This window comes from Gordionus sp. m RMFG-2023, chromosome 1 (assembly GCF_954871325.1).
Source record: "Gordionus sp. m RMFG-2023 chromosome 1, tfGorSpeb1-WG-v2, whole genome shotgun sequence".
NCBI classification, from domain to species: domain Eukaryota; kingdom Metazoa; phylum Nematomorpha; class Gordioida; order Chordodea; family Parachordodidae; genus Gordionus; species Gordionus sp. m RMFG-2023.
The window spans coordinates 60,555,778-60,799,570 of record NC_088775.1 but is presented as its reverse complement, the minus strand read 5'-3'; the positions used below and the strand labels follow the sequence as shown (position 1 = coordinate 60,799,570).

Genomic DNA, 243,793 nt, shown 5'->3' with positions numbered 1-243,793 from the left:
CAGTTAGATTATTTATATTTTAGCTACGGTTGATTTGATAAACAACATTTTTGGGTTAAGAAACTGAAATGCCAACAAGGTTATATAAAATATAATATCCACTTCATATTTATAATGAAATAAAAAATAGCTTATCCACTTCATATTTATAATGAAATAAAAAATAGCTTATCTCCCAGTTACACTATCTTAAAAAAAAGAAGCTTAGCAACGTGCGACGCCAGAGGGCCCAAACTTTCAGAAACAAGAGTCTCAAGTCATGGATATGGGCCACATAATAATTTGTTTTTTGCGGAGGGCATAAAGATTTTTGTGTTATGCTTGTGCCTCTACAAAGATATTTTCTTTAAAGGGAACTTAAGGACATATATGTTTTGATCATTTTTAATTACCCATAAGAGTTTAGTTTTTAGACCGAGCTAAATATTTAAAATAAGGAGTAGGTAAATTTAGAAGTTTCAGGATAAGTAATTTTAGTTTTAGAAATGTAAAGGTATGAAAAGTGTGATTTTCTGCAGTTTTATTAATATTGTATTGAATTATTTCTTTTCTTCCTTTTAAAATTATTTTTTTTTACAATCAATTTATTACCAAATTATAAAATATAATTGACTCGTATATCATCCCCATAAATAATATTTTTTTGAGCACGAAAAATAATTATATTAAATTATGCGCGTTTTAGTTTTTTTTTGTATGGTAAAAAAAAAATAAGAAAAGAGAAGAAACACAAATTTTATGATGTGTAAAAAAAATATTTTTTAAATATAATAAAAAAATATAAAATATATTATTTTTCACAATTTTTTAATATTTTTTTTTATTTAAAAAAAAAATTGAGTGACAAATTCAAAAACAATAAATTAATTTAAAAAAAAGAAACATTATCTACGGGTTTATCTCTGGTAGATAATCATAATTCCTGCTAAAATAAGTTCTACAATGATTTTTTGGAGGCATTTCCTTCGGATTCATTCCCAAACCATAAATTGAAGAAACTCAAATCTATTATGAAGCATAGGTTCTACAAATTCTTTATACGTTACATCATATTTTGTAATACTTTTCTCAGGACGGAATGCAACTGTTGGATGTAAGAAATTACATTTCATTTTTTTCTACTATGTAGTTATTTTATAATAAATGATTTCAAAAGGGATACAAAAGCTTATACTTTAAATTTAATTTAGCATTCCTAAATAGTTTATAGATATATATAAATAAAACGCAGAGGCCTGCATAAGTCAAAATTTTAGGCCCTGTCCTTGGATTTAATTTTTATAATCAATTTTAACTCTAACCCCGGCGCCAGTTTTTATTTTTAAATCCTCATGAATTTAAAAATTTAAATTCTTTCATGACCCGAAAGGGATTTTTAATAATTTTGACTTTGGAAAATTGAAAATGTGAACAGCAAATGAATGTTAAGTTAAGTTCTCTATAAAATATTCCAATATATAATAATTTTAAATAATTCGACTATGCCCAATTTTTGTAAAAAGAATATTTTTAGACCCGAGGGTTGTAACTTATTTTTAAGCCATGGGGTATAATTATTTTTCTGGCATCCCCTTCCTTTAGAGCCTGGCATAATTCCCTATCAAATGAATATTATAAAAAAACATTATTCTTCTAATTTTTAAAAATCTTTAGCAAATCCTTATTTGAATCAAAATTCTAACATATGTCGTTAAGCTGTGAAAAACATCATTAGACCTTTATATGCTAAAATCTTTTATAAAATATATTTAAGCGTACTCGCTCACAACGTTTGAGCACTCTTTTGTCTTCTTGGCGGTCTCTTGAAAGCTGTATGTAAATAATCACTATAAACTCCAAAATTTAAATAATGTTTAAAACTTAAACAGTGTAAAAACATTATACATTTTTTATTGTCGCCTTACAAAAAAAGTAACTCGTTGCGGGACTTTTTATTTAATAGATCAATATAATAAATATAAGATAATATAAATTCATTTACTTATTGATTCATCGTTAATTTAATAATCTTGATTCTGGATGAAAAAATGGGGTAGTTCAAAGATAGTTGGATTGTTTTACTTCGTTTGATATTAATTAAATAATTTAATTAATAAAATGTTCATTACTAAAAAAAATTCTTAAAAAAAATTGCTTCTTAAAAAATAGTGCGCTCGTTGCTTTTTAAAAAGCAATGGATGTATTCCTTCTCTTTAAAAATTAACACCATTTACTACTGACGTGACTTTCATCGAAGCTACATTGCAGAACTGATTTTAATTAAATCAAATTCAATTTTAACGATACCAGCCGATACCTAAAATAATATTTAAACCTCATAAATTGGGTGAAAAAATTGGCCTAAATTAAGCCTTGAAATGAGATGAAAAAAAAAGATCTACAAATTTTTAAACATATATGAAAGAATAAATCTCTTGGAATTAACTTTATTGAACAGCGAAACCAGTATTAACTACTAATATTTACCGAATTTGAACCTTAAAAAATTTGACACCCGAACCTGAACACCTCTTTAAATACCTACGAACAGATTTAAACATTTTGATATTTTAACTCTTTTAAAAATGATATATAATCAGTTTTTACAATTGATGAGTATCAGTAATTATTTTTCGATATTTTTCTATCGCTATTTTACGATCCGTATGGAAGTTTTCTTACCTTAAAATATTTATTATATTATTTGACAGAGGTGAATCTTGAAAATATTTTAATTTATACGGCTTAATATAATTTTTTTAGAGAATAGTGACAAAGTTTTAAAAATGTCCTTTTATTAACATAATTTGAATACGCTGTTTTTAAAAGTTCAAACTCAACCTATATTATTTTTTATGAACCGAACTTGAGTGAACAGTTATTTTTATCTGAAGCTAAACCTGAATCGAACCGATATTGTGTACGGTTTGGATCCCTAATATTTAGACATACAATAAAATAAATGACGACCACAAGTTTCATTAAAATGAAAGGAATTTTTATGGCAAATTAATAATCAAAATATATTTTTATGGAAATGAAGCCTGGGATTTTTTAAAACAAATTTATGCCTTCTTTGGATTCAATTTCATAAATAAAAAAAAATTTGACGGGTATATAAGCTTGAAGTGGTATTGGCACATCTATGATTTATTATTTTATCTCATTTTTTATTAGAATTGATGTTTTGATATTTTTATAAATCTATAAGATCAATGTAACCAGAGATTTAATTTGAAAAATTGAGCATTTAAAATTTAATGCTATGTGCATTATGTTTTTGAGTTTCCTTTCTTAAAGACTTTTATGCTTATATTTTTTATTATTGTTAATGTGATGCTTCAGATTTTAGTGTCTGTATTTAGAGCTTAAAGAATTTCGATATCAGTTAATTTAATTTACTAACTATTCCTATAAAAATAAATACCTTTAATCCTCGGTTATTTTTTTGAAGAGTAGAGAGATTAGGATATATTATGATACACATTCATTGATATTTTTATCTAGCTGCGGGAAATTCTACTCCAGGGGAGGGCACAGGCGCGTAACCAATGGGGGGAAAGGGGGAAATCCCCCCCCATCGCAAATTTGACTATTTTCATAAATATCATTTTAAGCTAATAAAAATTTTACCCCCACCCCCCAGATTCCCCCCCCCCACCAATCAAAATTTTACAAATATTTGAATATCAATTTTCCAACATATTATTCAAAAATATTAATAAAATGGAAAAATATTTAGTCAAAGAGATTGAAATCAAACGATAATTTATAAATAAGGCTGAGCATGAAAAAAAGTAATGTGTCGTTAGCAGCGATATCATTATTGAATTCAATTGATCAATCAGAGTTTATCATTGCTGCTAGTTGCAACAATAAATTATTTTTAGCTCACTACTTTGTAGAAATTTACAAAAACCAAATTTAGATTTGGTTCAAGTTATTGATTTGGCGGAACATTGGAAAATATACATGAACAGGTAGATACAATAAGAATGAATGTAGATAAATATTTTCATAATATTTATCTAGACGTTGAATCGAAGGCTAAATTTTATGATATAATACTAATTAAACCTCGTCTAGCACCTAGGCCATTATTGAGATGAAAATAAATATTGGCTCAACTGAAGAATATTATAAAATATCCATTTTCATCCCATCCTTAGATACTTTTTTATAGCAAATAAAAGTACGGGTTTTAGATAAAAAACAAGTCTTTAGCAATCTTCAAGTTTTATTACCCAAAGATCCTTCTTCATTTTCTAATGCCACTATTGGTAAAATTAAATATTTAGAAAAATTTTATTCCTATGAGATTGATAATAAAATAAATTTAATCAGTGAATTCGAATTGTGGTATAAATATTTATACGTTTAGCTATTTTACCTGAGCATGCTATTGATGCGCCCAATCGGTGTAAAGAAACCTTGGCTCAATTTCCCAATATTTCGAAGTTGTTTTATATTCTTGCATGTTTGCCTATTACAACATGTACGAATGAAAGGACTTTTTCCAACTTGAGAAGGTTGAAAACATATTTACGAAGTACTGAATCTCGGCTAAATGGAACGAAATAATTAAAAATCTTGTATTTGATAAGAAGTTAAAAAAAACTTGTTAATTTAATTATTTTCTAGTCAATATTTTTAACTACTATTAGTATTTTCAATAAAAAAAATTATATTCTACTTATATTGTATGAGAATTTAAGCTGAGGCTAGTTTTTAAAGCAAATTTAAAAAAAAATGACATTACACTTTATTTCAACTTTACACATAAATAAACCTTTACATTTAAAAAAACTTTATTAAATATAATATACCTAACTTTAAATAATAAAAAAGAGGCTTGTAATATCCTATCCATAAGCACGAATTAATAAATAATAGTTAATAATTATTATTAAATTATTCATAATTTAATAGAATAGCTAAATAAGACCCGGCCGAAGGCCGGGGAAAAGCTGGCCGAAGGCCAGGTTAAAGGGGTTTGGGGGCGAAGCCCCCAAAAATTTTTCCCCCCCTATAAGAAAATCCTGGACCACTGGGAGGGCAGTATGACAATGGGAGGAAAGTTAGATAGGTATGAAGATGCTATCGCCATTTGAGAAATTAGAGGGGTAGGGGAGATTTTGGCTTCCTATTTTGCTAATTTCGATTTGAATATTTATTTGCTAATTTTGATATGGTAAGGGGGGGGGGGGTGGTGGTAAAATTTTTGAGTGGGTTAGGGGTTCAAGCTGAATAATATTGTCACTGACGTATAGGGGTGTAGAAATCCCTGCTAACTAGCAAAGCTTTTCAAATAAATAGCCCATGGAAAAATTTAAAAATAATATTTGTTATATTAAATTTATAAATTCGAGTTGATTAATTCAATTTTCTAAAAAAAATAAGTAATTTATACCGAAAAATTATCTTAGTCGCTAGCCCATATCAATGTAAGTTAAATTAATGAATAGAATTGCCTGCCTCATTTAGAGACATAATTACTTTATAAAGTTACGGAATCTTTAATAAAATTCTACAAGTATGAAGTAAAAATTTTAAAAAATTATGATTGAATTTCCTTTACTAATACATTTTTTGGTCATATTTAGATATATAACATTTAGTATTTAATATTTGGGCTAAATTTAAACTGCTTTTATCATGAAAATAAACAGTTATATGTATTCTCAAGAATAAATTTGATAATTAATAGGTAATAAGTGTGGTTTTTTTTGCTTCACTTATTTAAATACAAAAGGGATCACTTCATATTATACCCACAAAAATTCTTAACAGGCCTGATCAGACAATTTTACCTTAAAAATTCAGTACACATAAAACCCAATCTGATTTTCGAAATATTTTAATAGACTAGCTCAGGCATATAAAAGTTAAAATTTTGATTAATACCATATAAAAATAAATTACAAATGCTTATTTCAATGTATTTTAAGAGATGTCTAACTAAAATACGAAATCTATAAATAATATAGTAAATTAACAAAAAGTTATTTATCATATGATCCAAATACATTACATTTATAAAACGGTTGTTTAGAAATAGATAGCCCATAGAGGAGTGATATAATGATTTTAGAATATTAAAAATGTGATGACTGGAAAATTCATCCAAAAAAAATTTTATTGACAGGAGACAGGACTGACTTTGTATAAAATTTTAACGGGCCCAAATTAAAAAAACCGGGGGAACCAGCGGCTTCACGAGAGGGGCACAAAGGCAGGCCTAGAATATTACATATTTCAATACAAAAGAAGTACGTGGAATTAATAATTTTAAGAAAATACTTTCAGACGTACTTAAGAGCTAACGAAGCCATCGAATAACACTATTATAATATTATATACTTCTAATTTGATCTATAATTACCATTATTAGACTAATAAAAAATATAGATCAACATCATCAATAGATTTAATATATTTAAATTTATTTAAATTAAAAATTTTTTGTTTGAAAAAAATCAAAATAAATATATTTGCAATATGATCTTTCCTAAACAAAACGAAAAGGAATCAAAATAAAAATTTGATTTAATTGGGACATTATTGAAAGGAAAAAAAGCAAACTAAAATGATTTGGATAAATTAAAAAATCGTTAAAAAGTTTATAGTATATTAATTAATTAATAGAAAAATATACCTTTTTTTAATTTCAAATTTTTATGTTTATTTATTTAAATAGGTATATAGTAATTATTTGTTTATCATTCAAATTACACGAATGTTATGTCTGTTTTTAATGTAATCTTTATTGTGTGTACTTGTAGGTTAAGGAACACCTAACTAAATAAATGTGAAAAGAGAGATAATTAAATTTATACATCTCATTATATAATAATATTAAATATAGCCTATTTTTTATTTTTCAGAACGTAAGTATAGGCAAAAATAATATAAAGAAAATTTTAAAGAAAGAAAAAGAGAGTTAAGATAAGAATTAAATAAATTAATGAGTTTTATTGAGAATTTTCTAGCTGGGGGGGGGGGGGTCCAAATAAAAATATGATTTCCAAATAAAGGTAACTAGTTCATCGTTCGGTCACCAAAGGAAGAAGCATGCTTATTACCCTTAAATTAAAATTGATCGCCGTAAAATATTTCTTGCTTAAGCTAAATTGACTTTTTAAGCGCGCATAACCAGTTTGTTATACTATATATTTTTTTTACCATTAATGTTAAAATTTCGGAAACATTTTAATAGGTTATTGTTAGTTACTACCAAAGGCAGTGTTGAATCATCGGTATTTTATTTATTTTTTGTTTGAACCGGCACTCATATGGTTATATTATATATTTAAAAAATCGTCCTTTTCGGAAAGCTTGTGGCCTAATCTTTAAGTGCGTGGATCATTAATCTGATAGTTATGGACTCTAATCCAGCAACTACTATGTATTTTTTCTGAAGCCAACAAGGTGGTTCCATGCTACGGGGGATGATATATAGAATAGGAGGCGGTTAGTGATTCCATTTCTTTATATAAAATAGCTATATGTTTAGGCTAAAGGTGTACACGTTAAACGTGTTTTGTTTTGATAATATTTTCATAAAATTTTAAACACGTCAATTTCTGTGGCCTAGATGGTGAGCGAGTTGATCTTCCGATAGATCTTTGTTCGAATCCAACAAGGACCATGTATTTTTCTGAAGCCAAATTGGTGACTTGGGGGGGGGGGGGCAGGGTGATATATAGTAGATCGGACTCAACGTGATTCTGTTATTGTATATTAAAAAATAAGTGAGTCATTATATTTTGATAAAATTTGGTCGTTGTTTAGCAAATTTGATAAGATATGGTCGTTGTTTAGCATTATTTTATCACTATAAATAAAAAAAAATTAAATTTTTTTTTGACAAATTGTCCTTTTTATAAAAAAAAAATAATATAATATTTTTTTAAATTAAAATTTTTTTTTATCTTTATAAAGGAGAGTAAATTATATTTGAACGAAGCTTAAAGGATAGAAAAATCTAGTAGAGTATCCTTCTTTTTTTTTAACACATAAAGTAAGTAGTAATGAATAAATTTTGTTTAATTTTTATTATTTTCCGAAAAAAAAAAGAATTATGTAAAAACAATTATAATTTAATGAACTCAAAATATAAAAAAAACAAGCTTTTTTATGATGTTTTTCTGATGCAAATTTATATACATGAAAGAGATATGGATGGATGGCACTTTTCAACCAGATTCATGTTATCTTTTAAAATATTTAAAATGCATATTAATTATAGAAGTCTTCTTTGATCAAATAAAATGATTTTTGTTTAAATTTTTCAAGATATTTATTATAAATGTTTTGTTATTTTTTTGCCGAAATGTGAAGTTATAAATATGTATAAGATATTGGATGAAATATGGATGTAAGAATTGGAAATGATAAGATAAGAACCAGAGCTGTAACCAGGAATTTTAAATTGAATGAAAAGGTGGCAAAAGGATTGGCAATTTTTTCTAAAAAAATGATTGAAAACACATAATGCAGAAAAAAAATTGTTCTCAAAAATATAGGTAATGATATTAATAGAGCTAGGAAAAGTAATGCTTATTTCAATTGAGTCAAAAAAAATCCATAAAAATGGGAGTTTCTTAAATGTTTCCAATTTAATCATGTTTTTTAGGAATATCTAAAAAAATATTCTTAATTCATTATTATTATTTTTAAAAAAGTCAATTAAAATGCCAGTCAAGTATTGGTATTACCTTCCATAGCATCTTCAATATTATTTTAGATAATATATAAGATAAACATTCTCAGTTATTCGCGTTTGAATTTTTTTATTTGGCATGTTTAGAATTGCACGAAACTACAAAAAAAATGAAGATATTTTAATCTGGCATGCTTGGGATTGTATGAAACTTCAAAAAAACGAAAATATTGTATGTCCCTATTGTATTGCTTTTGCTGTATCATGCTCCAAGGATTTGGAGTTTTTTTTATTTTGATATAACATACGGGAAAACCTCTCAATTTCAACCAAACGTCCAAACCTAACCCAAAGGAATCTTATAAATATTCCTCTAGTATGGTTAACCTAATTATATAAAAAAAAACAAAATACTACAAATTATTGATTAATAAATTAAATAAAATCCACTATTAATTTAACCGGTTTATTAATATTTATAGTTTCCAGGTTAGCTTCTTTGTGATATTACTATAGTAATTCGATTTTGGTTACACATAGGGAAATTATAACGATTCATCCTGGTTATCTAGTTGGGTTTTAAATCTGGCATGATAACATTATATATAATATCATTTATGAAACATATTACCTATCCAAATTTATATCCTATTATAATATAAAACCTTTTTCTTGTAATCTTTTTTTAATGACTTCTCATTATTATTATAAATTATAAGTATAAAATATTATTACTCCTTAATATGCGATTATTAAGCAATGCAGATGGGAATACACTACATTTTAATTTTTATGTTTCTGTCGCCTATAATTAACATGTGTAGTAGAACTTTCAAGAGAAAGAGTTAAGGCTCTAGCGATTTTGTATAATTTGAAACGGCAGATGAATGGTCTTTAAACAAAATTTGGAGAGGTAGATAGATCATTTTAGAGAGGCTGCAGCTGATTTTTATTTGAAAAAGGAACCTTAAATCTAATATATATAATCTCCATAATCAAAACATGATCGTTTTCGTATCCTCCTAATGTATTTAAAATTTAAGGAGACTATATAGTGTAATGTTATATTTTTGCTCTACAAACCTCCCGTTTCAAAGTCGTATGTTTTAAGCATGCACCAACTTGAATATAATTAAGTTTAAAATATTAATTTTATATATATTAATTAATAGTTACCAAACCAGCTGACGGGGTTGAAGGGTAATTATTTAGTTTGTGTGTATGGTACTAAATATATTTTATTAATAAATTTTATATAAATATTAAAATTTAGGAGAAAAAGAGGTAAAATTGTTACACTATATACCGTGAGTATGTGTTAGAAATATCAAAATTTAAATTTGTGATGGAAATCATATTGGATAAAATTTAAAATAGAGATGCTTTAAGATTTTTAAATTTTAAATATGGGTTATACATTGGCCTGAAAATTTTTTTTTGCAGACATGCCTGATCAAAAAACCAAGTCCCATGCAACTTTCATAAAATGCCATTTATTTTTATTGTAATTTAATAAAAATGTCTTAAATTTAATTATATATATAAAATAAAATTTAGATTTGTGATAGAAATCATATTGTGTAAAATATAAAATAGAAATGCTTGAAAATTTTTTAATTTTAAATATGGGCTAGACATTGGCCTGAAAATTTTTTTTTGCAGAAATAGCCAGGCCTGATTAAAAAACCAAACCCATGCAACTTTCATATTCTGATTTTATTTTTAAATGAATTATGACTTTTATATATTTTATTTCAGTTCTCAACTAACAAAATTATTATGGTCTTTGGCGGGCTTGAGAAAATTTTCCCAACAATATGGTTTTCAGATATTTACCTATCTACAGGCTTGGGAAAAAATTACAAAATTATTATGGGTTGGCCAGGTTTGAGAAAAAAATTTTCAGGCCCATAAATAACCCATATTTAAAATTCAAAAATCTTAAAGCATCATTATTTTAAATTTTACCCAATATGATTTCTATCAAAATTTAAATTTAATTCTAAATATAAAATTAAATTTAAGATATTGTTATTAAATTACAATAGAAATAAATGGAATATAAAATTAAATTTAAGACATTGTTATTAAATTACAATAGAAATAAATGGCAAAATTTTATGAAAGTTGCATGGGACTTGGTTTTTTGATCAGGCTTGGCTATGTCTGCAAAAAAAAATTTCAGGCCAATGTCTACCCCATATTTAAAATTAAAAAATTTCCAAGCATTATTTTAAATTTTATTCAATATAATTTCTATCATAAATTTAAATTTTATTCTAAATTTAAAATTTAATTTAAGACATTGTTATTAAATTACAATAGAAATAAATGGCTAAATTTTGGGAAAGTTGCATGGGACGTGGTTTTTTGATCAGGCCTAGCTGTGTCTGCAAAACAAAATTTTGAAGCCAATGTCTAGCCCATATTTAAAATTCAAAAATTTTGAAGAATCTCTATTTTTAATTTTACCCCAAATTTAAATTTTGGTATTTCTAATACCCTTAATGCTCACTACATTGCAACAATTTTACCTCTTTTTCTCCTAAATTTTAATATAAAGCATATTTAGTACCATATACACAAACTAACTAATTACCCCTCAACCCCGTCATTCTTGACGGGTTATTATAGTATTATTATAATTATATAAACATAAAATATCCTTAAAAGTATTCAATTAAATTTTATTAAACAAACCAATTTACGATTATTTTATCTGTAGTTTATCAAATACATTATCCATTCGAATTTAGTACAATTATTCGATTCACACGAACACAGGGTGGGTGAATATGAATAGTATAATTATTCGATTTGTATGAATACGATGCAATTATTTGATTCATATTATACGATACTAGTTCAATTATTTAATATCAAATTATTTAATATCGATTTAGAAAGTGTAATTTTCGGGTTAAAACCCCGCTTATTGTAGACCTCTAGTGAAAGCAAAAAATGAAAATTTAATTTTGAAAGACCTTTCGCGCCTAATAAACATTTTTTTTCTCTAGTTATAACATTATTTGTTTTGTGCATTATGTTGAATGATAAAGATAAGAAAAAATTTTATTAATTAAAATACTTTAAATTTAAAAAATTTAACTAGGTTTACAAAAAATATTTTAAATTTATTGAAACCTCCATAATGACCCTTCTTAGTGGAGATCATTTTTTTATTTTGACTCCTCAATACTCGGTTTCTCGCTAACAGAATCCATGTACTATATATTAGATTTACCATCTATTTTTTTTCAGTGTTTATACTACAAAAAGCAACAGTGCACCTTATAGAGGTTTAACTTTTAAATGTTTGATTAGTTGTATTTAAATAAAATAATACTAATAAAATAAGTAATAATATTAAATACGATTATACATAAAAAAATGCAGGTTTAATGATCATTAATTTTAATTCAACATTTTCACATTCAATTTATAAATCAACTTGAAACTTAAATGAAAAAGGTTATTTATTATCTATCAGTGCAAAATATTAAAAAAAAAACATATTTCAATAAGTAATGGATCATAAAATAAATATCAGGACAACTTGTATATATTTTCCGGACTGGGGCTGGCAATTTTTAAAATTTTAAACAATGCAAATTTATGATTTTTTCCTTATGAAATTACAAGCTGGGCTAAAAAAAATAAATGTCTGGGCCGTGCTAATTTCTATTTTGCATAGTTAGGTATTATAATTATTTAATATATATTATGAATAAATTTGTAGCTAGTTTGTTCTAAAGGTTGAAAAGAAAAAAAAACCCAGTAAGAATAAGGGTATAGGAATGTAATGATCATTAAATGAAAATGATAATAAATGGTAAATTATTGAAAATCTATTTTAAAAATTGAATATTTGGAAATGTATGGATTTAACTATATATGTTAGATGAAAAATATTAAGAAAGAAATTACACAGGTAGATTAAATAAATTAGGTTAAATGAATATCTTACCTTATGGTTAAATTAAATTTTAAAGTGGGTATTTTTTTTTGGATTTTTTCCCCTTCATATTTTATTTTCATAATATATCAATGATCACTTCGCTAGCAACAGGTTTAAAATAACATGAAAAGAAATGAGGGAAAAAATGTTTTTGTTCGTGGTTTATTCTTTAAAAAAAAAGAGGAATCTAGGAGAGGATGATAGGTTAGACAAATTTGTAGAAGATTATCTATATTATATAATACAAATAAGTTGCCCTAAATATTTGAAAAATGACATTTTTATGAAAAGGAAGAAGTATAAATTTGCATATATTTATTTTAAAATTTGGGAAATTCTGGCCTGGTCTGCAAAAATATTTTGCACAAGTTGCCCCGTTCAATCCGAATTTAGTTGGTCCGGCCCTACAGACCTTTATCAAGTTTAATTTTCCTCTCCTCATTTAACCGAGGTGAATACGAAAAGAAAGAAGAATAAAGGAGGAATAAATAATATTATTTATCTAAGTTTCCTTCTTGCAATTAAAATTAATAATTGATTATCTAATCCGATTGAATGAATTCTAAAACGTTAACCCTCATATTTTAAATATTGAATTGTTAAAAGAAACTAGTTCTACTATTCGATTTCTTCTTTTGAAATTGAGATTTCTTCTTTTGAAATTGAAATATATGAATTGAACTAGTTTCGCTAAAGAAATATTTTTCTTAAATATATCTCTTTTTTAAAAAATAAATAGATTATAATGTATAAATAGGAGATAGTTTCTATTTGCCAAATCTTAAGGCTTACATAATTTTTTCAGTAAAATATTTTTTCTTCGATCCACGGAGTTTGAAACCAACTTCTTGAGCGAGGTTAGGGTTAAAAGGGGGTAGAGATATGTTAGGGTTAATTGGAACTATTGTCTCAATAGCTGCCTTACCAGCAAAATTTACTTATAAAAATGACCAGCTATCATTGACCCTTTTTCTTGTTAATTTTTATGGAACCTCTGAATTTTATTTTATTATTATTTCACCTTTTATATGTATATTTTAAAGATTTCGTTTAGCCTATTTTTGTCCATTGTCTTTTTGACAAGGGATATTTTTGTGCAGGGTCTTCATGTCCTACTACGGCAACCTTATTATGCAAGGATAAGCCTTTTTTGTTTATTACCTTGGATGAAGATGATTGAATAAAAAAAAATTAGTAGACTGGAGAGAGGTATAAAATAATTAATACAAAAATATTCAAAAAATTCGTCTAACGATGCGAATAAATTTATATGGGGATCGGTTTATCTTCATATATGTTTTATTTTATAGGTATTATGTTTTGTTTGTTTAGAGACGAGGGGGACCAAATGTAAAATGGAATAATAATTTTACAATGACATTTATTATAAAAAGGTACATAATTATATTCATCATTATAAGAAGAAAACGGAATAAATGTATAATTTTTATATTAACCATTATTAAAATTAAAATATAATTTTCTTCTTTAATCATTTTCATGTATTCATTGCTAAAAACATTATGTTTTATGTTAATGTATCTTTAGATTCATTCCACATCATATTTTGAAACAATGAAATTGGTATAATTTTATTTTCATTTGAAATTTATAAAATTATTAATAATTCACCAGGGTAGAAAAAAATATATATAATACATTATCCATATTGTAGTTATATTGCTGTAAAAATTCACCTTCCCTATTCGCTTTAACGCATTTGTTTACAATACGATTTATTTGTAGAATCATGTTCTCGAGATCTCAATAACCTTTAAGAAACATTTTATTAAATTCTATTTTATATATACTGAGATTGACATTTCCTAAAATTAGGACGGATATTTTTTAAAAATTTATTAGCTCATTTTTTGCTTAATTATCTTTTGAATTAATAATTTTGTTATAATTTTTTATTATTATTTATCTTCTGAATATTTATAATGAACCAGGCTAATAGATTTTAAAAAATTTGAGCCCGGCTCAAACCTAAAGATCTTCAAGGGCCGGTCGGGATATCAACAATTAAAAAAATTGAGCTGGGGTAGGGTATATAAAAAAATTTTAAAATAAAATGTTATTTTCACCTCTTAAATCAAAATAAAACGATAATTAATAGAATTCCTCTGTAATTAAAACAAGTGATTAGTAATTTACCTTTATTCAAATGCATTTTAATTTGTGAATTAAAAATTTCGGTCTGTGCAGGCTCGGGCCTACGAAGAAAAAATCTGGACCAAATATAAATTCCGGACACGAGCCAAAATTTCTTTTCTATATTATCTCCATTGATTATTTTATTTGGTCGACATTTCTAAATTTATATTGTAATCAAATAGAGGTGTTATGCTATTGTCAACCTAAAATATAAGAAGATAATTAAATTTAAATAATTTATACGAATTTCACATCAGAATAATATCATTATTAAAAACATGTTTAATTAACACAAACAAACAAAAAAGATATTTAGGTATGTCAGCATCATCATACAAAAATTTTATGCCGTTTTATGACAAAGGAAGATCTCAATCTTACGTAGAAAATTCCGTGAATTTCAAACTTCAGCAAGATTTAAACGATAAAAATAAAAGATATGGTAGAGACGATAATGAAGATCGAAAATCGGAAGATGGTAAGTATAATCCACATAAATTCGTTAATTACGACCCTCCATCTAAATCCCATAAAATATCTTTGCCTATAAAATTAAAGCGAGGTAGAAAGCCTTACCAATTCCCACAACTAATAAATTCTCATCCTAAAAAACATCCAGACACCTATCATAAAATTGAGGAACGCACTAACAAGCCCATGACTTATAAAAAATTGAAAGTTATTAGTAACAAGGATAAAGCCGATGAGAGTTATACCGGTAACACAAATAAAATAGTTGAACCCTCGCAAGACGAAATAGCTTGCAGACAAACTTTCCGAAATCAATTAGTGAACAGTCAAATTGAGGTTTGCAAAAACCATCCTGAAAGCTTAACATGCGTCACTCAAGGAGCGCGGATGGCCTTGACAGAATGTCAGCAACAATTTAGAAATGAAAGATGGAATTGCAGCACCGCCGCTATAGAAAAGAGGATCGAGAGTGATTTAGAGGAAAAGGATGAAAATTATTTTGATAAAATCTATCAAGCACCAGTATTGGAAGGACGCAGAAATGTACCTAGCAAAGGAGTCAAAAAAAGGATCAGAAGAGTCGGTTTAAGGCATCCTCATTTTTACCTTCAATCAGAACAGAATGCCGTATTTAATGATAACTATCAGAATATTAATTTCCCATTATATGATAACGAGGCCAATATAAAAATTATCAACATTCTCAGTAAAACGTTGGAAAAGGGTTAATTTTTTGAAATTTATATCCAAATTAGGCTATCCTAATAAGTTTTTATACTTTTTGAAATAATAGGCAAAAAAATCTTAAAATTTGTAAAATGAAAATAAGTATATACTGATATTATCTAACTAATCATTATAAGGAAACTTTGCCAATAAGTCATTTATGAGTGGTGGGTGGGGGGGGGGGGGGTAACCTTCGCTAGTATAAAGATAAAAAATAAGAAAAAAAATACTCATTTTAAATATAATAACCATTAAAAATTATCCATTTCTAAATAAGAAAACACTCTAAAAAATATATAATTTGATGTTTTTTAGGAACAAAAGAATCTGCGTTCATTTATGCAGCAGCTTCCGCAGCCGTTGTGCACGCGGTAACTCAATCCTGCTCCTCCGGTAATTTAACGGATTGTACATGTAAAACCCTCTCTAAAAACGAAGAAAATACCTTTGACTTAAGAGGTCTCATATATTTATTTTGCATGTAGTTTAAATTCACATTTGAGTTTTTTAAGAAACCTTATGCGTTACCTTAATAAAATTAAATAATTTTAAAAAAACTTTCAACAACCTAAAAAAACGCGTTTCTTAATATATATCGGAGAACTAAACAGGCCGGCTCGAGGTATTCGGGCCTCAAAATTGTATGATTTAAAATTCGGATTGGGCAAGAAAACACAAACCCGGGCATGGTTGAAAATTAGACTTCTACAAAACTCTGGAGTATATTAGAAATAGGAAAATTTTAGGATATGGAGGAATCTTTAAAATTGGATTATTTATAGCACGCGTTATTTTTATTTTTAAAGACCTCATTTATTCGGAATGGCATTCCGCCATATTTGCCATGAAATTTTGAATTAATTTTTATTATGGAAAAATAGATTTGAATTAAAATTGGTTGAAAATCTTAGGGCTTGTCTAAGGAAAGTAAGATACATACTCACATACTGGAATACAATTCCGGAAGAATCAAGTCTATGAAAATGAAATATATGCGCTAATCCATACCCTAGGAGTGATACCGGATCACGCTGAATTCCTCCAGATCCTAGGACATATATAGGGTTGAAATGTATTTTTTAGATTGTTAAGATTGAAAATAATATCTTGAATTCTACAATGTTTGTTCTTTAGGTAGTTTAATTTTTATTCTAAAGTATAATAATATTTAATAATTTTCTTGAATTCAAAAATTTACATGTTCCAGGTTTATTAATTTAAATTTTTGCCCATCCCCATTATGGAATTACTTAATATTGTCATAATGGTAAGCGTCCCGATGGCATGATATCTTGGCTCGGCGGAAAAAGACCTGTCTGGGGAGTGTCATATGTTGCCCATTTCCCGCCAATAGAAACTCTGACCTCTCGGAACTTCAAGAAATTAAAGAATGCAATAAATATATGTCTATCTTGAAATCTTTTATTTTTATCTCTCTAATCTTTAGTGTTTTGGAAACTCCAGTTCCTAATCCCTTAAATTATTTTTAATCAATTGGGTAGGAAAATTTCAATAAGGACGGGGGTTAAAAACGAGTTACTTACCCTCAAACAAAAAACTCAAATTGTAATCCTAAAAGGGAATTACAAGTGTTTCTTTGAAACATTCCCTTATCCCTCTTAGTTCCTTTAACTACATGGCAATATTCCCCCCCCCCTCAATATTATGAAAATAATTAAGTAATAGAAATGTTATATCCTTAGAAATTAAACTAAATAGTAGTAATAAATATCAATTATTAAAATGGTGTATATAAAGATGATGATGAGCTCATGGGAAAATCTGAATGGAAATGGGGCGGGTGTAGTGATAACATTGACTACGGAATACAATTCTCGAAAGAATTTGTAGACGCTCCAGATCGGGATCAATTAAAAATGCTTTTAAAATATTTTGGCCCTTCGGTGATTGACTCCGATAAAAGCAAAGCCATTAAATTTCAAAGCTTTAAAAATTTGTCACAATCGATATTAATAAGCAATTCAAATGATTATAAAGTTTTTCGCATTTCCATCAATGAATCGACCCCAATTTTTACATTTCCATACAAAAGACCGAACAAGCTTATCGTAAGACATATGGTTAATCTGCATAATAATCAAATGGGGAGAAAAGTAAATGAAATTGCGGAGAGGAAAAAGAATCCATTTAAATTGAATATATGTTTATTTTTTTAAAAAAAAGGTTATAAAAGATATGATACGAAAACAATGCAGATGTCATGGAGTATCCGGTTCTTGCGAACTAAAGACTTGCTGGCTCAATATGTCACCATTTTCTATTATCGGAGCCCATATTAAGAATAAGTACAGAGAGTCAGTCAGAGTTGCCCCTAAATTAATGATCACTAATCGCATATCCCGATCCTTAAATTATTTGTTACCAATGAATAATGAAGAAAATGTTATTATACCCAACGAAATTGATATTGACTCAAATATTCTATCACTGCGCAGAAAACCTAAAAGCGAATGTGAGCTACCTATCAAAGAAAACGAATTGGTTCATTTGGACAAATCTCCAAACTATTGTGATCCGGACCCTCATTCAGGCATTTTTGGCACGAGAGGAAGAGAATGTAATTTAACCTCTACCGGAACTGACAATTGTGATAATATATGTTGCGGTAGAGGCCACTTAGAAGAAAGCATTATTAAATCGGAACGTTGTCATTGTAAATTCGTATGGTGCTGTTACGTAAAATGTCAAACGTGCACATCCATAGAAACTAGATACATTTGTAAATAACATTGTTACAATAATAAAAAATAATTAACCAACCTTGATTATATGTAGCTGTAAAAAAAATGAACTGATTTTACAACTTGGGTTTCCTCATGTTCCTTATTTATATTATAATGTAATAATGCAATAGTATGTTGTAAATTTGTATAATTTATTGCTAAAGAAATCTGAAAAGAGAGTATTCTTCAAGATATCAAGATATGATTAAAGTATAGTGGGGAAAAATAATTATATACCAGCGCCACTCCCCCTACAAAAGATAAATTGGGTTTGATTTAGAAAAAAAAAATTAACCGAGTATTGCATAAGTGTTGTCTAACTAATAACATACTGCAAAATTTATAAATTTATCATTAATATATTTTAAGCCATCTTTCCGTTAAAAAATTACTAATATTTTTAATGTTAAAAAAATTAATATTGTTTTTAGTACTTTAAAAATTTACTATTATTTTTCTTACGTTAAAAAAAAATATACATGAGGGAATCATTTAATATTGCTTAATATTTAAAATAAATAAAAGGAAAAAATCAGGTAAGGTAAGATTATGGTGTGTGAGCCATAATTACCATTGGTTATTTTTTATTATATTTACTTGTCATAGGATTGGTTAATTTTATTTATTATTTTTTTTAAGTTGAATGATATTTTTATTATTAAAAAACATGGTTGTTAATTTTTACACATATTATTTTTTAAATATTTTTTTTGTTGAATGATATTTTTATTATCGAAAATTATTGGTTGTTAATTTATACACATATTTTTTAATCTAATGTTATAAATAGCCATTTTTTGTAAAAAATTTAAATAAAGGGCGTGGCAATCGAGTAAAAAATCTTTAAGGATTATAAAGACTTGCAGATTTATAATACCAATATTGTTGTAGATACCAGAATATGAGTTCTTTAACTATTTTCAGATTTGTTACCAATATTGTTATAGAATAATTTAGAAATTTACACTTAGATACCTTTTCCAATTGTTTTTCTGATAGATTGCATATTTTTATGAAATATAATTTAAAGATTATTTTCCTCAATGGTCACTTATATCATTTCTTATAAGCTTTTTTTCCAATATTTAGCATAGGCCTGCAGTCCATATTATAATATCTTTAAATATATCAGGCCGGATTGAGAAATTTTTTTTTTAAATACCCGGGCCGGTCTAAAATATTTTTTTAAATAATTTTAAAACAGAATTTTTACACCGCTATTATTGGCTATAAAATTTAAAAATAAATGTAAAATATTTTTAACTCGGATCGGGCTGAATACTTTTTTTTAAAAAAAAATACGGGCCATGCAAATGGTACCTATGCAAGGGTTGGGCAAATTTTCAGAAAATTGTATCGGATACAGATACTTTATAAGATTTTGTATTTAAGATACCAGATACTAGATACTTTGAAAAAATTTCAATAAGATACAAGATACATGTAACTTTTTTTTAAAAAAAGTATCTAAAATACAAGATACTTTTTTTAAAAAACTTTAAATAGTCAAAATCAAAATGTATAAAGCTTTATTTTCTTATCTATAATATAAATTTATAAAAAATTTGAAAATAAATTGTAGAAAATAACAAATTTATTATATAAGATAATGCGATATTTATTTTAATAATTATATAATTAGTATATTAATATATCAGCTCAGCATTGTTTTTTAATATTATTAATTTTTGAAATAATTTATCGTTCAATGTTTGACGATTTGGTTTGTTAACCATATTAGCAAAGCTAAATAATCGTTCAACGGGGGCAGAGGAGGGTAATAGTGTGTTATATTTAATAAATATTTATTTTAATTAATTTTATAAAGAAAATTATATTTTAAGCATATATGTAAAAATTATAAAAAATACATATGAAAGGTGGATTAAATATTGCTAAGTACTATCTATCATTTAAAAATGGTGCCCCAAAAATTTGGATTATATTTTGGCCTAGTATTCAAATTAACAACCTCTTTTTTATCAATATTAGTTTTCTTATTCTTTTCATAGATTTTTTAATATCATTTTAATTTCATTATCAATCAATAATATAAAAATTTATTTAAAAATACTTCTAAATTTAGCAACAGATATATATGGAATATGAAATGATAATGAATATGATTATAAATGTGATTTATTATATAATTATATATTATACTTTTAGATGCTTGACAAAATTTGATGACGAGTCCGCAGAACCACTTATAAATTTGTGGCATTCTTTAGATTCTGTAGTAATTTTATTATGATCATGTTGAAGTACTTGAAAAAATTTCCCATTTAAAATACTTAATTTAAATTTATAGTTATATTTTTTGGTTGGAGAATCATCTTAAGACGAAGATAAACATGATATTCTATTTTCTTTAATAGACGGATATAAAACGATTCAAATAAAATATGGTAGTTCTAATTGTTAGCAAATTGCTATATGACGACCAACGTCGTATAACATACATTACCAATATCTAACTTCTGATTAAATTTTTCATTTATATTTTAAAACAATATCATTTTAAATTTTAATACTATTTAAATTAACAAATATAAATTTTTTTAAAGTATCTGTATCTTTTTAAATACAAAGTTGGTTAAGATACAAATACTTTTAAATAATATGTATCTTAGATACTGGATATAAGATACTTTCCAAAATTTAATAAGAGATACAAATATCCGCGATACTGCCCAACCCTGTATGCAAGTCTGAAAAATATATTCTAAAATATTTTTAAAGATATTCATTCGATTATTTTTTCTCGCCTCTTAAAATAAATATATGTTGCTATCTAATCTTCTATAAACTGAGACCTTCCAGATTTAACATATTTTGTTTAGAGGTCGTTCGCGCCAAAGACGCTCTATGGACTGGATATTTATGCTTCTATTAATCGGTTCCACAAAATTTTGACTGATTAATCTAAAAAATAATATAAATTTATATTATATTTAATATTTAACTTTATAATGGATATATCCATTATTTACTAATTTGGTATACCAAAACTTTATAATGGATATATCCATTATTTTCTAATTTGGTATACCCAGCCCATCTATCTGTTGTTATGGTGGTTCTTATAAAATAAACAAAATTTTAAACGAATTAAATATATCTAGTAAAAGATTCCTTCTCATAACATCCAAAAGGATACTCTGATTTCTATAGGAGATCTCTTCTAAGGAAATAGCTTTTGTTTCTCTACAAATACCCCCTACTACGCAGCTCTTTTGCGCCACTAATATTCTTCCTCTATTATATTTACATCTACAAATATTTGTTTCATCGATTTCAAAAATCCGGCTTACCGATAAGCTAATGATCACGGATTTATGTAGTTGCAAACTTATCTTAAAAATTTAAAATATTTAAGGAAAATTATGATAAAAATGTTATCATCATTTAACTAGAAATTTCAGTTATCTTGAAATTTTTAATAAACAAAAAGATAAGGTTGAAAATTTTTGGAATTTCTAAATTTGAATTAAATAGTATCCTTCCAGATAGATGTTCTTTTATAACATTGTCGGTTCGTACTGGTTTAGATACTAAAAAATATTATTTTTAGATAAATATTTTAAGCATTTATTCTCACTGTTAATAAGATTATTAAAATTTAAAAAATTTATAATGAAAAATAGATTAAAATTTAGAAAATGAAAAAATAAAATAAGTATATACCAGTGTTGTTAAAATAACGCGCTTATTTTTTCAGTTTTCATAGTGGTAGCTTAAGCTCTCTACTTAGAAAAAAATAGCAATACCGGCAGCTTGCTACTAATTTAAGCGAAGTCTATTTTCAATTTTAAAAGTAACGGCGTTACCTAATTCGAAGAAAAGGAATGCCATTCGTTACCTTCTTCTAGAGGTAACGGTGACGCGTTTCTTTTTTTTGAGTACGTTGCTCGTTACTTTAAATTTTTTCTTAAAAATATGGAAAAAACGTGTTTAAAAATAATTTAAGCCGAGTTTTTAAGTCAGATCAATCACCAAATTTCTTCTTTTATTTTAAATTTTCGTTGTTAAATTTTCAGCCAAGATTGTTAATCTAATTAATATTGTATCAATCTCTAATATTATCATTTATTTTATAAAGAATATTATATCAATTTTACATATTTATTCAGATGAAGATGATTTAAACTACTCTGACCATAAGATGAAACAGTTTTTACACCAATAAAAAAAATTAAGGATACAAAGTCTACACTTTATAAAATTGTGTTACAACTCAAATATTTCCTCAATTCTGGAATAAATATAGGCAGTATCGAAACTGTGAAACCATTTTTAAGGAAAAAATGGGAAGTTATCTGATTAAACCGGATGGGATATAAATCCGTGAAATTAATACTCTTGTTAAGAAAAATAACCAATTTGACGAATCTTGTAATAAATCCAAATTGCTGATATTTTTAGATAATTATATTACATTATATTTGCATTATATTATGATGATTATTAATGATTACACAATAAATATTACTTTAATGGCGACGAAGAGGAAAAACCAACTACTGTAATTGGGAAAAGTCATGAATCAAACATTTTAATTAATATGAGTGGTGAAATGTATATTTTAAGTGAAGCGAATATGATGATCAAGTAAAAACAATTCTGAATCAATTAATATAACTCAAGTAAAATTTGATAATTTTGATAAACAAAACAATGTTTAAGACTATATTGAATATAGAGATGATGTGTTAGAGATGAGAGGGATATTATTAAATAAAGAAACCTAAAAAAAAATATTATTTACATTCATTGGGATTATTAATTTGGCAGAGATGAGGTTATTTCCAAGAATCTTAAAGGAACTTAATCATGATGAAATAGTTGAAATTGGCAAGGCAGTGTTTAAACCCACTTCAACTTTGTTTAGTTCTAGGATTATGTTTGTTCAAATAGAAAGAGGGGAAAGCGAAGCAGTTGTAGAGTTTGCAGGTGGGCTTAAAAGATTAGCACAAGAGTGTAAGTTCGAATCTGACCTTGATGGGAGATTGAGGGATCAGATGGTGGTTGGAATTAAAATGGGCTGCATTGGAGAAAGATATTCGCGCCAGATTTCCAGATGAAATTAATGACCTGGGATAAAGGGTGAGCTTAACAAGTTTTAAATATGGTTTTGGCAATGGAAAGAGCTCAGAATGAAGTTACAAATATGATGGTAAAAAAGGGCTAAGAAGCAATTTGAGAATAAACAAGGAAATCCTTTTAATCAAAAGTACCCACATGATATTAAAGAAAAAGGAAATTTTAATTATTACAATAATAATATTAATAACAATTTTAAGTACAGAGATAATAGAATTGAAAAACATTGATATGGCTAAGAACAGTGACTGTTCACGATGTGGAAGTACTCACCTCATTCCAATTTTTTGCATCAAGGGTAAAATGTTAGAATTGCCAAAAGGTAGTGCACTTTGTAAAATACTGTAAGAAACATAAACTGCATGTTTTAAATAAAAATGATAATTAATCATCTGATTCAATTAACAAAATCTCCCAAATTCGTAGAAACAGTGCTAAGATATCCGTTAGGATAAACGGAGTACCAATTGAATTTGATTATGATACGAGCGCACAGATATAGGTAATTAGAAAACAATATTAGGATGATATTGACAGACCAAATTTTGGGCCAACAAAACCATAGTAAGTTTACGAAAATCAATAGCTGGAAGTCTTTGGTGGCCTGACCATAAAGCGATAGGCATAGTACTCTGAAGGTAATATATTTGAGTTTCTTTAATGAATAGATGGGTGGCATCCAATATAGCCTCTGCGAAAAAGAAGAACATATTGCAAGGGATCGTATGAAGAGTGGATCTTGTTAATACATCTTAAAAGATCAGCTATAGTTTTTGGGATGATATCTCTATGGGATATATGATCACTACCATCACCAGATAATAATACTGCTATTTCAGATGAGGTAGGATTATTGCGATAACGTATGCCAAAACTTGAAGTAGATCTTAGGTTTAAGGATATGTTAGGAAAGCCATTAGTGATCATAGAAGCTACTCTCAGAAATTGAAAAGCAAAGGAGTTATAGCTGTGAATAATTTCCTGCAATTCCATTAAAAGATGACCATCTAAAAAAGGAACCTTATTATGCCTGTTTTTATAGGGGAGGGGGGGGGGGGTCGAATTTTAAAAATAACCCAATTATTTTAGCCAAAATAATATTTAAGACTGAAGCTTTTGCTCGAAGATGGCAAAAATGTTTGGACCTATATTTTGCCAAATCTGAAGGCTTATATAATATTAATTTGTCTAAAATAATAATAGGGTCGTTTTTGTGTCTAAAATAATAATAGGGTGGTCGTTTTTGTAAATTGGCCCAAATCAGTAACTTAACCCTATAAAATTGTATGGTAACGAACAAAGGGAGAAAAGGAACAGTGAAAGATAAAAGGAAGAAAAAGGAAAGCATGAAAGAACTTATTATTATTTTTATTGAAATAAAACCTGTAGAGGAGTCAGCTATATTAATACCCTTTAGAAAGAATATCCAGTGTAGTGGATTAATATCCACTGTTTGGAAATCTAAACCCATTGTCTGGTAGAACTATCCTGTGAGATGGAGGTCTATTCTTTTAAATTATCATGATTTATTCTCTCGTGATTTATTATAAGTTGTTTTGTTTATCCCATTCAAATTAGTTTTCCTGAAATTCGCACTTTAAATTATAATAACATATTTATGAATTTTATTTTCCAAATTTTACCAACTTATTTCTAAATATATATTGTTAGTATAATTATATAGCAGACCTGTCAAAGCCAAATAATCATAAAACTTTTTTTTATGGTCTGAACCCCGGGTTTGTGCTCCGGGTTCGTGCCAGAGCAGGCCTAAGCACAAAATTGGGTCGTAAATTTTACGACCAAGCAAATTAACAACACTACACATAAGTCATTTCGAATGAATACTTAAATTCCTAAACCAAAGTGGTTAATTTTTCAAATACATCGTGGAGTAAATAATTATAGCAGGCCGATTCAAAATAAACTTTTGCCGACTCATCGAGCCGACTCATACGGCTCACAGCACCTAATTTGAAATGAGTTTTGCGACTCCAACTTGAGTTCAGAGTCTCGACTATTTAACATTAGGTATAGGTATCCATCACCGGAAAAAAGACCTTACGTAATGCAGGACTTGCTTAATATTTAAATTTTGGAATTATAATTAGCATGAATAAATTTTTTTTGAAATATAATGTGAAGAAAAAAGAGAATATTGTGATCATATTGAACATTTTGCTAATGTTTAAAAAAAAAATGAAAAGAAAATTATGGATGTGTTTGAATAATGTTGTATATAAAAAAGGAGCGATAAATGAAATAAAGAGTATGCAAATCCCAGATATGAAAGTTAGGAGTAAAAAAAAAAAAGTTAGATATTGAACATGACCTAAAGATGGATATAAATAGTTTAAAAAATATTTTTAAAAGTTTATGATAATAAAATTATTTTATTGATTTTATGTGTAAATGTGGACTTATATGTATTAGGGTATGGTTAACAATAAAGGAAAATATTAGATAATATTGGAATAGTTTATTTTGGGAATTTTGGGTATATAAATATGTAATATTATTTAGATTCAAGAAAAGGGAAGAAAGAAGTCCATCATATAATAAAAAGTCTCATGTGAATATTGGGATCAGAAATTTTATGTTTAATATCTAAAATTTAGGATTATGATTGACTGGGATAATGTTAAAAGAAAAAAATAAAGAATACATTTGGATATAATTTAAAAAATTAATTAAATATTCTGTCCAATTAACTACAATGATGCTGGATTAATTATACCGAGCCTAAGATAGAATGATCATGACAATGATTTAACGGATCAATCAAGTTATGACCCACTAACCGTTAAGATTTAATGACAATAGCCATTAGCCAAATACCGTTAAAATTAAATGATCAGTACAATATCAATCAAGCTATGACCCGAATACCGTTAAAATTAAATGATAATCAACAGCACAATGACAATTATACATGGTCAAGAAAAAATTAAGGAACTTCCTGGTACAGAAAAAAGAATTTTTTTAAAAATTTTTTTTATATATTTCTTTAGATCGTTTATACGAATTTATGTAGACATTTACTTAGATTATATATGTTAAATTCTTTACTCCAGTTTGATTTCTCAAGAAAGAGGGCGTGTTATATCTATTGATTTGTAATTGACATTTATGGACGTTTTTCAATATACTATAAGAAAAAAATGGATTTTTAATTGTCTGTTTGATTTTTTTAAAACATTTAATTATGGAAGATTCAGATGGATATCGATATGGGTATATAAATAAATAAAATTTAATAAGATCATATGAAATATTGATTTTGATACTAATCAATATTGATTCATGCATACATAAATGTAATTTCGTTTATATTGAGTATTAACAAAGATTTTATAATCTCCATACCTTTTATTTTTACAATTATAAATAATCTCATCTACTCCCTTCCCAAATATATTTAACCCTTGCCTCATTATAATGTATTATTGATTGTATTACTTTATAAGGAAACAATATTATAATAATACATCTACTCACTTCATTTAAAGCCTTCCCCATTATAATTTATTTATTGATTGTATTCCATAAGTAAACAATATTATAATAATACATTTATTCCCTTTCTCGTTATAATGTATTTATTGATTGTATTCCATTATAAGGAAACAACAATGTTATAATAATACATCCATTCCCTACCCCAATATATTAAGCGCCTTCCCCATTATGTATTTATTGATTGTATTCCATAAGGAAACAACATTATAATAACTCTTTTCCCCCCAATATAATGTATTTATTGATTGTATTCCATAAGGAAACAACATTATAATACCTCTTTTCCCTTCCCCAATATAATGTATTTATTGATTGTGTTCCATTATAAGGAAAAACAAAATTATAATAATATATCTATTCCTTTCCCCGATATATTTAGCCTCTTCCACATTATAATGTATTTATTGATTGTATTCCATTATAAGGAAACAATATCATAATAATATATTTACTCTCTTCCCCAATATATTTAGCACCTTCTGCAAATGTTATAATTTAGGGAAAAAACATTATGGCAATCATCACTTGAATTATCTATAAGATAATATATAATTCCAATGATCTCATCCCATACCTAGTATAATATAATTTATTATTATCTTATTCCATTCACACAAAATGTAAATTCTATTGGATGCCAGAGTTTTATTTTATTTTATTAACTGATACATGTTGGCAATTTTATAATTAAATTGTTTACATGAGATGCTTTATGTTATTTATATACAAGTTAATCTTACATTAATTTTCACTTTTAAATTTTTTGAAGAAATATTATTTTTAATGCAAAATTGGAATTTACTATCATAAAATAATATCAATATCCTGGTTCTACAAGCTAATCACAACCTGAGTTTCTGGTCTAATCGAACCCAAGATAATCCCTACAGGTATTATAATATTTTAGGAATTCGAAACCAATTTAAAAAATTCTTTTACCCTGCGGCATGTCTGTCGTTTAAGTATTTTATAACCCCCATATTAAATAGGCGGGCGAAAACCATCCCGTTGCAGACTTTTAGCTTCGGTTCCTATAAAATTTAATATCCTATGTCCTGGTCACCAGCTTTGAATTTTATTTATGTCCTTCACACAAAATATATTATTTAAGTCATTTGTTTAGAAATATTGACATGTTTTTATTGATGAAAATTTTATAGTAAGAAAATGTTTAAAATAATTAAACACTTTAATTTAACCTTTTCTAAATGTATTTATAATATCATGATTAATATTCTCGAGGTATTGCGTAGTAGGTACTTTTATTTTAAAGCCAGCTAACTTATACATCAAAGCTACACAATCTTTAAAAAGTTATTTTATTTTTCCTCAGATACATATTATGAGCCTTGAATTTATATTCAATAAAATATTATAATGTCCGAAAAATATAAATTGAAAAAATTGTCATATTTAAAAGATATATATCCAGTTAATAACAAGAGTATAAAATATTTTTTTGTTTGTAAATTCAATAATTTTTCTTCTTCGTTTAAAAAAAAATATTCATATTTATTATATTATTAAATATCTAGACTTTATAGTTAATAAAAAAAAATGAATTGACAATAAAACAAATTATTTAAACTAAAACCAATATTTTGCCCTTTTTGTATAAAATGAGAAGGAGCTATATATTATTATAATTTAAATTTGAAATGTAAAATAAAAACACAAAAGGGTAAATATAAATATTCCCAAATCAAAATAAATATTATACATGTATCTATCTATTATAGGATGTTATTTAAAATATTATCATTGATAATAAAAAACAAAATTATGAAAAATAACAATATTTTTATTCCTATTAATTTAATATAATTATAACAATATAAAAATCATTCTCAATTGTTTTTGAACAAAGTAAGACAAATCATTTTCCCAAAATCATGAAATTATAAGGCTTTCAATTTTCATAATATAAAAAGTGTCCATGCATCCAAGAAATTAAAATAATATCAAATATTCCCAGTTAAGAAGTTTTTATTAAATGTTTGTTATTTCACAATAATCTTTAAATATGAAAGATAAGAACACCCTATAAAATAATAATAATTAAATATATCTTATTTAAAACGGAAATAAATAAATAAAATCTATCTAACTAATATAAATGTTAAGCAAAATTCTGTGAATTTTAATGCAATCTGGGTAGTTAATCAACAATAAATAAAAAGTTGTATAAAAAAACAAATAACCCAAATATCTAATTTTATAATTGTCAGGATTTTAAATTTATGGCATAAAGAGAAAGGATATTATACTGATAAATAAATACAATTATTCAACACAATAACAAATAGAAAAAAATTTCAGCAAAAATATTGATTATTTTAAATCTAATAATACCCTATTAGATCAAACAAACCCAATGATAAAAAAAAATTGGTTAAATATTCAATACAATATGTTTGCTTAATGATATAATTTAGGCCATCACCCAACTGGTAAGCAGGATGTTCAAACACAATGTGAGCGATATTAGAAGAAAAAACGTTCCCCAATTTTGTCCTTAAAAAACAAAATTCCCTATATTAGATGATAGGAAGTGTGGGGGTGGGGTATATATTTATCATGATAAATTTCCTAATTTAGCAACCAAAAAGGTGGTTACGACAGCAGCTAAGGTGAAAATGCATATAATAATCAATGCCCATTGTTGGTCGGTTAGTTTTTTTTTGTTCTTAGAGCTTTTGTTGGATGAATCAAAGTGATTGATATAATTTTTCTTGTTACGAATAGTTTTGTCCTTCCCTATCGGGTTATTGATTACTTTAAAAGTTTGAGAGGAGTTGGTGATTGATTTTGGAGGGTTAGAGGGGTAATGCAAAACCTCATTTGTAACTTTATTATCGTCGACGATCCCTGTTTTGGTGCGAGTTAAAAAGGAAGGTAAATATACGGTTGCAGAGTGGCATTTGGTATAAATTGAAGCTATAAATTTTTTTAAAAAATTATTGTAATAGAGAAATATAATTTTTATTTGAAGATAAAAAAATATAGAATAATATTTAATTTATAAAATATTTAAATTAACACAATTTTAATAACTCACATAAGCAAGAAGACAAAACATATGCAGGATGTTTGAACAACATAGTCAGACTAGGATTTTTTATTAATAAAGGTAAATCCACTTTTAAATCATTTGGAAATGCGTTATTAACGAGAGTTGAAGATGTATTAAAACGATTCAAAGCTCCAGGAGTTATGCTGGTTTTGAAGGTGTAACTTTGGGTTAAAGGTCCTCTCATATGATGGTCAGCAATCACTTGATCATTGTAAAATAGTCGCACGGCGGCGACTTTAAATTTGTATTCCGTAGATGGAGTTAAATGTTTGAGAAAGCATTCGCTCTGATTGCCCCTGTAAACCTGTAATCAAATATTTATAAAATAACTCAATAAACGAATTAATGCTGATTTCAAATACTTTTTATAAAATAATTCAATAAACGAATTAATGCTGATTTCAAATACTTTTTATAAAAAAAATATTTCGCGTAAAATTTTTTTTTTATCAAAAATTAACTTAGTGAACATTTTTTTTTACCAATATAAAATCTGTTCCAATCGAATCTTCAATATCGGAGCTCAGATTCGTACTTCCCAAATAATCAATAATTTCTTGATCTTGTTTTATATTATTGGAGGTGCTTGGATTCAAATAAACTTCGAAAATAATGTCCCATGTAATATTGGTTTTAATAGATGGTGAATGGAAATGGTAATCAACATCAATATTGTCTCCAGAAATATCGGACTTTTTACTGTTAGATTGAAGGAATTGGGGAAAAGCGTGGAAGTGAGTAGGATAAACCCAACTTATGTAGCAAGAATCTTGTTTGCATCTTGTTACCTTGACGCCTGTAGAATAAAGATAAGATATTACAAATCATCAGTGTAAAAAGTTAATTAAAATCCTTTATAAATAGGGAACTATTTGTAGATTAAAAAAGGTTCATATGAAACTATGCTTTCGAGTTTATAAATATAACACCCACACTAGTTACATTATTATTCGGTTCGGATGTGAAAAACCAACTATCTTTTATTAACCTTAAAAAATATACTTTTAACTGTAGAGGGCGGTGCCCAGCTAGTTTTGAATGAATGATTGGAAGAAAAAGGTCCATAACCGGATTCATTGAAGGATCTAACCCTAAAATCATACACTGAATTTTCATGAAGTTTTGTAACTTTGCAAGACAAAGCATCTCCAACGTAAACGCAATTAAAACTTTAAATGATTATAATTTATATAAAAATAATAAACATTTTGCATGAAAAACGCGAGCATTTATTGATCAATTTATACTATCACATAGTTAAAAAAGGGTTTATATAAAAGAACCTAATATAAATAAGCTTGTAAGTTTTTATTTATTTATATCAATTCTTATTAATGGAGGATCCTAAAAATTAAAAATGTAATAATGATAATACTAAAAACCATTTTCTATAATCGGCCATCTCGAGTTCATAAGTCAACGTATCTGGGCATATAATAGTTTCCTTAGCTAATTCAGGGTATTCCCACCTAACCTTAACAAAGTTGTAGCCAACCAGTGAAGAGGAACAAGGTTTAATGACGGGTTGTTTGGAAGGGATATCAGGAGGAGTGGTGAAATTGATGGGGCCGCTGAAGGGGCCAGTTCCAACTGCGTTGATGGCTTGTATCCGTATTCTGTTATAAAATATGGCGAGTTTTAAGTTTTTAAATTTAAAGAGGTGGGGAAAAAAATTGATTTAAGATTATATTAGAACTTAATGGGACGCAAATAGGCCTTAATTATGTTACCTTTTAAAAGTGTTTTGTAGGATAAATACAAGATTCAAAAAATATATACCGGTAGGTCTGAATTGGTCTCAAGTCTTTCACGTTATATTGACAAGAATCAGTTTCGGTTGTAAAATATTTTGATTCCGATTTAGAGTCAACATTATTCACCTCTAACCCGTATTTGAGTACGGGACTACCTCTATCATCAGTAGGTGGCTTCCATTGCACGGATAGGGCTCGGGGTAGCTTTTGAAGGCTTATTATATTCGAAGAAGCAGGGCAAGTGGGAACGGAGGGAGGAGTCATTATGCGTAATGGGAGGGAAAAAACGCCTTGACCCAAAACGTTGGTAGCCTGTATAATATTAATGTTCCTACACTTCAAAAATAACTTATTTATTTTCAGGGTTTGTTTTGAGTGTTTAGTAGCATTGTTATTTTTAGTATTTATTCAAAAATTTTAGGCTGATTAGCCAAAGCTAAGTAACCGGCTAAACAACCGAGTTTTTATTAATAAGTTATACGAGGACTAAGTCTTATTGCTTAACGGTGTTATTTCTATGCATATTAACTTATTTTCACCTTTGGAACTAACCCATATAAATAAAATTTGTATTTATAAAATGAAAGTCAATATTTTTATTTATATATTTTGTTCATCAAATTAAATGAGTGTACTGAGAACGCTGCATTTTACTGTTCGAAACTGTTGATAAATCACCTAACTTAAGATGATAATTCCAAAACATCTTAGGCGAGGTTCAAGCCGATTTTTATGGTTAATTTCAAGGTCTAAATCTATTTTTTGGCTAAACTTCAGGATTAAATTTAGGCTAATCTAGAGATTAAATAAAAATCGACTTGCCTTAAAGATACATGAACTATAGGCTTAAAATCGTGGGGCTCAAGTTAAGAAATTGAAAAAAAAGGGATTTTATAAAATGGAATTTTTTAAATCGTAAATCAACTTGATAGGTTAAGAAATATGTATACTTTCCTAACATTAAATATTTTAAGCCGACTCCAAACACGATTCGCAAAGATGTAAATACAATTTTGTGGTTTAATTTTTATTATAATATTATTAGAAAAATCACGTATAAGCAAACTGAAAAAGGACTCAGCCAAAAATTAGGTCAATTTTTGGATTATCTACATAACGAATATTCTTAGGCAGTGTTGTGGAATATATAAGGATCATAAGGGGAGGAAAAGACGTAAAACCTCGTTAAAGAAAAAGAAATATATATAAATAAGGAATAAGTTGTAGATAAACTTGGAAATCTTCGGAATTATAGAAAAAATATAATAGGTGTGGGGTTAATAAATAAAGATAATAGTGGATTGCAGTTGCTGGTGAACTTGGAATTAAATTTACATTATAAAACAGAGGAAAAGCATTATCTCAACATTGTTTTATTTTCTTCATTTGCTCCTTTATTTTTTTCTCTGCTCCTTGATGTTTATTCTAAACCTTATAATCATAACATAAATAGGTTACCAAAAAAAACCGCCGAAATCAATCTTGAAGTTTACCCGGCACTACTCCAAAGTGATGCCATTAATTAAAATAAAACATATTAAATATCGCCAAGATGATAAGTAATAAAATTAAACTTACAGCAACTCTAAAATAGTAAACGTTACAAGGGATCAAATTTTTGCATTCGAAAATTGTGTCAGGGCCATTATATATCTGATATTATTTTTTAATATAGTATAAAACAATATAACAATTAAAATGATTAGACATTCTTTAAATGATCATTTAAAAATAATATTCAACAAATTTATTTACAAAAATTTTAATAAGGTGATCAACCAAAAGTACAGTTTCCTTGAATGCCATTAAATAGAACAATTATATTTAATTAAGATATATTTTAATAAAACTAAATGAAAATTATTTTATTTATTTAATTCACCCGAATGCTCCTCTTTCTCATCTCAAATTTATAAAATTTAATAACTTCACATAATTATTAATATATATATAAAAATAACTTTAATAAAATCTAAGTGCGATTCTTTCAACAGGCATGCTTGCGATTGAGGAAGAGTTTTCGCCATCTCTAAAACGTATTCCAAGATGTAAGTACTATTATCATTTTCGGGAGGCCTAAACGTCATAGCGGCAGAAAAAGAAGACTTGATCGTCACAGTAAGGGTAGGAGGATTGGGCGGGCCAGCGCCGGTTTTATAATTGTTCCAGTTTGACCATACACCCCACTGTCATATTTTTGGGACCAAAGGTTTAGATTTCGAGGTTAAAGTATGTGAAATTAATTTTGTCAAAAAAATGAAATAATGAACCATAATTATATTAAAAAAATGACATTGCTAGCAAATGTAAACTAACTATAAAAATTTTAAATTTTATTATCAAAAAAAATATAAAGGAAAAAAATGAGTAATAAAATCAATGAGTTTATCAACATATTTTTAAATTAGCTATCATTTCAATTAATAGATTCAGAAAAAAATTAATTTAAAATTATATCCGGATTATTATTTTATTATTAATCATTCACCCCTATAACATTGCCAGCTCTGACACGAAATCTATAATTGTTAGCGGGTAATAAATCATTAACCACACACTTCTTCAAGATACCCTTATATAAAACGTTATATGATTCGCTATTTTTATTGTCTTTGGCAGTCTCGTGACACATTTCCACCTCATATTCAGTGATTGGAGAACCACCATCGGACTCAGGATTATCTAGTAACAAAAAAATGATGGGTTTAATATATAGAAAATTTTTCATATTTAAATTTCTAGTTTATATTAACGTAACTAAAAAATATTCATACAAGCATTTGTATTCATAAAGTTACATATTAATGTAACAATAAAAAATACCATAAAAATATTGTGCAAATATTTCAAAATATATGCATAATATTTTATAACAATCTTAATACTTTAAAATTATATTATGTAATTTAATTAGCTTCCTAAAGGGTATTGTTGTGACATTTTTCTTTTAGAAAATACTATCGACTATGTTATATAAAATATGATCCTGTATCACATCGAAGACGAGATTTAAAACATAAAATACTTAATTTTTACCATAAATAATTGTTACTCCATGTCTTGTTCTTTTTCCAGCCCCTATCGATTCCAATGGTGAAAGGGTTGGAGTGCAGCAAGCCGAAGGGGCAGCAGCAGGAGTCGTAAGAATCAGATCACGAGAGAAAGAACCTTCCCCGCCCCCCAAACTTTCACATTTAACTCTAAAAATATAGGCAGTACCAGGAGACAAGCATTCTACCCCACATTCTTTATCTGGACCCGAATATATTGAGACGAAGGGATGTCCTATTATTCGTGAATATGTTTAATAGATCATAAAAAATTAACAAATTTTATTGGGGAATTATTATATTAGAAATGTATTTATTCAAAAAATGAAAAAAATTCATCAAATAATTTTTTTTTGTAATTTACCGTTAGATTTCATATCAACAGAATATAGTTGAACAACTGAACCACCATTATCTGAAGGAGATGCTGCAAAAAATTTAAATGATCAGTTCTATTAATACCTATCAAATGCCTAATTAAAAAAAATATATGCTTCTGACTAGTAATAATTAACATTTAAATACCCCAAGATAATTTTAGAGATGTAGGTGATGGTTTAATTTTTAGTGCAAGTTTTCTTGGAGGACCAGGGGGTGCTGGCAAAGTTTTGTAGGTTACTATATCGCTCCAAGGGCTATGCCCGTCATCATTGCTAACTCGCAGCTTAATTATAAATTATAATAATTTTTTTAACATCAGCAAAAATAGATCAAAAATAAATAGATATATATAGATACTTTGTTCTAAAGATATTATATAAACAATACAAACATATTATTTAAAAAATAATAACTCTAATTTGATATTAACTATACTTTCTTCTGAATTTTTTAAAATCTTCCTATCAAGCGCGTACGCAAGAATTTGCTGTGGGGTCATTCCATGTGAAATGAGCAAAAAAATCAAGATTTTCGGCCGACCCCTTTCAATTTCGATAAAAAGTTGTAGAGTGGTTATATATGTTCCCATTAGATTATAAAGAAAATTTTAGTGCATTAGCAACTATATTAGAGGAGATAATCGGGGTTAAAGGTCCAAAAAACGCCTTTTTTTGCTTTTTACTGATGTTAAATAATTAGTTTTTAATTTAAAACTAAATATGATCAAATATTGAATCTAATATCAATGGCTAAGTTAATAATTGATAATTATGGCAAAAACATCAAAATTAATTTTTTTTAAAATATGGGTCATCTTATGGTCAGTTGAAAATTTGAAATTAATATTTCGAAATGAATATGATCTCCAATTTTAAATTTTTTTAAGAAATGTTATCCTTTTACTATTTTTTTAATAATTTCTTCAACAATTAGCATGGCTGGATATTTATTTAAAAAAATATCGCTATTTTTATACTTTAAAAAAAATAGATGGCGCTATATATAATAGTTTTAATATGTTAAAATTCATTTTTTTATCGATTAAAAATATTTTAATGTATAATATATCATAAAATTCGATTATATAACTTTGTAAACCTTATTCCCCTGAGATATTCGCAGGATAAAAAATTTTAATAATTTTTTTAAAATTTCAATATAAATTAAAAATAATTATAAAATGGGACTAGCACACGAACAAAAAAGCAGGATTAAAGGATTGATGGAAAATTATTAAGGGAAAAATCGAAAATCACATTAATTACCAGGCCTACCCCCAACCCTCCACCCCCCTTCCCCAGACAAAGTCATACCCATCAAGACCAAGAATGTTATGAAATTCTCATTATCTTTATTAAAATAACCAGTGATAAAGAAAATTTCAAAGATTTTGAAAATTTTTTTAAGCAATACAAATAACAAAATTATAGTTCTGATAAAAGCCGACTCATGACTGGAATAAAAGGTTGTGTATCTGTTAAAGGCGAGAAAGACTCAGTCCAAAGACTTATATTAAATAATCTTAAAGAAATATTCAAGATGTTTAAGGAAGAATACCCAAATATATCAATTGGATTCTCTAAATTTTCCGAACTTAGACCAAAAAACTGTATATTAGTTGGAGCTAGTGGCACACACACTGTTTGTGTGCGCCATTCATCAGAATGTGAAATTAATGACAAATGTAATAGCTGAAATTACAGCAGGAGAAGATTACTGTATAAATTCTTATAACTATCTTTTGGCGCAAATTATTTGTAATCCATCTCAGCCAAAATGTTATTTAACAAATTGTGATCAATGCCCTGGTATAGAATCTCTTAAGGGCCAATTATACTAGTTGTTTCAGAGAAATCGTATAGAATATGTCACGTTTAAACAATGGATCACTGTGGATAGAGCAAATCTTGAAACTATTATAAAGTCCATTGATGATTTCATAGAATATCTATTAGAAAAAGTTCAAATTTTACTGAGTCACTCATTTATAGCTAAACACAAAGTTTATTTTTGAAGAATTCCAAAGAAAATTTAAAAGATGGGGAATTTTTAACAATTCTAGATTATTCAGAGAATTATTCCTTCAATTTACTAGATGAAGTTTAGGGATTTCATTGGAACAACGTGCAGGCCACTATACATCCATTTGTGGCATATTATAAATCTGGAGAAGAATTAAAAAATATAAATTTTGTTATTTTGTCCGAATCATTAAGCCATAATACTAGTGCAGTCCACCTTTACCAAAAAAAATTTATTAAATTCTTAACAGCCAAATTAATTCTAAACCAGAAAAAATAATATATTTTTCAGATGAAGCCGCGTCTCAATACGATAATTGCAAAAATTTTCTGAACATATGCCTTCATAAATACAATTCTAATATTCCTGCCGTATGGCATTTCTTTGCCACTGCTCACGGCAAAAATGCATGTGACGGTATCGGAGGAACTGTCAAAAGATTAGTTGCAAGAGCTAGTCTTCAAAGGCCAAATAAAAATCAAATCCTAACCCCATTAGAATTATATATTTATGCTAAAGAAAATATTAATGGAATTCAATTTGAATATGTATCCAATCAAGAATATATCGAAGAGGAATTAGCCCTTCGTAAAAGATTTGATTCCGCACTGCCCATTCATGGTACCCAAAATATTCACGGGGTTATTTCATTGATCAAAATAGACTAAAAACCAAAATATATTCTAATTCCAAAAAATATAATATAAAACAAGTTTCGTTTTTAAATGAGAAAATTATATTTTAAAATATTAATGGATATATAACATGTGTATACGAAGATAAATGGTGGTTAGGATATATAATCGATAAAAATGATACAAATGAAGAAGTAAAAATTTTACACCCTTGTGGACCTTTAGCCTCATTTAAATTTCATCTGAAAGATGATATTTTAGTGTTGCCTAAATCTCATATTCTCTCGCTGGTCAATCCTTCTACTCCCACTAGTCGAACATATATATCATCTCCTGAAGAAATCTCACAAGCTAGCCAGGCTTTGTATTCCTTTAGATTAAGTAAGATTTAATTAATGTATAAACTATCTTAATTAGGCAAAATTTGTGAAGATTTTAAAAATTTATAATCTGAATTACAAATAAATATATATAATGCACATTGTAATCGATTTAGTATGATATATATACATTAAAATATTTTTAATCAATAAAAAAAATGAATTTTAACATATTTAAACTATTATATATAGCGCCATCTATTTTTTTTAAAGTATAAAAATCGCAATATATTTTTAAATAAATATTCAGCCATGCCAATTGTTGAAGAAATTATTAAAAAAATAGTAAACGGATAATATTTCTTAAAAAAATTAAAAATCAGAGATCATATACATTTCTAAATATTAATTTCAAGTTTTCAACTGACCATAAGATGACCCATATTTTATCATAATTTTGATGTTTTCACCATAATCATCAATTATTACCTTAGCTATTGATATTAGATTCAATATTTGATCATATTTAGTTTTAAATTAAAAACTAATTATTTAACATCAGTAAAAAGCAAAAAAGGACGTTTTTTGGACCTTTAACCCCGAATATCTCCGCTAATATAGTTGCTAATGCGCTAAAATTTTGTTTATAATCTAATGGGAACATATATAACCAGCCTACGATTTTTTATCAATATCGAAAGGGGTCGGCCGAAAAGTGATTGATTTGACATGGAATGACCCTGTGGGGGACTAATATTAAACTCGTATAGCTCTGCCTTTGACTCAATAATAACACATAAAATGTGAAATTCTTCATCAACATTAGCCCTAATTTCCTTGAGATCTAATAAAATGCTCTCTGCTATTCTCATCGTCTCAATCAAGTCATTGTCATGTTTTTGAAAAGTATTACATAAAATAGTTATATAATTCAATAATTTATTAATACATTCTAATGAGAAAAAAAATTTAGTATAAGTAATAAATCCAATAATTTGCTTGCTTCTGAGGAAATATCTCTTTCAGGCCATGGTGATATTTCAGTAAGAGCATTAATAATCTGCTCTTCTAACTCCATAAAAGCTGTTACTGCATGATGGCGAAAACTCCATTTCGTTGGACAAGCTTTTTGCAATTTCTTTCTTCTTGTTGAACAAGGAGTTTCAGAAATAATTTTGTTTAAAATATTTTGTCGCTTGGGGTATTCCATTAATGCAGAATCCCCTTATGCTTTAAATTTTATAATATGAAAATTACCTTCATTATCATTATTATTGAAATTCAAACTTTCTGAATCCAAATGGCCATGTAATGCACAATATAGAATGTCCTCAATAGTTAGTTTGATCTTACATCTATTTTCTTTTGCTATTTTAATCCTATTTTTGTCAATATGTGATAAAATGGGAATATCATATCCTCATCTTGAATTAATTCTTTTGAAGAAATCATCAGTTCACAGTTTTTGTGATAAACTATTTTTTGAGGATTGTCAAAGATTTCTCTAGCATGTACTTGTTGAATGGAGTCTTAACAAGTGTTAAGCTTAACTAAATTTCTTCCATCATATCTTGGGCCAAACTGGATACATATCTTGCAATAAGCTCCAATAGAGTATGCTAGCCACAACCATCTAGTAAATAGCTGCTTTGAAATTTTAACTTTCAATCAGCACATAGTTTATGCATATTGAAAATTAAGGGGTAGAATATTCTATTATTAAATAAAATATTTATGATAGGTATCTGTAATACCTTATTAAGAAGTATATGTCTTCTTCTAGGTTAATTATAAAATGTAATAAAATTATTCGTACTTTTTTGCTTTTTTGTAAGATGACTAGGAATTTCATCATCATCAATATGTTTAAAAAAATTTATTATGTGCATAATTATTATTTGACTAGAAATGATAGATAAATATTACGCCACTAGAAACTTGAAAATAATAGATAAATATTACGCCAAGGAAAATTTGAAATCGAAATTAATTTATAAAATAACTTAGTAAATGAATGTGATAAATAACTGTAATTAAATTTAAAAAGAAAGAGATAGGAATAAATATTATACAATTTAAATTAATATACAATAATATTTTTAAAAAATATATCCGGCATCTACATTTTTTGGCTTGGGGTAGGGCGGGGATTTGTCCCCTTGATCCCACCCCCTGCTGCGTACGCGCCTGCTTCCTATAGATTTTTATTAATAGAAAATAATTAAAACATAAACTAGCAACGAAAATTCGAAAATTCTCAATAACCAAAATTTATATTTCAAATGCAAGCAAAGAAAGTGATTTATAAATACCTTAAAATTGTAGGCCGTATTGCGTTTCAATGAGAGTCCACCAGCCATTGGTGGCACGAGACATTTCATCAAATTGTCGCCATTCTCATCTTCATCTCCTTGACTGCCATCTTCCATGCGCTGGCCCTCCGAGCAGTTGCTTCTATTGTAATTAAGAACAGGCAAAAACCCGTGGCCTGAATTGGTGTCCTCCATTTGAAGCGAGACCGTTTGGTTTTGATTTTGGAGGGAAGCAGGCCAGCTCAAATTAAGAGTGGATGGAGTTGCCTTTAAGAGACGTGGAGAATCAGGCTTGAGGGGTGGGACCCCTGGAGTAAAAAATGTGGCGGGGTCTGAGACAGGAGAGGTACCATGAGCATTGGCGACGGAAATACGGAAACGGTAAGCCATGGTACCTCCAGGTTTCAACTTGCAAGCCTTAAAGTGCTTAGCGTCGCCGGTATATATAGTAGAGTAATGCTTTAATAAAAATAGATTGAAAATCATTACCTAAAAGTAGGATGAAGAATAGTTGATACTCTATAACTCTGTTCCGGTTTTCATAGTATATAAAAAGTTTCAAAAGTAGATTAATAATAATATTTATGATTTTTTTAAATTTTAATTATAAGAGCTCTGCATCACACCCATTAAAAAATTTAAAATTCAGATATTATGATTCTTTATCGTAAGGATAGGTCAACAACGTATAATATTTTATATTTATAGTATTTAATTAAAATAAATATCAGTTAAAAATTCAGCGAAATGAAATGGAATTTTTGTAAAAAATATTATAAAAATATGGAAATGCACTTATTTAAAAATATGAGATTTTAGCAATGCTGTTAACATTACTTTAAAAAGGTAGCGCGTTATAGCTACAACAGCTCTTCAAAAAAAATGTCTCTTTCTCAAAAAAATAGTGTGCTATAGTTATTACATTTTAAATGCAACGTAGCTATTTTAAAACTTATGTGTAATTTTTTCCCTTTAAAGTAAAGGCGAATAAATTGAATAATAGGGCACCAATTATATATTTTTTTTATAATCGAAGGTGAAATTTTTATATAAATTTGAAATGTAATAATAATATCGCATAATAAAATTTTTTTATAATAAAATAAAATATTAGTTTTATATATAATTTTAATTAATAACTTTTTGTATTTGTTTTTAAGATAAGATGTCACTCAAAGTTTTCATCTAGCAAAAACATCTTTGCTAGATTAATTAATTTCTCAACAGGAGAACTGGAGGAATAGGAGTATTATGTTTTATGAAGAGTGGTTTTAAAAAGGAAATCTTTAAATAATGTAAGACCCGATATGGATGATCTCTAAAATGTTATATAATCAATATTTTCATCATCCTCATCGTATATTCATAAAATAATTCAAGAACACGAGATGTTCTCATTCTGTTAGGTTTAAAAAAATTGAGTTTAAAGATATTAAAATATATATAGCTCACGAGCTTATCTACGGGTTAGTTTATGCTTAATTATTATGTTCATCTCTAACCAAGTTCAATTTTGTTTATAAAAGTGAAATACTCCTGATATAAGTCATAATCAGATTTAAATATTTCTAGAGCTTATTCAACAATATCTATCCCAAGTTTCTCTTCTTTGTTTTGTGGTTTCCTAAATAAAATATCTAAATAAAATTTTATGTTTATGATTAGAATAAGATGTCATCTTCCAAAATTTAAATAAAAAATGGATGAAGTGAAAGGATTTTAATAAATTTCATTTTTTAAAAATAAAATATTTTATTCAATACTTTCTTGGATAATATTGAAGTGAAAGGATTTTAATAAATTTCATTTTTTAAAAATAAAATATTTTATTCAATACTTTCTTGGATAATATTTTTATTCAATACTTTCTTGAATAATTTTTTTTTAATTATTCAAATTATAAATAAAATATAAAAATAGGTTATATTCAAATCAATTTAAAATATTGATTAAATTTTTTTGTAGCTAAATCAACTAGCTATAGCTACTCGAAATAAATAGCGGCGCTATTAATTAACTACTTTTGTTTTTTTTTAAAAAGTAGCCTTTTTTTATAAAATTAACGTCGTTACCGATCGGTACCTAAAAAAATATAGCGCGGATCTTTTAATACTACTTTAATAGCATATAATTTTAGGAAGACAATAAAAAAATTTTATATAAGTATGAGTTCTTCCGATTTTTAAAAAAATCTATCCTGCCCGATAAATTATTTTAATGTGTTTAAAATTCTTTTTGATCTGTCCGCCCCGAATGCGGATGTGTCGAACCTATTCGTATAAATAATTATAATGAATGTTAAAATCAGAAGAATTAAGTTAAGAGAAATTTTAATTTTTTTTCTATATAATCGATTATAATATAACTGTACTTCTTCAACATTATTTGCATTATTTATATAAGCGGAGGCGGGAATGGACGTCATTAGTAACGAATATTCAGTGATTTTAGAACCATTATCCAAGGGATTCTAAAATATTTAAATGTCAATTAATAATAAAAGATATTATTAAGTGAGAAAATCTAAAAAATTTATAATATAAAATTATCCAGATGATGAAAATGGATAGGTTTCGTAAACTTATTTAAAACTAGAATAATAATATGTAATAAACTAAAAAATTAATAGAAAAATGTTCTTACGGTCCATTTAAGTGACATGCTATTTTTAGTACGATTTAATAATATTGGAGGTTCGGGCGTATCCGGTATAGTTGATAAACTCTTAAATGAAACGGCTATAGTTTAAAATAAAATAATGATATAAAATTTGAATAAAAATGTTTTTACCATTTGATATTCTTCCTTTGACGGTGTCAATATATGCTCCAATTCTATATTTATATAAAGATATACAAGTAAATAAAAATAAATGTAATGTACGCATTTATATATGTAATTTTAATAATTCTTCGCTTTATATTTTTCTTATGTATAATAATTTAAAAATAATCTTTTAGCGATAAATAATTTAATACCATTAGTAATTCAGATTCACAGTAAACAAAAAAAACATAAAATTATATTAAGTTTAGTGTTGTTTAACTCAAGCAGACTTCAAGACAGTTTAGCCAAATTTTTAGTCAAAAAAAAGGGCTCAGCCTCGATATTCGAGCAAAAAACAGGATTGGCGAGTAATGTGAGTTAAATTAGTTAGTCAATTTCCCAACACTAATTATGACATACCTAACTGAGTTTTTTAAGGCGTAAAATAATGTTGACTGATAAATATAAAATTATAAAAGTTCATACCTAATTTCATAATCTTTATAAGGCGTCAAATTATCTAAAGAACATTCTGTAGCGCACCCACTATATAAAAAAATATCATTTATATACACGTTGGAGAATAAATTTCGTAATTATTATTTGGGATGTAAAATAAAATAGAAATCCATTAAAATAGATGATTACTTGTAAACACAAATCCCATGGCTAGATATTTGCGATATATCATTGATTAATATTTCGGCTTTTGTTTGCAGTTTCACATCTTTTTGGTCTTCGGAAGAGCATAACTTTTTATAATTAGATAAGTTCCCACTTTTTTTGTAAAGATAGACTTTATAAAATGGGTCGGAAGGAAGTCTTTCAGGTACATCTACCTTAGATTCATCGTAAGTGAGCCGAAAAGGGGTTTTGTTTAAACTAGTATATATAAATATTCATCAAGTTTAAGGCGAGTTTTAAAATTATCCCTTATTGTTTTCAATGTCTCATGTAAAATTATTTTTTTCGTTCAATTGTTAAAAAATTTAAACTAGAAGGGCAAAATGAGTAATTTAAATTAGAATATAAAGGGTTACTTCTCGTTATCGTGAATGTTTAAATTATCATCGATGTTTGATTGTTTAGGACATAACAAAGATTTCCATTTCACAATCGCGGTGTGAGCAGTGATATTATATATCTAAATAATTAAGTATTTTGAATAAATGGCATTAAAATTATGGATATACCAAAATGTCTGTGATGTTTGAAAGAATTTCGACCAAACTGGAATAATCGTCGTTGTCTAAAAAAATATTATAATATAAATAGTAAATTAGGATTATTATAATGAATTTATGAAGAAATAGTATAATTAAATTATCATTATACAATTTTTATTCTTTAAAAAAGGATTATAAATATAATATTAAAGATTATTTACATGTAAAAAAGAGCGGATTTTAGTGTCTTTTTTTAGAAATTCTGCTCATATTTAAATATCAGGTCATTTTATATCGGTAAAAATTAATAACTAACATTTGGAAAGATTAAAATAAAAACGCTATTTATAATTTCGGAAATTTGTTTTTAAAAATTTAAACAAACGAAACACTAATTAATTGTGGAGGACGATACCTATAACGTTATTGGCAGACTCTACGTCGCTGCCCAACCCATAATCTGGCGATTCGGGGATTCGGTTTCGACTAATACGTTCGTTAAGGTCTCCAGCTATATTCGTATTCCCATTGTAGGACTGCCCTTGTTCGCTATCCTTTTCCTCTTGATTCTTTTGTGGTGATTTAAAATTTTGTTCGTTGAAAGAGCTGTGACTACTCTTCTTGGATGATGAAGGTGAGGTCCGATTTGAAGAAGCCGAGGACTTAGTTCGCTTACCACGATATGAAGGCGACAGGTGTTTGTGGAAAATGGAAGGTAGATTGGGAACCGTGTGGTAACTGGTGTTGATGTTGAGGTTATTTTGAAGCAAATTCGGAAGGTATGGGCCGTAATTCAGGTTAAGGAAAGGCGGAGGAGGAAACACGGTCGAGGTGTGAAGAAAAGGAGGCATCAGGGGCAATAGACTTTGAGATGTGGGGGCCATAGGAAAGGTAAGCATGTTAGGAAGCAAAGAAGGGTTAGAGACCGAAGAAGATGAGTGAATTAAAGAGTAGTAAAAGAGCGGCGTATTAATTTCCCTAGAATTCTCCCCAACGGGTATTGTGATAAGAGGTCGAGTGTAGTTGATGTTGTTAAAAGTGGTCATCGATGTAGGGATTTGGGATTGTAGTGATTGGTACAATTGAAACGGTTGATTATGGTTTGATATAATGCCATCTAAACTGTCCATGTTTGAGATGGCAGAGTTAAGTGAAGAATTAGGTAATTCAATATTGTTCAAAATATCGTTTTGTTTAATTTCGTTGAGACTTATAGAATAATTCGATTCAGAAAGACTGGATATTGAGCTTACACTGGAAAAATCATTCGATACGTTGGGAACAGAGATATGCAAGTCAGACTTGCCCTTTTCGTAATTTATGTTAAGTGGTGTTTGAGAAATCATAGAAGTAATAGTGTATGTAACTACTGGTACAATCCTAGACCCTTGTTCCTTGTTGAGCGCTGCTTCAATTGAACTACAGGTAATATCACTCGATCGGGAAAGGGATAAATGTATGTCAGGCGATATATTAACGTTGAAAGGCGACGAATCCAACACCTTTTCAAAAGATAACAGAGATGGAGGAATGTCATTGGTATGTGCTGAGTGGAGAGCCGATAAAGAGGACATAACTTGGCAATCGTTTACGCCGTCCCCATTATTGTTGTTATTAATTGAAGGGGGGCAAACGTAATAATAATAAAGAAAAGGAGAACTACCATCTGTCCCTTCGGTTCCGCCTGCAGAGTTGATAAAAGACGGGGGAAGAGAAGGGGGTGGGAGGGATGGATGCTGTTGATTTATCACGGGTATTACGAAAGTGGCCACCTGAGATTCCAAAGCGCACGCCGGGCAAGGGGAATCGGCAGGCGATAATGATTGCTGTTGTTGGTGCAATAAGGGTGGTGGCATAGGTGGCAGCAATTGATTGTTGTTGTAATAGTAGAAATAACAAGGATTGTTATGACATAATGAAGGACCGCTCACAATAGGAGTAATGGGAAACTTTTGGCCCTCAGGCAACATCAGTGATGGAGGGGGTGGAAGGGTTAAAAGGGAATTTGGATGTAACGTCGATTGGTGGAACTTTTGAACTGTTGTCATATATTGCGCCTCGATCGGTCTAAAGTTGTTATTTATGATAGGAGTGACTGAGTTTGTTGAAAGTGTTAAGGCAAGATCTTTAGCCGAAAGTGTAAATACAAATTATAAATAAAAAATAAATGTTATAATGAAGCATTAAATATGAATAAAAATTAAAATAGATTTCTAGGGGTGTAACGATACCACTTTTTGTAGGCCGCCGATATCATATCTGATTGTATTCTGTAAACCTACTAAACGTTATAATTTTTAATTCATACATCTACTCATCAGTATCTATAATTTAACTATAACATAAGTCATATAAATATATTATATGATCCGTTATAATTTATATTCATGGATCTAAAAGTATAGATAAATTACTTATTTATATAATAATATTAATTAATTTAAATAATAAACAATAAATAAATATATTAGGAAATTTGAAATAAATTTTTTTTAAATTAAGACGCCATTTTATAGGATCAGGAAATTTTATAATATCGGCCCTTAACCGATATTTAATAGATTCGATAAAAAATATCGGTACATCCCTATAGATTTTATAAAAACCTAAATCGGGAGATGAATTATCAATGACAATATTGATAGGAGTCACTTCACCAGATGTCACGCTAATTTCGGAATGAATGTTTTTAATAGTTTCCCCCCTATCGGAGAAGTTTTGACAGACATGTAAATTTTCGTGATGTTTATTGGATTGAGTCTCTGTAACGTTGTTGCTACTAGCTGAGATAGACACTTCATTTCGTGAGATAGATTCTTCGTTGAGCGATATATCAATATTTTGATTGTTGTTAGGTAAAAATTGACTGGCTTCCTCAGGATAACAATTAAGAGACCGAATCAAAGGGCACTCGTTAATCCCGATACCATATTCTATTTTGGTGCTGTTATAATTTGCCTTGCTATTCGCGCAATGATTCAAATTAGGATGGCTATTTTCATAATCGTTTGAATGAGGGTTGCGTAAGGATCGGAGGGAGGAAGTTGATGAATCAATCGAGGTGGCAGGAGATGAAGGTTTTGAGAGCTCAAAGGTATCAATACAGGGGTTGATCAATTTGGTATGAATTTTTTTGTCGTGTTCTATAAAATTATTAAGAAAAAATTCACGGATAAAAAATAGCTCACATTCACAATTCTATTCACAATTCTGTTTTCAACCGTATACAATTTTTAACTTAATGGGGAAAATTATAAACAAAAATATTGTTATATCCAACATTTTTAAGGGGTAAACAATAAGAATTAAAATTATAATTAGTTCGATCTTAGGCCAATTCACCATATAATAGTTAATTAAATCACGATCACCATGGTCCCTACTGGAAATTAACATTCACTTACCAGGATATATTTAGATTTATAAATGATCACTTCCAAAATAAAAATGGCCACTTTATGGAATATATGTACAATAGTTTAGATTTTACAGTAATCCAGCTAAAATAATACTAGGTGGTAGGTGATTTGATCATCTTATATATTTTATTATAAAAAATTGTACATGGACAAAATAGTAATATAATGATAGAAATATTATAGTACAGAATAAAATTATAAACCTATATTAGATGTAATGGAATTATTTGTATACATTGCGTTTGGCATGACCATATACATTCTTGGGTCAGTTCCCACATTGTTCTCATTGAAAGTTGAGAAAATCGGATAAAAATGGTTAGGCTTTATTCGTAAAAGGTATTTTTTTTAGTATATTAAGTGATAGGGCATAAATCAAACAAAATTATGTAACAAGATAAACGGTGTTTTGCGGTTTTGTATCTGACTTGTTTAAAGACCGGTTTTAGTTATTTAAAATTAAATATCAAACGCTGTGATCAAAGGCGTAAATAACCTCCACACAATATGCGATTCGGGGAGGCCTAACCCAAATTTTTACAAATTCAGGGGTCTCTTAGCTCTCAAATTATGAGTAGAAGCTAGGAAGTATTTTGTTTTTTGCGGGGGTGGGGGTCACTGTGCTATAGGAGGAGGGGGGGGGGATCTTTGTGTTATTTGCGGCAATATTATTTAAACTATCAAAAATGTAGGGAAAAATAAAGTATTTGAAAAGATAAAAGTATTTCTGAATTCTGAGAACTTATTCAGTTGTCAAAAATGATAAACTTAACTCTTAAAATTCAAAGGGCATTTATAGTTCTTATTGGGTAATCATGTCAAATAAGCAAATAAATTCAATTTTGATACAATTTAGTATGAAGGTTATATGTGTTATAGTTGGAACAGAAATGAAATTCTTAGCTCATATTATATTATATAAAATAAAATAATAGGTGTCATAGTTAGTACAAAAATAAAAATTCTTGTTAGCCCTCATATTATATAAAATAAAAGGTGTCAACAGCGCAAAATCAACCATTTTTGCCTCTTCTTGATATCAAACATATATATATAGTCGTATATATTTTTAAGTATTTGCAATAGGAAAAAGCAGATAGCTAATAATTGCAAAATATTACTTAAATGGTAAATAAAAAAATTTGCAGGTCCTAGTGCTTTTAAAATTTAATTTTATACTTAATAATGAACTAAATAACTTAAATAATAAAAAAGTTAATTTATTTTCCTTCTAATAACTAATTCCTGACTTAGTTAAATATAAAAAATCTAATATTCATTTATCTTTTAATAAATAACAACTTCTTTAATACCAGAAAGAGGTAAAAATGGCAGTTTCCTGTATCTTTGAACAATATTATTTCAGGTAATCTAAAAGCTAACTAGATAAAATTTCTTTTAAATCTAACTATAAAATACATAATCTCTTCTATAAAAGCTTTTCATAATTGAAGTGGATTGAGATGTGAGCGATTACATGGCATGACTATATGTAACCAATGAAAGAAGAGAGAATAATAATTTTTTTTTCTTAATTCTGGTAAATCAAATATTACAAAATTCATTTCTTGAATTTTAATGAAAAATTATTTTAAAAAATAAATCAGGTTAGTCCATCCAAAAAATGTAATATTATGTCCGACCGAAAACCAGACGAACCCTTCCAAGTCCAAGTGTCGGGCTGAGGAGTTCCATACACCTATTCCTATAATTCTGACTTGATTTTATAGCATTAATCTATTTAATTCTGATAAAAACTTGATATTTAGACTTAACCGTTTGTCTGAAATTTATGTTATTAATAAATTAAAGTTAAGTTATATAATAATTTTAAGTGTGATATAAAAAAAGATTTCCATATACTGATTTATATTTATATTTTTACTTTAATTTAAATATTCTTAAATAAAGGTTAAAATCCAAAACAATTAAATTTAAGATTTGAAAAAAAAAAATCTAAACTATTTAAATTAAATTTATAAAGTCTCAAAGTTAAAGCAAGGAATTTTAATTACACAACTTTTATCCTTTCATAATAATTTTAATAAATAGCATAAATATATAATATTATGTGTAAATGAGCCATACCATCATCCTATTATCTATCATTATAGATGAGCCAGAATTTTGATTAAGAGCTGATGTTTTTTCATTATTGCTCAAGGCGATTGCATTCAATTCTCTCAAATTGTTGTTACTATCCCCTGCAGTAAAAAAGTTCAAAATAATATTTATTTTTTTTATGAATAAAATACTTTCGATTCCCGCCTGAAATTTAAACTACTGAGAAATAGATATTATATTTAAGTTTTTCCAACAATTTTTAAAAAAGTATGTATTTATATGTGAATATTACAATTCCTGCCTAAAGAATTTTCTTTACGAACACTGTTTATAATGATTAATCATGAAAGATTGACTATATAAGAGATCTAAATATAATGGTTAAAGATTAAAAAAATTCTATTTATATAATTTAAGAGGAACAAAAATAAATATTTTACGAAAAAACAATTAATTTTTTTGTTTTTAGATAAGTTAACAACATGTGTAATGTAAAAGCTTCATATTACATATACAATTACAATATTAAAATATTTTTAAACAAAAATTATGGAAACATATTATACTATGCGGTTGTTAACTAAACGATACTCTCTTAATTCTGCAAGTACAAAACAATATTTACGTATTACATGATCGAACTCCCGTTATTTAATAATGAGAAAATAATATGTGGATTGAATATCGATACTGATCGGTGACAATATTGGCGAATATCATATTTTCAGATCTGATATCATTTTTATAAAAAATTTTTTTACAACAAATCAAATTCAAGGGTTTTACAAAAATCTATATAAATTTAAGAAAAATATCTAATTTGGTCAGAATCTAGAGTAGATTATAAAATGTATACATCTATAAATATCTAATATTTGCTTTGATCTCGTGAAAGAGTGTTTTTCATAATAAGATATTTTATATTTGAGCATGCTTGAAGAAAGAAATCTTTGATGACCGGATGCTATTATGAACATCAATTAAATAATTTAAAAGGTATATATAATATTAAGAAGAATATTATATTTTTACCACCCGGAAAAATAGATCCCGGATCGTAGATTGGCTAGTTGATTAATTTTTTCTAAATTTTGGAATACCCTCGCCAATCATAGTTTTATCGATTTAAACGAATATGAATATTTACACTTTTTTCTATAATCCTCCTTACATAGCTTCCCCCTCCTCATTCCTGATAGGCAAATAAAATATAAGACCTGACTGTAACGGTCTCGGGCCAGCTTTAATTTAATTTCAAGCCGGGATTGAATTTCAAAGAGAAGCGAATGAAATTTAAATGATCCATTATGCAATTTTCAATTGGTTAATTAGTACAATTTAAATTTGTTTAAAAAATTTGGCTAGCTCGGTATTTAATTTTTTATGATAGGATTGTAAATTCTTTTAAATTGACCATAAATAGCTGGCTTGCCTAAGGATGCGATTCCCAAATGTTTATAAATATATTTCTATGTATGAGTCTAGCTTGAACATATGGGATTCAAATCGAAATAAATTATTTTCGAGAATTCATCAAGCTTATTAAGTAAATATAAATTAGAATTCAATAATATCTAGAATGTTGATGAAAAACCGTTCAATAACACCGAATCAACCTTGCCATTGGAGCCGTATGCCAATATATACCTTCATTTTCCCTATAGAAAGTTAATTAATATATTTTAAAAATTTAGAGGTATCCAGAGAATAAAGTGTTAATTTTATAATCATCCAAGACACTGTTCTATTGTAACAATTGAATAGGATAATTGTCATGACTTTTCCTTCCATAATCATTAAACAGGGCAAATATATATAGATTCGGAACAATTTGGGCAGACGATTTCATGTCGATGATATCTAAAGTAATAAAGGATGAACTTCCCAGGGCGGTGACTTTCCGTATATAATTGATTTATCATTTAACTCAATATATTTATTCATGCCAAAGTTAGTTACAGTCGGTTAATCTAACAGACTAATAATGTTAGGGATCTATGCTTCATAAATAGTAATGATGATATCCACAATATAGGTCGGCGTGGTCTGGCCCGGTGGCCAAAAATATTTGCGTATAGTTCGATAAATTTATGAGAAATATTTTTAAGGTTCGGGTCTGAAGTTAGAAAAAAAATCAAATGTAGAATTAGGCAAATTTATGTCTTTTTCCTTTCCAAAAAATTATTATGGGTAGTGTTGTTAAACGGCTCGTTTTGAGCTTATTTTTAAAAACGGCTAACTCAATACTTCATCCAGAAAAATATTACGCAAGCCTGAAGATTTTGCTCATAGAAGGAAAAAATGTTTATACATGTATTATCGAAATCTCTTGGGCTTAGGCAATATTTTTCTGACTAATTATGGGGCGGTCAAAACAACTTGTACAAAATTAAAAATTTTAAAAACCAGTGCGGGTTGGCACGCGCCGACCTCTAATCTACACGCATCACATTTATTAATGATGATATTTCCACTTTGATAAAATGCCAACTCAATGATAAGGATAATACCTTCATGATTTAATTTTGTTAAATAAAAAGAATGTCTATTCTTACCCTAGATTTGGGTTACATGTCAATACTGCAAAATTTTAGCGCGAAATAATATTATAGTGAATGCATTATCGCGAATGCATTATAGCGAATAATATTATAGCAAATGCATTAGCGCTATGTAATACCGCGAAAGTGTTATCGCGAATGTATTATAGCGAATACATTACAGCGAATGAATTACCGCGAAAGCATTATCGCGAATGCATCGCGTAAATATTATAGCGAATGCAATATCGCGAATACATTATTCTAAATGGATTACATCAGTTGCAATATCGGGAATAGAGTTTGATGGAAATTACAATTTTATATTTATCGGTCTTTATACAGATTTAGTTGAATCTGGAAATTAAACTAAAGTCGGGCTTGGGTCTAAAAACATTTTAAAATAGGGCTAAGGCTTTTGATTTTTTTGACTCTAAATATATAAAAAAAATTTAAAGCAATAAAACAGATTTCTTTCGGATTGGGGAAAGGAATTAAATTTTTATAATAATTGATTGTTTAAATATGCGTTTAATTTATTTAGGACAGGGCAGGCCTAAAATTTAAAATAATGGCTAGGCTAAAATAAAGATTTTGGATGGAGCTTTGACTGAAATAAATTAAATTTGTGAGGCGCTAAAAAAAATCTTATTTAAAACATTGAGTCAAACAGATAATTAGTCCTCTAAGCATATTTTGACAATAAATTTGCACAAAGTTCTCTTATTGCTTAATATTGACAAGGCTAAAGCTTATCACAAGATAAGAAACAATATTCAGCATCATAGGTAAATTGTCGAATTGAATGGTTATACATTTCAGAATTCATGTAATCTATGATGATGAAATAGCGACTATTGTGACTCAGGAATTGGAAAAAACAATAGAATAATGATTTCCTTAATTGATTTTTGTTATGTTCATGCTTCCTGCCAAGTCTTTTTTTTCTAGTTATGTGATTAAAAACAATAAAATTGTGCCATGAAAAGAAAAATTGGAATGAAGTTTAATTCCTGAATTATGTAGGAAAAATATTAGCCCAGTTCAACAAGTTTTAAAGAGACCTCAAAATACAGGTTCCATATACCAAAAAATTAAGTAATAGGCTACAACCTTTTGAATCTTACAAACTTAAAAGAAAAATTGGTAAAATATTGCCCTTAATTTAGCAAGAAATAATCAAATTGGCATTTATTGTTAGATGTTATACAAGAAAAAAAAAGGATAGTTTAATTTTATAATTTTATGGATCTCAAAGTATGCTTGTTTTGCATTTTAATTAATAATTATGAAAAAAAATTGAAAAAAAAGCGAGCGTCCGGCTATTGATCAACATAATGGGAACACGTCTAGCTCATTTTTAAATAAATAAAAATAAATGGGAGTTTTAAGTTATTTCTTGTCAAATATTAGTATTAGAGATCTGCAAAGTTAGGCCCGAAAAAATAATTGGGTTCGGGCCGAGCCTAATATTTCTAAAAAAAATTCGGGCTGGGTCGGGTCGGATCTTGGAATTTTTTTAAAATATATCTAAAAAATATTTGATTTTATTTATTGAAACTAAACGACATATAACATATGTCTTTTATTTTGAGTAATTATAAAAATTAATTTCTATATTTATATAAATTTGGGCCAGGCCGGGTCGGTAGTGTTTTTAAAAAATACTTTTGGGTTCGGGCCGGGCCGGCAAAACTTTTTTAAAAATAATTTCGGGCCGGGCTTGGAAAATTAGGCCGGATGCAGATCACTAATTAGTATTTCAAATTTTATAAATAACGACATCTAATAATTAAAAAAAAAATTGAGAATACTAAATTCCATATATTTTTTAATAAAATATGATATTTCATAAATAGCAAGAGACGTGTTTTAGAGTTATAAAAATTTAAAATCGCTACGTTAAATAAATATAGAAACCTCAATTAAGCTGGTTCTCTGGTTTTTTGAAAAAGGTCTGAACTTGATAAATGAGTTACAATATAATTAGACTCTAAATAATTTCCTTAGAGAAATAGAGATCCGGTGGAAATATATTATAGGCTAGGAACTTCCAAAAGGTGACAAATTTATGGTTTCCGATATATTTAAAAAATAAAAACATATTAATGATGAACTCCTCATTAGAAGGTAAGTGGATAAGTAGCAAAAAATTTTATTACTTCTAATAATTATATCAACCATTTGTCAAATGTAAATCACTATTGCATACGCGATAATGCATTCGCGATAATAATTTCGCGTTAATGCATTCACGCTAATACATTCACTATGATGCATTCGCGGTAATACATCACGCTATAATGCATTTGCGGTAATGCATTCGCGATACTGTTTTCGCTATGATGCATTCGCGGTAATGCATTCGCTATAATATCTTTATGCGGTAATCAACATTCCCGATAATGCATTTCACGGAAAAAGTTTGAGGTAATGATGTGATACGATATGTTAGTATTTTATAATATGTATATGAATTTTGATCATAAATGAAAAATAATAAAATGGCACATTAAGTTAACCATTTTACGCCGGGTATATTGCCTTCCTTTGGGAATGAGAGATTGATGCCACTAACAAAGAAATCAGGGCAAGCCCAAATATTTATCATGGGTGAAAAAATTTTATAATTATATTCAAAAAAAACTAGGAGGCAATTGATCACAACCCCCCCCCCCCCCTTCCCCCGTTTTCGGTAAAATACAACAACAAATCCGTTCCAATGATTCCAGAACATATAAAATATTAATTATAAAACGGGCTCGGCTTGGATTAAATAATTTCTTACTTCATAATAATTTGTTATTAATATTTTATTTAAAATCGTTAAAGTAGTTATTTTTAAGGTTTTACATCAATCACTAAGTTATTTTTCTTATATTTCCTGCAATACAAATTTAAACGCACACATTTTTAAATTTATAACTTTCCAACTTGTTATTGAAGGTGTTTTAAGGACAGACTTATTTATAAAAAAACTAAAAATCCTACACTTCTAAACCAATTTTGAATTACTATGTGACCTACCTAATGCTAGAAAGGCTTGTTCCATTAAAAGATTTTTGTCAAGATCTATTGAATTCGGATGAAAATTTTTATTTAACAATGGATAAATAGAGTGAAATGCTTTATATATTAAAGTTTCTGTAATAATTAAATTTGCAGGATAAATAATTAACACTGAATAGTTTTTTTAAGTTACCTGGCTAAAATAAAAATGCCACTTATTTATATATTTAACCTATAATCATTCACTTTACCCATTTGGAAATAAGCAAAAATATATGAATGTGAAAATCTTAGAATGGATGTATTACTTCGTTTTCCTGTATTTGTATATTAGATACCAAAATGTAATATTGTAGTTCCTATTTCCTGATTGAAGTAATGAATATTGAACTTGATAAAAGTTGTTAAGATGTTAAATTTCTTACAAAAGTATAGAAAATTATTACACTCGATTCATAAATGAAAGGAAGTATTCCTTATAATACTTTAATAACTGCATACAAAGATGTTTAATTCATGTGATCCAATAAATTTTTTAACTCCAGGGAATGAGAAGACAAGTTCTACATATAGTTTTATAATAAAAAAAATTCACTTCAAGTTTCGTAAAAGCTATATATCAATCGTGAGCGCTATTTATTTCAAATAAATGATTGCTAATAATCTAAAAAATTTCAAATAAAATTCATATATGGACAAATTTTTTAAAATATTAGATTAATATTTTATATAAAAAAAAGGTGAAATAGTAAAATATAACAAAATTCAGGATTCGATGAATAAAAAATGAATTTATATTTCTTTGAAATAAATATTTAAATATATCTTTAGGGTATGAAAAACACCTTATAAATTTTTCGAATGCATATACTATTAATATACATCAAGCAAAAATTTTAAGTAGGGAATCTGAACCTAATATTATGTAATAAATGATGACCGATAAGGGTAAAACCTTTGAACGTTTGTTGAGCACTATTCCGACAAGGAAACCATAATGACTTCGATGATATTATACATTTTAAGCTATGATCAGTAGAGTAAAATTCTCAATATGTAACAGACTGTGTACCCGGTTCAGGCCATAAAATGATTATTTTTAAAATCTTGATAGGGTTTAAAAATAAATATCATTACAAACACGGACCTGACCAAATTATTTTTCTACAAAATCCGGGCTGAGATCAATTAATCGGAAAGTAATCATTTAACATTTATATTTTCAATTTAAAACTACGCGCCTGACCATAAAATTATAAAAATCCAGATGGGACTCCAAAATTAAAAAATCGAAATATTTTTCAAAAAATTCCGGACAGGGTTTAAAAATTAAAACGGCTCTACTTAAAAATTCGACTTCTGCAAATCTATGATATAATATACAAATTAAATCGTAATCTTCTAAATAAATTATATACCTTCTAACTTACAATTTAAAGGTTGGAAGTTCAAATCCCAATCACATAATTTATTTTTCATGTCAAATATTTAATTTTTATTGAAACGAAATCACTGACTTTAAAAATAATTAAATTAACATTGATTGTGAAAGTGTAAATACATATTCGTTTACCGAAGTCAAATTTATGCTTTTATTCTTATTAATTATTTTAGGCCAAATGTATTTAGTATGCGGTATAAGGGTATTATACTCAACCCAATTAAGGGATCATAATATTAGTGTTAGACACATAGGCGCCGACTTTATAGGGTGATAGGGCTTTTGTCCCCGTTGACAAATTTCTATAAATGAATTATTATACATTCAAAAATGAAATAAAAAAAACATTAATTATTATATTATTTTTTTACGCCTCTCCTCTCTCGATGGGTCTTCATAAAAAAATAGGTGAATCATTATATACCATCTCAAATCAAAGTTATGGTGGAGCCCTAACTTAGTAGAAAGATATCTGGTTTAGTACATTAAATCATGTGGTACAAGATTCATTGAACGATTTTATAGTATTAATGAAAGATTAATTATCTTTTGTTGGAGATTCTGTTCCATCAAAATGATAGTTGTATCTTTCTTAAGGCCACTATGCCCTAAACACGGATGTATGAGAACAATATCGCTAAAATAAATAGAAAGGAATTATAAAATAATCAACAAACTTCTAGAAATATGCATTTCGTAATGAAGTTGATACATGAGCAAAATATTTATTACACCAAATAAAGTTTTTAAATAATTTTTATTTCTTAAAATGATAACAATATTTGAGAGTAGAAGTTTTAAGGGTGGGCACATTTTTGATACTTATTGCTGTGCTAGCTAAACAGCTTTTGAACTAAGGATACCCTATTTTGGCTTGTTTTAAATGTGTATAAGTTTTTTTTTAAAAATAGGCCTAATAGCCATTGAACAGTCATTTTTTTTTGAATGCGTCCTATTTGTTCACAATTTTTGTTTTGGAACTAAATAGGGTGAAAATTGAATAATAAAATAGAATATTTTTATAGAATAAAAATGTTATACAGCTTAGTTAATTGTGTTTATTTTAATGTAAAATTGTCTACAATACCACATCCTGGTATAAGTAAATTAAATCAATATCGTTTGATTAACCTATAACATATACAAATAAATTAAAACCACTATTTTTTAGCATCTATTCCATTATTATTGATGTTTGCCCTAGTAATCCGAGGTCTGGGGTTCAAATCTTGTTTGGAAAATTTATATATTTTCATTTAATTATGTTTCAATATTTTCAAAGATAGATTTTAATATCAATTAAATTAAAGTGATTATTTTTATTTATAATTTCTAAATATAATTCTAATATTTTAAGCCATTTAGGGAAATACACAATTATATCATTAACTAAGATAGATTTCTCTTTTTTTGCTCAACTTCTAATTTTACAAATTAAAAAAATTTATACTTATTTAAAAAATAATTAATTAATTGATAAAATAGGTATAAATTAAAGTAATTTATATATTACATATAGTTAAATGTTTTGCCATTATATAAAATTATATTGCAATCAATTATATATAAAAGGGTGGAATTAAGAAAATATATTCTAAAATAAATGAAATCAAATATAATATTTTGGTTTGAAATATAATTATTCATATTATTTTCATCAAATTATTCAAGCTTGTCTATATGACATGATTGAACCTTATTAAGGATATTAAATTTTAGAAAATTTATAAAATGAGCTTGCATAAGAATATTTTTATTTCTTCCTTTTTCGTAATCTATGAACTGTTATAAAAAAGATTTAATGGTTCTTTTTTGGCTAATATTTTTATTTGTCACAGTCACAGATATTGGGAAGTCTTGTATTTGACTATAAACTAATTTCTCCATGACGATTATAATGGAGAAACATTTTCTTTGTTAAAATATTATCGTATCGTTGTTAGATATAAAAGGAATAAAAAAAAAATTTTCTCAAAATGTCTCCAAAGTTTAATGGCCTCAGCACCAGTTTTCCCTTCCTCTTTTCTTTATAAAATTGAATTTTCAGATTATTCCATAGCTTTCGAGCATTTATTTCTAAATTTAAAAATAAATTGGCTATGGTTTACTATATTGATATTGTACAATCTTTGTTTAATATTTAAATGAGTGGCATAATAGCTTCCTTTTTATTGTTATAAGTTGAACCAGGACACAGCCTAAATGCTGAAATCAAAAGTTATTCTTATTACTTTTTCAAAATATTAAATATAAATTTTGATCAAAATTCCAGATGCAATATGACAAGATGATAGTTACGATAAGTTTTGGATAAAGTTAATTTAAAGGCAAAGGAATTAACTTTAGAGGAGTACATTTTAAAGTTGTAGAAAAAATATCTGTACCATCATTTCTGGTCAGTTAATGAATAATATAGACATATTTATTGTGTAGTTTTAGATCATATAATTTTAGGTATAAAAAATCTTTCAGCACACCAGTAATGAATTATTTAATTAATATGGAGCTATTTGCGATCCAAAAACTTGATGGAAATCATGTATGGAAATAATTATTGTTGTTAAAAGGGTTTTTGAAATGGCGAACTCAATATTTTATCCAGAAATATAATATTGAGAGTGTCTATTTATTGTTTAAATATGCTTTGGTTACGAGTTTGGGATCAGATCCTGAAACCTTCAAAACCAAGCCAAATTTAAGACCGGATCCCCATTTTAAAATTTTAGGAACCATCTTTTTAAAATTATCCAGAACCAGAACCATAACCCTTCGTCCAGGTTCCAAACTCTTTTCAAAAAGCATCTAGAATTTATTAAAATAGCGTGGGGATGAAAGCATATTACATAATAAAATTATGTTAGAATTAGGGCTGTGCCGATCCACATATTTTTTACCGATCCGATCCGATATTGCTTAAAAAATGATCCGATACCGATCCGATATTTATATTGATTTTTAATCACCCCCGTTTGAACCAAATGTAATTAAGAAATTATGCAAAAAATCGAATTATGAATTTAATTAAATTTTTATTTCTACAATCCATTTTATGTTGGTATGAATTATAAAATTGTAATATTTAATATATAAAATAATAATATATTAGATTTTTTTAATAAATATGAGAGCCTCCAGAAGGAATAAGCTTCTACGTACTGAAGGCAGACTCAGATGATTCCGCAGATAACACAATTTGCAAAATTATCTTTGTCTTTTGTAAAATATTTCCATAATTCAGATACCATATTTAAAAAAATTCTTTTATTTAAAGTATAAATAAAACTTTGGGTGTTCATTTCTATTTTTATAAAAAAAAACTTTTAAAATACTATAAATCTATTTTAAAAAAGAAATAAAATTTTAAAAAATTATTTAGAAAATATTATAATAATGTAAAATAAATATACATAACATAAAATAACTAAAAAAAAAGTAAAAAGATCGGATCGGGTTTTTACAGATATCGGCCTGATCCGATATTTTCGGAAAACGCTAAATATCGGTACCGATCCGATCAGATATTTAATATCGGCACAGCCCTAGTTAGAATTAAACATATAATCGGACACAGTGTGACCTGCCTGCTTATAGAATTTTAACATTTAAGGGCAATTGTTATTAAGTTTTCCATATTCACATAAACCTTAACTTTCATTCATCAATTTCCATTTAATGAAGATAAAGCTGCATGAAATTCTTACATTCTTTAAAGCACTCTTTGGGTGCTATCAAATATCGATAAAAAATAAGATTTTTAATCAAGAAGGTATGCCAATCCCAATCTGGTGTTATAGATAATGGTTCTATTGAGTAGAGATATATACGATTCTTGGAATCAGACTCAAAACGGAGCCGATAAGCGTTTTATAATTAATTCGTTAAAAATGGCAATTCTTGCCACTACAATTATTACTAGTGGCCGAGATTAAAATCGGATCGGCACCGATATTTAGCGTTTTTCAAAAATATAGGATCGGACTGATACCTGCAAAAACCGATCCGATTCAATCTTTTTACTTTCCTTTTTTTTTTATTTTATGTATATATATTTTACATTAGGCTATGTTTTAAATATCAAAAAATTGCATAGCGCAATTTGCGCGAATAAAAAAATATAAGCCATTTTTAATAGAAAATTAAAATGTTGGCCTAAATGATATTTTCGATTTTGCGCAAATTACATGATTATTAAAAATTTTAAGATTAGTAAAACTTTAATCTTTTTATCATTAAACTTTTGCAAATTGCGTGAATAAAAATGGCGAGCTAATTTCAATTAATGGAAAATATAAGAACTTTGTGGTGTAATAGTGACCTTAAATATAGAGATACAGCTGCAAGTAAAGTCAAATGGGAAGATATAAATATTATTTTATATTTTAGGTTCAGGTGCTGCTATGATGAACAGCAAGCACCTTAAATTTGTTGAAGATTTTTACTAGCTAAAAGAAAATGTGGAGGATATATGTAAGCATACCGAAGCAAGTTTCAGTTTGAATAAATCTAAGGAAGATATTAATGTACAAATATCTCTATATGTATTATAACATGAAATTAGAACTATATAGTAATTTATACATTGGCGTACGCAGCGGGGGAGGGCAGGGAGACAAATCCCCCCAAAGCCAAAAAATGTAGATGCCGGATATATTTATTATTGTTTATATTAATTTATATTTGTTAATATTTATTCCTATCTCATATATATATTTAATTACATTTATTTATCACATTTATCTACTAAGTTATTTTATCAATTAATTTCGATTTCAAGTTTTCCTTGGCGTAATTTACCTATTATTTTCAAATTTTAGTGGTGTATTATTTATCTAAATTTCTAGTCAAATAATAATTATTTCTGAAATTGTCCAACAGGGAGAAAGAAATTGCAACCTTGTCCAACGAGATAGTGTCCGCCATCAAGCAGTAACAGCTTTTATGGAGTTAGAAGAGCCGATTATTAATTCTATTACTGAAATATCACAATGACCTGAAAAAAATATTTCCTCAGAAGCAAGAAAATTATTCAATGCTTATTCCAAATTTTATTTCTCATTAGAATGTATTATTTAACAACTATTTTAAATATTACTTTTCAAAAACATGATATTGACTTGATTAAGAAGATGAGAATAGCGGAGAGCATTTTATCAGAACTCAAGGAAATTAGGGCTAAAAGTTGATGAAGAATTTCATATTTTATTGTTGAGTCAAAAGCAGAGCTATACGTGTTTAATATTTGTCTCCCTCGACTTATAGCAAGGCAAGCTCATCGTTAAAACATTAATATAGGATCAGTAGAAGAGTATATCTTAAATACAGATACATTTAAAACCCAAATAAATGAATTTTTAATTCATCATGCAGCACTTACAAATCTGCAAATATTACTTCCACAAAAGCCTTCCCAACCTTTTTCAAATGATGATGGAAAAAAAAAATATTTGTTAGATTTTTATTATGAAGATGTTTAAGTATCTTATGATGCCTTACTAGCTGAATAACTATGTTTATAAGATTAACTATGGTTGATATAGTCCCAAAATGCTATGGATGCTCTGCATTATTTCAAACACTATTTAGATTAAATTCCCAATGTATTAAAAGGGTTTATAAACTCTCCCCATTAGTAAACTAATGAGAGAACATTCTCTTTTTTAAGAAGTATAACAGAGGCCTGCAGAAGTACCATTTGCAGGGCATGGCCCGGATTTTTTTAAAGATTTTTTACGGCCTGGCCTGGGTTTTTTTAAAAAAAATTTTCAGGCCCGGCCCGGCTTTTTTTAAAATAAAATTTTCAGGCCCGGCTCGGATTTTTTTAAAATAAATTTTATTTATTTTTGATTTTTATAGCTAATAATAACGATTTCAAATATAGGCTGTTTTAAAAAATACAGCCCGGATTGGGTGTTTTTTTAAAATAATTCAGGCCCGGCTTGGGTGTTTTTTAAAAAAATTAAAATACTGTCCAGCCCGGGGGCCGGGCCTACAGGTCTCTGAAAAACATACCAAGAAGTACAACATCTGAAAGTAGATGGAAAGGTTTGGATATTTTGAATATTCATAGGCATTTGACGACAAGCAAGGATGAGATAATTGAAAAATTAGCTCAATCACAACGAAGATTGGATTTTTGTAAATATATAACAAACAAAATGCAATTATTTTTAAGAAATTTTTTGTGTAAAGGCTCAAAAAAATCAAATTTCTATTTTGGGTCATTTAAGTGATTCTTTACATATAACTTTTTTATAATTCACATAAATTTAAAATTGTGTATTAGAAATAGTTATTAGTCCTAATAAATTTATGCTTGATATTTTTAAAAAACAATATTTCTTAAAAAATTTTATTATCCCCCCCTCAGACCAAATTCCTGCGTACGCTCCTGAATCTATATTTTAGGATTATGAGCCAAACATCCAAGATATGTTAAATGTATCATCACAAGTATTATAACATTAAATTAAAACTATATAATAATCTATATCTTAGGATTTAGTGGCAAACACACAAGATATATTAAATGATATGTCAATACGAAACAAATTTTTGAATTTAAAATGAAATTTTCCCTTCATATTTATAATTTTGTATATTATTTTCATATTTATAATTTTGTATATTATCTTCATATTTATAATATATTTTAATAATAAAAATTATTATGTATGAATTTTTATAAAATGTGATTTAAGTCATTTTAGCAGTCTTCTTCCAAATACAAATCACTCACTTATACAATATAATCAAAAACACTTTTTATTGAATATTTATAAATAAATGCTATAACTTTGACAAGAGTTGTTAACGCCCCTTTTTAAAAGTAGCTAGCTCCCGCTTTTACCTTATCAAAAGGAGCTAGCTTCCGCTCCCGCTACTACATTTTTAAAAGGAGCTAGCTCCCGCTCCAAGTAATGGAGTGCCACTCCATAACCGCTCCTTTGATTTTCAATTTTTTAGAGGGTATACGAAATAAAATCTTATTTTTTTTATTAAAAAGCTTTATTTATATTAAATTATCTATCAAAATATTTATAACCTATTATTAGCTTTTAAAAGTAATAATTTTTAAATTAGAATCTATCAAACATCCACGCCTCTCCCCTAAGACCTGTTTTGCAATACTAAATAGGCACTCCACAGGAGCACTAGAGGGAAGCAGGGTATTGTATTTTATAAAGATATTTTTTAATTCAGGAAATTTATCAAAAATAGTAATTTTGGTATCATTATTTAAAAAATATTTGTCCAATATATTATCTTCCTTATAATTAATTTCATGGAATCCAAAAAAATCTTCCAAATTAATTTGTATTTAAAAGAAAGATTTTTTATTTTTAGATGCTTTTTAGATTGAAGCTGCTCACTTTTGAAAATTAAAGTTTTATTTAAACACAAAAGACATTTTGCCCGTAATTTGTTTGATCATTTGGATCAACATCTTTTAGAAGTTTAAAATATTTTTTGTATGATGGAAATAGAAATTCGATTTCTTCATCTATGATATCTAAATCCATAATATCTAAAACTATTTTTTATTATATATCTATAAAAGAAATATTAATATGACTTACAAGATTTTCCAAAATATTTTCAATCTAAAAAAGAAAACGTGATGTTTAATATTTAAAATGATTAGATGAAAAACCAATATAAAATTCGGCTAAACATTTAATAATGCATAAATTTAAATTAAATAAAATTTCATTATTAAATTTAACTAATAAATATTATTAATATTTAAAAAATAATTTAATTTACACATTAAATTTAAAGGAGCGGTGGAGCGGCGCTCCTCCACTCCAGCCCTAAAAAGAGCTAGCTCCCGCTCTCGCTCCCCAATTTTAAAAAATGTAGCGGCGCTCCTTTGACAAATTTAAACATTCATAAGAAATATAAGGTAATGGTAATTAAAAAATAAATGTATATAATTTTTGGAATAAGGGTATTCTTCATAATTAATTTGTGCACAATGTTTGCCCTCAATATCAATAATAATATTTTGTAATAAGCAGTCAGCCTTAACTATTTGTATAGTATGAGTAATATTAGTTTCTGAGGATTTATATAAGTGTTTAAATTTAGCACTCATGATTATCTTCAAATAATATAAAATATAGAATTAGTAAATCATTCACATCAAACATTTTATATATTTTAAATTGAAAATAAATGTATGATTCGGGACATGTTTCGTATCTCTCAAAACTCACGAAAGTTGTGCATTTCGCAAAACTTTTGAGTAATTTTTTTTTAAATTTAGGACAAAGCCTTAATAATATTTTCTAAATATTTTTTTTAAACAATGCAAATGCACAACACCTAGTATTTTAAAAGTTTTCTATAAAAATAGAAAGAAACACCCAAAGTTTAATTTATTTTAAATCATTTTAAATAATAACGCCAATTTTATTATTTATACTTTAAATAAAAGAATTTTTTTAAATATGGTATTTGACTGAATTATGGAAATATTTTACAAAAGACAAAGAAATTTTGCAAAATGCGTTATCTGCGGAATTCTAATTTCACGGGGATGAATAATGAAATATTCATTTAATACGACCAATATCCGTAAACTTTTTTTAATTATCGTAATAAAAAAATTAAATTAAATGCATAATTTGATTTTTTTTAATAAAATACATTTGGTTCAAAGTGGGGTTGAAAAATCAATATAAGTATCGGATCGGTTTAACCAATATCGAAAAATATAGGATCGAATCGGATAGCTGAAAAATATGTGGATCGGCACAACCCTATTATTACAGATTTTATTAGAATTTTAAAAAAAACATATTAGTGGAGACTGAGGTGAGAAGGTTTTTTTTTATAAAACGCGTTGTTGGATCTTTTAAGTAAATAGTCTTATTCAATTAGTGTCAATCACCTGTGCATAAATTCTTGAGATTTTAATAATGGGATACCTAAACCCCCCCCCCTTCACTCCAAAAATATAACTATTTATAACCAATACTTTGGTTTTATAGAAGTTAAAATTGCTATAATTTAAATTTTTTGGAAAAGAGCATGAAAAACCTATATTATTTAATTAATAGATAAATGTAACCTAGCCTGAAAACCCTATATTATTTAATTATTAGATAAATACCTAGCCAAAACCCATTATAAAGCCAGTATAGCCCCCTCCCCACAATAAATTATATATTACAAAAATTATGGATAGCATATTATAAATTCATAATATTTTAAATTTAGATTTAATTTATGTAATATGCATGAAAGTGATTAAAATTTGAAATTAAAAATAATAATTTTATAATAAAATCAAGTATTTAATTAATTCATGAAAGAATTGCCAGGTGGTATCGACATTTTTACACATTATCGAATTAATCCGTAAAAAAATCTAAAATCGTGCGCAGATACCTGTTAGCCCAGAACTCGACTCGTAAACGGGGCTTTCTAAATATAATGTAAAAATCTTATCGGACTTAAAAAATCATCCAAGACTTATTTAAAAAAATATTTTTACAAAAGGGACGGCTTATTTTTTAAGAATAAATTTAATTCATATGAATTAATCAGTTAGAAAATCAAATAATGGATCGTTTAACATAAATTTACTGCTCGTATTTTCAATTCCCTTTGAAACAATTTTCAAAATTAAGTTAAAATTATTTAATATAACGATTATTTTTTAAATCCGGGCAGCGCTTAAAATATAATCTCTGGGGTTTGAATAGTTCATCTAATTTTATCAAATATAAAGATAGCGCTCATTAAATTTAGAGGAAATAACTTATATTGCATGGACACTTCGAGATGAAAACTTTGTGATCACATCCATCGCATCTTTCTAATATGATGTATGAGGGTTTGTTTAAAGATGTTCTCAGTCAAAAGATAATTGAATACTATACAATACAAGCATATACTAAAGACATCAAAAGACTCTCATTAATACGATTTTTATAAAAATTAATTATTCATTATATTGTCAAATTAAAGGTTACTATTAAACAAAATAAATCAAATATAATAATTAATTTATTTTAATAAGAAAAATACGTACTTTGCGATGGATAGATTATGTTAATATAGCTGTTTATATTCTGATTGTTATCAGGATTAGAATAAGTTACATTTTCAGCAGATGTAAAAATGTGAGGAGTAAATGATATGGAATGGGAATTTTGAGACTTATCTATCGCAATGCCAGTAGAGTCAAAGAGAGAGCTATTATTATTAGTTAGAATTTCAATTGGATTGTGATTTAAAATATTAGGGTTGTTGTTAGCAGATAAAAAATCAATTTTTTTGGTATGATTAGATAAATGAGGATTATGGATATAAGGAAGGGGGATACAAAAATTAGGAGTATGTTTGATGCGATTTTCGGATGGTTTTATATTGTGATCATATTGTTTCAAAGAGTTAACTTGACCCAAAGCCTTATGAAAATTATTATTAATTGTGGCACCATTTAATAAAGTAGAGTTATTAGGTTGGTGGGTGGTTAACAAAGCACCGGTTTTAATACCTGGGATTAAAGCATATTGGGTAGAATAATCATCAGTAAAACTTTTCGATTGGAGCACATCACTACTATCGGATAACTTGGTCTCGCCGTTCATATGGCTGCGATGCATTTGTATACTATTATCGGATGAATTCAAATATTGAGTATCGGATCCCTTAAAATTAAGATCGCCTTCATATTTAGAGGGACCATTAAATTGAAACGATTCGACAGGGGCATTAAGTGCTCCGTTTTTTGAACTAGATTTATGGTGGTTAAAATATTTATCGGAATTCTTGTCTATTGATATTATCTTATCGACAAATTTCCCCGATTGCGCGGTCAGAAGCTTTGATTGGCAATATTTTGTCAGCGAGTATAGCTGATCATCGTCAAGGGAAGAATGTGTTTTCATGCATTTAGATTTATCGCTTTTCGGGTTTAATATTTCGTTATCTAGGGATGATCGATGGACAATGGTGCTGGTATTGTTGTTGGTAACAGTACCTAAATCCATCATACCATTGTAGCCATAAATCGAAGATGGGGCTGAAATGAGTTGTAATTCCTTCATTTATAATTTTTAGCGATATATTAATTTCACAATAGAGAATGACTAAAGATACATTGGTGTATTTGTGATTAAATTCGGAATATATTATATTAAAAAGACTCTAGTTTTCATGTTAGTAAGGGCCACACCTATTTGAAAAATTAAGATAGAATTTGATTCACATTTTTATTGATTATTATTATAAATTAGTATAAAAAATTTTTAAATCCAATCTTATGGCATTGCATTATGAGATGAATTTAATGCGTAAGAATTTAAATATACAATGTTGTAATGAAATATTTCACAAAGATAATTTTGATATAGAGAGCTTTCTTCTATTTTTAAATCCTATATGAATTAACGGTTGGTATAAAAAAGTTATAATCCCCTTATAATGTTATGTTTATTTTTAATTAATTTTTTTGTAAAATGTGGGCGGACAAATTAAATTTAAAACATTGTAAATATATAACGTAAACTTAATAAATTATCGATCGCAAAAACATATACAATATATATTTATAAAGTGACTTCAGCCTTCCTTGTAATATTTATCATTATCTCAGCTTTCTAAAGAAATGATAAAATTATAAGATGGAATCATAGTCGCGTATCTATTAATAAAACATATAATTGAATTGTTTGATAGTGCAGCATGGACCTAAGAATTATTACCTTCCTTATTTATGCGTATAAAAAAATTGATTAATTTTATAGTATAAAAGAGGGGTATTTACGCACAACATTTAGTTTTCATAAATGATGTCAAAAATGGGTTTAGTTGAATGACATTACATTTTTTTATTATAAATTAGAGATCTGCAAAGTTAGGCCCGGTCCGTACCCAGCCCAAATTTAAAATAATCGGGTTCGGGCCGGGCCTAATATTTTTTAAAAAATAATCAGGCTGGGTCGGGTCGGTTGGAAATTTTATTAAATATATCTAAATTTATCAATTTTATATATTGAATTTTTTATGTAAATTAAAAATTTTGATTTTATTGCCTAATATTTTTTAAAAAATAATCAGGCTGGGTCGGGTCGGACCTTGGAAATTTTATTAAATATATCTAAATTTATCAATTTTATATTGAATTTTTTATGTAAAATAAAAAATTTTATTGAAACTAAACGCCATATAACATATGTCTTTTATCTTGAGTAATTATAAAAATTAATTTCTATATTTAAATAAATTCGGGCCGTGCCGGTTATTTTTTTTTTAAATTTTCGGGTTCGGGCCGGGCTTGAAAAATTAGGCCCGATGCAGATCACAACTATAAATATTTAACCATATACGCTAAGACAGTGGTTAGGTCAGCCATATCGCTTTATTAATATGACACTTTAATAATGTAAATTAATCAGATAGAAATTTATAATTAACATATTTTTTTTGAAATATTAGATAAGAAAAAAGAACTAAAATAAAATAAAAAATCTTCTGATATGTTTTGTTTTCCCTTTAAAAAATCGATATTTTTTACAGATACAAACGTAAGAATAATGTATATCATTCGTCATCATTGTTATTTTGACAAATAAATCTGGCTATTTTTTTTAACTATAAATTAAAAATGATTTTTTAAAAAAAATATATTGTTGTATATTATAAATATGGGCAATGTAGCTAGATTAGAGTTATTAAAAAGCCCGATTCGAGTTGATTTTCAAAAAAGACCCGATTAAAATTTTAGCCTAAATAATATTATGCAAGGATTTGGCAAATGTCCAAAAAATCGACCCGAATCGGGCTTTATAACAACGTTAGGATAGACCTCTGCACGGCCCAAAATCCCGGCACAGCTTAAAATTAGGCAAATTACAAGAAACATTAAAAATTTTAATTATGGAATCTCAGAAGGAAGTTAAAAGGCTAAAAGCTTTCATTATATATTATAAAATTAAATGCAATTTATCATGTTTATTTGATATTTATCATTTACAATAAGAATATTTGTCAGTTATCTTAATTAGTCCACTTTTGTAAAAGTTTTGTTACTTGAAAAATAATACACCACCAGTTCTATAAAAAATTCAATTTTGAGTCGTTCTCGTAGTCGTAATGTATATATATTTTGTATTATAAACGTGAACTGAATTCAAGTCTCGTGTGAAATTGAAAACGCGACGCGATGTAATGAAATAGCTAACGATATATTATCTATAACTTTATAGAAAGATGGACCTTTAAGAAATACTTAGATCAATATTTTAGATAACTTTAAATTTGTTAATCATTTAGGTGTATATCTTTATATAGTATAGATTATTTAAATAAGATTTAAGGATTAAGGATATAAACAAAAATGATACTTTTTTAGAGTGGAATTCAAATTATATCAGGGTGAACTTTTATTTATGAAATATAGTCATTTGTTTATATTTTAGATTATAGTAAATGTTTCGCATCCAACCATTATTGAATGACACATTGGTAGTGCCACTATTATAATTAAATTTTTCAGAATCATTGTAACTTCTAAAACGTGTCATTAGCATTATGAGAGAAAATAATTTTAATAATATTGCATTATTTTGTATGTAGATTCTATATGCATAAACATCAAAGGGTAAAATCTGATATTTATATTGTAAATTTGTTATTGAAAAAATAAATAATTATTTAATATATTTCATATTATTAAATTCAAACATAAAAAACTTTATTTGAGACCTGTGCTTGTCTTTATTCTATAAAAAATATTTTGGACATTTGAACTGTTTAATATAGATCAATTTATATGTGGGAATATTTTTGGCTACACCTGTTGGAGGCAAGCTCTCTTATTTAATCTTTAATAAATTTAATGACTCATTTTTATTCAAAATATACAACTTAAAACATATTATTTGATGAGAATATAAAAATATTTAAAAAATCGATCGTATGAATATATTATTTATATTATTTTAAATATATGATAAAATACCTTTCAAATGTATTTAAATATAGATACATGATATAAACTGTATCTAGATGCAGATACACTCTTCGCCAAGACACCGTTACATTTGTCAAGGCAAACTTAAAAATTCATTTCGTTGAATAAATATATACAATTTTAAGTAAAATTCAGTAAGGTATTCATAAGGTCAAAATTTGAAATCTATTGTTAAAATTTAAATTTTCAAGTGAACCAAACATTTTTTATTTAGTAATAAAATATATAATTAAATGATTATAGAATATAGTTGTTAGCTTCTACCTAAACCTTTTTCATCAGAAAAGCCTCCTGCCACACTAAAAACTTTCCAATGGTGCACTAAAAGATAGTGATATACTTTAGAATATCATTTTTATATTAGGATAATCTTCAAAAATATAGTAAAATTCTGACAAAATTTGTATTAAGCTGTTGCTGTATGAAATCGTGTTGTATGGTTAAAATACTCATTATGTTATCTAAATTAATAGAATATGGGGAAGACTGGGGCCAAAAATATATCTATCATATATTTCCCTGTAGGATGAAGAGCCCGCTATTGTCAGATATTGAGGAAAAATAGATTATGTGCCTTTCTTAAATTATATTTTTTGTTTTGACCCCAAATAACTTATCTTTGAATTATAAAACTTATATCAATGATTCTCTAATATTATATAATATAAGCAAGTTGATACAATCTTTCTAGCTTATCTAAAAAGGTAGGAATTTTCATTCAAAGTGCAGCAATACCTCAAAATCCTACAATGGGCAAGATTGAAATTAAAAGGATTAGTTTTTAATAAGATTATGCTATGTTAAATCAATAATTTTTTTAAAACATTTTAAGGCAATATGATGGATTTATTGGTAATACAAATAAAATTATATATTATGGTACCGTCAATGTTGGTAATCTTGTAATATGTGTAATATCTTATAATTGTCTGAAATTTATTGTGTAGGTACTTTACACATGATGAATGGAACAAATTCCCAGCAAAATCAAATTTAAAAATGAGCATAATAAATAAATTACATTTAATAGCAAAATAATTTCCTAAAAGCATTTTTAAATTTGAAGATCTAGTTTTGCCGAAAATGTATTCCAGTATGTGCAAAATATTCATCCTGTAAATTTATATTGCTATTTTGTATATGTTGTGTGTTAAATACATATTTGCAAAATTTCCTCATGGCTTTGCAACAATAGCCCAGGTATAGGGAAAAATTGCAAAAAAAAATTTATGATTCACACACCGTGGGAGGTAAAAGACTATAACTGATATATTTTGTGGATTAATATTAGGGGTATCATTGGATACATTAAGGACTTCTACGAGGGGGGGGGGTGAAGGCGTTCAATTGTATGATTTACTATAATTATTTATCGCCAATGAGCAAAATACTTGCAGGAATTTCCCGACTTCCTCTAAATTGGAAAAGGACTGGGGCATTACGGGTAAAATAGCATAAAATAGCAGAATTTGACTGGAGAGAATTTGAAGTTGTTGAGACCGGATTCAGAAGAATTCAATTCTTTTTATCGATCTTTAATCTAGCATTACTAACGTAAAACTAAAAACATAAAATTTTATTTATATTGAATAACTGCAGAGACGTCACTCGCCTTTACAATCTCAGTTGGCTCAAAAAAAATTTATTTTTAAAATTATTTTCAAAATTACGTTTTTTTAAGCTAACATTATAAATATTACCTTCTTTAGGTAACATTATCCTAAATTACTTAAAATTTTGTTTCAAATTTAATTTACATGATATTAGTTTTCGTTTTATGCGAGAGGAAATTTTAAAAAAATGTTTTGCCCGCATTATTTATTTGCCATTAAAAAAAAGCTTATCACATGTTTTTCGATAAAGAATTAAGTTTTTTGATGTTTGAGCGTAAACGTTGTTAATGCTTGTATAGGGGAGGTAATACTCTTAAGCAAGAGAAACTCAATATTATTATTTATAAATTAACATTAGAAAAGGTCAAAAAATATTATATTATATTTTGATTTTAGATATAATACGAGGAAATATTGATCCAACAGCAATAGGTCACCCCCCCCTTCTCCCCCATCTTTTTTGTTAAGATGAATTAACCGAGCCCCAGCGATTTAAGGAATGATAGGTTCAGGGATTAGACCTCTTAGTAACAGATTTAAAAATTGTGTAATACAACTTAATAATAAATTGTTATAGGTGATTTATGGTTTATTGTAGAATTCGAAGAACTGTAATTAGTGAAATTAATTCACAACTGTAAAATCCGATAACTAATTATTAAGATCCAGAATTGAAGATGCCAAATTAATTTATTAAAATATATAGTTAATCAAAATTATTCTAAAATAGCTTAAATAAATAAAACGCAAAAATATAAAATCAAAATAAAAAGTAAAAATTATAAAACTTTCTCTTTTCTTTTACATATTTACACACCATCAATAATTATTTCATATAGTTGTCATTTACTTTGATTACAATTTAAACCTTTCAATTACTTTTACAATTTAAACATTTCAATTATCCTTACAAATTTTATATTCAAGTGTTTATCTTTAAAGTTATAAATAACTTTTCATTTTCAATACAAATTTGACCACTATCATTGATGAAAATTGCTTTAATACCATGATCGGCGGATGAATGTTTTGGTATGGACTCAATTACCCGTAGAACTTCAAAAATTGTGATATCAATGGTACATTGTTTGGCATAATGTGATGTTAAAAAACTAACACTATCATCATCCCTTCTAATCAAATGGGGTTTGGTATCAAAGGAGGAGAATGCGCCTAATGCAGATCCAAATTTAATTTTCCCTTAAAATTGATCTTAATAATCATTTAACTGTATTAAAAGAAATCATTTTATTCCTATATTCTGCAATAACTATCCAGATTATACCAATTTCAAGAGTCCACATATTTAAAATTATGATAAAATCATTCCTCCTTGTGAAAGTATATAATAAGGTGACCCATTAGGTCCACCATTATTTTGCCTTGGTGTTTAACATTAATAGATTCGATCCAAGTTTTAAAGTCTTAATTAAATACCTGGTATATAGATGATGGATATAGCCGATGACATTTCTTTAATAAACAGCATTCTTCTGTCATTATCACAAATCTTATGTCTACTATAGGTTTATCTCTTAACATATCAAAGTCGAAATTTTATCTCACAAATTCTATTATCCCAATCCTCCCTTGCAAATATATTTCCACCCAGGAGCTAACCCATCTTGGATCTCCAATTGGTGACGTCACTGCGATTAAGACCTTTTTAGACAAAACCTATTCCAATCTAGTAGAAATAAAACCAATTTTAAATGAATTACCGCCCATCAGCGTTCTTTCTACTTAAAAATTATTTCTGTATACCCAAGATCATATATGCTATGAGATCAACCCCAGTCTTTCAATACAAAGATCTCCTGTTCAAGCAAGAGTTGCCTAACCGCATAATGATTGAGGCTATCGTAAATATAGCATTTCCAGATTAAGGTGTTCAAGTTTAATACCTACCGGTCATGATCTTGACCTAGAAAGCGCTATTCACACTGGGGCGAGCAATTGTCAACATGGAATCAAACCCACATTCAACCATAATTTTGGATATTACCCTGTGTCTCACTCCGTTGATTATATCTTATCGAGATTTGGATATTCAAAGCAAAAATCTCGATCTTCTAATCACTAGCCATTTTTCCTCGTCTTGGTTGCGATATAGCTTCCTTACATATTTATTAATTGTTCTCTGCTATCTGATTCTAAAAGACTCATTCTTTACATTGTAGATATTCTAAAGGCCGTCTCCCACAGCATACAAACAAAAATAACTTAATCTCAAAAGCTCTTAAAAGGGCCAGTATTCCAAATACCCTAGAGCAATCATTTATGCTCAAGCAACAGAAGACCCGATCCTATCGGCAATACCTTGTTCTTATGGTATTCCAGTTATTTGGGATTACACATGCATCGATTTTTTGGCACAATCTAACAGAAATGCCTCAGTAATTAGTTCGGTAGAAATCTTAAAAATAAACGAATATTCAGTGATCGCTAAAGTAATTTCTCCCACTTGTCACAAATACCCCCGGTGTTTTTGGTGAGGAATTCCTTAATTTATTACATTATTAGAGAAAAAATTAAGCCAAATAAGTGGTTATCGTTATGAAGCCTTCTATTTCAAACAAGCCATTACGATGACTATTTGTAATTGCATTGCTATTCATGGTTCCATATAGCAATGCAAGTAAGCCGATCTCCCATTTTTTTAAAAAGTTTTATATATATGCGCTATATTTTTATAATCGTTAATTGTTTTTATATGACCTTTGTTTTAAGTTAATATGAAATTTTGGCATTTCAATATAGAAAAGAAATTCTAAGCATTATAGAAAGAGAAAATTTTTTTATTTTTCTTTTAAATTTGACATTTTTTTTTCGTGAGATTCAAAATGCTTTTTTTAAAATTTGTCAAAAAAGTAGCGTCGATTTTTAAAAAATGGCTAAATCGAGATTTTAGAAAAACATATTATCTAAGCCTAAAGATTTGGTCAAAAGATGACTATATTTTTTTGCCATTGTTTAGGTAATATTTAAATAATTAAAATCTTGATTTTAAAGTTTTTAAAAGCGGCGAAATCGAAGTTTTCGACAACATTATTTACAGGGCATCATTTGATTTAATAGCGACCTTATAGTCACATACATAAATTTTTGCAGAAAATATCATGTTTTATCATAAGAACTTTACATTAAATATAAGCAGGCTTGAGATAAATATGGGCATTTCGTTTATCACAAGCAAATTTTTCAATAATAAAATGTTACACTTACAGCAAGGAAATGACTGAAAAGGGATATTATACTTGATGAATAGTAACTCAAGACTGGGATATTCATCATTATAATAATAGTTAATGGTTATCTTTGACATTTTTCTTCAAATCGAAAACAAAGTTTTCTCTTTTTAGGATAATTTTTTTTTGTTCAAGATTGAAAATAGACCAGAGTAAAAGTAAAATATTTAATATTGACTGAAATCTGAATTATTTCTGATTCACCCATTAAAACTCTTCGCCGAAGTAAAATATTGTTAAAATTGAGGATTTACCATTAAAAAAGCTTAAACAACTTATACTTTTGATTATTATAAAAATATGAAAATGCAACTAATTACATTTATATTCAAATATCAAAAAATATAACTAGTTACAGGTCAACGCTTCAAAATGGAATCCTTCAAAAATAACAACACTAAATAAAAATGAATTTTTATATTTGCATAAATGAAATTGTAAATCAACAAACGAATGTAGATTGGTAAATAATGATAAAAAATGGCCTTGTAATAAAAAAATACAATTATTTTGAAAACTTTCATCAAACAGCCCCAAAAATTTCCTAATTATTATATGAAGTAAATTAACTTAAAGCAAATGTTTTAAAAAATTGATTCGTTCGAAAAGGAAAATATTTTAAAAAAATTGCGAGTTATCTACTTTTTGTGGTGTAATAAAATAATAACAAACGTTATATAGAACCACTCTCTAAAGTTTTACATTTTTAGGTCTCTTCAGAAAGGGTTATAAGTAAATTAGTTGTCCTGGAAGTCGGCCAAAAATCCAGGGGCTAATTTAGGCCGGAATAGGGCCTAAAAAATTTCAAAAAATCAAGCTGGGTTTAATAAAAATTCTAAATAATAAATTTCTCTTTTATTAAGATAAAACAATGATTTGAGCTTTTCTGGGATTAGGACAAAACAATTATGGATGTTTATTATATTTAACTAAAGAAACGTATTTTAATATTAAAATTTCGGAGTCATAAATACCGTTATGAAGCATATTAATAATTTGGTAAGGCTTCCGATTCATGGATATGTAACGTTATAAGGTGATAACTATATTAAATGAATACTGCGTTATAACACTTGAAATATATAATGTTTATAAATGTATAAAACATCCATAAAATCAATTTAAAAATCATTATACAATTCTTATTATAATGGCTTCGCTTCAAATATATAAGCGGCCATCATTCGAGGTATATCACAATTTTTTTATAACTTTAAAAAACATTGGTGCATCTATATCCATATATCATAAAATACCCATTATAATATGAGTACCCTAACAAAAATACTGTGATATATAAAATTAATACCATTGGTAGATAATCTTGATGATTTAAATGAAAATAAAAATAATTTTTATTTCACTTCAAAGTGGCCATATTTACAACTATAAAAAATGCCCATTATAAAATGAGTATCCTGTTAAGTTTTTATATATTATAGGGTTTCCCATTCAAAAAAGGAAAAGTTTCAATCATAAAAGGAAAAGGTCCAATAAAAAAGGAAAATTGTTATTTTTTTAAAAAAAATTTCCTGTCAATTTTTCTTAAATTTTTATTATTCCTTCTCTTCTTATTTTATTTCTAACTTTTTGCATTTCTTTTCTTTATTTTTCTTACTATCTTTTCTCAATTTATTTTTCTTCTGATAATTCTTTTGTCTTTTTAAAATAATTTATAAATTTTCCTTTATTTTTTTTCACCACTCTTGCTCCCCTTTTTTTAATAATTCTTTACTTTTTTTTCATCATACACACAATATACTTTTTATGATTTTTTCTTATATAATAATCTTTTACATATATTTCTAACCTTTTCAATCTCTTTAAGTCATTTTTAACCTTTATTTTTTTGATCTTTTCTCATTTTTTTTTCTTCTCATTTTTCATAATTCTTTTTAGGAATTATAATTAATTTTCACTAAATCTTTAGCAGACAATTTTTTTATATTATTTTTTACATATCAAATTATTTAATTACAATTGTTAAATTAAATTAATCGCTTGGTTATAATGTACCTTTTTAAAATTAAATAAGTTTGAACTGTAATACAAACGATATTGTAAATTATTAAAATATAATCATTTTTAAATTCATTTAAAATTTAAATATTTATGCATATTCAATATTTTTGAGAAAGTAAATAATTTTTTTGTGATTATTTTTAAAACTATATTATTTGATTTATGAATAATTAAACGTAAAATGAGATAAATGTTATAATCTAAAGGATTTTAGTCTTTTTTGTCATTCCTTCCATTTGTCGAGTATTTATTTAGAAATTTTTTTTGTTTTAAAAAATAAAATGAGAAGATATGGTAAAAACAAGGGGAAAAAACATTAATAGTGAAACAAAAGTTCAAATAATTGACGCGTTAAAAGAGGATAGTATCAAGAATATAGCATCATGGTTTAAAATAAGCTATAAGACAGTGACATATATTAAATACTCCCATCTCAAAAATGAAATAAAATATAGTTTGACCAAAGGAGGTTCAGGTGCACGCAAGAAATTAAATCAAGAACAGGAAGAATATATATTAAATTGTAAAAATTTGGGTTGCACTATATCCTAGATTATGTGAAATGATTAAAGAAAGATATGATGTGGAAATATCAAAAAATACGATATCAAGGTTGTTGTAGCCGTTAAAAAGAAGAAGAAATAAATTTAATATAATATACTAAATGTCAGTCATTTTCTGATATTAATAATAAATTTTTCCTAGGGAATGATGGATTGGTGTTGTGAAGCGGAGTGATTTGGGGGGGGGGGGTCATCTGATTCAATGGTTGTTGGAAAGAAAGGACAAGGATATCAAGACTGAACGAAGAAACAAAATGATTATATAATTATATTGAGATTGTTTGAGATATATTAGATGACTGTTTTGTATACATTATATAAATATATGGACTGAATCAATGGTGACCGATGACGTCAGGATCCGAAGTTCTGGTAAGTTAAACACAATGCAATTATTACTATACGATGTGTCAGAAAGAAGTGTGGGGAATATTAGATTTTAATATGGGTAGAGATTAAGGGATTTTAGCATTTGGTTTTAGATATTTGGCAAATAAGGAAGTATGTAATGAGTATTAGGACTTTAAATAAAAATAAAATTGTGAATTTATTATATATATGTCGCAATTTTTAAAGGGATAATGACTATCCGGGATCTTCACGGGATTTAAAGGGATCCCTTTAAAATTTCAATTTTTTAAAGGATAAAGAACTATACGGTATTATCACTGAGGCAGAGATTGACCTCCAGTTGAATAGATCTTTTGATTAGCTATCGAATGATACCCTATACTAGACATATCTTATATCATAAGGGCAAAAAAAACAAAATTGAAAATTAAAAACGCAACGAAACTCGTGGAAAACGCTTTTAAAATAAGATTCCTCTTTATCATGATTAAAACGTGATAATCACGTATTATCATTCCTTAATTATCAACCCTAATTTTTTAGTTATCCCTTTAAATCCCGTGAAGATCCCGGATAGTCATGATCCCTTTAAAAATTACGACATATATATAATGTATAATAATTATATATTACTTTGAAAAGGGCTTTAAGTTGATGGTTAATGATATTTGATTCATTTTGGCACATTTAAGACAATAATATTTGTATTATATGTCTGAATTTACATTTTTACATCCAATGTTTGACAATAAGTTATTGTCTTATTATTTGGTAAGCCTTAAGATTCATTAAATGGAGAATAGGTTTCCATCATCCTGAAAACACCTCACGTAATGCAGTACAAAAGATTGCTGAATATTTAAATGTTGGGGATTATAATGGGCAGGGATATATATGTAAATATAGGGTTAGAAAATTAGATTGGTGATGGTATGTGTGATTATGATATAAATTTGTGTAATTGAGGGTTTATGAAAATATATATAGAAGTGGATTTTTATAATAAAATATTTGTTATATAATTATAAATTTTGGGTTTTTAAAGGGATGGACATGTGTGGGATGGTTTATTATTAATTAATGTTACTATATTGTGAATGGAATCCAGTTTCAATTAAGGTTGATATATTATTAAGAAATTTATTAGGGGTCTGTTAATGTTGTTTATTTTGAAGTAATTAACCATTTTTATGTAATATGGTGTAATTTGAATTACGCATATGTATGATATATTTAATTATAAATGATAGACATATATAGGTAGTTGTAAAAGGAATGATATCATTGGTGAAAATATGAGGTAATGTGTCTGCAGGGTTATGTAATAACATTATGAGATACATTGAAATTAAAGCAATTGAGTTATGATAAAAGTCAGAATAATATCTATAATGTTATATGTGGATAGTTATTTTGATTTAATGTATGAATTGGATATATATAAATTTGGTATGGATTTATATGATATATAGGTATAAGTTTGATATTTTTGATATATATATAAATTTGGCATGGATTTATATGATATATTGGTAGAAATTATGATATTTAATATTTTTTTTTAAATTATGAAATCTTTATATTTAATATATATTTTTTTTTAAATTATAAAATTTTATTTGCATTTATTATACTATTTTTATGATGTGAAAGGCAAATATTTTTATGAATAAGGTCAGCCATGGGTTGATGAGTATGCCTTAAAATGGGAATATCGTTTGGTTTGAATACTTGAGAAAGTTTGTTTTTTTAAATTTTTTTTGTAGATGTATTTTGTGTATTACATTTTTTTTTATCTTAATAATAATTTTATATTTTGAATGTTATATTAAAAATTATCTACATGTATACCATATAGTCCATTATATTCTCAATTTTTGTTACTTTGCATTCTACATTTCTGTGAATCTGTGCTAATTGTGATGGCAGGGTTAGGTAGAAATGGTATATTTTTCTTAGGATACTGAGTAATTCCTAGATGCAAAATATTTTATTTTCTACTTTTATATATCTTTCCTCCTTATAAAATATTGAATTTATGTCTAGCCATATTCCTTGTAATTTTGTTTAAAATCTTTGTTCGGCAAATTTTCGCAATTATTTATAATACCTAAATATGGATTTTTCTATCTATTTTAAGAGATATTTATAAAAAATTTAGCTTTGTTTTTATTATGACAGAAGGAAGATTACATGTTGTTGAAATTACATTTCACACATAAACCATTTGTTCACATTACAGTATTATATGTAAAATCATTATTTCCTATTCCCATTAATCAGACCCCGAATAATGTATATTATAACTCATATTTTCCAAATGTATTAAAATGAATGAATAATTATGTTTTGCTTGTATATTATATTGTCAATAATTCTGTTATATAGATTATAAATATGGATACCACGATGTAGTCATTATTGTTAATATGTTTTCCAGTGATTATATATTGAAATATACCGGAGATATTATACATAAATCATCCTAAAAGGAGACGATTCGATAGATTCCCTGAACATTTTCAAGGCGTACCGAAAGTTGATACAATTCAAATGGACAATTCGATACAATGCCACCAGAAAGAGAAGGACGCTGGGTTTGTGAAGATGGGCGTGTTGTAGCCGTTAAAAAGAAAAAGAAATAAATTTAATATAATATATTAAATGTTAGTCATTTTCTGATATTAATAATTAATTTTTCCTTGGGGAGATGGATTGGTGTTGTGAAGCGGAGGGATTTGGTGGAGGGGGGTCACCTGATGCAATGGTTGTTGGGAAGAAAGGACAAGGATATCAAGACTGAACGAAGAAACAAAATGGTTATATAATTATATTGATTGTTTGAGATATATTAGATGACTGTTTTGTATACATTATATAAATATATGGACTGAATCAAAGGTTACTCTCAGGATTTAGGTATAGCTTTAAAAGAGTTTCACTACGTTCAGTTAGAGAAAATATCGAATCAAATATCGAGATTCGCAAAGAATACGCGAATTAGTTTGTGGATGTTATCTATATGAAAGAAAAATTTATATTTATATGAGAGCGGGTTTTCAATATCAATAAGGCGGTTATATGGATATTCACAAATAAATAAAAAGGCTATTAAAAATGTTCAAGAAAAAGACAATAAATTATACTATCATTGCTGCTCTCACAATTGCATATTCAGATTCTACTTGATGGTCCCTGCAATGCTATACACATTAGCAACTTTGTAAATGAAATATTAAATCATTTTAAAGAAGATAACATGATGAATATGATTTTGTGATGGATAATGTTCCATTTCATCTTAATCATACAATTAGGGAATCTATAGAACATACATTGAAATACTTACCACCTTACAGTCCTTATCGTAATCTATTGAAAATGTGTTTTTTCAATGGAAGGATTTTGTCAGAAATCAAAATCCCAGTAACGAAAAAGAATTAATTCGTTCTGAGGATAATGCAAAAAAATTATTTAGAAATATGGAGACCTATATTCTAAAATGTAGAAGAGGGGAAATTATTAATGATTAATATAAATATCGGAATTGTATTAAATAATTTGATATGTAAAAAATAAAAAAATTGTCTGCCAAAAATTTATTCCTAAAAAGAATTATCACAAGAGAAGAAAAAAATTGAGAAAAGATTGTATGTATGATGAAAAAAAAGTAAAGAATTGTTAAAAAAAAATGGAGCAAAGAGTTAAATAATGGAAAATTTATAAATTATTTTTAAAAAGACAAAAGAATTATGAAAAATGAGAAGAAAAATAAATTGAGAAAAGATAGTAAGAAAAATAAATAAAAGAAATCGCAAAAAGTTAGAAATAAATAAGAAGGAATAATAAAAATAATTAAAATTTAAGAAAAATTGACAAGAAAAAATATTTTAAAAAATAACAATTTCTCTTTTTTGAATGGAAATTTTCCTTTTTTGATTGGACCTTTTCCTTTTTGTTTGACACTTTTCCTTTTTTGATCGGACTTTTTCCTAAACCTTTGGGGCTTTTCCTTTTTTGATTGAACTTTTTCCTTTTATGATTGAAACTCTTCCTTTTTTGAATGGGAAACCCTGTAATATATTTTTTAATAATAACATTTTTTATCATTTTGCTCTTAGGGTTATTTTATATATGTCCAATTTTTTTACGTCAATTATTTTATGTGTAAATTACATTATATTTTTGTGTTCTCTTTTAGTTTATTAGTTTTGTGCATTTTTCTAAAGAATCTTTTTATATTAATTTTTTTTCGGGCCTAAGATTGTTAAACCCGGGCCAGGCCTTAATATTTTTTATAAAAATTTTTACATTATGAGTTAATGGTTATAAGATTATATTATATTATAGTTATGATTAATATAATATTGGGTGATGGTTAACACTACCTAACACCCACAGATCGATCTAATTATTAATTTCCTGCAAATTTATTCAAAGTATTAATATATTTTTTTATAATTCATATCTAAATTTTTACAACATATTTTACCAAAACAATCAAATAAAGGAATATCTTAAATAAGCCCCAATATTCAAGTATTAATATATTTTTTTATAATTCATATCTAAATTTTTACAATATATTTTACCAAAACAATCAAATAAAGGAATATCACTTCTTGAAGTTTGTAATACCTTTCAAAGCGAAAAAGGAGAAATAAAATTGATTTTACTTAATATAAAGCATTTTTTAATTGAAAAATTTGTTTTACACAAGTATCATTTTATTTATCTTTTTCTCTGTCCCAAATTCAAGCAATTACGTAAGTAGTCAGGGACAGATCGCAAGATGACGGAAAACTATATAAAAGATTATATTAAATTACAAGAGGCTCAGGAAGTAAATGAAATACCATCGACCAGTCAAATTACGACTGTTGTTAAACAAACTGAATCGTTTTATGACAAATGGGGCGATGGTAATTCTGGTAATATGTCAATACCCGATGATGAATATTATAATTACATAAATAAAAAAATAGATGAAACATTTAAGGTGGATAATTTGTTAGGTGGTGGGCGGCTCGTCAAAGCGAATTTCTAATTTTAGCAAAATTGGCAATTCCTGCTTCAAGTGCAAGCTGTGAGCGGAATTTTTCCACTACTGGGAGAATTCTTGAAGAAAGAAGAAGTAATCTTCAACCTGAAAAGGTAGATATGCTTCTCTTTCTTCATGATAATTTGTGAATTTTTAATATCTTTCTTGAGTATAGGGTTTCGTCAATCATGCTGGTTTTTTACTTAAACTGTCAAATATTTATTGCATTTATTATATTTACCTTGAGTCATGAAAGTTTTTAATCCAACATTTTTCATTATTTTTTTTTACAATATTATATAATACAATTATCTTCTTTTGTTAAAAATTTATATTATAAAATAAATTATATTAATATTGTGCAATTAGATTATATTTTCAAAATACTATTTATTATACATGCATTTTTTTAAATAGCGATTTATTTTATTTTTATTTTATAAATTAAATAGTAAATTAAATACAATATATTATATTCTCAAAATATTTTCCATTTTTATAAATTAAATATTAGTTTTATTTTTTTAAAATGCAACCCATTCTTTCCTCTCATATTTAATAACCTTATCTTTACAACATCATTATTCTCTGCAGATTATTTCTTCCTAGTTTCTGTCACATCCCCATTCTCAACACAATTATTCACAACCTTTCTTTATCCACACAATGGAACGCTGCCCCACGTGCTCCAAAAACATAAAAATCACCAAATCCGGCCTTTTCACCAAGCACAAATCCAAAGGCAGTGCTTGTCCTGAGTCTGGAAAGCGTCCTTCCCCTCCCTTCCAAAATCCCCTCTCCATTTTTTCTACTCACAGTTATACTTCCACCTCACCCAATAACGCCCACATACCAACCACATCAGACACATTCATTCCCCTCCCACCTACCACTCACGTCGACATCATTAACTTTCTAAAATCCGACAAACCTCCCATTATTTCTAGAATTCCCAAAGGCTCTAGAATACAAGTAGCCAAAGCTCTCTCTACCTGTCTTCATTCACTAATAAATAACTTTTCCTCTCTAGATCATTGGCTCAAACTTTTTTCATTTTCTTTCACGACTCTCCAACCTCCCAATCCTGAGATTCACAAATCTTTAACCCAACAAATTAAAGACGCAACCATACACCCCCTCACCCTCACATCCACTTTTTCTCCTCATAATTCTAAAAAACTTTCCAGCCTCCAATTAAAGGCTAAGATAATTTCTAACAAAATAAACAATCTAAACATCAAATCTGCTCTCCGCTTACTAGCATCTGACGACTCAATTGCAACCAGTAATGAGGAGAGCTACAACAAACTTAAACTTAAGCACCCTCCTGGAGGTGACCTCATACCTCCTCCTCCGCCCAACATATTTCCCACTAATTTCACCCCCGTCGAGGTGCGCAAAAGTATCCTATCCTTTCATCACGACTCCTCGCCCGGGTATGATGGGCTTCGCCCCATCTTCCTCCAGGACCTTACATCCCCCCTCATAGTCAGCCAGGTCCCTATTTTACAGAATCTAACAACATTCTGCAACAAAATTGCTCATGGACCTGTTCCCGAATCCATCAGGCCACTCCTGTTCGGCGCTAAATTAATCGCACTCGAAAAGCCGAACAAGGACATCCGGCCGATAGCAATCGGGACCGTATTCCGTCGCCTCGTTGCTAAACTCATAGCTTCCAAAATTAAGGACAACGCAGCCTTAATTTTAGCACCCCATCAACTCGGTATTGGCATCCAGGGAGGTTGCGAAATAGCCACACACGCTACTCGCATCCATCTCCAAACCAACCCTAGTGACGAAATCCTCGTCAAAATTGATTTTTCTAACGCCTTCAACTCCATTCGCCGTTCCCACTTTCTTCCACAAATATACCACTCATTTCCCACCTTCTCCCAATTTTTCCACTCCTGCTATTCCAAGCCATCTCATCTCCAATTCAACAACTACTTACTTTCATCATCTGAAGGGATCCAGCAAGGCGATCCTCTAGGCTCGATACTTTTCTGCATTGGAATCAACGAAATGGTCAAAAACATTTCTACCAACTGCAATCTTCCACTCCACACTTGGTACATCGACGACGGAATGTTCTGCGGCTCCCCTCACGAGGTCGCCAAGGCCCTCGCCATCATTAATACACATTCCGCCGCAATTGGACTTTCACTTAACGAACAAAAAACCGAAATATGTCCACTTCATTGTTCCATCCCATTCACCCATAACTTCCTTACAACCGAACTATCATCCCTCACTCATCTCGGCTCACCTGTCGGTGGCTTGCAATCCATTAATCACTTCTTCTCTAACGCATCATCCAGCTTACTTCACTTCAAAAACATCTCTAAATTTCTCCCCCGCCATCAAGCTTTTTTTCTCCTCAAAAACTTTTACTACATTCCCAAAATTCTTTACGCTCTTCGATCCACCTCAATCTTTAAATTTCCCGACTCACTAAAATCATTTGAAACTTCCGTCAAATCTCTTGCCGAAGAGATCCTTAATCTTCGTTTCAACCATAATTCATGGCTACAAGCATCACTTCCATGCAAGCTCGGGGGCATCGGCTTACGCTCACCTTTAACTCTTTCCATCAGTGGATTCATCGCCTCCCGCCTCTCATCTGACTCACACATTAGCCAGCTTACTCACTTTCCTGACCCATTATTAGCTGAAGCCCAGACCATTTGGGACAATTCCGTTGTCCCAAACACTCCTCGACCCTCCTCCTGTTTACAGAGAGACTGGGATACTCCACTCAACGAAGGCTCCGTCGCTTACCTAAAATCGAGCCTTCATGACGACGATCTCACAGTCTTTCACCAATTAAACCAAGGATCGGGTTACGAGTTTCTGGAAACTATACCCTCCAACAACCTCGACTTATTGCTGACCGCTGACGAGCTAAGATTTGCTATTGGATTACGGCTCAATTGCGAAATTGTTCTACCGTACCAATGCAAACATTGCGAAACCAGCGTCGATCGCAAGGGCAGACATTGCCTCCATTGCCGCTTTTGCCGAGGCCGTTTTCCACGGCACACCAATTGCAATGACATCATATTGCGCGCTCTCAAATCCGCAGGCATTCCATCAAGACTTGAACCGACCGGCATTTTTAGATCCGACGGAAAACGTCCTGATGGAATGTCCTTGATTCCTTGGTCAAGGGGACAGCTACTAGTCTGGGACTTCACCTGCATTGACCCAAATGCACCATCCAACCACAACGTCGATGCCCTCGCTCTAGCAGAAACTCGTAAAACTATCAAATATAGTTCCATAGACCCCTCTTTCTTATTCATACCTATCGCCTGCTCTACTCTTACCACCTTCGTTAGCAAAGCTCTAAGTTTTTTTAAAGAATTAGGCAAACGGATTCGGGAAAAAACCGATCAGCCTAAAGAGTCCCTTTTTTTACGACAAAGACTTGCTACAGCCATCATTCGCTCTAACTACCTAAGTTTCATCTCTTCCATTGAATAATCTCCTATGTCTATGCTCTCTCTCTCCTTTCTCTTTCCTAGTTTCCATTCTTTTATCCCTTACCCTTTCGCAAATTATATTTTTATATTTTTTTACCTTTATTAATTTTACCATATAAAAAATTTATTATTTGCTATAAACTTTTGATAATATATTATATCAGCAACTATTGAAATAAAGAGAGAATTTACCCGTCAAAAAAATATAGTATATGCTCAAAATATCCATTTTTATAAATAACAGTTTTATAATTTTTATAAATTCAATATAATATTCTCAAAATATTAGCTTTTTACATGTATTTTTTAAATAATAAGCGATAATACTCGCTGAAAAATATGGTAAAATACCTCATAGGTGAATTTTTGTATATACCAGGTCGAATATAATTTTAAAAAATTCCGGGCCGGGCCTTAAATTTTTAAATCCGGGCCGGGCCGTAAAAATTTTTTTTTAAAAATATCCGGGCCGGGCCTAAAAAATTTAAAACCGGGCCGGGCCGTGCAAATGGTACCTCTGCAGGTCTCTGATATTTATATATTATTTTATTTTAATTCATTGTTTTTATTATAAAAAACGAATTTAAAACAAAGCCATATAAAAAAACAATTAACGATTATAAAAATATAACGCATATATATAAATATTTTAAACAATTAAGAGATCTGTTTACTTGCATCGCTATATGTAACCATGAACAGTAACGTAATTATTTTAATGAATATCGTAATGGCTTGTTTGAAATAAAAGGTTTCATTACGATTGCCATTTATTTGGCTTAATTTTCTCTGATAATGTGATAAATTTAAGGAATTTCTCACAAAAAACCAAGAGTATTTAGTGAAAAGTGGGATAAAAAACGATAGTGATGTCTGAATATTTGTTTATTTTCAAGATTTATGCCGATTTTGCTAAGGCATTTCTGTTGATTGTGCAGAAAAATCGATGCATGTGTAATCCCAAGCTACTGGAACACCAAGGTATTAGGCTTATACCATCGGGTGTTCTATTGATGCTTGAGCATAAATGATTGAACTTTAATGTATTTTCGATGCTCGACCTTTAAGAGCTTTAGAGATTATATTATTTATGTTTGTATGCCGTGGGAGGCGACCTTTGGAATATCTACAATGAAGATAACTAAAAAGTTTATTTATTGTTGGACCTGTATAAAATTGTTAAGGAATCTCTTATATAAAATAATTTTTATTGTTGGTATAACTTAATTTTTGTATTAAATTAAATTAATTTCATTAAACGGATTTTTTTAAATAAAACTTGTTCTAATTCAGTTGCTATCAAAGGGACTAACCAGGACATTTGTCTTCACTTCAACTGCCCAAATTGAATAATGAGATATTTTGAATAAATACCATAAAACGTGAAAGATATAACTATATTTCAATCATAAACTATAATATAATAAAAAGGCGTTCATTTAAAAAAAAATGGAATAATAATTTTAATGGTTTAAATAAAAAATTAAACAAAAACATATATTAAGACGCTATTATTTAAAGTATTCCCATCAAAATGGGTATTTATGTCATAATCTTACACCGGGCTTAAAATTAAAATTCTAATTTGGGCCGAAATAAATGAATTTGCAGAGCTCTAAACTCAGCCTAGCCAGATTTTTTAAATAGCCCGAAATATACTTCTGAAGTTAAATGAAATAGCAATAAATATTAGTGGAAAAAATATATTTTCTGTCAATAATTTTTTAAGCCTAGCCCGATTTTTTTTATTATACTTTATTGGAATAATATGGCGAGATCTCCAAATCCTTTCTTACTAAATATGCGCCAGTTTTTAAACCACGTGGACCAACCAATTCCAAAAATTATCGAATAAAAATATATTTCTTACAAAAAGACATAAGTATACGAGAGATAATAACTAAAACATTTTTTTTCGTATAAGCTAAAAAAAATGAAGATATTAATTTAAGGCAACAAAAAAATTAGTTCCGCCTTTAAGGTATAAATATTTATTTTATTGCAAATGCAATGTAAACTTTGTGGAGAATAAATTTTGGATATTAATGCAAGATAAAAATCTTAAATCGATTCGCATATTTTAAAAATAATTAATTATATTAAATTCAATGAAACCAGTCTTGGTCAAATAAAAAATATTTTAGGAAGCCTCCATAAAGCGATGCCGCGGAATAATACCTAAAATATATAAGTATAAATATGGCTGGGTCTCTAATATAGCCGTAAAATTGAAAGAATTTCTTAATTAAAAAGACACCCGGTGAAAAAAAAATAATGGGTCTGAATTACCAAAAAATAAAAAAAAATAGTTTCCGTAATATTTAAAAAATAGAAATATGTTAATTGATGAACTCTTTATTATAATGTAGAAAAATATACAAATAGCATTGGAATTTTAATACTTTATATAAATTATATTAACCCTTTGTCAAATATAAATAAATCACTATTGCATTCACGGTATTAATTGCGCTGTAATGCATCGCCAATATTTCCGCGATAATCAGGGGTGTATTGTGGGGTATGGCTTAGTGACCCTTACAGTACACCCCTGATTACCGCCCCCACCCCAAGCCAGAAAATTTCATCTTTTTTAAAAGTGTTAAATTTGTATAATATTGTTATAAAAATTTTCAAATATCTTTTTCATATTTTTTTATAGCCACATAGAAAATAGAGAACTAAAGTTTTATTTTTAAATATACTTCATTATTTTTATACCTACTCCCCTCTCGTGTAGACGTTGTATGCAGGTAACTATTTACATATATTGCTCGATTCAAAAATCCACTCTTATTTAAAAAAATTAAAAAATATACAAAACTTATAATATTAAAAATTGACCAATTTATAATTTCTCTAAAAAACATCATGTAGTCCCGTATAATTTGATAACTTTTAAAACGAGAGTAAAATGACTTGAATAAATTTTAATCTGATATATACTCTACTTAGAAAAATATTGGCCTAACCTAGACGCGTAATTAGGTGAAACTAAATAAAAGGGATCTGCCAAAGATTTTAATAAATGAATATTATGGGCTTTTCGAGTTCGACTATATATCGATGAAGATATTCCTAGTGAAAAATTATAAAAATTCATTAGCTGTGTGGATATTTAGATGTGCATAATGGACCTTCAATATCGGAATCGATTCCAGATCCAAGTAAGAAAATATCGAAAAGGAATTATCATGGGCGGGTGAAATTTTTTAAAGAAAAATACAACCCAAAAAAGCGAAATGAAAGATTTATGGAAATTTTTTTAAATTCATATTTATATATATATTTTAATTTGTATAGATATCGGTGGTATTAAATTTGTTAAATTATTAATAAAATATATTCATATTTCGTAATAAAAAAATATATCATATTTTTGATAAATAAAAAATAGCAGCCCCCTACCCCCACCAAGTTTTTAAGCATTACACCACTGGCGACAATGTATTCGTTGTAATGGATTAGCGATATTGTTTTCGCAGGGTGGAAAAATTTCGCGGTATGATGTGATGCGATAATAAATATGTTAATGTTATTTTATAATATGCGTGAGGGTGCATGGGGAGCTTTTACCTCCGAAGCGGGGGGGGGGGGTTCAAATCGGGGCAAACGTTATCACATTTTATATAACGTGTTTGTGCCAAAAAATTTCAAATATAAATTTATCAAACTTTAATTGAATTCTAAATAAATTACAAATTTATACATATTCATTTCAATATTAGTCATATTTTTAAAATCAAAATTTAAAAAAAAATCAATTATTCGATGATCCATTTTTTATCAGTTACATTTCTTTGAAACTTAACTTCGTGGCTCCAGGCAATTCATGATTTTTCGGCCATTAATTCGGGTTCGAATAAATTGAAAGATAAGAACGATTTAATTTTTCATGATATATTCATTAAGCCACAAATGGGCTCTGTGGCTATAAAATTACAGCTTTTCCGATTCATTAATTAAATGTATCCATACATAGGAGTCAGCTGTGGCGCTATTTTATGGTATGTAGTTTGAAGTCTTTATTTATCATTATATGAATGCATATCAAAGTCATTTAATCGACGAACTAAAAATCGCGCTACAGCTGACTCCTCAGCATATAGACTTTTAAATGCATTTAATGAAGGAATCGCCAATCTAGTAGTATATATACATTTGTTTAAGGTTTGGAGAATTGAAAAATTTACCCGTTATTTTAATGAAAAAATCATTATTTCTGAAAAATAATAACGGGATATTTTTATATGCTTCGGATTTGTCTGTCAGAACGAATATTTTGCTCATCATGTCTTACATTACTGCTAATATGTGATTATAATTACTTTTTTAAAATCATTTTACCCAAATGACCACATACAGTCTTAGGCTAATTTATCTTATAATATATTTTTAAAATTGGCGGATATAATAAAATAAGTTTTTTTCAAAAGCTAGAAAATTTGCACTTTTTCGTAGGTATGCTCTTTATAAGATTTATTCATTCGCAACATACATATCTGTAATAAATTTTTTTTTTAGCTTCTTTACTTTATTCGTTAATCTGTTGATTATATTTGTAACACTCATAGTCACTGATTCAATGCACATTGTTGCTGCATTTACAGCCTTCTGGTTTTATGCACTTTTTAGCTGCAGTTATAGTCGGCTGGCAGAAATAATTCCTTAATTTATCTAGATTCAGTCTATGCGTTAAATTTTATATGAATTCTACTTAGATTAATAGAATATTTGGAATATATCTGTTCACATCAGGGTTTTTTTACTTTGAAAAATAAGAGGTAAAAAAAATATGAGAAATTTAATAACATTTTTAGCTAATATTATATAATATATTAAAATTTCCAAAAATTGGCATCTTTAACATTTTTGCGGGATTGTAAGAATTTAAACATGGACATTTAGTCTCATTTTTTCCGCGAGACAAAAATTCTTTTAGCGGGACGGCACAACTTAAAGCGGGATATATACCAGGTCTAGCTCAAGTTCGGTCGTTGGCAGCGAGGTCAAATCTCAATCTAAAACTGATTTCAAACTTGAATTTAACATTAGGTTATAGACTCATTAAATTTTTTGAAATTGATAGATAAAAATTGAATTAAGATTAAGTTAGAAAAATGATCATTTATCGATTACGGAGATGATCTTGCCTATAAGCACAAAGCACCTCACTGTATCTGTATCTTGATACATTTGTAGTAATGTATCTGTATTTATATCCATATTTTAGACGATGTAATTATATTTAGATTTATTTAAAAAATAATTTTAACAACTATGACTGTAATATTTATTAGTTTTTATAAAAGAAGTAGCCTGTTAATAATTTTTTCGATTGTTGCATTTCATGCGCTTATAAAAATATTTTTATGATTATTAAAATAGGTACATAAAGTAAAAAATTAATTTTATCAGTAATTGAAACTAAACCCGTCAAACCTATCTTTTTTGGTGAACTAGAACAGAACCTTCTTTAATTATTTATCTTAGACCCGAACTTAAAAAATATATAAACGGGTTCGGTTCGAGTTCAATAAGTTTTAAAATATTGTGTTTTTAATTTTATTAATATATTTTCAATTAATATTAATTAAAAATTAATATTTTATTTAAAACGCCTAAAGGATTTAAAATTTTTCCACATCTATCATCTTTATCTCCTTTACAATTCCAGAAAAAACTTATAATATTTCTGTAGAGCAAATTTATGCCATCACCTCTGATAATGGTAGAAATAATCTATTCAATTATTAAACCAAAGGCTCCAATTATATTTTATATATAAATATAACTATTTTGATATTCATACCAACATATATTCTGTTCAAAATAAAAAAAATTAAAATTCGTCTTAATCGTAGAAATGAAAATATTAAAATTAAATTAAATGCATAAATCAATTTTTTGCATAGGAAATATGGATTATTTATATCACATTTGGGATCGGCATACCCCTAATATCTAGAAAGCAGCACAGAGAATCTAGGGAAGAGAAAAAGGTAATGTTGGATTTGTGGTTATTTTTGAAAATAAATTTCATAAAAACATTAGGAAAACAAAGTAATTTAAAACTCTTCTTTCGAGGCCAGAGTCCGATCAGAACTAAATTTTAAAACAAGTTTACCTGGCTCTAAATTATATAATTAAAAAAAATATATAAACAATATTTTTTTTAGGAAATTGTCACAAAATTAAAGATAAAAAACCCAAATTAAATATTTATATTTACACCATCGGGACTTGCCACGATGAGGAGCGAACTTTATTTTATTTATTTGAACCTTATCATTTTAAATTTTAAAGATTGCCACGTTTAATTTATTTATTGTAGGTTTAAAATCACAAAAAGATTAAGAAAATAAACAATTGTTATAGAACAAGAAAAAATATCAAGCCCTAAAAATTTCAACTCAAAGAAAATCGAAAATGGTTAAATTTAAGCGATTCTGCCCATTACTTACTAAGCCAAACCAGAAACGTTAATTTTTTGTTACTCAAACCAGGGTTGGCATGTCGGTCAATTGACCGGAGGAGTATTTGACCGGTCAAATACTCTAAAATATTAATGGCGAATAAATATTTTGATATAATTAACTAGTATGCATTAAAAGCATGTTTATCAATCTTATTAGGTTACAATTATTTAAAAAATTATTTGTATCATGAATTGTTAAAAACAAAAGAATTTTTGCCTAATCATTGCCGTTTCTCGCCTTCTTTATTTTTTTCAATTCATTTTTCTTAAAAAAAATAAAAATACCCGATTTATTATAATCATAATATAATTTTTTCATTCTTATTTTTTAATAAATTTAAATTTTATTTAATATTTAGCCGAGTATAAATTATATTAATTCTCATTTGTTTTAATTACACTTGCTATATTTGGTTTTTAAAATTAATTTTCATTTTAATTGTTCTGGTCAGATTTACGGAATATTATTCAATTCTGGTAAAAAGTTATATATATTATATTATATTTATAATATTAAGAAATTATTGGAATAATTGGTCGATAATTATAAAATAGTTAAGATTGATTAACTTTACAATAATCAAAATCATTTTTTGTTAAATTTTAATATATTAGGGATTATGGTCAAACCAAAGCATCATGTTTGGAAACATTTTCAAGAAGTACGCGATGGTAAATCAGTTAAAGCGGTGTGCAAGTTTTGCAAGATGTCCTATATCACCCACGTTGATAGAATGGTCAAACATTTATTAAGCAGCTGTACTATGTGCCCTGTTATAATTAAGGAAAAATTTTATTCAAATTCCAAAATATCAACCTCTACAAAAAATATCACAAATGTAATTTGTAATACTTCTAAGTCTAACTCTAATGAAGAATTGGGTGAAATTAGTGAGAATGATTATCAAATGAACAATATTTTGTCTTGTGACTCAGGAGAATTTGATTCCATTATTTCTAATCAATCTACAAGCAAGACGATTAAATATAAATCTCAATCTTGTATAACCGGTTTCATAGATAGAATTAATCCCAAAGAAAAAAATGAGCTGGATCAATTGTTTGCAAAGGCTGTATATGCGAGCAATTTACCTTTCCACGTCACTGAAAATCCCTACATCCAAGAATTTTTAAAAAAAATACGTCCTATTTACACATTACCCGGGAGAAGGCAGCTGGCTGGATATCTTCTAGACAAAGCGTCAGGTGATATGGAGGTGAGAGTTGCAGATATAATAGATAAAGCTCCTTACTTATCAATTGTATCAGATGGCTGGAGCAACATTAGAAACGAGAGTATTATTAATTTATGGTGATGACGCCTGTTCCAGTGTTCTACAAATTTCTAAATACTGAGGAAAATCGCCATACGGCAGATTATATTGCCCAGGAATTTAAAAATGTAATTCATGAATTGAATCCGGTAAAAGTATATTCTTTAGTTACTGATAATGCCGCTAACATGAAAGCAGCCTGGAGAATTCTAAAATCTGAATCTATTTATAATCATATACAATGTTATGGTTGTGCAGCGCATACATTGCAGTTATTCTTTTACGATTTTGAACGATTAAACGCCTTCAGTGACCATATTTCAATAATTAAAAAAATTGTTAAATTTTTCAAGAATAAACACATACCAGCTGCAGTATTTTCCCGTAATAAGAATCTTCATGGCATACCATCTACATTAAGTACAATTAGCCAAACAAGATGGGCATCGTCAATAAAATGTATGGAGCAAATTCAAATATGCAAGAAAGCTCTAAAAGCATCAGTTGTTGAAGAAGATGTTTGTGATATTTGTCCCATAGAAATTACCAATAATATATTAAACGAAGAATTTTGGACGAAAAATTAAATTTTTTTAGCTATACTCCAACCTTTTGCTACCTCATTGTTGAAAGTGCAAGGGGATAAATGTACTTTAGCCCAAGTAAAAAACGAGATGCTTAATTTGGAAAAACACATAATACAATCATGCCATGATTCTATATTTTCTCCATCTCAAGAAAAAAAAATTAAGGTTATGTTTGAAAAGAGAAAAACTGATCTAAATACATGTGCTCACAATGCTGCTTATTTATTGGACCCCCAATATCAAGGGGAGCATCTTACTAATACTGAATTTGATGAAGCATGTAATATAATACAAGAATTGGGTATTTTACAAGGTGGTGATAATCAAAATATTTTGATATAGTAAATTTCAGAAGCAAAAGCGGTATATTTAATAGCCATAATATGTGGAAAGTTGTAACTTCCATAAGAAACAATCAAATTTCGGCCTCAAGTTGGTGGAATGCATTTTGCCCACCTTGCCCATTAAAAGAATCGCTAATATTTTACTAACATTTCCTAGTTCGACTTCTTCTTCTGAAAGAAATTGGTCGGTTTGGGGCAATATTAACACGAAAAACAGAAATAGATTAAAAACTTCTACAGCAGGAAAATTAGTAAGAGTGTATCATAATTTAAGATTGATTAAAAATATTAAAGAAAATAATGATATTGAATCGGAACAAGACTCTGCCATGGAGGGTGAAACATTGACTATAGAATGAATTAAAAAATATTATGATATTTATTATTATACATAGATTTATTATAATATTATATAAATGCAAAATAAAGTTAATATTGGTGTAAAAAACATTTATTTGAATTTGACCGTATTTGACCGGTCAAATGCACAACCCTGACTCAAACCTATCTAAAAAGTATGTGAACCGGTTTGAACCTTTTGATATTTCAACTGTTTTAAATTATTAACAATCAATTTTGATTGATCAATCAGTCACCATTTCATATATTTCTGTATTTAGTGATTTGAAGGTGGCAGCTACTGAAGTTAGAGTATACAAGTGTTTTCAATCAACTATAAAAAAAATAATTTTCCTATTGATTTAATTGGACAAAAGAGAATAGTGGAAATATTTTAATTGCATGGTGCAAATTTGTATTTGTTTTATAATTTGAAATTAAAGTAATCGTTAGTCACTTTATCTATAAGGTAAATTATAAAAAATAGATTTCTCTATATATGTTAGAGGCGATGTGTTATTTTTTCAACTTTAAATCATTTTTGAGGCGTTTTTTATAAATTTAAAAATCTGATTTTACAATAAATGTATTTCAGCATGTTTAGAATACCTATCTTATGAATTTTAGACAATTTTATTATTAAATTTTGAGTCATTATAATTTATATAAAAACTCTATGCAAAAACCAATATAATCAAAATTTCAAGGCAAAATTGTATGAAAATAATAAGGTAGGTATTCTAAACATGCTGGAATACATTTCCGGTAAGATCAGATTTTTAAATTTTAAAAGATGCGTTCAAAAAATGATTTAAAGTTAACACACATTGCCGTTAACATAATTCTAAAAAGTTTATATGAGAAAAAAATCGAACCGGTTTTTAAAGGTTCAAACTTAACTAATAATAATTATTTTACGAACCGAGCCTGAACATTAAACCGTTATTTTTATCTGAACCAAAACCTGGACCAATATTCGTTATGGTTTGGATCCCTTTATTTAAGGCTATAAGAAAATGATTTATCAATGGTTAAAAGGTTAGTTACAATATATGTTAAATTGTTTTGAGATCAAAGATAACTATGCTTATGCAAAGGTAGCCAATTAAGAGATTTTAGTGTAAAAAAATGCCTAAGGTGATCGATCTTTTGATTTATTTCGAGACTCAATTCTTGCTTTAAATCCCTAAATATAAGGGCGCTAACTTTGATTTTCCAAATATTCTTCAATTAATTTCAAAAAATTTGGTCAGAGTTCAAATTTTTTTTTTATTCTTAGGCTCGAGCCCGGCCGTAATTTTTAGTCAAAAAAATATAAACTAAAATGCATTTTTATAATGCTAAATAAAATAAAATTTAGTAATTGTTTATCCTATTATCTTTTTATTAAAAGAGAAAATCAAAACATTATTTTTTATTAAACTTTTTAGATCTTTATTTATGATTTTTAAGCCCGAGCCCGACCCAATTCATTTTTAAATATATTTGAGGCTCTAGTTTATTTTCATTTTTCAAAATTCTTAGGCCCGAAGACGGGGTCGAGCTGGCCCGGCTTGTATGGCTCGAAATTATCTATTTTGGATAGGACTCGAACCGCGACAAAATTATAAATTATTTTGTTATTATAAATTATTTTGTTTTCTTAATGTTTTTATAAATATTATATTCAATAATAACTTAAAATTGCCTATCCTTCAGCCAGAGCCAAAACTATTTTTGCAGAGGGTGGGCATTGAATGGTGGGGGGGGGGGGGTTGCTAAAAAAAGATTCAACTGATAATTGCATATTTCGATCATTTGAACTTGAATTCCATAAATAAAAGTATACAATAAATCATAGCAAATTATAAATAATGGGTAAATGACTAAATTAGGCAATAGTCCATAATTTATTTAATATAAATTATGTAATATTAAGGTTAATTTGGTAATATATAGTTTTTTTTAATATTTGGCCAAAAACACAAATGTTATTTCGTGAAGGGGAAAAAAATCTTTCCCAATAATTGCAATAATTTTCTTAATGTCACTTTTTTTTCCTTGCCTTTTCCGATTTCATTGATGTAGTAGGTATCAGTTTAAAGTACATTTATGTACATTATAAAAAAAATGATCAATTATTATTATTTTAAGGAGCGGCGCTACAGGAGTGGCGCTCCGGAGCGCCGCTACATTTTTTCTAAAAAAGCTGGAGAGCCCCGCCCCTCCTTTTTAAAAATGAGGAGCGGGAGTAGCTCCTTTTAGGGCTGGAGCGGAGGAGCGTTAAATATTAATAATATTTGTTAATTAAAATTTAATGAAAATAAAATTTTATTTTATTTAAATTTATTCATTATTAAATGTTGAGCCGAGTTTTATATTGATTTTTCATCTAATCATTTGAAACATTAAACATCAGTTTTTCCTTTTTATATTGAAAATTTTTTGAAAAATCTTGTAACTCATATTAATATTCATTTTATAGATATATAATAAAAAATAGTTTTAGATATTATGGATTTAGTAGAGATTATAGAAGAAGTAACCGATTTTCCATTTCCACCATACAAAAAATATTTCAAGCTTATAGATGATAAAGTCAACTTAAAGGCGAAATGCCTATTGTGCATTAACAACAAAATGATTTCTTTCTCTAAAATCAGCAGCTTTAATTTAAAAAAACACCTTAAGGTAAAATCAATATTTCTTTATTTTAATATAATAATTTTTTTTAAAATGGTTTTAATTATTTTTGGGCAATTCATTACATTAGTTGATTTTGGGTTGTCAGATATGATGCTTTTTTATATTTTTATATTTATTTTAATTTTCTCATTACTTGTTCAACCTCCTTTTTATACATTTTTTTTCTAAATTTAAAGTATTTTTTTAAATTGAATTGTAACATCCAAATTAAAAATATACATTTTATTATGGTAAAATTTATATTTTATTTAATTTTAATTTGATTTTTTCTTATTTTATTTTGATCAATAAACTTGGAAAATAATTATTTATTTTTATTTTATATTAATAAAATAAGTAAAACAAAATAATAAAAAAAAAATTAATATTTATACTGCTCATTAAATATTTGTCAATTTCTTATTTAAAAAATCTACCTTAATAATTTGATGTTTTAGATTATCAGTTAAAAATAAAGTTGATTTTTATAAAATAAATTTTAATTTAATTTATATTTAGAGAGTACATGATAATCAATATTCAAACATATCAATAGTTATAATAAAAAAGATATTAGCCAAAATATAAAGTCTTCCTCTTCTGAGAAAAAACAGTCAATATTAAATTTTAGTCAAAAAACATATGAACCTAAAAAAACTGAAGGAGATAATGCAATCATTGATTATGTCATTGAGACACTAGTTCCTTTATCAACTGTAGATAATCCTAGCTTTGTCAAAATGATAAAAACGTTTTACCCTTCAGCAAAGGTAATGTGCCGCCTAACACTAATAGCAAAGATAGGTTTGCGTTATGATAAAATGATGGATGATATTATAGAAATGCTTTCTGGAGTATCTTATGTGTGTACCACAGCTGATTGCTGGAGTGGATTTAGAAGGTAGTGCCTATATTTTTAAATGTGCTTGATTAATTTAACTTATAAAGGTCTTTTTTGGGTGTAACTGCTCATTGGATTGACACAAAATCATTGCAAAGAAAATCAGCAGCTTTAGCCCTAAGACGTGTTCAAGGCAAGCATACTTTTGATGTTTTGGCTAAGATGATAATTGATATACATAAAAGCTTTAAAATTCAGAATAAAGTGATAAAAACCATTACTGATAATGGTAGGAACTTTGTGAAGGTATTCAGGTAATCTTAAATATTTATTTTAAAATTATAACTTTCCTTTTATTTTTTAGAATGTTTGAAAATAAAAGTTCTGAGATTGATGATGATTTCCAATTTGTGGATATTGATGATATCCTAAATAATAGGGCAGAAGGGTCATTCCATGTCAAATGAGCAAAAAAATCAAGATTTTCGGCCGACCCCTTTCAATTTTGATAAAAAGTTGTAGACTGGTTATATATGTTTCCATTAGATTATAAACAAAATTTTAGCGCATTAGCAACTATATTAACGGAGATAATCGGAGTTAAAGGTCCAAAAAACGCCTTTTTTTCCTTTTTACTGATGTTAAATAATTAGTTTTTAATTTAAAACTAATTATGATCAAATATTGAATCTAATATCAATAGCTAAGTTAATAATTGATAATTATGGCGAAAACATCAAAAATAATTTTTTTTAAAATATGGGTCATCTTATGGTCAGTTGAAAACTTGAAATTAATATTTCAAAATGTATATGATCTCCGATTTTTAATTTTTTTAAGAAATATTATCCGTTTACTATTTTTTTAATAATTTCTTTAACAATTAGCATGGCTGGATATTTATTTAAAAAAATATTGCGATTTTTAAACTTTAAAAAAATAGATGGCGCTATATATAATAGTTTTAATATGTTAAAATTCATTTTTTTTATTGATTAAAAATATTTTAATGTAAATATATCATAAAATTCGATTATATAACTTTGTAAACCTTATTCCCCTGAGATATTCGCAGGATAAAAAATTTTAATAATTTTTTTAATATTTCATTGTAAATTAAAATAATTAAAAAATAGGACTAGCACACGAACAAAAAAGCAGGATTAAAGGGGTGCAGAAAAATTATTAAGGGAAAAATCGAAAATCGCATTAATTACCAGGCCTACCCCCAACTCCCTATCCACCCCCTCCCCAGACTAAGTCATACCCATTAAGACCAAGAATGTTATGAAATTGTCATTATCTTACATTATTAAAATAATCAGAGATAAAGAAAATTTCAAAGATTTTGAAAAATTTTTTAAGCAATAAAAATAACAAAATTATAATTCTGATGAAATAAGCCGACTCATGCCTGGAATAAAAGATTGTGTATCTGTTAAAGGCGAGAAAGAATTAGCAAAGATTTATATTAAATAATCTTAAAGAAATATTCAAGATGTTTAAGGAAGAATACCCAAGTATATCAATTGGATTCCCTAAATTTGCCGAACTTAGACCAAAAAACTGAATTTTAGTTGGATGGCACACACACTGTTTGTGTCTGCGCCATTCATCAGAATGTGAAATTAATGACAAATGTAATAGCTGAAATTACAGCAGGAGAAGATTACTGTATAAATTCTTATAACAATCTTTTGGCGCAAATTATTTATAATCCATCTCAGCCAAAATGTTATTTAACAAATTGTGATCAATGCCCTGGTATAGAATCTCTTATGGGCCAATTATACGAATTGTTTCAGAGAAATCGTATAGAATATGTCACGTTTAAACAATGGATCACGGTGGATAGAGCAAATCTTGAAACTATTATAAAATCCATTGATGGTTTCATCGAATATCTATTATAAAAAGTTCAAATTTTACTGCGTCACTCGTTTATAGCTAAACACAAAGTTTATTTTTGAAGAATTCCAAAGAAAATTTAAAAGATGAGGAATTTTTAACAATTCTAGATTATTCTGAAAATTATTCCTTCATTTTACAAGATGAAGTTCAGGGATTTCATTGGAACAATGTGCAGGCCACTAAACATCCATTTGTAGCATATTATAAATCTGGAGAAGAATTAAAAAATAGTCCGAATCATTAAGCCATAATACTAGTGCAGTCCACCTTTATCAAAAAAAATTCATTAAATTCTTAACAGCCAAATTTCATTCTAAACCATAAAAAATAATATATTTTTCGGATGAAGCCGCGTCTCAATACAAGAATCGCAAAAATTTTCTGAACATATGCTTTCATAAATACGATTTTAATATTCCTGCCGAATGGCATTTCTTTGTCACTGCTCACGGCAAAAATGCATGTGACGGTATCGGAGGAACTGTCAAAAGATTAGTTGCCAGAGCTAGTCTTCAAAGGTCAAATAAAAATCAAATCCTAACCATTAGAATTATATAATTATGCTAAAGAAAATATTAATATTCAATTTGAATATGTATCCAATCAAGAATATATCGAAGAGGAATTAGCCCTTCGTAAAAGATTTAATTCTGCACTGCCCATACATGGGACCTAAAAAATTCACGGGATTATTCCCATTGATCAAAATAAACTAAAAACCAAAATATATTCTATTCCAAAAAATATAATATAAAACAAGTTCCGTTTTTAAATGAGAAAATTATATTTTAAAATATTAATGAATATATAACATGTGTATATGATGATAAATGGTGGTTAGGATATATAATCGATAAAAGTTATACAAATGAAGAAGTAAAAATCCGATTTTTACACCCTTGTGGACCTTCAGCCTCATTTAAATTTCCTCTGAAAGATAATATTTTAGTGTTGCCTAAATCTCATATTCTCTCGCTGGTCAATCCTTCTACTCCCACCAGTCGAACATATATATTATCTCCTGAAGAATCTCACAAGCTAGCCAGGCTTTGTATTCCTTTAGATGAAGTAAGATTTAATTAATTTATAAACTCTCTTAATTAGGCAAAATTTGTGAAGATTTTAAAAATTTATGATCTGAATTACAAATAATATATATAATGCACATTGTAATCGATTTAGTATGATATATATACATTAAAATATTTTTAATCAATAAAAAAATAAATTTTAACATATTAAAACTATTATATATAGCGCCATCTATTTTTTCTAAAGTATAATAATCCCAATATTTTTTTAAATAAATACCCAGCCATACTGATTGTCGAATAAATTATTAAAAAAAAGTAAACGGATAATAATTCTTAAAAAAATTAAAAATCGGAGATCATATACATTTCGAAATATTAATTTCAAGTTTTCAACTGACCATAAGATGACCCATATTTTATCAAAAATTAATTTTGATGTTTTCGCCATAATCATCAATTATTAACTTGGCTATTGATATTAGATTCAATATTTGATCATATTTAGTTTTAAATTAAAAACTAATTATTTAACATCAGTAAAAAGCAAAAAAAGACGTTTTTTGGACCTTTAACCCCGAATATCTCCGCTAATATAGTTTCTAATGCGCTAAAATTTTGTTTATAATCTATTGGGAACATATATAACCAGCCTACGAATTTTTATCGAAATCGAAAGGGGTCGGCCGAAAAGTGATTGATTTGACATGGAATGACCCAGAAAGCTTTGATTATCTCCCTCAACATTCAAGATGTGCTTGTCACAATCTTAATTTGGTGGCAACAGTTGATGCAGAGAAAGCTTTAGGGGATAGAAGCTTTCAAATAGTATCTCAAAGTTTATTCCAAAAGTATCAATCTTTGTGGAATAAACAAAATATGTCTACAAATATGGCGGACGAAATTATCAGAAAGTTGGGTAGGTATCTAATATGCCCAAATTCCACTAGGTGGAATTCGTATTATGAGTCTATGGTTTTGCTAGATAAAATGTTAGATGAAAAACAAAAGGACCTTGATGAGTTGTGTGATAACCATGGGCTTATACGTTTTAACTCCCAAGAACTTAAATTTATTAAAGAGTATAGTCAAGTAAATATTAATATAATCGTTATCTTAGTGATATAAATAAATGAACCTATGAAAAAAGCTCTGAAAATCCTTGAAGGGGAGCTTCATATGGACATGGGTTTCCTAAGTCCTACCATTTTTAAACTCATTTCAAAATTAAATGAATTATCAGATTTAGAGTTTTGCCAACCTCTTGTAAAGTCTCTCATCAGCGGTATTAATAAAAGGTTTAAAATAAAACATAAATTATATCTATTTAAATAACCTTATTGCAGATTTCCAAATATTTATAATGATGATAATATAATTGCAGCGATTGTCCATCCTGCATTTAAATTGAATTGGGAATGGATAAAAGATCCAAAAAATATGGAACTAAAAGCCAGATTAATTAATTTTTTAAGGAAACAAATACCCGACGGAAAAATAGCTACAACTAGTTCACGGGAACCTTGTAATGATTTGGAAGATTTCTTTGGATTCCATGAAATCGATTACCATGAAATTAATATATTGGATAGATATTTTTTAAATAATGATAGCAAAATTACTATTTTGGAACAATTCCATGAATTAAAAAATATTTATATAAAATACAATACCCCGCTTCCCTCTAGTGCTCCTGTGGAGCGCCTATTTAGTATCGCAAAACAGGTCTTAGGGGAGAAGCGTGGGTGTTTGTTAGATTCTAATTTAGAAAATTTATTACTTTTAAAAGCTAATAAAAGATTATAAATTTTGATATATCATATAATATAAATAAAACGTTTTGATAAAAAAATATGATTTTGTTTCGTGTACCTTCTAAAAAAATGAAAATCAAAGGAGCGGTTATGGAACGGCACTCCATTAGTTGGAGCGGGAGCGCTCCTTTTAATATGTAGTAGCGGGAGCGGGAGTTCGCTCCTTTTGAGAAGGTAGGAGCGGGAGCGGGAGTCGCTACTTTTAAAAAGGAGCGTTAACAAGACTGTTTTTTTTATTTATGGCTTGTTCATATTTGAATATTATTTTTCTTGTTTTTTTAATCATGTGACTTGATTTCAATTTTGTTTTTTTTTTGCATTTTTCAGTATTCGCAAAATGTTCTCAGATTCTGGATCAAGACTTTAATAATTTTCAATATTTTATAGAATAAATAATTTTTATGCTGTATTATTCACAATTTGTATATATTTAATAAATATGTTATATTATAAATTATAATTATTTCATGGTGTTGGAAACAGGCAATAACTACATTATATGTATTAAATTAGACAGTTAAAATATCGCACTTTTTCAAAATTTAATAAATAAGAATTCAGATATCGGACTCGGATCAGAGGACCTTTTGAAAATAATTCTTGAATCTGTCGAGCCATTTTATTTATCTTGAATAAGGACGCCTGATGCAGGGCTCTAATGCAACCAAAGAATTTATTTATTGGGCGTTTTTTACAAATTAATTAGAATGCAAGCTAAAAAAAAATTCAATGTTTTTTTTGAGTTTTTTCACCTTTAATAATTTATTTTTACTTTTGTTATAAAATAAAACCTAAGTTAAATCGATAAAAAAAATTATTATAAATCACTAGTAAAATTTTGGTAAAATATTTAACCTGCCACTATTAGCTTGTCTCTTTTAAAAAAATAATATATTTATATAACTAAATTATTCATATTATGGGATAAGATATAACTAGATATAAAAAATCGCTCTATTTGAGATACTTTTTAAAAATGGCCAACTCGTATTATATCTAGAAAAATATTGCGCAAGCCTGACGATTTTGATCATAGATGCATATGGGTTTCGACATTTAATAGCGAAATCTTGAAGCTTAGGCAAAATTTTCTGGCTAAAATATTGAGTTAACCTTTAAAAATCAGCTCAAATGGAGCGATTTCGCATAACTAGTCACCATTACCACGGGTCATTTTTAAACTTTCCACCCTTGCCTCTAAAATGTGATGGAAAAACAGCAAGACAAAACAATCGCAATATTAAATCATATTCATTATTGTTGGATAGGTGGTATTGAATAATATTATATAATATTAGTATTCTCAATTATTTTGTTATCTTGAAATTTTTATGTAAAATTTTTTTACTACAGATGCGAACATATTACTTATATTTTATTTTAAATGTTTAAAAAAATACATTTTTCTAAATAAGGGTTACGAGGGAAACAGGTTAAATTATTAATAAATAAAAATATAGTAGTATTAAAATAAACATTTTTATTTAATAATTAATTTTTAATACATAATTTTATATTTTATAGTTTAATATCAAAAATTATGAAACGAATTTCGTATTTAATTTATAATAATATGATCAAAAATAAAAATAAATCTCATGTAAATTCGATAAAAAAAATTTTATTGTAAAAAAGATAGAAAGAAAACAACTAATATGTGTAAAATATAAAACAATAAGTATTTTTTTTTAAATTTTGGCAGGCGCACATTGGCTTATAAATTATAAGTTTCATCTTTCATGATTCTTAAAAATATAACTATCAAATTGAAAGTAACTTTTTGCTTAGTTGTGAAAAAAATGCAATTCACTTAATGACAATTGAATAAAAACCTGTATAGGGGGGGGGGGGGGTATTATATATTACATTAAGAAATACGGATTAATATTTTATGAATAAAATATCGAAAGCAGGCCTCTATTTAGGAACTATGAACTATTAATCAGGGCTCCGAAATAAGTATTCTTCTATCCTTTATAATAAAATTTCTCCCAAGCTTCCTGGGTCGGTTATCGTACAGCAATGAATATCCCTGGACAACATTTTATTTGATTGCAAAGGATTCGCATATTTAGAGAATACTGCCAAAATATATAAAATGGCAAAAATCTGGGCCGGGTAAAATAATCAAAAATGGGAAAGGTAGCTCAAAAAAATTTTTTTAATCCGGGCCAATTTTTTTTTAAAATTTAGGCCAACCTGCAAGTCTCGGGTTTTAAAAATTGATTATCATGGGACATATATTCATTTTTTAGATCTACTTAAAGCAGAAGCGGTGGCGATTTATAAAATAATTTTCAAATTAATTATTCAACTAATTATTTTAAATATTCAATCAAATTAGAAGCAACAAATATACACTCAATATTCAAAATATAATAAACTTTTTAATGGAAAAATTTATTTTAGATATGTATCATTTTCTCTGTCCTAAAACATAAGACTATTTTAAATTACAAGAGGAACAAGGAAAAGGGAATTGAATTACCATCGACGAGTCTAGTTGAAAGTACGGTGATTCAAACTCACTCTTTTTACGACAAAGAAGATAAGATGATTTGAAAAACTATTTATGGATTTCAATTCGCTGAAAAACGATCCGTAAATACCGAATTTTAATATTTTTCAAGGCCGTTGAAAAAATTTATACATCTTGGGCGAATTTTTTTTAAGAAATCTAGGCAGGGCCGAAAATTAATCCGAGCCGGGTTGGACTTGAAAATAAAAAATCCAGACAGGGGCGAAATTTTTTTTTTCAAATCTAGGCAGGGCCACGCAAATAATACCTGTGCAGGTAGCAGTTGACTGACCATAGCTAAAATTTGTGCTTTATGTATTCACAATTTGTCAATTGAGGAAGGATATAAATAAGAATTTAAAGGTCTTTGAGGATGCAAAACCTACAACCATTATTGATTGTGGTAGATACATGCTTATATTTTCATATATCAAATTCGCATAAATATTCGAGTAAAATGATTTAACTTCAATTTTATCATGAGAAATTGGAGAAAAAGTAAGAAATTTTTGCGTTGGTATTGTATGTGCTTATTGAATCTCTTCTAAAATTATTTGACCTTTTCACATTCGTTTTTCTTAGTATAGGAGAAATTTATTCCCTAGTAAAAAAATTTATACAATATATCGTAGGTATCGGTATAGAATTGGAGTGCTTCCGACATTTTCAAAATTTTTGAGTTAGAAGTGTATAATAACTTATTTATTCCCATATATAAAAATAAAAACTAGATTAAAAAAATATTAATTTTTGCCAAAGTTATAGCTCTGTCAAAATTGACGAATAAGGTTTTCCTATATTTGATTTAAAACTTTAATGTTAATTTTCTCATTTTAAACATTTGCATGTGGAGCACTCCAATTCTAGGCCGACGATATATTAATAAATTTGAAATCTTATACCTTTCATATTCCTTAGAATAGGAAAAAAACTCGTTAGAACAAGTTATTTGTTCTGAGACAGGTCTTAGTAAACTAATCTTGGCCACTAAACGTTTAACTGTTCCTTTGACACGATCACAAGCCGATTTGCCATGAGATGTGATACAGAAATGCCACACAAATTTATTCCGAAAATATCTGGTGGAAAAGATTGATTAAATTTTTGCGATTCTTTTATAGTGATGCTGCTCCTTCTGAAGAATTTTATTGGCCTTTTCTGTTAAGTAGCGGACATTTTGGAATAAATGAATAGCAATTGTATTATAAATGTAAAATTCCGAAATTATTACGTAACTTAAGTGATTTAAATAATGTTTTTATAAAAGTATGAGTGGTAACTTCTCTATTCCAGTGAAATCCTTGCACTTTATCTTGAGCCACAGACATAATTTTCAGCAAAATATGCTGAACGATATATTCTCCTACGTTTAAATTCATTTTAATAGAATTCATGCCTTAAAAAGTTTTTGAGATATAAGCAATTTCAGGAGCCAGATGTATACTAGCGAGCTAACGGCTTTCTAATTTATTTTTCCAATCTAAATAATTCCTGCAATTTTTAATCATTTTAAAAGGAGTCGGCCGAAAATAGACCCTTTTGATCAATTTGACATGAAATGGCCCCGAAATTGGAAATATTTTAATATAAAAGTGAAAATATCCTGCTATTGATAAGTTAGCAATAAAATTTTAACCATAATCAGTAGTTTCGTATAGCGCCATCTATTTTAGGCAAATAAAAATATCAATTTTTGATAAAAAATGTACATTTTGGAAGAGTCGATAGCGTAGCCAAAATTTTCACATCGTATCTACTTATAAAAAATATCTAAAAAAAGGTTTAAAAAAATCCGTAAAAACACGTTTAAAGCCCTAAACGTAAACCGGAGTTAAAGACTCAAATTGGCGCCAACTTTTATTCTTTCGATAGATTTATCAATTTGATATATTAAATTTATTTTTACTATAAATAATTTTTGAGATATCAGAAGCATTTCAAAAAATTTACATATTCGGCTATTTTTCGTTGTATGGCCTGACCGAATCCGATCAGAATGTCAAATTCATTCGAATACGACAGACAGCACCCATTTTTATATGATAAATAAAATGAAATCATTAAATTAGTAAATGTAAATAGTGACTTCAAATTTAGATAAATAAGAAAACCAATTAGTATCGAAGCGAACGGACTGACATGATACCATAAAAATAGTTTAAAAGGTAGGCGCTGCCATTATTTATCCTTTACTACACGTTGTATGTTAATATAATTATAATCCCAATTAATATATCGATTTGGATAGTCAAAAGCGCAAAAATTAATTTATAATGGTAAGTTTGTGCATTTTATACACAAAAATATAACTTTGTTATGAAATTTATTATAATTTATTCTTCTTTCTATTCCTAGTTTTACACAACTTATGTAATTTTATGGCATATTTTTATAAAAATGATAAAAAGAGTCTGCCTGCCCTGCCATATGTAAAATTTAAAAAAAAATGATGTTTTAAAATAGTTTGATTTGATATGTATGATTGAAGTTTTTAAAATATAAATTATCATATTTTCCATATAAGAAAATGATTAATTTTATATATATTTATCTTATAAGATCACATTTTAAATAAAATAATTATCATATATTATTTTGTGTAAAGGCAAACTATATGTTCAAAATATGCTTATAAAGATAAGATTCCTTTGAACGCCATTTTTCAAAAGACCGGAGACAAAATATATTTATTTACAGAAAGTCATAAAAAATTTATATCAAATTTAATTTTAAAAAAGAGAATTTATTACTACCTTTATTCATATATTTAAATTTTTATTTTTGAATATAACTAAAGTATTTTATTTTTATTTTTGAATATAACTAAAGTATTATAACGGAATTATATTAGACATCGCGCTATCCATTCATCTTTTTTGGAGTTTTTAAAATGTTTTTAAAGAATAAGATTAGCAAAATTTATGTAGCTCTCCTTCATAAAAAATTATGGACATACAAAATATATTTTACGGGCAGGGCAGTGTAAAAATAATTATGGGCCGAAAATCCCAATAAAAATTTGCCCCAGGCCAGTTTGAGCAAGGGGGAATACTGTTAAGAGGGGATTTCTGCATTAAATTTTATTTATGCCACTTTTTGTAAGTCCTTGGCTAGGTTATATTTTATTTTTGGTTTTTCAGTAATTTTTTATATAAATAGTGTTTTCTAAAAATATTGAATTATAGCCGTTATTTTAAAAAGATATTAACTTTTACTAATTTTTCTTTCAAATTCGTCTTTATAGTGATATATTATGCCACTTTTTGTAAGTCCTTGGCTAGGTTATATTTTATTTTTGGTTTTTCAGTAATTTTTTATATAAATAGTGTTTTCTAAAAATATTGAATTATAGCCGTTATTTTAAAAAGATATTAACTTTTACTAATTTTTCTTTCAAATTCGTCTTTATAGTGATATATTGTATACATTTTTTAGGGTAAGGAAGGTGAGGGATGTGTAGGAGTAAAATTCTTATTAGCTTAAAATTATATTAGAACAAATTTGCGATGGGGGGTGTTCCCCCCTTGGTAACCCCACTGGGATCGGGCTAAGTATTTTATATGGCACTTTTTTCTTTTTAATTTTATAATAAAAGCCATTATATATTTTAAAAATATAGTATTAGAGCTTTTTTCGGGCGAGTCAAATTCATGGGACATCCGTCTTAATTAAAAAAGGGACAGGACAGATGAGATGGACGTTTAATCATCATTAAATAAGAAAAGTGTGATACGATTTATTTTTATTTTCGAATAATACGAATTATTTCAAATTACATAAAAAAATTTTTAGACAAATGATAAGGCTATTATTTCTTATTCAAAATTATTATTCGTATTCGTAAAGTACGAATCGGATAATTCGATTTATGCGCAATAATATAAACCCAAAATTAAAAACAATTTAGTAAGTCTTTCCCGATTTGTCAGTGGTTTGATAATGTAGAGCATAAATAAAGTAGTCAAGAAAAAATGTAAAAATAATCTTTTTTTAAATTTTATAATTTACAGTTTAGGAATGTTAAAATCATCTTTCTTAATATATTTTTTTATTATATTTTAAACAAAAATTTGATTACACAGGTTGAATGATGATGAGATAATAATTAACGTAGAAAAAAAAATGATTTTTAAATTATTAACCTTGTAATTTTAAATCTATTTCTCGCTATTAAATATCTTCCTCGTTCACGTAATATTAATTATTTTTTTATCAAGGTAATTAAAATTGGAAAAATTGTTCAAATTTATGAAAAAAATACCTTAGAAAAATATTTAAATATCAAATAAATATGTGGGAAAAGGATATATAGGTGTTTGTTACACGATTTACGAAAAACTCGATTTATTATTAAAAAATAAATTTGGCAATCAAATTTTATAGGTTTAAATCTACAATTAATGAGATTACGACCGAGGGACATTTCATTTGACTATTATTTTTTTAAGATTTTGGTATCAGGTGTTATAATTTCCACAATGTTGGCAAAGGGAAATAAATTTCCTCCTTCCTATTTTGAATTTATTATTTTTCCCCAACTTCAATCATGATTATAATAAACTAAAACTTAAGTTAAGCACTTATACTACTGAAAAAGTCCAGAAATATAGGAAACTGCATTGGCTAATGAACCGGCATAAAAAATTGTCTTCGTTTTTTATCATGCCTGATGTGTTCTTTATAATTTTTTTATTAGAACCGGGGTGATATATTTTCTCGTCGGGTCGGATTTACTGATTTCTGAAGATTTCTTTTTTGACTTTTTAAATATGCATTCTTAATCTTATGCACTTCTCTTTACATTTTTTATATTATTATATTAGTGATAATATAGCTTTTAAATAATAAAATCATTATAAAACTTATTTACAAGGAACTATATTTCGATGTCCAACCTTTTTTAAATTCGGGTCGTATTTGGTTGAAAAAATTCGGCTGAACTAAGGCAGAATAAAAAAGGGCAGGGACAAAAACAGATACGATATAGAATTTATTGTTTTGGCTATTGATGTTCATGTATTATTATTTTTTAAATATAATATCATTTTTCACTTTTTAAAAATCAAAGATACGTTATTATCATGCATTCATACCGTCATACGTGTTTTTTTGTTCACGTTTTAGTTCAGTGATTTATAAATATCTATGTTACAATGAAAAATTGATGATAAAATTATTTTATTATTTTTAAAAAGAGTAGGAAATTTGCAATGATCGAAATGATATATTTTACATAATATTAAACAATAACAAAAAAAAGTGCAATATAATATTAATATTATAGTATAGTTTACAAAGTGAAAAATTATATAATATTGTAAAAATGATTAAATAGCCTATATTTTTCGAGATGATAGCTAGGAGTGAATAAGTGGCGTCGCGCTGGAACAAAGTCATATTCAAAGAGCCTATATAATTTTTACTTTAGCAAAACATCAAAAAATAGATTTCGCGAAGGCAACTGTTAGGTATTAAAGCCTTTTTTTTTAATAAATAATTGATTGGTCCGGTTATAAATTATTTGAAAAAATCACATCTTAAATAATAGCGTAAATTAAGGCTGCCTTGACCCCCCCCCACCCCTTTGTGAAAGATTAGGCAAAACATATCAAGGGCTTAAATATAGGTATACTATATAAAATAATCAAAAATTGCAAATAATCTACAATTAACTCATGTTTTATTGATATCATTAATTAAAACCGAAAAAAAATTTTCACGACCCGTCCCATTCCGAAAAATATAATCATAACTTTCCGAGTCGGTGGGTTGGGATAAGTTTTTCAGATCTCTAATTACAACTACCTACAAGCTCAAAAATATGTTTGCTGAACTCAAAATTATCATGAAAATAATAATAATTTACATCGTTTGAAAGAAAAATTGAATTTTAATGATATAACGTTAAGTTTAACGAATTCCTTGGATATAAATCTTATATCTAGATGAATACAATGATCATATTTTTTTCTAAAAATCCATTTTCCAGATGTATCAGACAGAAAAGAACACTTTTTAAAAAAAAAATACATTATGTTATTTTTTTTTAAATTTAATATTGTAGCAAATATATTATAATAATAGTAGTAAATTAATCATTCTAACATTAATAAAACCCTACAATATAATCTATGATATAAGAGATTCTAATTTTTTAAAATATTCAAAATGTTCAGGCATGAGAAAAACAGGAATCTGATAAAAAATGAATTAAAAACAATTATTCCCATCATTTAAATTTAAACCCATTGTATAGAAAGATCGTATACTGGAAATACATTTACCGATTTTTTGATAAATGAACTCTCTTGTTAAAAAGTAAACACGATTTCGAAAAATAGTATAACATTTACCTAAATAGAATAAATTCCTCATGTTCAATTTCCTAAATTAAGAACAATTTTAGTTATATTATTTCGAAAATAACGCCAGGCTGGAGTCTTTATAAGTCTGAATTATTATGTAAATAGTAGGGATGTAGTCTGAAGGGGGACAAAGGGACCCGCTGATTTAAAAAAATTTAATGTGCCCCCTGCCAGATTTTCAAGAAGGTAAGGAGCAGGGCATGCTCCTTCCAAAATATTTTAAAATAAATTTTATAATAGTATATTTAGCATATTTTTATCATGAATAAACATAAAATCAGGGTAGTGAACCCGGACCTGGAACCCTCGTATTTTTGCTGAACCCAAACCTGGACCCTTTTGAATATTCGACGAATTAGTTGTATTCAAATTGAATTATTCAAATATTTTAATCCAAATATTTAAATTCAAATTAATAAATGTTTTTTAATAAAATTTGTCATTTCATTTCCATTGATAACCTATCAACCTAATGGGTGATGTGATTAACAAGGTATACATAAAGTGCTTGTGTAAGGTGCTTCTTAGTTAAAACCAATATTTTCGTATGAATTTTTATTTTTAAAAAACGAATTAATAATTTAAATCGAGTATAAATAGTAGTAAGTATTGTTATACGTATGAATAGTAAATTATTGATTCATTTAAACGAATCGAATATGAATAATGTACTCTTCGATTCCTATTAGCTTTTAAATAGGCCTATGGAGTATAAGAAATAAATAAATAAAATTGTTATTTTTAGCCAATAATTCTTTCGTTCTCAAACCTTGAACTCGGACCTTTTTATTAAATTTTATTCCTAAACCCGGACGCTTTTTTATTGTTGAAGGGTTCACATCCCTGCATATATTTTTCATCGTGAAATAAACATTAAATATTATAAACAAAAAGATAGTATATGAATGTAATTGTACATTTTTAATTCAAAAACAAACCATTCACTATTTTGATTGGTTCTTAAAACGATTATCCAATAGAAATATGAATATGAATGTCATTGTATCCGTTTTAACTAGCCGTCTACTAGTTGTAACCCTGCTTTCCCACAGACTGCATATATCATGTGAATGATAAGACAGATCACATACTACAATGTTTGTGGGAATATGCCAATTCAGGTGACAAAACTGTTGAAAAAGGCCTGAAGCCATATAACTGCCTTAATCACATTGATAAACAAACCAAGATAATGTTTAATACTGCTTATAATCTTGCAAGAGAATTGCCCATTTGTAGATTTGTTTGTTAATAATTGACAGCTATCTACCAGGATAGCGATTTTATATTGTAAATTGATAATATTATCTATAATTTTTTTGGTAGATTAATCTACAACATTGTTAAATAAACCAGTCTTGGTTATTTATGTAAAATCGGTATTGGGGTCCTCTTTTGATAAACCTATTTTTGATTAAACTGGAATGAAAAGACAGAGGGGATTGTTCCTACCCTACAGGATCTTGTTAAATCCGATAAGTTTTCTTTAAAGTTTTTATAAAATAATGGATTTCTTTTGTTTGGCGCTAGTGTCATGATTGAGAATAAATCTAGTGAGCAACACGCCTTTGCGCACTATATCCAACGATCCATATCCTGACATTTTTTAAATATCATCGTTTAGAATTCGCCATGTCCAATGTAATAAAGTGTTAACAAGCGTTTATCACATTAAAGCCGTTATTGACATAATGTATATTATATAGTTTATATAGCCAGTATAATGAAACTTAATAGGCGTTGGATCAAATAGCATCTGAATTGAGAATTCAGATGTTGAAGATTGGAAGGGTACTTGTACGATGGGTGTCAGCAGTCTCCGTATTTTTAATAGTTTTAAATAATTATGGGGCACTGTATAAGCTTTTCGATAATTTAGCAAATTATAGCAAAATTTAGTGGACAATCCACTCGATTAGAAAGCATCTTATCATCTTGCCTAGATATATGATGTTCTATTTCAATTATCCAATCTAACTTAAGGCTTAAGACACAATCAGTTTACCTAAAGCTGAAAAAACAATAAAGCGAAGGGTTTCTAAAATCGCTTAAGGATAGCCTAATTGGTTCTAAATCTCTTATAATTTCTAAATGAATGTATATTAAATATTTCTAAAGGAGAAAATATGAAAATAGCTCAAGAAGCTATGAAAATGAATAAATACGGATAAATAATATTGAAGGAAAGCAGAAGGCACTATCAACGAAAATCAATCACCTTAATAGACAATATGCAAAATGAGTTAATGGATGCCAATTCCAATAAAAATACTATATTCAATTTTATTTTTATCTTTTAAACTACCTTATCTGATATGGAATATTTATAGAGATAACTGACAAGCACACTCACATTCATTGTGGGGAAGAGCCAATCAAAGAACTTTGTTTCCGACTGAAGCTTATTGTGGATTTCACAACATGACAACTATTTTAAAAAATTTGCCTCAAATTCTTGGAAAAACAATTTTGTGCCCTCCCCCCACCATTTTTTTTAAATAATAGAGTACCCCCAGCACAAATTTTAGCTCTACAGCACTGATAAATAGCGATGTACAGAACATAAAAAAAGAAATATTTACAGAGGTAAAACTTATACAATTAAATTATATTCTTTAGATTCGTACATCATGACGCATGTGGGTAAAAATTTAGATAGGTTCTTAGAATTCTGGCTGGTCAGTCAGTTCGCCGTGGCTCAAAATTCATATTCTTGATTTTTTTGCTTGATATTCACAATATAAATTTAATAAATAAAAAAAGTTTAAAAAAAATCTGGTGGGAAATATTTACTAACATTTTCATATAATCATTTGTAAATAAATAGAAAAAAAGAGATAAAAACATCGTTAAATTATCAAAGTTTTTACTGAATATTTAAAGTATGCATAACATTAAAGTATAAAATGAATACTTTGAGTTAAAGATTTGCTTATATATAATAAGCCGAAATGAAAATAATTACAACTTCCGGTTTGAAATTCGTTATATCCTTAATTTTATTTTAAAAAGCAAAATTTAATCCAAGTATATAAATATGAGCCCGATTTATCAAGTTATAATATAATAAAAAAATTAATGTGATGGTGCAAGAAAGTTATGCAGCTTTTTAACAAACAAATGCTCAATTTAACATTTTTTCTGATAAAAAGTTATAAAATTTCATCTGATTGAATCGTGAAATTGCCCGAATCATCAAAAGCCTAAATCAGTGATCGTTAGGGCGTGGTAAAAGCAATAAAATGTACACTATTGCAGGAATGATTAAATGATAAAGTCAATGCCCCAAATTAGGCAAATATTGCTGTATAGAAAAGATATTTTTTATTGCTCTAAAAGTTCTATTTTAATTAATAAAAAGATGCAGTTAAAAAAGAAATCTCTTTATTTTATACCATATAAAAAGGCAGGTAGGATATGTAAAAAGTTTAGAAAATCGATAACTGAAATAATACAAAAATTATTTGTATGGTATAATTATTATCATTTATTTCTACAAATTAAATCGATAAGTTTAAAAAGAGGCAGAAATAAAAGAATTATTTATTCGTTCTCTGCTTAGCCTATAATAAAACAGACATCTCTTATTAAAGGAAATAGCATTACGTAATATATGATATAAATAAACTTTTCAAATTTATTGTCTACGTCAATGATTAAAGAACTTTAATTTATGGGTGTTTATAGCTTAAATTAAAAACCATTTGCTAATTGCACCAGAATCAAACATGTAAATATTATATATAGTAGCATAGGTCAAATAACGGAAAAGGTAAAAAGATCGGAAAAAATTGTTCCTCTGAAAGTGTTGTAAAAAAAATTGTTTAAAAAATGAAAAATTGGGGCAGAATTTAAATCTTTGAGGTGCATTTTTTTATATTAAATTAAATACCTTTAAACTTTAGATAAATTGATGGAAGTAGAATGGATGTTCTGAGTTCCCCAAAAATATCTATAAAGAACGTAATTTATATGCTATTTTATTAATGAATATATTTTATGATTTATTAAATTATATTAAAATTATTCATTTGAACCAGTAGCGTCACTGGAGAGGGGGAAATGTGAACATGGGCTCAAGACCCCTTAAAATTTTGAAATTAAAAAGTTATTTAGAAATTGTTAGCTAAAAAATGGTCATTTTCAAATATATTAGCAAAAAAAATAAAGAATTTAATAAAAATATTTGAGCCTCAATATTATAAAGACTAGTGGGCACCACTTGATTGAATTATACAATAATCTAAAAGTATCTTTTATAAAAGTTTTAGAGGTCAGCAATGGGTGGATTTTAATGTGCTCACTTTCCCACTATCCTTATTTTTATAATTTTTCCATTTGCCCATTTATCTAATTATTTTGTTTAACATGCTCTTCCAATGTTTAAAAATTATTTTAATTGTTGGTTTGGCTCTTTATTTTATTTAAATGTATTTTTACTTAATTTGTAAATTTCTATCCATAAAAAATTTTTAAGCCAGTTATAGGAAATCTCTCATAAGCTCAAAAATTATATCACTTTATTATTGATTCAATGGTGCATATATAAATAATGTTCATTATATTATGAAAAAAAACTTTAAATAATTAATTATGATTTGATTTGCAAAAAAAAAAGGGATATTCATAATAAATTTACGATTATAAAAATGATAACTTTAGTTACAAGATAATTCCAGAAAATAATATTTTAACATAATTCAAATTATATATTTTTTAGTTAAATATAACTTGCATAGGTATATCCAGGATTTTGCTAAGGGGGAGTGGGAGAGTGGGATTTTCTGCGATAAATTTTATTGTGTGGTCTACAAGTCCACTTATAGTAGACCTTTGGTTATATTAAATTTTAATAAAAAATAATTTTAGATTTTCACTTTTTTTACAGAAATGGTTTTTCTAATAATTTATTAACTTTTACTAATTTTCCTTTCAAATTCTTTTTTATAGTGATATATTGTATAAATACTTGGAGAGGTTGAAGAGGAGGAGGAGGGGAGAGGGTGTAGGGAATTTTTTTTATTAGTTAGAAATGATATTTAATAAAACAGGTAAATTTACAACCCCCCCCCTCTTTACACACCTGATAACATGTAAGATATTTATGAATATAATATTCATTATAAATATTTTTTATCTCAATAAAATATTAGGTTCAGATGATTAAGAACTCAAATGTATAATTTTAAATTAAAAATTTTTTTATACATGTCATAAGTAAGTGGAATCAATGAAATAGCAAAGCTATGCTTAGACTACCTCATCCCATCTAGTTGGATTAAGAAATTTGAAGGCAACCTATGAGATCAGCCCATCCACAATTGTTGGGCAGTCTACAATTAATTGTGTCCACAAGAGGAAAAGCCACTTAATTAAACACCAATGGGAAATAAGAGGAAGTAAAAGGTTCATATCCAATTAAATAAGTATTAATGTGGTAGTATTTTAAGTTAAAATTCTGTATGATATGAAATGATTTATTGTATTTAATGAGTTATTTTAAAGTTTAAAAAGAATCTGTAAAAAATTTGGTAAAGACAAAATGAAATATGATAGAATAAATATGTTGTAGGATAAATTAATGAAAGTAGGTTATCATAGAAATATATTTAAGAATATATTAATAATTTAAATGCATTTGGTACATTTTATTATCTTTAAATGCATAGGTTTTTCTGCATCAAAAAAAATGTGTAAATATGAATAGTTAATAAATAAATATTGTAGATACTTCGCTTATATAATTAATAAAATAAAATATACTTGTATAAACTAAAGAAGTATGTTGTTCTAAAATAAAAGCATATGTTAATTAAAGGTGGTAGTAGAATTCGTGTTTTTGTCATAATACTCCTTTAGTAAATTATTTTACAAGACATATTTATAATATTTCTTTGAAATTATTCATTTTATAATTTTTATATAAGATCCAGAGGCGGTATGGTGAAGCTGTGGCCTCGTAGGCAAATATTATCAATCTGTCTTGTCTATATGAGGGTTTCGCCTTATACTCTTCCCCTCCACCATTTACGAGCCTTCTACATGTTTTTATTTTTATATATTTGGAGAAAACATGTCTAAAAAATAGGTTGCACACAATATTACAGTTATCACATTTTATTTATTAAAAAAACTCATATGAAAGCATATCACATTTTTTTAAAAAAAAGATTCTTGAATGATGTCACATATTTTATTTTATTGCACATATAAATATTGCTAATTACACTTAATAAAAACATGCTTATCGCAGTTGCGCATATAATAAAAATATATGTTATACACATAGAATAATATTGATTGCACATATAAAATTATTATTAATTGCACTATAAAATCTTAAACATACATTACATCATATTGCACCGAGAATAAACATTATTCTACATACAAAATCGGTCATATCCCAAATATAGTCCCAAAGATTAAATAAATATATTAACTCAATATTATATAATCTCTGTCAACAGGCATCAATATATATGCTTCCATGGCTCCCACATTTGCCCACAGCATATTTTTTATTGTTTTAAATTTACTAAATTTTCATTTAAAATTTACTAATATGTTAGAAAAAAATATGCAAATATGTACATGACATATTCCAATTTAAAAATAAATCGAAGAGCTTCTGTAACCATTATATTTACTTGCTAACTTAAAGTGTAATTCTTTGGTTAACTAGCTTTCAAAATTTATTTACATAAGAAAATAGAAGGTAAAACATTTTTTTATTCATTCGTACAAAAAATATAATAATACTGTATAATAATCTTATTTCGATCCAGGGGCGTCACTAGCCTTTACTATCTCAAGGAGTTCAACTAAAAAAATTTATGGGAGGCGAAGCCCTCCATATTTTTGCGGGCTCTCAGTCTGCTTTTGTTCGGCCTTCGGCCGGGTTTTATATAAATATATTATACTTATATAATTAAAATTTGTAAACTTTGAACATTACTTAGCAACCTACATTGACAAAAGGTCATGAAACTAATATAACGTTGTATTATCATTTTAGTCAATGTTTTATAAAATGGACTAATAATAAAAAATTTGTAATCCTTACCAAATCTATAATTCTTGAAGAAGAGAATATACGACTAGTTTAAATCGTAAAACAATATCTCTTAGATGTTATGGAAGCTAAATAAGTAGAGAAAATTATTGTGAGATAATAAATTTCTAAATGATTATCTTACATTTTTAATAATATATAAACTATTAGACAGTTGATCATTGTTGCTCCACTAAATTATGCAATCAAATGCTTTCAGCAGCACGAGTAATAATCTAAGTTACATAGACACAGATAATAGATGTTGGTTAATTTGCAGTCATGTATGACACTCACGATGTAAACTCATATCAATTTTTATTATATATTTGAAAAATTGATGAAATAAAACACTAAAAATAAAAATCTTTGGAATAAATAATTGTGCAAATATATTTAAACCATAAGTTATTTACACGGTAAGGATGCCATGTTAGAAATGAATCATATAACTTGAAAATAAGGACCAGGGTGATATAATGAAAGCAATAAAGATTTGATATATTATTGTCGCACCACCTCTTGTTGGTATATTATGTCTTAAATAATAATAGTTTGAAATAATATCAAAAATATATTAATATTAAAAATTTAACTCAGTTTTTCAAAGATAAATAGCTTTCCAGAAAACACGTAAAAAAGAGAAGAGAAGATATCTAATTTAGTACATCCATTGTGGGTTGAATAATATGATGATAAATTTTTAATAATATTTTTTTTTATTCAAAATATATTTGGCATTAAAGAATTGAATGCAAATTGTTCCTTATATATATTATCAAAAGCATTGATTAGTAAAGTATACTAAAATATTAAATTCTATAACTGTCAAAGTGGCATTTTACTTAATATTTTGTAACGAATTCTATATAATAGAGGATTATCAATTATATGTGTCTACTTACTTTTTATAAAGAAATTTCGTATACTTGTTTGGGTGTTGGAAATATTTTCAGGAAGAGGCATGGTAATCAAATTTAAAAATGAATAATATAGTTGATTAGTGATTTTGAACTCTGCTAATTACAATATTTAATTTGTTAACTTTCAATTAATAAATAATTACATTTATTTAATTAAGGTTATAAATTAATTTAAATAATAAAAATCATTAAGTTTCAACTGTTAATGCTAAATTGGTATTTAGACATTATGAGTGATTGATATTCCATTTTTAACACAGAATTTGATTTCAAGCTGACAGAGTGAAAATATAATTTATATGTATTAATCTAATCTAATAATTAAAATATAATTCATTTAATAATAATTTAGATAGACTTATTAATTTTTAAATAATAAAATCAGATCTATATAATACTTAATAGAATTATAAAAGAAATTGTTAAGTGAGCTATCAAGAAAATTTATTTCTTTAGTTCAAGGGGATATTAAGGAACCATTAAAAAAAATTGCTTCATGGGGCTATTCAAATTTTTCAGGGGGCTCGAGCCCTTGCGCGCCCCCTCCTAGTGACGCTAATGTTTCGATCTATATATATATATAAATATTAAGCTAAATAAAAATAAAATGGCATATAGATTATAATAAAATAAAAGTAAGAAAATAAGTAAAACCAAAAAAAAGTTAAATAAGATATTTTGGATCCAATCATAAGTAGCGCTTATTTCTCCTTACTTTAAAAACATTTTATTACGATATTTTTAAACAAAAATGATTTTTTCATCATAAAAACAAAGTTTATATAAAAATATATTAAATGTTAAAATGGAATGTCTCATTGTATTGGTTAACAGAAAACAAAGGAATCCAATAGAACTGCGATTGGATTACTTTATTTTTAACTCTTTTCATTGTGGGATTTAGTTAAATATCGTTTTTTGTTTTCTTAAACAATGACAGCCAGTGAAAAAGTTTCAGCACAGTAAGACCATAAGACCATGAAGTATTTTGGTAAAAACGAATATTTTGATAGATTGTTATAAACACACTATTTAAAGTTTCACATTATATTAATTTACAAGATAGAACCGATAAAAATTATTTTTTCTTTATTTCCACAGTTATAGTCTATAAATATATTTTGAAAAAATCCTATATCTCGATCCATCAGTTGAAATCAATATACACTGTAAATATCCAATAATATAAATATTTATACATTATAACACATATTTACCCATTCAGTATAGCCCTTATTTTGATTTGCAAATTCGATCCAAACAGGTGACGAAAATAATGTTTTATTTTAAAAATTATTCCTTTATTTAATATTTTAAAATGAAATCTTTGATTTTTATTAAATTAGACAATAATAATTAATAAATTAGTTCTGGTTTCTTATTATACTGCTTTTTATTTTAGATTTTACAGAACGGGGAATCATTAAAATACTTTATCGAATCTTTCTATTTTCCTTTATTCTTATTTTTAATCATGTAAATATGAGATTTTTATAATTGTTACATGTTCTATATAAAGGAACCTAAACGTTAGCTTTCTTTAAAGTGACGATGGTAACTTAGCCGTTATGTTTCATGATGGTAACCGTTGACTTTTATTAAGTAACATGCCCAATCCTAATTATGTGCATGTCATAGCATCAAATAATCTCATATCTTGGTTGGATTTATTATTATCTTGTATTATTACAACGTTTATTAGAATCCTCGCAATCAATAAATATATCATCAGTATTTTCATTTTATGACTATTAAATCTTTGTAAATAAGGAAAAATGAAGACAATTCATGTCGTAATATGTTACTAAATATATTTTCTAATTGTGAAACTTTCTTCAAGGCTTTTCAAAAATATTTTAGAAATTTATTTCATCAAAATTCTTTGGATACAAATATTACACATTCAACAGAGCTCTCTATTCACAAAAATCTTTCGCTTAACTATTTATAAATTGATCAATTGTAGGAAGGAATGCTTTAAAAATATAGAGATTAATCGGATTTTCGGGCATTCATTTTTGCATTCATTGCTATACATCCTTTTTGTTAGATTTATTCTAGTTTTAACATTTCATTTTGTAACTAGATGTTATTTGGTAGCTTTAATTCAAAAATATTTTTATTTAAATTTGCAGCTAGCTTTATTTTGAATAGAGGTGAAGTTTATAAAGATACAGAAGATTTGGCATCTTAAATTTTCCAAGCTGATAAATCTTCCCTTTTAGTTTAAAGATATAATCAGAACTGCCCCATTATTTCAAAAAAATCAAAGCAGATTTAATGTTTTAAATTTATACTGATTTTCAATCAACGATTTAGCTATAAATAAGATTGATTTTTACCTTATAGAGATCGGGAGTAGCTGCTACCGTGTACTATATGTTTGCAAATTGTTTGCTCTCCATCTTCCTTTTTTAATATTAAATTCATCATTTTTACTTAGAATCGCATTAATTACTTATTTGTCCTTGACATAAATTATTAGAGAACTTCTTCCCTTGAATGTTGATTTATCGGGAAATTTCAGCTTTTCTACGTTTGCTCTTGAAATTGGTCTTTTCTAAATAGTGTCTATGAATTTTATCATTTTTTATTTGTATCTCAAGGAAATTCTAATTATTTAGATATCATTTCCAAGATTGCTAAGGTTACATTGTTGTCTAACTCATTGTGAATTAGTTTTTACTTAAAAACTTTATTATCTCAAATATTTGTTTTATTACATGGATACAATTGCAAATCTCTCTATTCTTTTCATTCATTATTTTAAAGCTATGAATTCTATATATTAATCAATTATAAAATAATGTATAAAGATGTAAATTAATCAAAACTTGGCTTTCATTAAACGGAAACGCTTTTTATGAGAAAATGGAAAAAACCATATAATAGTATGTAAAAGATATTCCTCGTGAAATATATTTATATCATATTCTAAATGCTAAAAAAATTTAATAACTTTTAATATAAAATATACGAATATAAGAGATAAGTAGACATGTGCGCCGCCGGTCAAATTCGCCACCGCCGGTGATTTATGACAACGCCGATGCGGCTTCCAAAAAAATGTCGGCGCTCAGCACGCCGCCGCCGTTGTAAAAATTCGGCGGCGTGGCGGCCTGATACATATTTATTATTATTAAAAATAATATTTATTTTATATATTCTTTATGAATTGTAACTTGAAGAAAAATAATATTAAATATTTTTTGAATTATTAAAATGTGATTTTATTTTTTAAAATTAATAAATATTATTTTCTATAAATTTGATCGTTGGCTCACTTTGAGCCAGTCTGTGACCAACGTGCTAGATATGATAAGATTAGGATAGTAAAATAGAAAAGGTATTGATATTATTATATATTTTATTATTTTAATCTTAATTTTTATTTTTATTTTAACTGTTAAAATATTTAATTATTTAATAATATAATATTGAAATAAAACTGATCTCCCACATTTAGAATTTTTTATGGCATAATATTTTTATTATTAACTTTTTATTATGTAGAAATATGGCATTATTTCAGATACAAAAGATTTACCAGATAGAACAACACTTAGCCGGAGTGGATTTTAGATGATGTGTATTTATCAATGAAAGCATACATATGTCAACAAATTAATATAGGTCCTAAATTTTGTGCTATAACTTTTGATATGTGGACCGACACATTTCACGAAATAGATGATAATTTTAATATTGTATTTTATAACATTGGCAACACATCATGTTACTCAAAAACATACATATGAAACTATTCTTTCCGAGATAGAAAAAGTTGAAAATGGATTTGATTTAGGTCCAAGAAAATTCAAAAAGAAAAGTGTTCGTCTAGGAGAATATGACCATCATTTATGTTTGGGGCATGGATTACATAATCTAGTGAGAGTCGATGGAATAAAAAAAAGTTAATAAAATAGAAAATCTCATTAAAAAAGTGGGAGAAATTATATTAGCCTTAAGATTCAACACAACGGATTTTGATAATATAAACGATATCGAAAATAGAAAATGTTTTAAATCGATATCATTGACATCGGATGTTTTAGATTTGGATGATATTGATTTTTTTTATGAAGATCGTTTGGGGTTTGATGATGATAGTGAATATCAAAAATCATATGAGAAAAAACCTTAAAATTAAATGTGCCTATGTTGGTATAGTATTTTAATAATGCTGGAAAGTGTGAATGGCAATAACAAAAATCCTATAAATATTCTTGATGTATATTTCATATATATATTGTATGTGATGTCTATTTCATATATATATTGTATATTTTATATATATTTAAACTATTATTCTTAAATGATTGATAAATGTCAATCAGTATAAATATATATTTAGTTAGTAATAATATTGATTCTTGTTTATATTTTTATATATATAATCGACGCGGAAGGTTTTGTTAAAAACAAAGAAACGAATGTTTTGTACTAATTATTAGAATTATGACAAGATTTTATAAAATTAATGTGATATATAATTTTTGTAGAAATTATTAAATATAAAGTAAAATAAATACCAAGTATTATTAAATTGTAAAGAGAAACAATTGAGAATCAATAAATTAAGGAATATATATATAATCGGAGAGATTATATATATATATATATATTAATAAATATTAATATAGAGTCATTTTTTAGAAATATAAATAAAAAAGTTAGAATTATTTTATTGGTGCAGTGGTACCAGGATTCGTTAACTCTTATTAGGGTGATTTTGTTAAGAAAATTTCAGAAGTTATTAATCAAGAAAAAGATTTTCGAGGACCGGGTTCCTAAAAACATTAGTGGATTCCGGATATTTAAAGGTAAGAAATTTATTTTTATATTATAAATTACACAACGCAATAGTAAGATTTTTTGGATTAAAATTAGAAATATATAAGATAAAATTTTAAATTTTGGATAATTAATGAAAAAATGGCTTTTCATTTTAATGATAATTATAATAAGCATAATATTAATAAAATAATTTTAAGAGTAATTTTAATAAAATATTTAATTCGAATTTTAATAAAGTGGATATGACTAATAATGTAATTACTGCATTAATTTTTTTTGTGTTTTATGTAATCTTAATTATAATGAAACAATTAATAAGGAAAATAAAAAGAAGATCTCTTAAAAATAGAGAAATTGAAATAAAAAATACAAATACCGAAAATTTAATTCCTAAAGTTTTGGTGAAATCTCCAGATATTAATGAAGATATAAAAAATAGTTTACATTTAATTTTGTTAGAATTAAAAAATTTAAATGTTAAAAAATATGTTGAAGAAAAAAATGATAAAAATTTAGATACGGGTGACGTATTTAAATTTCTTCAAAACATTGAAATATCGGAGGATATCAATAAAAAAATAGATTAAATTGTGATTGGATTTAAAGAGAAAATTTCTGAGGTTTTAAGTAAAAAGCCAGAAGAAATTTTGAAAAATAATAAAACAGATAATACTTTGAGACAAAGTACCGAGGAATCTATAATTTTAAGTGAAATTAGAGAAATGAGAGAAAATATGAAAAATTTATCCAGAGATGTTTCCAACTTAAAAATCAAAAATAATAATGTGATTGAAAGTTGTGAATTTTGTGGAAAAAAAGGACATATAAGTAAAAATTGTTATTCAAGAGACCGAAAAACTAATGAAAATGTGACTGCAAAACCAAGTGAAAAAAATGACATAGTGTGTCATATATGTGGTTTTGTAGGACATATAAAAAGAAATTGCATGTTGAAAGAAGCCAATTTTAAAAGTGGATTTCCACAAAGAACCTCGGTAGTGTTACAACCGGTGGTTAGAAATATACAGAGTCCTATTATAAAAAATGTAGATTAAATGGAGATATCTAATACAGATTATGATAGAATGTGTTTCAAATGTGAAGAAATGGGACACATTGCTATCCATTGTATACAAAGTGTGAGTGGGTCACAGTGACTAAATGATTTGAAAGAGAATCATATAAAAATAGATAAATTAATTTTTGAAAATATTAAATTTTGTGATATATATAATTTTATTAAAAATTTTGTGGATATATATATTAAAATAGATAATCATCATGGGAATGAGGATTATACATTGAAATTTAACTCGAATAAAAAGAGTTGTAAAGTTGGGAATTTTTATTGTCATTTTGATGAAATAAAGAATTTGGGGAAATTTTAAATAAAACCATAAATGAAATTCAGAGACTTTTAAATTCTGAGAAGAATTTAGGTATGAATATCAAATATATTGACAATGAGATTAAAATAAATGTCATTCAGCCCATTAAAATGCCTAAAAATTTAATAACTGAGGGAGCAAAGGAACAGAGTTCATGTCCTCATATTAATTTAAAATTTGGTGGACAAATGGTTGAAATGTTATTTGATACCGGGGCAAGTATTTCAATAATGTCTAGTGAAAATTTTTATAAATATTGGCCGAATGGTATTGTTGAAAGACAAAATATGTGTATAAAACAATTTGATGGATCTGAAATCAAAGTTTTGGGTAGAACTCAGTGGGATGTTATTTTCCATGATATTCCTATAATTTTAGATTTATGGATAGTGAATAAAAATGTTGAAACAATTATGGGTTGGGATTGGATTACCAAATTGGGACCTCGAAATAATTATTGGGATTTATTTATCATTGATAGCGAATTGGCTAAAGAAAATGCCGAAAGAAAAATAATGGCTAATGAAGTAAGAGAAAAACTTAAAGAAAGAGAAATGAATAAATTAATGAGTGAAATGAAAGAATCTATAGTTAATAATAATATTTGTGAATATCATGCGAAACCCATGATGTATTCAAATCCATCTGAAATCAATAGTGAAATTGATAATGATAAAAAAAATTATAATGAAATTAATGAATTTAATAGAGTTAAAAATGCTATACCTATTTTAGTTGAAAAATATGGTATAATTTTTGAAGACACATTGGGATGTCTAAATGATTATCAAGTAGATTTAAAATTAAAAGAGGGATTTTCATCTATTTTCTTAGCGTGTCGTAGAGTTCCTTTTGAGTGGAAAAAGGAAATCAACGAAGAATTAGATAAATGGGTTAATGATGGTATTATTATTCCTGTGGAATATAGTGAATGGGCTACACCATTAGTACCTGTTAAAAAATCGAATGGAAAATTTAGATTATGTGCAGATTTTCGAGTAACACTTAACAAATGGGTTGTGGAAGTGAAATATCCATTACCTCGAATTGAAGAAATTTTGGCAAATTTAAAGGGAGCCAAATATTTTTCAAAAGTTGACTTTTCATCAGCATATTTACAATTGCCTTTGAAAGAAGAAATTCAAAAATTGTTGACAATAACAACGCCTAAAGGATTATTTGCATTTTGTAGATTACCTTTTGGATTAAGTGTATCTGCACCGATTTTTCAGAGAACAATGGCATCAGTTTTCCAGGGTTTGGAAGGCGTATTTTATTATATGGATGATGTGTTGATAACTGGAGTGACGCCAGAACAACATAATCAACGTCTTGAAGAGGTTTTCAAGAGAATTCAAGATAAAGGTTTAAAAGCTAGTAATGAGAAAAGTATTCTAGGTGTCACCGAAATAGTGTATTTAGGTCATCAAATTAATGGAATTGAAGTAAAGCCGCTTGATAAAAATTTAAAAAATATTTTGAACATAAATCAGCCTAGTAATAAAGCTGAAGTGCAGTCTTTTATGGGCATGATAAATTATTATCATAGATTTGTGGATAATTTTGCAAAAATTGCAACTCCACTATATGATTTATTAAAAAAAGGCGTCAATTTTGAGTGGAAAATTGAACAAAAAAACGCTTTCGAACATTTAAAGAGAAAAATTGGTGAGGAACCAATTTTAGTGTGTTTTAATAATGACTTGAAGATAATTCTTGCTGTTGATGAGCCAAATAAATGTGTCGGAGGGGCCTTATTACATGTCATTGATGGTTTAGAGAGACCAATTATTTTTTTTTCGAGAATATTTCATGAAGTTGAAACGAGGTACTCTGTTATAAAACAGGAGGCCTTAGCGATTATTTTTGGGTTGACCAAATGTCGCGAATATTTGATCGGTAAAAGATTTGTGATTTATACCGATCATAAACCATTAATTCATTTGTTTAAGAAAGATAACAAGGAATTAATGATGTCTCCAAGGTTACAACGGTGGTTGTTACTTGTGGGAAGTTTTAATGTTGAAATAAAATATAGGCGAGGAAGAGAAAATCATTTGCCTGATATATTATCAAGATTAGGAGCAGGTTGTGCTACTCCTGAAATAATTGATAATATGATTATAGATAGAGAAGATGCTTTAGTGAGAACTTTATCATATATGTTAAAAGGAGGTCCTACAACGTGGGAAGATCTCAAATCTTATACTTTAAAAGATAAAGTATTAAGACAAATAAAATTATTTTTAACGGGAAGAAAACCATGGAAAAATAATTATAAAGTTTTTCAAAGATTTGAAAAAGAATTATCTGTGGTGGATGATTGTTTAATGAGGGGAAATAGGGCAGTAATTCCTTTGAAATTACGCGCTAAAATAATTAATTTATTACATGCAGGACATCAGGGTCAAAGTAAAATGAAATCTTGGGCTCGTGAATATGTGTGGTGGCCTGGAATGGGTAATGATATAGAAAAAATTACAAAGGAATGTGTTCCATGTAATACCTGTGCCGTTATGCCCCGTAAAGAGATGGGACAAATATGGCCAAAATCAAAGAAACCATGGGATCGTCTCCACATTGATTTTTTTGAATTGGATAAAAAATCATATTTTTTAGTGGTGGATTCATATTCCAAGTGGATTGAATTTGAAGAGGTTCAAGGGTTAACAACTAAAGTTGTTATTAAATTATTACAAAAATGGGCTAAATTTGGTATTCCTAAAATAATTGTATCGGATGGAGGTCCGGCTTTTATAATTGAAAATTTTAAACAATTTTGTAATTCGATTAAAATTAACCATATTTTGACTCCACCTTATCATCCTAGCTCTAATAGCCAGGCTGAAAGAATGGTAGCCATAGTGAAAAATTGGTTAAAGAAATATAAACAAGGAAAAAATGAAGTCTGGTTGGCCCAGTTATGTTATAATAATTCAAGGAATAAAGAGGGAGTTACTCCTGTCGAATTATTTTTGGGTAGAAGAACCAGATTACCTTTAGATTTTCTTAAGTCAAAAGAGATTGACAATATATTATCTTATGGTAAAAGTAATATAAAATTCACTGTGGGTCAAATTATTTGGGGAAGACTTTTTGACCATAAAAAAAAATGGGAAAAAGGTATTGTGTTAGATAATATTGGGAATAAATTGTGTAACATAAGATTTGATAATGGTACTGTGGGAGTACGTCATAATGATTTTATTAGGGTATATAATAAAGATAAATAGTTAGTTCATAGAAACCGGAATGGTTAGTTCCTATAAAATTTTTTTTGGGACAAAACTATTTCTTGTAAGTCATAATAATTTATTAGAGTATTTAATAAAGAAGATAAATATTCAGTTCCTAAAAACCGGAATGTTAGTTCCTATAAATTTTTAGGACAAATTTATTTTTATATTTAAATAATGTTAAAGATAAATTTTTATGAAAAAATAACAATGAGAATATGCTTAATTGGGATTGGTGGATGTCTATCACATTTAATAAATATTTTTGTAATTCAATAATTTTAAGAGTAAATTTATATGAATACATAGAAATAAAAATTCTTAAGTAGGATTAGTTAATATTGGTCTCAGTTAATACAAGGCTATGACCATGTTAATAGGAGAATTTGTTTCTTTTTGTGGATGAAAAATAAAAGGCAATGTGAGCCAATTATTCCATGTAAAATTAATCATGATAATGATAAAATTATCAAAAATATACACTTGTGGAGATCATATAAAACAATTTTATACCATTTTTTTATAAAGAGGAAAAGAATAATATGTTTTATGTGTTTATAAGAAAAGTGAAATTTTATTTATTTTTAAGGGAGAAAGACACAAGTTTATATTTCATGCGCTAGACAAGTGAAGATAAAAAAAAATTTTTTTTAACCCTTCACTACAAAGGTGGGGTAAATAGGACCCCACAACTTTTATAATCTTTGTAATACAAAAGCTAGAAGATATTCCGACCTGATTTTTTCAGTAGTTTAATATTTTGTAACAAGGAATACAACTTCCAAATTTCATGATTATTGATTTGATAGTTTTTGAGATATATGCTATTTGTTGAGCTTGGGGTAAAATATACCCCACCTATGTAATGATGTAATTTTTTTTTTAAATCCAATTTTTTTTTTGTTACTAATTATATTTATGTATGTCAGGTTAATAAATATAATTGAAAAAAATATAATTATATCTATTTTTTGATTGATATATATGACTTTAAATTTGAAAATTTTATATTATTTATTTTTTCGGTGGAGTAAAAAATCATAAATTTAACATTGATTTTTAATTTGAATTATTCTAGTGACATTTTATACTTTGAAAATAGAATTATATGCTGGCAATCAGCCCTTATAAATTGAGAAATAAGCCTTTTGATGTGGTTGAAAGGTTAATTCAGCCCATTTTTAAGAGTAATAGGAATGTCACCACAGATAACTGGTTTACCAGTTATGAACTTGCTATATTTATTAAATTCCCATTCATTAACAATAGTAGGAACTTTAAGAAAAAATAAATAGCAGTTTCCAACATCATTTAATTTAAAAAAAAGATATTTGTTCAAGTTTATTTGCCTGCTAATATAATATGACATTAGTATCATATGTACCAAAAAAGTATAAGCATGATGCTTTCTACCCTTCACTATGATAACAATATTGATACATCAACTGGGGATTTGAAAAAACCAGAAATTATCACATTTTACAATCTCACCAAAGCTGGTGTTGATGTTGTGGATCAGCTATGTTCAAATTATTCAATATCCAGAATAACAAATAGATGGCCATGACAATTTTTTATAACTTGTTGAATATATCTTGCATAAATTCTTTAATAATTTATAAATCCAATAATTTAAAGGAGATTAATAGATCAAAGTTTATAAAATTATTAGCAATGGAGCTAATAACTCTATTAATGAGTAATAGATATGAAAACCCACATGTTAATAAACTACTAAGGGATAATATTGGGAACATGCTAAATATAGAGGAATTAAAACCTATTTCAACCAAACAAAAAGGAAGGTGCCCCTCTTGTCTAAGGTTAGGGACAAGAAATCCTCATTTATTTGTTCAAATTCTTCAAAATTTATATGCAAAGATCATATTTATGTAACATGTCGTGAATGTTTTATTAAAAAAAGTGCATGAACTTTAATATCAAATATTTTTTTTAATATCTGATGTTTTATTATAAAATTCATTTAATTATTACTATAAAATATTGAATTAATAAAATATATAATCAAATTTGCTTCCATTCATTTATTTTTGGTCATATCATATGATTAAGGAAAGTTCCAAAAAAAAGATTTTTTTTTGAGCAGCTTTAGTAAATATATCATAACTTTATTTATAAATAAATGTAAATCTAGAAATTTTGTATTTATTATCTCTAATATTTTTACAATAAGTATATAAAATTTTAGTTCTTAAATTTTATTATTTTCTGAGATATAGCTATTTAAAATTTGGGGTAAAATAGACCCCACCTATGTAACCGCGGGAGTTTTTTTCACCTATGTAGTGAAGGGTTAAAGAAAATAAACGAATGGTGTTTTCGAGAAAATTATTATTATTTTAATGGGAATGGTATAGGGGTAATAGTGAATCTTTTATATGTTAAAAAAAAATATTGAAAATGGATAATTAGTGATTTCTTATTTTAAATGTAAAGTGAAAAGTAACATATTTTTGTAAAAGGAAATAACATGAAAGTTGTTTTTCATAAAAATTAGTGTTAATGTAATTTGAAATGGGAAAATTATCATATATATATATAAAATAGAAATATATTATTTAATAATTATTAATTTATAAAGAGAAAATTTAACAAATTATTTTTCAAAATTAAAATTTAAAAATATGAATTATAAATTAGATTTACAAGAACACATTATGTATGTGAAAATAATAAAAAAAAATAATGGAATAAAAAAAACAAAGAGCTGAAGTATTCCATCGTTGCTTTAGATGTAAAAGCTATGGACATAAAATAAAGGAGTGCACTATTCCAACCCGTGTGCTACAAGCTCAAGATTGTGAATATCATCTTAGTGAAATGGATGAAATTCCAGGACCAAGTTATTTTTGTGGTAAAAATAATAATGTAACGTCGGGGGTTACGTACAAAGATTATCATAAAATAAATGAGATTGAATCTCGTAGTAAACAATATGGAAATAGACCGTGGCCACCGAATAATTATGATGGAATGTTTAAAAGATCAAATGGTATACAAGCTAAGACAGTGGTAGGAGTAAATTCACCTATGGAAAATAAATATAAATATTATGGAAAAATACCCAATACAAGCCAGAATTCGATCAAAGTGGGATCAACCATATCTAAAGTGATCAACCATATCTAAAGTGATCAACCAAATTGATGTGCAAAAGAGATACAATTCTATGGATACTGAGGAAGATGAAATGTTGTAGGAAGAAAAAGAGAACATATAAATGTAAAAAAATTCAATTTCACACGTTTTTTTTTATTACCCCGTCTTGGTTTTTTATAGGGCGGTCGTGATGTATATTTCATATATATATATTGTATGTGATGTCTATTTCATATATATATTGTATATTTTATATATATTTAAACTATTATTCTTAAATGATTGATAAATGTCAATCAGTATAAATATATATTTAGTTAGTAATAATATTGATTTTTGTTTATATTTTTATATATATAATCGACGCGGAAGGTTTTGTTAAAAACAAAGAAATGTTTTGTACTAATTATTAGAATTATGACAAGATTTTATAAAATTAATGTGATATATAATTTTTGTAGAAATTATTGAATATAAAGTAAAATAAATACCAAGTATTATTAAATTGTAAAGAGAAACAATTGAGAATCAATAAATTAAGGAATATATATATAATCGGAGAGATTATATATATATATATATATTAATAAATATTAATATAGAGTCATTTTTTAGAAATATAAATAAAAAGTTAGAATTATTTTAATTCTATTAAATAGAATGGAGAAACCGGATCTCAAATTATTTAACTCCGATTGAGACTTGGTGCATGAACTTTTAAATTTTCTTAGAACCTTCAAAAAATCTGTTGAATTTTTATACGTCCAAAAAGGAGTTACTATAAATATATCCTTATTATTTCGTAGTGAAATTAAATATCATTTAATTGTAAAAGAATATGATAATCCTCCCATGCATCCCTTAAACAAAATATGCTTACTAAATTTCATAGATTTCCAATAACCAATCTTCAGGTAGTATTTTAAAATACATAAATTATTTTTTTATATTATTTCTCTTTGTTTTATTTTTTTACTTAGGTGTTAGGATCACTTTTGGATCCTCATTTTCAATCTATAAACATAGTAAATGAATATTTAAAGAAAAAAAATATTACTCCGGTGCAATTTTTATGTCAACACGCTAACTCTCTATGGCCTTATACGAACGAATTAACCGAATGTGAAACGACGGAAGTTGCTTCAAAATTCGACATCTTACATTGGCTACGAAATATTCATCTATTCATGACAATAATATGAAACAACAAGACTATTTAAGTTTAGAAAAAGAGTGTTATTCATTATTTTCGCCGTATAATTTAGAAATAAAAGATTTTTTAGATATTTGGAAGATAAGAGCATTGGATCTTCCAAAACTTTCAATATTAGCCAGAAAGGTCCTGTGCGTTCCAACTACGAGCACACCCAGCGAGCGTGTATTTTCCAATAGCTGGGCTCACTCTGAATTCTAAAAGATCATTATTATGCCCTATAAATCCAATATTATATATGATAATTTTAACTTAATAAAATCATTAAATTATAGTTATAAACATAATAAAGCATAAATAATTTTATTTTATAAGTGTTTCCAATGAATTAATAATTTTAATTAAAAAAAAATTGAGTTAGAAAAATATTTGACGCCGCCGCCCCGCCGCCGATTTTTGTGGCGGCGTTTAAATCGATTTGCCGCCAGCCGATCGTTTAAAAAAAAGAAACACCGCCCCCGATAATGCTGTCGGCGCACATGTCTTGAGATAAGTCATAACTTATATGATAAAAAGATATAATTAATTTTAGATTTATTTTCTGATCGGTCTTTTTTTTTCATTTTTTACTGATCGGAAAATCGATATTTTCTAGCGGCCTCGTGGGGAAAATGCTCACTTAGTTTTATGCCCCCCCCCCTGTTAAGATCCTATTGTTTTTACTTTATTGATTATCAGCCAATGTAATATGAAATATTTATAAACCAGTAACCTTCAAAATTGTTATTACAATATAAAATATTTTGGATGCACTACGCAGTGATTTATGACATGGCAAATAGTCTGTAGAAATTTGCCTGCTTACTTAAATATGTTTTAAAGCGAATAAAAATATCTTTCCTATACTCGATCCCCCACCTACCCCCTCATACTCCAGAAAATTTATACAATATAATATGTTAATATAAAAAGTGACAAATCGCCCTTAGATGTAAGGGAAGCAATTCTTTTCTTAAAATTTTAAAATTTTCTTAAAAAATTCTTAAATAAAATGAATATAATTTTTATTTACTATGTTAAAAAAAATTAACACTAATCTGAATTATTTTAAAAAAAAATGAATATCATTTATTTATATAAGATTAAAATAATTAATATTATTTTTAACAAGGTATTGGTCCTTAAAAATTACAAATATGCTGGCCTAGCAAACACAGTTTTAATACCAATCGTTATCAACTCAACACCTTAGGCATGTACGGAAATGAGGCCCCTAATTTTATTAACTTAGGCAAAAAAGGAGACAGATTGCAGGTGACCCGAACGATACATTCTATCTTCATCCCAATTTACTAAGCATCCATTCCTCTCTAGGGTGATATGTATCTTTTTTAAAGTTATATTTATTGTTTTTAATATTAAATTTATATATATTTTTTCCCCTATATAATTTTTAATATAATCTTAGAGGGTTTCCCATTCAAAAAAGGAAAAGTCCCAATCAAAAAAGGAAAAGTTTCAGTCATAAAATGAAAAGGTCCGATCAAAAAAGGAAAAGGGTTAATCATAAAAGGAAAAGGTTCAATCAAGAAAGGATAAGGTCCAAACAAAAAAGGAAATTTGTCAATCAAAAAAGGAAAATTCCCAAAAAGAAAGGAAAAAGTCCGATCAAAAAGGAAAAGTGTCAAACAAAAAAGGAAAAGGTTCAATCAAAAAAGAAAATGTCAAACAAAAAAGGAAAAGTGTCAATCGAAAAAGGAAAATTCCCAAAAGAAAAGGATAAGTGTCAATCAAAAAAGGAAAATTCCCATTCAAAAAAGGAAAATCGTATTTTTTTTTTTTTTTAAAAAAAATTATAAATTTTTCAATTTTTCTTAAATTTTTATTTATTTTTGTCATTCCTTCTTATTTTAGCGATTTCTTTACTTTATTTGCATCTTTTCTCAATTTATTTTTCTTACTATATTTTTTCTCAATTTTTTTTTCTCCTCATTTTTAATAATTCTTTTGTATTTTTAAAAATAATTTATAAATTTCATTTTTTTAACAATTCTTTAAGTTTTTTTTTCATCATACATATGTCGTAATTTTTAAAGGGATCATAACTATCCGGGATCTTCACGGGATTTAAAGGGATCCCTTTAAAATTTTAATTTTTTAAAGGATAAAGAACTATACGGCATTATCACGTTTGAACCATGATAAAGAAGAATGTTATTTTAAAAAGCGTTTTCCGCGCGTTTCGTTTTTTAATTTTATTGTTATTCATTAATTTTCAATGTTGTTTTTTTAGCCTTATGGAATAAGATATGTCTAATATAGAGTATCAATCGATAGCTAATCAAAAGATCTATTCAACTGGATGTCAATCTCTTCCTCATAATGGGCGGGTCTAGGTCTTGGGGGGTTAGAAATATTTTTATCAACACAAAATATCGATATGGGTATCAAATAAAAGCTAGCTTTAAGGTTTGACTAAAAGTCTTCATTCTTGGTCTGGATAGGTATGACTTGGTCTGAGGGTGAGGTGGGGGGGGGGGGTGTATGGAGTAGGAGGGTGTAAAAAATAATTTTTTTTGATATTGGTGTCAAATAAAAGCTAATTAATATCGTTTGACTGAAAGTCTTCATTCTTGGTCTGGGGGGTAGGTGTGGAGGGGGGGGGGTGTAAAAAATTTTTTTTTTGATATGGGTATCAAATAAAAGCTAATTTTAATATCTTTAGATTGAAATTATTCATTTTTTGTCTTAATGGGCATGACTGTCAACATATTAACAAAATGTCTAGTTGGATAGAATTTACAGAAATAAAAGAGAATGAAGATAAAACAATTTTTAAAATCTTTTTTCGGTTCCAATCCTGAATTTGAAATATATAATTTGCAGTGTTCTATATTTAGCGCGTTATTTCATATCTATTTTTTTAGTATCGATAGCTTTAGCGTGCTTCATTTTTTTAAAAGCGGTAGCTCGTTACTAAATAAATAGCAAAAATTATTATAATAATTTTTAATTAATTCTAAAATCATAATCTTTTTATTTTATCTGTACCAAAATTATTTTTATTATCAATGTCTACTGTCGACATTTAAAAATTATATTTTTTTTGAAAAATATATTTACAATACCAAGTCATACCCATCCAGACCAAGAATGAAGACTTTCAGTCAAACCATATTAAAATTAGCTTTTATTTGATACCCATATAGATATTTTGTGTTGATAAAAATATTTCTTACCCCCCAAGACCTAGACCCGCCCTCTATGAGTGATTATTATTAATACAATAAAAAATATTTTAATTACTTTTTATTTGATACCCATATCAAAAAATTATTTTTTACACCCCCCCCCCTCATCCACCCCCTCAGACCAAGTCATACCCATCAAGACCAAGAATGAAGACTTTCAGTCAAAAGATATTTAAATTAGCTATTATTTGATACCCATATCGATATTTTATTTTGATAAAAATATTCCTGACCCGCCAGACTTAGACTCGCCCATTAAGGGGGGGATTGACCTCCTGTTGAATAGATCTTTTGATTAGCTATCGATTGATACCCTATATTAGACATATCTTATTTCATAAGGCCAAAAAAACAACATTGAAAATAAAAATAACAATTAATTTTTAAAAAAATAAAGCAAAACGCGCGGAAAACGCTTTTTAAAATAAGATTCTTCTATATCATCGTTCAAACGTGATAATTATCCTTTAAAAAATTGAAATTTTAAAGGGATCCCTTTAAATCCTGTGAAGATCCCGAATAGTTATGATCCCTTTAAAAATTACGACATATGTATGATGAAAAAAACCCTAACGAATTGTTAAAAAAATGGACCTAAATTTATAAATTATTTTTAAAAATACAAAAGAAATATCAAAAATGAGAAGAAAAAAAATTGAGAAAAAATATAGTTAGATAAATAAATTGAGAAAAGATACAAATAAAGTAAAGAAATCGCAAAAAGTTAGAAATAAAATAAAAAGGAATGATAAAAATAAATATAAATTTAAAAAAATTAAAAAAAATTATTTCCTTTTTTGAATGGGAATTTTCCATTTTCGATTGACACTTTTCCTTTCCTTTTAGGAATTTTCCTTTTTCAATTGACACTTTTCCTTTCCTTTTAGGAATTTTCCTTTTTCGATTGTCATTTTTCCTTTTTCGATTGACACTTTTCCTTTTTTGATTGAATCTTTTCCTTTTTTGTTTGACACTTTTCCTTTTTAATTGAACCTTTTTCTTTTTTGTTTGACACTTTTCCTTTTTTGATCGGATCTTTTCCTTTTATGATTGAAACTTTTCCTTTTTTAAATGAGAAACCCTGTATTTGTTTTTTTTAAGAAATTCATTTCATTATCGTTTACGTATTTTATTTTTAAATTTAATTTTTTATATTGTTGATCATTCCTATTATTCACAAAGGAAAAATATGTTTTGAATGATAAAGGATTTTCGGATATGCATCATTTTTTGAAGGCAGTTTAATGGCATGAAGAATCAACCACTCATTTGCAGTAGATGATTCTATTATAATCATTTGGCGAAAATAAAATTGAAAATATGATAGATTCGAAGATCAAAATATCAATCAAAATTTTACTCAAAATATTTTTTTGTATGGTTTGACTAATAGAAATGTTTTTCAATTGCTTCCCTAGTAATAAACTTGACGCTTTGTGCTATAAACATTAATACAGTAATAATATGATTTGTAATGTGAAAAAAGCATTTTGATATAATTTTTTTCTAAATTTAATTAATAATTAAAACTTTAATGAAGAATAACGTCAAAGTTATGAAAATTTTTCAAAATGTGAATAAGTTTGAATATAGTTTTTTAAATATGTTTTGGACACAGATTTATGTGGGAAAATGAGAATTTAAAAAAAAAATTTCTAAGATTTTTACAATAACTTTTTTTATAAAAATACATTATAAATTTTTTAAATTAAAGTATTATTCCAATATTTTACTTTTAGTTATCTAAAGAATAATTTTTAATAAACATAAATGAAGATTCGATTTTATGGTTTTAAGTTCATTCTTATTTGTTTAGATTTTTTTATGACCAATTCGAGACATGAAAATATAAAAAAAAACATTTATTGTAAATGAAGTAACGGGGCTTCAGCTACAGGTGCATTGGTCGTAGTATTATTCATGGGAACAGTAGCTGAAGGATCTTCTAACCCTTGAGATGTAAGGGTTATGATTAACTTGATATTAGTTTACTAAAAAAATAATCTAAAACTTTTATAAAACACAATTAATTACAATTACAACTATAAATATTTTAATACTCAATAATTTATTAAATCGTAAATAAAATAGACTATTATAAATGCAATTAATTAATTATAAAAATTTATAAACAAAACATAAGATAAACATAAAAATTAATCCATTTTATAGGAAAAATAAAAAGCACAATTATAAATTAAAATTGACACAAAGTAGAAAAAAGAACGTTTTTGCGAAGAGGAGTTATATTTGTTTTATCTTACATAATTGTGGATAAAACCAACCCCCCCCCCCCATTTCCCTTATATTTTTCAAAACTCTAATTATGCCTCTGGATTACGATCTCTGGGACCTACTATCTAATTTATAATTAACGAACACCTTACTACGGAAGGAATCCAAGAGTAAGAAAAATCTTTGATTAAAAGAAAACATAAAAACTAAATGTTTTATTAATGTAATTAAATCAAACAAAAGAGGGACTTAAAAAAACGAAATTTAATTTTTATAAATTTAAGGCTAAACAAAAGAGGAATAAAAAAAGAACTAGTTTAAAATAAAATAAGAGATATCATATTTGACAGTCCTCCTACCCTAAATAGACATCGGGGAGGGGTGGTCCACGCCTCGACTAAAAAAATGTTATAGAAGATTTTTTATCTTCGAGTTTCGAAACGCCCTATGCTACAAAAAAATTTTTTAAACTAAACTACCAAAATAAAATTTAAGAAACAACAGGAAGAGGTTGTATATATTGTGATCTAAAAATAAAGTATATATGTCGTCGTAATTTTTAAAGGGATCAGAACTATCCGGGATCATCACTGGTTTTAAAGGAATACCTTTAAGAATTCAATTTTTAAAAGGATAAAGAACTATACGATATTATCACGTTTGAACCATGATATAGAAGAATCTTAATTTTAAACGCGTTTTACGCGCGTTTTGCTTTATTTTTTTAAAAATTAATTGTTATTTTTATTTTCAATGTTGTTTTTTTTTGGCCTTATGAAATAAGATATGTCTAATATAGGGTATCAAGCGATAGCTAATCAAAAGATCTATTCAACTGGATGTCAATCTCTTCCTCATAATGGGCGGGTCTAGGTCTTGGGAGGTCAGAAATATTTTTATCAAAATAAAATATCGATATGGGTAACAAATAATAGCTAATTTAAATATCTTTTGACTGAAAGTCTTCATTCTTGGTCTTGATGGGTATGATTTAGTCTGAGGGGGTGGATGAAGGGGGGCGGGTGTAAAAAATAATTTTTTTGATATGGGTTTCAAATAAAAAGTAATTCAAATATTTTTTTATTGTAATAATAATAATCACTCATAGAGGGCGGGTCTAGGTCTTTGGGGGTCAGGAATAATTTTATCAACACAAAATATCGATATGGGTATCAAATAAAAGCTAGTTTAAATATTTCTTGATTGTAATAATTATACTCTAAGTAGGCGGGAGATCTTCGGTGGTCAGGAATATTTATATAAACACAAAATATTGATATAGGAATAAAATAAAAGGTATTTTAAATATCTTTTGACTGAAAGTATTCATTATCTTAAAGGGTTGGACTTGATCTGGGAATGGGGGGGGGGGAGGGTAAAAATAAAGATTTATATGGGTATCAAATAAATAGTAATTAAAAAATCTTTTGATTATATTAATTTTATCAGGCTAAGCGGGCATCTTAAGATGTAATTAATATTATTATTAACTCAAAACATAAACATGGGTATTAAATAAAAGTTAAATACAAAATATTTAGACTTCAATATTAAATATCATTATACACAGGGGTTTTAAATATAGTCATTGCTTTTTAAAAACCTATTATAGCCTAATGATAAAATTATTTACTAGCAACTTAATCTAATTTGTAATATTTTTAATCTGAAAATTTCGGCTATATTTAAATCCATCGATTCACAAATTTTAAAATAACATTATAAATTTTTCTTATTGCAGTTATAAATTATTACACTTTATAAGCAAATCATCTCTATTATTATATTTTTTTTCAAATCAACACATATTTTATTGATTTTGATAATTGAAATTTAAAATATAATTTTGAACAATTATTTATTATTTACACAAATAATATTCAAGTGACATTTTGTGGAACAATTAATGCCATTTTTAAAACATTGGCATCTCTTATTGTTGTAATTTTTTGGCAATTGCGAATTGATTTACAATTACCATAATAAGATGCACTTCTTGACAACGGTTCAGTTTGTACAGTTCAGTATGTAAAAAGTTATAATGGTTACGTTTATGGTTCTTAAGAAAAAATTTATAAAGGTTCAGTTCTGTTCAGCTAATTGTAAAGGTTTATAATGGTTCATTACGGATTAGAAATTTTTTTTTATTGAAGCAACATCGTCTAATTGATTTTTATAATAAACATCTATGAATTATATATAAAAAAAAATATATAAGATTCAAAATAACTCATCTTTTAATATATTATTTGAACGCATAAGTAATATAATTTCTAATATAAATGGATTCATATTTGTTCGTTGTGACGATAACTTAAATTTTAGCCCTGAAAAGGCCCTTTCTGAAACTTGTGTTGCGGGAACCGCCAGTACTATAAGAGCAAGTTTATACAATTCTGGATATCCAAATTTTTTCAATTCCTAAAATATAAAATCTGAACCGATTTGAATCGTTTAAACCGGTTTAACTTTTTTTATAAGGGTTCTTTTTACTCCTTAAAATATATCGGTTCGGTTACGGTTCAGATATTTATAACGGTTTATAATGGTTTAACGGTTCGTTACGGTTTATTCCGAGTCCCTGCTTCTTGATGCTGTTATTATGGAGATGGTCTTATTAGGATGGTCAAATTGATGAATTTTATTGATTTTTGAACGTTCGTTTTTAAAAATAAGGAATCAATTTTTCCCAAATTAGTTCCAACCCATAATTTCTTGCCCTCCATTTGGATAATTTCGGCTTCAATATTTTTAAGGCATAGATTTGATCGTTCATTTTTATTTATTGGGATCAGTATGTGATCTCCAATGGGAAATTATTATTTTTTAATTTTATTTTTGTAAACATTATCTTGCTTTATCTATTAAATATACACTAAACGATGGCAGTCTAGCTAAAATATTTTCGATGCTATTGCCTATTAAGTTTGTAGTATTTTTATCTTTCCATAATATTGTGTTGCCAATCCCGCCTTCTATGAGTGATAATAATTATTACAATAAAAAAATATTTTAATTGCTTTTATTTGATATCCATATCAAAAAAATTTATTTTTTTGCACCCCCCCCCCTCTATCCACCCTCCACATTAAGTCATACCCACCAAGACAAAAAATGAATACTTTCAATCAAAAGATATTTAAATTAGCTATTATTTGATACCCATATCGATATTTTAGATAAAAATATTCCTGACCACCGAGACCTAGACTCGCCCATTAAGGGGGAGAGATTGACCTCCAGTTGAATAGATCTTTTGATTAACTATTGATTGATACCCTTAAGGCCAAAAAAAAACAACATTGAAAATTATTAAATAACAATAAAATTAAAAAGAAATAAAATGAACGAAACGCGCGTAAACGCTTTTTAAAATAAGATTCCTCTTTATCAAGATTAAAACGTGATAATACCGTATTATCATTCCTTAACTTAAAACCCTAATTTTTTAGTTATCCCTTTAAAACCAGTGATGATCCTGGATAGTTTTGATTCCTTTAAAATTACGACATATATAAAGAAAAATAAGTGAATGTGTTTATATGGGGGATTTTCTTTCCCTATTTGTTTAGCGTGAAATGTTTAAAGACCTTGTTTGGTGCTTATTTTATATAAACGATTTCCAATAGTATTTTTTGTGCCTTTTCCCATCTGGGAGATGGGTGCCTACCCAAACATTTTTTCCTTTTTGTATACTGTTTTTTGGGCTCGTTGTGGATTTTTAAGGTGGATTCGTTCGAGCAGGCGATCTAAGGGGTTTCGCAGTTTGCGGCCTATGAATAATATGGCTGGGACCATTTTAGTTGTGGTGTGTTTGGTATGTTGTAATTATGAAATTTGTTATTTATCTCACAGGTGGCACAAAGCGAGGCTTAAGCGATATTTTCTTCCGGGTGAAATATTGAGTTAGCCATTTTTCAAATTCGACTCAAACCGAGCAGTTTAGCAACACTACACGTAGGGGTAAACAGCCAATTGTGAAGGCAATAAACCTTTAAATGAGAAGACATCTTAATGAAAGTGAATAATCCCCCGATAATAGGTCAAGAACCTGATACTCAAAAGATTGAAGTAAAGAGGATAATCAAATTAAAATAACCAAAGTGCATGATAAAAATTAAGGAAGGATCAATGGAAAGTCCAGGTAACCGGATAAAAATAAATGAAAAGAGAAATAAGTTATTAGGGGGACTCCAGCCTGACAGGGAATCATCAGTATTTTATATTTCAAAAGCGTTGTTAAGGAAAGAGCATACCTTGTTAAAATAAAGAGTCGCGTGGAAAGGAGTAGGTTAAACTATATGGCCATACTCCAATAAAGGAAAAAGGGTTAAAATTATAGAAATTCTAAGAATTGTATGGGGATAAGATAGACAAGAGGCAAGGAATGAGATTAAAAGAAACTGATAAAGAAACAGATACGGTAGACAAATTAAAAATAGAAGTATTGGAGGAAATAGAGCAATACAAGGAAGAATTGAAAGATTAATAGAGAAATACGAAGAAAAATTTTTGTATGAGTTCTAGTTATGTTACAGTAATAATATAAATAGTAAGGGGAAGTCTCCTGAAATGCTTTTAGGAAATAGAACCTGATTATTTTTAGATACAAAAGAAAACAGATCAGGACGGAAAAGAATAAACAAGGAGTTTGACAAGATTCCGAGAGAGTCAGGTAGTATGGATGAGAATTACAGGTATAAATATAATGGCGAAAAGGAAAGTGAGTAGAGCGACAGGAAGTAGGACATATTTAGTGATGGTGAATGAAATTAGCATGACAAGGCACAAGGAAGAGATGTAGAGAATAAAAAGTTAAGTTATTCACGGGACCGATTATGAAATGCGAAAAAACTAAATTCGTGTTAATATTTGATTCGGAGTTTTATATTTTTTGCAGATGTATGCAATAGTAAAGATCCAACGTTTGAAAATTAATTATATAAAATTGAATGTTTTTTATAATGGTTAATTAGAATTATGATTGTGAAATTTTTATTATATTAAATTGAAATTGTTGTAATATTCAAATGAGTTAAAGAAAAATGAATAAAAAAAAGATATATTATTCAGATTAGATAAAGTTCAAGATTATTTAAGTTTGTTGTTTAAACACTATGTAAATGAATAGTATAGAAAAGTATATATAATCGGGAATATTTTACTTGAATAATTATTATTATGTTGCGAACTTAATTATTAATCTTTTAATTTTAATTTTTTTATATTATTTTAATTTTTTTATTTTAGTTATGATTATGATTATGTAATTAAAATTTATATTTATTAATAAAGTATTAGTAGTTAACTTATTTATACCATTTATTTGTATTCTCTTTAATTCTCACCTACAACATGTTACCTAAATATTATGTTCTATGGGTATATTCAGTATAATTAACTTTTTATTATTTGACAATGATTTTAATCTCCCAATCCTAAATTCTACCAACTGTGACAGAAATATAAATTAAATTCGAAGAATGCGAATTTATAAAGATTACAACAACTTACTGGAATTGTGGACTTTTTTCGTCTGCGGGAAAATGGCTGATGTTAAATCGCCACCTCCAAGAAATAATGATATCTATCAATTCTACAAATACTTCTATCACTCACAATTTCATTTTCAAGCACACTAAATTCCTTAAATATTTACTTTGCGACTACTTACATTTTTTATGACATGAAAAGCCTGACTTCTACTCTTCTGAATCAAAACTAGTAAATTCTTTCAAATGCATGGAAGATGGGGAGAGTAATGAGACTCTTTTTCAATTGCTGAGGATTATACATAATATATCTGTCAAGTTATTACTTTTATTCATTAATTTTTTTATTTTTTCTAGATTCAAAGTAATAAATTCTCTTCTCTATTTACTAATTTATCTCAATCATCATAACTTAATTCTTTCTTATCTTCTCCAATTCTTTACCTAAGCTACTATAAAGTTTAGCAAGTACCATTATAAATCATTTATTTATCTTTTATTTCAATTATTTATTTCCTTTAACAATTTATTTTTTCTATATATTAATCTTATTAACTTAATTTAAACAAAATAATATAAATCAACATTTAATAAACAAAATTTAACTTTAATCCTCTCTTAAAACTCAATTTCATGGATATTTTCTTATTTATCATTTCTCTTGTCTGCTTTTTGCTTTTTCAATTTTCCAAGTATCGTCTGCTTATTTTTTCCCCATTTTTTTTTTCTATTTCAAAATTCAAATTTATCTTACAATTTACTTTAAAATTTATATTATGTCAATTTTCAAAAATCTAACAATCTACTCCTACAACATTCCTGGCCTACTTTCAAAAACAACTATACTTAGGAAACTCCTTGATCAATATGATTTTAACACAAGAATCTCTTATTACCAATAATATTTAAAAAAAAAAGAAGAGAAAACAAAACAAAAAAAATAAATAAATAAATTACAAAAATTAATTCTTCTTCCTCTTTACTCCTTAATCATCCCCCCCCCTTTTTTCTAATACATATTCCTATCTTATTTTTTTTAATAAATAAACATTATTTACAATGTGGATCCTGGCTTATCCACGAGTGGTACCCGTCATCCCACTCAAATTAAATGGGACCCTGACAGTAGGGTAAATTACTGTCAACTTTGTGGATCCTGGCTTATCCACGAGTGGTACCCGTCATCCCACTCAAATTAAACGGGACCCAGACAGTAGGGTAAATTTTCTGCCAAACGGTGAATGCAAATTCACTGCACTGGAGACGCCCTCTATGGGGTGGTGGAGTGCCCACTTAATTGTGGGATGTCTCCCCAGTGTATAATATGATAATATGATATGATATGATACTGGAATTGTAATAACTTTTTTTCTCTTTTTTGGCATTTATATTGTATGGTAAATAAAAAATATGTTTAATAATTTTGTCTTATTGAAATTAATAAATAAACTGGGCAATGAATATATAATTAATTTCGTAAACAAATCTCTATGTAAAATTTATCATTAAAAATGACGGCTATTGTTGGAATTACAATTTCTGTAAGATGAGTTCATGGCAAATATATTCTACAAAGTAATTATATATTTTTATAAAAATAACTAACTTTTGAGTGATTTATTTAGACAAATGAGATTTTTTGGAGCAATAAACCTAAATTTCTAAGAAAATATTGACAATAGAAATAGGTGCCTGACTACAAAGATAATTAATTTGTCGACAGTGGAAAATATACTTTATGGTTCAACAACAATTTGATATTTATATAGGACTTTAGTTATATGACCAATTTTTAAAGTGAGATAACTTTTGGACCAGTGCTCGTGCCAGTCTAGGATTTTAAATATCAGCAAAAAAATGTTTTCTGGCTATTCTTGGGTTTATCATTTATTTAAAATATTTTTACTGGTGACAAAGCTAGGATGCAAAGCTTTTTTATATCTTTTTGACACTTTTTTATAAGATACTTAAATTTGTATTTAATATATATTATCTCTAAAAGAATCTTGTATCTTTTTCATTTCCTTGACAAAAGATGTCCACTTTTTAAAAAAAAAATTTGACACTTAATAGTAATATGGGATCCATTATATTGTTTATTGAATAAAGAAATAAACAAATATTTAGTTCTGTTGCATATTTCAGAAAATAAAACTTATTATTGGATATAAAAATAGTAACAGCGCAACTAAACCCAAATAATTTTGATGGCAACTAGGGACAAGTATAAAAACTTTCTGAAATATAAAATTAAAATTCTGCTTACCAAAATATGCACCAGAATAAAATCAAAAAACAGATCTTTACTCTTCCTAAATACAATCTGTTATATACTAAAAATATTAATAAATTAAAATATCGTTTTATTTTATTTTAAATAGTATTTAAGTTAAATTTTATTTCTTATATTCACATAATTATTTTTAATGTATTCATTTTAAATATTTATACATTCAAATTTAATTTGTGCATTATAGAAAAATAACCAATAAATATTTATACAAAATATTATTTATGATGTTTATCTTGAATATTCCTTTCAACATATATGAATGTCAACTACTTTTTGAAGCTGTAGGTACTCAGGATATTGATACTACAGACTCCCAAATTGCGGGATCTATTTCTTTGCTTATAGACTTTGGAGGAAAATTAAAATATTATAAATTAATAGATAATACTTTTTATTTACTTGGAGATGATGAATTTTTGCAAATCATCTGCACTTTTGTTCAACTTTATTAATATGAAACATTTTATAGATTCATGCTAATGGAGGATATAAAAGTTATTAAATTAATTTTGTCATCTCTAAATGATAATTCCTTTATAAAATTTCACAAGGAAAAATAGTAAGTGACTTAACTTATATATTGAAAGAATCACACAATTTTTTATAATACAACTTTATTCCGATGCTGATAAGGTTGTTGTTACAATTCCTTATTTGAATTGTAATCTATTTGTCGTAGGCTTGTGGGAGAGACTTTAATAAACTTAATAGAACAACTCCTATTTTAAACTTAATTTTATATCTTGAATTTTGTACAACAACTCTAAGTTTCTTCAAATTATAAAACCAGACAACTAACTTTTATTTAAAAAATTTTTCATTTATTTACATTTTTTTAATATGCAAAAAAATTACAAGTACATTAAAAATTCATAAAAAATTAAAAATTACAAGTATTCATAAAAAATAATAAAAATTACAAGTCTATTAAATTCATAAAAAAATAAATTCCTAGACTGCATATTCAAATTAATACTTAACAATCGTCGATTACATATTCACAAACTAACTAATATATAAAAATATAATTTATATTCAAATGATTTATGCGAATATAACTGTTTTACTTCTTAATAACATATCGGATTATGTATATTCTAAACTTAAAACTTTATCCTCTGTTTCAGAATTTAGGGATTATGTTAGTTTAATAAAAAAAAAATTAAGGTACTTAGTACCATTTACAAATAAAAATAACCATATTATAAAATTATATCAATCAATCAGAGAAAAGACAAATCGTTCCATGATTGGTCGCTAAAAGCAAGCTTAGCCAAGATTGCGGTTTCATTAATAACGACCGTAAAGAAAAGCTAAGAATATATAGTGTAGAAACGTTAATATAAAATATAAACTTAAGAATGAAAATCTTAGCTTAGACGAAATGTTATTGATAGGAAGAAAAATTGATAGTTTAAATATTAAAGTAGACGATGAGATTATTAAAGATAACGAAAAAGTTGTTAATCATTTAAATAATGTTAAAAAAACAATAATAATAGAAATATAAATGATAATGATAGTCACAAGAATTTAGATTATAGAAATCAAAACGGATCTTATAATTCTAATAATAATTATACACCTCAATTTTCAAATAATCAGAGACCATTTCAAAATAGTTTTCCTAAATATAATATTAAAAATGAGAATAATAATTATAATAGATTTAATCGTTCTGACTATAATGATAATTTTAGAAACAATTTTTAGACAAAATTATAATAATAGATATAACAGCAACCTTTACAATAGAAATCAAAATTTTATCAACAATATTTTTAGAGACTATTACAACAATAATAATAACTATCGGTCGTACCAGAACAATTATGGGCAATATGATAATAATTCGAATACTATGGTAGAAACAACACTTGACGTGATAATAGTGTTGTAAACGAACGCGTTCGTGAACGAAGTTCGTTTTTTTGAAAAAAAATGATGAACGGCGTTCCTTTTATTTTTGACGAACTTTGAACGTGAACGCGTTCCTTTTTTATGATGAACGCTCGAATTTAACGTTCGTTCAATTTTAAAAACCCTTTTTATTTATATTTATTTGAAAAATTTGATATTAATCCGAATTTTTTAAAGTCTTATATTTTATAATCAGTTTTCCTTTTTCACATTTCAATTTTTATGACCCACTATTATTATAGTTTATTAATTTGAATATAATTGTTTATATTTTAATTTAATAGATTAGCATAAGCATGAATATTATTATTTACTCATCATCTGATTCTGAAAATTCAAAATCAGATGAATTAATATTACCATAACCCAAATATGATAATTATTTACTGTAACATCCTATATTGAAGGAACTACCAAATGTAAAATGTGCCCAAAAAGTATTATATCAGTTTCAAAATCTTCAAGTTCTAATTTAAACTGAAATTTGGTTGTAATATTAGTTATTTCATTTTATATAATATAACTATGTAAAATCATTAAATTTGAAGAAAAAATGCATTTGGAAATTTGACCCCAACAATAAAGATAGTTATTTTAAAATTAAAAAAATTAGGCCTAAAATATGGTCAACTACTTATAGACGCAGTATTAAATGGGATTAATAAAAGGTATTAAACCTATTATGATCAAATTAATTATATACATTTTATTTTTTTAAAGATTTAAATATATATATGAAGATCAATATGTTCTTTCTGCAATTATACATTCAAGCTTCAATGGCCATGGATAAAACTTCCACAAAATGAACCTCTAAAATATAAACTTATAGAGTTACTGAAAAAATGTATTGAAAACCCTAGAAATGATAATGCAAGAACTGTTAATTTCGAGATATTTGTCGAGGAAGTATAGAATGGATTGGAGGAGGATAACTTATCTCAATTTTTTGAAGCAAAGATAAAACAATGAATGTTTTTAATAAATTCCCCACATTAAAAGAGTTGTTTATTAAGCATAATACAGTAATCCCCTCATCTGCCCCTATAGAGCGCGTTTTTAGTTAAGCTAATGCCGTATTAACTGCCAAGCGTTCCTGTCTATCAGTGAAAATTTATGAAAAACAAGTGTTATTAAAAATTAATATGAAAATTTTTTGTAAATAAAAATATCTTTTTATTCACTATATTATATTGTATTTATAATTATATTATCAAAATAAAACTATTATTTTTTAACATGCTAATATATTGTCTTAAAAAATATAAGACATTTATTAGATTTAATTTAAAAAAAAATTTGTCATAAAATTTTGAACGAACGTGAACGCCTATGAATGTGAACGCATTCCTTTTTTTGAAAGTGAACGTGAACGCGTTCGATTTTTGTCAATGGCGTTCGATTTTTTAGAAATGTTTAAGTACTACGTGGTAATAATCAGAGAAAAAAGATACAATATGATGACCAAAATCGACGAAATAATAATAATTGCAACATGAACATCGAAGAAATTGTAGAAGGTAGATTGATACTACTGAAGACAACAAAGATCTTGGTTTTAATGTTAACAACTTGACTGAGAACATTTACAATGATGATGACAGTGCTTTTACTGTAACTCTGAAATTAAACAACTTTACTACGACATTGCATATTGATATGGGATAAAGATTTACAATTATACCTCATGACATAGCTAAGAAAATAGGCAAAAAAATCTTAACAACCGTTATCTACTTATCATGGTAATCAGGTCTAAGTAATTGATACAACTCAGATCAACGTAAATTATGATGGTACACAAAAAAATTATAGACCGTGACTGTTGAATCAAGAAAAAATGCACTATTAGGACGTTCATCGATAAACGCGTTCAAAATATTTTAAACAAATTTGTAGGAAACTATGATATTGAAACTAAAGAACTTATTAAAAACTGTGAATTTAAAAGCAAATATCAAGCTATATTAAAGGAAAGACGCCCAACCCAAGATTATACCACCAAGGTGAATACCTTATGCAAAAATTGATGTTGTGGGTAAAGAACTTAATAGATGAATATAAGAAAAAATCATCTAGCTGGTAAAAGATGTTCGATGGGCAAGTCCTATAACCGCTGTCCACAAGAAAGATGGAGTATAAGGCTCTGATTTCAAAGACACAATAAATCCAGCTCTATTTTAGATATCCACTTCCACGAATAAATGATTTAATAGCTAAACTTTCGAGAGAAAAGAAATTTACCAAGATCGATTATAAAAATGTGTTCTTCTTGCAGATTCCTATTGATAAAAGCTGCAGAAATCTTTTGACAATATCCACACACAAGGGCTATTACTAACCTGCCAGACTTTGTTTTGGGCTAAAGATCTCATGTGCAATTATTCAACAAACGATGGATCAAATGTTTGGTGATATGATAGATGTCATATTCTACATCGATGATTTACTTATAACTGGAAATAACGATGAAGCTCATTAAAATAACATTAAATAAGTTTTTGAGAAAATTATAAAGTATGGTTATATCTAATTTTGCAAAATGTTTATTTTTTTTTCAAAAGTGAAATTCGTTTTTTGGGTCATGATTATTAAATTTTAAAAGGTGGAGGGGGGGGGGATTTATTTTGAAGGGAATTCGGCGACTTTTCTTCGGTTTATATTCTCTTAATCTCCCTTTATATGTTCTACGAAAGACAATATATTTATATTTTACCCGTATTTTTTATTTTACTCCTTGGCACAAATGTAAACAAACAATTCTAAAAATTTCAAAAGAGGATAAATTTGGAAGATAAATAATCATCGGACAATATTAAAGACAAAATAATTGGAAGGGACACCACAATTTTATTTCGTTTTTTCTCTTTTATATCTACTACAAAATACATATAAATTGATTAATAATATAATTAATTTACAAACATGACATAAACAATTTTTATAATTAATCCTTTTTATTTCTTTTACAAAATATAATAATATATTAAAAGAATGATTGCGCAAAATAATCAAAATAAAATATTCATCACCAAAAATGAATGAATTCACAATTTAGCATAAAAAAACGACCCACATAATACGCCCCAACAATTGAAAACCAAACTTTGCACTTCAACCTCGCATCCGGTCTCTTTTCATAACTATTCCTTCCATCGTACTTCCAAGGATTCTTTGTTCGACGATATAGTTGATTCCCTGTAGAAATCACGTCTTGGTTCGACATGACTCCATTAATCATTTACATATTCCATTAAGCATTTTCCCATTAACCCCTATATTGTTGATCCCCATTTTTATTAATATTATCAATCGTCCAGATATTAAGTTAGCTTATCTTTGATTTAATTGTTCCCTTAGACCTTCCTCTGATATATTGAGCACTATATTAAGATAAATATTTTTCCTCCACCTTGAACACTATATTAAGATAAGCGCCCCCTTTACCCTGACAAAATATTCGACAATGTACTATTATCATTATATGCAAAAATTTTTTTATGAATTTCCTATCAATTACTCTCTTTTATTATTAGTCCCGATCATAATCTCCCAGGTTCCACTCCTCTGCAAAGTTGGTCTCTGTGCCGAACACCTATTCTCATCGGTTTAACTCTGCCCAATTTGAGTCCCATATTTTCTACAATCATTCCGGACTCCCATTTTTTGTTACCCCCAAACACTCTCGCCTATACTATATGTCATACCATAAATTCAGGATCTTCCATTGTCTCGGACAACCCCTTTATTTGCAGTGCTGGCCTAAGCGAATCTAACCAACTCCTAGTTCTCCTTCTTAAAATCTTCTCCGCTGGCGATTGATCCTCTTATTTTTTACTGTTATTGACTCCACTGCCACCCACAATTTCCTCAACCAATTCTTGACCACAGCTATCATCCTCTCAGCCTGCCCATTTGAACTCGGGTGGTACGGAGGCGCCAAAATATGTTTTGCTCAAAGTTCCGCACAAAAGACCTTGAACGGTCTACTAATAAGAGCTGGACTTCCATCCGATACAATTGTAGCGACTCTGAATTTAGCCTATAGATTTTTCTATGTTTTTTTCACCACTTGAGTTGTTAATCCTTTTTACTTTCTCTTACTCCACATATTTTAAACATGCATCCATCAAAAGTATATATATACTTTGCTTTCAAAGTCAAAGAAATCCACGTGTATGCGCTTCCAAGGCCGTGTAGCACTCGGCCACACACTTTCCTTGTCTTTTCAAGGCATCGGAGCCCAGGAATCTCGGCTGATATTTTTAATATCTTTATTCATTCTTGGGCACCACACAGATTCCTGACTCCATGTTTCATTCTCTCCATTTGATGTCCAGCAGGAATCATTGCCATCACTGCTTCCCTTAATTTAAACGGTATAACACTCCGACTTCCTCGCACTAGACATTCATCTATTATTGCCAACTTCTTTTCTATATATTTGTATATCTCCATCCTGTCATGTTTTCCTTCCCTTAAGGCACGCTTTGATTCCTCAATTACCAATCTTTTAATATCACTCTTTTAATCTCTCCATAGGTCACCGACCCACCTCTGTATATTTCGGCCATCGTTCTAATCAGTATTTGCTTGTTTTCCTTGTTTCGTTCTTCCTGTTCTTTCTCCCCGAAATCATTCCCAGCTTTACACCTGGATAAAATGTCCGGTAAATAATTATCTCTCCCTCGTCCATTTTCGCTTGTACGTCATTGCCTACTAGAAATAACCATCTTTTAATCGGGGTGGCGCTTCTTGCTCAATCACGGAATACCTGGTCTCTGCTGCTCTAAAAAAATAACACCCGCCTTTCTAATTCATCAATACAATGCAATAAAACTCCTCTTACACCTTTAGTAGAAGCATCCCCCGCCAATAACATCTCCATCTCATTATTAAATAAAATAGGTTCTTTTCGAATTTTGTATTTCAACTCTCTAAAGACGAGACCACCTCTTGTTCATCTGTCTATTCAAATTTCTTTCCTTTCTTGAGAAATTGATATAATGGCGCTGTTATCAGAGCAAATCTTTTCATGAACCGATGGTAGTAGTTGACCATTCCCAAAAAAAATTGCACTTCTGATTTATTATTAGGTCTCATCATATTGATAATTCTTGTCATATTCTTTTTCATGGGCCTCGCCTTCTTTCCCGTAATTTTGTACCCCAAATATATCACCTCCATATCCTCCAATGCACTTTTCTCTGCACTCACCCGCAATCCTTTTTCTTTTATTCTCCGAAATACTTCCTCCAATCTCTTTTCGTGCTGTTCGAGAGTTTTTCCAGCTACCAACACATCGTCATAGTAGAAAATCTCCCTCATTTCTTGAAAAACGGCCGTCATCATTCGTTGGAAAATTGGAGCTGATACACTTAGTCTAAATGGCAATCTACAAAATGCAAACAATCCCTTAGGTTTAGTAATAGTCAATAATTTCTTTACAATCCTGACACGAAACTGCAGATATGCTATCGAAAAATCAACTTTTGAAAATAAATACTTCCTTTTAAATTAACCTATTTCTTAATTCGCGGCAACGGATATTTGACCTCCATGATCCACGAATTTGAGTTACCCAAAAATCTATAGACGGAGTCGGCCATTGGCCTTCTTCGCAGGCACCAACGGGGTCGTCCATTCATCGTAATCCACGGGGCATACAATGCCTTCATTGATCCAATTCCATTTAAACGGTATCCGTCGTACCGCACAAAATTTTGAAACACAACCATAATTTAGTATTCACTTTATAATCTCTGAGGCATTCCAAATTTTCGTTGAAAATTTCCTGATAATATTGTACAAATTTTCAAAATCCCACACATTGGACATTTCCAATTTCCTTCCATCTTCTTCATTAAGTAGCAACTTCTCTTAACAGTGTAGCATCTCAATATTCAGAACCCCTCGATTTTCTTGATACTGCCATGCATCCCTCTCTCCAGTCTTTCCTTTCTCCTCCCTTCTCTTAATATCACGATATTCTTTACCAAGTCCAACGTTCCCCGGGTAATTTTTTACCTATTTTCATCCTAGAATTATTTTCCCTTATTTCGCTTCTAGAATTATATCCCCATATTTCACTCTTAGAATTCTTTTCCCCAATTTGCCCCTAGAATTCCCCCCCCCCTCTGTTTCGCCCTAGGATTATTTCCCCTTATTTTGCTTCTAGAATTATTTTCCCTTCGCTCCTAGAAATATTCTCCCCTGTTTCACTCCTGGAATTATTTTCCCCTATTTCGTACTTGGAATTATTTCCCCTTATTTCGCTCCTAGAATTATTCTCCCTTATTTCAGAATTCAACATGGTCTCAACTCCCAACATCACATTCTCACTCTTAAACGTCATAACTACATATTCACACTAGTTATTAGTAAAAATACTCCCTACTACAAAAATTCCCCAAAAACAAGACCATGGGCCAATTTCAGTGATCCCTACCCCAACACAGCTTCTATACTCCAATTGATATTCCAATACCTGGATCCTCTCACCCAATGTTGCTTCAATTTCCAACTGACCCATAGCGCCAACTGCGTTTCATCGAATTGCCGTATTCTTAATCCCTCATTCTTTAACAGCCCCCCCCCCCGGCCAAATAGTCCGATACCTACTGTATTCAATTACAGAAAGAGCTGCATTCATATCAAACACCATAGGAACCCTTCTCCCATTTAAATTTATCATCATTCTCGGACAAGAATCATGCCTCGACCCCTATTGCAGTTTTTAAGCCATCATATAGTCTCAAACTTTCACAGTACCCCGCCACGTGTCCCCCCTTTCGGCACCTAAAACATTACATACTTAGCTCAGTTTTTTATATATTATGCATAAGAACCTCTTTCTCTTTCAAATGTCCTCTCATTTGAAGCATTCTGGCCCAACCATCTCTGTGGTAAATTATATTGTTGTAATTGCTCGTATCACTCCTCCTATGACCAAACTGGCCACACATGCGCATCTTAATTTTTTACCTGGAAAATAAGTATATGTTCAGATTTTTCACAACCAAAACATTTTGTCTCACGGCAATCTCGGAGCATCTGACCTGGTTTACTGCAATTATAACAATTCATCACTCTCCTCTCTCGAGACACTCAATTATGTCTTATTTCTATTCTCCTTCCCAGAATGTTCTCTCTTGGCTCTCTATACGGTCTCAACGCTTTTTGCTTATCAAAACCATATACATAATACATATCTGCTTACATCACTATATGTCTACCCATTAATTAACTCCTATCCATCATATCTTCCTCCCCATTATGCCCCTCAATGTCAAAGTTTGCTCCTTTATTTTTACGCTGCAACTCCTTCTCCTGCCCCAAATTAAACTACATATCCATATTACTAAAGTTATTAACGCTCCAAAAATATTATATTGTATTGCCCAATATCTTACAAATTTCAATGTTATCATGTTTTCTTATAAAAAATTAACTATCACTTTTAAAATGAATATTTTAAATATTTGTAAGGTTAAAATATATGTTATTATCATTATTAATATAGCAAATAATCTACATTCACAATTTTTAAAAGAAACTTATTTCTGGTTAAGATGTCAAATTTGTGTGTTTAGGTTTTATATTTCACGTATACGACGGTTTCTTCAACTATCTCTTTTTGCAGGCGAAAAATAATTGGCAACTATTCTGTACCGTGTAACAGATATCTGAAAAAATGCGCAGCACTTGTAACAGACATCTGAAAAATTTGGCACTTCCGTGTAACTGGTCTATATGAAAAAAATTTGGGCAGCATTTCCGTGCAACAGACTTTTTTAATTGAAATGTCCGACACACAGCTTACCTGATAGAATTCTTAATTAACTTTTTAATTGAAACTTTCGACACACGGGTAAAGGAATTCCTCAACTTAAACGTCCGCCAAACGGGTAAACTAATTTCTCGATTAACTAATTTCTCAACTTAAACGTCCGCCACACTGGTAAACTAATTCGTTGATTAACTAATTCCTCAACTCGAAAACTGTCCTGGCCACCACGATTACATCTAAAAAAAGGGGGGGGGGTTAATTTATTTGAAGGGGAATCTGCGGATTTTCTTCTGTTATATTCTCTTAATTTCCCTTTGGTAGTTTATTCTACAAAAGACATATATTTATTTTTTACCTTTAATTTTATTTTCCTGTATTTTTTTTATTTACTCCTTGGCACAAATGTAAACAAACAATTCCAAAAATTTCACAAGAAGATAAATTTGGAAGGAAAATAATCATCAAAAATAAATTGAAGATAAAATAATTTTGGAAGGGAAATCACAATTTTATTTCGTTTTTTCTCTTTTATATCTACTATAAAATAAATTGATTAATAATATAATTAATTTACAAACATATGACATAAACAATTTTTATAATGAATCCTTTTTATTTCTTTTACAAATAATAATATTTAATTAAAAGAATGATTGCGCAAAATAATCAAAAAAAATATTTATCAAAAATGAATGATAAAATACGACCCACATAACAATAATATTGATGCAAATGGCATACACGCACTTCACGATAAAATTAAAGCAATAAATATGCCAGAACTAAAATCAGCCGCTGAACTATCGACATTTCTGGGAAAGGCTGACTACTACAGAAAGATTTTAAACTTCACGGATATTGCCGATCCTTTATACAAGATTGTCAACAAAGGAAAATGGGCATGGAACTTAGAACACTCTAAAAGTTATAATGATTTAAAGGAGTTGATTAGTCTTCTCTAACATTGACTTATTTTAACCCAGAATTGCTATATAAAATATTGAATTGAAACTAAGTATTATTAAAGATTGTTTTTACAAGAACAACATTATAATTCCATCAAATATGAGAAAAAACATGTTGCATACATTACATGAAGGTCATTTGGGAGCAGGAAAAATTAAATCCTCAGTCAAAGATTATATGTGGTGGTCCGGTATGAATAACGACATAGATATGGAAGTAAAAAGTTACGATTGTAATACATATTCTGACAATCCAAAAAATATACAAAAACCATGGGTCGCGGCAACTAAACCATTTGAAAGAATTAATATAGATTATGCGGGTCCGTTTTTAACAAATAATTGATTGATAATAGTTGATGCCTATAGTAAATTTTCAATAATAATTCCTATTAAAAGTAATCACAGCTTAAAATACAATGAAGGAAATATTTAAAACTATATCGATATTTGAAACTATAGTCACTGATAATGGTACTAACTTCTCAAATTATCTTTTTGAGAAATTTCGCAAAGATTATGGCATAAACATTTGCTGACGTCCTCACATCACCAGCACATGGCGAGAAGGTTCAAGATGCACATGAAAAGGAATATATAGAATGATTTAGATACTGCGCTTGATAAATTCTTATTCAATTATAGAAACACATCAAATTCTACAACAGGAGTTGCACTTTCTAAAAGAATATTTATTAGCAAAATTAGAATTCGAGGGACTTATTAAAACTTTTAGAGGAAGAAGATGATAGAGATAACATAGTATTACCACAAAATAAAACTATAAATGTTGAAGATTTTATTTGGCACAAAATATAAGGTGATGATAAATGGGACAAAGGATTTATCACTCATAAAGAAAGTGATATGATGTTTAAATATGGGTATTTTAAGAAAACACTTAGATCAAATTGTGATGATATCGTATAATTTGACTTCGAACAATGATACTTATACTTAGATTTATTTTAAGAGGGAAAGAGTTTAATAATAATAAAATATAACACTAAAACGTGAATTTAAATTAAACATTAAAAATATGATTTAATATTCTTATTGAGTTATCAATCCAATATATTCTATAATTCAATTTTTTCGATCCAATTCAATTCTATTCCATATATTATTCCGATAATTCATTTATTCTAATATCCAATTCGATCAATTCTTATTCATAACTGACTGATGAATACAATTTTGAAAATTGGTAATAATAACAACTGAGTACGACAAGCAAGTTAACTAGACGAATTAACGATTGATGAAAACAACTTAAGATAAGGATAACAAGCTAACGATTTGGACAAACCAACGTACAAGCTCGAAAACGATTTGAACAAATCAACGTATAAGATCAAATACGATATAGACAAACCAATGATAACGAATATGACTTATGTAACAAGAATAGCAAAAACGATAAACAACACTCAACGATCGCTTACATTAAATTCTAGGGAAAGCTTTTTAGAAAAGGCAGAATTATTAATAAATTAAAATATGGTTTAATTATATAAGGAAGTGGTTATTAAATAGTATTCATAGGTTAAATTTTATTTCGTACATTCACATAATTATTTTTAATGTATTCAATTTGAACTATTCGTATATTCAATTTAATTTGCAGATTATAGAGATAAAGATACCTTGTAATATTATTTTATATTTTTATTTTGAGATAACCTTCATGTTATTCTATATTTTAATTAGAGACATTTTATAACATATATATCGAAAGAAGATTAAATTTTAACTTTTTTTTGAAATATAATTATAAATTCGTCAGTTAGTTTTATACATTCATCATAATTTTCCCTATAATTTATCCTGGATATATCGTAGTTTAAAATATATATTTGTTTCAAGCACCGAAAATGATTAAAAAGGCTATTAAAAACAAAACATCGCTAAAAAAATCAGAATCTGAATAAACGCATGCGTAATGTTATTTCTACCAAAGAATATATTGTCTAAATTGGGAATTTTTGAAATATAAAGATCAGTTTGCTAGGCAAACCTCTACTAAAATAAACGATAACGCGAATACTCAGAAAATTTTAAATTAATTATGTTTGAAGTAGCAAAAAAATTAACTTAATAAGTCGTTATGAGTTTAAAACTTCATAAGTTAAGGTTATAATCAGGGATTCGAACCAAACCCAAATCGGGAGAATAAAACCCAGGGTTTCCTATATATTATATTGTAAGTCTTTAGGTCCATTTATTGTATAGGTCTTTGGCTCTATTCGATATTTATAAAAAAAAATTTGGGCTTTATTTGTTATAAAATTTTTAAAATACCCGAACCGAATTTTGTAAATACAAATATTAATAATTTCAAATTTTCGATTAAGTGAAGTGTTAATATTTATTTAAATATAAACAGTATAGATCCTTATTACAGATATTACTTAGTGATGATAAGATATGTGAGAAAAAGCATTTTGCTAATTTATGGAGTAGGATTAAAACAATAACAACACCCATTTATCTGATAATAGTTCCGATGAAGCTATTCAGCATTATTTAAAGAAATTGATGCACTTAAAGAAAGGCAGGAGAAAATACTTAAAAGAGGGCCAACGATTCCAGAGAAAAGTATTGGAATGAAAATTAATGGATCTGGCAATTTTAAAAGATTGGATAAGAAGGAAAATATTTTGCATTTTTAGGAGTCTATTAAACTGCACCTTGATTTCTATATTCATATATATTTAATATAGGTTAGTGTTGAAAGATCGTTTACACATTTGAAATTCATTCTTTCATCGCATAGATCGAGGATGAGTACAACTCTTAGAAGATATTATGCTAATACGTCAAAATAAAATTTTTAAAATTGATACTGTCATCGCCTCGCTTATTTTACAAACATTTGTATATATATATATATATATAAAAGGTCAATCAACAATATTAGATTTGTTGATTGGTAAAAAAAGGAAAAAATATTGTTATAATTTTCCGATGTCCTCACTACGTCATCGCTACGTCATGTCATCGGTACGTATTTATTTATTTATTATTTGTTGATTTTTTTATAAACAGAAGTTCATACCAAATTTGAATTCCTGAAATCAGAAGAAGTAATTTATTTGTTGATTTTTTATGATCATATCTATTTTTAGAGACTATCATTTTCCTTGACTGAAATCGGAGTGCCAGATACCAATTTTTAGAGATTATCATTTTATTTGAATTCCTGAAATCAGAAGAAGTAATTTATTTGTTCATTTTTTATGATCATATCTATTTTTAGAGAAAATTCTTAATTTTAATGTATAAAGATTTCTTAATTTTTTCGGTAGTTTTATACAAAATTAATAAAGAAAAGGGTTCAAGTGTCATTATTGTAAGAAATTTGTTTAAGTATTGGAGTAAGAAGTATAAATTAATTTAAAGAGAATAAAGTGTGAGAACTTAAAAAGTGGTGCTCGTGACTAGTGGATCAAAATTCTGATTAATTCGGTTGTAAAAGGTGAAAAAAAATTTTTTTTATATAAATATATTTCTAGAAAATTTTAACTACGCAAATTTCTGAAGATAATTAATTTTTTATAAAAATAATTAAAAATTGTGGTAGAATTTTGTAATATGAAATGGGCCTGTATTTTGAACAGCATAATGAGCCTCATCTTTTTGATAAAATTTACACCTATAAGGATCTTGGTTAAAAAATTTTGTATAAAAACCCTAATGAATTGGATATACACAATCACTTGGTCACGATAATATTATTGTTAATAATATATTTACTATGTATTACATTGAAATTTTTGATAAGGAAATGTACCGATTTCGTGAAAAAGGTATATAGTAATTTAAAGAAAGATACTCTGGTGTCGGATAATTGTTTAAAATAAATATTGGACTTAGAAAGTAGTTTAAAAGTGGTTTTAATGAAATCAAGAATGGTTAACCAGAAGTGGTTAAATGTAAAGGATAAATAGTGTGATCGTCCGGAATGTGTGGAGTAGTGTTGTTAAATTACCATCTCTATCGTGACTTAGTCGAGCTTTTAGACTAAAAAGTAGAATTAAGTTTCTAAGTTAAGTCTCAACTTGAAGATTGATTCTAATATTTTTGAATAAAAACATGGCTACGCTATTTTATAGTTGACTAAAGTTAGGTAGTTTAACAACACTAATGTGGGGAGATCTTGGTTATCCTACAGGAATTTAGAGAAATGAAAGATATAATCAAAGTTTTATATCAGGATGTATATAAATTAATTGATATATATATAATAATTGCGTTAAAGGCTAGATAGGTGGCAAAAATGGTCCAGATGGAAAAAATAGTTTCCAGGGGACAGAAAAATTGGCAAAAATTTTGACGCTAAGAATATGTTAAATAATATTATATGTAACGGCTGTCGTCATAAAGGACACAAGGTTGAAACTTGTATGATTATAGAACAAAATTTTCGCGGTGGTCTTCCGTTAAGAAAATCGATATTGAAAAATACTAGCTAGTTTTAGAAAAATTTTGGGTATTAACACAAATAGATTTGATGTTTTACAATAAGATTATGATTCTCGGTTGTTTTAAGTGCATAAAATCGGGACATGTGGCCAGGTATTGTGCCGAAATATCCACTCAGATGTAATCATATAGTAGTTAAGATACCGAGAGATCAAAATTGTAAAAAAGTATATAATAATAGTAAAATGAGATATAATTCTCATGAAAGGAATGATTTTAATAGAAATTTTTTTTATCATGATGATGAAATAAAAAATATTAGTTTTCATTATAATTCGAATAAAAGGAGTTATAAAAATTTTAAATGGGGAAAATATTATGTGTATTGTCAAATATCCGAATAAAAGGGATACTAATAATTTTAAATGGGAAAAATATCCTATGGGTATTTAAAAAAAAACATATCAATGTTGTTAAAAAGCCTCTAAATTCCGAGTTGAATTTAGGCTCGAATGTAGATTCTAATAAAATTGATATTTCAGATAGAATAAATATAGATCAGCCGATTAAAACCTATGAGATTTTAATGACTGAAAAATTGGATGAGCGAGTCCGTATCTTCAAGTTAAATTAGGATTAATCAGATATATATTGAGATGTTATTTGATATGGGGGCTAGCATTTACATAATGTCTAGAGAAAATTATTATAAATATTGGCATGAGGGTATACTCGAAAAAGAGTCTGTGTATCAGACAATTTGATGGGTCTGAAATTGCGGTTTTGGGTAAACCCAAATTGGGAGTGGTTCTAGATGATATAACATTTTTCCTTGATTTGGTGGTCAAAATAAAATGTGGAAACGATTATTGGATGGGATTACCAAATTTGGTCCTAATATTAATTGGAATATTTTTACATTAAATAAGGCTAAACAAAAAATTATGGCTGATAGTATCCGAAAATAAAATCGTGAAATAGAAAAAACAGATTTGATAAGAGAGGAAGTGAATCACCCCCCCCCCCTCCTTCATTCTGGTATTTGTGAAATTTCTGAGGAATTAATTGGTAAATCAGATAGTTCTAAGAATAACGTTGTAATAATGAAAAGCAAATTGTTGATTTTTAAAATAATGAATTAAATAAAGTTAGTAATGCTACACGTATGTTAGTTAGGAAACATGGTATATGGTATAATTTTTGAGGAAAAGTTGGGACGTCTAAATGATTATCAAGTAGATGTTAAACTTAAAGAAGGTTTTTCGCCTATTTTTTTTAGCAAGTCGACGAGTTTCTTTTGAATGGGAAAAGGAAATCGAAGAGGAGTTGGATCAAAGATGTCATAATTATTCTGGTGAAGTTAATGTGATACACCATTAGTTCCGGTAAAAAATATAATGTAAAATTGATGATGTGTGCTGATTTTCGTGTAAAAATCCAGGAGTTGTGGAAATAAAATATCCAGCCTAGGATTTAAGAAATTTTGGCCAATTAAAAAGGTGCCAAATATTTTTAAGTTTATCTTTTGCATATTTATAATTACCGTTAAAGGAGTAAATTAATAAATTATTTACGATAACGACTCCTAATGCCTTTTGTAGGTTACCGTTTGGATTAAGTGTGTCAGGGCATTTTTCAGCGTATTATGGCATCAGTTTTCCATGGCCTAGAAGGAGTTTTTTATTATATGGACGTGTTAATTACGGGCGTAACACCGGAACAATAAAATCACCGTTTGGAAGAAGTTTTCAAAAGAATTGGTGATAAGATCTGAGGGCCAGCTGAGAAAAGTGTTCTTGGGGTAACAGAAGTTGTCTATTTGGGACATCAAATTAATGGGATGAAAAATATATCGAATATGTAGACGCCAACTAATAAAGTGGAGGTTCAATCGATTTTTGGATGATTTTTCAAGGATTGCCGTACCTTTATATAAATTATTACAAAAGGGAGTTCCTTTTGAATGGGCAGGGAAACAGCAAATTGCATTTGAAACGGGAAAGAACCTATTTTGGTGTGTTTTGACAATGATTTAGAAATAATATTAGCGGTTGATGCATCTAACAAGGGTGTTGGAGTTGCATTATTGCATTTAATTGATGGTTTGGAAAGACTAATTATTTTTTTTGAGTTTTCCGAGAAGTAGAAACGCGATATTCCGTGATTGAACAGGAACTGTTGGCAGTCATTTTTGGTTTAACAAATGTCGGGAATATTTAATCGGAAAAAATTTGTAATTTATACCGATCATAAACCATTAATTCATTTATTCAAAAAAGATAATCGGGAATTAATGTTATCTCCTCGATTACAACATTGGTTGTTATTAGTGGGAAGTTTTAATGTGGAAATTAGATATTGCCGAGGAAGAGAAAATTTTTTGACTGGGTTGGGATCGAGTGAAGAAAATCTCGACTCTAATAAAGATAAAGTAATGGATAAAGAGACAGCATTAGTGCGTTCTCTTTCACAAATGCTAAAATGGTCCCACATATTGGGAAGACCTTAAATTCAATACTTTAAAAGATAAAGAATCGAGTCAAATAAAATTATTTTTAACGGGAAAAAAAACCGTGGAAAAATAATTGTAAAATTTATAAGAAAGGAATTGTCCATGGAAGATGATTGTATTATGTGGGGAAATATGGTCGTAATTCCTTATAAATTGCGTAGTAAAATTGTGGATCTATTACATGCCGGACATCAGGATCGAGATAAAATGAAATCTTGAGCTCGTGAATATGTATGGTGGCCTGGTATGGGTAGTGATATTGAAAAAATTAGGAGAAAATGTGTTCCATATAATACTTGTGCATCTATGCCACGTAAAGAAGTAGGTCAAATGTGGCCCAAATCAAAGAAGCCATGGGAACGTCTCCACATCGATTTCAATAAAAAACCATACTTTTTGATGGTGGATTCATATTCAAAGTAGATAGAATATGCAGAGATAAATGGTTATACCACAAAAATTGTAATTAAGAAATTACAAGAATTATATGCCCGATTCGGTTCACCTAATACAATAGTGTCTGATGGAGGTCCAGCCTTCATAAGTGATGAGTTTAAACAGTTATGTGCTGAGTTACAGACCCATTTATTCTTACTCCACCTTATCATCCCAGCTCGAATGGACAAGCTAAGCGATAGTAGCAATTGTTAAAAATTGGATTAAAAAGGCTGGAAATCATAAAGATGAGGCTTACATGTCTTAATTATATTATCTAAATTCTCGAAATCGAGAAGGTGTTACTCCTATGGAATTGTTTTTGGGTAGATTAACCCGAGGGCCCTTAGATTTTTTAAAACCCAAGGGCAATGATATTGTATTACCGGGTGAAAAAGTAAGTAGAAAGTTTCCGGTGAGACAAAAGGTATGCACGCGTTTATTTGTAAATAAGAATAAAAAATGGGAAAAGGGGAATATAATACAGAATGTGGGTCGAAATTAAATTATATCAATTTAGAAAAGGGGGTTCTTGTGGTGTGGCATAATGATCACTTAAAAACAAAAACCTGAAAAAAAAGAAGGGAAAGGAGAATGTTTTTGTGATATATTGACGATTTTAATGATTGGAAAATGACGTTTTTGTATTATGGCTGTACATATCATTTGTTAAAAAATAAAGTATCGTTGTGATACGTTGGTAAGTTTGTTGATTTGGAATGGAATATCTTTGTGATATATTGATGAGTTCATTGATTCGGGAATGACCAGTTTAATAACATTTGTTTAAAAAGAGGATTTTTTTTTATTGATAATGTCGGTAATTAACCAATAACAATGGTACAATGAATGCCATCGGAAGAAAATTTTTTCCCCCCTCCCTGCCTTTGTATTTTTTTTGGTCCACACTTATTTTTTTTTATAATTGTGAGATTTACCGCAAAAGAAAAAGGGAAAAAGGATTGCGTCTTAAATGTTTAATTATTTGAGTAATTCTTGGGAGGAAGAATAATTAAACATGGTGATGCATATGTCCGCGTTAGTAGTTTTTGTTTAAAAAAAATTTTTTTCCCCCCTTTTTCTTTGCATAGGTTATGTATATTCTCCAACAGAGAAATTATAATAATTTTATTTTTTTTATATTTTTTTACAAAATTTTTACGCAGGAGATTTATTAATTGTAAATTATTAATTAAATAATTGGCAGTTTTTTTTTCACAGATTATCAGCATTAAAAATCCATAAAATAAATAAAAAATTTTATTAAATTGTAAAATGAAAGTCGTTCTGATATATATACTACCATACCATTCTCATCCCTTTGATCAATTTTAATCGCAAAGAATGCCAACATAAAATTTCCTTAATTCTTGAAATAAATAGTAATAGTTTAAAAAAAATGTATTCCCATTATCAGTATGATGCGTCTTTGCAAGCTAGTGATCAAGCCAACGAAAACGTCAATGGAGCATAATCGTTTAGCCCGAAAGTTTGGGAACAATATAATATGATCGTTGACCTTTTCATCTGACTTTATTGATGATAGCTCCACTAATATTATTAACGCCGAATGACAATACCATAGCCATTATTCTCATAATATTGATACTTCTCCTAACCATGAACATAAATGTAATCAGGAAAACCCCTCTCGGTTTAATTATTTAAAATATTTTGTAATGTCTTTATTGTTTAAATAGTTAATAGATATTATATAAATTTTCTTTTTTGGGGGATGAATGCCTCTGACCCATAAAGGGGTGGCATGTCATCGCCTCGCTTATTTTACAAACATTTGTATATATATATACAAAAATGTCAATTAACAATATTAGATATTGATGATTGGTAAAAAATATTGTTATTAGAACAAAATGATAATCATTATTTTTTTGTAATAATTTTCATCGTCGCAAATTCTGATACTCTATTTATTTTTTCTGATGCATAAAAACAAATTCTTAATATTCTATTTTTTTTATAAAGAACAAATTCTTAATTTTAATGTATAAAGATTTCTTAATTTTTAGGTATAATACAAAATTAATAAAAATGAACTTAGAAAAAGTTTCAAGTGTCATTATTGTAAGAAATTTGTTTAAGTGTTAGAGTAAGAAGTATAAATTAATTGTATATAGAATAAGTATGAAAATTTAGAAAGATACATGATTATGCTTTGTATTCATTTTGCCTATAAATAAAATAATTTTATTTTTTATATCAAATTTTTGATTAGTTTTTTTAATTATTGATTTTGAGTTCAAATATATTACCCTGAAACGAACTCGAACCCACTTAAATTTTTTACCTTGAACCGAACCCAGTTAATATTTCTCCGGGGTCACATCCCTGGTTAAAATAGATTGAGGAAGTCATAGTATGGAGGTTCATTTTAAAATATCAATTATATTTATAAAACTTTATACATTTATAAAGTGCGTGCAGTGAATATTTTTTAAAAAAAACTTTACAATTTAGCATCTTTCAAAAATTTTGTATAAATCCTTAACATCGGCGATTTTAATTAAAAAACATTCTGTTGTATTTGAATTGTTTTGGTGTTTGGAATCATTATTTAAATTGATGCTTTTACCTATATTTTCTAAGGGTAATATCAAATGCTTCTTCATGGCTGGGTAGAGAACCCTTTCACAAACAATTCTCACGCTATCTTCTGTTAATTATAACAAAATTAAAAAATATTTTTTTATATCTAATATAAATTACTAGCTGATAGCCTGTCAAGAATGAAGGGGAATTATTTTTCTATTCTATTTATATTTATTCAGATGTCTAAAATTTTCTATTATTTTTAAAAAAAAAGTAATGAAGTATATATTTATTAATTTTAATTTATGTGCACAATAAAAATCTTTTAATCTAAATTTTTATTCATTTGTATTTGTAATTTAATCTAAAAAATAATATTCTTGCTAAATGAGAGTTTTATGGGGAAATGTATAATAAATTAATTTTTTATAAACTATAATATAATATCATTATAAAAAAATGATAGATTTTAAGGCTGCTAGATGCTTCGGTTTAGCCAGGACATCCAAGTGGAAAAAAGATTTAATATTGTCCATACAGGACAGTAAAAATGCACTTAGAAACTACTAAAAAACTCCAAGAATTAAAATAAGATTCTTATTTTCGTAAAAGTTTTCCTTATTTTATAATAGCAATCAAAAACAATAATATTATTGGATATGCGAGATATATATTAAAAGGTCTGTAATGGATGGGCTAAATTGGGAGAGCTGGTTAAAAATATTTTAATAAAGGACGGGCATTGAAATATTGTTCTGACAAAATGAGCAGTGAATAAGATTTCTTAATAGGATTTTCCATTCTATGCTTATCATTCTTTTCAATTCGAAGTCTTATCGAATAATTAGTATTATAGTAAAATTTACTATTTGTATTATTCGAATAATTCGTTTTTATTGTACTATGTTATTTAAAATTGTCATCAATAAAATGGGCTATCCTAAAGAAGAACTTGAGCTAAACTGGTCCAAAAAGCAACAGTTTTAAATTCGATATATTATTATTTATAAAGACTTTTAATTTTTAACAGGTTATCTTTAAAATAAATTTTTAATATTATTGACAAAATATTTGATGATCTAGTTTAAATATTTTAATGCAGCTCTTTATATTAAAGTGAATGGAACCTATTAATAATGATTGAAACGAGGAAATCTTGTTTTTCCTTTATATTTTATAAGCTTTTGCAATAATTGAAACAGACATTTCATAATTTGTTACCGTGTTGATATTGCTTCCAGTATTATTGGAAAGACCATGTTCATCAAGGTTAATTAATTCAATCGTTTTTATATTATCAATAATTATGCTATATGTTTAGGTAATAATTATATAAATTATTTTAAAAAATGATTTATATTTGTATTTATTAATTTATACTTTTGTTAGTGTTAAAAATATTTATTTTTTTAATAAAATCTAAAAAAGGAGAGTAATATTATAAAAAGTTTTAAAAATGGTGTGAGGAAATTATGAAATGAACTTATATTAAAATATTTCATCTTTTTTTTTAAATTCAGCCCAATCAAAAATATTTTTAAAAAAAATACCTGTGACCCTTTTTTTAAAAATGTCTGATTAAATCTGAACTAAATTTTTTTAAAATTAATCAATTTTTTTAGATTTTTTATTTATTTATAATTTATAACTTTTTGATATTTATTTTTTACATGTATTATGTAAAACAAATCCATTCGAGTCAATTTTTATAAACGGCTAACTCAAATGTCTGGCAAACTGCTAAATTTTAGGTTACTGATTAATTTGAACAAAAATTATAATAAGAATATTTATGACGAAACTAAGAATGGTCCTGGACCCAAATTCTGCTTCAGGGATTTTAGACTTAAATTGATGGAATAACATGAAATTAATAAGCCAGTTCAGGAGTTGGCTCAAGCAGGCTCAGGAATTAGTTCAAGCTGACTTTTGAGCCGAAATTTATTTATTTGTGATTAGTGTTGTTAAACTGCTGAGCCAAGTGGCTTAATCCTATTAGCCAGTTGAGTCCGGCTCAAGCCAGCTCACGAGTTAGCTTGAATTCAATTTAGAGCCGAAATTTATTTATATATGATTGACACACCTTAAGAATATAATTATGTAATTATTGTTCTGCTGAACATTAATTATTATTTATTTATTTTTAGTAAATTAATTTTTATTTATATTATTATATTATGAAATGAAATGAAAAAGGATTATAATATGAAAATGGAATTTATGTTTTTTTAATAAAAAAAATGATATGCAGTATTGTAATATTATTTATGTTACAATTTATTAGTGATTTTCACGCCCAAAATATTTTTTCAAGTTTCAAAAGATTTTTGAACATATTTTGTTGATAAGAATTTGAAATCTTCGTAAATAAATCTTTTTTAAGGAATTCTTTTGTGTATTCTATTATAAATAAACAATATATTAGTTGAAATCTTTAATAGTTTTTTTAAATCCTATCCTTTTTGTAAAATTATCTATTTTTTAAGTATATTAAAAGAAATGATTTTTTCTAAATAATTTGTTTTAAAATATTTATATTAAACTTTTTTATGTTATTTTATATGATCTTCTTAAGGATAATATTTTAATGTGACAATTGTCATATTCGTTATTTTTTAAGTTTTTGACGTAAATGAGCTAAAATAAGTATTGCTAACATGTTTAAATAAAACTTCAGTGAAGATGTTCCCTAGATAAGTGACAATTGTGATAATCGTTTTTTAAAGTTTTTGATTTTTTTTGACACAAAGGGGTAAAAATATAGATTGTAAACATGTTAAATTAAAATTTCATGAAGATGTACCATAAAAAAGTGACAATTTTCATAATCGTTATTTTTAAAGTTTCTTGACGCAAATGGGTAAAAATATACATTGTAAATATGTTAAATTAAAAATTTAGTGAAGATGTACCATAGATAAGTGAAAATTATCATAATCGTTATTTTTAAGTTTTTTGACGCAAACAGGTAAAAATATAAATTGTAAACATGTTAAAGATTATTTAGATCAAAAAACAACATAGGTTGCCAGCTAAAGATTATTTTTCAGAGCTGCCGATACCCTTACAAAAAATACAAAATAGAATGTCGTCTACAACTCTCAAACAATGCTTATTTTTTATTTAAAGGAAGATTGTGGAAATGTATAATATTTCAGCATATTTCATGTATATATTATATAATATAAAGTGTATGTTATTTCATAAATAAAGATTATATTTAGTAAAAAAAATGCGTCTTTATTTAAATTTTTTAAATAAGTTGATATAAAATAGATATTTTAACTAAATGGTCTTTAATAAACAAAATTATATATACTAGGATTCTGCAGTGAATTCCTTATTCATTTAGAAGCTTTAAAAAATATTATGCAGTAAAAGAATATTAACGCCTTGTTTCTACAAGTTTAATATATCAATAACAAAATGTAATGATAATTAAAAATTTAAGTTCGGCACGGTCATAAACTGTATAGAAAATATAAGGCCAGAACCTAAAATATTTTTAAAAAATAAGGCTCGTGCCGGCGGAATAGTAGTTTTTTTAATATATTTATTTGTAGTTATAAATAAACACATGAGCCTTTAATTTAAAATGCTTACAATCTATTATATTACCCATTTGCGTCAAAAAATTTTAAAAATAACGATTATAACAAATGTCACTTATCTATGGTACATCTTCACTGAAATTTTATCTTAACATGTTAACAATCTATAATTTTGCCCATTTGCGTCAAAAAATTCACAAAATTTAAAAATAACGATTGACAATTGTCACTTCTATGATATATCTTCATGTTTTTATTTAACATGTTTATAATCTATATTTTTACCCCTTCAAAAAAATTGGAAAACTTAAAAAATAACGATTATGACAATTGTCACTTATCTAGGGTACTTCTTCACTGACGTTTTTAAGCATGTTAGCAATACTTATTTTAGCACATTTACGTCAAATAAATATAAAATCTTCAAAAATAACGATTATGACAATTGTCACTTTTCTATGGTGCATAAAATTTTAATTTAACATGTTTACAATCTATATTTTTACCCATTTGCAAAAAAATTCAAAAAACTTTAAAAATAACGATTATGACAATTGTCACTTTTCTATGCTACATCTTCATGAAATTTTAATTTATCATTTTTATAATCTATAATTTTGCACATTTGCGTCAAAAAACTTTAAAAATAACGATTATGACAATTGTCACTTTTCTGTGCTACATCTTCATGAAATTTTAATTTATCATTTTTATAATCTATAATTTTGCACATTTGGGTCAAAAAAACTTTAAAAATAACTATTATGACAATTGTCACTTTTATATGGTATCTTAAATGAAATTTTAACTTAACATGTTAAAAATACATAGTTTTGCCCATATGATAATTGTCATTTTTCCAAGGAACATCTTCATTGAATTTATAATTTAACATCTTTACAATATAAATTTAATTTTTAGCCATTTGTGTCAAAAATGTTAAAAAATGACGAATATGACAAAATATTATCCTTAAAAAGATCAAATAAAATAACATAAAAAAGTTTAATATAAATATTTAAAAAAAAAAATATGTTCAAAAATCTTTTTGAACTTCAAAAAATATTTTTTGCTTAAAGTTTTGGGCCTGAAAATCACTAAATTGTAACATAAAAAATATTACAATATAGCATATCATTTTTTTATTAAAAAAACAGAAATAAATCCATTTTCATAATATAATCATATTTCATTTCATAAAATAAATAAAAATATTAAGATAAAATATAAATAAAATAAATTATTTTACTAAAAATAAATAAATAATAAATGCATGGTAGAACAATAATTACATAATTATATTCTTAAGATGTGTCAATCATATATAAATTTCGGCTCTAAATTGAATTCAAGCTAACTCCTGAGCTGGCTTGAGCCAAATTCTGAGCCAGCCGACTCATATGTCTCAATGACCTGACTCAATTCTACGACTCAAAAACTGGCTGAGTTTAGGGCTAAGGCGACTTGGCTAAGCATTTTGAAAACACTAATCACAAATAAATAAATTTCGACTAAAAAGTCAGCTTGAGCCAATTCTTGAGCTGACTTGAGCCAACTCCTTGCCAGCTTGAACCAACGGCTTGAGCCAACTCCTGAGTCGGCTTATTAATTTCATGTTATCAAAATTTCCCCCAAATTAAGTCTAAAATCCAACCATTCTTAGCTTCTACATAAATATTCTTATTATAATTTTTGTTCACATTAATCAGTAACCCAAAATTTAGTAATTTACCAGACATATAAAAATCGATTCGAATGGAGTCGTTTTACATAATACATGTAAAAAAAATAAATATCAAAATTATAATTTACTTATAAATAAAAATTTAAAGAAAATTAAGCAGACCCAGCGAGTTGACTAATGCGGTTCATTTAGTATTGAGTTGGAGTCGTTTCATCGACTAGAAACTAGACTCAAGTCGTAGCTAAGTGGACTCGGCCTAGCCGTTTACAAGACTACCTGCAGGTCCAGCCATAAACCCGACCTGGGTACAAGGGCCGGGCCATATTTTAATTTTTTTAAATATACCCGGGTAGGGCTGTTCCTAAAAAAAATTTCTTTTTTAAATACCCGGGCTGGGCATTTCTTTTTTAAATACCCGGGCTGAGCCTTATATTTAAAACCAAATATTTTAAATCGCCATTATTATCTATAAAAATTTAATATAATATATCTTTAAAAATGGCCAGGCCCTGCAAATGGTACCTCTGTAGGTTTCTGATATAGTATATATTATATTTACATTTTCTGCAGTTTTAAAATTTTCAGAAGAAAAAAATATTAATAAAACCATTTGAATCTTCGGATGTGCTAAAAGGTAAGGTCCATTTCTCAGCAAAAAAATTAGCAATTTGATGGGCAAATGTTTGAAAACATTCCTTTTCATTATCCCACTCAACTTCAGTGGCTAAGCTTAGAACTAAAAAGGGCAATTCGTCCAATAATTTGAGCTCGATTAACGGGTTAAATTTCTCTTTATCCTTGTTTTTGGGATCGTCAGGTGGAATTTGGTCTAAAGCCATAAATATTTATAAATTGAGGGAATATCAGTATGAATGCTAGATTATTCGATTATACTATATTTTATTTCTTAAATTTAAACTGTTATATGATTATTTAATTATATTGCCCAACTATAATAGAAATAAAGATTCTAATTTCATCTGTGGTAAAGATTAAGTTAGACTTCTGAGTTTAAGTGAGCGCGATATAGTTTTCTATAACAATGTAAGACCAAATAAAGCAAATACATTGCTATGGAGAGCGATATGACCCTATTTTCTAGTTTCCTATAAAGCTGAAATATTAACCGTTATTATTTACAGAACCTAAACCGAATATGAGAACCAGATTCCTTTTGATATCCTAATACTTTTAAAGATTATCAATAAACAATTTTGATTAATAAGTTCAGTTATTATTTTTAGATATTTTTGTATATTGCTATTTGACAGTATCAGCTACCTAATTTAGCATAGAGAAATGTTCTCAACCAAAGAATTTATTATTTCACTTTATAGATATAATTTGATAGAAGAAAATTTTGAAAATATTTTATTATTTTTTAACAAATTTGTTAAAAGATACTTTTTAAATGGATCTAGATACAGATACATAGTCTAAAAATTTATCTAAATACAGATTCTAAAAAGTTATCTAGATACAGATACAATTTAAAATGAATTTAGGTACAAATATTTTATTATACTCTTATATAAGGTTTGAATAAACCTAAATTAGGATTCTATTGTGAAAATTCATGAAATGATCTAAAAAATTTATTGACTCGATATCACATTTATCAAAATATAACTAAAATAATGATTTTTAGATATTAATATAAATAATTATTATATATCATTAATAAAATAATATAATATATGATTAAATGATTATAAATAATAATAAAATATTTTCAAAATTTTGGTCATTAAGACATCCTCGTTTATCTATAAAGACATTTTTAGCTATACTAAAAAGTCTTTCAACATGGGCGCTGGAAGGGATTGTGGTGTTATATTTAATGAATAACATTTTTATATCAGGATATTGTTTAAAAATACTAAAATCTCGGCATTCATTTTTGAAAAAACTATTTAAAATTTGTTGATTATCAGAATTTAAATCATTAACAATCATATCTCCTGCTGTGGGATATTGAAAAAAAATCGGATATTAAATTATTGGTTTTTTTTTCACAGGTTAATTTGCACTTATTTGAAAACTTTGATAATTCTTCAACTAATCTTTGTATTAATTGTTTTTTAATTAAAATTTTCATCCATTTGCAACCATGTCCAATCTAGTTTAAAAAAAGGATCCAAAATATTTTCATCTTCAAAAATTGTCCCAATAAACCTAGAATTATTAAATATTGATTAATTTATTATTAGTTTACCTATCTTCAATCCCTTTAAGTAAGGCATTTAAGAGTGGTAAACAAAATTCCAGGTTCATTTGTTTAAAATTTTTCAATTTAACAATGAGCTGGGAAATAGTTGCACAGTAATAAGCTGTGAACATATATTTATCTCCCTGCAGGATATCAAGTGAACTTGCTACCGGCTTCATTAGCTAATTTAAAATAATGCTGTATATACAAATTTTATTTATAACTAAACAATATTCATGAATAAAATCACATTCATTAGATAAAAATCTAGGTAATTTTATTCCATCGCAAATCTTGTCCAATTTTTCAAATTTAGTCTTAATAATTTCTGACATTAATTGTAAAGCATTATAAGTGGAGTTCCATCTAGTCTAGTTATATTGGGACATATAAAATATCAGCCAATATTGTTTTTTATAATCTCAGCTGAATTTTGAGATTTATTTTGTCTATTCCATATATTTTGGCATTTAGACAATGTTGTGCTATTGATAAAGTTTTTGGCATAGTAATGGTCTTTGAGATTTTATTTTGTATGCAATAATCTTTTGTTATATCTTGTAAATTTTTTGCTATTTTATCATATGAATGACTACCAGTCATTCTTTTACAAGCCAACGCTACATTTTTTCTTTCCAAACTTGTTGGATCTATATAGTGTGCAGTGACTCCTATGTATGAATTAAAAATTAACATTTCTTAAAACTGCTCAAATAATTTGTTTGTAATTAAGTTATTATATAAATTTAAATGTTTACCTGCGATAGGCACTCCAACAATCTGCTGTTGTGCATATTAACGATGGTTCTATTAGACTTTTAATTTCTTTCTTTTTTGGGAAATTCTATCAACCACTGTCTGTCAGCAAATTATATTTTTTCGTGGATCTAATGTTTTGATCATTTTTATAAATGATGGATTTTCAACAACTGAAAATGGCTGAATGCTATCAATAATAAAATCGGTTATTAAATCATCTAAAATGGCTTGGGTTAAAATCTTAGGTCTCTTGGAAAAGAAATCAATGGACGATGAACCTAGTCCAATATTTTCCTTAATAGATTTTTTCTCCTCCCCCTTTTTTATTTGGATTAGGAGTGTTTGATGTTTTCTTTTAAAATTTAAAATTGTAAACATATATTTAGTATCTATACCCTTAAATGCTTTACAATGTTACAAGTTAAGCTAATGCTAACAGAAATTTGTATATTTTTTGGTAAACATGGCAAACATTTTACTAAAGATTTGTTTTCTTTATTATGAGATATTATTTTAAAATATGGTTTATAAATTGGCCATGGAATGTCGTCATTTTCGTCCTCAATGTTAATCTGAAAAATTAATAGAATAGAATAAAATAAAATACCAATTCCATTGCAATTAAAAATGGCAAATTCCTTGAGATGGATTGTAATATCAGAATTTGCTTGTTTTTGATAACTCGGACATAATATTTAATTAATATTTATATATTCTTTTTTATATACAAGTTTTAATATTTTACATATATATATATAATTTTTTAATATATATTAATATTAAGTTATATGCTCATATGAAATAAAATAATTTTTACATTCAAGTATATTTTTTTATAATATAAAAAAGCGTTAAATAAAAGTATTTCAAAATATATCTTAAAAAATATCTAAAAACAGATACCTCTAAAATAATATCTAGATACAGATACTTTAATCAAAAATCTATCTAGATACAGATACCATATTTTTATATCTAGATACTTTAACAACTCTGTTTTTTAGGGAAGTGATAAAATTTAAAATGTGCTTCTCTTTATATAATCCTAATTAGTGTGCATGAATAAAAGTTCTAATCAATTCTTAAAAGTTTAAACCGAACTTCTAGTAATACTTTTACAAATCTAGCTCGAATCGTTATTTTTATCCGAACCTAAACATAACCCGCAATTCGTTACAGTTTGGTTCCCTGCTATAAATGCAGCCTTGGCCAATATAACAATTTAAAAAAACATAAGCGTCAGTTTGGTAGGTGATAACATATTAATAAAATATAGGCCCAGTTTTATCAGCGGCCCGAAAAATATTAATGTAAAATTTTCTTTTTATTGAATATCACAATAAAATGAATTAAAAATATAAGAATTTAAAAAAATAAGGTGGAAAAATATTTACTCTTATAATATTTCTATAATAAATTATATAAACTTAATTAAATTATCAAAGTTATTGCTGAATATTTAAACTTAATGAATAATTAAAATCGAGAATAATTTTTTTTTGAGATTTCTTCCCAATAATCTTTCGGGCCATGGGCTGATATGGGTCGGACCTAAATATAAAAATTCTTTGCCTGGGATGCGGGTGTAGATTATATAATATTTTAAATCAATTTCCGATACAGTAGATCCTAAAATAATCATGCTATTATATTTTAATCAATTGAAATTAAAGGCCTTTAAATATGGCGAAAGTTACAATAATAATCATTCATAATAAAATTATATAATGAATAAAAATTTAAAGAAACTTGTGTGCTTGAATTCGTATTCACCAGGCAAAATCATTGGAAAGGAATCTATATAATATTCATCTTTGTCTTCATCTGTTTGTGTTTCCATTGCATCTAATAACAGGAATTAAATAATACATTTAAATTATGTAGTTTTTAAAAAAGCATATAGGGAATAAATTTCAAACTCAAAATATTTATTTTATTCTCTATTTCAATGTTATAAAATAAATTTCAAAAAATTAGAGCAATAACTTGAGATTACTCTATTTAATATAAAATATGATATAAAAAAATAATAAATTCCCCCCTTCTAATTATAAAGCCTGCCCGGCCCTGCCACTCTCTAGGTATAATCCATTTGATTTTAAGGTTCTAATACTCAAAATATGTAACACTCAACGTGAACATTATTATGTTGATATACTATACCTACTATGGTTAATCACTTATCCTCCTCTTTAATCCCAGCTTTATTCTTAATCATTTATTTAACATTCTATTTCCATAATCAAGCAGTAGGTGGGTGTTACCCTAACCCCGGATTTAAAAAACCCGAGTCGGTTCTAAAAATATTTAAAAAATTAAACCCGGATATTAAAATTCTACTATTAAACCAAGGAATTGATCACAATATTTTAGATATCCTTTTAAATCGTTTAAAAAAATACAGACTATATTATTAAAAATGACTAAATTTAAAAAACTGGAGCTTAAAATCATAAAAATTTTGAATGTGGGTGGAGCCGGGCTAAATTCAAAAAATAGATTTTGCAGGTCTCAGATTTAACAAAATGGGTATGGCTTAAATGCTATGTTAAAAATCGTTCTGCTATGTTTTTTTCACATAAATTATTCATCTACCATGTTTTAAATTATGATATAAAAATTACTATCAAAAATTTGTCATATAGCTTCATTGTAATACGATTATAATTATAAAAATTATAGTAATAAAATAAATACTACTTGCCATATGTTTTTTTATATCTTGAAATACGGAAGGAAAAATATTCTTCCAGCATATCGGCTTTCGATGCAAGTAAATCTTGAACAAATTGAGCCAACTTTTGCTTAGAACCGTGACTAGGTTCCCACCCGCTTTTAGCTTCGTTTTGCAAGGCTGTAAGTGCCAAGGTGAAGATGTTAAATGAGGCTTTACATATTATTTGTAATACATAATAAAATATTTGTTCCTTCTTTTGTTTTAACATGCAATTAAATTTTTTAATTTACATTATGCATTCTATTTCATTCATCATTTTTAAAATTATTTTTTTGTTCTTTTTTAATTATAAAATCTCATTAAAATTTTAAATATTATTATTCCTATTTGTCAAAAAAAATTGTAAAATGTTATTTCAAAAAAAAACGCATTATTCGATATGTCTGAAAAAAGGAACGCGCGTCTTATTCGTTACTTAAAAAATTAAATATTGTATACATAAAAAATTTCTTTCATTATATATATAATATAAATAAAATTGATATAAAAATAATATATAATAAGATAAGATATTTCTTATTTATTTATAAATTGATCAGATGCTTAGTGATCAAAATAGCTTTCGCTGTGCTAAACACATGTTCAATTTGCGGAGAGGATGGGAGAGTTATATTATATTGGATAAATATACATTTTAATTGAGAGAATTTAATAAAAATTAAAGAATAATCTTTATTTTGAAAAATCTTAGTTTATCGTCAAAAGAATCTTCCTTCAGAAATTTATCCAATTTTTTTTATCTTTATTAGAAAATAATCTGTGCGTGTGTTGTTTTTTAAAGGAATCAAGTATAGATCTTTTCTCAAACAGGAAATAAGTTCAAGCTTCCTTCCTTCGCTAACATCTAGTTTTACAAAGGCCAATCTGAATTAAATAGCAGGTGAATTATTGCTGATAATATACAATAGAAATAAAATATTATAAAAATATAAATTGCAAATAATACTTCCACTGTATAGCTTTTATCTTTGCCTTGCAAAATTGAATTAATAAGTGGCTTATAAAATGAAATTATTTAAAGCCATGTTTTTAATATTATAATTATTATCGGAGTGAGATCCCAAATGCATCTTTTCTTCCCTTTCTAAGATTGAAAGAGCCGCAGAAACAGGTTCCATAATCTATAAAATCATAGCATATAATATTCATCTATGAACGAATTGTCATTATCTGAAAATCTCTGTAATTTGTATTTATCACAAGATTCGGCAAATTTATGATCATTCTAGAGTTCCATCTTGTAATAACCGGTTTAATCAGATATATTCTCATTTTTTCTTAAAAATGGCTTCACAGTTTCACTGCCCATGTTTATTCTACAATTGAGGAAAATTTTTTTTATTGGTGTAAAAAATGTTTCCTATTATGGCCAGGGCAAGTTAAATCATCTTCATCTGAAGAAATATGTAAAATTGACATAATATTCTTTATAAAATAAATTATGATATTAATAAGAATATAAATTTACATCATTGATTGATTTAATATAAATTAGATTAACAATCTTGACGAACATTTAACAACAAATTTTTTTTAAATAATGAAAGAATTTAATGGTTGATGTGAATTAAAAACACGGCTTAAATTATTTCTACAACTTAAAAAATAAATAAAAATAATTTATAATACAATAAATAGAAAAATTTGAGGTAACGACCAACGTTTCTTGTTGCCGTTACTCAAAAAAAAGAAACGCGTTACCATTAAGAAGAAGGTAACGAATGGCGTATTTTCTTCAAAAAAGGTAACGCCGTTATTTTTTGACGTTACCTAATAGCACTAGTTAAATTTATGTTTTAAAATAAAATATTAAAAGAGCCTAGAGATTGATGGTGAAAATATCATCATTATAATTGTATTTTAGATAGAGAAATAACCTCGTTATTGATAAAGAAAATATAATATTAAAAAGGGCTGTGGCAATAATAAATATACGATCGGAGCAGATATTTCGGGTTTTTAAAAATATAGAATCAAGCTAAAAAATTAACCGATTCGATATTTTTACTGTTTTTAGTTATTAATGATTGTATATAAAATATTTTTTATTTTATTAAGAATCGATTTATTTGCAATCTTAAAAAAAATCCAATTATTTTAAAAGATAGAGTAGCTAATAATTTGATATTATTTTATGTTATATTATCTGCAACAAGAAAAGGATTTAAAAATATATAACCAGTTAATTCAGCTAGTCTCCCAAAATCCTAACTTCAGCCTCATCGTGGCGGGGAGTGGCAACGTCTTTTGGCGGCTAATGGAGGTATAAAAGGTTCCCTAAGATCTGGGTCTAGAATAGGATCCCCGTCTCCTCGACGGGGTGTAAAAACCACTTAAAGGGGTTGATGTCAGGAAGAGCGTCCGATTGTAAAAACTTTGCTACAAAATTTCCCTATGGTTATAACAAAGCATGGGAGGGGTACAGCCCAAATATCCCGTGGGCCTCCCTCATACGCCTATGACAAAAGGAGGATGGGAAACCTGGTGGAACCACGATTCATGAAAATGAAACATATGACGGTCATCTGATAATAAGTGTAAAAACTGGTTTACGGGGGATTGAATAAGGGTCGCGACATAGATGTTGAAGGTATGACGGGAAGAGAGGGGAAAGTGGTCGATGTATTGCAAAGAAAGCATATAAATGTGAGCTACTTACAGGAGACCAGATGGAAAGGTAATGGCGCAAGAATGATTAGCAAAACTAGTGAAAATTATAAATTCTTCTAGCAAGGAAGTAATGATGGTAAGGCTGGAGTTGGGGTATTGGTTGTGGAGAAATTGGTGGACAAAGTAGTCGAAGTGAGAAGGCTAGAAACCATATAATGGTTATCAAGATGATTTTTGGTAGAAAGCTATATACTATTATCTCGGCATATGTTCATCAAGTTGGAAGAAGTGAAAGATATATTTTTGGACAGTTAGAGGCGATGAGACTGGCAAATGAAAAGGGGATTATCCTGGCTGATGATCTGAATGGACATGTGGGAGAGAGTAGTGAGGGTTATGAAGGAGTACATGGAGGATTCAGTTACGGCAAGATAAATCTGGAAGGGGAGAGAATTTTAGATTTTAGTAATGCTATGGATATGATTCAGAGTAATATAATGTTTAAGAAAAAATCAGAGAATCTGATAACTTATAAGTCGGGTAGTACCAAAAATTCAGTGGATTATTTGTTATTAAGGAGATGTGATAGATGTATGGTAAAAAATGTGAAAGTGATACCGGGAGAGGAATGTATTAATCAGCATTGACTAGTTATAGGATATCTCACTTTTAAAGGCGCCATGATCACTAAAAGAAAGTTTGTACCAAGGCTGAAGGTTTGGAAATTGAAGGAGGAGTGATAGATGTCAATTCAATATGACATTGACGATAAGGGAGGCGAAGGAGGCAAAAGCATTTGGGGTCAATGACAAGTTGGAAGCCATGAAGAAAGACTGACAACTGAGGAGTGGATGAACAGGCCGCCTAGATATAAGGTCACTTGATGGTGGCACCCGGAGGTAGCGAAAGCTGTGGATGAGGAGGGTGCTCCAAAGAATGGTAAAATAGTAAAAAAGATAGTGTTAACGATATTTACAAAATGGCGAAAAGAAATGCTAAGAAATTAATAGCGAAGGCGCAAAAAGGCAGGACTTTGCTAAAGAAATGGAATGCACTGAAGGAATGGGAGATGTGGTTCGAATAGCAAAAAATAAGCAGGATGTGGTAGGTGTTAAATGTTTGAAAAATATGGAAGGAAAAATGGTGATTGGTGGTAGTGGTATTAAGAACACCTGGAATTTTGAACAAAGAAAATAAATGGGTTAATAATGTTAGTTGTGCAAAGGTAGAAGGTCCAGGGTGTAAATTTAGCAAGGACGAAATAAAGAGAGCAGTGAAAAAAGGGAAGACATCGGGTTTAAAGAGGGTGGTATCAGAGATGATTAAAGGTTATGATGATTTGGGGATTGAATGGTTAATGAACTTAGCCAATCAAATTGTCACAGAAAGAACTATTCCCGAGGACTGGCGAAGAAGTATAATTATCCCAGTATACAAGGGGAAAGGTGATCCTCTAGATTGCAGGTCTTACAGAGTTATTAAACTCTTGGAATATGCAATGAAGGTATTTGAGAGGGTGTTAGAGAAGCGGATAAGAGAAACTAAAATTGATGAAATACAGTTTAGTTTTAAATCGGAGAAAGGCAAGACAGATGCAATTTTTGTGGTGGGACAAATATAGAAGTATATTGCGAAGGAAAAAATGAATGTGGTGGCTAGAGAAATAAGTGAAGGACTTCCCTGGGAGCTACAGATGACTTTGTATTAATGGCAAACAGTGAGGGAGAATTGAGGGATAAAATTAATAAATGGAAGATGGCTATGGAAGCAAGGGACCTAAAAATGAATACAGCAAAGACAAAGATGGTGATTGGTGGGGAATATCTAAAGATGGATGAATCCGGTAAGTGGTCTTGTGGTGTATGTGGGAAAGAAGTTGCTAGAATTAAATCCAATGTACCAGATACCAGAAGTGGGTATATAATAGATGTAACGGGAAAAAAGGTAATTTTATGTTAGCAAAAATTACCTTTATTTGTAGAACATGGATAAAAGGGGTACATCATAATGATAATGTAGAAAATGGTGGTCTAAATATTGAATAAGTTTTGTTATTTGGGTGATATGATAAAGGCAGATGGTGGTGTAGATTATGCCGTTATAGCATGGAAGAAGTTCAGCAAATAAAAGTCTCTCTGAAGTTAAAGGGGAAAGTTTACATAAGCTGTGTTAGTTGTATAGTTTATGGCGGCGAAACATGTGCAATGAAAGCGACTCACGAATCCAAATTAGAAAGAACAGAGATGAGGATGATTAGATGGATGTTTGGGGTATCTCTGAGAGAAAGAAAAACTAGCAAGGAATTGCGAGCAAGCGATGAAATAGACTAAGATGGTTTGAGCATCTGGAACGTATGACAAAAGATGACTGGGTAAAGAGATACACCTTGATGGAAGTTTGAGGATCAAGACCTAGAGGAAGGCCCAAGATGACTTGGACAAATGTGTTAGCGGCGGATATGAGAAGCATGGATCTTGCAAATATTTGCTCAGGACCGTCAAAAATGGGGGAAAAAATCAGAGAGAAACTGGCATACCTGGGTAAACCTGGAGATAGCCATAAAACGGAGAAGAGTTAATTAAGCTAGAGTTGTTAACCGGATTAATTTAGCCGATTTTGAAAAACGGCTAATTCAAGATTTTAACCAATAATAATTTACCCAAGTGGAGATTGGACTTCTATTTGCAAAATCTTGAGGTAAGCAATAATGTTGATTTAGCCGTTAACAATACTATATTTAGTCAACATTACACATATTTTATGAGACTATTAACTTTTGGAATATAAAAAAACAACATACACTAATTATTCGTAAATTTAGTTTTTTTTAAAAATAGATAATATTGATTTTTATGAACGGTGATTCTGGGAAAAATATCATGAAAATTTTTATTTAATTTATTACATAATATTTATAACGGCTGGCTCATTCATAAATATTAGTTTTTCTTTCTTTAATTCCAGTTTGCTTCACATAACAATATTAAAATAACTCACTATTAATATTATTATGTAATTTTAAGATTAAATAAACATTTTTTAATCAAATTTAAAATAATTATAACTGTTATAAAATTTTATTATAAAATAAAATGAAAGGTTTTAAATTTCGTTGGATATTTAGACATTCAAACATATATTAATACCACCGTCAAAATTTAAATGCGTTACGCTTGAAAAAAGAATGGGTTACCATTACTCGTTACCTTGTGAAAAAGGAAGGGAAGGCGATGCTCGTTAATCAAAAATGTAGTGGTTACTCGTTCGTTATTTTAAAAATAATAAATATTATATATAAATTTTCCTGTCATTTTTTTTTTTAAAATAAATAGATAATAAAAATAAAATTATACAAAAATAATATATTATAAGATAAGTCCTTTTTGTAATAATTTTTTATTGATTCTTAACAATTAATTTTCAAAATTTTGATCCGACAAACAATAGCGCAATTGTATAACACAGCCTTCGCTGTGCTAAACATATGTTTAACTTCATATATTTTTTTAGATTTGAGCTGCTGGACATCAAACTTGAAATATATAAATGGCACAATCTACACTTACAAGTGTATACAATACCCATATATTTTATTGGTGTAAAAAATGTTTTCTACTGGAGCCAGGGCAGAGTTAAATCATTTTCATATGAAGAAATAAGTACTATTGACATATATTCATTATAAAATAAATTATAATATTGTAGAATATAAATTAACATACCTTGATTGATGTTAAATATGATATACCATATTTTACTTTAATCTAGTTTGCTATTCCTCTTTTGTTTAACCTTAAATACACTTCAATTAAATATAGCTTTTTTATACCCTTCATAAAAATTAAATAAAGTTTTTTTTAAAGTTTCTCTTTTGTTTTGAGTTAAGCACATTAAAAGTAAAACATATGGTTTTTGTGTTTTCTTTTATTTAAGGGTTTTTCTTACCTTTGGAGTCCTAAGTAAGGTGTTCAGCAAATATAAGTTAGATATTAGGTCCGGGAGATCGCACTGCATCCAGAGGTATATGGGTTCCAGAAAGTCTAAGGGGGTAGGTTTTATCCCCAATTATGTAAGATAAAACTAGCACAACACCTTTTCGCAATGTTCTTTTTTTCACTTTGCGCCAATTTTATTTTAATTTATAATTGTGCTTTTATTTTCCCTATAAATGGGACTAATTTTTATGTTTACAAGATATACTTTTTAATTAGTTGGAAAATATTATTTTCGAAAATATATTTATGTTTTACTTATTAAATTAAAATAATTTTGGTTTATAAATTAAAATTCTTTCTAATAAAATTTAAAATATAAGTGTTGTAGTTTCTTTTAATAATTTAAAATAACGCATACCAGATCACATGGCGAGGTGTCACCTTCTATTTTACCAGTAACTGAAGCCCGGTTCAATTGATTAAATTTAAATTGTATTAACAAACTTGACTGTACAAAATTCAGCAACAAAAATATAATGATAAAATAAAAATGAACTGATCTGAATTAAAAACTCGATTTAAATTAATTATAAAATTTTTAATTTTTTCCATATTTTTTAAGTAACGAGTAACGTTTTGCGTTACCGTTACTATAAACTCATTACTCGTTACCTTTAAAAGAAGTAACAAATAAAGTAAAGCTGTTAGTAACAACGTTACTTTCATAAACGCGGTTAGTAACGATGATACTTTACAGCACAATTAATAAATGATATATTATAAGCATTGTGAAGTTACAACATTTTTCTGACTCAACATTTGATGAGGTTGACATTTAAATGATTCAGAAAGATGAAATAAAGAATGTAGCACCCTTTTCTACAAGTATACCAAAAAACGGACTTAAATGTTAAAATATCTTGGTAAGCTTCGAAAATATTTTGGATTTCACAAAGAGAAGGATGGTAGTACAAACTTTAGTTAGATTACGTAACAAGATTTTTGTTCTGCATAAAATTATATAGAATTATTCATTAAATTAAACTAACTTTTTGTAAATAATTAAAATGCCTTTGACCACCTTCCCAGGCACCGAAAATGTTTGTCGAGCAACACACGATGCCAAAAAGATCCTTTTAGAGAATGATTATATTACTTATTTTTAGTTAACCTCCAAGATTTTTTACATTCTTTTTTTTCGCAGTTTTTATTTTACATTTATTGTTTTCGGGATTTATTTTTCCAACTTTTAATTTTACAGTTTTTATTTTCCAAGATTAAATTTATTTTCATTATCAAGATTTTATTTTACACTAACCTCGATATATTTGGATACTCATTTTTTTACATTATTTTCATGATGTATTTTTCTTTATTTAAAATGTAATTCTGAATAAAGGAAAGATAAAATTAATTATGGATTTTGATATATTTTATTTGCAATGGAATTTATTGATAATTGAATAAAAAGTTAAATTATGTATTCAAGAACAATAATAATATTTGGTTTATACCCACGCTTAATTAAAATAGTTATATATTTTTTCACCGATTCAAATATATTGGCGGCCATTAAATTTGTAAAATATTTATTTATTATATATTTTTTCATCGCTTCAAATATATTAGCAGCCATTAAATTTGTAAATAATTTATTCATCACTTCAAAAATATTGGAGGCCATTAAATTTTTAAAATATTAATTCATTAGTAAAAGTTGTGGTTAGGTCATAAATTATAAATACCGTATTGATTTTAGATGGTATTAATTTTACAATAATACACCAGAACGGGAACGGAACAAGAAAGCAAAAAGGTTTGGTGATCCGTGATAAATATATAACATCATACCAGATGGATATATAACTTTTCATAATTAAATGTTTATTTTATGTTTGAAAAATTGCTGCCAAGGCTGCTACTACCATTTCCTACTACATTTTTAATTGACAATACCTTTCCTAACTTCTCCGTTTTTTCCAGGGGAAGCTTTAAGAGTGCTTAATCGACCGAACTTTTTGATTAAAAGTTGGTAATATAACTCTTTAGCTAATTTGCGATTGTTAGCCAGATAAAGACCGGTATTATGTTGAATCAACGAGTTTTGGGCATTGACACAGCCTATGTATACGTGTTCCCTTATGAGTTTGGTGAGTTGCCAGTCGGCCATTTCGATTATTTCGTTCTTGAGACGTTTCATGCTGATCAGCTCACTAGCGTCCTGGTAATTTCAGGGAATTTATATAAAAGAATAAAATTATTTGTTGGAAGGAGGAGTGGATAAATTATATTATTAATAGTTAAAAGAAAATATATAATTTTAAAAAACCGTCTTCACCAAGAAAGCCTAATCGGCAATATCTTGATTCAAATAATCCACATAATAACCATATGAAACTGGACTTTCTAAATCGGCAAAACTATAAATAAAAGAAAATAGAAAAAATTTATATGTCGCTTTATAAAATGCTTTGAATAATTAGTCAAAAGCACATATAAGGTGACCTAAAAAATTTAATAAAATAATAACTTTGTCCCAGAAGAGGGGCAGAAGTTTTAGGGTATAAGGCTTGATCCAGTAAAATTAATGTATAAATGTCAAAATATAATTATTCGACTTATTTTTGGTTCATATTTTTGAGGTTAGGCTAAACAGCTTCTGAACTAATGGTTTGTTTTAAGTATTTGATGGCATTGTTAGTTTTCGTAGATCTTTCCTTTCCTTTTCTTGTTTTTTTTATTTTTTTCTTACTTTTTAGGCCATTTAGCAGAAGCTATACAACAGGTTGTTTAGTAATACAAGTCGAATCAGGACAGACACTTAAAACTATTAATCTAAGAGATTATTTAGCATTAATATTCAATTATATCATCTAATATTGTAATTGAACGCATCCATGAGTTCGTTTTTTTGAAAAAAATGATGAAAGTGTTTCTTTTATTTTTGACTAACTTAGAACGTGAAGATGCTCCTTTTTGGACGAAAGCGTTCGTTTTGACGTTCGTTCAATTTTAAGATTATTTTTAAGGATGTACCGATACCACTTTTTGGAGGCCGATCCGATATTCCCGATATTGAAATTGATATCGCCGATTACCGATCCAATATCATATCTAATTTTGTATTCTGTAAAGACAATGGTTTTAATTTTTAATATACTTTTTATTAGTATAACATCTACAATTTAACTATACCATAACTTATGTCATTTAAATATATTATAATGATCAGTTAGAGTTTAAATTCAATTTAATTGCAATTCTAAAAGTATTTAAAATATTTTTATTGTTAAATCACTTTTATATAATATGTAATAACATTAATCTATATACATAATAAGTAATAAACAAATATATTATGAAATTTGAAATAAATATTTAAAAATTTAACATTATATCGAAGATTTCTTTTTAGAAATACCAAAATTTCCAATTTATAAGAGGTCAGCCTGCGGCAATGGTAACTGTCAATATCACCAGCTTCACTAAAAACAGATTCTGAGCAAACTTTTATAAATAGAATGCTCAAAAAAATAACAATATTGCAGAATGTTTATTAATTATTTATTATAAAAAAAATACACACAAAAATGGATTTCGATTTTATTTATAATAATAAATGATTTTAGATATAACTTTTTTTTTAAATTTAAAACATTTTATTTTTGTTAAAGACGCCATTTTATATCGGATCGGAAAATTTTATAATTTTGACCGACAATCGATATTTTAAAATGGGTGAAATATCGGCCTGATCCGATCTGATAAAAAATATCGGTACATTATTTTTATCGTAATTTTTAAAAGGATCAGAACTATCCAAGATCATCACGGGATCTAAAGAGACCCCTTTAAGAATTCAAATTTTTAAAAGATAAGGAATTATAAGGAATCATCAGTTATTTTTAACCATGATAAAGAGGAATCTTATTTTAAAAAGCGTTTTACGCGCGTCTCCTTTTCTTTATTTTTAATTTTATTATTTATAGTTAAAATTTTTGACTTTAGAGAGTAGATATATCCCAATATAGATATCAATCGATAGCTAATCAAAAGATCTATCCAATGGAGGTCAACCTCCCCCACTTAATGGCGAATCTCGGCCTTGATGGGTCAGAAATATTTTTATTAACACAAAATATCAATATGGTATCAAATATAGGCTAATTAATATTTTATTTGAAATAATAGAATTCACTTTTGATGGTGGACTTGATCTGGGAGGCGTGGGGGGAGTATGGTAGTAAGTTGGAGGGGTGGGAGGTAAAAAAATTTGATAGAGGTATCAAAAAAAAGGTAATGAAAATATTTTTTGATTCTATACTTTAAATGGATAGATCTAGGTTTTTATATTGGGGTTTATTCTATGGTAAAACTAATTGGGGCATTATAAAAAAAATTTTAAAAAAATTGAAATTTAAATAATAACTATAAAAATATATTAATTTTCACTCACCTTTCTCTCTCCTATTATAATGATTTTTTTATCTTTTCTTATATTGGTTATAAGAAAAGGTCATATTTTATTTTCAAGAAAATTCATTTTAATTCTCGACTTCCCACATCTTAAAGTTCATAATTCATTACTATAAAAAAATTTTATCTATGTAGCTAGATCAACGTGCTTAGATTAGATTTTCTATCCAATCCGAATTTTTTATTAAGATGAGTGTCTTGCTACTAAAGAAAGTCAAATTCGTTTTAACGAAATATAAATATCCGAAATCTTAATATTACCAGGGGAGATTAGGAACAAGTATACAAAAGATTGCTTTTAATCAAATTAATTTAATATTGTGTAGGCCAACCCCAACCATAAAAACATTAAATTATGATCCATTTATAATATTATGTAAAACCCAATTTTTTGGTTACATAATTAATCTTGGACTGTCCATATTATTTTATTATGATTTATGAAATGACTAATATAAAGAATAAATATAAATATTTTACAAATAATGACCATAAAGGAGTATACATTTATTTACATTTATCATTATAGTAAAAAGATATTTTAATTGATGCTGTTAAGTATTTATATATACCCAGTCATATTATAATCTACCCTGACTTTTTATCAACATATTGTCCTTAGAGTTCTTTTTTCATATATATTATTGTATTTCCAGTTTTTTACACCAATCATTTTGTGTGCAAAATATTTTTTATTTTGTGTTTTCTTTTGGTTTCCAGTTTTTCCACTTTTTATAATCTCTTAAGTTATTTATTTTTATAAATTACAGTGTAGTGACCATAGATAGTTCTGAATTCAGAGGTGCAATTATAATGTCGAGATTTCTAGGGGTTAGTTTAGAGTTGTTAAGGAGCGGCGCTCATATTTTCAAAAACACCTGGAGCGCTACTTTTTAAAAATGAGGAGCGGGAGCTAGCTCCTTTTAAGGATGGAGTGGAGGAGCGCCACTCCACCGCTCCTATAAATTTAAGTTATAAATTAAATTATTATTTAAAAATTTATAATATTTGTTTGAAATTTTATTTTATTTAAATTTATTCATTATTAAATGTTGAGCCGAGTTTTATATTGGTTTTTCTTCTAATCATTTAAATATTAAACATCAAGTTTTTCATTTATATTGAAAATTTTGTGAAAAACCTTGTAAGTCATATTAATATTCATTTCATAGATATATAATAAAATATAGTTTTCGATATTATGGATTGATTTCATAGAAGAAGAAATAGAATTTCCATTTCCATCATACAAAAAATATTTTAAACTTCTAAAAGATGTTGATCCAAATTTAAGTGCAAAATGCCTTTTATGTTTAAGTAAATGTATTTCATTTTCAAAAGTGAGCAGCTCCAATCTAAAAGTAATAATTACGAAATAATAACTATATTTTTTTTTATTTTGGAATAATTTTTTTTAAAATGGTTATATTATTTTTAGGCTTCTCAATAGTTGAGCAGTTGCTAGATATGATGCGTTTTTAAATATTTATTTTAATTTTCTCATTACTTGCTCAACCTCATTTTTATACCTGAATTAAAAAATATTATTATAAAATACAATACCCCGCTTTCCTCTAGTCTTCCTATGGAGCCCTTATTTAGTATTTGCAAAACAGGTCTTAGGGGAGAGGCGTAGATGTTTGTTAGATTCTAATTTTAGAAAATAGACCATTTAATATACTTTTTGATAAAAAAATATGATTTTGTTTTGTGTACTTCTAAAAAAATGAAAATCAAAGGAGCAGTTATGGAGTAGCACTCCATTACTTGGAGCGGGAGATAGCTCATTTTAAAAATGTAGTAGCGGGAGCAGGAGCTATCTCCTTTTGAGAAGGTAGAAGCGGGAGCTAGCTGCTTTTAAAAAGGAGCGTTAACAACTCTGGGTTAGTTATATCCTCAATTATATAGGATAAAACTAACACAACTTAAAATTGTAAAATGAATATTTTTTTCTTTTGAGCCATTTTATTTTTTTTCCTTAAAGGGACACAATTTTATGTTCAAGTCACATTAAAAAATATAATGATGCTACTCTAAGAGAGAGGTTGCTTAGAAAACATATAGCCTCATTTATTATAATCATAACCTGCAGGTCCGGTCCGCCTCTTAGCCTGGGTACATAGGCCAGGCCGTATTTTAGTTTTTTAAAATACCTGGGGCAAGCCGGTGTAGCGTGTGAAAGTGATTGCCGTGAGATTTCGAATTCTCACACCATCAAAATCTCACGGCTCATACCGTGTGAAAGTGATTTCATGAGATTTTGATTTTTATCGTCAAATACATTGGAGGTCATTTAAATATTCAGAATCTCACGGCTATTCAATATTTCAAAATCTCATGTATTTTTTTAAAATCTCACATTACGAATTCAATATGGATTAGATTTTTTCAAATTTAAAACGTCAGATTTTAATGTAGCTGTCAAATTGAAAATATTTCTATATAATACATTTTAATTTGAAAAGAAAGGAATATTTCCTGTAATGAAGTAAGTTTTTAACTAACAATATATATTATATTTTATAAATATTTTTAGTGATAATTTTTCCAAAATAAATGAATTTTTAAAATTTTTAAAAAATAATTATATTATATAAATTATTTATTGTATATCAAGGTGTATATGAATTAATAACAACAAATAATGTTATTTTGAAAACAAAATACAATCTACGCAATCTAAAAGAATTCGCGAAAAAATAAAGATTCAGATGAAAATGGTAATGATTTTTTCAAAATCACATTTTTTTATAAAGTAAAAAAATTTTTAGATACAAAGGTTAATATTTAATATCATTATAATTATTTTAAATGTTTTTATTGTAATGTATTACCTTTAGATATTGGTTACCTAAATGTTCAGCTTGAAGATGTAAATTTGCCACTTCATACAGATTTTATCGATCCAAAGTCTCCCATAAGTAATGTTATTTTTGATATATATTAAAATTATTTTTTGAATGATATGATAATTTTTTAAGTAGCACATCTGGGTGAAGATATATGTAATACATTACCTATTGACAGTGGTTCCCAGAATGTTGGCTTTGAAGATGAAAATTTCCCACTTGATACAGATTTTATCGATCCAAAGTCTCCCATAGGTAATGTTATTTTTGATATATATTCAAATTATTTTTTGAATGATATGATAATTTTTTAAAAATATTTTTATAAGCAGCACATCTGTGTGAAGATATATGTAATACATTTTTTTTTGACAGTGGTTCCCAGAATGTTGGCTTTAAAGATGAAAATTTTCCACTTGATACAGATTTTATAGATCCAAAGTCTCTCATAGGTAATGTTATTTCTGATATGTATTTGATTTATTTTTTAATTAATTATGTATACAGAATTGGATGATGATATTATGATAATAAATCAGGGTTGTGCATTTGACCGGTCAAATACAATTCGGTCAATTGACCGATATTAGACCGGTTAAATATGGTCAAATTCAAATAAATGTTTTTTACACCAATATTAACTTTATTTTGAATTTATATAATATTATAATAAATCTATGTATAATAATAAATATCATAATATTTTTTAATTCATTCTATAGTCAATGTTTCACCCTCCGTGGCAGAGTCTTGTTCCGATTCATATTCAATATCATTATTTTCTTTAATATTTTTAATCAATCTTAAATTATGATACACTCTTACTAATTTTCCTGCTGTAGAAGCCTTTAATCTATTTCTGTTTTTCGTGTGAATATTGCCCTAAACCGACCAATTTTTTTCAGAAGAAGAAGTCGAACTAGGAAATGTTAGTAAAATATTAGCGACTTCTCTTAATGTGCAAGGTGGGCAAAATGCATTCCACCAACTTGAGGCCGAAATTTGATTGTTTCTTATGGAAGTTACAACTTTCCACATATTATGGCTATTAAATATACCGCTTTTGCTTCTGAAATTTACTATATTACTCAAAATATTTTGATTATGACCACCTTGTAAAATACCCAATTCTTGTATTATATTACATGCTTCATCAAATTCAGTATTAGTAAGATGCTCCCCTTGATATTGGGGGTCCAATAAATAAGCAGCATTGTGAGCACATGTATTTAGATCAGTTTTTCTCTTTTCAAACATAACCTTTATTTTTTTTTCTTGAGATGGAGAAAATATAGAATCATGGCATGATTGTATTATGTGTTTTTCCAAATTAAGCATCTCGTTTTTTACTTGGGCCAAAGTACATTTATCCCCTTTCACTTTCAACAATGAGGTAGCTAAAGGCGTCCAAAATTCTTCGTTTAATATATTATTGGTAATTTCTATGGGACAAATATCACAAACAGCTTCTTCAACAACTGATGCTTTTAGAGCTTTCTTGCATATTTGAATTTGTTCCATACATTTTATTGACGATGCCCATCTTGTTTGGCTAATTGTACTTAATGTAGATGGTATGCCATGAAGATTCTTATTACGGGAAAATACTGCAGCTGGTATGTGTTTATTCTTGAAAAATTTAACAATTTTTTTAATTATTGAAATATGGTCACTGAAGGCGTTCAATCGTTCAAAATCGTGAAAGAATAACTGCAATGTATGCGCTGCACAACCATAACATTGTATATGATTATAAATAGATTCAGATTTTAGAATTCTCCAGGCTGCTTTCATGTTAACGGCATTATCAGTAACTAAAGAATATACTTTTACCGGATTCAATTCATGAATTACATTTTTAAATTCCTGGGCAATATAATCTGCCGTATGGCGATTTTCCTCAGTATTTAGAAATTTGTAGAACACTGGAACAGGCGTCATCACCATAAATTAATAATACTCTCGTTTCTAATGTTGCTCCAGCCATCTGATACAATTGATAAGTAAGGAGCTTTATCTATTATATCTGCAACTCTCACCTCCATATCACCTGACGCTTTGTCTAGAAGATATCCAGCCAGCTGCCTTCTCCCGGGTAATGTGTAAATAGGACGTATTTTTTTTAAAAATTCTTGGATGTAGGGATTTTCAGTGATGTGGAAAGGTAAATTGCTCGCATATACAGCCTTTGCAAACAATTGATCCAGCTCATTTTTTTCTTTGGGATTAATTCTATCTATGAAACCGGTTATACAAGATTGAGATTTATATTTAATCGCCTTGCTTGTAGATTGATTAGAAATAATGGAATCAAATTCTCCTGAGTCACAAGACAAAATATTGTTCATTTGATAATCATTCTCACTAATTTCACCCAATTCTTCATTAGAGTTAGACTTAGAAGTATTACAAATTACATTTGTGATATTTTTTGTAGAGGTTGATATTTTGGAATTTGAATAAAATTTTTCCTTAATTATAACAGGGCACATAGTACAGCTGCTTAATAAATGTTTGACCATTCTATCAACGTGGGTGATATAGGACATCTTGCAAAACTTGCACACCGCTTTAACTGATTTACCATCGCGTACTTCTTGAAAATGTTTCCAAACATGATGCTTTGGTTTGACCATAATCCCTAATATATTAAAATTTAACAAAAAATGATTTTGATTATTGTAAAGTTAATCAATCTTAACTATTTTATAATTATCGACCAATTATTCCAATAATTTCTTAATATTATAAATATAATATAACATGCTTTTAATGCATACTAGTTAATTATATCAAAATATTTATTCGTCATTAATATTTTAGAGTATTTGACCGTATTTGACCGGTCAATTGACCGACATGCCAAAATAAATAAATTAGAAAATATCCCTAGATATTTTTTTCCTACAACAAAAGCATGGAAAAAATATCATGCCAAAATATATGCTCTAAAGCCTCCCAAACATTGTCGGGATGTAGACTAGGGTAAACAACTTGGTGAACCAACTATCTTGGGGCAAATTGAAGGTGATGGGAATTGTTTTTATAGGTAGAACATATTAATATAAAATTTCATTTTATTCTACTTTATAAAAATTCATTTTATTCTACTTTATAAAATTTAAGGCGATTAGTGTGGATATCACAGGGGCTCAAAATTCCCAAATTATTCTCAGGCAATGGTTGGCACAATTTATGCTAACATTTGAGATGGAAAAAGTAATTCAGAATTACATTTATGACACAAATAAAAAAATGGATATAAAAACGTATATCGTAAATAATGTTATGGCAGGACGGATTTGGGCTTCTGACACAGAAGTCAGGGCTATGGCCACAATGCTTAATACTCCTATTTTTACATATTTAAAATATAATAATAACTTTGTATGGGCCCGATATGACCCATTTTATATTCGCGATAATATTAAAAAATTTTATAATAATTTTATTTATATAAAAAATGGAGGAAACCATTTTGAAAATGTTTTTGATTGCAATCATTTATCTTAGCTCTAATCATATTTTAATACATCTTTATTAGTGTTAAATAATTTTTATTATAAAAATATAAATACTTCATTATTATAATTTATATTCCTCATAATATATATTTTTGCAATAATTTATCATCCATCTAGTCATTATTCAATATTTCCTTATTAGGATCAAATAATTTTTATTATAAAAATATATATATTTCATTCATATTATAATTTATATTCAGCTGATATAGTTTTTTTATGAACGTTGTAGTTTATAAATAAAATTCTATATATACATTAAAATGTGCATTATATGATAAATAGTTATATCAATAAAGTTCTTCGTCTATTTGCTTATTAGTTTATGTGACCTAATTCAAATCTAAGTATAAAATAATATAGAGATGGATTTTTTAAAAAAATATTATATTAGGTAAACAAAATAAGCATTATGATTAAGTCATTTAAGTTAAGAATTTATCTTATCATTTCTTAGCATTATTTAAAAGGGGTAGGTAATGATTTTTAGAGGGTAGGGTAGAAAAGTGAGGTATCATAAATTAATATTGATATAGGAAATCTGAGGAAAGGTCAAATCTGGATAGTTATGAGATTGTAGTCTTTGGTTTTGGACCTATTTAAACTTAAATTTGTTTTATATTATATAAATTTCATATTGTGTAAATTAGAATATTAGTAAGGATATTTTTACTTCCTTTACAAATAATAAATTAAATAATATTCATATATTGCCAAGGCAACCCACATAGCCTAAAATAATCTGAACCATATCACCCCCACTCTTTGGTATGAAATACAGACTAAAAATATAAAATACAGACTAGATCATAGGTTTATAAGATATGCCGAATTTTGTGAAAAATAAAAAGAACAAAAGAATCAGATATTCAATTTAAAAAAAAGGTATGTACGGGGCTTCGAACCAAGATTTTGTAGGTAGGTAGTATAACATATAACCAATAAGACTACTCTACATAATTATAATATTCAAGTTTATTTGTATATAATTATAAATAATTGACTATTCAATTATATGCAATTTAATTTATATATATTAAAAATAGAAATTATATAAATCCTTTACTTTATTGCTTAATGGTGTTTATTTATTTGATATATCCCAGTATTCGACTTATTAATCTAAAAATACAAATGAACTCTTGAAATGAAACAAATATATCTTGCAAAGCAATCAAAGATTATAATTAGACAGTTAGGGGTATATAATTATTGTCACTATATTATATTAGTAATTTTATATACTTGTCATGAAAATTTTTACTTTTAATTTATCGCTTCAAAAACATTGGGGGCCATTTAAATCAAAATCTCACAACCCATCCGTGGGATTTTTATGGTGTGAGATTTCGAAATCTCACAGATCATTCACACGTTACATCGGGTCTAAAAAAATTTTTTTAAATATCCAGGCCAGGTTGTATATTTTAAAACAAAATATCTTAAATCGCCATTATTACCTATAAAAATTAAAAATAAATATAATATATTTTTATAAAAAGTTCACGACTCATAACTCCAGTCGCGACTTGAGTTTACGACTCAAGTTCATAACTCGAGTCGTAAAAATGAGTCGATTTTTTGACTAAAAACTCAACCTGAGTCGTAGTTAAGCCAACTCGGCTGAGTCGTTTAACAACACTAATCTTTTCATTATGCAAAATATTAAAATGTAAAAACCTTGTTATGATTTTTTTGTGTTTTCCTCTCGATCAAAAGCCACTTGAAACTGGTCCAAGCCAGATTTAAGGATGGCCAATGAAACCCTTTTATAATAGTACTTTATTGTGAAAATAGTTATTTCTTTTATGGCAAGAACAATAGTTGTTGTCAACCCACTTTTGGTATATATATATATAGGCGATAATTATGTAATCGTGACCATTAATTTTTTATGTAAACTATGACGAAAAATTTGTTTTACTTACTATCAATAAATCATTTAAGACTAGATTTTACTTACCCCATATACAATCGACCCAATTAGGTAAATGTTAAATCCGAACTAATCCTGCAGTGCGGGGAATGCCGTTTCATGTATATTTTTAGTCAACTAAAGTTTTAAATCCGCACTGATCCTGCAGTGCTGCGTATGTCGTTCCTTATTTATCAAATTAATTAGGACTTAAATCCGCCCTAATCAAGCGGTGCGGCAAAAGCCGTTCAACAATTTAATTAATTGTGAACTTAAATCCGCTTTAATCCAGCGGTGCGGCGATTGCCGTTCGATATTTTTCAACTTAGGTGGTAAATCCGCACTAATCCTGTGATGTGGAGCAATCCGTTCCATATATTTTTTTGAGTTAACTAAATTAAATCCGCACTGAACTTGCGGTGCAGCGGTCACGGTTATGTAAACGACCCATTGAGTTACTGCGGTCGACTTATAATGAAATACCGATGGTGTTTACCCTCTTTTTTTATTTGGTAGTGTTTAATACAATGACCAAAATGCCCGTTATATCTGGTCCTCCAGTCACCCTCTCTAAAAATTCCGGACCAACGAACTGAGTCGATCCGTCCCTCTCCCCGTCGGTTGAACTGCCTACAGTCACTGCTCCGATTATTTCAGAACTGAATATATTTGATCTTAGATACGGAAGTGGTAAAAAAATTTTTTAATTTTAAACGAACTGGAATAGAGTTCCAGGTCCCTGAGTTAAAATATTTCCCTAAAATTCAAATTTATCAAGTTTTAAGAGTTATAAATAAAAAAAATAGACTTATTATGTATCCGATTTAACATTTCTAATGATATATTCAATCAAAATATATAGTATTTAAAAATGGTATTTATTTAATATACATGATTAATTTCTAAAAATTGAACATACATATCAATATTTTTTTAACATTATTTATAATAAGATAGGTAAAGGGGGGGGGGAATATACCGATATCAATAACATTGGATTGGTCCAATGTTTTCTAAATATTAGATAATGGTAGGATTACACTTCTACTTATATATAATACTTTAACCCTTAATAAAAGATTAATGAAATATGAAGCGGAAGTAATAAACAACTCGGTGTATTAATGTGATTTTTTTTAAAAAGTAATATTAATTACTGTATCTTTCTTAGGTTGATTATTATTATCATCAGAAAGAGTAGGTATTGGAGAATCTTTAGGTCTGAGAAAAAAATCCAACTTTTGGCTTGTGTGATCTGTCCTATTTAGGTATTTATTACTGTGATTATTGACGCTCGTGGGCATATTAATGGACTCTTCGCTAATAAGTGTGCTCTGTAAATATAATTCAAAAACAAAAAAATAATTTGATAAGAGAGGTGGTCACTTTATAAGATTTTGTTCACACTCCCATTCTGTCATATCTCTTATAGTATTTCAATACAATTATCTGAGATTATAAAAAATCTTTAACTGAATTGGAGATAGATTTGAAGCCGTAATCCTTTAATAATGAGTCATTTTTATTTGGCATCGAATCGTCAGGTGATTTGAGTTTCAAAGCTGAACAACTTTTCAAGATCTTTGAGGACTCTATTTTTAAGTCTTCAGGGAAAAATTGTTTTTCGACAATTTTTTTGATCACAGATATTATTTTGTCTTGGTGTAAAAAGCACACTTGACTTTTAGTAGGGTGTAGGTTAACATCTATATTTTGAGGGTCAATCTAGAATAAAATAATGATAAAATTTTTGTCAAGAATAGTAAATATTTCCAAATTAAATTTTAAAAATTAATTTGTTCAGTAAAAAAAATCAAAGACCCAAACTGTTATCTGTGGTTTGGCTCAGGGGCTAAAAAATTATAAAGATTTAGATTTTAAAACTTTCCATGAAATTTTTAAAAATTTATTATTATTCAGTTTGGAAGCCTGGACCAAAAAGAGTACTAGTTTCTGTTCTAAAATTTTAAAAATTTAGCATTATATTCAGTTTATAAGCCTGGACCAAAAAGAGTACTAGTATCGGTTATAAATCTTTTTCTTAGTGGTAAATGTTTTTAAAATATGAAAAGTGAGTTCTAGTTCTTAAATTTTGTTCCTAGGGTTCCAGGTTCTAATTCCAGTTACAAACCATATGAAAAAAATCAAGACAATAAAATTGATTGCACTATTGTTAAAATCGGTTCCAAAGGCAGCGCCTGGAAATTTCAAGCAGGGTTTTGGTTTTTTCTAAATTTTAAAGGGTTTTAGGTTCTCGTTCCACATAATAGGATGAATGAAAAATGAATGTGTTTGGTTATAAAAAGAAAATAATTGACTCCCTTGGAAAAATTATAATTAATATATAAAACAAAATGGTTTCAAATCGTGATTATATTATAATAAAAGAGATTTTATTGCTTGCTTTTAAGATATAGAAAAAAGTTTAAGGTTCAGAAAATTAAAACATAACTAAATTAAATAGCGCCAAAAGATTGGAATTATAAAAATGTTTTGATTTATTTGCTTGGAAATAAAAAAAATTATATAATAGTGAGTTCTATATTAATATTCGAATTATCATCTTAAAACAATAATTTCTTTCTTTTTCTAAAACGAGAATATGAATAGCTAGACATCCCCTCAGTAACCGCTTTAGTTTGGACAAAAAAAACAATATCCTGAATAATAATCTTATGAATTTCAATGTATTGCATTAACTTCTATTTTTTTTTAAATTATAAAATAAATTACCTTGAGATCAATGTAGGCAAAGTAATTAAGCGCCCTTTCCTGCTTATCACAATCAACGTCGGTTAAATTGTACTTCGAATATTTGTCTCCCACGCATTCTTGATAAACACTGTCTAATGCTTTCTTTAACTCGACACAATTTACGCACCTGTTATTGATGAACAACAAAAATTTGGAAGATGTTGTGGGAAGATTGTAATCAAGAGCAGTAACACTAGCGTTATTTTTAAGGTTTATCAATTTGTTGATGTTCTGTTTGTTGAATTTATTGACGGCTGGATTGGTTAGATAAGCTACCAACTCAAAACGATAGCCAGTGGGGTCGGAATGGGTGATCTAAAAGAAAAAGACAATTATAAATTGGAATTAAAATATAGAATTTGTGATAAGGTGATAATACCAAAAATTACTCTTAACCCTTGGGTTTTAAATTTTTATTATATTCCAAATGTGCTTTCAGTAGCCTCCAATTTTATACTAAACTTAATTTCTGTAAAAATTCACACATTTTTGGATATTATGGTCCTATTGCTATTTAATTTTTAATCTTCTTTACACAAAAAATTTTAGAATTTTTATTCTAATATAATCATTCATCAAAAACTTATTTTGATAATTAATTTTAAATATTTAGTACACCTATATTTCCAGTTTTGATATGAACATGATGCCAATTTTTTATTATTTTGCTAACAGGTTTTATCTTTCTATATATTTTATACTGTCTTGCTAAACATTGAAGCACTAAATATTAAGATAAATTTTCTGAATCAATGCTTTCAAGTTAATTTTTATGAGTAGAGTTAGCCAAAATTTTAATTCTTGTTAACTTTTTCCTTTTTAAATGGTTACTATACTTATCAAAAGTTTCAAAATATTGCTTCCAATAGTTCGGCCAATTTCATGGATCCGATGCTAGTTTATAGATGTTAAAACGCAACAAAAATAAAAATAATTAATTAGAATTTGCTATTGGCAAGGCTCAGTAGAATGGTAAGCTAAAATATACTGCAACGCAACTTGTCTATGGTTAAATCTATTTTAATATGTTAAAGAAGTATATATCTTTTAAATTTTTTTTATCTTTTTTAAAATTTGCTCTGATTATCTATTAAAACATCACGATCAATCTCAAGTTAACAAATAAATATAAAAAGATGGGTTCCTATATTAAAAAGGATATAAAACAATTTAGCCTGTAATAACGATTTCAGACTTTAGTTATAAATTAACTTTAGTTGTTTCCTTTTTAAATATATCAATAATTTAATAAATAGTATATAATACGTAATTTTAAAGGTTTATACAGTAAAATCTTGACCTGAATCAGGTCCTGGGCCACTATATGACCGTAGAGGTTGCGGATCGCATCAATAGGTGTTAAACTTGGGTAGGTACGGATATTGGCTATTTGAGAATTTTGTTTCTTGAGTGAAAAAGCTAAGCCATAATTGTGGACAGCATATCTTTCGTGAGTGTTAAATAATAAGAATTAATCAGTTTTCTTTAAAATTATAATCTTTAAAAAAATTACTTATAGAGGCCTGTAAATTAGTGATCTGCATCGGGCCTAATTTTTCAAGCCCGGCCCAGCCCGAAATTTTTTTAAAAAGTTTTGCAGGCCCGGCCCGAACCCGAAATTTTTTTTAAAAAATTTATCGACCCGGAGCGGCTCGAATTTATTTAAATATAGAAATTCATTTTTATAATTACTTAAAATAAAAGACATATGTTATATGTCGTTTAATTTCAATAAATAAAATCAAATATTTTTATTTTAAATATAAAATTTAATATAAAATTGATAAATTTAGATATATTTAAAAAAAATTCCAAGGTCCGACCCGACCTGGCCCAAATTTTTCTTAAAAATATTAGGCCCGGCCCGAACCCGATTATTTTAAATAGAATTAGGCCGGCTTAACTTTGCAGATCTCTACTGTAAATGCAAAACTACCCCGAAGAAATAATTTCTTGCAAAACTGACATCTAAGTCAATTTGGAAACTGATAATTTTCATTATCACCAATATTTCGTATATATTAAAGCCCTGCAATAAGCCTATTTTTCAGGTCCGTCCTAATCCGAGAAAAAATTTAAAAATTCTTGCCCAATCAACCCAATGCCAGTATTTTTTTTCAAGAATCCGAGTCCAAATTTTTTTTTATAAAATTTTTTTTATTCATCTGAGGAAAAAGTACGATATTTCAATGAAAGTAGAAAATTATAAGCGTTGAAGGACAATAAAAAAAAATTTGATATTATTCTTAAAAATAATATTCTAAAAAACATTAGGAAATCAAGATCATTTAAAATATTGTCGAGGTCCGAGTTTGGACCAAAATAAATTTTAAAATAAAATCCGAATCACACCAAGTCCCAGAGAATATCTGACCTGTTCATATCGGACTCAATCGATCAGTACAGAGCTTTAAAAATATATACCAGAGACCCGGAGGTCTAAATATTATGGCAAGCTCGGATTTAATTACTATCAAACATCCCATAATTTTTTGGCCTTCCAGATTTTTAATTTTGATCGTTTACGGCCTGACCTGACCTGTAAGTTCAAAAATATTTTGATTGCTGGGGAAATTGAAATATGAGCAGTAAATGAATAATAAAGCCATATATCTTTTTTCAACAATTTGGAACTGATTAATTAATTGATGTATACTTTTTAAATAAACTTAGCTAAATCCGGATTTTTTCTTTTATACATGATTCCGAATTTTCAAGATCATGCCATTTTTTGGACCTTTTCGAACAGAGTTCGGAGCTTGCAGGTTTCTGCTATATATGAATGGAGGTAAAGACAATTTTTTTAAAAAACTCATTGTTGTAAATGTTAGATTTAATTTGCATAAAGAATTCTTTTGGATTTTGTTGTACTTTATATTTAATTTGCATAAAAAATTCTTTTGGATTTATTATTATAACGCGTGATAAAAATATTATATTTGAATAGTTATGAATATAGTTATAAGAAGATTGAAAAGAGTATAAAAAGGCCAATTTTTACCATACAAAATGATCTTTTATAATTATTAACTTTTTTGTATTTTATTTTTTTAATTTTATTTTTTATTAATCTTTTTTATTATTTTTACTTTTATAATTTTGTTAATTTGATAATGTTATAATTTTGAATAAAGAGATAAATTGATTTCATGATTTCGTGATTCCTAATTATTATTAATTTCTTTTTATATATATATTTGTTTTCTTTTTTTATTTTAGGTCTCAAAAGCCTTACTTTAAACATTCCTAATTATTATTAATTTCTTTTTATATTTAGGTTTTGATTCACAATGACAAATCTCCTCATTGTGACAATGGTGTTAAAGAGAGGAGGCGACAGGACCATTACAACTTTCAGTCTAATGCCAACCAAACTCCATACAAAAGAAAGAAATTCAAAACGGAAAAGGGGTAAGAAAAATATGAATTTGACAAGATGATATTTAAAATGTAGGTTGAAAAAGAGAAATTATTTTGATAAGATTAGGTTTATGTAGGAATATAAAATCTAAAATTAAAGACAAAGGTATTCATAGTAGATAAGATATAATTGTGTTTAGTTATTTAAAGGTGATAATTAGGAATTTTATATTTAGAAGTTACTGGTAAACTAAAAACCATTACTAGAAATAACTATGACAAAGAAAAAGAAATTGCGAAAGTTAATATTAAACTAATAGTTTGCTAAGATATAATAATTTAAAAATTCGGTGAATAAGAGTAGAATATAAATTTATTGTTAGGAAATAGTTGATAAAATTCTTATTGAAGATTTACGTTTAACTTTTATTTTAAGGGCTGTGAGAGATAAAACAGCCTCAAGGATTAATGTGAATGTAGTATATTAGGTTGTAGATTAACCAAAAATCTTCATAAAGAGAAACGGCTTTCGTCATTAGATATGCCGCAATCGAGCTCAATTAGAGATCGGATTTTTATTTTTTTGAATCATAAATAAGATTTGAGATCAATTATGGAACATTATTCTAATAATAACAGAAAGAAAAACATGCTTAAGAAATATACATATCAGTTTTCAAGAACGGTTGTGCGAAAAATTATAATGATTAGAGTTCGTAAGTTCTTCAAAGACGTGGGGTGAAAACCATAGTGATTAGAGTTAAAGGGTTGTTCATAAACGTTAGTATGAAAACTTTTATATTAGATGTCATTGATTTCTCAACAAGGTATGTATGAAAAGAGATTTATATATTTCAGCAGTTTTTTTTTAAAGACTTGAGTGTCAAAGAGTACATGAGGAAATAAATACACAATGATAATTTTTTTAAAAGATAGATTTTGATATATATTTTAGAATAGGATTTTTAGATATAAATTTAGTATAGACATGGCTGAAAAGAAGATGAGGATCAATAGCTAAAGGATGAGTACAAGTAAATTTTTCAATGAAAATATGGGTCTAGGCTTCATTAAGGGGAGAGGGGTGATAGAATTTGATATATTTTTATAATTTATTATATATATTTTTGTTACGTATTATAAATGTAAGATTTAGTATAATTTACGCCATTTATTAAAGGCAGAATTAGATTAGAGGAGATAAATGTAGACATTAGGATGAAGTTGGTATATTTATATATTTTATTAGTATAATTGTATTAGGTAGTTTATATTTGAGAATAAATATAAAAAGTGATAAAATATTTCAGAAGTTATTTAAATAGATTATTTTAGGTAGAAGTAGATTAGATGTGATTACCCGATATCTCAGCAAGGGCAAACTGTCGTAGAAGACCCGGAAGTCTAAAAGATAGATACGATTACAAGAATTAGAGGCAACAACCAATCGATTACAAGAGAATGATAGGAAACAAGCTACGATAAATTGTAAAAAAGATTAAGACAGACTAGCAAAAAACAAGAGAGGAAAAGAAACTGGATGTCATCGATAATCGTTCATCAATCGTGGATAGTGGAAAACAGGCGTGTATCAAGTTCGCAGTGGCCTACAGAGATAAAAAGCTGATCGTTTCACAGGGTGACAAGCGACAGAAGATAGAATCCAAAAATTTCAAGCGACAATCGGATACAAACGGTCGTTCGAAACTAAGAATACTAGACAAGAGTCAGCCTTCGTTAGAACTTAGAAGACATCAAAGATTAAGAAGAATAAGTCGAGATCGAAAGAAGATTGATTATTCGCAGAATGTTGGGTCTAATTTAAGTAGGGAGGTGTTGTAAATGTTAGATTTAATTTGCATAAAGAATTCTTTTGGATTTTGTTGTACTTTATATTTAATTTGCATAAAGAATTCTTTTGGATTTATTATTATAACACGTGATAAAAATATTATATTTGAATAGTTATGAATATTAGTTATAAGAAGATTGAAAAGAGTATAAAAAGGCCAATTTTTACCATACAAAATGATCTTTTATAATTATTAACTTTTTTGTATTTTATTTTTTATTAATCTTTTTTATTATTTTTACTTATATAATTTTGTTAATTTGATAATGTTATAATTTTGAATAAAGAGATAAATTGATTTCATGATTTCGTGATTCCTAATTATTATTAATTTCTTTTTATATATATATATATTTTCTTTTTTTATTTTAGGTCTCAAAAGCCTTACTTTCAACATTCCTAATTATTATTAATTTCTTTTTATATTTAGGTTTTGATTCACAATGACAAATCTCCTCATTGTGACACTCTTTAGAAATATAACTAACCAATTACTATAACTAGTAACTGCAACTGGCTACCCTTTTTAAATGCAACTTGTACTTTCTAAAAGCAATTAACAACACTAAAAAATGAGAATAAATAAAATTAAATCCTATCTTGCCCCCTTTAAATTATGCTATTACAGCAACTCTAGAAGATTTTAGATGAAATGGTTGACCTTGCATATAAAGAAAAATATTTCACTGCCATACATTTTTTGACTCACATTATATTCTGCAGATCAGGGGCAGACTGGCCAGTAAGCCTAGTGGGAAAATCTCCCAAGGGCCTCAAGATTTTACAAATTTGGGGGCCTCGAATTTTTTTAAAAAAATTGGCATAAAATCTAAATATGTTCAATACCAATGACATATATAATACCTAGACTGACGATTCATTCATTAAAATGCATTTTCAAGCGTCGTTAAAAGCAAATCAGCTGGACCCGCCATTTTGGTAACACATATAGTTATTATTCTTACGTTAAAAACTACTAATAAATTGATAACTTGCTTCCTTATTATCTCGATGATCAGGTAATTCTTTAATAGTTTGCATCAGATATAGGAATAAATTAGGCTCTCGTTTAAAATTTTAATAATGATTAGTGTAACCACTGATTTGCATTGATGTACACTTTTAATGAATGAATCGTCAGTTTAGGTATTATATATGTCATTGTTCAATACATTTTTTTAAATATTATAAATTAAAATAATTATTAAATATTAATTTAATTATCTGGTGAAATTATAATCTCTATATATAAAATTCGTTCATTCCATTTATTTAAAAATAAAACCATTTATTGTCTTAAAATAAATAGCCGCAAGTAAATATTATTATTAATTTGTGCAATAATTATAGATATAAAGAAAACACAAAATTATTAATAAAATATAAACATTTATTAAAAATGAACCGAAATGAAAGTAATAAACTACACAAGCAAAACCAAACCCCATAAAAATAATTATATTAATAATTAATATAAAATATATATGTTTATATATCATTCATATAAAATAAGATGGATTTTTAATATAAAAAAAAATTAAATTTCTTCATATTCATTTTATTTATCAAGTTAAAATGAATAAACTATTCTAACCCAGAACTAAGTATTAAGGAAATTTATAATATCCCCTCCTCCAAACTAAAATGAGCCATATTTGTTTCACAAACATAATCCAATGTAAATGTTTAAGGATTTTTCTGGGCTTAGAGTGAAATTTTTATTTAAAATATATTGATTATTAATTATCTTATCATTCAAACATAACAACAACATTTTATCTGACATAGATCATTAATTATAAAGAAATATATAGATAACCTTGATAGCTATTTTATTAAATATCATTTTATTAAATATAAATTCTAATTTTAAAATTAAAATCTATATTTTTTATATTATCATGCATATAATATATATTAAAAATAAGAAAATACAAAAGTGGAGCAGAAAAACTTGATGATAATTCTTGTAAAGAATAAGATAGCTAGTGAAAATCCAAAACTGCAAGTTGTCTTTCTTCAATATAGCTACTATAAATTTATCAAAAACATCTTCATTCTTTGAAACTTCTTTAGAGTCTCCTTTATGCTCCAAAAAAGGTAATAATACAAAGTTGCGTGGCATTGTAATTCATACCATAAAATGTCCACATAAATCACATATAAAAAAAGGCATCCATCTTTATGTTTATTACAAGTATACTCACTCATTATAAATTTTGGTCCATGTTCTAATATATCTGATTTTTCTCATGCTCAAACCACAAAAAAGCATATTTAACATGCTCAGAGACTCCAGATTCTTCTTTATTTTACATGATAATACAATTTCACCAAATATTCCAATATCATTTTCTTCAAATGATAATAATACTTGAAATTGTTAAGCTATTAGGGCATTAAAATATGCCATATAGAGGTTCTGATTGTAATGAAACCTTATAAAATTTTTAAGAATTAGTTTAAATCATTGAAATTTTTTAGAACTGATACGTCACCTATCTAATTATGATCTAATCCGGAATTATCAATTAAATAAAGCTATTCAAGGAAACAAACATAGGAAGGAAAAACTTAAACTCTCAGCAAGTTACATTCCAAGGGGAGTGGTTACTTAATTACCTTATTAACCAAAATGACCGTTAGCAAAGTTATTGATGAAATTCTATACACGCTTAGAAAGAGAATTAAGGAACAATTAACATATAAAAGATTCCGCATACAGATGGACAGCACTCAGGATATAAACATATATGATCAAACAATTTGTTTGCGGTAAAAGGAGAAATTACAGTAAACCTTTTTGTAGTAGTTAAAATGAGTAATTCTTCAGGTAAAGGACTTTTTGATTTAAGTTCTTGTTTCTCTAAACAAGGGCTACAATTAAATAATATAATTGAAGAATCTCTTGATGGTGCACCTAATGTGATACAGGAATTTTTTTTTAATGAATTTTATAAAAAAAATGAAAGTTTGGACAAATGGAGGTGTGAATAACCAGCTTATTGGTTCAAAAATTTAAAAAGCTTCATGAAAACTGAAATACCACAGTGTAGAATTAGTCATAAAAAGAAGATTCCCTCGACAAATATTGCAGATAGAAATCCTGAAATCATAGGTGCAAAAAGAATAAAATAGTTAGATATAGGATTTCATATAAATATTTCTCAAGAAGAAGAGAAGATGTTAATAAGATTAAATATAACAATTCTTCCTACCCCTAAAAGTATTAAAGGAATTGATAAGCTTCATTTTGAGGAATGTTCAGATGAACGTCCAAATGACTATTCAAATTTACAGAATTTAAGTGTTTCGCGATATCATTGATTAGATAGTAACTGGTTTTACAGAAAGATTTTCGAAAAATCAACATTTAATAACTGACGCTCTATATTTCCATCCTAGTTTTGATAAAATTAATAGGGAAGATATAACTAAATAAGGCTTGATAGGGATAAACTGCGAGAAGACCTAATTTCATTCTCTATAAATAACAATTTACTCATTGGCTTGAAGAAGAGTACAGATAATTTGATTTATCATAGTGATTACACTTCAGAAGGTGAAAGATTTCAAGATTCTATGAAAGAAAGTTGCAACGGAGATTTTTTAACCAAATGCAATATAAAATGCAAGTAGTGTTTGATATCTGTATCTGAGACATGTATACATATGCATATACCAATTTATATATAGTATATGATTATGAATTTCTACTCACTTTATCGTTTTCACAAGGAAATTATGAACGAATCTTTAGCAAATTAAAAATAGACTGCTAGCAAATATTGAGCAGGATTATTTAGAAGCATTTTTAGTGATGTTGGTAGAAAGAAAATTATTAGAAGAAATAAAATTAAGTGAGATTCTTGAATATCTGGGCAAATGACCACCATTAATGAGAAAATTGTTAAGTTAACCTTGGTGGAAATTTAAACCTTAAGCACAATTTTAGAAATTCTTTTCTTTCTAAATGTTCAAAACCGATTTATAAGTAAATGTTTAATAATTTATTCATTTTATATCATTTAGCAATTTAATATAATATTATTCATTCTAATTCTAATTCTGCTTCTTTTTCTGTTTTGGGAATTTATGATTTTTATATCATGGACCAAAATGCAAGGAAAACCGAATCAGAAGTAAATTTTAATACAATTATATTAATATCTTTCGATATTATTTTATTTTAGCAATATAAAAAGAAAAATTCTCACTCCTATGTTCCACTTTTGTAACACCAAACCTTTTGTGGCAAAAGCGAGATTTAGTCAAATGCTATTGATTTTGAGCCGTGAGCAAGGATATATTATTATTGAATCAAGCTCACTATCAGCAGACCATTGCATTATCAGCAGTCTACATATTTTACTTCTTATGTAAAAAATATATTACATTTTAATATTATTATATTTCGTTTATTGTAAAATATACCAGAGCTTTTATTTAATTCTTATAAATATTTTACTTATTTGTTATATAAATATTGTTACTTATTTTTTATTTCAGCCTTACATATAAATAAAAAATAAAAATATATATAAAACAATTAAGATTTAGTAAATATATTACAAGAAATAAAAAGAATTATGATATAAAATTAATCCTAATATATAAAATAATATGTGAGGATTATTTAGAAACATTTATTTATTCCCGATTGGCTTGTTGTCGGCCATTATATGAATAAAATAATATATATATATAATAAGAAGAATAATGCATTCAACTCAAAGGACGAGTAATTCTTTTTAATGGATCATACATAAATTTTTTTTCATTTTGGCTTTCACCTTTTCTGGTGGTAAGCTCCTTCACTATCTATCTCCACTTTATTATTACTCATGCTATCTATTTTTATCTGATTTATATATGTATTTCTGATCAATTTCATTTATCGATCACCAGTGTATCGCTATCAGGGCCAAAGTATCTTGATCTCCCACCAGTGTATCAAATCAATATCGAATATCCCACCGGAGTATTCCTCACACCAAATTATCAAATCGACAGATATCCAAATTCTGATCTCCCACTGGAATATCAATCCCGATGGATCTCCCACCGGAGTATCATTATCAAGTCCATTGTATTGGTAGATTTTATGGTCAAAACAATAAATTCTTTATTATAAAATTGTTTCCTATATATAGTCTTTTATAATTATGTCATTTAACTACTACTAATATGCAATTACATTGACCTCCATAAGATAATATAAAATGTAAGAAATATATAATTCAAATAGCGTAACCTTTTAAAATATATATAAACATTCAAATATAACATATCTTCTTTCCCACCAAGTTAAGATCGTCTATCAATCTTTTTATTACCAAGTTCAAGTTCATCTATTAATCTTTTTGTTGGCTTTCGTTCCCTTGTTGGATAACGCGATTGCCTTCCTTTTTGACTTGGTTCAATTGGTATTATTGATTTGGTTTCGTCTGGTTCTTCCCTTATTCGTAGTTGATCTGCGTGTTTTCGTACTATTTTATCTTTTTCTTCTACGTTATACGAGAATTTTGCTTGTTGATTTATTATTTTTCCTTCATGCCATCCTTTTTCAAGTGGATTTTTTATCCAAACTAATTCGTTTTCTCCAAAATCTCTATGTATGCCTTTGTTTAACTGATCGTGTTTTACTACAGAGGTTTCTAATTTTTCAGTAATTGATGGTTTCACCCAGTCTAATAAAGTATTTAGTCTTCTCCCCATAAATAGTTTGGCAGGTATTCGGCCCGTTGAGGAATGTTTGGAATTTCTATATGTAACTAATACTTCATTAAGGCATTTTCCCCATCATTTAATTGTTCTCTATTAGCAAAATACCGATTTTTTATAGTTTGTATGCATCTTTCAACTAATCCGTTACTTCTCGGATGGTATGGTGTAGTTTTTATGTGTTGTATATTCTTATTTTTGCACCATTTGTAAAATTCATTTGAAATGAATTGTGGACCATTGTCTGTGACAATTTGACGTGGAACACCATATCGTGTAAGCCATTTTTCTAATCTATTTATTAATTTTTTACTTGTGGTATCTTTGATTCTATCGATCTCTATCCATTTTGAATATGCATCGATTCCTACCAACCAATAAAATCCGTCTAGTGGTCAGGCAAAATCTAAATGTACCCTTTCCCAGGGATGTGCTGGCGGATTCTATGGGTATACGGCAACTTCTGGTATATCTCTGCGATGTTTTTGACACCCAATACAGCGGTTGACTAATTTTTCGACATCTTTATCTAATTTTTCCCACCATATATAATGTCTCGTAATGGATTTCATCGATGTAATATCGGGATGACCTGTATGTAATATCTGTAAAACTTGTTTTTGTAGTGAATATGGAATTATTAAGCGACCATTCCAAAATAGGATACCGTCATCATTTTCTATTATATCTATTCTTGTTCTAAAAGCTTGTAATTCTGGTGCTTGATTTTGTATATTTGTACCATTTAATAATATTTTTACTCTTCTTAAAATTGGATCTTTAGCAGTTTCATCTCTAAGTTCTTTTCTTGATAGAGTTAATGTGTCATAAGTAAGATTTCGTATATATTTTACTGTTTTATTTTCACTTTTTATTTTATTATCATTTTTCTCTATTGGGTTTCGCGATAAAGCATCTGCAATTATATTACTTGCGCCATTCTTATACATTATTTCATAATCATATGCTGATAATTTATAAGCCCAACGTAACAATCTTTGGTTTGTTAAAGCGTTTAAATCTCTGTTATCCCCATATATTTTTATTAAAGGTTTATGGTCCTTTCGTATTTTAAATTTTCGTACATACAAATAGTTATGAAATTTTTCTACGCCGTTTACCATGGCTTTGGCTTCTTTGTCGATTGTTGAATAATTCTTTTCAGCATCTTGTAAAGTTCTCGAGGTGTAAGCTATTGGGTATTCGTTACCGTTATTATATTTTTGCAAGAGTACAGCTCCAAATTCTTGGTTTGATGCATCTGTTTCTAGTATTAACTCAAGATCCGGTTTATAAAATTGTATAGTATTGTGTTCTGTTACTATTCCTTTTGCTTTTTCAAATAATGCATCATCTTTTTTAGTCCAATTCCATTTAACATTTTTACTAGTTTTATTATGTAATTCGGCTATGATTCCATGTAAGTTTGGTATGAACCGTGTATAATAGTTTACCTAAAAATGATTTTATGTCATGTCTATCTTTTGGCGATGGATATTTTAGTATTGCTATTATTTTATTTTTATCCGGGTGTATTCCATTTTGATCTATTATGTATCCTAAATATGATACTTTTTCTTTCATAAAATTTATTTTGCTTGTTTTGACTTTTAATCCCGCATTTTGTAATTTTTTAAGGACTTGTTTTATATTCTCAATATGTTCAGTATCATTTTTTCCTGTGATTATAACATCATCTAAATAAACTGCTGTATCTTTACAATCAGCCAGTAAATCGTCCATATATCGTTGAAATATTAATGGTGCTGTAGCTATACCAAAAGGTAATCGTAAATAGCGGTAGTATCCATTTGGTGTTACCATTGTTAATAATTCTTGCGATTCATCGTCAATGCTCATTTGTAGGTATGCATCTTTGAGATCTAATGTTGTATATTTATTTCCATTAGCTATTTTTGCTATTAATTCTTCTTTAGTAGAAATTTATTTAACGTTACTTTAAAATCTCCACATAATCGTAGTTCGCCTGAAGTTTTACGTACCCCTACCATTGGAGTACTCCAGGTTACACTTGTTGTTGATGAATCTATTTTTTTGATTATATTATTTTCTTCCAAACGTTTCAGTTCATTTTCAATTTCTACTTTTAAAGGCAACGGTACTCCTAGCTGGCAGTGCAATTGGTTTTGTATTTTCTTCCAATTGTAGTTTTACTGGTACGACATTTTTATATTAAACCTAATTTATTATCAAACACCGTAGCAAATTCTTTATATAGTTTGTCAATATTTACGTTACCATTATCATTGTATTTATATCTATTGTTGATCATATTGATTTTTACATTTTTTGGTAACGCTAAGTCAATTCGATAATCCATGAAAATCCAAATAGAGCTGCATCATTTGTTTGTGTGACTAATAATGGAAGCCATTTTATGTTATTATTCGATTGTACTTTTACATCAGCTTCACCCATAATTTTTATTCTATTATTTCCATATGTAGATGGTGCTTTAGCCCTTCTAAGTTTTGGCTTTCCGATTTTATTCCATATTATTTCATTAATAATGGTTACTGCTGAGCCAGTATCATATTCCATTTTAATTTTTTGGGTGTTTATTAATACCTCAATTGTTGGATGTTGCCCATATTTGTATATTTTTCTTATTGAGACATCCGAATTGTCTTCTTTATTATTGTAATTTGTTCCGTAAATCTTTTCTTTAGCTTCACAACATACGGCGAAAAGGTTTGGTTTCCTACATTTGCTCACAATTTTCCGTAGGCGGGACAATTTCTAATAGCATGAAACCGATTACAGAAATAGCATGGTTTTCTCCAATTACTATTATTATTTGTATGGTAGTTATTATACCCGGGCACTAGTTGTCTTTTTACATATGCTTTATTATCATTTTGATAGTGCCGTTTATCATTATCATTATACTGCCGATTATTTTTATCATGTTGATTTATCTGATTATCATTATCATGTTTATTCGGCTCTTTGATTTTGTATACCATTTTAGCAGTATTATTTATTTCTAAGTCGGCTCGTTCCATCGCTAAAGCCAATTCTACCACTTTGTTTAAGCTTAACGGTTGGTCTTCGTCTTTAGTATCTGGATATCTTAATAGTAGTTCTTTATCCAGTTGTGACATCTTTAGTCCGGCGATTAATTGATCTCGAATTCTCAGTTCTACATTGTCTTCAAATTCGCATCTTTTTTTAAATAGCTCATTACGGATTCAGTAGCCCCGCGACTTAATCTAATGAAATCAAATCTTGATGCCAAAATAATTCTTTTATCTTTATATAGTTGTTTTGCTATTTTATATATGTCAATCCATCCTACCTCCTCTATATTCCTAAGATAGAGTAATTTTTTGATATCAGTTATAATGTTTATTCCTCCATAAGTTATAAATAATTTTTTTAAAGTGGCGTCAGTTTGAGGAATATTTTTCACATTTAGTATATATTTGATATAATCAACGTAGTCCTCGATAGAACAATCCTCATTTTTAAAGTCCTGGAGAATAATTTTATCCATAATTTCTAAATATATATAATTTTTTTTTTATACAGAAATTTTTTTTATAATTCTATATATTATTTAAACTTGACCGAAAACCGCGCGATTTAGATTTTCTTATTTTTTTTATCTCGTCGCCATTTTTTATAGTCAAAACAATAGATTCTTTATTATAAAATTGTTTCCTATATATAGTCTTTTATAATTATGTCATTTAACTACTACTAATATGCAATTACATTGACCTCCATAAGATAATATAAAGTGTAAGAAATATATAATTCAAATAGCGTAACCTTTTAAAATATATATAAACATTCAAATATAACAGTAGACATTGAGCTTGAGAGGCCCCCGAGGTCACCATCATCCTATTGCTGACCAAGAAATCATTATCATCTGACATACGAATTCAGCTGGCCATCTTTTTTGGTTTATTGGACAAGTATCCTAGCACCTGGCTGCCCAAGCCTGTCGGTGACCAGGGTGGCATTTCTAGGCTCAGAAATTTATCATATCATATGTTAAAGCCATCCATCATCGAAGAAAAACTCAAATTTTTTTAGTTCCTTACAGGATTGAACCTGGGACCTTCGGTTTACAAGCATACATACACCACTGGTCCACCCCTACGATAATGGATCATACATAAATATTAAAAAGATAATAATTATTTTAAATTTTAATATAGAGTCGTTGATTTCAAATATAATCATATAATTCCTGGCCGCAGGATGGGTATAAGTGGGTTGTAGGCCCATAAGGGGGTGAAGCCCCCAACTATGGGGCCTCTTAAAATCTCCCACGGGGCTTTTAGTCTCCTAGCCCTCCCTTGATGCTCACTGACATATTAAATAATAGTTTAAAAATAATAAAATCAAATATATTATATTATTTTTAAAAATCTGACTTATAGGCAGGATTAAAATGAACCAAATTTACAATTTTATTCTGAACCCAGATCTATAAATACCCGATTAAAATCAATTAGTAACTGTGAAGCTCTAGCTTAAAGAAAAGTTTAGAATCTACCAAAGTTTAAATCAACTAAAATTTCACCTTTTATCGACTAAAATCTGGTTTATACAAAAAAAAGGATTAGTAATTAAAATGAATAGTAAAACAAACTTCATAACAATATCACATATCTTGGCATATTCATGTGAATAAGATTTCAAAGCTTTCCTTCTTATTGGTAGATTGTAGAATAAATCTTCAATAATAATTTGAGTACCTTGATTACCAGCAAAAGGTTTTGGCGTGTCTTTAGGCTTTCCATCTAAATAGCTGCACCTTTAGTTGAATATGATAAAAAAAAAATTTTAATGTGTATTAATTTAAATTACCATGTTATACGTAAAAAATCGTTAAAGAAAAAATTAATAAATACATTTCAAAATGGGGGATTCCATGGGAAATTAACAAGTCTTTCAGACGATCTTATTTAAAATAAATGAATTATGATATTTATTTATGTTGTAAATTTTATTATTATTCAAATTTTAGACATAGCTCAACCAGATCTAAAAACATTATTTATGGATTATAATTAGAAGAAAAATAATATTAAAAATATTTTAAATTATCAAAAAAATGAGATTTTATTTTTTTTTAAATTAATAAATATTATATAAAAATATGGGGTCTGTATCTGTTTTTAGATACATTTTGATTTATTTAACGCTTTTTATAATAAAAATAAAATGCAAAATTCATTTTATTTCATATTGGTATATAATTTTTGTAAATATATATTAAAAAATAAATAAATATTATTTTTTCCCCAATTTAAATCTATAGATATCAGTTCAAGATTGTAAAGGATATTTTCATCATGTAAAGGAATATGATGCCCATTAATGATAAAAAACAATACCAATGATATACAAAATTATTTTAAGCAAATAAATTTATTTAGAATATTTTAAAATTTTTTTGAAGATATCTTCCTGACTTTTAATAAATAAATTATTAGTTTAATGTAAAAAAAATTTTTTTTAATAGATGCTCGCTTTGAATTAGAATTTAATCAAAGGAATGATAAAAATAGGGGTATTTACATTTTTATATTAATATTTTATTTAGTGTTCGAATTGAATAACATAAAAATATTGTTTACATATTTTGTGCTCTCATAAAAATATTGTTTACATATTTTGTGCTCTCATAATAAGAATTTTCGTAAAAGGACAACAGGGAAACCTCTAAATAAGTATGATAAAAATTATATCTATTTGTAGATCATTTAAAAATTTTATCTGTATCAAGATAGGTTTTAGACGATGCATCTGTATCAAGATTTTTAAAAGTATCTTTTGACAACTCTGCAAGATGATATATTATTAGATTAATCATTTAAAAGGTATTGAAGTATTATTATATATTTTAATTAATGCTATTCCTTTGTAAATCTTAAAGAGATTTAAAAAGGTTAGATTTTATAATCTGTTCTATATATAGTTATAAGTTTTAATTTAGAGTTACAATAATTTGATCTTTCAAAACTTTTGTATAAAACTATTAATTAAATAATTATTAATACAATATTTTCTTATTGCAATCCACAACCCCTCATCATATAAAAATTATTTTTATTATAAAAGGAAATTTTAATTAATAATTCCTTTTTATTGCCATTAACATAGCAAGACTAAACTTTATAATGGGCAACATTACAAAATCCTCTAACAAAATATAGTTCTTTGCAAGCAAAACCTTCTTTTGCATGAAAACATTTTGGATCCTTAATATTAAACTGACACAAATAATAAGAGAACCTGTTGCGGCAGATAAAGTCTTTTGTAATATGTGTTTGCAAATAGTACTTGATAAAGATGATGAGAGTAAAAATATTTCGTCATTTTCAGAGAAAATTTTTTAATTATTTTTAAAATATTTGTGAATTTTTTAATCAGTTATCTAAACAAGCTTTTTTCAAAAAATATTTGCACATCAAACATAATGAAACATTTACTTGACAAACATGAATTATCAAGAAAAGAAAAATTCAAATTTAAAATTACTTTTCAAACCCATTGTAAAAGATATAATTGACCCGAAAAAGATAAATGTATTTTGGTATGGAATTATGTTCTCATGTGTTGCAAGGATTTAATGCTATTCTCTTCCATAAATTATACTGGAATGCAAGATTTTCTAAGGGTAAATTGTAAAATATTTATAATTTTTTATAGTGCAATTTTAATTTTTATTTCAACTGTTAAAATATCTACTTATTTTATAATAGAATATCATTTAAATAAAGCTGATCTAATCCCACAGAATTTAATGTAACATGTTTTTTTTAATAAGTTTTTATTATGTAGAAATATGGCATTATTTCAGATACAAAAGATATGCCATATAGAACAACACTTAACCAGGGTGGATCAGATGATGTGTGTTTATCTATGAAAACATACATATGTCAAAAAATTGATATAAGTCCAAAATTTTGAGCTACAACTTTTGATGTGTGGACTGATAAATATAGAGGGTGAAATTATATTACCTTAACATTTCATGAAATAGATAATTATTTTAAAAGTACATTTTATACATTGACTAATCATCTTGTCACTCAAAAGCATACGGCCGAAACTATTCCTTCCGAGATAGATGAAGTTGTAAATGAATTCAATATAGGGTATGTGTTCCAGCTACGAGCATAGCTAGCGAGCGTATATCCATAGCTACTCACTCTGAACTTAAAGATTAATTATTATATCCTGTAAATCTAAATAAAATAATATTTATACATGATAATTAAAACTTAATAAAATCGTTAAATTATAGATATAATTTAATTCAAAATTTGCTAAAGTATAAATTTAATTTTAAGTGTTTCCAATAAATTTAAAATTTTAATTTAAATTAGATAAATATTTGAGGTCGCCTTCGATTTTTGTGTAGGCGTCTAAATCGGTATGCGTCGCCAGCCGGAGTTTTTAAAAAGAAACGCCGTCGCCGGACTTTCTAGCTAATATTGAAAGTTTAATAAAATCCAATGTTCTTATCTTCCAAAAATCTAAGACATAGTTTATCTCTAAATTATAAGGCGAAAATAATGAATAACACTCTTTTTCTAAACTAGTTAAATAACGTTATTGTTCCAGATTCTTGTGATGAATAGATGAATGGTAGCTGTAGCTTATATCTTAAGATAATCGAATTCTGAAGCAACTTCTGCGGTTTCACATTCGGTTGTCCGTGTAAGGCAACAGAGAGGTATCGTGTAGAAATAAAAATCGCACCGAAGTTATATTTTTTCCTTTAAATATTCATTTAATGATTATAGATTAAAAACGATGATCCAAATGTGCTCCTAACAACTAAGTAAAAAATAAAACAAAGAGAAATGAATAAAAAAACTAATTTATATATTTTAAAATACTACCTGAAAATCGGTTATTAGAAATCTATGATGTAAAATTTATTAAGCATATTTTGTTTAAGAGATGCTATAAGAGGACTGTCATATTCTTTTGCGATTAAATTATTTCTAATTTCACTAAGAAATAATATGGATAAATTTATAGTGCATCGTTTTTAGGCGGATAAAAATCAATTGTTATTTTGAAGGTTCAAAGAAAATTTAAAAGTTCATGCACCAAGTCCCAATCGGAGTTAAATAATTTTAAATCCGTTCTCCATTCTATTTAATAGAATATTTATAGGATTTTTGTTATTGCCACTCACACTTTCTAACATTATTAAAATACTATGTCAAAGTATAGGCACATTTAATTTTAAGGTTTTTTGTTTTTTCTAATATGATCTTTGATTTCCACTATCATGATCAAACCCAAAAGATTTTAGTAAAATAGATCATTATCACCCAAATCTAAAATATCCGATGAAATGATATCAATTCAAAGCATTTTCTATTTTCGATTATATCTTCAAAATTAGCTGTTTTGAATATTTAGGCAACTATAATTTCTCTCAATTTTTTGATGATTTCTATTTTATTAATTTTTTTATTCCAACTACTGTCACTAGATTATGAAATCAATGCCCCAAACATAAATGATTGTCATATTCTCCTAGACGAACACCTTTCTTTACATTGGGTCCTGCATCCATAACCATTTGAAATTTTTTAGACTCTAAATTGAATTCACTTTTAACTTTATCTATCTTGGAAGGAATAGTGTTGAAAAAATTGTCATAAAATGTTTAAATGAATTTAGATCATCTAATAAGAGTTTGAATTAAAAGAGTAAGTCGAGTGGTAAGATATGGAATGGTGTGAGTTGTTAGATGCCCCTATTCGCCATTGATAATATAAAAATTACTATATTTGGCGGGGTTCTATTTTTTGTTCTCACTTACTTTGTATAAATATTAGGGGTGTACCGATACCACTTTTTGGAGGGATCCTATCCGATGGTATCCCCGATATTAAATCGATATCCCGATTACCGATCCGATATCATATCTAATTTTGTATTCTGTAAAGATACCAATGGTTTTAATTTTTAATATACTTTTTATTAGTATAACATCTATAATTTAACTATACCATAACTTATGTCATTTAAATATATTATAATGATCAGTTAGAGTTTAAATTCAATTTAATTGCAATTATAAAAGTATATAAAATATTTTTATTGTTAAATCATTTATATATAAGTAATAACATTAATCTATATACATAATAAGTAATAAACAAATATATTATGAAATTTGAAATAAATATTTAAAAATTTAACATTATATAGAAGATTTCTATTTAGAAATTCCAAAATTTCCAATTTATCAGAGGGTCCGCGGCGATGGTACTGTCAATATCACCAGCTTCACTAAAAATAGATTATCGCACACTTTTATAAACAGAATGCGCAAAAAATTAACAATATGGCAGAATGTTTATTAATTATTATTAAAAAAATAAACATAAAAATGGGATTTCGATTTTTTAGATATAACTTTTTTAAAAAATTTTTATAACATTTTATTTTTCTTAAAAATTTTATATCGGATCGGAAAATTTTATAATATTGGCTGATAACCGATATTTTAAAATGGGTGAAATATCGGCCCGATCCGGTAAAAATATCGGTACATATCTAATAAATATATTTAAATATTGTTTTTTTACTTTAATCACTTTTTATCTTTCTTTTTCTTTTACTTTTCTCTTTTGTGTGAAGTTTTTAAGACACAAATAATTTTGGGAGCAAGGAAAAAATGAAAATAACTATAATCCTTTTATTTCGTTTTATCTTTTTATATCTTATACAAAATAATTGTAAATTGATTAATAATATAATTAATCTAAAAATAACAATTTTTATTAAACCTTTTTAAACAATAATAATATATATTAAAAGAATGATTGCGCAAAATAATCAAAAAAAATATTCATCACTAAAAATGAATGACCTCACAATTTAATATAAAAAAAAGACCCACACAACAGATAGTATTTTAAAATATTATAAACCTATAAAAAGATATTTTAAAATGAAAAAGATAGCTGTTTCCAAATGTTTTCAAAAAATATTTCGAAAATGAATTAGCGGAGGCATATTAAGGCATGGTTTCACATGTAGAAAATCTACTACATGCTGTTAATGTGTAATTGCAATCAGAAGAATCTTTGTTAATAAAAATTCATAAAATTATGCTATCTTAACAACTAAAAATTGATAACAAATTTTCCGGCTCTTTTGTTAAAAAAATCATTTTAAAATGGTCATATGTTGTCCAAATTAATGGCTTTTAAATAAAGGAGATATTTTTTTTACTAAAACAATTTTAGAGTTTGCAATCAAAATTTGATTTTAATAACTATTTACAAATGTATAAATGTTATGACCTTGGAACAAAAATCATCAATTGATGGATTTTGTAATTTAATAAATATATTAAAAATACCGATAGACTTAGACATTGATATCTTGTTTGAGGAGATTGTAATGCTCTCTATTTTTTATAATTGACCAGTATATCCCAAAATAAATGGTCTAAAAGCAGAGGATAAATAGGTACAATTTGTAATAACGATCAATCCCCATGCTTGGAAAAAATATGCGAGCATGTATTATCCCATTCGAATGCCTTATCAGATCGTATTTTTAGCCTGATGAGGACTACCTAGAGAAAGGAGAGAAATAAGATTGCAACATTACAGGCCGAACTTGTGGTTAAACCAAATTATAATATGTCATGCAAGCTATTTTAAAAATATCTCATAACGACGATAAACGTTTCCAATATTTAAATCTTAAATAAAATACAGATGTAGAAATATTTTTAGGGACACCAAAACTATTTGTCATCTCACGAATACCTAAGGGGGAAAGGTTTTGCGAGGCACCTGTCGAAAAACTTGATTTCCTTGATAAGTAATTATTCTTCTGTAAAACACTGGCTAGACACCCTGTCATTTGCCTTTACTACCCTATAAGTTCCCGATCCTGCCAGCAAATAATCCCTGACACAGCAAATTAAGGATGCAACTATCTACCCCTTACCCTAATCACATTTCCACATGCTTCAAAGGTAATGACATGGATAAAAATAAGAACCACAAAAATGACCTGCTCACCAAGGCCAGGAAAATATCTAAAAAGCTTGATAAACTGTATGTTAAATCCGCTTTAAGCCTGCCTGGCAACTTCTGATAATAAGATGGCTCAACTATGGTTGATAATGTTCTAAAAAATGCTATAGATACTTTGCATAATTTCAAACATATTTAAATATTATATTTTGTCAACTCTACCCATTAGCACTTCTACCATTCTCTAAGATGAATAAAAACACATGATAGTACTATCTCTGAAAATAGATTGAGTTAAGTGCTGATGAAAACATTGAAAAATATACATAATTCTTAAGAATAATTTTGTGCGTTTATCTATATTTCCAACATTTAATTTTTTCATTAAAGTTAAATTTATATATCAAATTTTAAATACTTAATATATTTTTTTTTATAAAATTTATATTTCAATACATTAATTTTTAGATAGTCACTAGTTCTAATAAATCTGAAAATTAAGATATTCTTGAATACCTAGAAATTTTTTTAATTATCCATCCCATAGCAACTTCCTGTGTATATGCCTGAAAAATTTAGGTATAGCATTAAATGTATAGCTGGAAAATTCGTAGAAAAAATTACCTGTCTGGGGCAGACTTTTCATAAAACTTTAGTGATGGAATAACTTTTCGTAAAATTTTTATTGGTCGGGCCTGACTTTCATAAATTTTTATGGGCCAGGCCACATAAAATTTTTAAAAAATTATTATGTGTTGGGCCAGGCTTGAAATATTATAATTGGCCAGGCAACTTGTGCAAAAAAGGGTAATAATCATTCCTAGAGAGTTTCAGCACCTAAAAAATTCCTCTAAAATCTTTTATACCAAAAATAAGTAAATATTTGCTTACATAATTTCAAGGGATACAAAATTATATATATTTTGTGACTCTAGCATAAATATTTTTGATAATTTAGATTTAATTGTCAAAATTACAGGGGCATAATATTAATGTCACACTGTCTAAAACTATATGAAAAAATAGAAAAAAGATTAAGAGACATAATCGAAATAGGAGAGACTCAGTTTGGCTTTATGCTTGGAAGATCAACAACTGATGCTATCCACGCAATTAGGCAAATGGAAAAATACAGGGAAAAGAACAAAAAGCTACACATGGTCTTTCTCGATCTAGAAAAGGTCTTCGAATCCCAAGAAAACTTATCTAGTGGGGGCTACACACAAAGAGGTGCCCGAAAAATATATAAGAATAATACAGGATATGTATATGGGCTATACAACAATGGTCCGTAGCACAACAGGTACTTCAGCAGGCTTCACAATAGCCGAAGGAGAGGGTCGGCTCTCAGCCCACTTCTCTTCATCACAGTAATAGATGTATTAGCACAGTCTATACCTCAAACAGTACGGTGGAATATGATATTTGCAGATGATATTGTGATACTTGCCGAATCCAAGAATGAAATGAAAGAAAGATTAGTGAGTTGGATAAATATCCTAAAAAAGCACGGACTAAAAGTAAATAGAGAAAAGACGGAGTACATAGTGATAGGAAGAGATGAAACAGAGAGTATTGATATAAATGAATGGCAGATATTGGCAATTGAAAGCTGAAAATATTTGGGCTCCACTATACAAACAAACGGCACAATAGAAAAAGAGATAGAGTAAAATTAATCAAGTGGTTAAAGTGGAGATCTATATCTGGAGTGCTATTTGACAAAAGAATCCCACACAAATTAAAGGGAAAAATTTACAGTTCCATAGTATAACCAACTATTCTATATAGTTCGGAAATATGGCCAATCAAGGAATCAGAGGAGAGAAGTCTACAAACTATGGAGATGAGAATGCTGAGGATGACTGCTGGGGTAACTAGAAAGGATAAAGTGCGCAGTACAAGAATACTAAGTAGTTTAAAGGTAGTGCCCAAGATTAATGGTAAACAGACTTAGGTGGTATGGGCACACAATGAGAAGGCCTATGAACTACATAGGAAATAAGGTTGAGAGTTTGGAAGTGATGAGCAAACGTAAAAAAGGAAGGCCAAAACTTCAATGGGGCCATAAAGTTAGAGCCAATATAAAGAAGTATAAATTAGATAAAAGAGATTGTATGAATAACTTAAAGTGGAGAGAAATGTTGAAGGAGCTTACCACCAGAAAAAATGAAAGCTAAAGAGAAAAAAAAAATTATTTATGAGATTTTTTACTGATGTATATCTATGCTTCTGGCTATAGGTGAGGAAACACTAAGTTTAGCTGAAAAATAACTAGAGCTGTTAGTCATAGTCATAAAATGAATACAACTTCTTATACAATTTTAAATCATAGCTAATAATTTATTTAAATTTTTTTAAATCAGTGAGCCATATCCCTAATGACTGTTATAAAAAGTAAACCAAAAGAAAATGGAAAAGATCAAATTAAGACCTAAATGTCAAAAATATAATTAAATATATTTTTCAACTTTAATGAAAAAAAAGCTAATTTTAATGCAAAAATAAAATAGTCTAAATCATTTTTTTATATTTTTCAAAATAAGAAATGGGCAGTTATATTAACAATTTGGTAGAAATTAAAAATTCTAAGGCTTGGATGGATAAAAAGATTCATCTATGAATTTTTTTTAATAAATTACTTAATGACTTTTCTATTTTAAAACAACTCTTAATTCCTGCCCATTTAATTAAATTTAATGATCAAAAAAATTATAGCCATTTATATTATAATAATATTAGTTTTAGTTTAATAATATTCATTTATGAAGAATATAAGAGTGCATAGAAATCTTTGGAATAATTTAAAATACAGAGATTCAACAAGTAAGATTATATGGGAGTAAATTGGAAAGGTTTAAACTAAATTATGATCAGGTGAAGAAGAAACCTGCAGCTGTAAAAACCAAATTCAACAAAATATATGCTGTGCTCTCATTAAAAAAAGCAAGGATCTTCAATTTGTTGAACAATATAATTGGTTAAAAGAAAATGTAAAAGATATTATCAAACATTCTAAGGCAAGTTTTGAATTCCCACAGTAAAACATTCAGGAATCTGAAGCCATCTAGGAACAGTATTATTTAATTATAAGATTTATATGTTTCAATAGGCTGCATCATTTGATTCTATTGTTTACCTGATGTAAATGTTTAAATGGCTCAAATATTTATAATGATTCCTGATAATAGTATAAAATCTGTATACTATATTTCTATTATTTGATATTTGTTATTGAATAATAGCTAGAAAGATAATAATAATGAAAATAAAAAAAAATTAAAATTAAAAAAATGAAAATGATAATGATAATAAAAAAAATGAAAATGAAAAAAGTAATTTTAAAATAACCTTCTAAGAAAAAAAAGCTAAAAATTATTGAAACTGAATGTATAGAAATTTGAAAGGGTATATATTAATTCCATGACAAATCGACCAGCGATTCAGTTGACCATCTCAAAAATGATTGAAACTTGGCATGTTAGTTATTTATGTTGTAAATGTTAATAAAATCAAAATTTTAGCGTGCTAGCTCAACCAGATCCAAAGACATACGCCATCTCGATAGCCATTTTTGTTTTATTTAATTTTATTTGATTTTTATAAATAAAAAAATGCAATATAGATGGCGTTATATTAAATTTTTTTATAATATATAATATTTAATATAAATATGAATAGTAATGTGATTAAAATTAAAAAATCAATTGAGTATAACCAAGAATCATGTCCTGGGTCGATATGTAAGCAGGCAGCCCATACAGATATTATTTTATTGACGCTATATTGTAAAATAAACATATTTTAAAATTTTGAACAAACAAACAATATAAAAATAAATACCTCTTGTTTTAATCTTATCCCATTTTGTGCTTATTAGTAGAATTTCTTGAGACGATAATTTGTAGGTACGTCCTGTCACCATAATAGGATCTACTACTGTTATTATTTGATTAATGGGTAACCAACCATATCTTTACAGCAATTGTGGGGTAAAAGAAGGATGATTATGGTCCACGGGGATGTAAAAAGGAAATATATATCTCCTCAGTAATTTCATTCTTTTTTAGTACTGTGGCTAACAATTAAAAATCGTCATAAACACATGTTACAAATCCTTTAATATCGGCAAAAGACAAATTGCAAAAGGCAAATTATTGGCATTTGAGATATTGTTAATTTAAAAGTCCTCTGCATATGAATATATTTTTAATTTAAGTTTACTTAAACTCTAAGGAAATACAGCATGTATTTCCCGAGTTCCTAGAATGGGACGAGCTAAATTGAATCTTTCTCGTAGTTTAATCTCTTGTAAATTGTATAGTTCGTTGGTTATACATGTAAAATTTACTGATGGCATGTTTTGTTTTGAAAATTGATATAAATCAACTGGCGTTAAAATGTGTCCAGAACTGATGTGCTGAAGGCTTAAACGTGCTGCTAATCTTTTTAATGTTCCGCCAAGGCTGTCACATGGACCTTTTCCATGGGATGTAGCTGAAAAATACCATTCAACTGCTACACCAAAATCTGATTCATGATAACAGATTTATAAAAAAATTTCTGTATTTATATTGTGCAGCTGATCCGTCAGAGCAGTAATATATTTTGTTTGGCTTTTTGCTGAATTGATTAGTCAAAAATTTTATCATTTTAGTCTGGTATAAATGTACTGCATAACATTATGTTGAAGTGACTCTGATATTACCATATAATTAAGGTTTTCTATATTGCCCTTATTATTATAATATGCTATCATAGGATGAATAGTGGTTTGATTATTATTCCAGTGGAATCCTTGAACAGTGTCTTGGATTATAAATGCATAATTTTCAAAGAAATCACAAATTATCATAAATTCATTAGGTTGTAAAAAATGTTTAATTTTGAAATATATGATGATTGAATGGTAGCGATGATAGGAATAAAAAAAATAAAATAAGCTGATAAAATCGTTATTTTCAAATAATAAGGATAGTAAATCCACAACAATGAAAGGATATATCTACAAATTATGGCCTTAGGAATTTCTATTAATAAGCGCAAAATTATAATGTTTGAATGTAAGAATATGTTTATTTTACAATATAGCGTCAATAAAATAATATCTGTATGGTCTGACTGCTTACATAACGCACCAGGACATCATTCATGGTTATACTCAATTGTTATTTTTAATTATAATCACAATACTATTCATATTTTTATTAAATATAATATAACGCCATTTATATTGAATTTTTTTTATTTATAAAAATAATAAAAATTCAAATAAAATTAAAAAAAACAAAAATGGCTATCGAGATTTTTTATTAAATCGTTTAATATAAAGGTAATAAACATTTTTAGTGAATATTAACACCCAAAAAAAATCCATTCCTAACAATGTTAATTTTTTATTTTTACCGGAAATAAGAAAACACTTGAAATTTTTTGATTTTTTTTAAATATTTTCCAACGTAAAATTTTAAGGGCTATAAAATGATATATAATTTGTAACTCTATCTTAAATATTTTTTAGAATAACAAGATTTAATGAAATTCACGATTTTCGACTTTGAAGCCGTATATCTTTGCATCTGGTTGAGCTAGCACTCTAAATTTTTGATTTTATTAACATTTACAACATAAATAACTAACATGCCAAGTTTCATTCATTTTTGAGATGGTCGGCCGAAAATAATCACCCATATATTATTTATCTGTTATCAAACAGTTATATAAAATGAAAAATATATAATTAGTATAATTGTAAACGATTACAAAAAAAATCATAATAACAAAAAGACAATATTGAGGCATAGATCATAAAATAATGTAAAATACAAAATAAATATAAGTGAAAGCAGCAAAAATTATTCAAAACCTCCTTTATCTAATCATCAGGAGAGATCGATTTAATAAAACAACATAATTTTTTTTTTTTAAAATAGATACACTGAATTCAAACAAAAGTGATATACTTAATAATAGAAACCTGTTTTAAATGGCACCTTTTGCGTCAATTTTTAAAAATGGCTAACTCAATATTTTAGCCAGAAAAATATTGCCTAAGCTTCGAGATTTTGCTAATAGATGTTTTATGAGCAAAGACTTGCGTAATATTCACCTGGATAAAATATTGAGTTAGCCATTTTTAAAAATCGCCTCAAATGAAGCTGTTTAACAACACTATATGCATTATATTTAAATCAAATGAACAATATAACAGATGGTAGAAGAAATTTTAAACTTAAATATTGTGAAAATTTGTAAATGAAAATTATCAATATTTTTATTATTTATATTGATTTTATTACAATTTTATAATATAACTCAAATATAATAATAAATTATATATTTTTTTAGTTTGAAAAATAATAATATGATCTTTCTATGTAAAATTTGCTATTATGTAACTGAAGGCTATTTTTTTTTAAATATGAATCCTTAAAAACAGTTATTAAATCAGGTTTTTCAAATTTTAATTAGCTATTTTCAATATAAATTCTTATATTTATTTACAAGAAAATCAAGGTTGTAAAAATTTATAAGTTGCTTAACTTACTTTAAAAATTCTTACATTTATTAGAAAATTAAGTCCATATAGATTATAAGTTGCTTAACTTACTTTAAAAATTCTTACATTTATTAGAAAATTAAGTCCATATAGATTATAAGTTGCTCAACTTGAAATTCCAATATTAAATATGGATACAATAAGAATTGATTAATATCAATCTATTTTAATATTTTAATTTACAAAACTTTTATAAAATTTTAATGGAAGATTTTGGTCATGTTTCATAATTTCATTAATTTATGAAAATAATTTTTTATATACTTTATTTAAAATTAATAAAAGATAACTAAGGAAAACAGTGCACTGATTTTAAAAAATTAGCCAGACCCATTTAAAATAGACTATTGCTATTAATTAGTCATATGATTATAATTTATAACTAGTTTTATTTAATATGCATAGTCAAAGTGACTATAACCAAGGCATTATCTATCTATGGCTGAGCTAGCACTCTAAAATTTAAAATTATGTAATATATAGGCATATGCTAAGTTTTGTTCATTTTAGAGAAGATTGTACAAAAATATTGTTTTTTTATTTTTCATGGAATGACCCAAATAGCTTTATTAAAATTATGAGGGTATAGATAATATATATTTAAATATTAAATATAAGTCATACTTATAAGCGCATGCACTATTGGCCATTTTTGTGATTATATATAAATGAGAAACATGACTTATGCTAGCTAAAGCTTCTCCTCGAAACCCATAAGTTTGTAAAGAATTTAAATCATCGTATTTACATATTTTACTGGTTGTGAATCGTTCACAAATTATTCCTAAGTCATCTTTCTGTCATATGTATTTAAAAATTACAAATAATTTAACTATTTTGTATAATTTTAATGGGAGTATAAAATATCTAAATAATTTTTATTTATCTTAATATAATGTGATCAAAACTTTAATAATCAACAAACATTATAATAAAAAGTAAAAGAATATATTAGAATAAGTTTTAAAAAAAAGTGGCAACAATTTATTAATATAAAAATTTATTTTAAATAAATATTATAAATATAACAAGCAAAAATTTTGAATTATTGGTATATAATTATAAATAAAAATGACACAATCTAGTTTTTTATCATATTTATTTTACATAGTATTAAGAAATAAAATTATAAATAATTACGTGAATTCCTGTGCCATTATCTTGAATATGTATACATTTCATTCCTCCGTCTTTTATTGATATCTGGATTGCCATAGATTTGGCATCAATACTGTTTTCAATTAACTCCTTTAATGCATTATAGGGCCTTTGTATAACTTCTCCTGCAGCTATTTTATTGATAACATCTTCATCGAGCTTTTTAATAATCCCGCTTTTCGAAATGCATATTGGATTGATCATACCTAAATTAAGTAGATGATTTTGATAGTGCTTTATGTTACCATGTCGATAAATAAGTTTTAAAAAAGAAGGCATTCCTAAGTTTATTTCCTTAACCTCAGTAACGTAAGCATGTAATTGCAGTCTCAAAAAGATGTTGGAACCTTTAGACCTTTTAACTGACTAAGTGAAGGGGTTGATTGTTATAGAAATTTTTTAAAATGGATTCGGCAGAAATAACATTATAGCAACCATGTTGGGCCATTCATGAGTTACAGCTGAAATTCTCACGCCTAGATAATGGAAGCGGAAAACGGCTAACATCGTTAGATAATGAAATTTAAAATTTTATATTTGCATTATTATCTACTTTTACAATATTAACTTATAGATATTTTATATTATTATAATTTTTATTATTCGTTCATCTTTTTTAAAGATTTTATATTTTGGCGTTTTATATAGCTTAAGTCAACTGCTTTAGTTATTTATATTTATTTTCTATATTTTTTTTATTTGCATATAAATATACGTTTTTTTATTATATAACTGTAGTGATTAGCTAGCGAACACTAGGATGGACAGACAAGAATAATCAATCCATATCATATGGTTTTGGGAGTGGAAAAAAGTTTGAGAGTGATTACTGGGAATTATGGAATGGGATAAGGATGTTTATGATTGTATTATTATAATGTTGTTATTGGATGGATATAGATGATTAATATTATTTTTATAGATGGTTTATTTGATTGCAATAAAGAATTACATAAAGTCCAAGCTATAAATATGTCTTAATTTTTAAAGGGATCAGAACTATCCAGGATCAAGATGAGATCCCTTTAAGAATTTAATTTTTTAAATTAAAAATATTTTAGATCAACGATCTTCAAAGATCTTCATATATTATAATGATTAGTGTTGTTAAATTGCTGGGTCGGGTCGACTTGGCCGAAAACCCAGCAAGGTTTGAGCCGAAAAAAACGACCTTAAACCCGAGTCAACCCATTTAGCCATAGATCAGACCCGACCCGACCCAATGGGCCACATGAGCCGACCCATTGGGCCGACCCGATGAGTCGGCTTGCTGGGTCGGATTGTTGGGTCGGCTTGTTGGGTCGGCTTGGTGGGTCGGCTTGCTGGGTCGGCTTGCTGGGTCGGCTTGATGGGTCGGCTTGTTGGGTCGGCTTGTTGGGTCGGCTTGCTGGGTCGGCTTGCTGGGTCGGCTTGCTGGGTCGGCTTGCTGGGTCGGCTTGCTGGGTCGGCTTGCTGGGTCGGCTTGATGGGTCGGCTTGCTGGGTCGGCTTGTTGGGTCGGCTTGTTGGGTCGGCTTGTTTCGTCGGCTTGCAGGGTCGGCTTGCTGGGTCAGCTTGCTGGGTCGGCTTGTTGGGTCGGCTTGCTGGGTCGGCTTGTTTCGTCGGCTTGCAGGGTCGGCTTGCTGGGTGGGCTTGCGTTAAAATTTGTCATAATCGTCATCTTTAGGTTTTTTCGAATTTTTTTGAAGCAAATAGGTAAAAATATATTTTGTGAACATGTTAAATTAAATTTTTAGTGAATATGTACCTTAGAAAAGTGACAATTGTCATAAGCAAATAGGTAAAAATATATATATTAACATGTTATATTAAATTTTCAGTGAATATGTACCTTAGAAAAGTGACAATTGTCATAATCGTCATTTTTAAGTTTTTACGAATTTTTTTGAAGCAAATATGTAAAAATATATATTATAAACATGTTAAATTAAATTTTCAGTGAATATGTACCTTAGAAAAGTGACAATTGTCATAATCGTCATTTTTAAGTTTTTTCGAATTTCTTTGAAGCAAATAGGTAAAAATATATATATTAACATGTTAAATTTAATTTTCAGTGAACCTTAGAAAAGTGACAATTGTCATAATCGTCATTTTTAAGTTTTTTCGAATTTCTTTGAAGCAAATAGGTAAAAATATATATATTAACATGTTATATTAAATTTTCAATGAATATGTACCTTAGAAAAGTGACAATTGTCATAATCGTCATTTTTAAGTTTTTTCGAATTTCTTTGAAGCAAATAGGTAAAAATATATATATTAACATGTTATATTAAATTTTCAGTGAATGTGTATCTTAGAAAAGTGACAATTGTCATAATCGTCATTTTTAAGTTTTGTCGAATTTTTTTGAAGCAAATAGGTAAAAATATATATTGTAAACATGTTAAATTAAATTTTCAGTGAATATGTACCTTAGAAAAGTGACAATTGTCATAATCGTCATCTTTAAGTTTTTTTAAACTTTCTTTTAATCTTAGTGGTTTTTAATATTATAAAGTTCAAAAATTTTATTTTTTTTATCACCACGCTTGAAATGTAAAAATTAAAAAAACATTTTATTTATGTTTAAAGTCTTGTAAAAAGTTTTGGATATTTAATAGATTTTCTAAAACCATTGAATCTAGTAATAAGGTGTCACTGCAATTATATTTTATTCCAATGAGGAAAATTTTATTTAAAATTGTTTTAAGCCTATTTAAAAAAATTTTGATATTGGAAAGATGTTATAAAATATTTGGATTCAGTAAGAAATTTTTTCTTTCATTACTTTTTGACTCCACCCTTAAAAATCTAGAAATATAAAATAAATTATACTTATTTTCAGACTAGTAAAAAGTTTTTATAATTAGAAAAATATTTCTAAATCTCTAATATTGATACTGCTATTATATTTCATTCTTTTTTTTTTAACTTGAACTTAGTTTATAATATTTGGTATTAGATATGAGTGGTATATCCTTTGAAACTTTTTAAAGGATTGCTAGATAATAGGAAAATACAGGGAAAATTGAGCAAGGAACTCATTTTTAAATTTAAGACATTCAGATATATTTTTTCTAATCTTATAAAAATATTAAGTAATATGTAACTACTATAAATTTTTTATATCAAATTTGATTTGAAACACAAGATTTTAATTATTATTTGATTTAAGATCATGGATATAATTCTTGACAAATTTTAAATTATTTTTCATAATTTCTGAGTTTTACAAATATTTTGTTTACATATCACGATTGTTAAAGCGATTGTTAGCGGGCCTTGCTAAACCCCCTAAATACTTTCTACCACTATTGCATCATTATAAATTTTAATTGATTTTTTTTCTTTGGTAATTGTGTGGATGACTTATGCAAAATCCAATTATTCATACTTAAGAATGAATATCATAGAAAAAATTTGGAAAACATTTAGATCTTCAGAGATACTACTAATTAGGAATTAAAAATTTTTTATCTATAAACCCCCCCCCCTTTTCTTTTTAGAAATATTAACTATTATTTTTTTAAAAATGATATATTTATTATTCATTTATCGCAAGTAGGCTCTTATATTTTATAAGTAAAAATTTACAAATGCAAAATAAATAAGGCACATTTTCATATCTTTATTATTTTCATAAATAAAAAATAAAAATTATATGAAATCAAATAACAAATAATTGAAAAATAACAAATTATACAAAAAATTCGTCACGCAAATTTAAAACATTAACATCCCATGAATTTATACATAGGCATTGTTTTAACGTTAAGGCTGACATCCTATTCCTCTTCTTAGTAATGGTTGCGCCGGCTCGAGAAAAAATACGTTCGCTTGCTACGGACGTAGTTTGTTCGCATAAGTAATCCTTGGCCATTGTCGACAGCTTTGGAAAACGATTAGCGTTTCGAGACCACCAATCTATAATATCAACAGAGGTTTGAGCAACCGGATCTGTTAAATATTCTTCGATTTCTTCTCCGTCTAAATTTGGCATAATGTATGATTTCCTTAATATAAAATATTTAAATTAAATTAACTATTTATTATATAATCAAATCCATTGTAAAACCTTGTAACAAACATATTTTAAAAATGCCTATTTTGCAACTATATGCTTTATTAATTTTATAAGTTCTTAAGTCTCTATTTTTAAATGTTTAATAAATATTTATATTAACTCAAATAACTATCATAATTTTTGTTTAATGTAAGCATAATATTTAAATTTAGTCACTCCAATATAGCTTCAAAAATGTTTGTTAGAAGTTTTTATGAGTATTTTATATAATTAAGTATTTATATTTACCTTCTTAACTCATTCAGAATATTGACAGACATTAGATTGGATTCATTATTATCCTCCTCCTCGAAATCATATATTGATTTCGATGTACCATAATCATCAAATACTTTTTTGAATTTTTCATAAAACCCAAGGTTATTTATGAAATTTGGTAAAAATGTTTTCTTAATTCTTGGATCAAGAAATGATGATGCATAATTTGAAAATGTGGTGAAATATTCGATATAAATATTACATTTTTCTTTCATTATATTAGCAGCACTTTTTATAATTATATTTTTATGTGATTGGGCATTAAGCGATAAAGAATTCGCTATATTATCTAAATATAAGGCTGACATCCCAATTGTTGATGATGACGCCGAACTTATTTCACACGTGATTTTATAGAATGGATATAAAAATGACTCTAGCTCAATCAATAACTTAGCCTCCTCCTGGTTCAAATTATCTTTATTGGGTAAATATCGCCTACTTATATTAATGATGGCATCTATATTCTATTAAAATATGATTATAAAAAATATCAAATAATAAAATATTACTTTATTAACAGTAGTTATCACATTAAATACATACTGTTCCATCTAGTGGCTATATCTAGTGGTATCCTACAACCTCCACTTAAATTGATATACTCTTGCATAAACTTTGGGCTTTTATGCATTTTGCTAATTAAAATATGTATTTTGGCAAGATGAGTAGATAAGCTGTCTAAGCCCGCTTGAACGATAATATTAATTACGTGTGCTAAGCATCTATTATTATTTTCATTGGCGTTACCATTATTTATGAAATAATCTACCAACAAATCGGCAGCTACTATAACATTTGCAGCATTATCATGGGTTATAGATAATATTTTTTTTTCAATTTGGAATTCCTCAAGAGTTGATATTATCAACTCAAATATATCTATTCCCGTGTGAGGATGCGGGAATTCTATTATATCTAGTAAAAAAAATTTCAACTTCCAATCCTTATTTATAAAATGGACTGTTAGTGCACAATATGATAGAGAATTTAGCCCAGTCCAGATATCTGTAGTTAATGATAACTGACATTCTTCTTGATTCAAAATGTTTATTATATTGTTTTTGGCACAATTATATAATGAGCCTAGGTGCTTGATGGCAGTTTGCCTGCACCATATTTTGACATTCTTATTTAAATATCTAAATATGTCCTTAAAATATTGACTATCTATTGTATGAAAGGCAATATTATTTTTTATCAAATATCGAAGTATTAATTTATTACAATACAAATTTTCATCAGCAGTTAATTTTCTAGAACCATATAATGTATCGGGTACTTTAACAGATACAGTGGATAGGGATTCTGGGTGTGAAGTTATTATGTGTTTTCGCAAATTGGCTAAAAATATAAATAAACTTTAGACATTAAAAATTCATTATTATTTTTTATATCTTATTTAGTAATTCAACATTTTGATCAAAAAAAACCAAACAAGATCTTATTTAGTGTTGTACAAAGGCCAAGTCGGCTCCGTTTATTTATTATTTAAATATTTTGAAATAATTAATTTAAATATATATATATATTAAAAAATATTAAGAATGCTATAAAAAAAAATTATGTATAAAATATTAAAACATATATCAGAGACCTGCAGAGGTTTTATTTCCACGGCCCGTCCCGACCGATTTTTTTGAAAAATTTTTTTTAGGCCCAGCCTTCATTTAAAAAATTTTTTTGGCCCTGCCTGGATTTTTTAATTATATTCGACCTGGTGTTATATATAAAAATTCACCTATTCGGTATTTTACCGTATTTTTCAGCGAGAATTATCATTTAATAAGCATATTTATTTTATCTTTTAAACAAATATTTATATTACATATTGATACTATAAAAAATTTGTTATATAATAAATTGTATTTGTGCTAATTTTAATTAGTTTATAAAAAATACATGGTAAAAAATAGTGTTGTTAAATGGCTCGATTTGAGCCGATTTTTAAAAACGGCTAACTCAAAATTTTATCCATAAAATTATTAGGCAAAACCGGAAATTTTGATCATAGATGCCACAAAGGTATGGAAATCTATAAGCTAAATCTCGAGGCTTAGGCAATATTTACCTGTCTAAAATATAGTTAGCCGTTTTTAAAAATCAGATCAAATCGAGTAGTTGAACAACATTAGTAAAACGCTAAAAGTTTGAGAATATATAATATTGTATTATAAAAGAAATAACAGTGTTATTTATAAAAATAAAACTAATATTCATAAAAATGTAAGATAAATTTTCTTTTAAATATTTTAGATTACATTGACAAATATAATTCATCGGGTATCTAAAAAAAATTTCAGGCTTAAAACAAACAAATTTTGATATTACAATCTATTCAGTATCTGTCATTTTCAATAGAATTGGTTAATTTTATTTTATTATACTAATTTTTAAAATTTATTTAGATTAATATTAATAGTGACAAAGAGGGAGAAAGAAGTAATAATCAATGAAGCATCAACAAGTTCCGACATTGTTTATCCATGACAATTTATAGAGCATATTTTAAAAAAAATTTAAAATAATGAAAACATATCTGCCATGTCTACCAAAAAATATGAAAATTTTAGTTAGCATTACCTCAACTTGCAAGTTGCAACACTGCAGCCATTTTCAGTTGTTGAAAATGTTTCATTTATAAAAATAATCAAAACATTAGCTCCACAAAAAAAATATAATTTGCCGATATACAGTTGTTGGCCGATTTTTTCAGCAACCCATAGCAGCAGATATGATTGTTTAATGATATAAATTTTGATACAAATTTTAAATTATTTTTTCAAAAAGTCGAGATTTTAGTATTTTTAAGCGCCGAAAGACTTAGTAGTATAGCTAAAAATGTCTTTACAAATAAACGAGGGTGCTTTAATGACCAAAATTTTGAAAATATTTTATTACTGAAATAAATAATTATTTATAATCATATATTTCGATTTCCATATATTAAATTAAAATCTAGTGTTGTTAAACGGCTTGAGCCGATTTTTTTAAAAGCTGAAAACGAGCTGTTTAACAACAATATTAAAATCTAAAAATCATTATTTTAGTTATATTTTGATAAATATGATAACGAGTCAATATTTTTATTTCATTTCATTAATTTTTACAATAGAATCTAATTTAAGATTATACAAACTATATTAGTAGTGTTTAAAGTCCGGTCGGACGTCGGGCCGACGGTCCGGTCCAAGTCGGTTCCATCATGCTCTTGTGTCTATTGGGACGGTCCGGTTCTACAACACGGTTCTGTGTTCCGGTCCGATTGAAGACCGATTAAAGAAAATAAAAGTTTACAATACTATGATTAAATTAAATTTTTGGAAATGATTGAATACATAAATCCTAATATTAAAGTGTTCACTTATAATACCTTTCGAAAAAAAAAATTCTAAACAATTACCTAGGTAAAATGAGTCATAAATATTCATACTAGCAAAATTGCCAGGAAAAACTTTTGTAGCTTAATAAAAAAAATTATATTGGGACCGACCGGACCGAACCGATAGTCACACGGTCCGGTCTCATTTGACTTAACGGTCCATTATTCCGATCTTATTTTAGAAAAAAGGGACCGGACCATTGCAAACACTATATATAAGAGTATAATAAAAATTGTATCTATATCTAGATAAATTTTCAGACGATGTATCCGTATCTAGATCCATTTAAAAAGTATCTATTAACAACTCTGATATAATTGATTATTGAGTAGGTATTTTATATTTAACATGTATATTTTATTTTATAGTGCTATATATAACTATATTTAATACAAGATATATATGTGCAATGAATATGAATTTAGATAATCAATTTAAAACAAAATATATAAGTATGATGTCATACTATTATTTTTTTAAAAATGTAAATAGTTAGTTATAAAAATCATATAATTTGAAGAAACCATTTAAGGGAACAAATGAGGCCGTTATAAATGAATGCCCACGAGGCCGTATCGTAACGAGTCCACCCCCTGCCGGCGCGGTTTAAATTTTTTAAATTATTAAGCCCGAACTAAATTATTTTTATAAAATAGGTCTCGGGCCAGGAATGTTTAATATATTAACTTGTAGTTATAAAGAATATTTGAGCAACCTAATTTAGCTAGTATACTCATGTTCTGAATAAATTTTTTCACTCAAAATAGCGATGGCACACTATTTCTACATAATTATAATTTTTAACTTAAATCTGAATAAATTTTTTCACTCCAAATGGCGATGGTACACTATTTCTACATAATTATAATTTTAAAAATTATTAATCAAAAGTAAATTTTTGCTGAAAAGTCGACTAGAGCAACTCCTGAGCCAACTCATATGGCTTATTGAGCCAGCTTGTATCTGAGTAATTTTTCTACTCAAAAACTGGCTGAGTTCGGCTTAGCCCTTTTACAACACTAATATTTTATTACGTAAAAACAAAGGTACAATAAGGTAAAAAAAATATATTTAATTAAATCATTCGTTAAAAATTTTTATGCTAATTTTACGTATTTTATATATTAAAAAAAATTTACTTGATGATGTACTTATGCGATAGGTTTTGTTACACAAAGTACATTTTCTATTCCCTTTTCTTGGTGTATCCAAAAAATTTTTTTTGACACAAGGATCATTGGAAGATTTCAGCGGAACCAAACTTTGATCTAATATCTTTTTAAAAAAAATATCATTTGTATGATTTATATATGGGTCTGGATTTAATGGTCACTTTAGCTAACTGCAATTAGAGACCTTCATGGGTCGGGCCGGCCCACGGCATTATAAATTTTCTAGAGGGCCTGGGCCGGGATCTAGACCCATGAAGGTCTCTAACTTAAATATAATTTTACCTGAAAATCTTCACCAAATTGAGAATGACTTGAATTTTCAAATGGGGAATCGTATAAAAAAGATAGAATGTCAGATGGAGAGGAATCCATAATAAAAAGTAAAAAAAAATTTTTTAATTTATAAGAGTAAGGAAAAAATATTATATTTTAAAAGTAATAAAAATATTATATTTTTTGAAATAATTTTGACGGGTTTCGTTTTGTTAAACCAAACCTTTAAATTAATAATACCCCCATGTGGGATTAAAAAAAATTTTCTATACCAGCGATAATAAAATGACGGTTTATGGTATGGATAAAAAGGGAAGATTTGAAATGTAATTTTGTTATTTATTAAAAATAAGTCATAAAAAAAATATAAATTGAATTGACCATTTTTATTTAAAAGAAAGGAAAAAAGAAATGTGTGTTTTGAGATAAATAGTTACAATAGGTCATATTGAAAAGTGATTTGGTTTTTTGCTTTTTTTTAAACATATTTTTTTAAATTTAATTCGAGCCGTGCATGTGTTTGTTTTGTTGTGAGTATACATATAAATTTGATTGTCTTTTTTTTATTTTTTTCAAAAAATATGAAATGAATCCTTTGACTTTGTATTAATTAAAATTTATAATGAAAATAAACAATTCATCAATCTGGATGATTAATATATAATTTAAAAAAATTAATAATTAATAATTTATTGTGATTTTATTTTTAGTTTATTTTTAGTTTATCAAAGATTAACTGTCAATGCAGGGTAAAAGAAACCCCCATTTTTCTCAAAAAAAAAGAAGATATATATATAGAATAATACCACATTACAATTGGCCAAACTACCCCTTCTACCATATATTTTCTTTTAAATTTCTAAAAATCTACTACCACACATTTTTTAAAAAGACAGAAAAAAATGGCTAATTTGTTAGTGAAAAAAAATATCAGATTTTACTTCGATTTTTATTTATTAATGTTGATCTTGATCTTTATATTTATAGATCAATAATTACATCTAAACTTCCTTAAAGATATTCTCTAAAGACTATCATTTATATGTGTGAAGCGGTATTAATAATGTCTAAAAATTAGAAATGACTTATACTCTCATTTTTTATATTTAAATTAGACAGGTTTAAGGTTTTATTTCTTTAAACAAACAATCGTTGCCAAAAATACGTATTTCCTGATGACAACCCCCCATGTATAATATACCTATTAGAGATCTGCAAAGTTAGGCCCGGCCCGTACCGGGCTCGAGTCAGGCCCGAACGGGCTTCGGTCCGGGCTCGGGCCTAATTCTATTTAAAATAATCGGGTTCGGGCCGAGCCTAATATTTTAAAAAAATTTGGGCTAGGTCGGGTCGGACCTTGCAAATTTTATTAAATATATCTAAATTTATCAATTTTATATTGAAAATTTTTGATTAAATTTATTGAAACTAAAGGCTATATAACATATGTCTTTTATTTTAAGTAATTATAAAAATTAATTTCTATATTTGAATAAATTCGGGCCAGGTCGGTCCGGCTTTTTTTAAAATAAAATTTTCAGGCCCGGCCAAGATTTTTTTTAAATAAATTATATTTATTTTTGATTTTTATAGCGAATAATAACGATTTCAAATATAGACTGTTCTAAAAAATACAGCCCGGCTTGGGTGTTTTTTTAAAAATTTTCGGGCCCTGGTCGGGTATATTTAAAAAAATCAGGTCTCCGAAAAACATACCAAGAAGTACAACATCTGAAAGTAGATTTAAAGGTTTGATCTTTTGAATATTCATAGGCATTTGACAACAAGCAAGAATGAGATAATTAAAAAATTAGCTCAATCACAACGAAGATTGGATTTTATATTGTAAATATATAACATACAAAATGCAATTATTCCTAAGAAACTTTTTGTGTAAAGGCTCAAAAAATTCAAATTTCTATTTTGGGTCATTTAAGTGATTTTTTACATATAATTTTTTTATAATTCACATTAATTTAAAATTGTGTATTAGAAATAGTTATTAGTCCTGATAAATTTATGCTTGATATTTTTAAAAAACAATAATATTTCTTCAAAATTTATTATCCCCCCCCCTCCAGACCGAATTCCCACGTACGCGCCTGAGTCGATATATTTGGTATAATATGGGATTCAAATCATATTACTTATATTTAAAGAGCAATAACTATTGTTCTAGTAATCTTCAGTTTAAGATTCTAAAAATATTAGCTATAGGGTTGTTAAACGGCTCGATTTGATCCGATTTTTATCACATCCAATATTTTAAGAAAAATATTGTCTAAACCTCTAGATTTTTCTGATAGATGTTTAAATTAAAGGTCAGCAACAGGCGAGTTATCTCATGCCAGCCTATGCCCGGCTATAAAAAATTATTTTAAATATTTTAACATCCTTACAATATATTTTTTTAACTATTTAATTTAAAAAAATTCGAAAAAACTTAAAAATGACGATTATGACAATTCACTTTTCTAAGCTACATATTCACTGAAAATTTAATTTAACATGTTTACAATATTTATTTTTACCTATTTGCTTAAAAAAAATTCGAAAAAATTTAAAGATGACGATTATGACAAATTTTAACGCAAGCCGACCCAGCAAGCCGACCCAACAGCAAGCCGACCCAACAAGCCGACCCAGCAAGCCGACCCAACAAGCCGACCCAGCAAGCCGACCCAGC

General features: G+C 27.4%; 3 protein-coding genes across 7 annotated transcripts; 1 reads left to right on the top strand and 2 right to left on the bottom strand.

Annotated features, from left to right (window-relative positions):
- The first annotated feature begins 891 nt into the window (after positions 1 to 891).
- On the top strand, positions 892 to 19,495 carry LOC135923003 (uncharacterized). 2 transcript variants are annotated; one of them, XM_065457595.1, is made up of 6 exons: positions 892 to 1,093; positions 15,065 to 15,234; positions 15,376 to 15,951; positions 16,269 to 16,412; positions 17,712 to 18,067; positions 18,138 to 19,495. In XM_065457595.1, exons 1-6 carry the CDS (start codon positions 1,011 to 1,013, stop codon positions 18,699 to 18,701), a joined length of 1,893 nt encoding a protein of 630 aa, XP_065313667.1. In that variant the 5' UTR covers positions 892 to 1,010; the 3' UTR covers positions 18,702 to 19,495. The 2 variants fall into 2 exon arrangements, with proteins under 2 accessions (XP_065313667.1, XP_065313660.1); XM_065457588.1 differs by having other exon boundaries at positions 15,065 to 15,951; positions 18,138 to 19,494.
- A 9,158-nt stretch (positions 19,496 to 28,653) lies between these two features.
- Positions 28,654 to 119,591, bottom strand: LOC135922148 (uncharacterized). 4 transcript variants are annotated; one of them, XM_065456567.1, is made up of 26 exons: positions 119,511 to 119,591; positions 67,311 to 68,325; positions 50,306 to 50,421; positions 48,421 to 48,541; positions 47,405 to 47,941; positions 45,214 to 46,923; positions 44,826 to 44,881; positions 44,673 to 44,776; positions 44,281 to 44,514; positions 44,119 to 44,178; positions 43,657 to 43,700; positions 43,510 to 43,604; positions 43,238 to 43,336; positions 40,867 to 41,325; positions 35,722 to 35,860; positions 35,561 to 35,623; positions 35,183 to 35,431; positions 34,635 to 34,828; positions 34,108 to 34,332; positions 33,725 to 33,799; positions 32,172 to 32,458; positions 31,775 to 32,008; positions 31,395 to 31,561; positions 30,875 to 31,188; positions 30,378 to 30,696; positions 28,654 to 30,256 (listed from the first exon to the last, which is right to left on the bottom strand). In XM_065456567.1, exons 2-26 carry the CDS (start codon positions 68,275 to 68,277, stop codon positions 29,895 to 29,897), a joined length of 7,230 nt encoding a protein of 2,409 aa, XP_065312639.1. In that variant the 5' UTR covers positions 68,278 to 68,325; positions 119,511 to 119,591; the 3' UTR covers positions 28,654 to 29,894. The 4 variants fall into 4 exon arrangements, with proteins under 4 accessions (XP_065312639.1, XP_065312641.1, XP_065312638.1 ...); XM_065456569.1 differs by lacking the exon at positions 67,311 to 68,325 and having other exon boundaries at positions 119,511 to 119,529; XM_065456566.1 differs by lacking the exon at positions 119,511 to 119,591 and having other exon boundaries at positions 67,311 to 68,419.
- Positions 119,592 to 168,924: 49,333 nt separating this feature from the next.
- Positions 168,925 to 232,157, bottom strand: LOC135928121 (DNA mismatch repair protein Mlh1-like). The gene is made up of 12 exons (XM_065464481.1): positions 231,936 to 232,157; positions 231,420 to 231,592; positions 217,852 to 218,016; positions 203,589 to 203,733; positions 202,268 to 202,603; positions 201,008 to 201,259; positions 200,692 to 200,868; positions 188,727 to 188,991; positions 180,193 to 180,375; positions 179,238 to 179,333; positions 175,128 to 175,349; positions 168,925 to 169,409 (listed from the first exon to the last, which is right to left on the bottom strand). The coding sequence occupies exons 1-12, from the start codon at positions 232,155 to 232,157 to the stop codon at positions 169,210 to 169,212; spliced, it is 2,436 nt and encodes an 811-aa protein (XP_065320553.1). The 3' UTR covers positions 168,925 to 169,209.
- Between the last annotated feature and the right edge of the window lie 11,636 nt (positions 232,158 to 243,793).

Coding starts and splice junctions, on each gene's coding strand:
- LOC135923003 (XM_065457588.1), top strand. CDS start 1,011: ATGAAGCATAGGTTCTACAAATTCTTTATACGTTACATCATATTTTGT. Junction 15,952..16,268: donor CAGTAAAACGTTGGAAAAGG/GTTAATTTTTTG, acceptor GATGTTTTTTAG/GAACAAAAGAATCTGCGTTC. Junction 18,068..18,137: donor ATAATCAAATGGGGAGAAAA/GTAAATGAAATT, acceptor TTTAAAAAAAAG/GTTATAAAAGATATGATACG.
- LOC135922148 (XM_065456566.1), bottom strand. CDS start 68,331: ATGAAGGAATTACAACTCATTTCAGCCCCATCTTCGATTTATGGCTAC. Junction 43,605..43,656: donor CAAAGGAAGAATATCAAATG/GTAAAAACATTT, acceptor TTTAAACTATAG/CCGTTTCATTTAAGAGTTTA. Junction 41,326..43,237: donor ATGCAAATAATGTTGAAGAA/GTACAGTTATAT, acceptor TTTTTATTAAAG/CATTACTCTACTATATATAC.
- LOC135928121 (XM_065464481.1), bottom strand. CDS start 232,157: ATGATCAATCCAATATGCATTTCGAAAAGCGGGATTATTAAAAAGCTC. Junction 188,992..200,691: donor ATCAACCTAAGAAAGATACA/GTAATTAATATT, acceptor TGAAATTACCAG/GACGCTAGTGAGCTGATCAG. Junction 169,410..175,127: donor CACATCCGAAGATTCAAATG/GTTTTATTAATA, acceptor TATAATTAACAG/AAGATAGCGTGAGAATTGTT.